Source organism: Piliocolobus tephrosceles, chromosome 7, assembly GCF_002776525.5.
Source record: "Piliocolobus tephrosceles isolate RC106 chromosome 7, ASM277652v3, whole genome shotgun sequence".
Taxonomy (NCBI): Eukaryota; Metazoa; Chordata; class Mammalia; order Primates; family Cercopithecidae; genus Piliocolobus; species Piliocolobus tephrosceles.
Window position 1 is genome coordinate 138,991,697 of NC_045440.1, and position 288,358 is coordinate 139,280,054.

General features: G+C 41.4%; 1 protein-coding gene and 1 pseudogene across 2 annotated transcripts; one reads left to right on the forward strand and one right to left on the reverse strand.

Annotated features, from left to right (window-relative positions):
* The first annotated feature begins 10,686 nt into the window (after nt 1–10,686).
* On the forward strand, nt 10,687–202,658 carry KHDRBS3 (KH RNA binding domain containing, signal transduction associated 3). Of its 2 annotated transcripts, XM_023223514.2 has the most exons (9): nt 10,687–11,185; nt 78,416–78,534; nt 99,210–99,326; nt 105,309–105,455; nt 112,621–112,760; nt 137,084–137,279; nt 162,106–162,188; nt 200,110–200,168; nt 202,042–202,658. In XM_023223514.2, the coding sequence occupies exons 1-9, from the start codon at nt 11,098–11,100 to the stop codon at nt 202,131–202,133; spliced, it is 1,041 nt and encodes a 346-aa protein (XP_023079282.1). In that variant the 5' UTR covers nt 10,687–11,097; the 3' UTR covers nt 202,134–202,658. The 2 variants fall into 2 exon arrangements, with proteins under 2 accessions (XP_023079282.1, XP_023079292.1); XM_023223524.2 differs by lacking the exon at nt 200,110–200,168 and having other exon boundaries at nt 202,042–202,308.
* On the reverse strand, nt 181,205–181,994 carry LOC111550225 (annotated as a pseudogene).
* Nucleotides 202,659–288,358: the final 85,700 nt, after the last annotated feature.

The window sequence follows — 288,358 nt, forward strand, 5'->3', positions numbered from 1 at the left end:
TGTATGGCCTCTTGATTTTGCTGACTTAAGCATTTTCTATCTTTATCCTGGACAGACAAGTACAGTTTTTGTTTGATCTCAGCACCCAAGAAAGGACAGTACTCAGACCAGTACTGAACACTAGGGAAATCAATTGGACAAAATTTGTTTACTGAACTGAGATTTCTCTATTCATTTAATAAATCTTTGTACAGCATTTACTATATGGCTTGCCCTGTTTTGAGCACTTTCAAACATACTAAATTCATCTTCACTGAGGATAAGGTAGGTGCCATTGTAATCCTCTTCGTACAGGTGAGGAAACTGAGGCACAGAGATGTTAGGCAACTAGCTCAAAATCACACCGCTAGAGTGAAGCTGGCTCCTTAGTTAGGATCTTAACTGCTATGCTAGGCAGCCCTATACTTGGACGAAACCCAGTTATCTCTTGGGCAGAGGCGTCGGGGCTGAAGCTCTTGTGCTTTCCTTCGTCTGAGGACTGTGCGCCACCATCCATGGGCCCTACTGTATCCTTTGTTCCTGCTCCCATGTCCCGAACACTTGCTTGTCTTGGATCTAACAGGGCAAACGAAGAAGTTCTCTCAGGGTTCAACAGGGCGCTGTCCATGTGCTCAGTGCTGATCAGGCTTCACATTTCCCTTGAAGGAAAGAGGAAGGGAGTTCAACAGGTATTGAGCACACACTGCATGCAGCTCGGTGCTTTACATATAATCGGGGACATTGAGTGTTGGCCAGTGCCACACACAGTCCCAATTACTTGTCATGTCATTGAACATTTAATTCTCACAATCATGTTTCATGGTGAGGACAATTTCTCTTTGTTTTGTGGATAAGGAAACTGAAATATAAAAGATTAAGTAATTAACCCAAGGACACAGAGCCTAAAAATGGCAGAGCTGGGATTTGAACCCACAAACGCTACCTTGAGAACATGAGCTCCTAGCCATTGTGCCTACAGCTTCCACAGGGTTTCAGAGGCATAGAAAACACATCACTTTAATGTTCACTACTACCTAGCGAGGTGACCACTTTTCCTCCTGTAATACCGATTAGAGAGCTTGGTTCAGAGTGGCCTGTTAATTTGTCTTAGCTCACACGATGAGTTAATGAGAGGGGCATAGAGTGAAATTCCGGGACAGCCCAGAACCTGTGCTCTGTCTGTGGCACCAGGATGCCTCGGTCTCTGGCTTCTCAACCAGAAGCCACGTGTATGCATAACCTGAAAGAGGATATCAAACACTGCAGGGAGAAAACATAATTAACCAGAGTAGAAATCCAGTAAGCCAGTGCCAGATATTTAAGGTAAAATTATTTACTACAGCACATTGCAAAGGGGTTTGGTCTTCTTTGCCTCCTCTAGATCTACTCTCCACCTTTTTCAACTTCAGTCTCAACTCTGAGAGGTTTACCTTTATGGAATACATCAGTTGGGCTCCCCGATCCCTGACTTCGGTTCCAACTCAGCCAGTGGGAGGCATTTGCAGGAGATCAGAGAGTGGAAGAGTAAGGTCGGGGTGTTTAGTGCCTTGGCTCCTTCATGGATTTGCCCCTGTTCAACAGGGCTATTGTCTTCCATATTCAGCTACAGTTCCTGCTGGAGGCCTGCTCCCACCTCCACAGCTCTCTCAGGTTCTGATATCTGTTCTTTCCCAGCCTCTTCAGGCACAGGATGAGAAGGTCTCCCATTGGCGGCCTAGACGGCCAAACTCTTTCCTTTGTATCTCTTTGCCCTACCCTCACCTTATAAATAGCTGTTTATGAAACTCTCTTTAATGACTCCTTTTGAGTGCACCATTTCTTTCCTGCCAAGATTCTGACCAATATATGAAATAATAGGATACAGGAAAGAAAACACAAAACTCACTGTAGCATGATAAAAAACTCAGAGGCCAGGCGCAGTGGCTCACATCTGTAATCCCAGCACTTTGGGAGGCCGAGGCAGGCGGATCACGAGGTCAAGAGATTGAGACCATCCTGGCCAACATGGTGAAATCCCATCTCTACTAAAAATACAAAAATTAGCTTGGTGTGGTGGCGGGTGCCTGTAGTCCCAGCAACTGGGGAGGCTGGGACAGGAGAATCGCTTGAACCCAGGTTGCAGTGAGCCGAGATCACGCCACTGCACTCCAGCCTGGTGACTGAGTGAGATGCTGTCTCAAAAAAAAAAAAAAAAAAAAAACCCTCAGAAAAGTTTTTTTGGAAACTATGCACTGGGGGAAACTAAGCATTTTGCGTGCATTCGTTCATCTCACCCTCACAACTGGCCTATGAAATGGTCATAATATTGATCCCGCTGTGAGGCTTAGGGTTTTCAGTAACGCTCCAAGAGGAAACAAGACCATATCTAGATGATACTGAGGTTCACAGTGCATCTGTTCCTGCTCAACAATGAGCAGAGGCATAGCGGGGAGACGAGAGCACAGGAAGTCAGCATCTCAAGAAAGACCTCCAAGCTACAGCTGAGCGCATGGAAACATCTTTGGTGTCTGTGAGAAAGAAAGGGCCACAGCAGGGGGCACACACCTGCCTTCCATCTAGTCTCCCTCCTGGTTGCTTACAGCTAGTCCCCATCCAGCACTAACTTGAGCCACAGCTTCTCCCTCAGTGCCACAAAGGAGGGACTTCCTGCTCACGCCACACCTTGTTCTGCCTAGAAGACTCTACTTCTTCCTAGTATCTAGAGTCCACTCAGAAAGGCAGTCCAGTCCTCCTGCCCTCCCTTTCCTGTCTGTTCTGATTCCCTGGATCATACCTGGATGAATTGTAAGATGCGATGCAGGAAAGGGAGTTTTGTTTCCTTCAACCGGCAAAAAATGCACAACCCTACTGTTTTATTTCTTTAAAGATTGTTTGTGAGTGCTTCCTCCAGATCATCTGAGTTTGATGGTAGTTGTGTAGTAATAGAGCCAGGAGTTGAAGTGGTCATGATAATTGCAGATGCCACCTCCGATAGAGGCTGTCAGTTGCTTCCTAAACATCAATTATCCTCTATTCCTTACTGAGGAACGCTGCTTTTGTTGGAGGATGTGATGTGCCCAGGGAAAACACTATGGTTACCAGTTCTGCCCCTTGCAAATAAGGGTGTTCATGTGTGATACAGTTTGGTTAATGATACTTAAGCAAAAGCCATTTGGTGAGGCTTCCAACAAAGCGTCCTATCAGCTGCACAGACTCAACAGGTGCTAAGAATTTTCCCTTTAGCTCTCTCCCTTTTCCTTACTCCTGCCTGGAATCAGGTCATGATGCCCAGGGTGGAATGAACACAGCCCATTTTGGTCCCCTAAGGTTGATGAAGCAGAAAGATCGCAGGGGCGTGGCACACTTGGGACATCTTGTAGCTGCTGCCCCAGGCCTGGGCGGCCTACTCTGGGACTTCATGGGGAGGAGGGTAAGACAAGGCTGAGCCTACTTGGTTAAGTACTTACAGCTGGGGTTTCTAAGCCACATCCCAGAATATCTTCTTCTGACTCTGTACTGCCCAATCCTACAGCCACCAGCCACATGTGGCTAACGAGCATTTGGATTGGGGCTGTCACTAGTGAATAACTGGTTTTCATGTTATTTTAATTAATTAAAGTTAAATTTTAAAATGGAAGCAGTGGAAGAATTTTTTTTTCATTAAATTAAATACAATTTCATAGTTTGGATAGAACCTTAGGTGTTGAAAATTGCACACTGGATTGACATGTACTGTAGGTGCAAACTACACATCAGATTTCAAAGACTTAGTCAAAATAAGAATGTAAAATATCATTAATATTTAAAATTATTGATCACATATTAAAACAGCATTCTGGAGATACTGGATTAAATAACCTTATTGAAACTAACTTCATCTGTTTCTTTTCACATTGCCAACTGGCTACTAGAAAATTTACATTTACACGTGTGGCTCACATTATTTTTGGACAGTGCTGCTCTACTGATGCTGCACCCATTCTGTGCCCCTGGAGTGTCAGGCTCTGTGATGAACACTTTAAACACATTCAGCTCATGGAGGTCCTAAAGTAACTGTTTGCACGGGAGGGGGTAATACTGCCGTCATTTCGCAAGTGCAGAAAGAGAGGCCCAAAGAGGCTGCCTTGCCCCAGAGCTCCCAGATCATTAGGGGCAGGCCCACGGCAGTGTCAGACTCCTTAACTTGTGGGCTCAACCGCCATATGCTCAAGGGTAACTTACTCTTGAACTGTGCCCAGATCATGATAGTTTCTACATCTAAGTTGCTGCTGCTTGCAGACCAACAGGTATGGCTACAAAGACTGAGAGAGACTTTGCTCTCAGGATAAGATTTGCCAGAGGAAGCTGGAGCGTTCCACATGCCAGCTGTCATCAGAGGCCTGATAAAGTTGATCGAGGTTGCCCAGGTATAACCAGTAACCCCCATCACTCCAGTAACAACAAGCAATAGATTCTGAGGCATTCTGTGTCACCTTGGTATAAATCAGACATGGTGGTGATGAGGGCTGGTATTAGTGGGAAGGCTAGTGCTACGCTAGAGAGATGCCAAAGAATGACACTCACGACCTGTTCAGCGAGTCTGCAGTTGAGTCACCAACAAAAGTCAACTTTCATTTTGAGAAAAAATGGTTCTCTTGTAATTCAATGATCTAACTTAAGTCCACAATCTCAGCTTTATGTCCATTCTTCTTCCACAGCCCATTTGTAAGTTTGTTTCTTCCTTTCTTAAGAAAAACACAAGCCCAGGCTGGCATTTTTATATGAGACCTGGATGTCTTCACATTTGCAGTGGACACTAACCACTTTATCACCTCCTCGGTAGCTGTTCGGACACTAAGGCTAACTTGCCACTGACAGAAATATTTTGTTTCTGATTATTTTGCCAAACTGAGGTATGTGCGGTTTTGCTGTATAACATTCTACTAATGTGGACAGAATTGTTTTGTGTGTATCTCTATGCATCCTGACAAGAAATAGTGGGCTAGGAGATGGACGCAGATATTTTTACTACTGTGGCAATAATGTTTTACATTTCGACAGCGCTTTCCAAATCACAGCATCTTCCAAAGCACTAGAGGTGGTGATAACTTGATGCATTGTTGAAATACAGCAAGTACTTTGGCACTCCAGCATCACATATAACCTTTTAGACCAGGAAGCAAAGGATGGAGGGTTTCTGCTGCATTGAGAAAAATAATAAAACACATTTCTGTGATGGTTATGTCCAAGAGCTTAGAGCACTTTCCAGGGTTTTCTCTGCAAATCTTTACTGTTCTCATCAGACCTCAATAAAATAGGAAAGAACAACTGCTATTAGCTACCCTTTACAAGCTCAGAAATAGGGACAGAGAAAGCTTTGGATTCTGAAAAGATTACCCAGTCAGGCAGTCATGGGGTCAGATATGGACCCTGTCACCACCTGTCTGTGTACAGGATGGCCAGCTGACCCTGGACACACCAATTCGTGTTATTTTCCATGATTACTTTCTGTAGTTATATTTGAAAGAGAGAAAGACTTCACATTGAGAAACATCCCTCTTTTAAGCTTGTCTTACTGTCTTCTCTCTGTCCTCCTATACATCTTTCTTTAATCTTCCTTTTGTTCTCCTGCCTTCTTTTTCTCCATCACTTTTCTTTCTCCCCCACCTTTTCTTTGTCTTTTTCCTTTTTCACTGTCTTCCACATAAGATCATCTTTCACCATCCTCCTTCCTAGGCTGGAGTTGCAGTCCTATCTGGGGTTTCCTTCTCAAACCCAAGAGGTTATTAACCCCAACGCAAACTTTGTGGGGCATGTGTTTCCACATGTGGCCACTAGGGGGAGTGTGCACAATAGCTGTGTGTGTGGTTTATTTTCATTTTTTAAAAATTGTTTTAAGCTGCAGAAAGACAGCCAGGATGGCTTGATTCTCTTGTCAAAGAAGAGAGGTGGTGAGAGAAACTGAAGTTTCCATCCACCAAATACTGAGAGGAGGGTATAGATTTGCGGGGCAGATGGATATAGACAGAAAAACAGGTGTCTTCAGGTATGTGAGTGACTGGGACTGAAGGTCTGATTCTACCCATCCTCACATTGGGTGGAGTGTGTGTGTGTGTGTGTGTGAGTGTGTGGGTGGGTGGGTGGAGTGTGTGTGTGTGTATGTGTGTGTATACGCATGCAAGCATGTGTCCAATTCTCCACTTACTACCTCTGGGTCACTGAAACCTTCTGAGTAACAGTTTCCTCATCTCTAAAAAGTGGTGGCTTGTGACTACCTGAATGCAGGAGGATTTTGGAGCTTGTTTGAGTAAAATACAAGAGAGCCACTCACAGACCAACTAGTCCTTGGTGAAGGCACTCCAGATCCACACTGGGCTTTGAACTGTGTGAAGCCTCCGAACTTTGAAGAGTTGCTTTGTGTCCCCCCCAACTTGTGTCAAGGCTTTTCAGCCACAGTCACAAAGTTTGAAAAAGTATTTCCTGCTGTAACTGACTGGAGTCAGGGTTCAGAGTGAACACTTTTGGTGTCTTTCTCCCTGATACATAAATGACTGATTTCTAGGTAAGGATGTGCCATCTTTTGGTGCCTGTCTTACACGACAAATGCATTGGCCTCAGATGGCTGGGTAGCAGTGCTGTTCCGGGACTGCATTTTAGGAGACACGGATCCAGAATGAATGCTGAGTGCTTGCTGTGAACTGACCTCTGGACCAGGCACTGGGGCTGGGCAGCTGAGCAGGCTCTGAGGACAGTGTGAAGGCAAAGGGGTCCACAGATGACCAGGACCAGATGTGTCAAGTGTGAACAGGAGCACAAACAATGCTACTGGAGCAGAGAGGATGGAGAGTGGAAAAGCTTTAAAATGCATGTGGTGCCTATGTGAGCTTAATCCTTCAGTTTCAACCTCAAAATGATCTTGTGAGGAGGACAGTAAGCAGGGCAGCTGGGGCCAAGCTGAGGTCTCTCCGGCCTTTGGTGCAGTTAGATTAGGACTTCACAGTATGGCACTGCAGAGGCTTGGAGTAACTGGGATAGGATTCACCTTTTCCTAAACAAAAGGAAGAGGAAGCTTGTAGCGTGAGCAGCTGTCCTGTGCAAATGTGAAAACTTCCTCATAGACACGCTGCCTACATTTTGTGTCTCCTCTGGTGACACTGAGTTGCTGCAGCTGTCTGACTTATTGCAGTGAGTGTCATAAAGGCCAGGGACTTGTCTGTCTCTCCGCAGGAGTCAGTGAGTGGGGGAAGGGAAGGCAGGTGTGGATTCTGGCAGACAGTGCCATGGTGCTGGGCTGGGGCCACAGGGACTTGCTGTGTTTTCTGAGATGGCCCAGTGTCACTGGGTGGGGTGGGTTTGGGAAGTACCCTTTTGTCTCTGGGGCTGAGAGGCTAGTCCCAGACCCGGACGTGAGAAGAAAGAGCAGCCACGGTTCCTCACTGCAGTGCGGGGCTTCCAGTCCAGACCTGAGCGTCTGGTCAGTCTAACCACAGACTCGGCAGATGGAGTACGCAGCCCCAGTGCCCTGGCCTTAAGGGCCTTTGGAGAAGTCTGTTCTGTCCATAGCTATGTCCCCGGTACCCAGAGCAGTCTCTGCCCATAGTATGTGTTCAGTGAGTACCGGTGTATTCTAGAGACCTCTTACGGCCTGGAAGCCGAAAGACCTGAGTGTGAGTACCACCTGCAGCTGCTTGTGGGAAAATCACAGCTTTCCCAAGACCTGATTTCTCCTTTTCAAAAGGGTCAGAGGATTAGTGCCTGCAGGGCGGTGATCTCAGGAAGATCAGTAGAGTGTGCAGCACGGCACGGAGGTGCCCCACAGCCAACGGCTCGGCCAGGTTGGTGGGTGGGGACAATTTCCTGAGCATCTCACAGAGACATTCATCTCCCTCCTCCCTGGAGGACCCCGCATGGGCACTCACAGCGCTTGGCACCTGCCCTCTTGGAAGCTTCTCGGAGAAGGAGGGTCTGGAGCAGAAGATTCAGTGCCCTTGCTGTCAGTTTCCCAGAGCACAGCCCTCCTCCACAGCTGCTGGCGGACTGACTCTGCCAGCTCAGATCAGGGAGGGATGAAGAGCCAGTTGGGAGTGTCCCAGATTGCTACCTGGGAAGGCAGAACCAGGAAGGGAGACAAAGAAGGGTCAGAGAGTCAGGTGGGCCTGGGATCCCCGCTGACAGCTGTGGAGCCTTAAGCAAGGTGGTATTAAACTGCCCCGGGCCTCACTTTCCTTCTTTGTAAGTGGTGATAAATAGAACTTTCCTTACAGGGTGTTGAGAGAACCATAGTGAATCCGAAGTCGTAAACACAGGGCTGGCACTTAATAAAAACAGTGTCTCCTCAAGGTCTGGACTGTCACCGGGGCAGATGGTCTGAATGGAAGACGCAGAGGGAGAACAGCTGTTGAGAAGAGAGAGTCTAAGTGTTCCGATGAAGCCGCTGGACATCCAGGCCCCATTCTCCTCTTCTAGCCTCATCCCAGACATTCTCTGTCCCCTTTTGCCCCTTTACAAGCAGCTGTCAGGGAACCCCACCATAGAACGTAAGTCCTGTGACACAGGAATATAAGCCAGAGGTGTATGCTTCCCTTCAGTTGTACAAGCAAAAGACATTGTCCTATGAGTCCCTCCTGTTGTCCCGCAGGACGACTGGCATAACCCTGGTTTTGGGGGTGTGGACTGGGAAGCTCAGGTTCCAAGTTAATTAACCCGAGCGGCATAGTGAGGCAGGTAGCAGGCAGGATGCAGCCATCCACACTCCTGCCCTTCTGGGTGAGGGTGGTTTGGGAAGTGCCCTTTTTGTCTCCGGGGCTGAGAGGCCAGTCACAGACCTGGAATTGAGAAGAGCAGCCACAAGCAGCCTACAAGTCTGACGCTGGGACCAGGTCAGAAACAGAGGTGCGACGGTCACAGGTCCTTCACTCAGTTGGCCAGGCTGGGGCGAAGCACCATGTCCAGCAGCAAGGAGTCCACAGATGGGTGTTTGCCCAGCGTCCCTGGAGCTACAGTTGAAGCGAAGGCGAGGGAGGCTCAGAAGGCCCAGAGGATAGCCCTGCAGCAGGGAAAAACCCAAAGCAAAGATCAGCTCAGCATTTCCGATATGCGGGATGCTGTTTTGGGTATTTCATTATGAGTTAACATATTTATTCTCATGAACTTCTCATGAAATCGGTTCTGTTGTCATCTCCACTTGACGGATGAGGACCCTGAGGTGAAGAAACTTGCCCAAGGTCACAGCTAGTGAGCAGCACAGCCGTGATTCCAAATCCAGGCTGTTTAACCCCAGAGGCCTTGCTTTTAACTGTGTCATTTTTCTGCTTCTTGCAAGTTGAGACTAAAGAGAGACATAAGGAAGACTCTTACTGGGGACTCTGAAAAGGCACCTTACCCCGGGAGGGGAGGAGTGGGGCCTTGAGAGTGAGGGCGATTGAGTACTGGGGGCTGGGACTTAGAGCTTCCAAGATTTCTACCACCTCGCACTCCCTTTCAGGTTTGTAAAGCTGCCTCCATTTGCATTGGGAGGGCAGGGGCTGCCTGGGGGACTGTGGGGATTGTCCTCAGGCCATTGGCTGAGAGTGGCATGCCACTGACTGACTCCTCCAGAGACATTTCCAGTACCCTCCATCCCTGCACCCTGTATGACACGCTGGGGACGTTCTCCCTCAAAAACAAAACTCAAGCTCTGTCCGTGATGTTCATGGTCTACTGAAAACAGAATTACAGCTGACTGTGAATGACCTCTGACCGAACTGGGGGGACACAGAGAAGTGACTTGCTTTGCCAGGGAGGTCCTGATAGGCTGTCCAGGGAAGGTGACATTGAGGCCGGGACTTGAGCTGGGTGTTTGAAGGCAGGAAAAACGTCAGGGCAAGGACTGAAGTCCTTGGCCTTGCTGGGGGACGTTTATTCCACATGCCTCGGGAAATATGAAATGGCCTGGGAACGCATTTGCTGGGGGTTGGGGGTGAGCGGAAGGGGACAGAGGGCATTGCCACCGACAGGCGGGGCGTCCCAGGGCCTCTCCCCGGGAGCGGATGAGCTCAGACGCGGCTCACTCAGCTGTGTCCAGGCACAGCCGGTTTATGACCTAAGAGAATGACAACCCAGGAGCAAGTCCGGATGACAAAGACGCCCAGAAGGACACGCGCTTTTATGTAACAGACCTCTGAGCTGGAGGATCGCAGGAGGTTGGCGCTCTGAGCCCAGGCGAGGAGAAAGTACGGCGCCCCTGCCTTACTCTCTCGTAAATACGAGGGGACAGCAACGCGACATAACTTAAAGAAGTCCACGGAGCTTTAGAGAGCAGGATGGTCCCGCTGCTTTTCCCCAGAGCGCGGCTGGGGCGAACTGGGGCGCCCTTCCCAGCTCCAGCTCGACCCTTGTCCCCTCTTCCCAGGATCACTCGCTGGGTGACCTTGGGCGAGCCACTTGACCTCTCTGAGCCCCAGTTTCCCAGTCCGTGCATCTGGAAGGCTGTAAGAGGGTTGTGGGGCTCCCCACTCGACCCTCAGGGCCAAAGGTGGGCGCCAGGCATGCGGGAGGGGACCTTGGACGCACCCCTTCTCGCAAACTCCCGGTTAGTCCCGACGGGCGCGCAGCCGAGAGCGGCCCCAGGAGGCGGTGCGCGGTGGGGCGGTGGGCGCCAGTGCGCAGGCGCGGGGCGGCGGGGCGGGACGGGGCGGTGAGAGTGGGGCGGGGCCGGGCGAGGCGGGGCCGGCGGCAGGCGCTGGGCGCTTGGCGCGGCGGCTCAGAGTGCGCGGGGAGGCGCGCGGCGTGCGGGTCGCAGCTGTGGCTCGGGCGCCGGCAGGTGCTGGCGGGACTGGCGGGTATCGCCGTGGACTGCCTCAGGGGCGCCTAGCGCGCCGCCCGCCCGACCCTAGTGTCCGCCTAACCGCGCCGCCCGCGCCCGCTCCTCCTCGCCCCGCGCCCGGAGCGCGGGGGCCGCCGGCGCTGGGCACTCGGCGGCCACCGGGGATCGGGGCTCAGCGGCCGGTTCCCGCCCCCGTGCCGCCGCCGCCTCCTCCCAGCCGACTGCCCGGCTTGGCCGCGGCCGCCGCGTCTGGCCCCCGGGTCCGCGCCGCTGGGGGCGCGGGCGGAGTCGGGGGTTGCCTGGCGCCGCCGCCCTTGCGCCTGGAGTCCACGTCCCGGGCCCGGCGGCCGGCGAGCATGGAGGAGAAGTACCTACCCGAGCTGATGGCGGAGAAGGACTCCCTGGACCCCTCCTTCACGCATGCCCTGCGCCTGGTGAACCAAGGTGAGGCGCCGGCCGTTAACTGCCTGCCGGGCGGTTGGGGGCCGGGTGGAAACGCGGGGCCCCGGGGGGCGCCTCCGTGCGCTCTGCTGTCAGCGGACGCGGCGGAGATGGAGGCCCGGATGGCCCCCGGGGGCGTTTGCATGGGGACCTGAGAGGCTGTGGGACACCTAGGGGAAGACCCCGATGTGAATTTTGGGGACTCGGAAAAGAAGGAGAAGGCTGGGGCGCATGGGTGAGACTTGAAGGAAATCTTGGGGACTCGGAGACACCCAGGGGAAACTTCTGGGTGGGGGACAGCGACCATCTGGGGGCTTTGTTGGGGACGAGGTTGAATTATCTCATGGGAGGGGAGCGTGTTAAACTCGGGGAAGTAGGGTGTTTGGATTGTCTAAGGTACTGGAGAAAAAGCCGGAGGAAAATGGAAGGACTTGAGGGACTCAAATGCAGAAGAGGCGAAGGGAACAGGTGCTTGGATTGTTAGCGAAGTTTGAGGACCCTGGAAGAGGGCTGGGGTCAGACCCCAGCACCTGAGAGGAGAGGAGCTCCGTGGTCCCAGGGGAGGAGCCCAGTTCACCCTCCCAGCCCTTTGTCTCTCCTGTGTCCAGGCTCCAGCAGCCCTGGCGGGGCAGTCAGCCCTCCCCGGGGGTGGGCAGCCCATGCCAAGCCTTAGCAGGCTGGCCCTTGGACAAGTCCGTAGGGGAGACAAGGCCGGCAAAAGAGCGCCCTTCTGGGGGGCGTTGGGTTGGGTGGCCCTCATTGGTGGCTGGCTTGAGGTTTGAAACAGCGGTGAAGGGAGTCCTTGCCGTTTTCACACCACTCCAGCCAGCTCAGGGTGTGAAAGGTCCTAGGAAGTACTGCTGGACAGGGATACGGGGGTATCTGTAGGCACGCCTACCCGGGACCTTGTTCCCCTGGCTTTCTCCTCCTGTGGCTTCCTGAATCATCTGCTGGGATGCACGGTAAATTAAGCCTGCCTTCCCGGGAGCAGTCTCCTGCTTTTCCTGGAATATGTGTTTCAGATGAAGATGGGTGTGGGGGCCATTGGTCTGTCTTTTCTCTGGGAAATGGCAGCAACATGATCTGGTCAGATCTGTTACCTTTTGCAGGAATTACTGTGCACTGACAGTCTGTGGTTCCCTAGATGAATCGGATCTGCTGCTCTCAGTGCTCGCCCTGGCTCTTTTATTGTTGGAAGTGAATGATGAGGCAGACAGATCTATTTGTATATAGATACCTATATTTTAAAACAGTGACCTCCACTATTTGCCTGTTTCAGCCAGTTCTTCAGAGTAGGGTGTGTGTGTGGTCGACCGATGGTGGTGGAGAGACTCTTACTGTCTCCAAGAATTTAAGAATATTTGAATTGTTGAACAGAAATAGGCTTATGGAGTTCCCCCATTTTATGTTAATTGCAGGCTTATTTTTATTTCTTTAATAAAATGGGCTTGTGAAAAAGTAATGGGCATGCATTACTAAATAAAAGAAAAGAACTTCCTAAGTTTGATTTCTGTGCCCTCTGAACAGTTCTGCAGTTGAGTTTGTACTCCTTGCGCCTGATGATTTACATGTATCTTTTATTGGCTGCGGGGCTGTCGTCTCTGTGAAAGAAATTTCTTTGTACATTGCATGAGATCTGTGGAATTGGAAATATTCTGGACTGTGGACTCAAGTGCATTTTTCCTAATAGAGAGGCCGAATCAAAGTTAGGTTGTACTTAATTAAGGAACAGTTAAACTAAAAGTATAGTGTGTTATCTTATTTTTAAAAGTCAGAATGATTTTCTCTGCCATGTTACCATAGTATTGTGTTGCTAAAACGTCCAAAATTCTTTTGGATTCTGTGTTTTTACTAGTGTTAATGGCTTCCAGTTACTTGGAGCAGATATTTACTGGGGAAATGTTGCCATTTAGTGTTTTTTAGATGTTAAACTTGATAAACTTACTTTTCATAGAAGTAATTCTTGTAAGAAGTATATTTCTCACATGTGAAGGAAGGAGGAGGTGCTGCTCAGAAGCTTGTCTTACTGTTAGATTACTTCAGATTGAAACATTTTTCTCTTAAATCACAGGCTGATACTCAGAATGCAAAGCTTTATCACTTAAAACATTAATTACACTCTTATGTAGCTCCAAAATTACAAGTGTTTTAAATCTGAAGCTACATGATTGTGAGGAAGCTTTGATTTTAAATCCAACCATCTTGTTATGGGCTATAAGAAAGCGTTTTTTTCTTAATTTTGTTGTATTTGTGTTTGCCTCTAATGCAACTGTGTTTTCAGCAGTTATTCACATTGAAGTTGGTATTTCGGCACTAAATTGTAGAGTGGGCCAGCATGGCGAACCTTAGCGTGCCATGTAATAAGATATATTTTATGGTATCTCTAAACTGTTACAAGGCCTTATGTTTGCATAGTATTTTAAAGTTTCCAAGGCGCTAGTTTCATCCTCACACTCGCATTCTGGTTAGGTGGATGTTCATGTTTTCTCTTTTCAGAGAGGGAACTGAGGATCCCAGCCATCTAAGCTTGTGGGCAACTGAGATTTAATTTGAACTCTCAGGTCTTCTGTCTCTGAAGACATTGTTCTTTCTTATTTTGCCTTCCTAAAATGTTGGAATGAAATACTTCTCACTTGCTAACTTCAAACCCTGCAGAAATCAGTATAATTAGTATGATCGTTTCTAACTGACTTAAATGTATAGGAAATAATATATATCCTTTAGGAAGTTTATCCTGATTTTTACAAAAAGTTTCTGTCTGCACTTGCCTTCTTTGCAGAAGCAAACATTTATGGTGGATTTATCTTTCAGGATTTTGATGCTGAGGCTGAGAGGCACTTTTGAATTAAATCCCTCCTGTGGCCAGTATATTAGTTTAATAATCAATGCATTATGATAATGAAACAGTTTATAGATGAGGTGTAGTCATTCTTTAAAAATCAGTATTCGTAAAGATTGATCAATTTCCTAACTGAATTACTCTTTTTCTTTCTTGAGCTAGGATGACAGCAAGAGATATACTCCCGTCTGGTGTACATTGGCTTTTATATTTTTTCCAGACTTGTGTTTCCTGGTGGGCATTGATTGCTGAGTTTATTTTCATTTTACAAGGATAACTGGTTCTCCTCCTCCACCTCATAAATGAATTCGTTTCCCGAATATTTATGTATTTTTTTGAGACGAAGTCTCACTCTGTTGCCCAGGCTGGAGTGCAGTGATACGACCTAGGCTCACCGCAACCTCTGCCTCCTGGGTTCACGTGATTCTCCTGCCTCAGCCTCCCGAGTAGCTGGGACTACAGGTGCTTGCCACCTTGCCTAGTTAATTTTTGTATTTTTAGTAGAGATGGGGTTTCACTGTGTTGGCCAGGCTGGTCTTGAACTCCTGACCTCATGATCTGCCTGCCTCAGCCTCCCAAAGTGCTGGGATTGCAGGTGTGAGCCACCGCTCCTGGCCTCTGAATTTGTTTCTCTAATAAAATTAGTGGTTAATGTTTATTTGATGTTAAAACTCAGTCAAAGAAAACAGGCTTTGGGATCCCACCCCGGACCCCCACTTAGTGCCTGTAGGGTGATTGACATTGCGGTTCTTGCCAAGGAGAGGTTAACTGGAGATGAGAGTAGTGTTGCATGTTTTATATTTGCTAGTAGGGGATGTGCTGACTCTTACTAAAGAAACATCTTTAGAAATGTCTTATGCATTATAATGTAATCCAGGTCTCTGATATTGGTTTGGATGGTTCTCAATACAAGCCAAGTAACCATTAAATAAGATTACATAATGCTGTATTTTTAATTATCTGATATAATGTATGGATTGGTGGCTGGCTCACTGCCAAGTTACATTTAGTTGTCGTTGATTACAAGAGAAAGTGGAGCAGAGGATTCAAGATTAAGGTGGTCCAGATTTGTGTCTAGGTTGATAAAAGTTTTTTGTTGGTATGTCAAAATATTTTTTTATCAATTTCTCAAATATTGCAACTCTTAGCATTACTTAGAATAAATGTGGGGGATAAAAATACATTAAGGAAGGATTATTACTTTACTTTATATATACCGCTTTGTAATCCACAAAACCCAGTGGCTTAAAACTTGATTTTTGGGGACCCCTTTTGGAAAACATTTCAGATTTGCTTGAATGTCACAGACTTGCAAAGTGAGAGAGTAAGAATGAGAATTGCAGAAATGTATTTAGGTATGGTGCCTTCATGCTGTAGTTTGTGATTTTCTGTTTCATCCAAAGGAGGATGTGACTATTTAGTGTTTAGTTTTGTATTGTTTTTCTTTGTGTTATCAGGTTTTGTTTTGTTTTGTAAGAAAATGCAATCCCTCAGTATTAGATATGCCATGTCTTGAGTTTTATGCAGTGTATTATGATTAAAAGTGACCCAGTGATTGGGTGGTACAGGGTTTTGGTACTGGACATTTGTAACAGGCTTATAGAGAACCTGCCATGCCGGTTTTCTGTGTTGGGTCCTAGGGGTAGGGAGGAAAAACAGTCTGCACTGGTGAGAAGCTCCTGCTCTCTGTGCGTTTGAGAATGAGTTTTCAGTTTGTAGATGCCCTCTTTGCTAAGGAACATCCTAGTCCTTCAACTATGCTGAACTATTTAGTGATTGGATGGCTTAGATTTACTATTAATAAATCAGCCTGTGGACATTTTTGAGGCACTCATTGGTACTGGGTCATGTTTGTAATCTCGATACTAGTAACAGCTCAGAGATGGAGAGGTTATTAGCCCAGGTTTTCAGCTGTAGAAACCGAGATTCTGACAACTAAAGTGACTTGCCCATGGTGACATGCTTCCAGTAATAAAATGTCAGAGTGAAGGGTCAAGCTTTGTTCTTTTACAAGTTCGTTGTTCTTTTTACCATGTCCTACTGACTCTCAGAGATCTAAAGGGCTAAGTTACTGGTCAACCTGTGATGGTATAATTAGTGAATGACAGAAGGAGAATGAAAACCCTGGCTTTTTTATGTGCAGTTTGTTTTTCCTCTAGCCTGTGCTGAATTGAAAGATAAATTATATAGCATCCATTTTCATACTTCGTTCTTCGTGTTCCTGCTCTAAGATAAATCCTCTGACCTTTTTCCAAATGGGTTGGATTGCCTATTTTTGGTGTCACTTAACACCTGGTGCTCTTAGGGTGTGATCCTCGTCACACTGCTTTGTTTGGATCTTTGTTTTTCCTGGTGAAGAGTGAGTTCCTCGGAAGGCAGGGCCTGGTCTTTCCTCTGTATCTTCAGCACCTAGCATAAGTCTCAGCACAGGGCCCCTGGGAACTCCTGTTCTTAGTTTCAGTGTCATGTGTTAATTATTATTAAGGGTAGCAGAATCAGAAAGTGTATTTGGAATTTAGCAGTCAGTAAAGAGCTTTGCTGCTATGGCTTTAGAGGACCTGAATTGGAGGTGGGGATGAAGTCATCAGTTCTGCCCGTATCAATGAAAGAAGGTTCTAAGTGAAATGCAGGGTTGAACAAGCAGAAAAACATCCCAGTGCTCTTTAAACGTGGTTGCACAGTAGGGATCCTTCTCTAGGAGATAATGAAAAGATGTTGTCAGATCTGCTTTGAATCAGATGTTTATTTACTTTTATTCTTCAGGAAGTTATGAAATCACTGCACTCTCATCAATTCGCTCTCCTTCTCTAAACTCCTAATGATATTTCTGATGACAGATTAAAAATAGAATTTTGGAAGCCCTAGTCATATGCCAAATAAGGTTTCTTACCTGAGAGGGTCATTCTGCAGTTTCAGATGCCGAAGGGAAACTCAGAAAGCCAGAGGAGCCATTGAAATCGCAAATTGAACGCCAACAGCAACTTTGATATCAAAAGCCCCATTTGCCTGTTGTCACCCCACTGAGTGAAGACAGAATGACTTGTATCTTCTACCAAAACAATAGAAGGAGAGTGTTCCTTGGCATTGGGGATGATGATTATTATAAAAGCCACCAAATGGAGAGCTCTTCTGTGCCAGCTGCTTTCTGTGCATTCTCTCTCATCCCCACAAGATCTTGCAAGGTAGGAGGTTTTATTCCCTGCAGGCCTCCTTTATTTTTTTTCAAATGAGGCCTCTAAGGCTCAAAAACACTAAGTAACTTGCCCAGTCAAGGTGCACAGCTTGTAAGTAGTCAGGCTGAAATTTTAAATCAAGTCTGCAGTGTTTTGATAAGATACTTTAAGAAAAGAGATAAAAGGACAGAATTCAACATTGTTGTTTTTAAATAAAAGTTTCATTATAGCAGAAGCCTCTTAGGAATTTCCATTGGTGATGAATTTTTAAAAGAGGTTACTGAAAATGTGTTTTACCAAAAAGGCAAGCTCACTTGTTTTCTCCTATGCTCTCCGGCAGTTTTTCAGTCTTCAGTAGACATTCAAAGTGAGGATTTTTAAATATGTATATATTTCAGTGACCAAAAAGAAAATAGAAAAGCATTCCGTATAGAAAACAAGTGAAATTCTTGCTAAAGTTCTGTCTCTTGAAGGCGCCTCCTAGAGGTGCAGTGCTCTTTGTATTTTAATACTTTGTTTATCACAAAAACAGTTGAGAGTATGATATCAGGGATTTATAGTCAGTTATGGTATATTTGTGAATTCTTCATTCTCTAAAAATAGGTTCATAAAAGAAAAAAAGGTATTCCCACAGATAATGCTTTTTGACTTTCTGGAAAGTGGGCATATGTTTAAATATACTTGCCCTGCAATTGCTAATAATAGTAGCTACCATTTATCAAGAGCCTTTTCTGGTTTACATGCTTTATGTATGTTATTGCATTGAATTAGTTTAACAGTCTTAAACGAGTAAGTCATTTTACCTTATTTTATAGATGAGAAAACTGAGATCAGGAAGGTCACTTAATTTGCCTAAATAGCTAGTAACCGGTGAATCAGGATTCAGATCCTTGTCTGCCCAACACTATGACCCTATGTAGGGCACCTGTTAGCACCAGATAGAGGTGGAAGCTTTGAGTATGTCTTGTTTTTCATGTTTTACTTTTGTGGGGAATTTGGATTATGCAGCTCTTCAAATTAAATGCCTAGTATTGGACCTGGGTGAGCAGGGCAGGTTGCATACCGTACAGAGGGCACACAGGGGCATGGAAAAATGGCATAGGAACTTTCTGACCAGTGGTAACATCTGGTGGGTGGTGTTTACTTGGGAAACAGTGTTACTCAACAAGGAATGAGCTGGTGTGGAAAGAGCCATGTGATTAGGAGAGGTGACAGCTTTCTAGTCTATAACCCCCTGCAAGTTACTTTATTTCTCAGAGCCTCAGTTTCCCCATCTGTGAAATTGGGGACCTTATGCCTTCTTTGTAGGGTTGCTATTTTAGACATGAGGACAGTGTCTAACACACAGTAGGTGCTTAATAAACGTTACTTGCTATTGTTATAAAATGTTCTGAGACAGATGTGTGAGTATTGGCGTCACTTTTCAGATATATTGTATATAATAAAAATTCAATACATAAATCATCTACTTTCATTTCTTAGGGTAGTTTTATGTTGTTAGAATTATTTTAGTTTTCCAATCCAGGAAATACTGAAGGAGAAATTCAGTCTTTAGGAAGCTTCTTTCATTCATATCATGCACAAAATTAGCAGCAGCTCTGATTGATTTTTATTATGCTATTCAAGACACAGCACCTGAAGCTTAAATTAACAAATGAAGCTTCCATAAACAGTTTTATGACTGCATATCTTAAAACATGTCTGGACACCCAGCAGCCTCTCTCCACAAGCACAAGATACCTTACTCTGAATTGGTAAGCTGTAAATTTCCATAATTTTTTACATTTCCATAATTTTTCACCAATCAGCCCCTGCTGCTATTTTAAGGATTTTAAAAGGTGTTCCTAGCATATTATTGATGTTGTTCTTTGGTATGATAAAGGGCAAGAGTATGTGAGGGCACACTTTTAAATGTCTCTTTTCGATATATATCTTACACTTGGGGTCACTGTTGATTTGAGCTCCCATGGGAGAAAATATAGAAATTATGATGAAGATAAGGGGCAGTTTTCATTTTCATCATGTTTCCTTGTTCTTTCTCTATTTCGTTTGTGCGGTTTGTGCTCTGCTTTTCTTCCACTAGATGGCGCTCCACATAGCTAGGTTACCCACTTTCTTTCACACTAGCTATTTCTGAACTCAAATGAGTCTTGATCGATAAACGTGCATTGCTTTTGATTTTCATGCATTGGCATTTTTCATATTCCTAACATCTTAAGAGGCATACTTGCTAATCAGTATTTGCAGAAAGCCATGCCTTTTTTTGTAGCCACCGTTGCTCAAATGCGTAAAGGTATGCCAGGCACTGTAGCTAGGTTCTTCACACATTTCTTCATTTAATCTGTGATTACCACATGAATATAGTTTTGTTGTTCTCATTTCACAGGTAAGAAATGGAGGTTAGAGGGATTTATAACTTGTTCAAGGTCATAAAGCTAACTTATATTATAGGGATCAGTGGGCCCTAAAGAAAAATATACTCCAAAAGCATGAAATGGAAAGCTTTTGTCAAATAACTTGTTAGGGTAGTCTGACTTATGGTTACTGGCCATTGTAATATGTTTATTTTGCGGAAAAATTAGACTCACGGTTAATTTGCTTTGGAGTATATAAATCAAATTACCAAATCTGATTTGTATAGGAAAGCACACAACAGTAACAAGAGATTTGTCAGTCGGTGTGGAAATTTCTGCTTCCTCCTGCCTTCTGTTTACTGACTTGAGTGGGCTGAGACTTGATGAGTACTAGGTATAAAATGTGGGAAGAATTTTGGACAAAGCCAGGCTTCCTGTTTTAGTAACTTTTAGGAGGGCTAAATACTGTTAACGAGTCCCCAGGACTTAAAAAATTTATACTTTCATTTTATGCATTTATTCAACATGTATTTGTTGAATTGCTAAGTTGACCTGTGTGTTCTGGACCATGACCGTACCTCACTGAGCCTCTATTCCCTCATCTGCACATGGCAGGCAGGATGCCACCTCAGTGGTTGTCATACAGTTTAAAATAACTAAAAGAGTATACTTAGATTGTTTGTAACAGAAAGGATAAATGCTTGAGGTGAGGGATACTCCATTTCCCTGATGTGATTATTATGCATTGCATGCCTGTATCAGACTGTCTCATGTACCCCATAAATATGTACACCTACTGTGTGCCCCCACAATTAAAAATAAAAATTAAAAAAGATTGAATGACAATGGTTTCGTGTTTGTTTAATTTCACTATAATTTTTTAACATAGAATATATTCGTTGTATCTAAGATGAGATTATTACACATATATTTCTGTTACTCATGTGTCGTCTTTTACAAATGAATACTTAAATACCTTGGCATGTATTTACTAAAAATAAGGGCTTTCCCTTTCATAACTGTCGTACAGTGATCCAAATTAGGAAGTTTAACAACCACACAGTGCTGTTATCTCTTCTACAGTTCACATGCTAATGGCACCAGTTGTTCTGGTTTTGTCTTTTACAGGACCCAAGTCAAGACACACATTTTGTGTAGTGTCAGGCCTCTTCAGTGTTTCAATTAGCAGTAGCTGCTTTTTCTGTCTTTGCCTTTCGTGATACGCATTTTGGAAAACTATACAAGAAACTCTACAAGGCCAGTTTTTTGTAGAATGCCTCTCCATTTAGGTTGTCTGATGTTTCCTTAAAATTAGATTTGTGTCACACACTGTCTTGGCAGGAATGCCACCGAGGGGATGGCAGGTCTTCTCAGTCCCTCGTACCTGGGCACACAATGTCTGTGTCATTATTGGTGAAAAGTTCGATCACTTGGTTAAGGTGGTGCCAGTTTTCTCCTCTGTAAAGTTACTACTTTCCTTTGGTAATTAATTAATACTTCTGTGCGGAGATACTTTGAGACCATGTAAATAAATATCCTACTCCTCATTAAACTCTCCCTCGCAAATTTTAGATCCATTAACATTTTTTACCTGAATTATTACTATGATGGTTGTAAAATGATAATTTTCTCACAGTCATTCCATCTACATTTTTTGGTTGATATTCTACTGAAAAGGAATCTTTTCTGCTCCTTCTTTCTCCCTCTTTCTCTTTTTCAGTTGCTCTCTTCCTCTTATTCAGTCATATCTGTCTTCTAAATTCATGCATTTTTCTTTAATTCGGTGGGTTGTAATCCTTTACTATCACTGTATAAATTGAAGCTCAAATTGTTTAAGATTTGGCCTTTGGGAGCCTTTGCTCTGGCTCCTTGGTCCATTTGAGAGGATCATCCCCTAGGTTGGCTTAGTATTTTTTTAATCTCTGTAACAGGAACTTGTTCCATGCTCATCTTGTTCTTGCTCTGCCCTAGCCCTCAAATGAGCCATTTTCCCCAAAGGTGCCCTGGTTTCTTTTAGTGTGGAATATTATTTAGAAGCCAAGATCTGGAGTGCTGGTGGTCATTGCTTTCAGGCTCTTTCACCGGACAGCTGGGAAGTAGATACTCACCTGTGGCTGTACCTTCATTGTCTTTATGCTAAACTCTACGCCTAGGGCCAGCAAACTTTTTCTGTAAAGGCTAAAGAGTCAGTAGTTTGTGGGCTGTGCATTCTGCTCAACCTCTGCTGTTGTAGCAGAAAAGCAGCCATAGACAGTATGTACGTGAGTGAGAATAGTTGTGTTCTGATAAAACTTTATTTATAAAAACAGGCAGTGTGCTGGATTTGGCCATGGGCTGTGGTCTGCTTACCCTTTCCTGCTCTCAGCAGAGAAACTAGGGGACCAGGCTTTATTACCAAATTTGGTAAAATTCATTTGTACCCATGCTTTCCAAAATAGGGGCACAATAAAAGTTATTTGCATGAATTAATGACAATTGTGGACTCTTTCTATTGCAGACCTCATCATGGCTCTTTTGGACATCAGTGTCTTATGACTTGTCAATTTGTTCAGGCCCTTATTTAAAGATGAGAGGCTTTTAAAAACATAATGTGCACAATATGCAAAGTAATACTGAGAAAAATGGTATCATAAACTCGTGAAGGTATTTTTCTTGTCATGATGAAATAGTTACCTTTCCTTAATGAAAGCATGTCTCAAGGCATAGCCATACTGCACACAGAGCACATGGCCCCTGCTTTGGTCTGGCATCGCTGCATTCTGCGTAGGCTAAGCTGAGAGGCAAGACTCCAGCACCAATCAATTGGGTGAAAGATTTCAAAATTATACCCCTTTTATTGTCTCAGAATAGATTTGTTTCTTCACAGTTTTCTTTATGTAATTTATTGCTCTGATTCATTCAGAAAAGGATTTTATTACAGCAGTGACAAATCAGGGAGTGATCTCTGATCATTTTCAAGAGAAGAGTATGCCATTAGGAAGGACCACCTATTGTTTTTTGCTATTTTTTGAAGTGAGTCTTGCTTCTTCGCCCAGGCTGGAACACAATGGTGTGATCTTGGCTCACTGCAACGTCTGCTTCCCGGGTTCAAGCAGTTCTCCTTCCTCAGCCTCCCCAGTAGCTGGGATTACAGGCATGTGCCACCATTCCCAGATAATTTTTGTATTTTTAGTAGAGACAGGGTTTCACCCTGTTGGCCAGGCTGGTCTCAAACTCCTGACCTCAAGTGATCCACCTGCCTTTGGCTTCCCAAAATACTGGGATTACAGGCGTGAGCCCCCGCGCCCAGCCAGGACCACCTATTGTTAATGCACAGAGACTGCCATCAAGGTGATGTTTGACGCTGGAAAGAAACCAAGCACTAGAGTACATCACAGCCGATACCAGCAGCTTGAGCGTAAAGATGGAGGTTCATTCAATTTAAAGTGTCTCTGATGACTCTGAAATAAATTAAGCTTTAATTACTGCTTAAATTTTTATTTAATTTCAAAAATTCAAAAGTCGATTTTAAACCTGTTGGTGCCGTGGCTTCTTTGGTGTTCAGCAGGCAATTTGTCTTACTCTCTGTGAGAAGCAGCATGAGGTTCTGCTCGCTCCTTTCTCTGCAATCCAAAGGAGTGGTTTAACGTTCTGGGTCACAAAACAATCCTTGGATCTGTGGAGTGTCCTAGTGTGCTGATAAAGGAAACCGAGCAGGCTTCTTTCCTCCCATGGCTTTTATCTTCTGCGTCTTGAAGTGCCTTATAAGGTTTTGATTTAACAAGTTTTACTGTTTTTTTGTTTTGTTGTTTCAACGTGAAAAGTGCTAAAGTGTCTCTTTCTCTCTCAGACTCATGAGGCATGTCTCCTTTTTGCCATGCTGCCCATCGTTCGGCGTACCACCAATTCAGAACCAACAGCGATAATTCCCTGCCCTGTGTTACACGGTTTCTAATAGCTTCAGAGAATAAGGAGACAAAAAAAGAAAGTCATGCCATTAACAGTTGATTGATTGTATTCTGGATTGTATTTTTCTCATCCCTTTTTCCCCCTTGGTCAGGGTTTTGCTTCTTGTTTTGCTGCTGCTTCTTTTTCTTCTTTCCCACCGAGACAGATTCTTGCTCTGTCACCCAGGCTGGAGTGCAATGATGCGATCTCGGCTCACTGCAACCTCCACCTCCCAAGTTCAAGCGATTCTCCTGTCTCAGCCTCCCAAGTAGCTGGGATTACAGGTGCCCGCCAGCATGCCCGGCTAATTTTTGTAGTTTTGGTAGAGACGAAGTTTCACCATGTTGGCCAGACTGGTCTTGAACTCCTGAGCTCAAGTGATCTGCTTGCCTCGGCCTCTGAAAGTGCTGGGATTACAGGCATGAGCCACCCCGCCCAGCTGGGTTTTGCTTCTTAAATGGGTAAAGGATGTGTTGCTACCCGTGGAAATAGTTGACTTGAATAGCTTCAATTTCTTCATCTGTAAAATGGTCGTGAGAGAATCTGTGTAGCATGTCTGGTGTATCTGTAGGTACTCAAAAGTTAATTAGGCGAGCAGGACAAGTTTCTTGTTTTCTTCCTTCATGGAGCCCAGCATGGAATACTAGGCGCAGAGTTGACACTCATTGTGTACTCCTTGAAATGTTAACTGAGAAGATGCGTGTGAATTCTTGGCTCACCTGTCTTAGGTCGGCACCATGTTACTTCTAATAAAAGGTCCATGGCAGAAAGTAGTCTTTTAGGTTTGGAGAGTGAACATTAAGGCAAAAGAGTAGCATAATCTATTCAGGCTTCAGACTTTTAGACCCTTTCAGGAAATCACTATTTAGACTTTTGGGGGAAACACCCCTAAGGGAAGACTGGTTGGGTGTCTGTTTCTCCACAGTCTTTCCCACTGGATTGGAGGAGTTGCTGTTATTTCTCCCCTTATTCAGTAAGGATCACATACTTAGACTGGGCTAAGTGCTGGGATGCAGAGCAAGGTAATACTTTATTCCTGCTTAAAGAGTGTTCAGCTCAGTGGGGAAGTGGCCAAATTAAAAGACATTTATGTTGTGGGGTGGAAGGGCTGGAATAAAGACAAGTGGACACGCACTATGGTGCTGCATAGCAGCTGTTATTCCAATTTAGTGAAGGAGTGGGGACTTGTGTATGACTCCTCACGTAGTGGTAGGAACATCCTGGGCTCCAGACTGTGATGGAACTAATGCAAGTTTGCTTCTCAGAGTCTCTCAGTTTAGTGTTAAACCATGGCATCTCTGAGCTCTCAGGGCTCCGTCTGGCTTACAGTGTACAGTGAATGCGTTCCTGTTCCCTTCGCTCGCTCTCTGTGTGCCAGCTCCTAGTGTCGTACCGTCCTCTGTGCATGCAACATTGCATTTATCACACTGCGATCGTGATGATTGGGTGGGAGTTCTTTCTCCCATGAGAATCCGACTGCCTTACAAGCAGGGAATCTGACTCATTACCTTTGATTCCTTCTCCAGTGCTCACCGCGCGGTGCCTGGGAGAGAGTGGGCCCTCAGTAAGTGTGTGCAGAATGAATGGCCAGTTGGTCTCAGCTTCCTCATTATGGATGACAGCAATGAATTCATTCTTTCAGAATGCAAGTGAAAGAAGATTGAAAAAGTGTTTTCTCTTTATTAGAGCTTCTGGATACTGATTTTGAGAAGAGATCTGCCATTTTTCAGATAGGTGTACCAGGAGTGTTTACTCGGTGACAGTGTAGGCACTAGGCTTGACTCTGGGACTCAGAGTTAATTGGAGGTACCCCTCTGTCATGGGAGTTATTAGGCCCGGGTACATACCTTCACTGCTCCAGGTGTTTACTTTGTAAAACAGGCACTATTCTACCTCCCAGACACATGGTGAGGATTAGTGACTTGCATCAAGATGGTGCCTCCTAGACTCCAGACTCTAGAGAGCTGGGGCATTTATCCTTGCTGGGCCTCCAGTGCCCAGAGCTGTGCCTGAAATGCAATAGACACACTGTGTTTGTTGAATGGATGAGGTAAGTGAAAGCTCTTCCTAGCAGTCTTATTTGGAGAATAAGGCAAGTGCAGGAATTTGTGGAGAAATGGCACTAGAGGATTAGACAGGGACTAGAATGAAGGGCCTCACACATAGCTAAGGAGTACGGATGTTTAAGGTTCTGGATCACAGTTGAAGGATGTCATGCAGGAGAATGACGTGCTTAACTCTGTTTTAGATGCATCGTTTGTGGGTACTGAACAGGGAGGTTGAAACGTTTTGTATTATGTGAGTTCAGAATTGCATGTGGTCTTTCTGGACACCAGCCTTACTAAAATGCATTGCCCTGTATTTGAAGTTGTGGCTGAGGATGAGATCACTCGGAGTGTGTGTAATCAACAGGGAAAGGACAGGGGAGGGATCCTTGCGGCTCTATCACTATTGAAAGGTTGGGCAAAGGAAAAGAATCCCTCAGTTCTTCCTTTCCTTGCTTACTTAGGGTGACTAACTTAATAAAAAGTTTACTGAATTGTGTAAATTACACTTAAAACTGTTTATTCGAAAAGCTTTTTTTTTTTTTTTTTGTGATGCATTTTTTAAGTCGGAATCTTAAAACTCATTACTATCAGTGATGCTTACCTATATGCTTCCTGAGCCCTAAGCTGATGACAATTTGGAGGAGAGACCTTTGGTACAGAGAGCTCAGCAAGTATGGTGGAGTAACTGGTGTGCCACAGGCTCCTCCATCCAGCAAGCTTCCTGGCTCCTCAGAGCTTCTCTTCATTGGTGGCCATGTGGCTTCCAAATTGGCTTTGACTTGGTTTACACTTTCCCAGCACACTTTCCATTTAGATGATGTGCTTTGTGTCTTCCCATCCGTACCAGCATATGCATGCTGAAATTGCTGCTTTTGTTCTGAATGTTTTTGGTTAGTCTTGCTACTTCTTCTCGTAGTGGTCAGACTTAGATCTTCATGTTCTGAATATGAATCCTGTCACTTGATAGGGTCTAGGTCATGCCTTGGGGATACTCTGAAGATATATGTGGAGTGCAGAGACAACATTCTAGGCAGGTACACACTTTTTATTATTAATGAACTTTGGCCACAATCTTTGATGTATAAATTGCCAGATGTCCCTAGCTCCTTTCATTACGGCTTTGGACAGGAGTAGGTTCACTTCTCTGCTTCAGGCTGCCTTTCTCTTGCGTTGCACTTCAGTTCTTACTTATTTATTTATTTTTTGAGTGGAGCATAGGGGCCTCTTCCAAAATGGGTAGGACTCAGGGACTTTCTTATTGCAATGGCCACGTGTTAAAAATGGGCTGAAAAAGGAGAGTTCCAGAAGAAAAGCCCAGAAAAGGTCCCCTCCGCAGAAGACAGCCTTTAAGCCTCTTGCTTACTGCATGGAAGCTCCACCTTCTTTTTTTGTTTGTTTTTCTTTTTTTTTTTTTATCATTATACTTTAAGTTCTAGGGTACATGTGCATAATGTGCAGGTTTGTTACATATGTATACTTGTGCCATGTTGGTGTGCTGCACCCATCAACTCGTCAGCACCCATCAACTCATCATTTACATCAGGTATAACTCCCAGTGCAATCCCTACCCTCTCCCCCTCCCCATAATATGCCCCGGTGTGTGATGTTCCACTTCCCGAGTCCAGGTGATCTCATTGTTCAGTTCCCACCTATGAGTGAGAACATGCGGTGTTCGGTTTTCTGCTCTTGCGATAGTTTGCTAGGAATGAGGGTTTCCAGCTGCATCCATGTCCCTACAAAGGACAGAAACTCATCCTTTTTATGGCAGCATAGTATTCCATGGTGTATATGTGCCACATTTTCTTAATCCAGTCTGTCACTGATGGACATTTGGGTTGATTCCATGTCTTTGCTATTGTAAATAGTACCGCAATGAACATACGTGTGCATGTGTCTTTATAGCAACATGATTTATAATCCTTTGGGTATATACCCAGCAATGGAATGGCTGGGTCATGTGGTACTTCTAGTTCTAAATCCTTGAGGAATCACCATACTGTTTTCCATAATAGTTGAACTAGTTTACAATCCCACCAACAGTGTAAAAGTGTTGCTGTTTCTCCACATCCTCTCCAGCACTTGTTGTTTCCTGACTTTTTAATGATTGCCATTCTAACTGGTGTGAGATGGTATCTCATTGTGGTTTTGATTTGCATTTCTCTGATGGCCAGTGATGATGAGCATTTTTTTCATGTGTCTGTTGGCTGTATGCATGTCTTCTTTTGAGAAATGTCTGTTCATATCCTTTGCCCACTTTTGGATGGGGTTGTTTGTTTTTTCCTTGTACATTTGCTTGAGTACTTTGTAGGTTCTGGATGTTAGCCCTTTGTCAGATGAGTAGATTGCAAAAATTTTCTGCCATTCTGTAGGTTGCCTGTTCACTCTGATGGTAGTTTCTTTTGCTGTGCAGAAGCTCTTTAGTTTAATTAGATCCCATTTGTCTATTTTGGCTTTTGTTGCCGTTGCTTTTGGTGTTTTAGACATGAAGTCCTTGCCCATGCCTATGTCCTGAATGGTATTACCTAGGTTTTCTTCTAGGGTTTTTATGGTTAAATTAGGTCTAACATTTAAGTCTCTAATCCAACTTGAATTAATTTTCATATAAGGAGTAAGGAAAGGATCCAGTTTCAGCTTTCTACTTATGGCTAGCCAATTTTCCCAGCACCATTTATTAAATAGGGAATCATTTCCCCATTTCTTGTTTCTCTCAGGTTTGTCAAAGATCAGATGGCTGTAGATGTGTGGTATTATCTCTGAGGGCTCTGTTCTGTTCCATTGGTCTATATCTCTGTTTTGGTGCCAGTACCATGCTGTTTTGGTTACTGTAACCTTGTAGTATAGTTTGAAGTCAGGTATCGTGATGCCTCCAGCTTTGTTCTTTTGACTTAGGATTGTCTTGGCAATGCAGGCTCTTTTTTGGTTCCATATGAACTTTAAAGCAGTTTTTTCCAGTTCTGTGAAGAAACTCATTGGTAGCTTGATGGGGATGGCATGGAATCTATAAATTACCTTGGGCAGTATGGCCATTTTCACGATATTGATTCTTCCTATCCATGAGTATGGTATGTTCTTCCATTTGTTTGTGTCCTCTTTTATTTCACTGAGCAGTGGTTTGTAGTTCTCCTTGAAGAGGTCCTTTACATCCCTTGTAAGTTGGATTCCTAGGTATTTGATTCTCTTTGAAGCAATTGTGAATGGAAGTTCATTCCTGATTTGGCTCTCTGTTTGTCTGTTACTGGTGTATAAGAATGCTTGTGATTTTTGCACATTAATTTTGTATCCTGAGACTTTGCTGAAGTTGCTTATCAGCTTAAGGAGATTTTAGGCTGAGATGATGGGGTTTTCCAAATATACAATCATGTCATCTGCAAACAGGGACAATTTGACTTCTTCTTTTCCTAACTGAATACCCTTGATTTCTTTCTCTTGCCAGATTGCCCTAGCCAGAACTTCCAACACTGTGTTGAATAGGAGTGGTGAGAGAGGGCATCCCTGTCTTGTGCCAGTTTTCAAAGGGAATGCTTCCAGTTTTTGCCCATTCAGTATGATATTGGCTGTGGGTTTGTCATAAATAGCTCTTATTATTTTGAGATACGTCCCATCAATACCGAATTTATTGAGAGTTTTTAGCGTGAAGACTGTTGAATTTTGTCAAAGACGTTTTCTGCATCTATTGAGATAATCATGTGGTTTTTGTCTTTGGTTCTGTTTATATGCTGGATTATGTTTATTGATTTGTATATGTTGAACCAGCCTTGCATCCCAGGGATGAAGCCCACTTGATCATGGTGAATAAGCTTTTTAATGTGCTGCTGGATTCAGTTTGCCAGTATTTTATTGAGGATTTTTGCATCGATGTTCATGAGGGATATTGATCTAAAATTCTCTTTTTTTGTTGTGTCTCTGCCAGGCTTTGATATCAGGATGATGTAGGCCTCATAAAATGAGTTAGGGAGGATTCCCTCTTTTTCTATTGATTGGAATAGTTTCAGAAGGAATGGTACCAGCTCCTCCTTGTACCTCTGGTAGAATTCAGCTGTGAATCCATCTGGTCCTGGACTTTTTTTGGTTGGTAGGTTATTAATTATTGCCTCAATTTCAGAGCCTGCTATTGGTCTATTCAGGGATTCAACTTCTTCCTGGTTTAGTCTTGGGAGAGTGTAAGTGTGCAGGAAATTATCCATTTCTTCTAGATTTTCTAGTTTATTTGCATAGAGGTGTTTATAGTATTCTCTGATGGTATTTTATATTTCTGTGGGGTCGGTGGTGGTATCCCCTTTATCATTTTTTATTGCGTCTATTTGATTCTTCTCTGTTTTCTTCTTTATTAGTCTTGCTAGCAGTCCATCAATTTTGTTGATCTTTTAAAAAACCAACTCCTGGATTCATTGATTTTTTGGGGGGATTTTTTGTGTCTCTGTCTCCTTCAGTTCTACTCTGATCTTAGTTATTTCTTGCCTTCTGCTGGGAAGCTCCACCTTCTAGGACTCAGGCCCAGTCTGATCTTCCAGAGGAGTCAGAGGAGTCCATGAGAATGGGCACGATTCTTGCTCGCTGCTGTTGATGTTGCAGTTTTGAGAGAAGAGCAGGATCCTTGTTGTCTTCTAGAGACTTGAGTCTATCACTGACATTTTTTCCGTTCCTTTGCTCATAGACCATACCAGAAATTAATGATGTGTCAGTTCATAGTTCACAATCTCATAGTTCATCTAATTCACTTTAAAGTCAATTTCTGTGTTAGTAACCTGTAAAAGACCCCTTTCCAGAAAAGTTTTGCCATCTGTTTGAAAAAAAAAAAAACTTTATAAACTTTCCCAAGTATCTGGGTTTGGATTCCTTATTTGGAGAGAAAATGTTGGCCCCAACTCATATCACATTTACCTAAAGAAAGCAGTATATCTTCTGATTAAACCAAATCCTAATATTCACAAGAGATTTCATATCACAAACTTTGCCTTGAAGCCTGACACATGCAGTATGCCTGAATCGAACCAGATGCCCAGTGGAATATGCAGCATGTCTTGTTTAGTTTCTAAGGATTCAGACTTCATTTGAGTTGACTGATTCTCCTAAACTCAGGTACTTCTATGGTATTTACTATCTCTTATTTAACACCATTGCCCAAAATATTAATGAGCCAGTTTATATTGTTTAATATTCTCTAAATTCTTTATGGCCAGGCCTTGAAATCAAGTACTCTTAAGCAGATCACTCATTCAATTTAGTCTAATAAGAAGTGATATTCTTAAGAGATTTTATTTTAGGATGAGGTGTATCTGTGTAGGAAAAAAATGCTTTTTCTTTTTTCCAGTTTCAGATTCAAATGTTCTTTGAGACCTATTTGAAATAAGATGGAAAAACGAAGTGAGAGTATATTGGTTTTCTATGACTGCCATAACAAATTGTTACAAATTTGGTGGCTTTATGACCGCAGGGTCCTGGAGCTCAGAAGTCCACATGGCTCCCACTGGACTCACGTGAAGGTATGGGCGCTGCTGTGCTCCTTTCTGGAGGCCTCAGGGGAGAGTGTGCCCGAGCTTTCCAGCTCTGGAGGCTGCTCATATTCCTCAGCTTGTGGCCCCTTCCTGTGACTTCATAGGCAGCAACTCCAGGCTGAATGTTTTCACTCTGCCATCTCTCCGCTCCTCTCTGTTCCACCTTTCTTTTCCATTTGTAAGGTCCTTTGTGCCGACATCCCGCTCACCTGGATAATCCTGGATAGTCTCCCTGTCTTAAGACTGGGTGGTCACCTGCCTTAGCTCCATCTGCAGCCCTAATTCCCCTTTGCTGTGCGACTTAACTTTTACAGCTTCTGGAGGTTAGTATATGGATGTCTGTGGGCAGCCATTATTCTGCCTACCACAGAGGTATGACTGTGTGTGGCAAAAAACTGATGTTTATCAAGTACCTAGTGTATCTTCAGCCTGTTTCGTTTTGTTGTTGTTGTTGTTGTTGTTGTTGTTGTTGTTTTTTGCCCAGGCTGGAATGAAGTGGTGTGATCTCTGCTCACTGCAACTTCCATTCCCTGGGGTCAAGCGATTCTCCTGCCCCAGCCTCCTGAGTAGCTCGGATGACAGGAGCCCGCCTCCACGCCTGGCTCATTTTTGTATTTTTAGTAGAGGCAGGGTTTCACTCTGTTGGCCAGGCTGATCAGGAACTCCTGACTGCAAATGGTCCACCCTCCTCAGTCTCCCAAAGTGCTAGGATTACAGGCATGAGCCACCATGCCCGGCCTTCAGCCTGGTTTTAAATCTCAAATTATACATCACGGGTCCTAGAGACATTAAGTGACTTGTCATTGTCACATAATTATTAATAATAATCATCTGTGATTTGTTGAGTTCTTGCTAAGTGTCAGATTCTATGCCAGGAGATTTACAGGCCATATTTTTCCCAACCTCAGTATACCCCTCTTAGATGCATGACATAAATTCCATTTCACAAGTGGGAACACAGGCTCTTCTGGAAGTTGTGACTGATGCAGTGTCACCTGGCTAGCTGATAACTGAAAGCTTTGGACTTCATCAGTCTGATTCCCAAACCCATGCCGTTTCTACTAAATTACAGTAGATTAAAATGCAAGGGGCTTATGGAGTTACTTTGTCTTGCCTCCCACATCACAGTACAGTCTTATATGGACAATTTGTGTAGTATTCAGAGTGCCTGTCAGGGTATTTGTCAGGTTATTTGGTATCATATGTCAAAATGACCAGGTAATTAATTGACTTGACAAATTTTCTTTGTTTTCCTTCCATCTTCCCACATTTTTTTTTTTTTTTTTTTTTTTTTTGAGACAGAGTCTCGCTCTGTCACCCAGGCTATAGTGCGATCTCGGCTCACTGCAACCTCTGCCTCCAGGGTTCAAGAGATTCTTCTGCTTCAGCCCCCTGAGTAGCTGGGATTACAGGTGCACACCACCATGCCCAGCTAATTTTTGTATTTTCAGTAGAGATGGGATTTCACCATGTTGGTTAAGCTGGTCTTGAACTCCTGACCTTGTGATCCACCTGCCTTGGCCTCCCTAACTGCTGGGATTACAGGCATGAGCCACTGCGCTCGGCCCCCATTTTTATTAATGAGAATGTATTGTGTTCCTCTTTAACTGCCGCATTCGTTTTTCCCCCAAACAGTGTCTTCTCATCTTAATACACTGCAGTTTGGGAAATGGAAATCAGTGTCCTTGCACTTGCTTTTCCTTCTGCCTTTTCTGTGCTAGGTGCCTTATATTATCTAATGCTCCTTTTAGGTAATAACACTATTACCATTGAGTAGATGGGGAAACTGAGCATCAGAAAGGCTAACTAGCTCTCAAAGTTATGTAGTATGTGGTGAAGCAAGAACTTCAGTTTGTGTCCCTTTGGTTTCAAGGCTCCATAGCTCATGGCCTCAAAAACTTTTCACATTAAGTGGATAAAAAATATATAAAAATAGACAGGATAAAAAAGGTAAATGACATTGAAGGATGGGAATAGAGGAAATGTTGAAAGCATAGTAACTATTTGCCAAGTGAATTATACCAGCGATTGATAGAGTAGAAGTTTAGAAGAGAAAGATTATTTTAGGCTGTGGCCATTGTTGATGGCTTATGAAAGAGATTATTAATTTCCATAAAATTTATTCTGGGATATTCATAATCAGAAATAAAATATGTAATAATGACAGTGATAACTACTATTTATTGCACATGCAATTCCAGAATCTGTTTTCCAGATCTTTTCATACATTATTGAATCTTTGCAATAATGTATATAGGTTACATATACAGATAAATAGATATAGCCATATATATAGATAATAGTCTTGTAGATAGATTTTGTTTCATAGATAATGAAACTAAGCCTGAGGAGTTAAACCTTAGTGTTTACTAATATGTAGCAGGGCAAGATTAAAACTGAGCTCTGTTTTTTATTTTTATTTTTATTTTTTATTATACTTTAAGTTCTAGGGTATGTGTGGACAACGTGCAGGTTTGTTACATATATATACATGTGCCATGTTGGTGTGCTGCACCCATTAACCCGCCATTTACATTAGGTATATCTCCTAACGCTATCCCTCCCGCCCACCCCACGACAGGCCCCAGTGTCTGATGTTCCCCACCATGTGTCCAAGTGATCTCATTGTTCATTTCCCACCTATGAGTGAGAACATGTGGTGTTTGGTTTTCTGTCCTTGCGATAGTGTGCTGGGAATGATGGTTTCCAGCTGCATCCATGTCACTACAAAGGACATGAGCTCACCCTTTTTTATGGCTGCATAGTATTCCACGGTGTATATGTGCCACATTTTCTTAATCCAGTCTGTCATTGATGGACATTTGGGTTGGACATTCAAGTCTTTGCTATTGTGCATAGTGCTGCAATAAACATATGTGTGCATGTGTCTTTATAGCAGCATGTTTTATAATCCTTTGGGTATATACCCAGTAATGGGATGGCTGAGTCAAATGGTATTTCTGGTTCTAGATCCTTGAGGAATCACCACACTGTCTTCCGCAATGGTTGAACTAGTTTACAGTCCTACCAACAGTGTAAAAGTGTTCCTATTTCTCCACATCCTCTCCAGCACCTGTTGTTTCCTGACTTTTTAATGATCACTATTCTAACTGGTGTGAGATGATACCTCATTGTGGTTTTTTGATGTGCATTTATTTGATGGCCAGTGATGATGAGCATTTTTTTCATGTATCTGTTGGCTGCATAAATGTCTTCTTTTGAGAAGTGTCTGTTCATATCCTTAGCCCACTTTTTGATGAGGTTGTTTGATTTTTTCTTGTAAATTTAAGTTCTTTGTAGATTCTGGATATTAGCCCTTTGTCAGATGGGTAGATTGTAAAAATTTTCTCCCATTCTGTAGGTTGCCTGTTCACTCTGATGGTAGTTTCTTTCACTGTGCAGAAGCTCTTCAGTTTAATTAGATCCCATTTGTCAATTTTGGCTTTTGTTGCCATTGCTTTTGGCGTTTCAGTGGTGAAGTCTTTGCCCATGCCTATGTCCTGAGTGGCATTTCCTAGGTTTTCTTCTAGGGTTTTTATGGTTTTAGGTCTAACATTTAAGTCTTTAATCCATCCAGGCCTTCGACAAAATTCAACAGCCCTTCATGCTAAAAACTTTCAATGAACTAGGTATTGATGGGCTGTATCTCAAAATAATAAGAGCTATTTATGACAGACCCACAGCCAATATCATAATGAATGGGCAGAAACTGGAAGCATTCCCTTTGAAAACTGGCACAAGACAGGGATGCCCTCTCTCACCACTCCTATTCAACATAGTGTTGGAAGTTCTGACCAGAGCAGTCAGGCAGGAGAAAGAAATAAAGGGTATTCAGTTAGGAAAAGAAGAAGTCAAATTGTCCTTGTTTGCAGATGACATGATCGTATGTTTAGAAAACCCCATCGTCTCAACCCAAAATCTTAAGCTGATAAGCAACTTCAGCAAAGTCTCAGGATATAAAATCAATGTGCAAAAATCACGAGCATTCCTATAGACCAACAACAGACAAACAGAGAGCCAAATCATGAGTGAACTGCCATTCACAATTGCTTCAAAGAGAATAAAATACCTAGGAATCCAACTTACAAGGGATGCAAAGGACCTCTTCAAGGGGAACTACAAACCACTGCTCAACGAAATAAAAGAGGGCACAAACAAATGGAAGAGCATTCCATGCTCATGGATAGGAAGAATCAATATCGTGAAAATGGCCTTACTGCCCAAGGTAATTTATAGATTCAATGCCATCCCCATCAAGCTACCAATGACTTTCTTCACAAAATTGGAAAAAACTACTTTAAAGTTCATATGGAACTGAAAAAGAACCTGCATTGCCAAGACAGACCTAAGCCAAAAGAACAAAGCCGGGGACATCGTGCTACCTGACTTCGAACTATGCTACAAGGCTACAGTAACCTAAACAGCGTGTTACTGGTACCAAAACAGAGGTATAGACCAATGGAACAGAACAGAACTCTCAGAAATAACACCACACATCTACGACCATCTGATCTTTGACAAACCTGACAAAAACCAGAAATGGGGAAAGGATTCCCTATTTAATGAATGGTACAGGGAAAACTGGCTAGCCATAAGTGGAAAGCTGAAACTAGATCCCTTCCTTACACCTGAGCTCTGTTTTGACTTCAAACCCTGTGCTCTTTTTGCTGTGCTGTAAAAGGTGTATTTTATTTACAGATTTTTGCTTCAGTTCTGCATATTCAACGTGGTCACTTGAAATAATTTCATAAAATAATGGAAAAATATAGAGAAACTAAAAGTTTCTGACATAAATAAACAGATGTAAAGAATGCTCAGAGAACACAAATATACATATTTAAAAGTAAGGATAAAATGTTCTTCCCTTATAATGACCCTGATCAGCTTAGTGACATGAAACGAACTAGGATTTGATTCAGTGATTATTTCCATTGATGTCTGCAGTAGGAGGAATTATGGTCCCTAAACATGTCCTTATCCATTCCCCACAGTTTGTGAATGTTACTTTACATGGTAAAAGGTGCTTTGCAGAAATGATGAAAAATCTTGAGATCAAGAGATTATCCTGGATCATTTGGATGGCCCTGTTATCACAGTGGTCTTTATAAGAAAGATGTGTGGGAGTCAGAGTCAGATAGAAGGCAGTATCACAACAAAAACAGATTGTTGTGATATGGCCGCAAGCCATGGATGCTGCCATTTTCAGAACAGGGATACCCTGTTCAGATGTGTCCTCAGTATCTGTCCATGGCTTGTAAGGAACCTGGTGCACAGCAGGAGGTGAGCAGCTGGTGAGTGAGCATTACCACCTGAGCACTGCCTCCTGTCAGATCAGCACCAGCATTAGAGTCTCTTAGGAGTGCAAGCCCTATTGTGAACTGCACGTGAGGGATCTAGGTTGCATACTCCTTATGAGAATCTAATCCCCCTGCACTCCTGTCTGTGGAACAATTGTCTTCCATAAAACTGATCCCAGACACCAAAAACGTTGGGAACTGCTGTTCTAGGAGATGGGAAGGGCAAGGAAAAGGATTGGAGCCTCTAGAAGGAATGCTGCCTTACATAGTATCCATTTTAGATTTCTGGCCTCCAGAACTGTAAGATAATAAATACATTTTTCTTATTGTGTTAAACCACTAAATTTGTAATAATTTGTTACAGTGACAACAGGAAACTAACACAATGACCTTAAATAATTATGAACTTTTTAATAATATAGTTGGAGACTTCGATGCCCCACTTTGAATAATGTATACAACAACTAGATAGAAAATTAGTAAGGAAATAGTAGACTTGAACAATATTGTAAGCCAACTAGACTCAACAGACATCTGTAGAATCTGCCCCCCGAGTAACCACAGGAAGTGCATTTTTCTCAAGTGCACATGAGGTGCTCTCCAGGATGGACCACGTGCCAGTTCATAGAACAAGCCTCGGTGAGTTTTAAAGGATTGAAATTATGCAAAAGATATTTTCCAACTACAATAGAATGGGATTAAGATTCAATAACAGAAAGAAATTTGGGAAATTCAAAAATATGTGGAAATTAACAAACTCCAAAATAACTAGTGAGCCAAAAAAGAACTCTTAAGTGAAATTAGAAAATATTTTGACATAAATGAAAATGAAGACACTACATGTCAAGACTTAAGAGATGCAGCAAAGCAGTACTTAGAGGAAAAGCCCTCTATTAAAAATAAGGGTAAATCTCAAATCAGTTACCTAACCTTCCATCTTAAGACACTGAAGAGTAAATCTGAAATAAGCAGAATGAAGGAAATAACACAGGTTAGAATGGAAATTAATCAAATAAAAGAATAGAAAATTAATTGAGAAAAGTCAACAAACCAAAAGTTGGTTCTTTGAAAAGATCAACAAGATTAACAAAACTTTAGCTACATTGACTAAAAAGAAAAGAGAGAAGACTTATGTTCTGTAGATGTCTGTTAAGTGTAAAATTAGGGATGAAAACAGAGGACATTCCTACTGACCTGATGGATACAGAAAAGATTATAAGGAATACTATGAACAATTGTATGCTTATAAATTAGATACCTTAGATGAAATGGACAGATTTCTTGAAAGACACAAATAACTGAAACTTGAAAATCTAACTATACTGGTTTATAAATTGAATTGATAAACAACAACAAAAAACCTACTCACTGGAGCCCAGATCCAAGTGGCTTCACTGGTAAATCCTAGCAAACATTTAAGGAATAATTCTTAATTCTTCACAAACTCTTTCAAAAATCAGAAGAGGAGGGATTGCTTCTGTCTTAGTCCTTTGGCATGCTATAACAAAATTTATTAGACTGAGTAACTCATAAGCAACAAAAATGTATCGCTCAGAGTTCTGGAGGGTGGAAAGTCCAAGATTAAGGTGCTGAGAAATTCTGTGTCTGGGGAGTTCCTCTTCCTCATGAATGGCACCTTCTGTATGTCCTCACGTGGTAGAAGAGTGAAAGGGTAAACAGATTCTCACAAGCCTCTGTTGGCACTAATCCCATTCATAAGGGCAGAGCCCTTCTGACTTAATCACCTCTGAAAGGCCCTACCTCTTCATACCATCACCTTGTGAGTCAAGTTTCAACATACGAATTTTGGGGGGACACAAACTTTTAGATCATAGAAGCTTCCCAACTCATTCTTTGAGGCCATTATAACCCTGGGTCCCAAGTCAGAAAAAGACATCACAAGAAAACTACACATCTCTTATGAATTTAGACGAAATCATCTGCAAAAAAATATGAGCAAACCAAATCTCAGGACATATAAAAAGGGAGGATTATGTACCATGACCATGTGGGATTTATCCTTGGAATGCAAGGTTGGGTTAGTATTCAAAAACCAATTAATAGAATACCTCATATCAAAAGAATGAAGGACACAAACCTCATAATCATTTCAGTGGATAAAGAAAAAATTCTGACCCCTTTCATGATAAAAAAAAAAAAAAAAACACCAACAAATTAGGAATAGAAAGGAACTCTTAAAAGCTGATAAAGTACAATATATGAAAACCCACAGGTAACATTATATTTGTGAAAGGATCAGGAAGAAAGCAAAGATGTTGGCTTTAGCACTTCTATTCCACATTGCTTTGGAGAGTCTAGTCAGGGCAGTTGGGCAAGAAAATAAAAGGCATACAGATTGGAAAGGAAGAGGTAAAACTAAGTATTTGTAGATGGTAATCTTGTGTGTAGAAAACAAGGAATCCACTAAAAAAAACTAGTAAAACTCATTAATTTTAGGACATTTCTTCTTCCCCCTCCCCTTTGTATTTAAATTTAAAAGGGAGTATTTCTTCTTATCAATAATAAATGTAGTATATACTTTACTGGATTATAAATTTCCAAGATTCTTGTCTGTTTTGTAGGACCCTGTATAAATACCACCTATACAAATGCCTAGTATATAGAAGACACTCTTTTCATACTTGAATCAATGCTTATTATAGAAAAAAAGTAAAAGATGTAAAAAAAGTAGAAAGGAAAAGGGAAATGTTCTCCCCATAAAGCAATCAATTGAGATAACTATTGGTTATATTTTAGACAGTTTTCTTCAGTTTCATTCTCCATATGAAATTTTGTATTTTTTAAGTTTAATATTCTGTCATAGTCATTTTCTTAAGTCATCAGAAAGTTGTGAATACTGTTTTTCATAACTGTGTAGTAATCCGTGTTACATATGTCATCATATTGTTAACTGATTCTTCACTAATGAGCATTTCCTGTTTGAGAATCATTAATAATCCTGATTTGTCTGTCATCTTTACACTCTGTCCATCTCTGTTCTTCACTGGCTTCCTAACCACCAGCATTATTCTTCTTCCTTTTTAGATTTGCAGTTTAAAAGGTAGCAGTGCAACCAGCAAATCCAAAGAAGTCATTGTTTTGTTTAAAAATTTTTCGTTGGGTTGTCGGATTAGATCTTCAAGATAATTGTTTTAGGATAGTATTCACTGCCCTGCTTACTTGTCCAGTCTTATTTCTGCCACTCCTGTCTTTGACCCTGAGGTTACAGTCATGCTGGATTTCTTGTCTGATTCATGAAAGCCAGGATATGTATATATTTTTTTTAATGTAAGGCTTCTGTGTACTGTTTTTTTGTTTGTTTATTTGTTTTTTTAAAATCACAGGTGCTTTTTTATCTTAGGTACATAATATCAACTCATATTCTTATGGACTCAGTTCAGGTGTCATCACCTACAGGAAACTACTTTGTCAACCACTTTAAATTATGGCTTGGGTATGCACTTCTGATCTCTTAGAGCATGCTGCATACCTCTGTCATAGCCTCTGTCACACTGGATTGGAATCTTCTTTGTGTCTCCCCTGTAGAGGGTATGCTTTGTGAAGGCAGGGACTGTGTATCCACAGTGCTTGAAACAAAATAGGTCTTCCATAAATATTTGTTCAGTAAATGCTGCAGTGAAGCTCTTTGTACACAAGTCTACCGGGCAAATAATTTCTTTAGGAGAGCTTTTTAGAAGTTGAATAACTAGGTCAAAGTTAATCAGCATTTTAAAGGTTCTCGACTTACATCGTCGACTAATGTTGTCAAATTGATTTATAGATGAGTTGTACTAGTTACACTCTGCCATCATTGCATGTGAGCACTTAAGTGGCGCCTTCTAAATCATATTTTGTGGTAAGATCTGTTAAGGTAATTGGTGCTGTCACTGCTTGGGCCATGGCTGTTTAGAAAGATACCAAGTAGAAAGCATTCATTTGGCAGGCTTGCAGCCTGTCACCATTTATGAGTGCTTGATAATGGGAACAAAATGTGCCAAACTAGAAAACTGAAGGCTTGGTTTTCCATTTCCCATCCTGGTGTTTGGTTGCCTTTCAAATATAATTTGTTGTTCCTTGATACCATTAAATGGGCAGAGAGCTTTCTTTGGCACTCAGCATAATGATCTAAACAGTAATAGGCACACTGCCAGAATAAATGCTTTTCAGAATTTGGAAAAGCTGTTGGAGAAGCACTTCTTTCTGGTTTTCTTCTGGGGTTTGTGAAGTTAATAAAAGATGTCATTAATGTCACTGGAAATTATATTAATGTATAACCTCAGAGTTGCTGATTGGGCTAATGAGCTTACAGTGGCTAAAGTTGTCCATAGGCAGAAAGAAAAAGAATTCACAATGATGTATGCAGTCTTTGGATTTGCATTTGATAAACCCTGGAGTAGGATTACGGAGCATTTCCCAGTGTTGCCCTGGGAAATGGTAAATGGTTGTTTTTTTTCTCTTTTAAGCCTTAGTACTAGAAAAGAGTGGGTTGGGTAGAGTGAGCTCTTGGTTACCAGACTGGTTTCTGGAAGAAACCTCATGTCCTCTGAAATAGTTCTTTATCAGTTACATGCTCAGATTGTCCTTATGCTTCTGCAGACCCAAATGTACCTATATGTCACCTTTTTTCCCAATCTCCATTTACTTTTTTGAGTTTTTGGACATGCGTGTATGCTGGGGTGGGTGAGAGATGGCATTAGAGACAGGAAGCTTGCTGTTTGAGATTATGATTTCATTGTTTGGACAAGGGGTCTCATAGAGCGGATATAAAATGGGCTCTGCAGCTATTAACTGTGAGGATTTGGGCAAGTTAGTCTACCTCTGCAGCACTTTGCACCTCTGAAAAGTTGACTGATATCACCTAGTAGGTAGTAGGGATATTGGGAGGTGCGTGTGAACGTCAGTGGCAGTAAATGAAGTATTTGTGAAGCACCTTATTAAAGTAGTGCCTGGCCAGTAGTAGGTTCCCAACAAATGTTAATTCTTTTATTTTTCATAAGGCTATTTCCATCAGAACATCTAGGAAGTAAGTATGTGCATTAAATAACAGGTAGTGCTTTGTTGTTCTCATGCTTATTCCTAGAGACAATATCATTATTTGTTTTTTTTCATTCTCCCTTAGCATTTCTAGATATCGAGTATCTTTGTTCCCTGCCCCACTCCTCTCTCTGTATCTCTTTTGCAGTGAAAAGAAAGGTCAGAACTGAAGGGTTTTCTCTATCGAATTGTATTTATTAATTAAATACTCTTTGCAACTGGCTGATATTTGAAAGTTGCTGATTATATTTATGGACTCTTTTCTTTTACATTAAACATGTGGCACAATGGTCTGACCTGTCTGAAAATTTCTTCTTCTCAAACCAGTAATTATTACAGTTGCGTTGTTGTGCGCACTGAACTCAAAGCATGATGGATTGTGGCAAGTAAACACATTCTGCTGCCGTTAGTGGTTTGTTGTTGTTTGTAACTGCCCATGCTGGCTGTCATCGCCATCAGATTGGAGTGTAGTAAGATGTTGTCATGGTGGCTGTGGAGAAAATGGAGGGAATTTCCTGCACTTTGGAATCTGAAGCTAATTAGTCTTTGGAACTAAATAGTATAAAGCATAGACTTCAGATTCGTACTCTGAGTTTGCATTATTCTTTACTTTTCCTTTATGAACAGAGGAGGACATCCAGGTCATGAGGGTATCATATCCTTATGATAGAGGATATTTGTGTGATGAGGGCATCAGCCTTAGGTGCCTGGTTCTGTCTCCTGCCTGGCTTTCTGCTCCCCATCTGCTGTCTCTTGCAGGGCTGAGCTTACTCTTCCAAATTTGGAGATACTTGGAGTGTTTGATGCTTAAACCTGCCATGACCTGCTCATTCTCTCTCCCTATCTAGGGCTGTTGGGACTGTCGGTTTCTGGGCCTGGACAGGACATTTTTAGATATGTTTAGAGCATAAATGAAGAATTCCCATTGGTTTTGATGTAAGATGACTTTGAATGTTCACTATTTTTGGAAGACAGGATTGCATGGTGATGAAGGTGAGGCCTCTGGAATTGGACCGCTTAGGTTTGTGTTTGTCTTATCCCTGTGGCTTACTAGCTGTATGTCCTAGGGGAAGTAATTTAACCCCTCACTACCTAAATTTCCTCAGTAAATTAGAGGTAAAATGTGGAATAGGTAAAAAATAACCACTGCAAAGAGTTAATGTGAAGTAATATGCTAACATATGTAAAGCACTGAGAAATAAAAATAAAACCCTAAGCCACCTACCTGACTGAGCAGACCTCTCTTGGCCAAGGGGACCCTAGAAAAACTTCAAAAACTAAGTTTCCCAGCCAAGATAAGATGGAAGGCCGATCATGCCTTAGTACACTCCCTTCCTCACCATGGCTGGACCTTCTTCCCTAAGAGTTACACAGGAACCAGCCCTGGAAAATGAAGAGTAGAAGACTTTGGCCGACCCACTGCCTGACACCTGGGCTAGGCTGCTCCTCTCCACCGGCTGGGCCTGGCAGCCACCTGGTTGTGGTTACAGAGCTTCCCTCCTGAGACCTGACCGTTGCCATGAACTGGCTCTGGCCAGTTTCCAGAGGTTGCACACCACCCGCCTCTGTGTCTAAAATTTCACCTTTGGACATTTAGAGCCTAATTTTACTGCATTTTAATGTTAAGTCTCTACCGCAAAGTGAACATGGCATTTATGTAACGTGTATGTTTGTTCATTACACACATGTGACTCCCCTTTCATGAATATTCACAGCTCCTCCTATCAGCTGTTAAATGTGTATGTTTGGCCAACTTGCTTAGCATAAAACTTCTGTCCTCGCCTCTCTTCCTCAAAGTCCTGCTTTAGATTTTAGCCAGAGGCTCAGCCTGCAGCTTGCAACCCTTAGAAAGTTCTCCTTTCCAAATTTATATATTTTAAGTTGACAATATTTATTGCCTGAGAGGTAGTAACATTTATTAAATGCTAGCTATTATTATTACGATTATTTTATAGATGTTATTTTTCAAGCGCTGTGCCAACTGGGGAGCACACGAAGGTAAGAAGTAGCTCCTGACTTCAGAAACTGCAGTTGACCAGGATGTGTACAGTGGCACTGTGTACAGTGTAATAAATGCTGTGTACAGAAAAACCCTCTCTCTCTATCTCAGTTATCCTCCTTACTCCATTCAGTTTTCTTCAGTGCGCTCCTTTATCATCTGACACATGATCCATTTATCATGTCTGTCCCCACTACAATATCAACTCTGTGTAAACAGCACTTCGTTTGTTGCTAAATCCTAGCACCTACAGCAGTGACTGACATGAAAGAGACATTCAATACAAGATATTGAATGAATGCGTATTGAAAGTGCTCTGAGAAGAGAAAACAATACATTAATGAGGATGAGACAAGAAACAGGACAGAGAATGGTAGTTTTTAAGTTAGGCCTTACAGGCTGAGTAAGAGTTTGCCCGGTATCTACGTGGGGGAGAAGGACGTTCAGCCAGAAGAGCCAAGGTTTAGAGATCAAGTGTGACAGTCTTTGGCATGAGTGAGGGGAACGGGGCATACATGTTGTCACATCAGATCATTTGAGGGCTGGTTTTCCTGGATATTCATTTTTCTATTTGATTCCTTTTTGTCAATCCCATGTTCTCATCTAAGTTCTTGCTTATTGCAGGGATTTTTTTTTTTTTTATATGATAGCTTTATTTTTCTATGTGAAGTTAATTTGCAAAATACCAGCTATTCCTCAGTAATATAATCAAGCACAAATAGGACTAAATAATGATGATAAAGATAATGGTGATGACGATGATGATGGCATTTGCAAAGTCCTTCACAATGCCTTCACCCAAGCATTTTCACCTGTTCCTTCATTTTAGCCTCCTACTATACTAGCACTGAGGTATGCAGGATTGATTGGCATCCCAAGTTTATATATATATATATATAAAAATATATATATTTTTTATTTTTCTAGGGCCTCAAAATATAATGTTTACAAAGATACACCAGGCAAGAATCCTTTTAATACTACCGAGGGCCTTAGCACCCGTCTAGTATCTTTGTTGTTGGTGCTAGGCAGTAAAGCAGTCTGGACCAGAAGGCACAGAGCAGCATGCCAGAGACTCCATTTGGGTTCCCACCCAGCTTTCTGAGAGTGGCTGTCTGCCCAGCCATGAGGCGCTCCTGGACTCATCCTCATCGTGTGGATCGAATGGTTTGAGAAGCGAAGTAGGAGAGGTCAGTGAGGCGGGGTGGTGAGGTGAGTGTCTATGCAGTACATTTCGAATCACTTAGTTCTCTCTTTCAGGGTACCATTGTTTTCCTCTAGAATGGAAGCTCTATGAAGGAAAGTTTTTGTACTACTCACTTTTGATTCCAGATAGTCAGAACAGTGCTTGACATGTAGAAAATAGCAAACATTTTGGATGAATGGATGCTAAATAGGTGGTAGCTCAGTTTGTCTACAGGTAGTAGTACATTTTGCTGTAGGCCTCATCTGAGCTCCAGTTCTTGGATAAAGCGGGGATGAGGGAAATTTACACACAGCCCAGAGATTAGAGGTTTGCTAGTAAGAGCAAAGGCAGATGCTATCTTCATTTTCTGAGTGAAAAGATTGAGACTTAGAGAGGTTAAATAACTTGCCCAGGGTTATATGGCAGGTTAAATGGAAGAACTATTTTCAATCCCAGGTGTCTGATATCCAGTTGAATGGCTTCCTCAGCTTCATTAGAAAGGATTACTAATATCTGTTTATATGGAATCTATGCATATTAGATATGTATGTCTTATGTTTTGTCTCCCAGATGTTTTCAGCATATTAACACAGTTGAAATAATATTCTTTGATGTTGTGTACATTCATTATAAATTAACATGCTTAATTGTGACATAAATTGATGTTATCAGATAAGATCAAACATGAATCATATTGCACACAAATACTTATTTTAAAAAATATATCTGATGAAAGATATATGTTTAAAAAACTCTTGTCTTTTTTTTCTTAAAGAGGATGGTTTGAGCTAATGTTTGGACAAAATGATTTTTCTCTTCTATCAGGTATTTTGACCATAAACCTTTAGACCTATTTAAAACAGTTTTTCTTCCTTTATTCTTTCCTTTATATTTCTTTAATTTTTCTCAGCATTTTGTATCTTTTAAATGTCATTTGACATCATTTGTATTTAACATTACATGTAACACAGGCTTATGTTTGCTAGGCTGTAGTATTTGTTCAGGAAAAGAAAGGTATTTTAACAGCTCAGTAAATGAAAGAAACGTGGTTCCTCCTGCAGCCTATCATGTATCCCTGATAAAGCTACTAATTTAGTAAGTAGCTTAGAGGTGCTACTGGTTCCCAGGAGGGCCATTCTTGTGTCTCTTTCTGCTCATGGTTGATTTCCTAGCACATGGTGGGCTTTAATTGTCTGTGGAATAAGTGAATTTATTACATACCTACTGTAGTAGATACTGTTCTGGGCTAGATAGAGGAGAGAAGGGGAATAAAGATGATATTCTGCTTTCAAGATGTACATAGACATTAAAAATACATTAAGAGAATAAAGTGTTACCATGGTGATCCTATCATGGTGGAAGCGTGGCCCGATCATGGGGAGAGCCCTTGGAGAGCATAGCTTGTGGGTATGTTTGGAGGGAGTTTTCACAGGAATGGGGCATTTGAGATTGTGTTTAAAGTGTAAATGGGATGGAAGGAGAAAAGGGACACAGGATAATAGCACATACAAAGTCATGGAGCCCTGATAGTCCATGGTGGATTTCGAAATGGTGAAGAGTTATGGGTGGATGGATGCTGTAAGGAAGGGAGAGAGGATGAACAAGAACATTCAGTTTGACTAATTCCACCTGGGTATCTGTACTGATTAATGGAATGTGGACATTGTTCTAAAAGCAAGTGGAGTAATCTTTGTAACTCTGTTGGATTTAAGGGATTGTTTATAAGATGATTAGATCTTGTTACACAGAAGTGCTTCAAAAATTATATCAAATCATTGTTAAAGATGTTGGTTTCAATGTGTTTTACTGTTTTCACAAATTGATATTATGTGTGCATGTGCATAAGTGCATATGTATGTATATACATGTGTATGTGTAAGTGTGTATGTGGGACATCAGTATTCAGAAAACATCTCTATATAGTATATAAATATGTTGATATGCAAAATTGCATATATAGTTCTATGTAAAATTATCTGTTTTATATAGTTAGATATATTTGATTTTTATTGGTACATGTGCTGATACTGATCATGCTTTGCTTAAAGGAAGATTACTACCATATTGATTTCAGAAACAGAACTAAGCGGGGAATGAATTTTTTAGATCTTTGGGTTGTTATTGCCAAATTATTGAATAAGTAGCATTGTCAGGTATACGTGATAAGTTGCAGGAGGAACCGTATTTATTTCATTTACTGGGTTGTTAAAATAACTGTCTTATTGTGAATGGATACTATAGCCTGGAGAAACAAAAAGTTTGCAGACCGATTTCAGATTCAGCTTATTAGGAGAAACACTTTAAAAAAAAAAGAATTTATGCTCTTATGTGTACTGGTGTTTGGGTGTTTGGATTGAGCATTTAGAGATTAGAGAAAGTTAAGGATAACAATTCTCAGTGGAGTTCCAGGCATCCTTTTAAAAAATTATGTCATCCTTAACAACAGAGTGGGTTGAGAAATAGACCAAGGTGAGGAAGCAAGCCTACTGATATTCATAGTATAGATTTCACATTTGATCAGGAGTCTGGCTGTCACCAGAAGCATGGAATGAGTAGATGTTCAATTTGCAGCTACTAAACAGCATCCATGATTTGAATATTGTATGGCATCGTAACTTAAGGAAAAGGGGCTTGATTCTTACTGTAGTCAGCATCAAGGTAGTTCCTGCCTTGCTTAAAAAGTGATGCTTATGCTTAATAAACATTTTCTGAATGGCTGTTAAGTGTTTGCTCCCAGCTAAGCCTGGGTTCTTAACCCAGCACTGCTAATTATTAGCTGTACAATATTGGTTACTTTTTTGAGCCTTCTGTATTTTTCTGAAAAGTAAAGGGAATATTGTGTGTTAAAAGCCCAGTAATGTACCTGCTGGTAGTGAATGACCATCCAGTAAATGGTAGCAGCTATTAGTATGATTAATATTTTAAAATTATTATCAAATTTTAGCTAGTAATATATTTAGAGAATTTCTTTTTTGGTACTTCTGTCCAACCCCTTCCCCAACTCCTTTCAAATTTTGCTTTACTAGCTCGACTCTAAACCCCAAGAGGACAGGGCCTTTTTTTCTTTTTTTTTTTGTTTTGTTTTGTTTTGTTTTAAATTTACCACCATATCTGTCATGGTGCTGGACAGATAATGTGTGTGTGGTGAGATAATGTGTATCAGGCCTTGATTTATTATGTGTGTATTTGTACTAGTTTTTAACAAAAATAGTTGAAAAAGTAAAGCTATTGGCCAGGCACGGTGGCTCACACCTGTAATCCCAGCACTTTGGGAGGCTTAGGCGGGTGGATCACGAGGTCAAGAGATTGAGACCATCCTGGCCAATATGGTGAAACCCTGTCTCTACTAAAAATACAGAAGTTGGCTGGGTGTGGTGGCGCGTGCCTGTAGTCCCAGCTGCTCAAGAGGCTGAGGCAGAAGAATCGCTTGAACCCGAAAGGTGGAGGTTGCAGTGAGCTGAGATTGCGCCACTGCGCTCTAGCCTGGCGACAGAGTAAGACTCCTATCTCCAAAAAAAAGTAAAACTAGAGTCAAAAAGTTAAAAAGCAAAAGTTTATAAAGTAAAAAAGTTATAGTAAGCTAATATGAGTTATTTATTGAAGAAAGAAAGATATTTTTTAATAATTCAGTGTAGCCTAGGTATACAGAGTTTGACAAAGTCTGCAGTAGTGTACAGTGATGACCTCAGCCTTCACACTCACTCTCAGAGCAATTTCCATTCCTACAAGCTCCATTCATGGTAAGTGCCTTATACAGGTGTTCCATTTTTTATCTTTTATACCATATTTTTACTGTTCCTTTTCGGTGTTTGGCTAGCTTTAGATACACAAATAACCATTGTGTTACTCTTGTCTGCAGCATTCAGTACAGTAACATGCCATACAGGTTTGCAGTTTCGGAATGATAGCCTACACCATATAACCTAGGTGTGTAGTGGACTGTGCCCCTAGGTGTGTGTAAGTGCACTCCATGATGTTCCCACAGGAACAAAGTTGCCTGATGATGCATTTCTCAGGACAGATCCCCATCATGAAGTGACACATGACTGTTTATGTTACCGATATGGATCTTTCCTTGCCTCCCCTTCCTCTCTATTGGCTTTTAGAAGAGAATTTCTTGCTTTTCACAATACTCTAGTGAGGAGAAGTGATTTCTCCCTAGTTCCTGGACATCAGCCTAAGAGCACATCCCCTTTTTTCTCCTGTCTACCTACCTCTTACCTATCAGGGAGAAGCTCCTGCCATTCCCGTCTTAATAGTGTCAAAGTCACTTTTTTAGGTTTCTAGGCTGCCTATACATATTGAAGGTTAGAGCCAGTTTTTGTCCTCAAGTTTAACATGCAGTAGGGACTAAAGTATGGACAGTTGGTTATCAGTATTAATACCTGTGTCTTGTGAGTTAATATACCTTTTCAGATAATAGTAATAAATGAAAATAATATGACTTATTAAAAGTCAAAGGGGAAGTTTCTCTTTTTGTTTTAACCAAAGTTGTGTTTGTTTCTGAAGCTCCCATCTGTAGGTAGTGCAGAATATGAATCACAAGACCAATTTCTGATTTTTTTATGATTAAAAGGATAAGACAAACTTAGATAATACAGAAGAGAGGATAATAGCTTCAATATGGAGTCAGTGGGCGACATGCTGGTAAAGTGTTCCTGGCCAGATGAACCTGCTCTGTGGCTCTGAAGAATTTGTACTCTGTATAGTGTGCTCCATGTAAACATTGGTAATACGTGTAATTCACTAACCAGGAATTTTTATGTTGTTTTGAATTTTTATGTTGATACAGGTGTTTCTTTGCGTTTCTTTGGTAGTCACAGACTTAGTTATCTGTTTCATTGTGTTGCTGAAAATATGACTTCAGCCTTAATTTATGTATATTTTTCTCCTTTAATTTTAAGAATGCTTTTTATGCATTGATGCTTTATTATTTCGTACTGATGATATTGCTTTCCTCTGCCTCATTTCTCCAAATAATCGTGAGCTTTGGAGTTGGGGGTGTTTGTATGTGTTTCTATGCCTGTCTGTGTCTCTTTCGCCTTTCTTGAGCGGAAGATGGATAGAAACATAAAATATCTTCAGTTACTTTTCATCTCCCTAGATAATTGTGAGGTATCTATTTTTGTGTATGTGGCTCTTTACTTCTCCAACCACTATTAGGCACCTAAGGAGGAAAATTCTTTAGGTTTTAGGAAAAACCAAAGCAGTCCCCTCACCAAAAAAAAAAAAAAAAAAAAAAAAAAAAGACAAGAAAATGAATTGGAACTCATGAATTCAGTTAGCTTTATTCCATTTAGGTAAATACTTAGGGCTGGATAAAGGTAAACAATTCTACCGTGTATATGTATGTGTATATACATTTAATTTTAAACTTGATGCAAGAAAATTGCCCTGGTTTACAAAGCTAAGGACCAGAGAGCCCCAGGAGAGAAGGAGGGGCAGTGGTTTTCCTGGTTGGAGAACCAGAAGAGAGTTGACATACTCACATTCATAGATTAGTGCAGTGGTTCTCAGTGTGTCATTCATGAGCCCTGGAGGTTCCTGAGAATCTCACAGTGGGTCTTCAAGGTTCAAATGATGTTTTATAATAAAAACAACCTTGTTTTAGCCTTCTCTTTACTATGTTAACATTTTTACTTATAATTCAGAAGCAATGGTAGGTAAAACCTAAGCCTCTTAGCAGAATTAAGGCATTGGCACCAAACAGTGCTGGTAGTAATTTTCTTTTTCACTGCCTGGTGCCAACTTCTTCTTTTTTTTTTTTTTTTTTAATCCAATTTTACTTAAGAATATTCCTCGATGGAGCAATAGAAAAATTAATGTTATTTAATGTTGTTCTTTGAGTACCCTTTTAAAGAAAAATATTTGTTAGTGACAAAAAGGGAAGTCCATATGCATTGCTTCTTGTGGATACCATAGTACTAGATAGTTGTCTCAAGGAAAGTATCAAATAGAATACTGATAATTATTTGGCAAAATTCAGGGATCCCTATGATACAGTAATATGAGATAATGGATATGAAAATAGGTAGTAGATTATGCTGATTAGATACACAGAATTATTAGCACTAGAGATGTGGATTGTAGTACTTAGCTCTGCTTTTTATTTTTTTAGCTGAACTTTATGTTTCTTAAAATGCATTTCGCATTTACTTTATGACAGTAATTCAAATACTTATATATCTGTGGAACTAATCAAGATAGTGACAGGTTTATGTCTGGAGAAAGAGGTAAGATATGTTAAAGAAATTGGGAAGCAAAAAAGGAATATTGAGATATGTGTTCTACTTCCAAGTTAATGTTTGTATATGATGAGGACCAAAATTCATATATATCTATATAAAATATATATACACACACACACACACACAGTTTTTTTTTTTCTTTAAGCCAGTACCAAGTTATATTGATTATTAGAGCATCTTAGTAAGTTCTTGAAATCAAGTAGTGCAAGTTCTTCAAGTTCGTTTTTGTTTTTCATAATTTTCCTCCCTGTTTACATAAGGACCTTGTATGCAGGATCCTTTTGCACATGTATATGTGTTTTAGTATCAGCTTACTGATTTCTGCAAAAACAGTCTACCATGCTTTTCATAGGGATTACATTCAATTGGAAGAAATGATATCTTAACAATATTGAGTCTTCTGATGCATGGACATGGTATGTGTCTTTATTATTTACATCTTTTTGAATTTCTACCAGCGATGTTTTGTGGTTTTCAGTGCGTAGGTCTTACACACATTTTATTAAATTTATCCCTATTTCATATTTTTTGATGCTATTGGAATTTTTTTTTTTTTTTCTTTGTTATTTTTTTTTTGAGATGGAGTCTCGCTCTGTCGCCCAGGATGGAGTGCGGTGGCGTGATCTCGGCTCACTGCAAGCTCCTCCTCCTGGGTTCATGCCGTTCTTCTGCCTCAGCCTCCCGAGTAGCTGAGACTATGGGTTTATTGTAGACTTCTTGGGATTTTCTAGATAATTTTGTCTGCGAATAAAGACAGGGTTTCTTTTTCTCCCAAATCTGAATTACTTTTATATTTCTCTTTCTTCTCTTATCATACTGGCTAGGACCCCACTACAGTGTAGAGTAGATATGGTAAAAGAGGACATTCTTTCTTTTTTTCTGATCATAGGGAAAAATCATCCAATCTTTCATCATTAATTGTGATATGTGTAGGTTTTTCATAGATGTTCTTTATTAGGTTGAAGAAGTGTCTTTTTATTTTTTTGCTGCACGTTTTTATGATAATAGTTATGCTGCACGTTTTTATGATAATAGTTATTTAATATTTTAAAATACTTTGCTGCATCTCTTCAGTTGATGATATCGTTTTATTGGTCTGTTAATGTAGTGAATTACATTGAATATTGTCCAGTGTTAAGCCAGTCACCTACTTGGGGTGAGCCACAGTAGGTGATCATGTATTATCCTGTTTAAATATTACTAGATTTCAATTTGTTAAAAACTTAGTAATAACTTTTTCATCTTTCTTTATGAGGAATGTTGGTATGTAGTTTTCTTTTTCTTGTAAAACTTTTGTGATTTTGGTATTAGGCTAATAAATTGAGTTGGGAAGTATTCACTCTTTATTCTGGAAAAGTTTGTGTACAATTGTTATCATTCTACCTTACATGTGTGATAGAGTTCACCAGTGAAGCTGTTGGGCCCAGAGTTTTCTTTGAGAAAAGCTTTTAAGCTATGAATTTAGTTTCTCATATATAGAAGGCCTATTCATGCTATCTTTTCCTTTTTGAGTGAGCTTTGGTAGTTTAAGGAAATAATCTCATGTGAATTATCAAATTTATTGGTGCGTAACTATTAATAATATTCTCTTATTCTTATAGTGAATGTAGGATCTGTGGTGGTGTCACTGTTTTTCCTGACAGTTATTTACTCTTTTTTTTTTTCTTAATCAGTCTGGCCAGAGGCTTATCAATTTTATTGAGCTTTCCAAAGCATCAACTTTTGGTTTTATTATTTTTTCCAGTATTTTGTATTTGTAATTTCATTGGTATCTGCTTGTTATTTTTTCCTCCTTCTGTTTCTTGAGCTTGATTTACTGGTTTCTTCAGTTGACAGCTTAGATCATTGAACTGAACCATTTGTATCAATGCAGGATCCTCAGCAAGCTGATTTTCTGCCCTTCTTCCAGAGGCAGATAACCTTTAATGTTGGTGCCGTATGTGTGTGTAGGCTAAGTTTTAAAATCTTCCACAGTGGGTTCAAGAGAATGTCTTCTCATCCCTTCCACCATCACCATTCTCTCACCCAGGTGACCTATGGCTTTGGTTCCAACCCTTTGGCTGGAACCTGTGGAGGTGGAGGAAGGCATTGATTGTGAGGGTTACTTACCTTGCCCTGGGGGTAGATGGTTTTTGCTTTGTTTGAGAGAGGGTCTGTGATAATGCAAGCAGAGTTTTTTGTTGGGTTGTTTTTTATCTAACCTCCACTTGTACCACCTAGAGGAACTCTCTTAAGTCCCCTTCTCCCCTAGTCTTGCTTGTGAGCATCTAAGTGGAATTCTGTGGAAAATGCTGAAGAATGAGTGTTTTCTCCCTGGTGTTTTAAACTATTACAGGAGCCCACATTTAGCCTCTGAGGATTTGATAAAATTTTGATTGTTCTTCTTGCTTTCTTTTGTAGCTGCCACTTCTGTGCTCTGCTAAAGATGAAGCATTTCTTGGGTCTCATCTCTCTTTGGAGAGGCTTTAGAATTCAACTCACCTGTTTTTGTGGCTGTAGCTCTCTGATGAGCTCAAGAATTATTTTGTCAATTATCCAACTTTTTGTCATTATTATGGGGCAAGCTATGTTCTCTTGCTGTTTTCTAAATCCTAAGGAGAAGTGGAATCAGCCTGCTAGGCTTTTAAATGCAAGCAGTTAATTACCTTTAGGACTCAGGAATAGCTGAATTAGAGGTAGAGGAAATATATCCTGATAAGAATTAATTATATTAGGCAGAACATGATATCAGTGAGAAGATGCTATTTTCTCCTTCCTGAATTTGTGCCAGGAAACTGCACCTTTACTCCCACTTCACCCTAGTTTCTGTTGGTCCTTCGCAACTTCTTGTTTCACTTACCGTATTCCACCATGATTTTTTTCTTTATAAGTTTGTTGCTACCCCAAATCTGAATTCCTGAAGTTTAGGAGCTTATTTTAATCATTGTTTCCCTAGCTGCAGTTTAGTGCCAGGTCTATGGGCCGTCACTGGATGGATAGGTAGATAACCGGAGTGAGAAGAGCAGTGAAGAGTAGAGGAGAGTTGTGTAGGAAGAGCTGATCTTGGCCTCTCCGGAGGTGGTTAGAGAATTGGGGGAATGAATCTCTGAGATGGAAGTAGTTACTTGGGTTTTAAGTGTAGATATGTGGCATTTTTAGTATTTTAGAAAGTGCAGTTTAAGCAAGTAAATATTCCTTTTGAAATGTAAATGTGTGCTACAGAGATATGTGTTCCCTTCTAGGGAAGTAAAAGTAGACTCTGCAGATGAGCCAAGGGCTGTGTTGGAGATAGAGCACACTGAATCCTTGAGCTGAGGGGCACATTTAACTACAGCTGGAGAGATATATGGGCATGGATCTAGTATGAGAAAGCAGAAGTAGGAAGGAAAACTGTAGAGAGAGGGAAAGATCATGCAAAAAAAAAAAAAATAGCAAAAGATAATCAGTGACTTGAAGAAAACTCTTCAGAAGCATTTTTTTTTTTTTTTTTTTTTTTTTTTTTTGAGACGGAGTCTTGCTCTGATGTCCAGGCTGGACTGCAGTGGTATGATCTCGGCTCACTGCAGCCTCTGCCTCCTGGGTTCCAGCAATTCTCCTGCCTCAACCTCCTAAGTAGCTGGGATTACAGGCACATGCCTTCTCACCCAGCTAATTTTTGTGTTTTCAGTAGAGATGGATTTTCGCCATGTTGGCCAGGCTGGTCTTGAACTCCTGACCTCAGGCGACCCTCCCGCCTTGGCCTCCCAAAGTGCTGGGGTTACAGGTGTGAACCATCACACCTGGCACAAGCATTTTTTAAAACAAGTAATAGGGGTTTGAAAAAAAGAATCTGTAAATACCCACTAGGCTGAACATGAAGGAGACTACTTAATAGGCAGGTGGCTGCCTTGGCAATTTCTTAACTTAAACTTCCATATCCTGATATATATATATTTTTGCTATGTGATCAACTACCTCAAACAAAGTGGTTTAAAACAGTGTGGTGTTAACCCAGCTGGGCCGAACACTCAGCATGGCTCATCCCATGGCTGCTCGTCAGCTGGTGGTCAGTGGCTGGGAACCCACCTGGGAGCTTAGCTGGAATTCTTGGCCGGCCAGCTTGCCTATTGCTTGCCCGTAGCTTGCCCATAGCCTTATCATGGCTTGGGCTTCTTAGAGCACAGGGGCACAGTTCACAGAGGGACTGTTCCAAGGTGAGCAATCAAGACGCTAAGACAGAATCGAAATGCATCTTATGACCTAGACAAGGAAGCCCCAGAATGCTACTTCTTTTGGTTTGGTCAGTCAGTAAAGTCAGCCCAGACTGAAGAGGAAGTGAATTAGATACCTCTGTCCTTGGGAGGAGTAACGGTGGGAAGTTGGGACCATCGTTGTCATTTGAATGGTGATGAGTGCAAACAAGATTTCACTCTTTCACAAGGCATACTGGCCTTTAGAGCCCGGTGGTATTGTCCAGTTTGAATATTGCCACTTCATTCCTGGATAGCTCTGAGTGCCAGTTGAGTCAGAAAATCAGCTATGCTGTTAACAGTGGATATGTTGGAAATGCTCCAGCCGTCCTAAAGGCAGGTTTAGAAGAGTATTTCTGACGAGGAGATTGTGTCTTATGACCTCAGCAGCCCCTGCTTGCATGTCTTTTTTGCCTCTTCATCGCTACATTTTAATGGCTGTTTTCAAGGCCTTTAGGGTTTGTAAATGTTTCTTTTCTGCATGAATTCAGCCTTATTACCTTTTATCACAAGCATCCCAAGCATCTCGCTGTGGTCTCTTACTAATAGGAAGTGGCATACCAGAAAACTCTTTTCTTGGGTATGAAGGGGAGTCACAGGCACAATTTATAAGGTTATTAGGACAAAAAAAGTAATATATCAAAATAAGTTGATAATGTTTTACTCTAAATGCCTAAAACAGCAGACATTTATTCATGTCTTCCATATATCAAGCACTGTGCTTAGGAGGTGCTCTTTATGCACTTAAGTTATTTAATTGTTTTCAGTAACCATGGTATGTAAATAATATTTTCCCTTTTACAAATGAATAAAGTGTTAACCAAGTGAGTAAGTTACCTATCTAAGGTCATAAAAAGCTAGAAATTGGACATTCTGTTTGTATTATTCCATTTGACTTCCCAAAAATACATTCTTATTCTGTTAATAATTGGGCCACTGTTAGAGGATTGACATGTGATAATGGGAAGCAGTGCTGTCCTTTTACACTTAGTTACCATGGCATGATTGTGCTTTCCTTCCTTGATGCTGCCCTGTGAACCTAGGTTGGTGGCTTGATTCTTAAGCTAATGTGTTCATTAAAGGATGATGCGTGACTCTGTATGAAGGGGATGTATGGGTTAGAAGATGTTCTCAACCTCAGAGATGAAAAAATATACAGTTGTATCTATATTGCACTGCTCCAAGGAATTGAAGCTTTAATACATAAAACACACTTTCCTTGGGGATTCTTTTGGGGAAGACAAATAAGAGAACTTTTTAGCTTTAATTAAGGAATGCCTCAGCAGCAGTCTTCTAAGTGGTTCAACCACCGAACTGCATTACTTCTCACGAGGCAAGCCATCCTCCCTAGGGTGGCCAGAATGATCTTTTATCAACCAGACCTGATCACATAATTCTTGTGTTGAAAACTTTTCAAGAGATCTTAGTTTACATATCCTTTCTTTGATGTGAAGTGGACTGAGTTGAGCCCGTCTACTGATAGATTTCATAGCCCTGCCTACGCACCTGTCAGAACATTCATTAACCTTTGCTGTAATTGTCTCCCTAATGGCTTCCTTCCCTGCCTGCTTTGTTTCTTGAGCATCAAAACTTTGTTTTTCTTGTTTCTGGAAGAATTCTGCAGCCAGTATATAGTCTCTAAAATGTTAGAGGCATTCAGTAAATCAGTGAATGAAAACGATTTCAAGTAATGGTGAAAAGTTGTTTTTTTTTTTTCTTTTTTTTTAAAAAAAAATTACGTATGCATAGATTAATCATTCATTTGTCATCTAAAATATGTTAAATATATGCTCTGAAATACGGAGGATGCAGAATTAAGAAAGCCATTGTTCTGGCCCCCACGTACACAATCAAGTGTAGAGACAGCACTAATACCTGTGGTAAGCGTTGTGGAAGCATTGCACAAAGGAACCTGTCATGGACAGAACTGGGTATTGTTTTAAACAAATCTGCATTACTGTACATTTGAGTTAGATCCATTTCAGAGTGGTTTTGCTCATTTTATATACCCTTAGAATTGACTGACTTAGTATTTCTCATACCCTGCAACCACAGGTCAGTTTTGGTGCCTGTTCTAGTGGGCAGGCAACTGATTATGCAGGTAAAGGAGGTGGAACAAGGCAAAGAACACGAGAGAGTGCAGTTGTGGTTGGGAAGGGTAGATATTTTCAGTGTCTTTTTTTGGTGTCATTGTCATGTGCATACGGGAAATATAATGACAATAAATATAGGTAATACCAGTATCTACTGACTATCAGGCATTGTTTATATTTGTTTTCTGTTTTAGCTCCTTTCAGCAGTCCTGCATATTAAGCATATTATTATGTATATTTTGCCAATAAAGAAACAGAATGTCAGAAATTAATTTTGCTAAAGTTACGTGGCTGCTAAGTGGTGAAGCTGTAATTTAAATCCTCTTCTGCCTATTCTTGAGTCAGTCTTTCTCCTCATCCATCTTAATGCTAATAAAACTCCTGATAGACTTGGCTACATGTGTGTATGTTCTTTTATCTATACAAAATGCAAATTGCAACCCTTTTCTTATCTGGAACTTGGTCTCTCATTTTAATTTCCTCTTTTTGGAGATATAAAATCTTAGATATGGGATATAGCCAGCAGGCAGCATTTTTGTATGACACATTATCTACACATCTCAGTTTGTTCTTTCATTGCATTTTTTAAGTTATTCATTTTCACTCTAGAAACATCAGAATGTTTGAAAGGCATTTATCGTATTTACTTTCTCTTCCTGAGTTTTTAACCCTGCCAGGAGGGAGGAGGTTGCTCTAAATTTTTATTTGATCAACGAGACTTTTTATATCATGTGACAATGAAAACTATTTTTAAGCAATTCCATTTTTCCTTTATCTGGTCATTCCTGTGCTAGAGTTCTTACCCCCTTCTAACCCCACAAAATTAGAAATAAAATATAAAATTGTTTTGTGATATTTAAAATAAAGTTTCCAGTTGTTAGCCTATAACAGTTACAGTTACAGTTTACAGTTGCACGTTTACAGGAGTTAAAACTATATAATGGCTACAGTCGCCTTCAGGACTTTAAAATGGAAAATCGTATTTTCCTGTTTAGTGATTTTTCATCTCATTAATTATTTGAAGAAAGTATATCACTCATCCCAGAAAATCACTGCAACTGCTGATAGACTTAGCCTCCAAAACATGGATTTCAAGAGGAGAAGAAAGTTCAGCACAGAGGTCAGACGTCAGTGAGAGAAAATTCAGTTCCTTATGAGGTGCCATAAACCAGGATGTGGTAGTTTGGTTCTTTATTCTTTTAACTAAAGGGGTTAGAAGTAATAGAGTGGAGCACATACTGTGCTTCATATTGTGTCTTTTAAAGTTTTTTGTTTCCAAAGAATAGAAACTGACTTTGGCCAAACAACAAAACAACTTTATCAGAAGGATTTGAGGAACTGCTAGGGCTGATGGAAGATGGTGGAAGTAGGTTTTTAAATGGGTGAGAACAGCGGCCACTCTGAAGAGGAATTATCTGGAAAGGAAGCAGAAGTCACCTTACTCTCTTCACAGAAGGCAGTTAGGCAGTTAGCTCTTAACTATAGGCCTTGGCTGGGCTGGGTAGGAAGAGGCAGGGAGCTCTGAAGATACTTCCTAGAAGAAATGAAAAATAAAACTCAGAAAACTTGTGGTTTAGTTAAGGTCACTCAACTAGTTTATGCCAAAACCAAAAGAGATCTCACATCTGCTGATGGTTTAAGATTCTTTTATGTTTTCATTTCTTCATCTGGTACTTGCCACGCTCCAGGAGCTCTGCTGAGGGCTGGCATTTAGCCATGAGTAAGACGGACCTAAATAATTTATGGTAAATGCTACAAAGTTGTGTAGGGTGAATGCTTTTGAAAGATGAGTAAAATGGTGAACTAGGAATTAATGGAACCTTAGATTAAGTATATCATGCTTGAATTAAATATTCTCACTAATGAATGTGGTGACTATTGCTTTAGCCAAAAACATGAACCTTTAATCAGGTACAGACTCAGTACCTACTTGTTCCACTTAACTTGATAGGAAGAAAAGACCCTCTTGCATTTGTCTCCCTCCTTTGAAGACTAATTAAGATGGTATATTGAAAATTGCCTCAACTGTTTGTCTGCTGCTTGGTAGGCTCTCAATAAATGCTGGTTCCCATGTCCTCCTGTCTTTAAACCATAGCTAGAACAGTTTATGGTTGAAAGAGATTTAACTTATAAAAACAAACAGAAGCAAACTAGCTGAATTCTGAGCTCTTTGTCTTTATTCTGTTATGTTTTCTTGGAATTTAAGGTCTTCGAACATACCCAGTTGGCGGCTCTTCAGCATGCATAAAGGCAGGATGCTTTGGCGTTCAGACTTTTAAAAGGCTGTGTAAAATACCAGTCATGATATGGTTCATGTTTTAGACATTTTTTTTTCTTTTAGCATGTTGTTTCTATGAGCTGCAAAAATTATTTCCTAAAGAATCAAATGTAGCTATTTGTCTGACAAACAAGAAACTTAAAAGGTATCAAAGAATGCTTAAGATATCTGAATACATTTGAAAAAACATGAATTAATTCAACAGATTTGAGCTGGAAGTAAGATTAGAGAAAAAGAAACATAAAGTCATACTATATTTTTTACCTATTCTTTAGTAAGATTTATAACTTTCACCAGTTATCCGAAAATGTAGCTTACCAATTTTTTTTCTCTGTCTTGCAGAAAAGTTTGAGCGCAGGGATTTTTTTGTTGTTCTTCTTCTTTCATAGATATCATATAGTAGAATTTTCTTTAATGTCTTATATTTAGTCTCAGAGAAGTCTTGTCCTTGCAGAATGACCTTGTAATCACAAGAAGACGTTTTCAGATATTGTTGCATAGTAATTCTCACTTTTTGCACTCTTCAGTCCTTGGCCTTATAATGTATGAATTCTTTCACTGAATTCACACTGTCACATCTTACACTTTTTGCACGCATTATTGAAGGCTTTTAATTTGCCTCACTCTGCTAGCATCGGTAGTTGCAAGACCTATAGAAGATTTTAAAACCACTTTAAAAAATACATACATTTTTATGCCTGAACAGTCTTGTTGTGATATTGTTGTTTGTTAAAGTTGTTTAACCTTAATAATATTAATAGCATTTGACACTAAGTCATCAGAACAGAACAGTCACAGGGCATTGCCATTAGGTGCAGTTTTGTCTCTTTTGGAGCTATGAATCTTCCTGCTACTGCCCTATATAAATGTCTCCCTAGACTTCCCAGTCCTATCATAAAGGAACTTAGCATAGCATTAAAAGTCCTTCCCAATCTGTCTACCTTTTCAGCTTTATCACCAGATACTCTCCCCTGGTACCTTTATGCTTTTGTCACACTGCTGTTCTGTATTCTTTGAGAACAGGGATATATCTATGAAGTTTTGCCAATGCTGTTCCCTATGCATAGGATACCCCTCCACATATCCAAGCCCATTTGTTTGGGATCTGCTAAAATACTACTCATTCTGAAGTTTCCCTTGATTTTGTGACCTGGAAGTGTTTGTCTTCTATATATAGTAATATTTTATTTGTACTTTTTATAAAGTGCTTACGATTTATACTTTACGTTGTGAGTATCCACCTGTAGTCTTTACTAAATCTATGTTTCTTGAGAATGGGGTCGGCATCATATTACACAGTAACATAACTGCCATTTATTGAGCTCAGGGATGCCTGTCTCCAAAGTCCATGTGTGTTTTTTCCATCCCATCGAGCTGCTGCTTAGAATTATTGTGTATCAGGGAACATTGACAGCGTGTTGTAGGCACTCAGTAAATTCTGTTCAATGACAGAATAAATGTCTCAATTTCAGTGGCATCTCTTCCTGCTGGTCACATGTTTTTCACTTCCTTTTTGGTTTTTAGGTATATTCTAGCTGTATTCTGTAGTAACCTCTAGCCACATGAGGCAATTTAGGTTTACATTAATCAGAATGAAATAAAACTAAGAATTCAGGTCTTCGGTCACATTAGCCACCTTTCAAGAGCTCACTGGCCGTGCATGTGGCCAGTGGCTGCTATATTTGGCTGCACAGAAATAGAGCATTTCTGTGATCATAGAAAGTTATTTCGGACAGTGCTGGTCTTCGTGTGTTGATCGCCATCGTGGTCATCACTGCACGTCTGTGGTATGACTGTGTGATGTCCTTTTAGGACAGGAATAACATAGTAGACAAAAGCGTCGTACAGAAATATACCTGTATATAATATCATAAAACACTTTTCCATGTTAGGTTGTTCCGGAATTACATTTTTCTGTAAACCTTGGGCACATGCACAGTTCTCTTAACTGCTTTAGGGAAACTGCTTTATCCAGTTGCTACTGTCACGGTACTGTGGAAGGAAGCCAATATATTTTTTCCCTGAAGCTTTGAGCTCTCTTAAGCTAGCCAGACTACAGAAGGCCTAACTCTGTAGCCCTGGTTTAGTTGGAAAGCTTCCCTGTAATGACCCTTGTTCTGTAAGTGACATCTGAGGATTAGACGTGGCCTCCTGGGTTGGAATTGCCTTGGGACCTTTGAAATGGCCACACTGATGTAGGAGTAGCTCTTTCAGGTTCTGAAAGGTTGTTTTTTTTTCCCCATGATCCCATTTAGTGCCACCTCAGCTAGTGAGGTAGTAGGTGATCTTCATGCTACCGATGCGAAACTGAGTCTTGGAGAGGTTAAGTAACTCGCCCAAATAAACCCAAAGTGTAAGTTATGATAGAAGAGTTCTGGAACCTCCAGCTTCAAGTTCAAAATTCTTGTAATGTTACCATGTCCATACCCTTCTCAATGGTAGGACTGCCACAATTGATCGGTTTTCTGAGTCGAGAGAATTTGGAGTTACTATAGTGATACTTTAATCTTTTTTGTGATCAGCATATTTAATTCTAGTTACATTCATATTTAAATTTTTATGATCTCTTATTAGCTCTTATAAATATGCAGAAGTGGAGGGGGCAGTAAATTAGAGTTTGTTATGTGTGGTTTCCAGACATGACACTTGAGGGGTGCTGTCAATCACAACTCTAGAGGGAGACCTCAGTCTGCCTGAGCCATAGTCAAGAGGACCGAGAGCCTTCTGACTTGCTTTTTGCTTTTTTTCTCAGTGTCATACTGTATGTAAGTGCTGGCCTGTGATTTGAACTTATGTTTTTATTAGTTTTTATTACTTCAAATCTCACTAAATTAAGCTCCTCTTTCCATATCATTATTAATTTCGACTCTCGGACTGCAGGTGTCAAAAAGCTAGACAGTTGTGCTTGTCTGGAGGCTGTAGGTCAATACGCTTTTCTGGAAGTGCCATAAGCAAAAACAGGTAACAAAATAGCTCGATTAAACAGTCACTTAGGGCTATTTTTGCGTTTTCCTCTAAGGAACTTAATTTTACATTCATTTTATGCCTCCTGTTTTGGCTTCATTTGTTCCCAAGCTTGAAATCATGGATTTAAAGAACTTGGCTGCTTGTAGCATTTGTATGTAATACCTGTAATACAGTTTCTTTGTCAGAGGCATAATTAACAATATGATTTGTACATCTACTGCCTTCTGGTATTCACAACACAGTTTGTAAACTTAATTAGTTCTTGGAATAGCAAATGTTTTGAAGATGATAAACACTTTCCCTCTGAATAATGTGTTGAATGGTTATGTATTCATAGAAATTTACTCTGTGCTACTCAGATTAGAATGCGGATAGGTATACTTCTCCAGGTAAACATCACCTGCAGTTGCATATTCCCAGATTAGATTGTCTTCCTGTACTTTTCACAGGGGAAATGAGACATTTAGCTCGGATAATTTAGCCTCCAGGAATATTCATTATGGCTTCATTGTATAGAGAACATCTATGCTAATGTCATTACATAGATGCCATTTTCTCAAACTTTGATGGTGATCATGGTGATATATAGTAGGGGAGGAGTGGGTAACAACCAGGCACACCACTATAGCAGTACGTCACTTATTCTCTGCTCTCAGCTCTTCAAGATGTAGTTGAGACCAAAGAAGTAAGCAAGAAAGCACTCTCAGCAGCTCAAAGAGATGCTGCAAAACAAATATGCTGATGCCCAGGAAAGCTTGTCTCGCGTTTTCTTTAGGACTTTATTACCATCAGTACATCACAGTTCTGAAAAAGTTTAGCTGTTTGGTTTTCCAAAAAGTAATATTGAAGTAGAGGGAACAAATTAGAAAGACCTCAATGCCATTATATTAGTGATTTTCAACCCTAGGAGTTGGGGATGGGTCATACATGCCTGCGTTTTACCCCATTTTTATGCATGGAGAAACTAGAGCTCAGTGAGGTCAAGTGATTTGCCAGAGGTTCTCTAGTGCTGAGGCTTGGTCTGTCCTCCAAAACCTTGGCGTGTCTACCACTTCCCTGCCCTGTTTGTGGTCCCTTGGGACCCTTGAGGAATCTCCTTCAGGCCTAGCATACTAACTGGCACCTTGTACTTAAGACCTCCCACCTGCTGTGATTCCCAGGTAATTTCCACTAGACTTCAGGAATTCACCCAGAGGGTATATCTATCAGGTAAACAGAAATCATGCCAGGTATTTTAGCAGAGAAGATTGAATAGCAGGAATTGGTTAGACATGTTCTGGTTGACCCAAAAAGCAAATGGGGAGTACTGAAGCAACACAGAAATAGTAAAGAAAGGTTAGCAGCAAGCCATCACCCTCGAGGCTGGAAGAGCAAAAGAAGTAATTCGGAGGAAGTGGGACCGAGACCCTTTTAGTATTGTTACCTCAGGAGCTTGAAGGGGGTCCTCACAGGGCTGGGACTCAGACCTCCGAGAAATGGGTCCTGGCTTGCTGAGGGAGGTATGATAAGCATGGTTCTGGGAATGTAGGGTAAAAAAATCGCTGTAACTGCTAGACTTTAGAACCATCACTCTGGTCTGCTGCCAGGAACTGGAAACACAGTGGGAAGGAATAGCCCCCTACCTCACATTCCCTCTGAGGTTCTGCCCCTGGCAGAGGAGAAATGAGGTCTTCAGAATCTCTACCCAGCATTCCAGGACAGCGTATAGGCGGGTAGGTGTAGAGCTAAGAGACCATAGCTTAATAACTGGCATAGATGGCTTGTTTGTGGAAATGAAAGATGACTTCCACTTTTGTTAATTTAAACCTTGGATATTCTTAAACATTCATCAAGTCTCACCATGCTTTTTCATGAAGAATATCATTTATTCACTTGTATTCACTCAACAAAAAATTTCAGAATGTGTATTCTGTTCAAGGTACAAAACTAGCGACTGGGGATAAGATGATGAATAACTGTGTTATTCATCATCTAGTCTAAGACACTAGTCTAAGATAGTCAGCAGGACAGATGATAAAAATGTGTGTAACTCTCAGGGTTGAAAGGAACCTCCAAGTCCAACCTTCCATCAGATGATTGGATCCTACCTTCTGTAATGTTCCTTTTTTTTTTTTTTTTTTTTTTGAGATGGAGTCTCACTCTGTCACCCAGGCTGGAGTGCAATGGCACTATCTCGGCTCACTGCAACCTCCGCCTCCCAGGTTCAAGCAATTCTCCTGCCTCAGCCTCCCAAGTAGCTGGGACTTCAGGCACCCGCCACCACACCCGGCTAATTTTTGTATTTTTTGTAGCAACGAGGTTTCACCATATTGGCCAGACTGGTCTCGAACTCCTGGCCTTGTGATCCACCCACCTCGGCCTCCCAAAGTGCTCTGATTACAGGTGCGAGCCACCGTGCCTGGCTGAACTTAAAAATATTTTAAAGACAGTTAGTTCCGTCTTTGGTCAAATTTATTGTTAGAATCTTCAACTCAGTAATTTGTACTGGACCTCTTTTCTCTATAATTTCTATCTTTGGTCCTAATTGTACCATTGGTTTTTTTTTTTTACTGACAGATCTAACCCTTTCTTTTATGTAATATACAAATCTATTTGTATTATAAGTTTTTTTCTCTCCTGAATCATTTATCCTGTAGCATAAACATTTTCATTTATTTCGGCTGGCTTTCCTAGGCAGTGCTCTTCAACTTTTTTCTATTATTGCCTCTTTTGTGGAGTCTTTGTAGACATCTTTTTTTCCTAATTATCTGCCCACCCCAAATAAATAGTGAGACTGCAGATATATTCTGTATTTGTTTAGGTATCATGGACCTTTGGTGAGCTGGCAACCATGGTTCTTGTAATTACTGGCAAATTCTTCAAACGGATCTAATGGAATACTTTTCTAGATTCCTGGCCATGCTATCAGCCTTAGTGTTACTATCTGAGCTACTCATGTGTCATATAGATCATCAAATTATTCCACCTCCTATTTTTAAGATGAGAATAGGAGACAGTCAGATATCCATCTAAGATACTTTCTGTTAGTTTTAGTCAAAGTAAAGGTCTGTATTTATTCTTTGATTCTGTCTCATTTGCCCAGACAGGCTGTGTGAAATGACTAGTAATCTGTAAATTCAGCCTTAAAGTAGATCAGTCAGTTTTCAGTACATTTAGCAAGTAGAACCCTCTAGAATGCGTAATTTTTTAACTAAACACTTTATGGTCAAAGGACAAAATGAAAACGAATGCCATTGACTGGCTGTGGTGTACTAACTTATTTTTTTTTAACGAAATCCTTACGTTTTTAATGTGTAACTTGCTTCAGAATGTGAATGTCTATATTTAACTTGACAACAACATCCCTTAAAGGAAACCCCCAGTGGGAATGTCCACTGTGAAGAGATAGCATCTGACTCCAGGCGGAGCAATATGTAAAATGTGACTGAAGAGTGACCTAGTATGCATAACACTCCCTGTCTTTAAATTGGCATGAGAAGACTGGTCTCATTTTCAGTAATTCTATGGCTATATGCTGAGTTACTTCATTTCCACAGAGGCTGTGACTATTAAAGTCAGTGCAAATTGATTTTTCATCAGTGTCTTAATTTTCTATCGTGATTAAATCTGAGTGACAGGATGTATATTTCTGCTGTAACTGTATTTTGCTTTTAAAAAGTGTTTTATGCCTGTTTGGCCGTTTTCAGGTGGCTTAGAAAAACATTGAATATGAGTAGAATTCTTTATATAAAATTGACCCCCTTTAATATCATCATATGAAAAATAGGATTTAATGTCTTAAGGTTCTTTTCCCACCCTCAATTTACTCTGAGCCTTTACTGTGTAAATAGGGACTGGTTTAGAAACTGATGTTAAAAATGTATGGATATAGAATGATAAATCCTACTTTGAATTTATTTTAAATAGTGTCAGTGTATTATTGTAAATCTAACCAATGGAAAATATTCATTTGTAGTTCTATTAGATTTATAGAGAATAAGATGCTTGCATTATATGGTTGTTATAGAATATCATTAGTACAGTCATATTTCTATCTCAAAGTGTGATAATGCCAGCGGGATAAATGAGAAAGACATTGAATCTTCACACAAAGGAAACGGGTTTTATAATGAGTGCAGTCTGAACAGAACTAATCTCTTTCTTGGATCATTACTTCACCTAATCATAAAACCTTTTTTAATTCAAATCCTTGCAGGATTCTAATTGGTGACCTCTGGAGCCTGATAATTGTTTAAGGTAGCTGGTCTTTTGAAGTATACTTAATGATGTTTGCAATTAAAAGTGAGAAATGTGATTTAACCCATAGGTGTAACTAAAAATGTAGATTTTCCTTTTTCAATCTTTAATAGTTATTCCCCTCCCCTCCTTCCCAAAGTTAGTGACTTAAGTCATTACTAACTTGAATTAGTCCAGTGCACTGGTTACCTCATTTATTCTGTGGATTTATTATTTATTTGATGAATGCATTGGGTTATATTAAGAGTAATCCTCAATTATTCAGAATAGCTAAGGGACTGGTGTGTTTGGGAAGACAGGACCTCCTAGCCTCTTTTTTTCTATGTTGTTTAGGTATACCTTCCTGCTTGTCATTTTTGATTTAAGTAAAAACTTAGCCAGGCTTTCTAGTCAGTTTCAGTAAATATTTATTTCAGAACTTTCCTGACTACCAGATAAAAATGAGTCATTAGAAGAGAAATTCACCAGTATTCACCACTGGGACCAATAAATGTGTAGGTGAACCTCAATCTCAGTCATTTGTCATCCTTACCACTGTACATGATAGCATGATATAATTTAGTTTGTACTATTGTACATTTATGATGTTTTTGAGTTCCTCTTTTACATATCTTAATAAATGGGGTCATTAAATGAATACAGTTGACTATCCTGATAGAATTCCATATATTTATTGGAGGTCAAACTTAATCTGTTTCATTGACTTGTTTCTTGGAGGATTTCATTTTGTTTTGAAGCCAGCATTTTGTAATTTGGTATCTGGGGAAACAAGCAAAACCTTTGAGAGTTGGACAGTGCTGGAACTGAACTTTAGTTCTGCCATTTATTAGGTGTGGGAAAAAGGAAGTGGTAATTTCTGTCCCAGCACTCTGAGAAGTTATGAGGACTGAATGTTTATAAAGCCTCCAGTATAGTGTCTAAATATGGTAATGATTCAACTTGTTAGATTCCTTCCACCAGTTTTAGGGAACATCCCATCTTCAATTTCTACTGTTTGGTCCTTATTGTTTTACAATTTTAACAAACCTATGAAATTTATGAATTTATTTAAAATTGTTAGAATACAGTACCAAAATCCAATAACCTACTCACTTGTGAAGACCTTTGAGTACTTCCCCTTGTTTAAGGGATACATTTTTATCTCCTTGAGGCATTGAATGACTGTGTCTTGTCTTTGTCATTCTTGTCTTTGTCTTGTCCTATCATCATGCCTTTCACTTTGTGAATGACTACATATAATTAAGGAGAAATTAATGTGACAAATGCTACACTGGTAGCATTTGTTTTCTTAAGAATTTTGTAAAATGTTAATAATTCTCAGTAGTGTTTGGAATTTTTAAATGTATCTAGATTTGGTTCTCTGGAATCATTTTGGTGTCACAAATTTTTCTTGAAATCCATTCTATAAGATAAGAGCTGTTGAGAGATAAACTTAGGTACGCTGAAATTTTCTTTTTCCTGTGTTTTGTTTGTTTGTTTGTTTGTTTTTTGTTTTCCTTAAGACCTGAGTCTCTCTCTTTGTCCAGGCTGGAGCACAGTGGTGCAGGCATAGGTCACTACAGCCTTGACCTCCTGGGCTCAAATGATTCTCCTGCCTCAGCTTCCAGAGTAGCTGGGACTACAGGCATGCCTAATTATTTGTATTTTTTGTAGAGACATTGTCCAGGCTATCTTGAACTCCTGGGATCAAGTGATTCTCTTTCCTTAGTCTCTCCAAGTACCATCATTACAGGTGTTAGCCACAGTGCCTGGCTAGGCACAGTGAAACTGTAATGCCTTTATTTGAGCAGACATGAATTCGGCAGCATCGGAGCTCAAGTGGTTCAGGGTTTCACCAAAGGAGAGTGAGGGCAGAACTTTCATAACATGTTTGTAGAAGCAAGACAAAGAAAATATTTGGTTGGTTAAAGTGGAAAGTCCTTAGTTAGAGGATAGTTGATGGTGCTTTTTTTGAGATGGAGTCTCGCTCTGTTGCCCAGGCTGGAGTGTAGTGGCGTAATCTTGGGTCACTGCAACCTCCACCTCCTGGGTTCAAGTGATTCTCCTGCCTCAGCCTCCTGAGTAGCTGGGACTACAGGTGCCCGCCACCACGCCCAGCTAATTTTTGTATTTTTAGTAAAGATGGGGTTTCACTATGTTGGCCAAGATGGTCTCGATCTCCTGACCTAATGACCCACCCGCCTTGTCCTCCCAAAGTTCTGGGATTACAAGCTTGAGCCGTCACACCTGGCCAGTTGATGGTTTTTGATTGGTAGTCTCTAGTTCCAGGTTAGTTGGTGGTTTCTCATTGGTTAAGGTTAAGTATTCTCTTCCTCGTCTGTGGTCATTCACTCTGAGTTGGGTTTCAGTTTGCTTCCATATGAACCCAAGGCTCTGGAGCCATCTCAGTGTACAGCCTTCTCCTCTTCCCCCGCCCCCTGTTTTTTTTTTTAACAGTGTAAATAAACCATCAGAAATTAGGAATTGTTTTTTAAATAAACCTATATTTGCTTTGTGTGTTATAGTTTCAGAGTACTTTCATAGACATTTATTTTGATACTTGTAATAACTTGGTGAGTTTCCCCAAAATGTAATCATCCAAAATATTTTTTCTCACCCCAAATCAAGATCTCTCTGCTACAGTAATACTAAGAAAGTAGAGGAAGCATGGACATAGGAATCAGATAACCTGGGGCTAGAATCCTGAATCTCTGTTGGATGTGGGACTCTAGCTCAGTCACTGGATGTCTATAAATAGTCATCTCCTTTCTGTAAAAGAACATTGTATCTACTTTGCAGCAGTGTTACAGATTGACTGCTTGGAAGATAGTCATTAAATAAATTCCAGCTGCTGCTATCATTGTAGTATTTTCGTTAATTAGCCGTGGTGGGTAGAATTAATTAATTTATCCCCCTCTCCATCCTCCCCATTATTATTCTTACTTTCTTTTCCTCCTGTCTTCCTTTTTGGAAGTTTGACTGTCATTTTCTCGTGTATATGTTTTAATCTTATGTGTTGTATGTATATTTAAGGACATTTTACATACAAATATTTGCTCTGTGTTTATAAAAAATCAGTTTTCCAAGCATGTGTGATATTTAGAGTATCGAGTGGTTTCTTTCTAGATGGTATGTTTTTGTGTATTTATGATGAGCTTATTTGTCCTTATTAGACAGTGATATGTATCTCTGCTGTGTCATTTGTTCATGGACTATTATTTGCAAGATTAGGCGCTGTATGAATCAATCTCGTTTGGGTAGTTACAGTGTTTTCAACTCTGGTTTGAATGTAATGGGTATTCAGTTAGGTTTGGTTTGCTTAAATAAAATAATTCTTTAGTGAAAACATTCATCATGTTGAAGGTTAAAAACTTCCTTTTCAGATTAGCAGCTACAGTAACACTTTAGTAATTTGTCCAGTAGAATTTACAATGGCTGTAACTACTCTTTATATTTCTTTTAAAAACAATTCAAATACTCCAGCTGGACTGTTGTACTATTTTGAAATAGATTTCTGAATGTTGAGCATCTTATATGAGCTTCCCATTTTATTATAGATTCAGGCCAATGCCTGTCCTTTAATTAAACTTTACACAAGAGTTAAGGTGTTTGGAAAAGTGGGTGGGGGTTAACTCTATTAGCTTTATTAATTTCCACACCAGTACGTCATTGTGCAGGCTGATTTGAATTATTCAGTTATTTTCTGACCCTTCTATGAACTTCTATTAATAGCTCTTAAAAACAAGTTACAGTTTTTAGAAGAGCACTTTTCAGCAGTGACTGCTAGCTAGCTCTTTACATACTCGTTATACTCCTTTAAATTATTTTAAACATTCATTCATTCTTTCATTTATTCAACCATTTAGTAACCTTTTGTGCAGTCCTTATCCTAAATTACTATACTAGAGTGTTAGGATATAACAAAAATGAATAAATCGATGTTCTTAACCTTCCATGGGCCTACCATCTTGTTGTTGGGTACAGAAAGTGTGAAAAATGAGTATATGAAAATATACTCTGTTGTGGTACAAGTTTTATACAGCAAAACAGGTCATTGTGAAGGATATTATCAATTCATCTGTGGGGTGAAGGGGATGTTGATGTTTTAATTAAGAGCTGGACACAGACTTGCATTTCTAGGTTGCTTCATAAAGTTAAATTAGATAAAATCTCACCCCTCAAGAACCTACTGTCTAGTATAGGCATGTACAGTATTTGGCAAATGCCTATATAGAACTTAACTAGGTATTGTTGTTCTTTGCAAATATTAAATTATTTAATCCTCATAAAAACCCTATGGGGCAGGTGCTGTTATTTCTACATTTCTTTGATGAGGAAATTGTGACTTAGATTAAGTTACCTTCTGACAGCCAATATAATTAAGTACCATAGCAGGGATTCAAACTCAAGCAGTTGGAATCTGGCTGCATTATTTCCAAGACTCTTACTCTCTGAGGTGTTATGCTTTAGTTTTTTACTGACAAAGTTCTTCTTATTACTTAGCAGTTAAGAACTCAACAGTCAGCAGTGTTCAAAAGGTGCCTTGCATGCAGAAAGGGGACCCTTTTGCCATTATTTTTATCTCTTTCAATTTTTGGGGCTAGAGCATCAATTTTTACCTTAACTTAAAACCATGGAAATTGACCAGTTACATTAGGGGGATAACCATGCAAGACCTTAGAGTATTTTTTTATTTAATCATCTTAGGCTTCAGCAACTAAAGAGCTACAGTCATGTCTCCTCTGCCCCTCTTTCTTTTTTTCTTCTTCTACTTTATGCAAAGATTGCTTCTGTTTGACTCCTTTGTACTCACTTAACTCTGTAATTTGCTTATTTTGACATTAGTGGAATTTATATTTTCATTTGGATTTGGACCTAGAACTGTCCCTGATGTCACACAAAATTCCTTCAGCTATTCCTTTAAGTCTACTTTGAGAGTTCACTAAAGATCACCAGTACTGAGGTTCTGAAAGTTCAAGCTGTTCTCTATACATTGAAGCAGTGCTTCCCACAGAATCACTTGGCTGTGGGAGAATCAAGTGAAGGGGTAAGCAGATGTGGCTACATTAAGAACATCCAATGCTTGTGATTTACAGCTTTAGAACATTTTCACATCTCACTTCAGGAAAGAAGGAAAAAAGAGATTAAAGGGTGTAGTCTTTACTTAGTCACAATAGCTAAGAGGTGGAAACACTCCAAATGTCTGTCAACCAATGAATGGATAAACAAAATGCATTATATAGCTACAGTGGAATATTATTCCGCCTTAAAAAGTAAGAAAATACTGCCACGTGCTGCCCCATGGATGAACCTTGAGGGCATTATGCTAAGTGAAATAAGCCAAGCATGGAAAGACAAATACTGTATGATTCCTCTTACATGACACAGCTAAGCAGTCACATTTATATAAACAAAATAGAATGGTGGTTACCAAGGGCTGGAGGGGAGGGAAAATGGGGAGTAGTTTAATGTGCATAGGGTTTCACTTGTGTGAGACAGAAAAGTTCTGGACATCTATTGCACAACAGTGTGGATGGACTGAACAGCACACTTAAAAACGGTTAAGACTATAAAGTTTGTGTTTTTTATAACAATTAAAAAAAAAGTCAGATATATCTAGATTTGAATTCTGACTATGCTAATTAGCTCTCTAACCTTTGCAAACTTCTTAACCATTTCAGTCCTCAGGATCTCACTCTGTAAAATGCAGGCGACAGATCATATATTTGTTAGGATAAAGAGATAATTTAAGTCAAACACACAACCCTGTACTTCACGAGTCATCAACAAAATACTAATTATAATTTAATTGCTACTGGTATAAGTGACCTCTAAAATAATTTGCATTCTTTTTCAATATTTTGCTGTGTAAATTTATGTGTGGTGAGCTCAGATGGGTACTTTTGTATATAATGGAGGTATTAGAAACTCCTTTTAAAGATTCCTTGTGTTTGCTAAAGATGAAGGGTTGGAGTTTTGTTGTTGTTTTTGTTGTTGTTGTTGTTGTTTTTGCCTTATCAGGTCCTCCTTCCACCCTTCGCTACTCTGCTCTGTGCCCAGAGGCTGATAAGCGTGGTACAAGGCCAGTATCATAGATATATTTATCCTCTGGCTTTGAGCTGGGTTAAGAGCTATCCACTAGTGGTCAGTAGCAGAAGCTTGGCAGGAGAGAGAAGTGAGCTGAGAGTATATATTTGCTTTGGCCCTTCCTGCTGTGTCATTACAAATTAACCGCTTTCCTGTGTGCAGTCTGTAGCCCCATCAGGCTACCCTATTAGTCTCTTTTCCTTTTCCTTTCCTGTCCCCTGCATGCCATTTTAGATGGGTAAAATGTTCACATGTTTCAGAGATTTAAAGCAATGAAAGAAGAGATGCAATGAAAAATATTTCTGTATCCCGTCTACTTTATTCTCTCCATGCCAAATAGATAACTAGTTTCTTTTTTTTTTTTTTTTTTTTTTTGAGACGGAGTCTCGTTCTGTCGCCCAGGCTGGAGTGCAGTGGCCAGATCTCAGCTTACTGCAAAGCTCCGCCTCCCGGGTTCACGCCATTCTCCTGCCTCAGCCTCCCGAGTAGCTGGGACTACAGGCGCCCGCCACGTCGCCCGGCTAGTTTTTTGTATTTTTTAGTAGAGACGGGGTTTCATCGTGTTAGCCAGGATGGTCTCGATCTCCTGACCTCGTGATCCGCCCGTCTCGGCCTCCCAAAGTGCTGGGATTACAGGCTTGAGCCACCGTGCCCGGCCGATAACTAGTTTCTTATACCATCTTTTGTTGCTTAACCACAAGGATTTGTGTTCTGAGAAATGCATCCTTAGATGATTTTGTTGTTGTGGACCATCATAGATTGCTCTTAAACACACCTAGATGGTGCAGCCTGCTGTACACATAGGCTAGGTGATACAGCCTGTTGCTACTAGACTACAAAACTTAGCATGTTGCAAAGCTAGAGTACATGTTACCATACTGAGTACTGTAAGCAGTTGTAACACAATGGTAAGTATTTTGTGTATCTAAACATAGAAAAAGCACAATAAAAATACAGTACAAAAGATAAAACATGGAATACTTGCATAGGACACTTACCATGAGTGGAGCTCGTGGATCTGGAAGTTGCTCTGGGTGAGTCAGTGGTTGAGTGGTGAGTGAATATGAAGGACCGGGTCATTACTGCACACTTTTATACATCTGGCAGCGTGGAAGGTTTGTTTACACTATCATTGCCACAGACATGTAATGCTTTGTGCTGAGAGGTTACCACAGCTGAACCATTACTAGGCAGTAGGAATTTTTCAGCTTCATTGTAATCTTACAAGACCACTGCCATATATGTTGACTATAACGTCGTCACATGGTGTGCAACTCTATATCAATAGGGAGATGTTTTTTTGTGTGTATATAAGTAAATTAAACATTTTTTTCTTGCATTGTGTGTGTTTGTGTGTAAGTAAACAGTGCAGTTGGTACCGATCTTTGACTATCAGAACATGAAGTTTCCTCATTTTGTGCAGTAACTACATGCTATTTTATTCTAGGATGTGCTCTAGCCTACTTACCCAGCTCCTGCTGATAGACATTTAGGTGGTTCCCAGTGTTTTGATATTAAAGACAATGCTGTAGTGGATAATTTTGTGTGTAATATTCCACATCTATCTAAGTATATATGTAGGTTAAATTTCTAGAAATGAAGTTGCTAGAACAAAGGAAAAATAATAATCCGTGTGTTTGATTATATGAGAGAAATGAAGCTACTGTAAAAATTTTACATTACTAAAATTTTTATATTGGAAACTTTGCTCATTTAAATCCAAAGATTTTTAAGCTATTTTTAGAAGATTAGTGGCCTTTAGTATATCTGGTACATTAAAAAGGAAAAGAGGCCATCGCTTAGGACGTTCTGTACTAGACCAAAGCAAAACAAGTGAACAAACCAAAAACAATACAGATATTATTACTGAAAACAAGAATTCTGCAGTGAGAGAAGTTTGGTGTATATGGTTTGAAAACATAGCATTTTAATCCCCTACATTATCTAAAACCTTAATCACACATTTGCTTATTATTTCTGAGCTAGGAGATGGTATTGGTACATTAAGCTGTTTGGTACCAAATGTAATCTGGGGATTAGGGAAAGTCAAATCCCCTATGCATTCGTCCTTGAAAATCTGATTGGGTTTTCTCTATTGGTGGCCTTTCTTTGCTACAGTTAACTAGAGGGTCACATCCATCTTGGTGGTGGATTTCAAGCATCTTTCCTCCCTCAGGGAGGATGAGAGGGGTGGTAGCAGGGGTTTTTGAATATAACTCTCAGTTAGGGACAAGCATAAATCCTTGAGACAGCTGTCTCAAGATTTCATAGATAATTTTGTACAATTCTCCATTTTTGTGCATTATGTACAATTCTCCATTTTGTGTATTTCTGGATTTCAAAGAAAACATTAAGCTACTTAAAATCCTCAAGTAGAAAATAAAAATTCTTGATTGAACAGCATCTACTGAAAACAGTAAAAGTTTCAACCAGTTTTGAATTGTATATTGGAAGGCACCAGGGCTTGAAGAAAGTACAGCAGTCATGATTTAAACCAGGTCTGTTTGACTCCTGCGATGGGGCTCAGGTCTCTCTTTGTGTTGTTGTGTGGTGCTTTAGGCCCATTAAATGCAAACCTGCATGCTTCTGGTATGGCATCAGGCTTAAAAAATTTTAAAAAAAAACTTAAATAGTAAAATATTCCAACATCATTCAAAATTTGAGATAGAAACAGTGCGTTCTAGCAACTTAAGATTTGTAGGACACTGTATATATGTAGAGAGAAAATTAGGTATTTTATGTAGATTTTCTTTCATTTTCCTTTTTAAAATCATTGATGATCTTAAACTGTAATATGTGATAAAATACATAATTTCTAATTTTTAAAAGCTTACCTATATGATTTTCTTACGTCAAAATGTTAAATAACACTGATACAAGGAAGAACGTGGAATTCTGAATTTGTGGATTTGAATATTGTGCATCTGGTGTGAGTTTTCAACAATTACTAAACTACTTTGTTATTCGAAAAGAAAAGAGACAGTTGAATCTGTTTTGACACACATACACATACCTTACAAAAAAATATTTTAGGACGTTTCAGTGTACCTGATTTTGTTGAATCTTCTAACTATGCCAAAGGTATTTCTAATTTTTGCATAAATAGATAATGAAAGGTGGGATTTATTTTCTTCTACTTAAAGCTGAAGTCATGAATTGTTATACTTGGAGCAGCTGATGTGAGACTTACTGCTCTTTACTGAAGAAAACAAAACCAGTGTAGCTCGTTTATACCATTGGTGCTACAATTTTCAAACTGTGTGTGTGTGTCTATTCTATTCTTGGAAAATTTCTGAAAGAGTATATTAAAATAGTTGATTATAATTATTTCTGGAGTTGAAGTGATAGGAGAAACCTTAAAAAAATTTTATATCTTGTCATATTGTTTTAAATTTTTACCATGTGCATGTATTATTTTTATAGAAAAAAATCAGTAAAAATTAAAGATACTCTTGTATTTCTGTGTTTATTTTCCATTACAGATTCCACTTAGAATTAATTTTTCAGGATCAAAACATAGTGTAGTACAAGAAAGCAAACAAAATGACTAATTCATTTATTTGGTGACTTAGTCTTTCTCTCTTCTTGGAAGCTTTGATTAGAAGCTGCAGATATAATTTGCTGTTTTCTCTTAGCCATCCTTTTTTCATCTTCAGTTTCTACCCTGCTTCCTTCTGTCTCTCCCACCACATCACTGGTAATCCCTATTGTATAGTGTCTTCATACACTAACCAATTCTCTGATGCCAGCTGTGTATCCAGTAATTCAATTCTGAAGCTAACTGCAGGGATTAGCATCAGGCCTCCTCCCCTCCCCACAGATCAAGGACTTAATCCCGTAAGACTGCCCCCACTTCAGATGCCAGCCACAGTGTAATGCCCAGGCTACCCAGATTTCTGCCTAACTATAAATGTGGAGGTTCCAGGAGCCTCCCTCAGGTTTGATAATTTGCTATAATGACTCACAGAACTCAGGAAAGCACCTTGCTTACTATTAGTGACCAAAGTTTCATCAAGGAGTGAGAGGCTTTGTCAGCATTTGTAAGTCACACAAGGTCCTAAGGTTTTAGAACCAAATCGTTGGATATTCTAATTCCCTTTTCTCATTTTAAACTTGAAGAACCCGCATCCTAACTGATGTACCTTTTTCTAATTGCAAAGACAGTTACTAGCAGATCTGAATGAGAATCTTAGAATTTTTATGTCCCATTTAGTGTCCTTTAAATTGTAATAATTCTTTGTTGCTCATGCAAAACCTTTGTTTAATAGACAATAATTTAGTTAGAAATGGGAGGCTGCATCACATGATGGAGTAAAAGCTCCTCAGTGGAATTATGAAACGCATTGGCTGCTTCAGGCCCGAGGCTTCCAGCTTTAAATAAATCTTTCATTTATCCCAAGATACTGTAAACATCTTTCTTACTTTCTTTTCTGATATGACATACAAAGTGGTGGGAGAGACTGTACAGGCACCTTGTCTTTTGAGTCGAACAAACCTGAGGGTGAATCTTACCTTTGCCATTTATTGTGAAGTCACCTACCTCTTTGAAACTCCTCTTTGTCATCTGTGTTGAGGATTGAATGATGTAATGAATGTGAGTTATCTTGTCCAGGGATGGCATATTAATATGTGCCATCTTAAATGTGAAGATGAAATCATCATGACAAGTAGAGCAAAGACTTTAGCATATAGTCGATATGTGTCATATGAACATTCTTAAGTGTTCCTAGCTTAAGCAAAATGGATAAATATGTGTATTCCTTTGTACAACTGGTGCTGTCTTTGATACCTTCTCCAGACTGCTATTTATCCTTCTCTGAACCTGGGTGTCTATTGGTTGGTCCCTGGAGGTAACAGTTGACGTACTCATTCATTCAGCAGTCATGCAAACGCCTAATTTTGTATCTCTTGTACAGCCAAATACTATGCGCCGTAGGGTGAATTAAACTCTATGCTAAAATTTTCTAGGATCTGGAACTTGCTTAGTTGAAGATGTTTATGAGTGAATAAATAGATTTTACCTGAGAGAAATGTATGTTCTAGTGGGAGAGGTAGCACATTTTTTTTTTCCGTCTAAGGGTAGTAGTAGAGTTGCACGTAAAGGGCTTTGTGAGTATCAAGGTGAGAGTGATTGATTCTTCTGTTCTTGCCGCCCCATTGAGGAAAGAAACACTTGCACAGAAAATGAGATTTAATGTGGTTGAGTCTCAAAAGGAGATGAAGATGAAATCATCATAACAAGTAGAGCAAAGAGCATTAGTAAAGACTTTAGCATATAGTTGATATGTGTCATATGCAAGGAGGGAAGATTTGACTGGGGAGATGGGCTACTGGAAGGTTGTATAGGGTGTTTAATGCCATCATAGAATCAGTTCTTAGTTGTAGAAGCCTTGAAAAGCCAGGCAAGATTGATAAATAGGGATGTTTCAGCGCTTTGCATCACTGAACTGTGAATACTTATGGCTTTTCTTCTTTATTTGATCAGCCTTATCTAGGAATCCAGAAGACCCGAAGTAACTTATTTTTGTGTTTGTTATCTGGTCTATTGTTCTCCTCTGTTGGTATGAGCAGTTGAGATTTGACTTTGTAGAGCCATGATACATGCATCTATTCCATTTATGAAGAATCATTGATAAAACAGGAAATGTACTTGGAAACAGTTGCCTCAATTTAATAGTCCATACGTCAGTAGTAGTTGATTTCATGCCACAAGAGAGCTAACCAGAACACCCAACCCCTGCATTTCTGAGTCATACACTTCATGGTTATCTTTTTGCCTCCACAGAAATAGAAAAGTTTCAAAAAGGAGAAGGCAAGGATGAAGAAAAGTACATCGATGTGGTGATTAATAAGAACATGAAGCTGGGACAGAAGGTGTTAATTCCTGTAAAACAGTTCCCTAAGGTAAGACAGTGAGGTCTACACTGCTGATATTTTAACCTGAATCAAAGGGGAGCACGTGTTTAATTTGTATCCCATTTGGTGTTTTTAGAGATGTTTCCTCTTAGCATCCCCCTACACACACTTTTAAAGTTAATTAAACACTTAGTAAATCTAGTCATTCTATCTTTTCTGTTTAACTTTAGTATGAGTTACAGATTCCTGAAAATCTATCCTTTTGAGTCAAACTAGCGGTGTGACTTTGGCAAACCTGGTCAGCTTTTTTCCACTTCAGTTTCCGCATTTGTAATATGAGGTTGGATGATTTAAAATTAAATGAGATAATCTGTGTTAAATGCTTGGTACATAAAGGTCCCACAATATCATTGTTTATATTTTATTTAAATCCTATTTTTCCTTTGTCTTTCTTCTGAATGTTCATGTACATGATTCTTGCATACTGTTGTGTATATTAGGAGTTCATTTCTTTTTATTGATGAATAATAATCTGTTACCTGAATGTATCATTGTTGTTTATCCGTATGTCTAGGCACTTTTAATTTTTCGGTTATTATAAACTAAATTGCTGTGAACACTTTTATACACGTGGTTTCTTTTTTTTTTTTTTTTTTCTTTTCTTTTAATGTTGTATTTTTTTTAAGTTCCGGGATACACGGGCAGGACATGCAGGTTTGTTACATAGGGAAATGTGTGCCATGGTGGTTTGCCCCATCCCCTGGGTGTTAAGCCCCACATGCATTAGCTGTTATTCCTGATGCTCTCCCTCCCCCTACCCCCACGACAGGCCCCAGTGTATGTTGTTCTCCTCCCTGTGTCCATGTGTTCTCATTGTTCAGCTCCCACTTATAAGTGAGAATATGTGGTGTTTGCTTTTCTGTTCCTGTGTTAGTTTGCTGAGGATAATGGCTTCCAGCTCTATCCATGTCCCTGCAAAGGACATGATCTCGTTCCTCTTTAGGGCTGCATAGTATTCCATAGTGTATATGTACCACATTTTCTTTATCCAGCCTGTCATTGATAGGGATTTGGGTTGATTCCATGTCTTTGCTATTTGTACAAGTTGTTTCATAACCAGATATGTTTGTAACTCTTTATTAAATACCCAGTATTGAAAATTGTTGTGTATTTAGTATTACAAGAAATTGTCATACTTTTTTCCAAAACACTTATACTTTGTAACATTTCTACAAACAATGTATGCAGGTTGTGGTTGTGGCCGCCTCATACCCCCATCAGTATTTGGTGCTGTCAGCCTTTTTTATTTTAGCTATTTTGATGGTATATCGGTATCTTCCTGTGGTATGAATTTGCATTTCCCTTATGATTGATGATTTTGTGCAATTTTTCATATCCTTACTGGCTATTCATGTATTTGAATCTTGAAATCTTTGCCAACTTCAAGGAAATGTTCGAGTTCTTTATAAGTTATAAAGATACTCTTCTGTATTTTCTCTAAAAGTGTTATTGTAGCTTTTACTTTTAGGTCTATGATGTATCTCAAATGCATTTTTGTATATAGTGTGAGAGAGAGGCTCAAGTTCATCTTTTTTCCCGTATGGTTATCTAGTTTTTCTTGCACTATTTGTTGAAAGATGTTTCTCTCCACTGATTCTTGTGGTGCCTTTGATGAGAAAATCAGGTGAGCATATAAATGGGGGTATATTTCTAAGCTTTCAGTTCACTTCTTTTAATCTGTTTATGGATTCTTATGCCAGTACCACACTGTCTTGATTACTGTAGATTTTTACATAGTGAGACATGAGTTTAGGTAATATAGTTCCTCCGCCTTTGTCCTTCTTTTTCAGGATTACTTAGATATTTTAGATCCTTTAAAATTACATATAAATATAAGAATTTCTTTATTAATCACTACAAAGCCATCTGCTGGGATTAGAATTGCAGTTGCATTGCATCTGTTGAGCAATTTGTGGGAGATTTGACGTCTTAACGATATTGAGTCTTCCATTTAATTTCTATCAACAGCGTTTCGTACTTTTTAAGGTAGGAGTTTTGTATGTGTTTTGTTAAACTTATTCCTAAATATTTTGTGTTTTTTTGACATTGCCGTAAATTGAATATTTTTAAATTTCTGTTTTCCAGTTTTTTTCTAATATAAAATGTTGTATACTAACCATGACTTCTGCTACCTTGCTAAATTTAAATTCACTTATTCTAGTAAGTTGTTTTGTAGATTTCTTAGGATTTGTCATGCACATCATTATATCATTTACTTAAACAGTTTACTTCTCTCTTTCCAGTTTCTATGCATCTTATTATTTTACTTGCATTATTTTGGCTAATATCTCCAGTATAATGCTGAAGGCAAATGAGAAGAGTAGAAATTATTCCTGTTTCTAATCAAGGAGGAAAACACGCAGTTTTTTTAGCATTAAGAGCAATATTAGTTACAGGGTTCTTTTGGTAGATTTCATTTGTTGGGTAGAGGAAGTTCCCTTCTACTTCAGTTTTACTCAGAGTTCTGATCCTCAGTGGGTGGTAAATTTTTTTCAATGCTTTTTCTACGTCTATTGAAATAAACACAAGGTGTTTCTCTATACTGTTTATATGGTAGATTTTAATGATTGATTTTTAAAACTAAAACCTTCTTTGTATTCTTGGGTTAAACCCTACTTAATAGTGACATATTATCTGTTTTATATAGTGCTGGATTCAGTTGCATCTTATGTTAATGAGTGATACTGACCTATACCCTTTTGTTTTTTTTTTGTTTTTTTTTTTTTTGAGACAGTCTCTCGCTCTGTTGCCCAGAGTAGTGCGGTCACGCAATCTTGACTTACTGCAACCTCTACCTCCTCGGTTCAAGTGATTCTTATGCCCCAGTCTCCCTAGTAGCTGGGGTTACAGGCATGCACCACCACGCCTGGCTAACATTTGTATTTTTGGTAGAGATGAGGTTTCTCCATGTTGAAGAGGCTGGCCTCATGTGATTTGCCTGTCTCTACCTCCCAAAGTCCTGGGATTACAGGCAGGAGCCAGCACTCCCAGCCTGACTTGTACATTTTTTAGAGTAATATTTTTGTCAGATTTTAGTGTTAGTGTTATGCTGGTTTCATAAATGACTGGATAAGTGTTTCCTTCCATTTTCTCAGAGAACATATATCGGATTGGTGTAACTTATTCGTAAATATTTGGTAGAATTCACCAGTGAAGCTATCTGGGCCTGGAGTTTGATGATGAATTCAATATCTTTGATATGACACTAGGCAGATTTCCTATGATATCTTTTGTGAAAAATTTGTTTTTAAAAGGACTTGTACATTTTATCATAATATTTCAGTTACTACTTCAATCATTTTTCTGATCCTTTCTCCTCTCATTCTTTTGAGATTTCCGTTACACATACGTTCAGCCTTTTGTCACTCTCACAAAGGTTTCAGTGGCTCTGTTTTTTTTTTCCCTGTCCTTCAGATTTTATAACTTGTACTGCTGTATCTTAAACTTATGATTCATTTCTGTCTTTTTTTTGCTGTTAACCCACCAAGTAATTTTTTTATATCAGGAATCGTAATCATCTGTTTCAGAATTCATGTTGGAATCATATACACATGTATGTGTGTAAAAATATTTTTTTCTCTGTTGGGATTTTCTATTTTTTAATTCATTGCAAGTATTATTTTCCTCTGTCACTGAGTATGGTTAAATAGGTCCTTGAACATCTCTGTCTACTAATTTCTGAGTCTTCTAAATCTTGGCCATCTTAGATTTATTTTGCACTGAGAGTCTTTTATCTTGATGAAGAGTCATATTGCTTCAGTCCTTTGCATCTTGAGTAATTTTGGATTGTATGCTGGCTATTGTGAATGTACATTGTAGAAACCTTGAATTCTGTTTCTTTCTTTGGAAGAATGTTGATATTTTTGTTTTAATAGCTAATTAACTTGGTTGGATTTAGAGTATAAACTGTGTGTCTATTGGGTAGGAGTTCAAGTCTCAGTTCATTTCTTTCCTTAGTTTGGCTTTATGTGTTTAATTTCTGTTATATGATTCAGGGGCCAGCCAGAGATTTTGGAAGATTTTATACATAATATTTGGTGATCTGCAACTCTGACTGTCTTTTCTAGTATTCTTCCCTCACTTTTCAGCACTATAGTTTTCTCAATCTCTGCCACTAAGGCCAAAAGCTCTAAAATGAGCAAATTCACCCCAGGGTATTTCCTTTGCTGAAGTCATAACTAACTTTCAGAATCTGCCTGTTTTCAATCAGTCTTCAGCGCTTCAGATAGTTAACTTTTATATTTTGCTGTGAGTTTAGGAGTTTACAGTTGGTATTTATAGGTGGGCAGCCTGTTAGGAATGTACTCAGCCATACCTGCAGATCTCGGGGGAATATATGTGTCTTGTAAACAGAAAATTACATTATGAACATTTCATAGACAGGCTCATTACTCAAACATGACTGGTGGAAATCTTTGTATATTGATTCTTTATGCTCTATATGGCCTGTATACTTAATATGCAATAGATACAAAGATGACCAGACTATAGACCCTGTCTTTAAGTCGTTCATAGTCTAGTTGATGATGATTAACCTGAAACTAATACTTTGTTGTCGCCAAGTTTGTAAATGAAATAAAATAAAGTGCAGTCATGTGCTGCATAGTGATTTCAGTCAATGATGGACTGCATATATGATGGTGGTCCCATCAAATTATAGTACTGTATTTTTGCTGTATCTTTTCGATGATTAGAAATACAAATATTTACCATTGTGTGACAATTGCTTATAGTACTTAGTACAGTAGCATGAGGAACAGGTTTGTAGCCTAGGAACAATATGCTATACCGTATGGCCTAGGTATACAGTAAGATATGCCATCTAGGTTTGTGTAGGTGTACTCTTTGATGTTTGTACAGTGAGGAAATCATCTGACAATGCGTTTCTCAGAACATGTTCACACCATTATTGACTCATAACATCAATAAAGTATATGAAATAAAATCTCAAATATTGTTTTTCATTGTCGGCTTTGAGGTGATGAAAGAAAAATTATAATTTCTGTGTTTGAGATTAGAGTCTATTTCAAGTACTTAACAATGTCTGAAGTAGACCATTTAGAAGTCTACTGCTTTCAGGATACTGAAAAACAACATTTCTACTTAGCATAATGGAGCATATAAGTTTAAAGCCAGCCCTGTTTCAAGCTAATATAGCACTACAATCAATCCTAAGAAGTTTTCATGCTTGTGTCAGTTAATAGAGTGAACTGGAGGAAACGAACAGGACATAGCCCTCTGTAATAGCTGTGAGTAGAGAACAGTGTAGTGTGGAATTAATGCTGATGGTACACTTCCAGCTTCTGGGGCAACAGAGACCTACTGTTTGTGAAACTCCATCTGATAAAGTGATTTCTATTAATTGAATAATATCTATTCCCTTAATGAACCATTTTCAACACTCTTTCAATGGCACAGCATTGGACAAATGAATCATTTAGTGTTCAGACCTTAATGTATATGCACTCTCTTGAGTTATGTATCTGAGCATGTAAAGGGTGAAATTCGAAATGCTGTTTTATGAATTTTTTGGAAGTTTAAGAAGCTATGGAAATTGTTCTCCATGGGTTTTTTGCAGATAAACCTTAACCTCTGGTGCTGATCAGTGCCAGCTTGGAACATGGTCAATATAAATGCCAAATCAACATTGGAACAAGGTACCCTGTCTTTGAGGACCTACAGATACATTACGGTTGAGGGTTTACATTTATTTTCTTTCCTCTGGTTCATCTGACAGTGGATCCGGCTCTGTCTATACCCAGCATTTATTGAGGGTCTTCTCTGAGCCAGACATTGTTCTGGGAAAATCGAAGTGATTAAGTCATGGTCTTTGGGCTCAAAAAACTGCCAGTTTTTTGGTTAATGCAGATGAATAAGTTAATATTAATAAAACAGGGGGCCCTGAAAGGACAGAGAGGAGGATCCTGGTGATAGGCTCAGAGAAGGCTGCTCTAAGGAGGTTCTCTCTAAAGAGGCTGGCTGGCTGGGGTCAGAAGTGAGATAGTGAAATTGAAGGGTGGCGACCGAGGAGCACTATATTGAAGCACAGAAGGCATTTGGGAAATTACAAGCCATTTTATTTGACTAGACAGATTTTTATAGAAGACATAAATGAAGTGGTAAGGGAGCAGAATGTGGGCGGCATTGGCGAAAGGTCCTGCAAAGTTAAAGTAGAGAATGACATTTGAACTGTTGTAGACGATGAGGTTTCTCCAGGTGCTTAATGATATCAGGCAGACTATTTCAGGAGAGCGAATGCCACATGCATAGTCATGCTGGGGTGAAAGAATGCTTATGGACCATTTTTAAAAGGGAGTTGGAATATGACATTAAATACATTATATCTCTGCATAATGCTGTGTTCTAAGTGTCTATGCTGTATTATTAAGTGAAAAAAGAAAAGTCAAGATACAGAAAATACAGTATCCAAGTTGGAGAATTATTTGAAAAAGCAAACCAGAATCTTAATAGCAGTTATTTTCTGGAGGATAGGTTTTTGTGATATTTTTCTACTCTACATGTTTCTGTACGTGAATGTTTTAATAACTTAGTGTAACCTTTGTTAATATAAAAAAGATTTCAATTTTTTGGGGAAAAATGTGCCTGAGGTGTTTACTCAGGAGGCATTTTTGTACTGGGATTGTGATTTTCAAGGTTTAGGGTGCTATGTCATGCCTGTCAGTTTAAATTAGGTTTATTAAATTTATTAACTTGATCATTGTTTTTTTAGCCTCTAAGCATTCAAATCTGTGTACATACTATGTGCAGTAACTTTGTCTTAACTGGCAAAAGTTTCTAACGTTAAAAGTTTTTCTATAATCTGAATGTTGGGAATGTGATGTATTTGTTCTCCTCGTATAAATGGTTAAGTTAAGGATCTTTGAGAGATAAAACATGTCTGTTCCTGAAGTTCAGGGAAACTGCCTTGTTTGAAGCGGGCTTGCATTTTTTCCTTGTAGTATAGTATGTCATAGACAATTTAAAACCCCTTAAATTACTACTTGGTAGAAGCCTATTCCATGGAAATCATCATGGATTTACAGATTTCCTAGGATAGTAAATATTTTACAGTCATAGACATATGTTAAATATTGCCATTTTTGTTGCTCCTGATTGATTTTCAGAGACATAATATTTTTTCAGATAATTTATGTGAAAATGATTTTTGATGTTCACTTGGTAATTTACCTCTAGAAATAAAGTGATAATGTACATGTATGCTAGTTTTTTGTATCCACAGTGCCAAAACTAATCTGGTTGTCTTAGACCGTTGCGCTGCTATAGCAAAATACTGAGACTGGGTCATTTATAAAGAACAGAAATTTATTTCTTACATTTCTGGAGGCTGGGAAATCTAAGATCAAGCCACTTGCATTTGGTGTGTGGTGGGGGCCCTCTTGCTGCCTCCTAGCATAGTAGAAGGCGGAAGAGCAAAAAGAGCCTCAGCTAATTACCTTAGCGCTTTTAAAAGACTTGAATCCATTCATGGGGGCAGAGTCCTCATGACTTAAGTGCTTCCCAAAAGGCCCCACCTCTTAATTACCCCCACAGTGGCCATTTTCAACATGAATTGGAGGGGAAACATTCAAACCATAGCAGCTGACTAGTTGGGATTTTGAATCTTGTTGACGTCAAGGCAGCCTGATATTAAAAATAATCACTTAAGGATACATTTATTTACTGTGAGTCGCCTGTGGTATTCATTAAATCTTGGGCCTATGATAAAGTAGAAAGGCCACTATGGATTATATAAATTTAGAGAAACTGATTGGCCCATAATGGCCATTGTTTTATGATGGACGGTTCCCTTCTACTTACTCATTTTGTCAACCCACATCTTGTAGTGGGAACTGGAAGGAAAAGAACCGGTAAGCGGCAGCAGGAAGAGTAAATCTTCAGAAGCTACGTTTGTCCTGTTCTCAGAGGCTCTGGACTTGGGTCTTGCTACACAGCCCCTGTCTGTGAGAATTGGGAAGTTATTTAGGTTGGTATTTACATATATGACAGCATTTCAAATGTATTGTGGAGGGAATTTAAATCTTAACGTTTGCTCTCCTTACAGTGCTTGATTATTGAGGCAGAAAGCAACACTTGAACTTAAATTTGATAAGTGAAATCCAAAAACAGCCAGGCATATACTGAGGGGTTCCTGAAATAATGTAGTGATATTGTTTGGGGGCGTATTATTATCATTGGTGTTATTTTCCTGAGCCAATGAATAATTAAAAATTTGATTATAATCCTTACATACAGGCCCCTAAAATTTTTATTACATTTAAAAGACTAGAAACAGTCTATTACATGTACGTTGGTCACAAAGCAGTAAATTTAGAAATTAAAGTGTGTGATGAATGTTGTTATATTTAACTCTGTAATTACGTCTCTGCTTACTTTGAGGTAAGTCATAGAAGATACATCTCTATGTCTATTGCTGAGCCAAAAAGTAACAATATTGTTAGTGCTTCAGCAATGTACTGCTGGGCTTATGTATCTTGGATATTACTATACTGATTATTTTGGCTCTGGGCTCCATAAGGATCACCAAATTGGACCAACTGAAAATTGCATGACTGTACTGGTATTGGAGATAGGAAACGTGAACAGAACATAATCCCTCTTATCTAGGATGCAGTCTTTTGGAGGAAAATGGCAAAAATTCATGCCGAAGACTGAACTATAAATTTCCATTAAAAGAAATAATCAATATGTAATTACATGAAAAATGGACACATAATACAAAGGCAGACTGAGAATCATGATTATAGAGAAAGAAGTCAGGCTTATAAGCTAGCCCAACCTGTGCTTTCTGGCACTGGGTGTGTCACCTGTCTCTATTCCGACCGTTAGACCAAATGGCCACTGAACACACTTCCACTTGGATATCCCACAGACATCTTAGAGATTTGCCATGTCCATATCTCAACTTCATACCTCCTTTTCTTGGCCAACCTTGACTTTTTCCTGTGTTCTTTACTTGAGTAGATTACAGACAGCACATGTATTTGAGTGCCCGTTACAGATACCAGAACGGAATTTTTGCCTACACACTTCTCCCTCATTGACCTGCTTGCCTCCATCCTTCAGATACCATTCATTTACTTTCTAAATTAATTACCATCTATCTATCTTTATATTTCATTTCACTCCTTAATTTAGAACACTGTCACCCCTTACCCTGTCTATTGCAGGAGATTATTTGCTGTATCAGTTTCTTGCCTTTGATTTTAAATCTTCCATTTCATTCTCCCCACTTGTAGCCTGACTTTTGCAGTCTGGGATTTTCTGGATTAACGATTTCAGGTTTATGGGCTTCATAGCTTGTCCTCCACACACCTCCTCCTGGAATATCCAACCTTGAGCAAATGCAGATAGCAAGTATGTAAGATAGCTTATTTCAGATTGTATATTACTTGTGTGTGCCTGTGGGTGTATGTCTATGCTTATTTTGCTCATATTATATTGTGGAAAGTCGCTTGTACACTTCATTGATCTTTAGCATTACTAACATCTAAATAAGTTGGGCTGTTTATCATTTAGAAATAGATATTAGGTTAAAATTACAGTCAATGGAGCAACACCAAATAATCCCAACCACTACTAATAATACCTAGTGATCTATAGTTGGAAAATTAATATATTTAAATAATAGTATTTATAACTGTAATATATTGTAATCTCTGCAACAACAACAAAAAAACAATAAAAACCTTATTGAATAGTGCCATTCAATTTGGAGGAAAAAAAGCTTTAACTCCACAAGTATTTGTTGAGAAACCATTATATAGGAAAAATGGTTAATTAAATGTGGATCCTACTTACTCTCCAGTAATTCATAACCTAATAAGGGAAACGATAAATTTTACTAAATAATATAGGATAAAAATTGAATTAATATTACAAAAGTAGAGGCACAGCATGGAATTTAAAGGAATGATGGAGAGTTATTTCTAGAGAAATAATTACGGATGAAATTAAATTTAGTCTTTAAGAATAAATTCAGGACATTAACAGACATGAAGGAGAAGGGTAGAATAACTATCGGGCTAGAGTGACTTCATTATGGGAAATAATGGATCATAACATTTGTTTAAATCATAAGGAATATATTCTGGAATGCCTTCAGTGCTTTACTTGGGTGTGGAATTGTATATATCTAGATGAGAACCCTGAAATACTTGCAATATTGAAATAAACAAACACTTAAACACAAGTTTGGAATGACTTACTCTTAGGACGTTAAAATGCCCATGTAAAAAGTGATTGTTATTTTCAGGGATGGTTATCAGAATCTTGAAAATAATTTTGCAATGCTAAGCTCGACTCAGTTAGCAACTATGCTAAGAAACAAGTGTTTTGTTTCTGAGGAAGCTACTCCATTTCATGTGAATGCCATGGTCCGAAGTACATTGTTAGGTTTACTATTGTTTAGAGTTTGGCATTTACTACACTGATATAATTCAAATGAGATCAGAATCCTGAATACCAAGAGTGGGAATTTATTTAAGTAATCATTGTGTTAGTGGTCAAGTTATTAAACTTAAAATGTCCCATTGAGCTAATAAAGGTATTGATCTGTTCTTTCATTTCAAGAGAATAAAGAGAAAATAAACCTTGTTTGTTCTCCCTTTGTATTTTTGTCCTTGGGCAGGAAATAGGTAAGTGTAGATTATAAACTAAAGATGTTCTCTGACAGTTTTTGTTCTCCCCAGTAAAGTATAGAAAGCAAGTCCTTGGGTGGTGTTCTCCAAAGAGGGGTGCATGCTTTCTAATACAATTAGGTGCTGGGAAAATACAGTAGAACTTCTGTTTACGTGTAGACTTCTGTTTGTGTGTGTGTACACACACAGAATGGTTTTCTGTGTGCAAGACATTATTCTAAGCACTTTACTATTAACTTATTTAATCTTTATAATGTGAGATGGACATTATTATTTCCTGTTAACATATGAAAAACATGGAAGAACACAGAAGAGAAGTTGAGTAACTTGCTAAATGTTACTAAGTAGCAGGTACTTGAACCCTAGAAGTCTGACTCCAGAGCCTATGCTCTTAAGAAATTAAACTTTACTAATATTTAGTGCATGGATTAATACAGTACCCTTACATGACTCATCTAAGTCCAGTTATATGCACTTTGAGACAGTATCCTGAAGTGAAAGGGGGTATTCCACAATGGATCTCACAAGGATATTAGTATTAGATAAACAATATAAATGTGTTTTGCTAGATGAGGGTCTGAAGTAGAATGTAAAAAGGAGGATATAAAGAATTTTCTAAAAAAATGTTTAGATACAGTACAAGATACAGACAGTTCTCGACTTACATTGGTTCAACTTAGGATTTTTTCACGTTATGATGATGTGAAAACAAAACACCATTTAGTAATTCATTTACTTCGAGTGTACTGGGGCATACGGCTATTCATATGTGCCTGGTTGCAGATTTATGGGTTATATTAGCTAGTTTTAATTAAACATGTCCTCCAGTGGGCAAATATTACTGCAAAAGACACTGTTAATTAGAGATTGTTGATAAATACAATCTAAATTAGTGAGAAAACCACAGAGCTGATACTTCTTTTGTGCCTAGTACAACTCAGCCTTATAAAAAAATTAAAAACAACTATGATCCAGTTGGATATGACAAGAACAGTCTTCTCAATCGGAACTATTTCTCTGTGTATAGTAGTGTTAATGATGAATCTCTTGGCCTAGGTAAGCATTGCAGTATTAACCAGTGATAGGACAAGCATATGATTTTTAGATAAATACGTGTGTGTATACACACACAGTACCCACTGAAGGAGCAAAAGTGTAAATGTGGGTGGGGATAATTCTTACGTTGCCTAACTTAACTTTACTGTGGAATATTTGAGGTAATAACCTATAGGTAGTGTTTACATTTGCTGTCACCATGGAATGTACTGATGGACCTGCTTTCTGGCCTTCTTCCTTTCTCACAGTTTCTTAGCTGTTAAACTGATTTGAGATATATACTGATCCTCAGCTCACAGTGGGGTTTTTGCCCATCAAGCCCCTTGTAGGTTAAAAATAATTGTAAGTCAAAAATATATTTGACACACTTAAGCTACTGAACATCAAAGCTTAGCCTAGCCTGCCTTAAATATGCTGGGAACACTCAGCGTTAGCCTATAGTTGGGCAAAATCATTTAACACAAAGCCTATTTTATAATAAAGTCTTGGATATCTCATGTAATTTATCAAATACTGAACTGAAATTGAGAAACCAGAATGGTTGTATGGATACTGGAAATAAAGTTTCCTACTGCACATGTTTTGTTTTCACACCATCATAAAGTCAAAAAAATCCTAAGTTGAACCATTGTAAGTCGAGAACTGTCTGTATCTTGTACTGTATACAAACTTTTTTTAAAAAAATTCTTTATATCCTCGTTTTTACTTTCTACTTTAGACCCACCTCTAGAGAAATAAATTTACATTGTTTATCTAATACTAATATCCTTTATTTTACCATTCTTCTCGGGTGTCTTTTTTAACATTTTTAAATTAAACACTTAGAACTTTAAGCTCAATTACAAGTCCTTGTTGGCCAGTTAGACCCCATATACCAAAAATGTGCTTCCTTTCATTTCTGCCTGTGTAGTTAGTATATTCTAGGTTTTGTTTTAATTAACGTCTTGGGTAGTGATTAATACTTTTTGGGCATTAATTTCAGTTGGCATTTGTCATTCACTTCTGTATGCATGAAATATCGCTTGCCTGTCATAAGTTAGTGCTATTCTAGACAGTCATTGGGGTACAAAGATGAGTAGGATAGGGTTTCTGCGCTCAGAGAAAGCACCACCTGGCTTCCCAACTTAGGAAAAAGGCGGCGGCAGGCAGGTAGCTCGCCAGGCCTTAGAAAAGACCGTAATGTTTGAGGGTATTAAAATTTGACTTTTTGATCAGTGATGCTTTGTCATTTTTATCAGTGGTGTAGTGTACATATTGTGCTCTGCCCCCACGACCACACATGCAAGCTTTCAGGCCCTGCGTGGTGCCCTTCCCAGAGTTTGTCTGACTCTGCATCTCGCTTACCTGATTGCATGCAGCAGAACTGACACAATGCCAGTTCCAAGTCTGAGCTTTAAGAAAGACTTCTAGCTTCTGCTTTTCTCATCTTGGAAATCAGACACCATACACAAATCTATCATGCTGAGGCTACCATGGTAAGTGGAAGCTTAAGATACTCAGGTGAAGAGTCAGGCAAACCAGCAGAAATCGAGGTCCCCCCGAGAGCCACCACTAACTCATGAGCCCGTCTGCCCCCAACAGTGCCAAAGTTGATGAACTGTGAGCAAATAAATAAGACAGTTATTTTTCAAGATCATTCAATTTGGAAGTAGTTTCTTATGTAGTAGTGGATAACCAAGATAGCCTTAAAGTGGAACTCTTCTGTCCCTAATTTTCTCATTGCCAAGTCAGTTAACGTTGTGTGAAAATCATGTAGTTTATACCTGTTACTTGCAAATAGGGACTCATAATTTCTGTAGAATATAGTTTGTTCTGAAAAAAGTTTTGATGTCTTTAATTGAATATAACATTATGGTCTTTATGGGATAGAATAGTTATTATATATTTGTATGTGTGTTAGGTCAAGAAATTTAACTCAATTGCAAAATGCTGTATTAGAAATTTTCTTTTTTTATCCTATGGGTCACTTAACTTTGCAGAATGTGACTTTTCTTTTTAAATACCAGAAGGTATCCCAGTCCATTTGTGCTGCTGCCGTAAAATACTTGAGACTGGGGAATGTATACAGCACAGAAATTTATGTTCTCACAGTTCTGGAGGCTGGGAAGTTCAAGGTCAAGGCACTGGCAGGTTTTCTGTGTGGTGAGGGCATGGTCTCTGCTTCTAAGATGGTGCCTTAAACACCGATTCCTCCTGAAGATTAGGCTTTTGTTCAGGAGAAGGATATAGGATAGGTGGGTCTGGGCAGATTTCGCCAATCCCTTATCCCCCATTAGCTCCCCAGAGGAAGTGGTTTCTTTATTCTCTTTAACTTTCTCTGTGAGTGCCTGGGGGCTAGAAGGGATTTTTTTTCAGAAAAAGCTTTTAAGAAGGTTTCAACTTTTCTAATTGGGTGGTTTCCAGGGCTTCATACTCTCATGCTGGCCCACCCCAGATGAGCAAATGCTTGAGTTTTATTCCTCCCTGTAGATGCCTGGACAGAGATACCTACAGGGAGAAATAATTTTTGCCCAGGGACTTCAGTGTTAATTTGCTTTCTGTACAGTTTTTTTTTTTTTTTTTTTAATTGTTTAAAGGGTGGATATGACGTTCCTTCCAACTCTGTACGTCTGAAATGAATGTGCAGTTCTTGGAGCACAGCAGTTTTGAGAAGCTGAAAAAAATCCCGAATGGCTAAAATTAAAAGCAGAAATGTGTTGAGGCTAGAGAGGTGAGCCAGAGCTTGCTCGGGGAGGGCTTTCCACAGCAGTAGCAAAACATTGGCACTCAGGTTCGCAGGACAGTCACATCGTTGTATTTTAAGCAGAGATGTAATATGGGCAACTTGTGTTTTAAAAAGACCTTTCTGAAGCCGGGCGCGGTGGCTCAAGCCTGTAATCCCAGCACTTTGGGAGGCCGAGACGGGCGAATCACGAGGTCAGGAGATTGAGACCATCCTGGCTAACATGGTGAAACCCCGTCTGTACTAAAAAATACAAAAAACTAGCCGGGCGAAGTGGCGGGCGCCTGTAGTCCCAGCTACTCGGGAGGCTGAGGCAGGAGAATGGCGTAAACTCGGGAGGCGGAGCTTGCAGTGAGCTGAGATCCGGCCACTGCACTCCAGCCCCGGTGACAGAGCGAGACTCTGTCTCAAAAAAAAAAAAAAAAAAAAAAAAAGACCTTTCTGTTGATTGAAGGAAATGGAAGTGGATACAGAGAAAAGACTCTACAGTGGTCCAGGGAGAGGAGATGAGAGCCTAGACTAGGGTGGTTGTGGTAGGACTGAAGAAAATGGACAAGTTTAAGAGATGTTTCGGAGGTAAAATCGTTAACATATGACTAATTAGATCATTAAGATGTATTAAACGCCCTCTCTATTCATGTTGGAGAGATAAAACGGTGAACACACAGGCCTAGTCAGTGCCTTCATGCAGTAGGTGGCAGGCTTCAGGCCTGAGTTGCTGTGAAGACAGTGGCTCCATTTGCTGGGCTAAGGGACCCTGGAAGAAGAGCATGTTTGAAGCTCTGGTGGCGGAGTTTCCACGTTCAGTGTTGAGTGTTGTGTTAGAGGTCAGTAAAATAGCCCTTTATTATACTAATCAACTTTTTGGTGAGCACTCAGTTATGGGAAACCTTTTAATGGGGACCATGACATGTTCTTGAGATTTAATTGTTTATGAAATGACAGCTTGCTTAACTGTAATTGCTCCCCAAGGAACAGTGTCATGTCACAAATATAGTTTAGATCAATTAAAGCCAGTTCAGAAAGGCATTTGATCTTTGCCAGTGAATAATATAATTAATGTAGCTTATACATCATGCAGTGAAACTCAAATATACTTACTATATGTTGTTATACCATCTTCATAATCACTCGAAAACCAACTCAGGGTATGTGACTTTTCCTGATTAGTGGAAACAAGCAGTTCAGCTAATCTTTAATGGAGAAAATAATGGGTTAGGGTTAGGGTTAGGGTTAGGATGGTTTGTGTTTAAAAATGTAACATTTGTGGGTCTGTGAGAGATACAATAATTGACATCTGGAGAAAAATTATTAGTCTTAGGAATGATAGTTTGCAAATTAGTAAAATGATAATTTCCATGTAAGTGAACAAATAACATTAATAAATGAATATTAATATTAATAATGAATATGTATTAATGGACAAATTAGATTATTTATACAAATGAATGTTAAAATGTATTTTCTTATTTCTTACTGTCTTGCAGATATAGTCTTAAAATAAAAAACGAATCAGGACATGGATAAGGAGAGACTATTTGAAAAGGTGATTGCAAGAGCACAGAAAGGGACTATTGGCAATAGGGAGAGGGGTTATTAAAAAGGGAGAAGGACCTGACCATGAAAACTGTGGGTTACATCTCAGGAATCAGGCAGAAAAGGGCTTTCCTTTCATGGGTGAAGTGATTGAGGCCAGAACGGTGTGGGGCAGTGGGATGAATGGGTGGCAGTGGCAGGATGGGACGGTGATCAGACAACACTACCCCGAGCTTGGCTTGTTTTCCAGAGGGTCCTTCTGGTAGAGCTTGTCTGCTGGTTCAGACTGAAGATGGGTCAGAGTTCAGGGGTCTGAAGAGAGAAGTGGAAGCAAAGTTTAACTCAGGATATGTGTCTTTTTCTGATTGATCAGTGGAAACAAACAGTTCAGCTAATTTTTGAGGGGCAAAATAATGGAAATTTTAAGGGTTTGTGTCTGTTCTTGCTGTAGGTAAATAAAGGATCATCTGTGAGTCTTATCTAAGTCATGTGGGTAAGAGTGGTCCTTTGCAACAAGCACTTTCCAGAAACACAAAAGGGTGGGGAGATTTCTTAATCATCACTGTTTTTAGGTGCACAGGGCTGCTCAGGTAAAATTCAACATTGTCACAGTGCTTAGCACTTTATCTGATATTTTAATCTTCATAATAACCCTGAAATGTAATGACTTTGATAAGCCACACCTGGAAATTATGCAACTGAAGACTAGAAATGCTAAGAAGCCACTGTGTTCACATTGCTGATAAGATGGGGGCACTGTGTGATGACACCCCTTCAGAACCCATAGCAAGTGGACATCAGGAGGTGTTATGGGACTAATGGCAAATACGAGAACTGTGCTGCTTTCATTGTTTATTGTTTGTGTCATCCAGAAAGTCCAAAATACATACTCAGTCCATCTGTTGGTGAGGCCTTTTCTTGTTGCGAGTACTGTGACTAGCTTGAAGGATTTTTCTTAAAAAAACAAGAAGAAGAAGCAACAACAAATAAAACCTACCTTAGGGTATCCTATAGAATGCATGGAGGAATTGAACTTGCAAACGGAGAAGACAGTAATAAGGACATTAAGCCTAGGAAATTGTCTATGGCTTTTCCCTCTAGCAGTATTTCTTACCCGGGCCACAATTGACATTTTAAACAGGACACTTCTGTGAAGGGCGGGACCATCTCTTTCTGATGTCCGACATTATAGGCCTTTGCCCATAAGTCCCAATAGTGACCCTAGTCATTGTGACAATGGAATAAACATGCTAAATATTTCTACATGTCCCACAGGGAGGTGATGCAATATCGGCAGTTTGAGAACCTGACAGAGCAACCAAGCACATTTACCATTATTGTAACTCAGCCCTCAGGACATTCAGTAGCCACATAATTAGTTCTAAATTTCAGAATCTCTTGACTTCCAGTCAAAGACCGATTCCTTGGCCGATCTGGGTGGCCTGGGCCAGGTCATGCCATTTTCAGTGTGGTGGCTCCCTTGGTAGCCTTGTCCCACTTGCCATAGGTTCTGAAGGGGAGGCAGTTCCAGAGAAGGTGGGTCTTGTTCAGATAAAATTGTATATATCCACAACAGTTAAATTCATCTATTTATTACTTACTAATTTGGCATCGAGTATACACAATCTGCTGGCTGCTCTTGTGGGTGATTTTCATATACTTTCTTACTTAATTCATGCAACCTGCACCCGCAGTAGGTAGTATGATCTGTGTTTTGTGGATGAAAAGTCTGAGACTCGGGAGGGTTAATTTGACTTGGGAGATTGAACTAACTTGACTACGGAGATAATGGTTGAACAGAGTTAAGAGGAAAAAGAAGGGAAAATAAAAGTGTTTCTGGTTGTCACTGTATTCATTTATGTACTTTTTGTGAATAAAACACTAACAGAAGTGGAAAAAATAACCCCCTAAAGGTATATAAAAGTCATATAAAATGCTTTTTCTTTTTGCCTAGAATGTCAAGTGACCTTTAATCAATCATATCTCTCTGTGGACTTCAGATTCTTCCATACAAAATTAGATGTTTGGATTGGATGGTTTCTAAAGCCTCTTAATTTTTATCACTTGGGAACTATTTAACCACTTAAGATGCAAGATAATTATGACTATTTGACTATCAAAATTTATTTTTGCTCCCTTTTTGAAACCTATTAAAATAAACATAAATGAAATAAAAAGGCATAAATTTATGAAGATCACAAGAATGGGCGAGTGAGACAATTGGCAAATGATGTCTATAAAATTTTGGTGCTTGCAAAATAAATAGATAAATGGTAATGGAGACCAGAGAAAGCAGAACCCTGAGCTGGCAGGCAGAGAAGAATTCAGCCAGAAACATGTTCATTACTGTGGGAAAACTCAAGCGCCCTCAGGTATTGTAGATAGCAATTACGGTAAAGGTGGATTTATGGAGTAGAACTGACAAGAGTAGACTTGGTTGAAAGGTATAAGAAGTAGTTAGATCACAAGATGTTCTCATCTTATAAAACCAGGCATCTGCCCCTCCACACTCTAGCAAAAGACCAGAGGTTTCTTGAAGAGGTTGAATTGGAGAACTGTGAGGCTCTGAGACACAGACAGGTACAACTGAGGATGAGGGTGAGATGTCACACTGAAAATGAGGGAATTGTTTCCTTTAAAAGTGTGTCTGCTTAGTGATGGGATTAGCAGTATTCTGGCAGCTGGGCTTAACACCACCTCTTAAAAAGTTGAGGAGTTTCTCTTCAGGGAAGTGCCTCACCCAAGTGAAAAGAAATATAGATACTGATATTTCAGTAGCTCTTGATAAAATAACTCAGCTGCCATATTTACAGTGAAAACTACACTTGCCAAGTCCCATGTATGAAGACAGAACTTCCAGTCAGCAATCCTGAATTTTTAAGAACAGATAGTAGAGGATTACCATCCTCTACTGAGAAAATCCCATAAAAGAGAAAGAGACCAGCTCACAAAATGAGGAAGGGGAGACTCTTGGAAGAAGCAGATACTTTAAACTCCAAGGTGGGGACTGGCTGCTGTCGTTGACATCTTCAGAAAGGATGAGAAATGTCATTGTTTCCACAAAATATAAACAAAACACCATAAAGAAGAAACAGCTATAAGACAGTCCTATTCATAGTTAAACATTTGATAGCAAAAATGAAGGAATCAGTAGGTAGATAGGAAATGTAGTTAAATTCTCCAGAAAGTAAAACAGACACAAATAATAAAAGAGAAATTTAGAGAGAGCAATCCATCTCAGGATGTCCAAGGTCCAAATAATAGAATTGTCAGAAAGATAATAAAAGTGAATGGGGAGCTAGAATCAGGTGGGATTGTATGGTCAGTACCCAGTCCCACCTGATTCTTGCTCCTATTTACTCCACTTTTTCCACCCTGTAGTAGTGTTGGACTTTGTAAACTCTACAAGTATAACTTTTATATTTAAAAATATTTTACTGAAAATGACATTTTAACAAGCAAAAATAATTACATGCAAAGATTAAAAATATATATTTGAGTTTTAGTTGAAGACCAATACAATTAAAAGTGGGAAGGAAAAAATACCATTTAGATTTTTTAAAGTGCTAAGTACTTATTTCAGGAAAATTACTTCAATTGCCATAGTTAGGTAAATTGAGGAACAATTTTCTCTTAGAAACAGCAGCGCAGCAGTGGCATGGATCACAGAAGAAGTGGCTGCTATGTGAGTTTGTAATCAAGCATCTTGCCAAGGCGAACAGCTTCCTCCCTGCTGATTTTCTATTTGGAAGCAAGAAGTAGTCATGATTTACCTTAATTATAGCAAGGCTTTTAAAAATTGTGTGAAATTCCTGATTTTTTTTTTTTTTTTTTTATTCAAGATGTATGTATTGAGTGTCTGTTATCTGGCAAGCATTGTTTTAAACAGTATTTATATTGACTTACTTAATCATCAGAACAGCCCTATGAAGTTAGGTCTTGTTGTCATTCCTATTTTATAGATGAAGAAACTGAGGTATAGACAGGTTAGGTAACTTGCCCCGGGTTACTCAGCTGGCAAACAGAAAAGGCTAGGTTTTAAATCATGGTAGTCGGGTTACAGAAGGCATACCCTTAATTAATTCACTACTATTCTGCTTGTTGAATAAGGAACCCCAGACACCCAAGGTTAAATAAATGGCCCACATTCCCATAGCTAGTTATTTTAGAAGCAATAAATTTTGTTGTAAAGCTTCCATTAGCCACCGAATGCTTAAGAACTCATCTAGGCCAGTCCTGTCACTGATTGAGTAACCAGATCTAAGGGCTGACCAGGTAGAAGAACCAGGTATTCCACAGTGAGCGGTGTAGTGCATGTTAGAGACACCTGCTGTCATTTTTTCTCACCTACGTTCTCATCCTGTAAGTGTTCACTCATGGTGATATTCAACGTGTGCTGAAACAGTTAGGATAGCAACCAAGGAATTCTGGGAAATTGGCTTCATTCACAGTTGTGGAATATAGCCTTCACTGAAATAAATATAAAGAAATATATCAGGGTTTTTTATTTTACATTTAGCCCCATTTTATGTGGTTTGTGGGAAACATCATATTTTGATGCATATAGCAGGAACTTAAATATTTGCCATTAATCAGTGATGTGTAGAACACTACAGTGTTTCTTAATGTTCAAGATTAAGAAATTTCCTTCAGATATAAATGCTACAAATTTGGTTGTTTATTTTTCCTAGTTCAACTTTGTGGGGAAACTTCTGGGTCCACGTGGCAATTCTCTGAAGCGTTTACAAGAAGAAACCTTGACAAAAATGTCCATCCTTGGGAAAGGTTCCATGAGAGACAAGGCCAAGGTAATATTAATGATAGAAAATGGCTAAGTTGTGAGTTATGTGATATTATGTACTCTTATATTATCCACTGTATTCATATATAGTTACATAAGGGGATTCATTTGTGATACTGTTTAGAAAATTGAGTCACTCTGGTCAGCTTCAGAATATGTAGTAACTTAAACTTGCATCTGTAACATTTATAGTCACACATTAAATAAAAGCATAATACTTAAAGTTTTGATTGCAGTTGTAATATGTCACCTTGTAGGAAGTAAGATAACATTAAAATTGTTGTGAAAAGAAATAAAAGCTATCTATAGTCTCATCATTACTGTTTGCATTTTAGATTAGTGTTTTTGGAGTCTTTTTTTCTGTGCAGACATTACATATAGTTGAGTTTATAATGTATATACTTTTATTATTTTTGCTTTTTATTTGATATTGTATGCCTTTTAGAATGTTATTAAAAGTGATTTTAAGTGTTTTAGTAATTGCTTATTGTTCTAACACATAATTGTTCTACTTAGATGTATTCACATTAATAGTCATGTTTTTTAACCAGCTAAAAATACTATTATTTTTATTGATCATTTTCTTAAATATGCCAATTCTGAAAGGAATTTTCTCATATCATAATGTGTGTCACTTACATTGTTTTCTAAAGACACATGCTGTTTTCTCATTATTAAAAGATTTACTGAGAACCAGATCCACATTGAACGATCACATACCTTGAAATGTTGAACAGTGATATTTTAAACACAGATGATTTCAACGCAATCCAACATCCTCACAAAAAGGCTAAAAATAGCTTTTATAATAAAAATGGCCAGTATTTGTTTATTGAACTGCCACTGTGAGTTAGGCACTGTGTGAAACATTTTACATGCATTTCTTCATGTTATCCTTGGAAAAATGGTGGGAGATAATATTTTCCTCATTTTACATGTAAAGAAACTGAGATTCAGAGAACTTGAGTGTATTATCTGGGTTAACTTGAGAAATTTTTTGTTTTCGACTAACATGGTTAATAAACCCATGGTTTTCTGACACCAGCACCCATATATTTTCAACAGCAGTGGAAAACATGACATGTATCAGATTTTTATGGGATACTGTTTAAAAATACAGATTCCCATACCTCTACTTGTTTAGGGTAGAGCCTCAGAATGAATTTCAGTGGGTGTTTGAAATGATTCCAGTGCATGGCCTGGTTTTTTTAATTACTCACTAAACATTGCTGTCTTAAATTATGACTTCAATTCCCGGACTCATCTATTCTGGCAGTAGGAGAAAATGAAAACATATTATTTGGCCAGTTTGATCAGAAATTATGTGTATTTTGCAGGAAAGTTCTCTACCCTTGCTGATATCTTAGTTCATGCTCTAATAAGGCCATCTGGTAATGCACGATATGAGCAGTGAAACCCACAAGCAGGATTCCAGTGTCCCACTTACTTAGTTTGTTGCTAAGGGGGTTGGTCGGAACCACTGCTTGGTCAGAAGCAGTGTTTTGTAACATACAGTGGTGGTAATCAGGGCATCCACCAAGAATTTTACAGGTAGAAAGGAAACAAGAAAGGCAAAGCTTTATCTGGATTGTATGCCCAAGTTAGCAGCAAGTGCCTGACTACCCATATAATAAAAGGGATCCTAAATATTATCAGCTTGGTGTCAGGGCTTGGTGGGCCTTCCAGATTATATTGTCATATCAAGGTTCTCTGTTGTTGGCATATTGGACACACAGCATGTCAATAGCCAGTCATCCTTTTTGACGGGATCTGTATTATGAAGTAATGCAACTTCCCTCCTAGCCACCGTGGCCATTTTGCTGATGAGCACCTTGAGTTGCATGGAGACTGCTGGGGAATAAGGTGCTCTAGCATCTGCTGCAATGAGTCCTCTTGACTATCTGGCTGAATGCCTGCTCTGCATTTGCATGGGACACCCTGTTTTTACATGCTTGGCCCTCTTTTCCAGATCATTTATCACCCATTCACTGATTTCTTTCATTTTTATGTCTTTGGGAATCAATATGGTGATTCTGCAAGTGGCTGATTGTATATATTTCATCAAGACCCTCGGGAACCAGGGAGGGGAGTAGCATACATTGTGGATTTAGAATCCACTGAACCCACTGTCAGTGTACTGGGACCAGAAGTCTCCTTACCATCTAATCCCGTAAGCCCCAGTCTGCTTGGTGGCCCTCAGGGGAGTGGCGTTAGGTCAGAATCAGTTCTGTTAATTCTTCAACTGGCTAAGTGTTTCCTCTCCTCGGTGTAAAGTCACTCTAGTAAAATGTCCCAGATGCTTGCTGGGATCTGAGAGTCAGAGAATTTGAATATATTATCTGGGTTTATTAGAGAAATTCATTGTTTTGGGAGGACTAGGAGGAAGCTCACACACTAGGAAATACAGTTACTGTATGCGAGCAGCCTTTTCCCTGGGTTTAACATAGCTCTCTTGTTCTCTGCATGTTTGGTTAAGCAGAGATTGATCGTAGGCCAGGAGATGATAAGGAGGAGGAGTAGTGAAGCGTGAGAATTGTCATCTCCCTTCCAGGAACTACCTCAGCTGTGTAAACAACATGGGAAAAGGATCACCAGACAGGCTTTTGCCTTGTGGAAGGCTCTGTGGCATTTCACTATTGGAGTACTCAAAGTTGTATGAATCCTCCCAAATGTCAGTTTGTTCCTAGGTTTAATTTATTCTTAGGTTTTTGCTGTTATCCAGACAGTGTCCTGAGTCTCACATAAGAGACGGCTGGGCATCTGCATTTTTATTCAGCTGCACACAGACTTGAACTCTGCATCTGTTTGTTGACCCCGTCAACCTGTGGCTGCAAACAGTGCACCCTAGCTTGCTTCTGGCTGCTCTTTGGGCCTGAACTGTTAACAACATAAAGCCCCCAGTCTGTCATTTTCTCTTTCAACTCTTTTCCATCAGCTTTGTCTACCTCTTGCCCACTTGTACTCCCCTCCTCATTTTGTCCCATACTGTGCTGTAGCCTCTGTCACATGATCCATCAGTCATTCATTCAAAAGCATTCATCTGAGGGTGACCACAGATGATCATTTAAGTGACAGGTTTGCAACTTAAATGGATACTGGCCGGTCACATTGGCTCACGCCTGCAATCCCAGCACTTTGGGAGGCCAAGGCAGGGGGATCACCTGAGGTCAGGAGTTCGAGACCAGCCTGGCCAACATGGTGAAACCCTGTCTTTACTAAAAATATAAAAATTAGCCGGGCATGGTGGTACACGCCTGTAATCCCAGCCACTCCAGAGGCTGAGACAGGAGAATTGCTTGAACCCAGGAAGCGGAGGTTGCAGTGAGCCGAGATTGAGCCACTGCACTCTAACCTGGGTGAAAGAGCAAGACTCTGTCTCCAAAAACAAAAACAAACAAACCAAAAAAAAAAACAAGATTATACTAGTATCCCATCTGCTGTATTATCGTCACTGCCTGAATTCTTGAATATTGATTTCAGTTGATCCTTTTTACTAGTTTTAGTTTTCAGAAGTTATCAGTTAATATGTTTATTTCTAAAGAGATTCCCTTATTTTAATCTCATCCTTTTAGATTTTAAAAGTGTTCACTATTTAAAATCTAATGTGAATATAATTTATTTTCTGCATTTATTTGCTACGTTTATGAAATTATGGGGGTCATTACTGATGTATATCAGTTGGTTGCATAGCATAATAATCATGACAATGCTCTGGTCTGTTGAGCCTTCAGTTTGTGCCAAACTTCATGCTGGATGTTTTGCATACATCATCTATACTATACAATAATAGAGTAAATAAAATGATAGTTATATAATAATTATCATTACTACATTTATCATTTACTGAGTGCTTATTAGGTGCAAGGCTTCATCCTAAAGATGTTTTTTTTCTTGCTAACTCCTTTATTACCATAACAGCCTTCTGAGATAAGTACTATACTATTATTTTCCCCACTTAAAAATCACCCCTTTAAGATGAGGGTAATGTAACCTGCCCAAGCCATACAATTAATGTTGGATTAGGGGTTTAATGCAGAATTTCAACATCTATGTTTTTCTCCAAATAACACATTGCCTCTCATCATTAATCTATAGAGTAGTTTGGTGATAACTCCTCTCTCTATGGAATTGTACCATGGCTACAGCTATGGTAAGAAAGCCTCTCTGTCCAGCTGAAGTTTGTGATAGAAATAAAAATGCTTGAATAAGAATGAACAATTACAATCTTTCATTAAAATCATTATTTTGGTACTCTATTAGAAAAGGATAAATGTTTGTTTCAATAATTTGTGTTTCAGAGATGAATTGCTGTACATAGAATCCAATTTTTAAAACTTGAGCAATGAGAGATTCAGATCAGATGGTTGAAATGTTCTAATTAGAACAATGAAGAGTTGGCGTAAGATAATGGTTTTTACAGTCAAAACAAATTTCAAAGGAAATTTATAGAATATTGTGGCAGCTTATATTTACATGCATTCCCTTATGTTTTTTCCTTTCATTCAGTTTTTGGCCTACTTCTATTAATATGGTGGAAGCTAGCATGTATTGGTGCCTACTATATGTTAGGCAGTGTGCTAGGTAGTATATACACTGTCTCCTTTCGCCAGCATTTGTATAAAGCTGTCCCTTGTGTTCTCAGTAGTTCTGCATTAATATACATGTGCTACCAATAAACAGGTTTTGCAAATTAAGTATTGGATTACATGCAGTCTGTCTAAACTCACATGGCTAGGATCGGCATAGCTGAGATGAAAGTGTAGCTGACTAAATCCCATGCTCATTTCCTGCTCTGTGTATTAGTCTTTCTTTTCTTCGTAAGAGTTCAAATAGTCAAGTAACAGAAGTTGAATCCTTCAAGGGTGAAGTCAAGGCTTATGTGCCTCTAGCATTTCATCATTGGCCTCTTGCTTAGTTGTGAAATTAAAAGGTGGTATTGCCAGGAATTCCTGGGTTTCTCTTAGTTATGGGATAGCCTTTTTGGGAGACTAGAAAGATTTCTTATCTTTTGTAAATTAGTCTCAGATTTCTGTTAATCTTAATCTGTCTGATATTAACATGGGAAACAAAGACAAATGGAAGACTCAGATTCTGAAATGAGGACCTAACATTGAAGGTTAGTTAGGAAAAGGCAGGGGAGCAAAATCAGTAGTTCCTTAAGAATCTGTTTTTTCTCCTCCTAGTTTTCCTCCTGCATTTCATTATGGAAACAAAGATTAAAAACTTTTGTCATAATTGTGTAAAATAATGTAATAAAGTCTTTCATTTTGTTTTATTCACTGTTTTATTCTCAGAATATAGTGCTTGGTATGTAGAAATGTTTTTTGAATGAATATGTGAAGGAGCAAATTGACATAGCAATGAATGAATGTTTAATCATTCATTCAACAAATCTTTGTTGAACATCTGTATACCAAGCACTTTTCTAGACATGGAAAATGCATCACTAAGCAAAGCAGTCACAGTGTCTGCTCCATGGTAATCACTTTTTACTAAGAGAAAATAGACATGTTTTTTAAAATAAGGTATTTCAGATAGTGGTAAGTGCCTTGTACCAGCATCACAGACACACATAGCCAGTGTAGAAGTGAGCACGTGAGCTCGGCCAGGTTGAGAAGCACAAAGGAAACATGGGCAGCTGCTGCTGAGAGTTGAGCAAAGGAGACTGGAGAAGGTGAAGACAGCCTAGCAGTGGAAGTGAGCAGATGATGGAACTCCTACAAGTCAGCATCTGGAGTGGGATGTTATTCCAGCAGCAGTAGGAAGCCTTTGGAGTGTGTGTAAAAGCCTGGGAATATCAGGATCACATTTATAGCTGAAACCTTCTTTTCTAGAGTGGTGTCTACTGTTGTGTGAATTTTCTGTGACAACCGCGTGCCAAATGGATTGTTTTTATTTTGGGGGATTAGTTTTTATTTACTTATTTTTTATTTTTTCATTTCTTACAATGACACGTTTTTAAATGTGATTTCCTTTTTCTTTTTTCCAGGAAGAAGAGTTGAGGAAAAGTGGAGAAGCAAAGTACTTCCATCTCAATGATGATCTCCATGTTCTCATTGAAGTGTTTGCCCCACCTGCAGAAGCTTATGCCAGGATGGGACATGCTTTGGAAGAAATCAAAAAGTTCCTCATCCCTGTTAGTACAACTTTTCTTGATTGTTAACTTGTACTTTAAAGACTTTGCTTTAATCCTTGATAATTCTTGTCTGTAACTGTTGTTTGCATAGCTCCTTTTCTGCTGAAAAGCTGTATGGACATAACCTCATGTAGACCTTACAGTGTCCCTGTGAATTACTGGGCATTATTCCTTCTTTATGTATGAGGTGTTGGAATTTCAGGAAGATTCAATAATATGGCCAAGGTTACGCAGCTAAAAAACTTGCATAGCACAATCACTAGTTCAGGTTTTGAAACACTTTTCCTACGATTTTATGTGACACTTTACAAATTTTTTGTTCTCCAACGCAAAACCGTTAGTGCCTTCTGCGTGCCATGCACTGTGCTTGGCGTTGGAATGCAGACTTGAATAAAAGCAGTCCCTGCCCTCGTTTAGTATAATATATTATGTAATTTAGAGGGAAAGAGAAACATCAATAGATGATTTCAGTACAACATGATAAATATAGTAACAGACATAACCAAATGAGCACAGAGGGGATGGGCTATTTAGCTGGCTTCTGCCAAGTACTTGGGATGTTTTGTTAAAAATTGACTATCTGTTTTAACCCTTGCAGACGCCTTGACATTGCTAAGGATGTGACAATTTAAAGGGAATACATCTGTACCTCTGTTACAAAAATTGATTTAAGTCTTTTGTGTGATTTGTATACTCTTGATAAAAGGACTTTTTATGTCATTTGCATGCTCTTGGTAAAAAGAATCATAAAGTATTCAACACTTTGGCTCTGCAGACTATTTTAGAGAAACTGACACATCTGTCAAATAGTTCTCTGGATGAGACTGTCTTCGGTCATCCTAGGCTAGTTTGGTGGATTGACTTACATACTACAGCACTTGTACTGTGATTATATTATCTGTGAGGAAAACAATTGTTATATTTATAGGCAAAGGATATTTAAATCACTTTTGCCTTTAAAAAGCCAGGACATGGAATTGCATTAAGTATGTAATAACCTGGGAACTGAAATGGCTAGTATTTTCTTTAGTTCCCATGAGCAAATATGACAATCTATTTCTTCATTTAGTTTAAAAACAAAATTTCTAAGGGCTTCGCTGTGTGATAGGCAGATGTGAACTAATAAAATACACGATCTCTCATGGAGTTTCATGGCAAAGTCAGATATGAATCAGTTTTTCATACAAATGACTACGAAACTGAAACTCTGACAAGACCACAGCTAAGGAGAGGTATATGTTTTGGTGATGATGCAGTGTGGCCCAGGCAGTGTGCATCTCTAGCCAGGTGAGACAGATTCTGTTTTCCAAAGATGGCTGCAGTAGCACCTTTTATCCCATGACCTTCACAGTCCTTCCCCAGGGGTAGACTCTGATTTCCCTCACACCGAATCTGGGCTGCCCAAAAGAATCTTCTCCTACTGAAGGTCACCAAGATTTTCTGTTTTCTTTAAATGTGTTTCAGTATTCTCTCACTTAAAATCCATTTTGAGTTAATTTGTATATTTCAGGTCTCTAAATTTATGTTTATCTAGATGGATATCCAGTTTTCATAGCACCATATGTTTAAAAGACAATCATTTCCTCATTCAGTACCTTAGTACCATTGTTGAAAATTTACTAAACATAAATGTAAAGGTTTATTTCTGCACTCTCAAATTCTTTTTCATTGATTTGTATGCCTACTCTTAATACCAATAGCATGCTCTTAATTACTTTAGCTTTAAGTAAATCTGGTAATCTAGGTTGTGTAAATTGTCCAACTTTGTTCTTTTTCAAACATTTTTTGGCTTTTCTGGCTTCTTAGCATTTTTATATATGTTTTAGGATCAGCTTCTTAATTTCTGTTTAAAAAAAAGGCTGGCTAGGATTTGATAGATATTATATTGAATCTATAGATCAGTTTGGGGATAATTTTCATCTTAACAATTTTGAGTTTTCCAATCCAGGAACATGAAATGTTTCTTCACTTTTAAAAAAGATATTACAAAATTTTTCTCAATAGTGTTTTATAGTTTGCAGGGTGTCAGCCTTTTCCTTTCCTTTTGCAAAATTGATTTGTAAATATTATATACTTTGATACTATTGTGAGTGCAATTTTTAAAATTTCATTTTCAGATGGTTACTAGTGTATAGAAATACACTTGAGTTCTGTATATTGATTTTGTATCTTGTGATCTTGCCATGTTTATTAGTTACAGTGTGGTGTTTTTAAATAGAATCATTACAATGATTAAGAGGAATCCTAATTAGTGGAATACAGGAGCATGTCATCTGTGAATAAAGACAACTTAACTAGCTCCTTTCCAGTATGGATGCCTTTAATTTTTTTTAATGTAATGTTGTTATTCTCTTCTGTTCCATTCCACTCCATTCTGTTCCTTATTATACTGACTAGAACCATCAGTGCAGTGTTGTTTCTAAAATTAGGGGGGAAAGCATTCAGTCTTTCACCATTGGCTGTAGGTATTTTTATTGCTGCTCTTTGTCATGTTGAAGAAGTTCTCTTATATTTCTCATTGTTGAGAGTTTTTATCCTGAATAAATGTATAAATATGGGTATTGAATTTTGCAAATCTTTTTCCTCCTGAGATGATTGTGTGGTTTTATTCTCCTTTATTTTGTGAATAATAGTGTATTACGTTAGTTGATTTCAGTTGTGAAGCCACATTTGCATTCTGAGGATAATTCCCACTTGGTCATAGCATGTAGTATTCTTTATGTGTTGCTAGATACGATTTACTAATAGTTTGTTAAGAATTTTTGCATCTGTAATTATGAGGGACATTGGTTTGCAGCACAGTATTTTTCTGGAGTCTTTTATATTAACTTACACTATTTTGGGTGCCCTTCATTTCTTCCTGTGGATAGAGTTGCCATATGGTGTTATTTCTTTTCAGCCTGAAAGTTTTTCTTTAGACTTTCCTGTAACCTAGGTCTGCTGGCAAAAAGTCTTTTGTTTTTCTGGGAATGTCTTTATTTCACCTACATCCAAAAAAAAATAGATAATATAATTATTGATTGATAGGTTTTTTTTGTTTCTCCAGCACTTTGAATTTGCTGCTTTGCTGCCTTCTGACCTCTGTTATTTTTGATGAGAAGAGTCATTAATCATTGTGCTGTTCTCCTGTGTGTAATCTGTTGTTTTTCTCTTGCTGCTGTCAAGACTTTTTTCTGCCTCTGGTTGTCAGCAATTTGGGTGTGATGTACACGTTTATCCTATTTGTTGGCTAAGCTTTGTGCATCTATAGGTTTATGTTTTTCATTAAATATGGAAAGTTTTCAGCTATTTAAACTTTTTCTGCCTTTCTACCCTCCACCACTCCCTAATTATAGTTACATGTATGTTGATACACATGCTGGTGTCTCGTGGATTTCTGAGATTCAAGATTTTTCATCCTTTTTTCTTCATGTACCTCACTCTGGATAATTTTAATGGACCAGTCTTCAAGTTAACTAATTCTTCTGCAAACTCATAGCTGCTATTGAACTACTCTAGTGAATTTTTCAATGCGGGTAATATGCTTTTTAAATTTTCTTGTGTTGCAAGTCCAATATCTGGCTCCTCTCCAATACAGTTTCTTTGTACTGCTTTTCTCCCCGTGAGTATGGGTCACGTTTTCCTGTTTCTTTGCATGTTTCTTAGTTTTTTGTTGAAAAGTCTGTTTTCAATAACATATTATAGCAAACCTGTAATCTGATTTGTTTTCTTCCCAGAGGGGTTTTTGTTGCTGACAGTTGTTTTTTTTTTTTTTTTTTTTTTTTTGTCTTCTATTTCCTTAATAATTTAGTTGGAATAAATTTGCAGCCTGTCTTCCTCATAGTTACAGCTAATAATATCTCTGTTAATGTGTTTTGTTGTTGTTGTTTTGTTTTGTTGCTTTTATTTTTAAACCTGGTCTGCTAGGGATGTTGTCTGTGTCAGCACTGCTTAGTGGACCGCCAACGGGAGCTCGTGTTCACACAACTGTGTTAGTGAGGTTTCCATCCTCTGATGATGGAGCTGTGTGTGTACATAGGGGAGTGGAGCTAAGAAGACTCTCGTCGTGTCCACCCTGGCTTATCTGTTGCTCTGGGATTCCTCCTGTCTCCCCTGCATATATGTGTACTCACCTTCAGGAAAGGTTGTATGGAGAGCTTTGCCTCATTCTCTTCTTGCTGTCCACGCACATAGCCTTCCATCCAGCCAGCGGAGTGTGGCGAGCTTTTCCAGACTGTCTCATTTCCTGAATCTCTGTCCAATTTCTGGCTAGCCTGATGGTCCATTTCTTGACGCCACCCAAGAGGGCAATACTAGGTTCATCCTTTTGGCAAGCAGGCCAGACTCTCATTTTTCTTACTTGAAATGTAGTACTTTTTAATGAATAAATACATTGTATTTTCAGTTTACTGTGTACCTTTAGTCAGTTTTCAGACTCCTAAAATGGTTACTTTGAACCATTTCGTCAGTTTTTGTTTTGCTTTGTGTGGGAGAGGCTTTGCTGAGCTCCTCCCTTAGCTGTACCAGAAGTTGCATGTCCTGTTAGTAACTTTTGTGTTTAACTTACGTGATTTTGGACCTTGTTCCTATGAGCAGATGCAGTTTTATTTCATTCTTTTTAATGTCTGCGTAATATTTTGTTATATGCATGTTTCAGAGTTTATTTAATTGGCCCTCACATAATGAACATTGAAGTTACTTCTTAGAGATCACAATACAAACAGTGGTCCTAGGATTAACCTTGGACATAACCGTTGGCATATTTTGGCAAATATATCTGAAGAGTAAATTCCTAACAGAGAACCCACTGAATTTCTATGAGTTACTTTTAATCCTTTCATTTAAAAACTTTTTCTCCATTCTTCAGGCTAACATATATTTGAATAGATTCTAAGCTCACTGAATAGTCAAGTCCTGCTCACACTTAATCACAATTTTAATGGCTTTTCCACTTTTTACAATTCATGATGCTGTTAATGTTGTAACAGTTTCACTTTTCAGAAGGGGAGTTAAAAATGATATTTTGAAATGCAAAATTACAAAAATAAGTTAGTCTGTAAGCTACTAGGAATGATTTGCATTCTCTACTAATTTAAAAGCATTTTTTCAAAGACCAAGAAAATTCTAACTATAATGGTAATGTCAGCAGGGTCCATTCGACACCAGGAGAAACAGTCACCTAGAATTTTAAAAGATTGCCTCAAATCACATAGCTGTGAAGTTCAGTTGGTTAAAAAAAAAAAAAAATTTAGGCTTAACCTCAGATGCGATTGATTCAAATTCCATATTTCTTAAATGTAGTTTTTCAAAGACGGTATTTTAAATGGACGTTATAGTTTTTGTGATACTGTTAAAATCACCTAACCTTACTTAGAACAGTATTTTTTAATGTTGTTTTTGAATAGGGCTTCGACTGTGTTCTTTTTACATGAATCTATTTTAACTTCATACAATTTAGTATTATGCCTCCTAACTTTTCACCAGGTCAAATGTTTACCATTTATATAGCACATTATATTTAGAGCTTTACAAATCACTTATTTAGAATATGCTTTACAAAGTATATGTTAATCTTCACACATTTTCAGTAAAATGGCTGGTAACATACTAATAGGCTTATTTTAGAGAGGTTGGAATAATGATGGAAAGAACCAGATGCTTTCCCTGAGGTCACAATACCGGAAATAAGTCAGGGAAGTAATTTATATTTACAATAAAATATTGACTCCATTCTGAATTTTCCTTGTCAATCACACTGTATTGGTCCTCATTTGCCTTCTCTTCTTCCTGCTTTGCAAGTGTTAGCTGATTATGATTTTAACTTTCTTTTTGACTGGTGTTCATATCTTTTTTAAATCCAGAATGCCTTCTGCTACAAGTTTCAAGTCATTTTTTTGCATTCTGCTTTTGAAAAGAGGTAGTATTTTTAAAATAAATTTCCTGAATTTCTTTCAGGTTTTTAATTCTAAATAATAAATAATGCAGGAATCTGTCTCCTCTAAATCTTCTGTTTACACTCTTATTTGCTCATGTTTCTTCTGTCTTAAAATCCTCTGCTCCTCCCTGAAAACTATGATCTTCTCTCTCATTTTCATTGTGCCCATACAGCTGGAAGAAGCTGCCTGCCTTTGCTCTCTCTGGCTTACTGCTATTTATTATTTATTCCACTGAAACGGATTCCGTCTCTACCTTTCACCCAAACCACTATTTCTGACAGTAGTGGCTTTACTGTTAATGAATCCCATGAAATTAGGACTTCTGAGAAATGTTTGTTCATATCCTTTGCCCATTTTTTTGATGGGGTTGTTCGCTTTTTTCTTGTAAATTTTTTTCAGTTCTTTGTGGATTTTGGATATTAGCCCTTTTTTTCTCATCCTGAGGCAGCACTTCTTGTAATGAATTTACTATTTCCTTTTTGATCCTTTAGACCTGAACTTTCCCTTTTTTTGTAAAATAGATTACGCTTACATTTACCCATGTCTTAGTTGATAATTGTTGCATGGAGTTCAGGGTGCTAAGGAAGCAGGAGAAATCCAGGATGACCCCTGGAGTTTCTTAGTTGAATCTTTGGATGATAATGTAAGATGAAAGGAGAAGAGCACATTTTCAGGAATAAGATTATGTGTTCAATTCTGAAAATGTTGAATTTCACAACTTGTATAATTTTCTATTGGAAATGTGCAAAAAGCTTATGTCCTTGTGGTTCTTAACTACATGAAGGCTATCCTGTTGTACATATATATATTCTTCCTCTTTGCTACATTGAAGTCCTTGGGTGCTGGGCTATTGCTTAATTCCTCTTTGTTTCTCTGTTACTTGGTTCATTATAGGTAATCAATACCTACTAATTGAATTGAGTTGCAAATAACAACACCCATATATCAGTTTTATGATATTTTAATTTTATTATTAATGTCTCAGTTGCAAAGTATGCCCAGAGAAGGGTTAGTGGCTGATTATAGAAAATTTTAACTTGAGGAAAAAATGCTATAGTTTTTTTTCTTCCTTTTGTACAAAAATTTATTATCACATTTTTATTTTAGCAAATTTTTACTTTATTGTTTTGTAAATTGATTCAACTATTTTCCTAACCCTTTTTTCTATTAAGAATTACTTGTTTTTTGTTCTAAATATTTTTGTATTTCTAATATGAAGTGAATTTTGCTATCTTCTGTCTTTTGTGTAGGATTATAATGATGAGATCAGGCAAGCACAGCTCCAGGAATTAACGTATTTGAATGGTGGTTCAGAAAATGCAGATGTTCCAGTGGTTCGAGGGAAACCCACCTTGCGTACAAGAGGTGTACCAGCCCCAGCAATAACCAGGTAGGTGTAATTTTTTTTAGGTTAACATACCGTGGCAGCAGTTTTAATATTTCCTTTATTAGTAGCCAAAAACAGTTCTATCTGAACAAAACTTGTATTCATGTGGGCATGGTGGCACATGCCTGTAGTCCCAGCTACTCGGGAATCTGAGGCCGGGAGTTCAAGGCCATGGTATGCTACGATAGTGCCTGTGAATAGCTGCTGCACTCCAATGTGGGCAATGTGGTGAGACCCCCATCACTTTAAAAATCATAATCATAACTTTTTTAGGTCTATAGTCAAACAATGTGAGGTCATATTAAGGGGATTTACTTTGGAGTGAGATGTTCCTGGGCTTAAATATAACCTGTGACACTTATTAGCTGATGATTCCAGGTGAATATTATTATTCACTATAATATTAATTTTTTTAATCGAGACTTGTTTTTTATGTAAGTAATCACATTGGTATGAAGATTGGGCCAGTAGTCACTTGTGTTTTGCCATTGAGTAAACCATCAGGCTACTTCATTGCCACATCACCAATCCTAAGCACAATGTCAGACACCAAGTCAGTGTCCACATGCTTGTTGCCATTTTATTCACTGTAAATGCTCTGTGGTATCTGTAATTCCTGAGGTGGTCTAGGCACACACATTTTTTATTTCTGTCCTTGGACTGGTGATTAATGTTAATGGGAAAAATGTTTTAAAGAAATCATAAATCTGACATGACTATCTCAAATTTATTTTAGAATTATTTTTAATTTTTCAATCTTTGAAGTCAGTGGAAAGAAGTAATGCAAATTTTTCAATTAAACTAATGACTATGGATAAATTTTTATTTTAGATAGAATTCTGCATGAAATAATGTAAAATAACATTCTTGTACATCTCTAAGTTTATTTGGGAGAGTAAAAGTCACTTCCTCAATTTGCATTGCTGATCAGAGCAATGTCAGAGCAGTTATGCAAGAAACATAGGTATGGGTATGATCTCTACTAATAAAAAGAGCTAATAGTAATAGGGTTGCTACTGATGATTTTATGAGATAATTTATGTAGGTACTCAGTAAATGGTAAATCTCTTTCATTTCTATTTTTTATACCATTAAATTTACTTGAAATCTTAAGAACTTACTTACCTGCTTCATTATTTTCATGTGGCTGCTGTGACAGATTACCACAGATTTTTCTTGGCTGAAAATGATAGAAATGTAGTCTCTGATCGTTATGGAGGCCAGATGCCAAAATCACTATCACGAGGCCAAAGTCAAGGTGTTGGCAAAGTCGTTCTCCCTCCGGAGGCTCTAGGGGAGATTCCTTTCCTTGTCTCTTCCCTTTTCTGATGACTGCAACATTCCTTGATTTGTAGGCACATCGCTTTAGCCTCTCCATCCTCACACGGCCTTCTCCTCTTACATCTATAATCTCCTTCTGCCTGCCTTTTACAAGGAGACATGTGATTATATTTAGGGCACACCAGGGTAATCCCATCTCGAGATCTAAATCACATCTGTAAAATTTATTTTTCTAGATAAGGTAACCTTATTTAGACATTTTTTTTTCTAGATAAGGTTCCTGGGATTAGGACAGGATAATTTTGAGTGGCCTACTAGTCTAGTTAGTTTTATCTTTGTTGTGATGGGAGCTTGTACATTTACAAGCCAAATACAACAAAATATATTTTATTTTATTTTGTTTATTTATTTATTTTTTGAGATGGAGTGTTGCTCTGTCACCCAGGCTGGAGTGCAGTGGCACTATCTCGGCTCACTGCAACCTCCGCCTCCTGGGTTCAAGTAATTCTCCTGCCTCAGCCTCCCGAGCAGCTGGGATTACAGGCGTCTGCCACCACTCCTGGCTATTTTGTTTGTTTGTTTGTTTTTTGTATTTTTAATAGAGACGGGGTTTCACTGTGTTGGCCAGGCTGGTCTCTAACTCCTGACCTCGTGATCTGCCCGCCTCGGCCTCCCAAAGTGCTGGGATTACAGGCGTGAGCCACCGCGCCCGGCCAACAAAATATATTTTAAAAACTCTTCTGAAAGTCTCCAAACTTATTACATTACCAGTTTCTGTTTGTTTGTTTATTTGTAGATGCAGGTAAATAGGATGGTTCCTAGTGGCCAGGTGCATTATTGGTGCCATAGCAGATAGCAAACCTCCCAATCAAGGCGTTGTGTCTTAGCTCTTTGAAATGATAGAGACTGAAGCATCTGTCCTCAAGTCTCACCCAAAAAGTGAACAGAAAATACATATAGATAAGTAAAAAGAGAAACAGACCAGGCACAGTGGCTCATGCCTGTCATCCCAGTGCTTTGGGAGGCCAAGGCCAGAGGATTGATTGATGACAGGAGTTTAAGAGCAGCCTGGGCAACATAGCCAGACCCCATCTCTACAAAAATAAAAATAAGCTAAAAAGAGAAACAGAAGTCTCCCAGAAATGACATTTATATGTCAGCATTCCAGTCTTCTTAGTGAAATGTAGATAAAAAGATATCTCTGTATGTATATATATATATACTTTATTTTTAGGGAGATATATATATATATATATATATATGAACACTATATGTAGTATTCATCATAGGAAATTATTTACCTGGTATATTAGTTTCCTGTGGCTGCTGTATATAACTTTATACAAGTAAGATTAGTACTCAGAAAAGTGCATGTTACCACATTTATTTTATATATATACATATCTTTATATATGTGTGTATGTAGTAAAATGAACCCAGTGATATTTCACTCAGCATTAAATTACTCTTACATATACCTTTTTGCAGAATATCAGCACAGAATGAATCTCCCCTCCAGAACAGAGTGTGGAGAATCGAGCGTACCCACTGCTGTTGTTTAGGGGGTATTGCGTTCCTTACACTAGATCTGCCATTTTTACTGAATATGATTTATAATTCAGTTGTCAGTTTCTAAATTAAGTTGTTGAAAATGTTACGAACAGATGAGGAACAGTTTTTTTGTTTATTTTGAATGCAATACCTGGACCGATACCTCCATCTGCACAGATGAAAACCCATCCCTCGTGATTACAGTATATGCATTGCTTGTCATTTAATGCTGTTTTAATGTCTTGATGGTTAATATTCTGTGATAGCATTATTTTTAAGTTCAAATTTTAGACCCTGGTTTCAGTTCGTGGTGGAGTAATGGCTGGTTCAGTGTCAGAGTTAAATGCCTTTATTTGTGTACTTATGGTCACCACCTGTGTACTTGAAATCATAAGCAGCTCATATGCTAGGCACCAGCCGGGCACTGAACACGCAGCCCACTTTCTTTCCTCCATGTGATTATGGTCTTCCTCGGTCCCAAATCCTTTAAACACCTTGTTTCTACAGTACCATGTTGATATTCGTACAGCAGGAATTCAAAGCCTTCTCGGTACATTTTTTCCTCAAATCTTTTCTACAGTTTAGTCTTTACTGATTATTTTGCCATATTTCCTGTGCATTTAACCAACCCTGTGCATTTAACAACCTACCCTTTATGAAACAAAGGGTAGAAGCTTTGTTTCATAAAGTTGGTGCTTGTATTTTTCTATATTTTTGCTCACTTGTTTCTCTGCCTTGCCTTTGTAAAATCATGATTACCTTCAAGTCCAAATTGAAAATCATTTTAACAAACACTTATATGGCTGCTATTGTTGATTGAGTACTTTTCTAAGCACTTTACAGATACTAACTAAGTTATGCCTCATCACAGTCCGACGAGGTGGGCACTGTTTTCTTAACATCACCATTTTAAAAATGAGGACAGTGAGACCAGGGAGGTAAATTCTTTGCTCAAAGTCATGCAGCTAGTGATTGGTAGAGCCAGGTGGAATCCAGGCCGTCTGCTCTCATAATCCAAACCTCTTCTCTGTGATTGGTGCTTCCCTTGTGTTTTGATCCAGAATAAATAATAAGTTTTTTTTTCCCATTCCCTTACTGTCATTCTCCCAGATAATTTTCATTCTAGCACTTTTGTTGTGTTTTCATTATGGCACACGATCACACTTTTAATACAAGATGAAAAGACTTAAATAGTCATGCATCGCGAAATGATGTTTTTGGTCAAGGATGGACTGGCTATGTAACGGTGGTCCCATAAGATTATAATAGAACTGAAAAGTCCCCATTGCCTAGTGACGGTGATGATCTTGATACTGTGTAGTCCTAGGCTGTGGGCTAATGTGTGTTTGTATCTTAATTGTATACAAAAACAGCTTAAAAATAATAATAAAAAAAAGTTAACAGATGAATACTTATAGAATAAAGATATAAAGGAAATATTTTTGTACTGATTCACAGTGTTTGTGTTTTAAGCCAGGTGTTGCTAGAAAAGAGTCAAAAAGTTAAAAAAAAATTAAAGTTGACAAATTTTTAAAAATTACGGTAAGCTAAGCGTAATTTATTATTGAAGAAAGCAAAACATTTTGAAAATAAATTTCGTATAGTCTAAGTTTATAATGTTTATAAAGTCTACAGTAGTGTCCTAGGCCTTCACATTCACTTGTCACTCACTCACTGACTTACGCAGAACAACTTCCAGTCCTGCAAGTTCCACTCATGGTAAGTGCCCTATCTAGGTGTACCGTTCTCCATCTTTTATATTGTCATGTCTCCATCTTTTATTGTGTCTCCACTGTACCTTTTCCGTGTTTAGATATGTGCAGATACACAAATACCTATCACTGTGTTATAGTCACAGACAGTATTCAGTATAATAACAATGCTGAACAAGTCTGTAGCCAAGCAGCAGTAGGCTGTATCATATAGCCGAGGCATGAAGTAGGCTATGCCACCTAGGTTTGTGTAAGTGCACTCTGTGATGTTTGTACAATGATGAGATCACCTAAGGAGCTGTTCCTTAGAAGGTGTCCTCGTAGCTAAGCGACTGTATTTATTTACTCCTTTTTTTCATGAAATAACATGCGGTAACTAACGGTAGGTGGTAACTAATGCCAAACTAATATAGTCCACAGAATAAAACTAAGGTAAAAATAAACTGATGAGCAAATTAGGGTAGAAAATTACAAAAACCCAAGGGTAAGTTCAGTATACAAAAACGTACGTATTACAACATTCCATACTGTTGGCAGAATTGGTCTTGAAATTATTTGTTGAGTTGCCTTGTGGCTAAAGATGAGGGAAATATGGCTACAGAATCCAGTGTCTAAATGTCCAAAACCAGTCACAATACATACAACAGAAAAACATACTTGTTGGAGCCTACGAATTTCTACTTAAGACTTGTGAGAAAAATCTCCAATGAATAGCCATAAATTGGCCTTCATATGATGTGATAATATCTTTAATGGCATTCCTTTTTGCCATGTTCAGTTCCTTAGTAAGTCATTTTTATTTTGCCTTTAAACCTCAAGTCATTTTTTTCTTTAATCATCTCTGCCATCCTTCCTAGTCTAAACCACACTACTCTTCCATTTTCAGTCACAATGACTTTTTCAAATTAGATGTGATCTTACGTTTTCCATCCTTAAAATCCTTCAGTGGCTCCTTTCCAGTTAGAAGAGAATCACACTTCCTCACATGCACTTACCTGATCTAGCACTTGGCACTCTCCTCCCCTTTCTGACTCTTCTCTTATTCCACTTTTCCTTTGTCTTAACTCCAGCCTTACTGGTCTCCTTTCTTTTGCTCCTTAAATAGCCGAACCTCATTTCTTTCCCAGATCCTTCACATTTCCTCTCCCTCTCCTTGGAGACTTTGTCTCCAGCTGTCTGGCCACCTCCCTCTCAGCATTGCGTCCTCAGCCTGCACGGGCACCTGGTCAGAGAAGCCGTTGCCGAGCACTCAGTGTGAAGGGGCCATCCTCTCCGCCAGAAGCTGGCTCAGAACCCTGTCCTGGTGGCGTCGTATCATTGGTCAAGCCGATTTACCTTATTTATTCACTTTGTCCTTGTTATTCCTTATGGGTAATGCAAATCCATAAAGGCCCATGTGTCCCCAGTACCTTGCATATGGTAATTGCTCAGTAAACAATAATGTGAATAAAGTGCTGTAGCACATTCTTTAGCCTCTTTCTGATCAAGTGTTGACCACGGGAAATATTCTTTTGCTAATGCTGATCTTCTTTGCCGCAGGACTGGGTATGTCAAGGTCCTGGTTTTGTCTGACTCAACCGTTGTGAGCCCTCCAGGATGCTGCTTTCTGTTCCTCTCTTAACGCTCGGTGGCTTCTGTGCTGCTTTTCCATTGGCCTTTGCTCTGGCTGTTCTGGCCCTTTCTTCCACATAGGAGCAGTCCAGTGTCCCCACGTTTGATACCAGAAGCAGCAAGAAGAAACTTGAACAAAGGAGATTATGCCCTCTTTCTAAGTAATAAGTGCGTGTTCACAGATACTGGTGCTTAATGTAGTGGTTTTGTTTTTTTTTTTTTGTTTTGTTTTGTTTTTTGTTTTTTGTTTTTGAGACGGAGTCTCGCTCTGTCGCCCAGGCTGGAGTGCAGTGGCCGGATCTCAGCTCACTGCAAGCTCCGCCTCCCGGGTGTACGCCATTCTCCTGCCTCAGCCTCCCGAGTAGCTGGGACTGCAGGCGCCCGCCACCTTGCCCGGCTAGTTTTTTTTGTATTTTTTAGTAGAGACGGGGTTTCACTGTGTTAGCCAGGATGGTCTCGATCTCCTGACCTCGTGATCCGCCCATCTCGGCCTCCCAAAGTGCTGGGATTACAGGCTTGAGCCACCGCGCCCGGCCCCGGTTTTGTTTTAAGTGAGAACATTAGACTAACCCAGTCACCCAGGGTCGTTTATCAGTTTTCATCGAATTGGGGAAATTTTCAGCTACTGTTTCTTCAGATATTTTACTTGCCCCTTTCCCTGTTTCCACACTATGGGAACTGTCAGCTTAAGATAATCCTTTATAGTTTCTTTTCATCATTAGATCACATGTCACTGATTTTCATGATGTCACATCTTTGTGACGCTGGTACTTTACTGGCTGCTGTGATAAACAGTAAACATTATCTGAAAGTAAGTGTGGGTCAAGAAATGAGGGTGACAGTGTCCCATCTGATCCCATGGTTTGAGAAGTTACGAAGTTACGTAGCACCCAATATGCATAATAATTGCTGTTATTTAATAGTGAAATATTTCCTTTCAATTATAATACATATTGTAAAATAGTATGTGTTATTTTTCAAACAGCTGCAGTGTTGAGAAATAAATGTGTAAGTTGTTTGGTACTCACAATTTAATTATCAAATTTGTTCCTTATTGGTTTGGCCTGGGGTAAATATCATGAAAAAATTACTGAAACACTAAGGACATTGTGAACTGAGAAACTTCGGGAAAGTGTCTTTATGATATTGTCCTACAGGCTGAGTCTCTGCTCATTTTTTTTTTTTTTTTTTTGTCTGTTTTCCAGACTGGTCTATGTCTTGACCTAGCCTCAAAGTTCACTGCCTCCTTCCTTTGTATTTTGAAGCCAAACCAATGATATTTTCATTTCAGATCCTTTATATTTTAAGATATAAAATTTTCATTTGATTTTTAATAGTTTTTATTTGTCTGCTGAGATTTTTGTATCTTTTCGTTCATTACCAGGATATTTTCTTTTGCAGTCAGACCCAGGTCTGGCTGCTCCAAAGTCAAACACAAGAGGCAAACACAGGAGGTGAGGTTGATGGGAAGAAAAGCGGGTGTCATTAGAGAGCCAACACATTGAGAAGATGGCGCACGAGCGTTCTAAATTTTAAAATTTACCCGAGGGTTTTTAAAGGGAAGCCTGGTGTGGGACACCCGTGGGAGTGCTGCAGAGCTCAGGGGCTGCGAGTCTGGTTCCAGCGGCTGTCGTGGATAATCCCCCACCTGGAGGCCTAGCTGGTGTCACCTTGACTTCAGACCAGTGGCGGTGACTCCTGCTGAGTGGGAGGAGTCCACAGGGGCTTCCTGCCTGCTTTAAGATTAGCCTCTGGAATTTCTTAAGCAAGGACATAATTTGATAAGCATGCATTGCCAGAGGGGAGTTTATATAGAGGGAAAGAATGAAGAGGTGAGAGGGGAGGGAAGGAAGAAAAGTGGGTGATTTTTAAAACTGAGATCCCTGGTTATACTTTTATACATTATAAATTTTGAGAGTTTTGTTTAATTCCTTGTCTGCTAATTAATCTGGTTATGTTGGAGTAAATATCGTGCTTTGAAAACTCTGGAATTTGCTATATTCCTCCACACAGTGTTGTTTTTATTTTATTTTTTAAGACTGTTTAAGCAGATAGCTTGATTGAACTCCAACTGCAGACTATATTTCCTGGTAAGCAGCTAAAATCTCAGACGAGCTCCTTCGTCCTTTTCAGGAATACTTGCAGTCTGCCCTGTGCGTTTGTGGTTCAGTTGTCACTGGAGAGTTGGTGGCTCCCTATCACTGGCTCTTTTCCTTCTACACTTCCTTCCTCACTTTCCAGCAGCTATGGTTGCTGGAAACTTTGGCCTGTGATTCATCCAGTGCAAAGACTCAGAGTTGTCCACTGGAGTCTTAGCTGCTCAGCATGACCCCTGCAGCCTGTCCTCATTGGAAACATCATAAGAAGTCACTTCATTCAGTTACCTTTCCTCAAGTGTCATAACCCTTTGGAATCTACCTAGTCATTAGCCAGTAACTTCAGTTAATTGTTTTTTGTATTTTATCCAAAGTTTAGTTTTTTGCCCAAGGTTTGATTTGGTTGGAGCTTATGTTGTTATACCAGAAGTAGAACCTTGTGTGTTTTGAGAAAACACATGTGCCAGAAATTTCATATGTGTGGCTGATGCCTCACAACAGCCATGTATAAGCTAAATATTATTGTCTCTATTTTATAGATGATGAAAGTAGACTATAAAAGTAGAGTTACACATCTTCGTCAAGTGTTAGGCAGTTAGTTGTTAGTGGAATCCGGATTAATACCTAACTCCCTCAATTGAGTTGTTGCTCTCCTACATTTCCTCTGTGGTTTTATATTTGAAAAATAATATTCCTAATGTTTGCTGAATATGCTAAATTTCTTATTAGCAGGCATTCTCTCTGAATATAAATGTAACATTAAAGTTGAAGTTCTTCACATTAGAGCAGGAACTTACTTGATTTTTTAATGTTGAAATGTTATAATAAGCCAAAGCCAAAGTATTATAGTATCTTCATAATTCAGTCGAACACGGTAAATTCAAGACTCGCAAGAATATAAAACTAGAAACAGTAGAGGATGAAATAAATCAGTTGATGAAAGAAATGCTGAGATAGACAGGAATTAACAACAAAGCCTTCATTATTAAAGTTGTATTTTGGCTGGGCATCATGACTCAGACCTGTAGTCCCAGCACTTGGGGAGGCCAGGGTGGGAAGATCACTTGAGCCCATGAGTTTGTGACCAGCATGGGCTATATAGTGAAACCTTATCATTACCCCCCCCAAAAAAAAATTTAAAAATCAGCCGAATGTGGTGTCACAGCTTTTCAGGAGGCTGAGGTCACAGCTACTCAGGAGGGAGGATCGCTTGAGCCCGGGAAGCAGAGGTTGTGGTGAGCCGAGATGGTTTTAAAGACAAAAAGGTCTGTTTGAATACTCAAACCTAGTAGTACATCATCAATTGTACTTAATCCAGACATGCATATTACAAAGCCAGTGCTTTGGCTGGTAGAGCAATAAACAGTTAATAGAAGAAACAGTCACATTTACTTTTGCTAAATAAAACAACACAGATCCTTTAACGGACCCCAAGTGGTGGCAGTCTTCATTGACTGCGTAATTACTCCTGAACACCTCTGAATTAACTGCCTGCATATTAACGCCCTTGGACACACCTATTGCAGCTGACTGTAGTTGGAGTTGACCACTTGTCAGGATGATGAGGAGCTGTGTTAATGGCTGTGCCAAGAGCTTTTAAGCTATTCCCTTGGGATTATTAATAGCACTGTTAACAATGGTTTGGGTCAGAAAACTCTGGGTGCAACTGAGTAAAACTCCATCCTAGATACAGAGAATAAAGAGGTTCTCAGATGTGGAAAACATGTCAGTTCACACTTGCGTAAGCACTTCCTGAAGCCCTCAGAGGAGAGATTGCATCAGACATTTTCATTAGTATATTTCCCTTCTGTTTAATTATTGAAATGTACTATTTCCAGAAGTATGGAGTAACTCCAGTTTGGGTACTATACATCTTTTCTGAGCATCTACCACCCCGTGTTGTACTCTGCTGTTACTAGGACCATATGACAGTGCAATTACTAAGTCTGTTAATCTCCAGACTAGCTTGGGCTCATAGTAGAGGGCTCATAGTAGAGGCACACAAAAATGTGCCTTTTGCCCTTTGTATTGTTGGATCCAAGCACAGTGTTGAAATTCAGCATGTGCTCAATAAATATTCACTGAAATAATAAGTGGAGATCAGGTTTTTAAAAATCTAAGAAATCTGTAATTGCTTCTATGTCAGGATTACATTGACCACCACCACCCCAGTACCACAGGTTATATATTCCATGTGGTCTTCCCATTACCCATAACACTAAGAGCAAAGTACTATGAATTTAGCCTTGGACTGAATACATGTTTAACAGTTTAATTTGCATGCTTATTACCTGCTGGAATTTAAAAAATTTCTTTTTTTGCCCCTGAAGGGTAGTAGCACTTAGAAAAGAGAGCTTTAGAATCAGATCTAATTCAAATGTCACTACCACTACTACTTAAGTGGCACAGGAAAGCGCCTTCTCTACACTTTAGTCAGAGGGGGGCGGCATGCCAATATTACCGATTGCCCCTGAGTAGTCAAAGCATGCCCTGTGTAACGTGGTTACAGCCTTACTTGCCACACACATCCAAAGCCCCAAACAAAAGCTGCTTCCCGTCTTCCATTTCCCTCACCCAACTTTAATTTGAAGAATATTAAAATATTTTAATACCTTATGCTGTCTCCATTCTGGATATTACATATTTTCTTTAAAAATTTCAAAGCCTAAAACCATAACACTGCTATACAATAAAAACTATAAGCATGATTGGCTGCTAAAATTGAATTTATTCTAAAAAATAGGGTAACTCACTGGTTTTCAATATAGAACTTTTTCAAAAAATAGCTAATCAAGAACCTCACTTTCAGAGATGCTTATTCATGTACCCTCCTTTTTCCTAAATTCCACTAAATGAGTGAAAAAAAAGTTTTAAAAACTGTAAATGTACTGGAAATTATTAAAATAGTAAATGTAAGACATTTCTGGAAGAGAAAAAGTGATGGGACTAAAATGGACAAGCAACATCAGAGAAGAATGCATTATAAAAGGCTGCCAGGGAGTTAAGAGTGTTTTCAAAGAAACTCTGAACTAACAGAATAAGCATGGCAAAAAGAATTAAAATGACAAGTAAACAAATATACATAGCTGTCAAGTCCAGATATAAAAATTCTGAAGAACTGGTGAAAGTAATAAACGTGCTCTCTGAAACAATCAATGGAAACCTCTAGATTGACCGGTCATCTGAATTTTTAGGAATTCTCCTTTCTAGTATACATTTGCTGACCAGGTTTTGAGTGATCATTTTCCTGTGCTCTGCTCTTGCCTCCCCCTGTAACTGGTGCCTAAATTTTATAGCCAGTTTTGTCTACAAAGCAGCTTTTCATCATTATCAGTTTATATTGAAGGACCATGTTAAAATCTGGGCTTAGATTTTTTTAATGTCACATTTAAAAAATTTTGTATTTATATTAGTTTGTTTAAACAATGGTGTCTTCCAAATTTTATGAGACAATTGAGGTTTACTCTTTGGAAAACTAAACCAATCACCATTAGGAGCCCTGCAGTTAAAAAAAAAAAAAGGCAATAATGCCTCGACCGTTTTTATTCATAGTTGGTTTCATTTAACAAATAGCAGAATATTTTAGGAAGAAGTTTTCTGAAATTCATAAATTATTTCAGCTTTTGAAATATAATGCAGTACTTAAGAAATACCAAACCTGTATGTAATTCTGATGTACACTGAAATGAAGATTTAGAATCATTAACTCTAGGCCGTGAGATAAAGAAATGCACATTTCAGGATTCAAAATACATAGAAAAATTAGTGTTAAATTGGCTACTATAAAATTACTGGGCAGATTGGCAAGATAATTATATAATTAACATTAAGGAAAAAAACTTTAGGTAAGCACCAAAATTAAGCAGCAACATCAAATTCACCACAAGTTTTTCTAAGTTTGGATAGTCTTAAGATACAGACTAACTTGAGAGTTAGTAATTTGAAATTATAACAAAAATTGAACAGTTACAGGAAAGTTACACTTTCCTTCCTTGTAATTTCCTGGAAAGAAAAAAAAAATGTTTAACCTACTGTGGAACATGTGACTCTACTTAGAAGGTGAGCCTCGTGGTCTCTGGGTGACACGCCTATCTTGGTTACCGTTACATTCCCACTGCCCACAACAGGGCCTGCAGCACAGCAGCCTCCCAGGGCAGGTTCTGTGGTGGAGAGTGGGATGAAGGAGTGAATGCTCTGTAGGAGGCCTTGCTCAGTGCAGAGTGCCAGGCTGCAAAGACCTCGTTTCCTGTTCCCCCTCACCCAGCCCGGCCCCTACTGTCTTCCTACTCCTAACACCAAATCCAAGTCCATATAATTTTTTAAAAAGAAAGAAAGAAAAAAAAAAAAACACCTCTCTGCCTCTTATTTTATTTAAAAAGATAGTTTTTGTCTATAATCTTTAATGATCTGTGATTCTTATAAGGCAGCCAGCCTTACAGGGCAATTCTGTATCTGTTGCTTATGAATTTATATCTATATATATGTAGACTAGAAGGCAGAATGCACTTATTCTGGCAAAACTTTCTTTTATGCATACACATTTTAGGAATTTAATATTGTGTTATTTTGATAGTATAAAAATAAATGTCCTTAACTCCACTGCCATTTGGAATGTTTAAAGCCTTCCATTAAAAAAAAAAAAAAAAAGTCTTTATTTTTAGAGGCATAAACACCAAAGTGTTATATGATATTATCTTTAAAATTGATTAAGAATATTATAGATGCTACAGATTATCTTCATAACTGAAAATGATGTACTTTCCTTCTATAGTATATGAAGTTACGAGAAGTTTTATTAGGAAAACTGAATAGTTAATATTAGGGCCATAAATGTTTTACCAGAGTATGGTATGATTTATATTAATGTACCAATCAATATTAAAAAGTCCTTTTTTTTTTTAAGGAAAGAGTAGATATAGGAAAATGGTAATATATTTCCTAACTGGATAAAATTGTGGAAATTTTAAATAAAAAATACTCCATTGGAATGTTATTTAAATTGCTTGTTTCTCTACTGCGTTTACCTGCTCAGGCCATTCTCCCGCCCAGTCACCCTTCCTCTCCTTCCTTCCAACTCTGTGCCTACTGGGTAGTCTGTGCACTTAATCCCAACTGGGCTTAAGTACCCCATTACCCCACATCTGGCATGAGTACCCCACACCTCAGACAGAAAACTGGAGGACTTACCATAGAAATGAGTTTCTCTGCTTTTCCTTGCTGTGAGGTCCACCAAATTCCTTCTACTGAAATCAGCCTTCAGTATTCAATTACTTTTGATTAAAGCACTTTCTGATGGTGTGTTAAGGAGCAGCCACACTGGAGCTGACACAGGGGAGACAAAAAGGGGAAAATCTTTGGTTTCCTTTGAAAACACTTTCATAGGCTTTGAGAAGATAATAACAGAGGCAAATAGTGTTACAAACTGGGTAACTTCTGACAAGAACTTGTAGTTTAAATGCTAGCCAGGGATGAACAGGCAAGAAATGCAACTAGGCACAGATTCTCTGTTACAGCTCGGCCAGCACTTTCACATGTCCTGTGCAACATAAAGCTGGAGAAATGTTCTGAGCCTGCTGTAGATATCAGTGACAATGGGAGGCAGGCTGACACCTAGCTGGCCAGCTTATTTTTTCCTAAAGTTGAAGCAAGATCCACTAATGAGCTAAGACATAAGACAGTTTAGGGCAGAAGGAATCCAGTGAGTACGTGCATGTACTGTGGCTCTCTCTTCCCCACCACACTTTGGTTTTTCAGAAGTTTTAATAGTTTTATTCAAAACTTCTTTGAAAATCATCTGTTTCTGATGCTAGGTCATTAATAAAACAGATTTTCCTTAAATCCCTTTTGTGAGAAGAATTGAAGTTATAGCGATGTGGAAGGCATTGTATTTTACCTGAGTAAGTCTAGAATTTAATAGGGGAAAATCAGAGATAAACAACTACAACAGAGTGGTATAAATAGAGGAAAAGAGACATGAAGAAAAGAGTGCCATGAAAATACAAATGAGGATGCAAGTAATTCTGCAGGGGGAGAGCGGATATGTACAAACAGAAGAAATCAGATGGGATAGTGCTGGCGGGAAGTCATCCCAGTTAAGGGTGCAAAGGCTTGGAGGCAGAAAAGAAGTGGGGCATTCGAGGCTAGGGATTAGAGTGGGGGGACTCTGGCATTGGGGAAGCCAGAGTTTCCAGAGTCACCCCTGACTCTTACTCACTATGTGACCTTGGGGAGCTTGGGGGTTACTTCTCTGTAAGCCATAGTTGCCTCTTCAATAAAATGGAGATAGAAAAATAAGCACACACTTCCAAATCCTACTTAATTTTTAAAATTTCGTTTTCAAGGAATCAAACTCTACCATGATTCCTTTTTTGATTACTCAAAATAATTTGACACTAAAAACTGAATTCCTGTAGCACAGATATTTGATCAGTCCCTCAACAGAACCGTAGGCAAATTACTTCTCTCTCTCAAACTTCTCTGTTATCAAATGGATCATTGTTTCCGGAGAGGAAGGAAATTTTTGCTGCATAATTCCAAAAGGCAATAGAGCTGATAGTTAGAAATGACAGAGAAAGATTTTTGTTTTTAAATGAAGGAAAAAAGTAAAAGCGTGATAAAAATCAGAATTGGAAGACAGTGGGTGATACAGCCTCAAAATAGGTAAGGAGCTCTGATCAGAGACTTCACTGGACACAAAGAGACCAAAACTAGCTCTCTTGGACTTAAGAATGTACTTCCTTATACACTGTCATATTTGTCAACAATTTTACCAATAACCAGTTTGTAACTTTTTAAATTGTAACTTGTAAAGTGCCTTGGATTTCTTTTATACTCTATACAATGTGGGATAAGGAAGCAGTTGCTCAATTAGTTTTTTTTTTTTTTAATTGCGTTGAAGATTGGATGAAACACAGAAGAAAGAAAAGAAATGACCAATAACTTGCTTCATAAAAGGGCTACAACCTGCATCTAAGACTCAGCCCATCAAAAGATGGTTTGCAGACAACCAGCAGCAGCGCTTGAGAGCCTGTTAGAAAAGCAGAGTGTAAACCCTACCCTGGCCTAAAACAGGGTCCTCAGGCGCTGTGGATGCACAGGAACGTGTGAGATGCGCTGCCCTAGAACCACATTTCGGGTAGTCTCTAGAGTTGCTCAGAGTAAGAGCTGCCAACAGCATCTCTTCAAAAGTTTTAGTCTTCATCAGCTCTGACAGTTTCTTCCCTGTGTTCTGAGAGACTCTTAACTGTAGGCTGTTGCGCTTTTCCCTTTTGTCAGCCTTCTCATAGGCAGAGGAACCTTAGGCAAGGAAAACACTCTTAGAATGCTTGAACTTTACTCTCAGAAAAGCAGTCTCACGGAAATGAAGCAAGATTGTCAAATGTGTTAGGAATGTTATAGGAAAGACACAGTTGCCCCTCAGGTGCTTATTGCTTCAGGACACAGATCTCAAATGGATCTCTAGGAAGGTTTTCCTCACTGTGACCCCTGATAGAAGACTAAGGCCCTGTCACTGGATCTTGCAGGCCCCACTCTGTAGTCAAAATGAGTCCTACTCCATCTGAGTGAACCCCAGAAGTCAGCTGTATTTTCCCAGGTCACCAAGTTAGCAATGCTGGAGCTCGCTTAAGCAGTCAAGGCATCTGCCACTGAATTCATTATTTTACCTGCTGTACTTGACTGCTTCTCATAAAATTTGTAGACAAAAGCCAAACAATTTAGTATGTGTTTACAAACTCTTATCAGACGACATTACTATTGCTAAATGTGTAAAATGAGAACTGACATGAGTTGTACTTTCTGTCTCCTTCGCTCATCTTTCACTAAAGCCAAAAGGAAAGTATCAGGACAGAGTAGAAGCAGAAGTCTGTGTACTAATTACCACTTACTACATGCCTGTTTTAGACTAGGCACTTTATATACCCAGGGTGTAAACATCACAGCTATTCTGCCGGTGGATTTATTAATGCCAATTTACAGATAGGAAAACTGAGGCTTAAAGATCAAATGACAGAATTACATTTGAGTATTAATGTGTAGGAACCCAAAATGTATGCTTTTTCATTACATCTTAAAACTTTGTATTAATCTGTGAACTAAATAATTCGTTTCTGAGTAACTTTTTTATTTTACTTTATTTTAATATTTATTTATTTTTATGTTTTTTTTTTTTTTTTTTTTTTTTTTTTTGGTATTTGTTCATTCAACGCATTCTTACCGTGGCAGCTCACTGCAAAAGCCTTCCTGGATTTTTTTCCATATCTGAGTTTCAAAACCAGAAACCAGGTCACCCTGCGGAAAACCCCAAACAGAAAGAGTTACTGCATTGTAGTCTATCCATTAATCTGCTTTCAAAACTTTGTGCGGATGTTCTATTTTTTTGCTCTCCTCTTACACGCAGTTTGTGGTACCTTATTCCTATCAATTTGGCTCTACTTTTCTGTTTTTAAAAAAGAGTCATTGATTATCAAGTTCTCGCTAATAGATGCTTTTTCTCTTCTCATCCCCATGTTATCAATCCAGCTGTTCAGCCTTGCCCTGAATGTTATTTGTAGCACTCAGTGAAAAGTTTGTGATAAGACAGGATTCTTGTGTTAGCACGCCACCTCCACCATGCCTTTCTTCCACCAGTGTCATCTAAAGCATTGTTCATGCTATTGCTGCTTAGTACCACTCCTGTGGAATTTCAGCACTTAAAAAACTAATTTTCAAAATGTCTTTTATAGATAAATGTCCAGAACAATTAGATGTATATCAAATGACTTGTCTAAAATTCTATAGCAGATAAAAATATCTTAGTGTGATTTCATACACCAGTGGGACATAACCAACAATGTCAATGATTGTGGAAGAGAAGTATGGGTTTCTTGAATATATAAATGTATGTCTTCCAATTTGATAAAAGATATACATTTATATATTCAAGAAGCATATTGAATATTTTGTAATTCATATAGTACCTTGGATGGCAATCATGCATATTGGATAAGGAAACAGGGAGCCTTAATTAGTTTAAATATACACTAATTAATGAAAATGTCACAAAGGAGTTAGACATACTATAGCTACAAACTACTCTCTCCTCTAATCGTGTTGAAGATTTTTCTAGATACATATACTGGAGATACACAAAGATGAGTAAGACACTACAGAAGTTACATCATCATTACAGTTCAGAGTGATTGTAGTTTAAATAAACTTGATTTTTATTGAGTCGTTAAAAATTCAAAACACTTTATATGCATTGTCTCATATTTCTTTCCTAATGACGCAAAAGTGGGCTCTATATTTAGCCTAATTTCACAGTTGAGGAAACTGATGTGGAAAGTTCAGACTCTTGATTAGTTTGAGTGCTAACTGGCAGGTCGATGTTAAGCTAGTAAGTACATGAGGAATTGAATCCAAATCTGATTCCAGTGTTTTTGCTCATGGCAACTATTTTTACTGTACCAATTTTTATGGTCTAGGATTTTAAACAAAAAACCTAATTTACAATAGTCATTAAAGGGTTACCTGAGGGTGAGATGAAGAAAAAGTGTTGTTTTTTCTTTCCTTTTTACTGCATTAGACATGTTAAGATTAGGTTCAACTGCCGATATCAAATCCACCTGTAGTGGCTTAACCCAGTAGAAATACCACGTCCTTCTCCTGCCCCACTTAAAATCTGTGCAGCAATGCCACACTGCCCTTCCCCAGCTCCATAGAGCTTGTGACTGCTTTTCTTAGCCTTTCACTTTTTCCTTCAAGCCTGCTGCCCTTACAAACATGTCTGCAGGAAGAAAAGAGTGAAAGAGAAGAGAGAATGCCAACTATGTAGTTTTAAAGAGCTTCCCATAAATCTCAGTGCTGATTAATATCTTATTGGCCAGAACTGGATCACAGGCCACCATAGCTGCAAGGAAGCTGCAAAATTGAGATTTTTTTTTAATGTACTTAGTATTTTAGAAAAGTTTTAGCTTTACAGAAAGTTTGAAAAAGTAGTACAGAGAGTTTTCTTATATCCTTCTTGTGGTTTTTCTCTGTTATTAACATCTTACATTATTAGCGTGGCTCACTTATTTCAGTTTATGAACCAATATTGATACATTGTTAACTATATTATCGACAGTATTGGTACAGTATTAACTATAGTCCATTTCAGGTTTCCTTAATTTTTACCTACCGTCCTTTTTCTAGGTATACAACATTTTTCCGGAATACAACATCACGTTGAGTTCTCCTGTCTCCTTAGGCTCCTCTTGGCCATGACAGTTTCTTAGACTTGTTTGTTTTGATGATATTATCAGTTTTGAGGAGTACTAATCAAGTTTTTTCTAAGATGTTTCTTAATGGGGATTTTTCAGATTTTTTTTCATCATTAACCTGGGTTTATGAGTTTGGGGAACTAAAACCACAGAGGTAAAATGCCATGTTTGCCGCATCATATCAAGTATACATACTGTCCACGTGACTTACGCTCATGTTACCTTGATCACGTAGCCAAGGTCATGCTTGTCAAGTTTCTCCACTGTCAAATTCCTCATTTTTCTTTCTTTCCTTACTATATCCTTTAAAAGGAAGTCACTATGGGGAACCCCTAATTAAGAAGTGGGGAATTACAATTCACTTCCCCTAGGTGGAATATCTACAAAAATTATCTGGAAGATTTGTCTCTTCTCCCCTGTGTATCTATTGATTGATTGATTCAGTCATTTCTATCAGTGTGGACTCATGGATATTAATTTTATACATTGTGATACAATTCGGTACCACTGTCTTTTCTTGCTCAGATTGTCTCAGCTTTGGCCATTGGGAGTTCTTGCAGTTGGTTTTGACACACACCTGTAATTTGTGGGTTTTATTCTTTTCTCTTTTTTTTTTTTTTTTTTTTTAAGCACTTTCTTTCTGGCACTACACGTTGCTCCAGACTAGTTTTATATATTTCTACCTCCAGTCCTAAAATCAATCATTTCTCCAAGAAGCTCAGGTTCCATTTATTGGAGTATGGTATTAGAAAGCAAGATCAGGGTGCTGGTTCTGCTTGTTGTTTCTGGGATGTGCTGAGGTCTGTGCTTTCTCAGCTGACATAGAATGGACATATATGTGCATGTACTAACCTATGTATATACACATATTTATGTATATTTCTTTATTTAACCATCTGTAAATATAGTAAACTAAACATGAGTTCATACTGATGTCTCTGATTTTAATCCGTTCGCACATTGACCTTTATAGCCTCTTCCCTTTTCTTACCACTCCACTCCAACTTGAGAAACTGGCTCCCACCATTGTTTTATTTAGTTACTGTGTTCCAGGATACATGTACAGTGGTATCAGAATGGTTAACCTGTACTCACACTTCTTCCTGTAGAAAATAACTTCATCAACTAGAACAGTGCTTATTTACTTTTTTTTTTTTTTTGCCTTAAGTCTGACAGACTTATCTCATTTCGAAGCTTACTTTTCTTCAGCCCCTTCAATAAGGTTGTTTTCATATGCTTTAATCTAGTTAAAATGTTTGTTCATATTCAGCATTGCATCCTGAGAGTCTCCTACTTCCTCAGTAATATTGTGATTTTTAGTGTGCGAACGTGAAAATTCACTCTCTGTGCTGTGAAGTTCTTTGGGTTTTGACAAATGCTTTGTGTCACGTATTCACTGTCATTTTGGTTTCATACAGAATAGTTTTATCACCCTGAGCTCTAGTCATTCAACCTTCCCTCCACCTCTTAACCTGTGTTAACTACTGATTTTTTTTTTAACCATCTCTCTAGTTTTAGTATTTTCAGTGTGTCATATAGTTGAAAAGCATACATTGTATAGCCTTTCCAGAGTGACTTCTTTCACTTAGAAATGTGCATTTAATATTTATTCCTAGTTTTTGTGGATTTTTATCTCATTTCTTTCTACTGCTGAATCATTTTCTATTGTATGCATGTAACCCAGTTTGCTTATCTTTTCATCTATTGAAGGGCATCTTGGTTGCTATGAATAAAGCTGCTATAAACATTTATGTGCAAGTTTTTATGTAGGCATAAGTTTTCAGATCCGTTGGGTAAAAACCTAGGAATACAACTGCTAGATTGCACAATAAGGCTATGTTTAGCTTTGCGAGAAATTGCCAAACTGTCTTTCTAAGTGGCTGTATACTATGTTGCATTCCAGACAGGAATGAAAGTTTATGTTTTTCATATCCTCACCAACACTTGGTGTATTCAGTTATTTATTTTAGTCATTTTAATAGGTGCAAAGTGGTATCTCACTTTTGTTTTAGTTTGAATTCCCTAGTGACAAATGATGTTGAACATCTTTATTTGGTTATCTGTCGTCTGTAAATCTTCTTTGGTTAGCTGTCTGTTCAAGTATTTTGCCTGCTTTTTAAGTGGGCCATTTGCTTTCTCATTGTTGAGTTATAAAAGTTTTTTCTGTGTTTTGGATACAAATCCTTTATCAGCTAACATGTTTCCCACATATTTTCTTCCTTTCTATGGCTTGTCTCTTTATCTTTTAATAGTGTCCTACACAAAGCAGAAGTCTGTAATTTTAATAAAGTTGAACTTACCAATTTTTCTTTCAAGGACTTTTTTTGATATTGTATCTCAAAACTCTTCACAACACTAATATAATACAGATTTTCTTCTATGCTTTCTTCTGTAAGTTTTATATTTCATATTTGGTTTTAAGATACATTTTGAGTTGATTTTTGTGAAAGATGTGAGGTCTGTGTCTAGGTGTCTACTTTTTTTTTTTTTTCGTTTGTTGATATTCACTTGTTCCTATACCATTTTTTGAAAAAAACATTTTCCATTGAATTGTCTTTGCTCCTTTGTCAGTAATCAGTTGACTATATTTCTGAGGGTCAGTTTCTGGGCTTTGTATTTTGTTCCATTGATCTGTGTCTTTTCTTTCGCCAATACAATGCTGTATTGATTGTAGCTTTATAATAAGTCTTGAAATTATATATTATGAGTCTTCTAACATTGTTTTTCTTCTCAGTATTGTGTTGTCTGTTCTGGGTCTTTTGCGTTTCCATGTGTACTTTAGAAAATGTTTGTCAATATCTAAAAATATATCACTTGCTGAGATTTTGATTGGGATTGCATTGAATCTGTAGATTAGTTGGGAAGAACTGGCATCTTAACAATATTATGACCATGAACATGGATGTTACTCCTTTGAGTTCTTCTATCACAGTTTTGTAGTTTTCTACAAAGGAATGCTGTACATATTTTATTAAATTTGTACCAAAACATGCAATTTTTTTGTGGCTTCAGTAAATGTTTTTGTGTTCTTAATCTAAATTCCAACTGTTTATTGCTGGTATGTAGGAAAGCATTTGACTAGTAACCTTTTATTCCTTGTTTTACTAGCTTATTGAGTATAGGAGTAGGTGTGGGGTTTGGGGGGTTTTTTGGACTGTTTGGGGGGATTTTTTTACGTAGCCAATGATGTCACCTGTGAACAAAGGAAGTTTTACTTTTTTCTTCAAAATCTGTGTAAGTTTTATTTACTTTTCTTGTCCTATTGATGTAGGTGGGACTTATACTATAGTGTTGAATAGTGGTTGTGAGAGTAGACATCCTTGCCTTGTTCCCAATCTTAAGGGGAACGCATTCAGTTTCTCACAATTCAGTATGTTGTAGGTTTGCTGTACATGTTCCATTTTCTCTTGAGACAGCCTCGCTCTATCGCCCAGGCTGGAGTGCATCTAGGTGTCACCATCTAGGCTCACTGCAACCTCTGCCTCCCAGGTTCAAGTAATTCTCATGCCTCAGCCTTAGTCGCTGGGATTACAGGCATATACCACCATGCCTGGCTAATTTTTGTCTTTTTTCAGTAGAGATGGGGTTTCCCCATGTTGATCATGCTGGTCTGGAACTCCTGATCTCAAGTGATCCACCCACCTTGGCCTCACAAAGTGCTGGGATTACAGGTGTGAGCCACCACTCCTGCCCGATGTTCTTTTTCATCTTGAGGAAATTTTCTGAAAGTTGTTATAAATGAGTGTCGCCGTTGGCCGCATCCTTTTTCTGCTGTATTTATATGATCACATTATTTTTCTACTTTAGCCTTGTTGATGTGGTAGACTGCATTGATTTTCTAATATTAAATCAACCTTATATGTACCTGGAATAAATCTTACTTGGTTATGGTGTATAATTCTTTTAATAACATTATAGAATGGAGTTTACTAATATTTTTAAGAATTTTTGTACCTGTGTTCACGAGAGCTGCTGATTTCTAGTTCTTCACTTTAGACTGTCTTTATCCATATTGGTTATGGGGAGGTCTTGTTCTTGTTCCCCCTTAGACCATATGTCTCATCCTAAGCAGGTCACCAAGCAGTTGGGCTGGCCCCATCTCTGGCCAGTTGTAGCCTCTGAGGGTATTTTTGAGGGATACTTCCTTTGTCAGGTCCCAACCAATGCTCAAGAACAGGCTGGAGATAGTCACCTCTGGCCTCCCTGGCTGGCCCAGACTGGTCCCAGCCTCTGATGAGTAATGTAGAAATACTTTTCAGGAGGCACTTCCAATGACCAGCCCCACAGATTGAGTTAGGAAGTGTTCCCTCTGCTTTTATTTTTTGGACAAGATTATAGAGAGCTGGTATCATTTCATTCTTTAATATTTGATAGAATTGATTGAAACCATATGGAGTTGATGTTTTCTCTTTTGGAAGGTTATTAACTATTGATTAAATTTATTTAATAGACATAAGCCCATTCAGATTATTTAATTTTTTTTGTGTTGGTCATTATGAATCAGAATCACTCACATTCATGTACGTTAAAAAATGTGTAGGCTTGAAGTTGTTCATAGTATTTCTTCATTATTCTTTTTTTTTTTTTTTTTTTTTTTTTGAGACAGAGTCTGTCGCCCAGGCTGGAGTGCAGTGGTGTGATCCTGGTTCACTGCAACCTCAGCCTCTTGAGTTCAAATGATTCTCGTTCCTCAGCCTCCCAAGTAGCTGGGACTATAGGCACACGCCACTGTGCCCAGCTAATTTTTGTATTTTTAGTAGAGATGGGGTTTTGCCATGTTGACCAGGCTGGTCTTGAAATCTTGACCTCAGGTGATCTACCTGCCTTTGCCTCCCAAAGTGCTGAGATTACAGGCCTGAGCCATCACACCTGGCAGAAACCCTCTTCATTTCTGATACTGGTGTTTGGGCTTTTTTTTTTCTCTCTCTCTCTTTTTTAGCCTGTCTAGAGGTTTATCAATTTTATCAGTCTTTTCAGAGTCCAGCTTTGGGTTTTGATAATTTGCTATTTTTGGAAAATGAGTCTTTAACTGCGTGTTCGCTATCCCAGACACACTGAAGGAGGAGGAAGCTGGTCTGTAGGCAGCCAGCCCTGCCAGCTGCAGTCCTCCCTGGAAGGTGTTGTCCAGATGAGGTGTCTGTATTATCTGGGGTAGCCACACTTTTCTGTCCTTATATTTTCTCGGGTTTTTGCTTCTGTGGAGCCATTCTTGATAGATTCACCTCCTTCCTTGCTGACTTGAAGTCTCATGATTTACATTAGAAATACATGAATATGTTGAATTCTACCTCAGAAAATGCCTGTGTTTACTTAACTTAATGTTGTTTTATTACCATGTAGTTGATACATTATTCAGGAAAGTACATTTTATTCTTCTCTCTCTGATGGAATTGTAGCATATATTTTGGCCTCTGACTTTGCTCACAGCTGTTCTGGGACAGTTTTAAAATCTCTAAGCCTCAGTTTCCTTGTCCTAATATAAGCAAGAAAAGGCATACTTCATAGTGTGGGAGTGGAGTTTGGGTGTAATCCTGGCATGGCATCATATAGGAGTCTTGGGTGCATGTGGCTTCTCCAAATATCACAGTTTCCTACTCTGGATACTGACCAGAGATTGACTCCAGACTTCTTCTATATTGTTGCTAGGCGAACTGCCTAAATGACTTAATTTCCTTTTGTAGATACCTGTTTCATGTTTGCTTTAGTTCTTTGCTCCTTATTCCTTTTTACAAAAATATAGAACTTTGATTTTGTTTCTGAGGTGTAAATATATGTGAATAACAGAATGCTAGAGACTATGATAGATACTGCTAATTTGACCCTCTTGGTTACAGGGGAAGGGGAGGAGTTACAGCACGGCCAGTTGGAGTTGTAGTACCACGAGGGACGCCAGCTCCCAGAGGAGTCCTGTCCACCCGAGGGCCAGTGAGTCGGGGAAGAGGACTTCTCACTCCCAGAGCAAGAGGAGTCCCCCCAACTGGGTACAGACCTCCACCGCCACCCCCAACACAAGAGACTTATGGAGAATATGTAAGTGAAGGTGTCAGACAGCAGCCTTGTTGATGAGATTGACTTAATCCAGACTTAGCACTGGATATTGTACCCACATACCCTCCCTCACCTTGTTTTGGTTCTTGAGTGTTATACTTTGGTTCAGCAAATATTTATTGAGCGCTAAAGAAGTATTTAATACTAGAGGTATAAAAATGCCCTGATCTTTTTCTTCAAGTAGTTTAAGGTATGGAAGAGGAATTTGGGTGGTGGGGAAGTATAAGACTAAGGTTCAGGGGACATATTTTCAAGCCCTTGTAAGAGTTTAATGTAACATTCTTCCATATTTCACTCCTGAATCCTTCAGTCATTTAAAACATAATTGCCTGCGTGTACCAAGATGGTTTCACCCTCAACTGTTTCCTTCTAAGCTGCGCTACTGAGTATGGATTCTTAGTGGAAATTCTTTTCAGTGAAGAAAACAAAAGTTCTCTATTTTCAATTAGTGCAAATCAGTTTTTCATTTTTCATTCGGTGATTCTTTGATATAATTCATAGACTGACTTAACATAAGAGAGAATTATAACGGCAAAAGTTGAGGGGGAACAGAAGTCTTTGGTGTCCTCATTTACCATAAATGAAGAAAATAAGAAGCAATGGATAGGTGATTCATATTAATAATTGAAATTGTTAAAGTAAGAATGTATGAACTGTTGTCAATGAAAGGGAAGCAGTAACAATGATAAAATGCAAGAACTAGTAGGTTTTCATGTTTGACTTTAGGAGAGATCTCTTGCTAGGTGCTCTGTGCCTCTTTGCATAGTTTCTAGAAGGTTGCAGTAACCCCCTGGGCCTCAGACAACCTCTTCAACCTCATCTGTGTGGCCACTGGTGAGATCAAAGTCTTTGTCTTGGACGTGTTTAAGGTTTCGTAATTCCCTGAACATTCTGTGTCATCTTAGTCTTCCAGACCTTTGCTCATACTGCCTCCTCAGCCTAGAGTGGTCTTCTCATGTTTCATTTGACTCTCTCCTTGTGTCCTTCTAGACTTAGGTCAGCCATTGCTAGGGAAATTTAGAGGTGGTAATAGCCAACCTATTGAGCATTACTACAGTTCTTACACTTCTCTCTCCCACCTAGCTTGGGAACCTCTGGACGGGCAGGAATGAATAGCTTTTCTCTCTTTATACTTGGGGGAGAGTGCATACTGGGAACTCACTGAATTATATTTTAACAAATCCCATAAAAGTTTTACAAGTTTGTTAATCAGTCGAGGAAGGATGTGGTTTCTCTCTTTTCTTTGATTTCCTTACAGTTAGAAGTGTTCCTACTTCCTAATATTCTCACCAGATGACAATAATAATTATGCCTCAGCTCTTCCGTAATTGCTGAGTCTCCTGAAAGTAGCAGAGACTATAAAGGAGAGGAAATCTTAAACTCCTTGTAGGTAGGCCCAGTGTCTGTTCGTTTCCACTTTGGCTTACATTGATTTCTCTTAGGTTTAGATTTAATACAGATGTGGTTGGATGATGTAGAAGAAATTGCCAGGCAGGTTGTGGAAACCTGGATCCTATACCCCATTTTACCATAAATTTCAACATCAGTTAGGCAAGATATTTAACTTTTTGGGCTTCATAATCCACTTATTTCAGAAAGAACTATATTGCCTCCATTACATGTATTCATCTTTCTATTCAATAAAGATTGGATTTCTACCATGTGAGCCAGACACACATGTTGTCTGTCTCAACATGTATACTCTAATTATTAGAGTCTGGAAATAAGTTATATAGATTAATAAAACTAAAAAATTCTTGAAAGGTAAAAGTCCAAAGGAGGAAAAGCAAAAGCAAGAGACATTCAAGACATTTGGGTTTGCTGCTTGTACTTTTGATTTTTTAATTTTTATTTATTTTTTACTTTTTTTTGTAAATGATAGGAAAGGCATTAAAACAATCGAATTGAGAAGTATTCTGTAGGATTAATTTACTCCCTTTTCCATCTGCTACCAAGGATAATGGGATAGTGGCCCTGTAGAAGATGATCTGTGTCTTTCCAGACCGGACAAAGGTTTAAGAGCTCTAAAGGAAAAAGTCAACCTTCATTGTTTGATTCCCACACTCACTCATGCCTGGGACTCTTCCAGGCACTGACTGTTACTGCAGCTGTGATTTCAACACAGAGCTGGTGCTCTTTCTGTCACACGGTAGTATAGACTTCAAATAACCGATGGCCACTTCCACAAGTGTTCTAATTTGGCCGGAATGCAGCATTTGCAGTTTTATCAACTTCATACAATAACAAGTCTTGCATACATAAAACAGCTGTATGCTTTCCAGGTGTGCTTTGGGCGGTGTAGTGGGACACCAAAGAAAAAGAAATACCATCATGAGTGCACCTCCTTCCCCGAGTTGAATTACCGTCATGAAGGGTTCAGATTACGAATGGTATAGCCTTCCCACTTCATTTAGCATCTATTATTCCTGGCATTGCCTTTTAAGACCACTAGTCAAGAGGAAAGATTTTCCTCATTTAGCCTAGCATTTTGTAAGCTGCCTTGGCACAGTTATAGTGAAGCTTCAGTGGCTTTTTCAGTATAGTAAAAGCTTCACTGTATATAACAAACTTTGCTGGTACTTGGTATAAGGAGTAGATAGAGCCCTTCAACTCGCTTACAGTGGCTTGCCGTCAGTAGCACTGCCTCCCAGGTATACCCTTTTGACCTCATCTTCCTCCACTGACCCAGTTTTAAATGAGTTTTGTAGTTCCAACTTTTCTAATACAGCTTGCAGCCTCTAGCATAACTTCAGACATTGGCCATTGGTCTCAACTGTTTGAAATCCTAAAGATTACTCACCCATCCCGCTTAGTTTTACAACATGGTAGAGGGAGTGAGAAGTAAACTCTTCTTAAAATGTTTATTTTATGTTGGGCTCGGTGCGATGGCTCACGCTTGTAATCCTAGCACTTTCGGAGGCCAGGGTGGGCACATCACTTGAGGTCAGGAGTTCAGGACCAGTGTGGCCAACATTTTGTAGTGAAACCTCATCTCTACAAAAAAAAGAAAAGAAAAATGAGCCGGGTGTAGTGGTGCGCACCTGTAATCCCACCTACTTGGGAGGTTGAGGTGGGAGAATCGCTTGAACCCAGGAGGTGGAGGTTGCAGTGAGTTGTGATCACCCCACTGCACCCCAGCCTGGGTAACAGCTAGACTCCGTCTCAAAAAAAAATTTTTTGTTTCTTTGTTTCTAGGATTTTAGATAGGGTGGGTCTATTATAAGATACCCAACTTAGAAAACCAAGGAGCTGTAACACAAGTAAATGGTTATTCATTCTTGTATCAAATGAGAAAGTTGACCATCTTTGATATACTAAAATTATTACATGGAACTAGAACATCATAAATTAGATTCTAAATTCCATGAGGGTAGACACTCTCCACCTTCCTCCCCTACCTTCCAACCACCTCACTTCACCTTTTTATTCCCAATAACTAGTATATGATGTCTGGCACATAGTAGGTCTTTAGTATTTACTGAATGAATGAATGGTCACAAGACGGTTTTTAAAAATTGTCTCCTGTGGAGAACCCACCACGGATGCGTTCTGTGTGACTTTTCAGTTTTATTCACATAGCAATTTATATGTAACATAGTATTTAGCATATCGCTATGTAGCACAGTCGTTCAGAATATGTCTAGTTTTCAAAAGATTATTAACTTCTAAGGAAAAATTCTGTATCTCTACGTTAATCTCTGGCTCAGTTTTTGGCACATTGTAAGCACTTAGTAAATGTTTGTTGGACTGAACAACCCTATACAGAGACTTGATACATTGTTCAGATGAAGATTACCATTGATTTTTTTCCAAGTTACTAGTAAAAGCATGTGATGGGAAGAAATATGATAGTATTTGAAAAAATAAGTTTCCTAAGTTACTGTTGTCTTCTAGCACTGGACAGGTAGTCACAGGTTACAAATGAGTAAGATTAATTTTGTGAGCTGCTAAAGGAAACAGAAAAACCTACTGTAAGTCTCATCTCAGTATAAAAAGGGGCTTTCAAGAAGGATGTAATATTTGATGAGAAACTGCTCTCCACAAAGCACTTTGATATTCCTCACATTTTCCTTAGAACCACCTACTGTGATCTCGATTGTACAAATGAGACTTTAAGGTCAGGGAAGTTAAGTGCCTTGCCCAAAGTCACAAGACTGGTAAAGAAGGAGCAGATTCAGGATTCAAAGTTCAACGCCTATGTTCTGTCTTGAAAAACCAGTACTTTAAAAAACAAAACCAAAAAATCAGTGTTCCCACTAGCCAAGATTATAAATAAAATCTCTTCATCCTTGGAGAAAGTGTAACGGATGCTATGTGTTCCTTCATCAATGCCAGCAAATGCCATGAAAGGGATTATAGGACACTGAACGAAATAACTTCTGTGTTCCTTGTGATTCAGTAACTCCCTGGTTTTAAGCTATCCAAAGTAGGTAAATGGAAATGAACTGTTAGGAAGAAAGAGATGATGTTCGGATTAAAAAAAAATGAACACGTGCACAAAGCACTGCTAATACATTTATTGGCAAAAATAAGAATAACACTTTCATTTAAGAATTTCACAACATCTGTATCTCTGAAAAGGGCTTGTCATTTCTTTGGAACTCAGAAACGTAATTTTGAAAAATCTCCTTGGAATGTATCCAGTGATAAAGGTTTGATTTCTATACAATGTGTTTGGCTATATCAAACCAACTCAGTTTACTTTTCATCAACTTTCATTTAAAATTTACTGTCCGAGGCCATTATTTCCAGAATAAAAGATGAAAAAAGATCACATCAGTGGTTTACTTAAACAAAATGAAGAATATTCTATTTTTTAAAATCCTGCCACAATAGCTGCATTTTTCAGAAAGTATGCATTTCAGTCTTTAAGATACTCAGTGATTTTCAGATTATGTGTACTGCAAGTATTCTGATACAGTTGTAGGCCCAAGAAAAACTTAGCTATATCTGTTCTAATTATTTTTAGTTATATTATGCCTATTTTAGAAAGTGTACTGCTTTATTAGCCAAAGTGAGAAAACTTGATAATTTACAGGTATTTCCTTGTAAAATGTGCCAATTGAAATTCATCTGATATTTCTCAAGGTGAGTTGGTGAAGATATTTGATCATTTATATTGTCATCTGAGCCAACTGTTCTTCATTGGAGTCACTGTAACAAAATATTCCCTGAATGTGCTTCATTGAGATGAACACCTGTTAGCAAATAAATCTATTTGACTCTGATTATTGTTACACGAATACGTATGACACAGTAGCCATTTGAATAGGATAGACTAGCCATTGGTAACACCAAATCCATCTCTCAGTAATTCTCCTTTTCAGAATAACGCTCAAACAAGATAATTTAACATGGTTAACTTTTTCCCAAAATGAAGAAAATAGATAATGGATGGTTTTTCAGTCATTTAAGTATAAATTTGGGACCTTCTGCTCTACTTTTAACTTAGTAAAATTAGATATAATTACAGTAACTCCTCATCTCTTTTTGGAGAACAAGAAGTACCTTTTTTCCAAAATAACATTGATTTATTATTTATGTCCAAATAATGAAATAACTGACAAATTAAGATAACCCAGTACACATTCAGTGAGAGCGCTTTGATAATTTAAAATGCTGGTGTCATTACACAGAAAAGCATGCCTGGTGTGTCCTGGCAGAGCCCAATTTACATATGAATTTCTAAAGTGAAACCATTTTTTGTAAATTGTTTTAGGGTCAACATGCAAAGAAAACACACAATCTGAATAAATCAGCATCCCCCTAACACTCAGTATGGTAGTTTTATTTATTATCTATGTAAGACCTTTTTCATTTCCATTACTTTACCTAAACACTTGCATGTTATTAGCTACTGAAAGGAAAACTATTTCCTCTTTACTGCTGCTCTCAATACTTCACTTTTGCACTGTATGTATGGGTTGTGTTCAGTTCTCTGCAGACATCGACTGTGTGTCCTACAGTTTAATTCTGAAACCAATTACCAGGAGTTAGCACAGACCCTTGAGTTAAAGGCTTAGTCCCACTTGAGATGCCAGTTGCAACTGGTGGGCCCCCAGGTTACTCACAACTTGTGTCTGACTTAGATGGAAGTTGGAGATTCCCACAACCCCTTTCTCATGTCTGATAATTTGTTGGAACGGCTCAGAACTCAGGAAAGTAGAGTACTTACTGTTGCTAATTTGTTATGAAAGAATACAGGTCAGGAATAGTCTTATGGAAGAGACGCATAGGGCAAGGTGTTGGGGAGGGCATTCCATGCCCTCTCCAGGCAGCCACCCTCCGGAAGCCACTTCTGTGTCTTCACCCAGCCTGGAGGCACTCCAAACCCCTTCAGTTGGAGTTTTTAATGGAGGCATCACTACATAAATGTAATTGATTAAATCATTGGCCATTAGCGATTGACTCAATCTCCAGCCCCCTCCCCTCCCTGGACATGAGAGATGGGGCAGCAAGTTTCAACCCTTTAATCACACAGATGGTTCCCTTGACAGCCAGCCACCTCTCCTCTATCCTTAGGACTTTCTGGAAGTCATCTTATTGATGTAAACTCTTCTGTGATTGAAAGGGACTTCCTATGAGTAACAAAAGGCCCTGCTTTCGCCTTTATTGCTCTTATCACTTAGAGACTTCCAGGGGTTTTAGTAACTGTGAGCCAGGAGCTGTGGAAGACAGCAAGCTATACATGTCTTGCTATATCATAGTATCAAAACTACCAAATCTAAATTTCTAACTCTGGTAGCATCTGTTCACGGTCCCTTCTCCCTGAATGCCCTGTAAGCACTTTGAAAGCTGTGATATAGACCAACACAAAGGGCCTCGTTCTTCCCCAGAGTTTCTTGTTAAGATGAATGGCACTACCATATAACCAGACTCCCAAGGTCTAATTCTTTCATCTTCCTTCTCTGTATTCAAATAGCTCCCAAGTCTTTTCACTTGTTCCTCATGAATAGCTGTTTCATTTCAAGCTCCTCTGCATTGCGTTGGTTTTGTTACGATGCTCTTTTTGTTCACTATTTTATTCCTAGCACCTAACATATAGTAGTCACTTAATAAATACTGGTAGTTTGGATGGATGGATGCACAACAGACAGAGGTTGTCATAGCCTCCTCGGTTGCACCCTTGTAGTCTTGCTCCAGCTCATTCCTTTCCTTAAATAATATATTCTTCGTACTACTTCCAGTGTACTTTCTAATATCTAACATTGGGTATGCTACTGCCCTCCATCTCCCCCCACAAGGAAGAGAACTAGTTGAAAATTTTAGAAGGATCTTAATCTCTTCAGGATAAACTTGAGACTCCTCTGCATTGTGTCCTCCTGTTGACTGACTGTCATTTGGCATTCAGTCTATCCCAATTGCAGTCCCTTAAACATAGCAGGAACTGTAAACTGTCTGTTTTCCTGAGCTCTTGGCTCTCTTTGAATGCGCTTTCTTGTTTTGTCCATGCCAACTCTGTTTACTATTTGTAGTCCTTGATCGTGGAGCCTTCTGGACCTAATCAAGCATAGTTAGCAGCATCTTTCATGTCCCTTTAACAAATTGTACCCACCTCTATGTTTACTTACTTGTCCTTGTCCTCAGTAGACTGCGGGATCCTTTAGGGAAGGAACTATGTCTTTGTTTTATCTTAGTATACCCAGTCTGTCACAGGACCTGACATTTTGGAGATACTAAGTAAATGTGTGGAGGATGGATAACATGGCCTTTGTCAATGCTAACTAATTCTGTGTCATGCCATGTGTTATGTATACTTTTCAGCACACTTAGTGCAATAACATTGAATATCTTAAACAAGTTTTAGCAGACATAACATGGTCCACTTTGTGAACTGATAAGTATGAAAGACAATGCAATTTAATATAAAGATTATTATTCTGAGAGGCAAAATACAGTCATGTATCCCTTAACAACGGAGTTATATTCTGAGAAATGCATCATTAGGCAGTTTCATCATTGTATGAACACCATAGAGTGTTCTTAGACAAACTTAGATGGTAGAGCCCACTACCCGCCTAGGCTATATGCTTTTAGGGAACAAACCTGTACAGCGTGTTACTGTACTGAATGCTGTAGACAGTTGTGACACAATGGGGCATTTGTGTCTGTAAACCTGTCTAAACATGGAAAAGGTACAGTGAAGATGTGGTATTATAATCTGTGGCTCCCCTGTCCTGTATGTGGTCCGTAGTGACCAAAGCGTCGTCATGTGGTATGTGGCTGTGCTTGGTTTCTGACCTCCCTGTCTTCAGAGTGGCCATCTGTTGTGTTTTCATGCACACTATTTAAGCTTTCTGGGCCTGAATTTTCTTTTAATCTGCCAAACAGTGGTGACGATACATAGATAGCAGATTAGTCTAAATGACATTCTTAACCTCTTTCCAACTTAAGAAGTTTGCAGTGGATTGAGGATTTTTGTCAAAACTTTGTTTCCACTCTCACCCTAAAGATAGTTTTTGAAGTAAAAATTGTGTTTTCATCAAATAGAAACCTTTAATTAAAAAGTAAGTTACGGAATAAACAAATACATGTTTTAATGATGGTAGAAACAAACTAAAAATGAGTAGCTGTGAGCCTTTTGAATTCTAAAACATCTTGAGAAGTGTTTTACAAAATGAGATTTAAAAAATACAGACTTGCCATCCCTTAAGATGTATAAACTAAAATTGCCTTAGGAATTCTAATCGTACTATTTTCTAACTCATTTAATTATGATTGCATCAGCTCTCTATTCATAAGAAGTACTTATTATTCACTAATATCTCTTGATATCTCAGTGTTGTGTAATCAATTCTAAGCATTTGAGGCTGAGCTGATGGGTTAATCACCTTTAAAGGTAAGTATGCTAGAGCATTTTAAATGTAGTCATACAAGCTTGTAAGAATACAAAAACTGTTTTCTTCAGCAGATATTTTTTGTTCTTTGATTATCTAACTATAAGATGTTTGTTGAACAGAGCGTGGAATCGTCCTTAAATCATCTCCTGAGTCATGGTAGTGCCTGCTTAAGAGAGGCACTAGGTACCTTTTCAAAGTCACACAGCCTATTAGGGCAGAGCTAGAATTCAAAGCCCAGCGTTCTGGCTCTAGAGGCCATGCGCCAGCACCCTGTCAATGTATTCTAACGGAGAAGCTAACAAATACCTGGGAAAAATTACTTAATCTCTTTGGACATAAAAGTTATTATACAGAATTTTGAGCAAGCGATACATGATTAAGGAATCAATCATGTATTTACCAATCCTTCTGCAACTACTGCAGGATATGTTATTTCCTCATAGGACAGCTGCCATTGGTTAACTTAATCCAGGTTTAAAGAGTCAAAGAGATAGTTTTGAATAGGAGCAGAAATCTAAACCTCCTGTTGTACAAGCAGACCTGCCTTGTCTGTGTGTTCCCCAGCGTCATGACTCACTAAGGCTGTGTAAGATGAAAGTTGTCTTGAAGAAACCACTGTTGCTACCATAAATGGTGCCCTCATCTGTACATGGGAATAGAGGGACCACTGTTTTCTCTTTGTGATAAGAATAAACTCTTCTGAAATTTTGATGACTAGGAACATCAGTGAAGGTCTTTAGGGGAAACGAAATGTATTTTTTAGTAGACATGTTGTTATTTAATGTGGATTTTATTTAAGGACTCGAGGAAGTCATCCTTCTCACTTTTTTTAGAAAGCTAGAGCTCACCTGAAGCTTTAATTGTTTGACTAGTTTGGGGATTTTTGTAGAGACGAGAGTTGTACTGACGGCAAATTTCCCCAATGCAGTGACTACTCACATAATATTTGACAGTTAACTAATCTCAAAACTGCTTCAATTATCTTGTTTTCCACAGTGAGAAATTTAATTAAAACAGAGTACAGATTGTGAAAAGGTTATTTATGAAAATGCATTTTAAATGGAATTGAAAAGCCTGGGGACACCTTTTTATTTTAGATAAAAAGATGAAGGTTCTATAATTTTTCATATTCATTTTACCAGAAGCCAGGGTAAGAGCAGTATGCAATTTACTTGAAATGTCTATCAGAAGCCTCACAAATCAATCTTTTGCCTAAATTGCTTGAAAGGTTGACTTATTTTAGAAATGTAAAACTTTAGGAAATAAATTCAGATTTCAAAGTTATGAGTGTGGAAGTTTTTTTTGTTTTTGGTTTTTTTTCTTCCTACTTTAAAACAACAACCAAACACCTTATCAAGGTAGCGGAAAGCTCTAAAATGCAAATGTCATTAAGGCATGGAAAGCAAATTTTGCTGTCATAATTAGGCTTGCCCGTCCAAGTTTGTTGAGCTATGATGGTTTTATTTGAGCTAATGTGACAGATGTAACATATTCCTCAGGTGAATTAGGGCAGAGGCAGGGAAAGGAACTTGTGAACCACTAGATTATTCCTTTGTTTTAATGGATTTTCTGCAAGAACTTGCCATGTTAGTTTTACACCAGCATTCATAGAACACGGTCTCTACCTTTAAGTAGATTAGAGTCTAAGAAGGAACATAGTGTTGGGGAGGAAAAATAATTTTCTCTCTACCTTCTGAGTTCTTAGCTGGAACGTATCCAAAAGAAAAATAAGTTTTTTGACATGCATATTTTATATATATGTGAGAGATACCCAGGGAATTAGTAAATCTCAAAGAGGTGGCTTAGAACTCTGGTTTATATAGCATCTTCCATAAGGAACAGTAAATTTTTGCAGAAATGACTAGATAGACAAAGACAAAGGACTGTAAGTCTCTAGGGAGAGCAAATTCTGGAAAGGTAAATAAATGGAAGTTTGTTATGTAGATTCCTCTGTTGGCATCTCAGGCTAGTAAGGGTCCAAAGTTATCTTTGTGAGCCTCAGTGTCTTACTCCTGTAATCCCAGCACTTTGGGAGGCCGGAGTTGGAAGATTGCTTGAGGCCAGGAGTTCAAGACCAGGCTGGGCAGCATATTGAGACCCTGTCTCTGCAAAATTAAAATAAATTTAACAAAATAAACTTGTTTTTGGTGATCAACCTTGGTCCCTCCTGGTAGAAAGGGGAGGAGGGAAACCTTTACCTTTATAAATTTATGTCTTGCTTTGATGCAGATATAAGAGGGCAGAGAGCTTTTTTAATCTGCTGATTCTCAATTAGCTTCAGCTCAAAATAATCTTTATGCTAAAGTGGCATATTTTGGGTTGGAATGCCTGATCTCCTGTAGTAGTTATCACCCTCACTTTGAATTCTTTCATAATTACTTGTGTATTTTAGGTGGTCAGTCTATTATTTGGATCCACAAGTATACATCTTATTTAAGGTACTTAGAGTAATGTAAGTACCCTTTTATTTTTCTTACTACTTTCCATTATAGTCTAAGTTATTAATGGTAGGTAGGAGCCATGCCTTTTGATCTACAGGACCCAGTATATAGTAAATACTCAATGTTAGATTTCTTTCTTTTTCGGTTGAGACAGGTCTTGTTCTGTCACCCAGGCTGGAGTGCAGTGGCGCAGTTACAACTCACTGCAGTCTCAGTGTCCGGGACTCAAGCGACCCTCGGCCTCAGCATTCTGAGTAGCTGGCACCCCATGTGTGCCACTGTGCCCAGTTAATTTTCTTATTTTTTATAGAGACAAGGTCTCACTTTGTTACCCAGAATGGTCTCAGACTCCTGGCCTCAAGCAACCCTCCTGCCTCGGCTTCCACAAGTGCTGGGATTACAGGTGTGAGCCACTGTGCCCAGCCTGGATTTCCTGATGCAGAGACAAAACAGTTAACCTTGAGAATTAGAACACCTATAATTGACTTATGTACAAAGAATAGGGAGGAACAAACAGGAAAGAGAACTGCTTGATGGAATGTGGTAAGAATTTAGAGGAGATAACATTTAAACCAAACGGAAAGGGGATGAGTAGCACTCAGGTAGGAGGAACCAAGAGGACTCCCTGCGCAGACTCTATGTGATATTTAAAGGCGTAGACACAGGGAGAATCTTAGTGTGCTGCAGTCAGCCAGAAGAATTTTGGTGATGTCCATTATTGATGAGGTTTATTATCATCTTTACCTTTATACATTTTTATTCTATTCATTTTGTTTATAGGTGGAATAGAGTGTGAGGTACATAACAGGATGTGGAATCAAGACTGCAGTGGTTAAAAGTAAATGAAATAAAAAAGCAGATATAAAATAGAACCACGTTGTCTGGCTGGGTGACAGAAGTGGAAGGCCAGCTGGCCATCGCGATATGTTCTTATAGCGTGGCATTATCCTGGAGAGTTCACTACAGTACAGGGTCTGACCCTCAATTTTATAGGGCCAGGCAGTATATCATAGGGGTTAAAAGCAAAGTTGGGAGCCAGACTGCCTTTACAGTCCTTGCCCTATCTTTAATTGCTGTGTGACCTTACTCAAATTGCTTAACTATTCTGTGCCTCAGTTGCTAATTCAAAGATGGAAATACTCGGACTTATCACATGAGATTGTTAGGTTATAAAGATGAGGTAAGTTATCTTGTGGAAAGTACTTGATACCTGACACATAAAAGGTGATATACAAGTATTTTATTGTTATTGGTGCAGAAATCTAATTCTTCAGTTTACCAGTGTAGCTCAGTCTTTCAGGGCATACTCTTGCTGTATGTTGGACAGTAATATATAAAAATTATAATATCCAATACTATTCACATGTGCTAGAATGACTAAAATTAAAAAGGTACTTTCAGTTGTGCACTGGGATGTGGCATAGTAGGAACTCCGATGCACTGCTGTGGGAGTGTACAGTGCTGCAGCCACTTTGGGAAACTGTCTGGTACATTTGGCTGTCTGTTATGATCACAGCCCTCCCCAGGACCTAGCAGTCCTGCTTCTGGGTAGTTCCTCACCAGAGATGCATATGTAGGTGCACTGGAAGAGTGTGTAAGAATCCTGTAGGCAAAACCTAGAAAGAAGCAAAATGTCTATCAATAGTAAAATGGATGAACAGATTATAGTGTAATAATTTAGTATTTTAAAGCAGTAAGAATAAACCAATTGTTGCTACCCACAACATCGATGAATCTCACATAATACTTAATGAAGGAAAAATGGCACAAAATAGTAGATATTCTGATTTCATTTATATAAAGTTCAAAGCAGGCAAAACTCATTGATGGTGCTGAGAGTCAGGATGGTGGTTACTTTCGTGGGAAGATGGTGATTCGGAGGGAACAAGGGCAGCTTCTGGCAACTGTTGATGTTCCATTTCTGGATCTGAGCATTGGTTACTTTTTTACTCCTGCTGTGTAGCTTGGTTGTACTCAGTTGGTGAGAATTCACAAAGCTGTGTACTTAGAATTTGTACCTTTTTATGACTTATTTTATGCTTGAATAAAAAGTTTAAAAATATGACCAATTTGTGAGTTAAGAGAATTGATAAGACTAAATAGACCGGATGCTCTCATTTAGAACAGAATCACACATCTTCCTTCAAGCAGATCTGTTATTAGACCACGTGATAATTTGACAGTTTCTCAGTAAGTCTAAAAGCAGAGCAGAGAATAATCTTAATGCAAATATTATAAAACTCTGATAGCCTGTTCTTAACATTTTCCCTATATAGAAGCCTCTGCACTTTGAATTACATGTGCCTTTTGGTGGGCCAGGAACCATTTCCCCTTTACAGTGGGACTAAAGACACTTGGCCTCTCTCATCTGGCCCATCATTCAAAGAGGGGCTGTTTGTTGTTCTTCTCAAGGAAGAGCCCTTGGAAGAGTGAACGTATCAGTATAAATCCATGACTAATGAAACACTCACCCCGTGCCAGGCACTGGGAACACAGTGGTAGACAGGCAGATGAAGCCCTTGTTCTCGTGGAGACTCCGTTCTGCTGGGAGACATATTGGGTTAATACATTAATACTTAATGTATTACATTAAGTAATACATATTGGGTATTGATGGAAGTCAGCTTCCAGACTCTTGCTGAGCATGACTACAAAAGGTGAAAGAAACAATCAACAAATAAACAAAAAAATCTTAGAAGGCGTGGAAGCTAAAATGGTTAAAAAATAATAACTGGGCCAACAGCTTGTAGGAAAATGAAAATGAAAGGCAATTTTCCTCTGAATCACATAGTATGAAAAATGACTCGTGTGACTATTTCCTCAACTGTCTTAAGAATGGCACATAACTAGTATCATTCTAGATACAGAGGAAAGACATTAATTCATTTTATACACAGTGGATGTCTTAGGACATCAGGTTTCATTCTCTGGTGGAACCCTGGTGAGAAAGACTGCTATGAGCTTCTGCCAGTTTCTAAAGAAGGTAGGTGAGAATGTGAACTGAGTCTTAAAAGAAACCTAGAGCCCAGAGAAGTTTTAAAAAATGGGCCTTAAGGGTCCACCCCATTTAGGTGAAGGGACTGATAAATCCCCTTTGCTGTGGAATGGATCCCAGAGAAGCTGGACTTCCAGAGAACACACTGATACTCAGCTTCCGATCATAGCAGTCCTTTGTGGGACTAAGGTTAACCTAGACTTGCCAATTCTATCCTGGAGGAATATAGCAACATAGTCCTGAAATTATTTTTTTCATGTGTAATTGCTGATATTCAATAAAAAATTATAGGCATACAAGAAGGTACTATAATAAAAAACTAAGGAAAAGTACAGAAGTAGACACAGTGGACTCAGATAGCAAATATTAACTGTACTCAACTATAAAAAAGGAATTAAAAAATAAATTTGATGATTTAAACTGAACTGGAATGTATAGAAAAATAGACATTTTGTAACTGAAAAGAACCACATGGATAGGTTCAGTAGCAGATTAGACAGAGCTGGAGAAAGAACTGGTGTGCTGGAAGTTAGATCAGCGAAGCAGGAAGAGACTGGACCACGTGGAAAGGACCCTGAGCACAAAGGCTCTCATGGCCACCTTGCTCATTTAAAGCCCAGAGGTTCCACGTGGTCTCGTCCCTGCACCTCTCTCCCAACTCACTCCACTTTTACTTCTTGTCTTACTCTATTCCTGCTGCTATAGCAAAATGATAATATTAATAAACTATAATAATGAGATGTAATTAGATACCTTAGATGGTTAATTTATAGAAGAAATGTATTGTCACATTTTTGGAGGCTGTGTAGTCCAAGATCAAGACACCTACAGATTAAATGGTGGAGGCTTGCTCTCTGATTCATAGATGGTGCCTCTTGCAGTGTCCTCACAGGGCAGAAGGACGAAATGGATGGCAGGGACTGGAGAGTCAGGCAGCTCTCTGAAGCCTGTCACGAAGGCATTGAACCAGTTCATGAGAGTAGAGCGTGCATGTCTTAAGCACTTTCCAAGAGGCCCAACTTCTTAATTCCACCACAATGGACATTAAGTTTCAACATATATGTTGGAAGTACACAAACATGCAAACCACAGCACTCCTCTGCCTCATGGCCTTTATGCTTGCTGTTCATTCTATCTGAAATACTCTCCCGCTAGTCCCCTAAAATCTGTGTGACCAGCTCCCTCACGGTTTCACGTTTGTGTTCAAAGTCTGTTGTCTGAAAGGACTTCTCTGGCCATAGTGTCTAAAATCTCAAACCTCCCCAACACTCTCATTGTCTTATATACCATATATTTTGATGGGTTTTGTTTCTCTGCTTCCCCATGAGGACAAAGATTTTCATTTTGTTTTGTTGGTGATGGATGCTATGTCCCCAGTGCTCAGCACAGTGCCTGACACATAGTCGGCATTCAGCAACATCTGCTTCCCAGGATAGATGGAAAGATGCCCAGAAAAATCTGTAGCATGATGCAAGGTTAATATGGACCCAGTGAAATTGAGTTATTCCCCCTTTTTCCTATCTTTGTGGAATTTCTGGTTTAATTTCATTTTCTTTAATTTTTTTATTTACAGTTAGTTTTCCCTTCACTTGTTTGTAGGATTTCTGACAACTTCATTGTTACTTTGTTTTTCTGTCAGTGTATTTTTCAGCACCTTGACAAATTAAGCAAATGAAATTCTATCTCAGTTGGATATGAACTAAGAGAAGAGATCCTATGAATGATTGACACAGACATATTTTAAAAGGCTGTATTCAGATGTGGATAGAATGGCAGCTAATCTTGGTCAGTCATTACCTAAAATCCAAAGTAGTTAATACAAGTATTTGCAGGATGGAAATGTAGACATTACATTTTAGAGAAAGTTTTAAGAATTCATCTTATTGTATAAAAGTCAAATACCTGGATAGCTTTGATTTTTCTCTTGTCTGAAAGCTTGAGAGCGTTAAAAGGAATAGGTCTTTAGCTAAAACAAAACTACGTTTATTAGGTATGAACTGTGCCAAACAATTTTCGTAAGTATTTTTTGGCTAATCTTCCCACAACCATTGGTTACAACCAGGAGGTATATTATGATTACCATTTTGCAAATTTTTAAATTGGGATTCAGAGAGATTAGTGACTTCCCCAAAGCCACACAGCTAGTAAGTAGCAGATCTGGAATTTGAACATAGTCATCAGACTCCAAAGACTGATGCAAAGAAGTTGTATTAGTCTAGAAGTCACATAATATTTTCCTCACAGCCCTAAACAACTGGGCATGTGATTTAATTATTAAATGATGACTTATTTAAATGATAGAAGAAAGATTCTTACTTAGAATCGTTAATATGGTAATTTTTATCTTTAGTTGACTTTGTGATGTGCTCATAGTCTAATTAATGAGTCTCAGAGGTGACACTACATCAACCTGGATACTGTTACGCAGAACCCCAGTGAAAACTGAATTTCTGAAAAGACTGTTTTCAGTTAATGTTTGTTTTTTAAACTCAAATTATAAGACTAAGCTTTTAGCACTGTTTTATATGAAAACTTTTTCCATGTTGAAGTGACCAGTTGTCCCAATTAAAGTGAGATGTCAGATAGCGTAATTACATTATTTTAAAACGACTCAAAACTGAAACAGTATTTTAAAAATCACTTTTGTAAATTCATCTGTTCATTTAAAATGATTTTTCCCAGGTTTACATGTGATTTTACTTGTAATAGAAATAAAATTCAATAGTTCATACTGTTTCCTTTACCCTGGAAAATCTCTTCTTTTCAAAGCAAGATTTCTCTGGTGTTTGGCCATGTGTCGGTTTGCGTTTTGTAGGTCAGGAGTGACAAATGAAGAATCTCCACCTGTGTAAGAACACATCTTCCCTTCCTGTAGCCTGGCATCCACCAAGCAGACAGCTCACCACTGCCAGCTCAGTGCTGTTTCTAAGCTAAAAAGTCAGACTTGATGAATAAGCAAGTCTTTTTAATGAGGCAGACATTATTTATGTTTACAATACTAAGTTCTCATCCATGTTTGTTCAGTTTTTAATAATGTTCTGATTTCAAAAGTAGAATACAGAGTTCCATAGGCAATTTTCTGCTGAGGACAGGGAACCTAAGACTGATACTTAATGTTTGGCAGAAAATGATACAGGTGAGTTCTTGTCATCAAATTTTACAGTATTGTAATACTGCATTTTATTATACAGTATCTCCTCAAGTTGCATTTTTCTTAAAGAAGCACTTAACTACATTTCCTGCCACTTGTCATTAATTAGTTCTTTTTGTCATTTGTTCAACAAACATGACCACATGCCTCCTATGTGCTAGACACTGGGAATACAAGAGAAAAGGCCTGCTTTTTACCGTTAAGGACCTTACAGACTTACTAGTCTGTAACTGTGTGCAAAGAAATAATTACAGGGGCTGTGAATATACAAGTTATTAGTTATCATGGATGCAGGAAGGAGAGAAGGATAATTCAGCTTGGAGTCTTCTTGTTGGCTTACCAAAAAGGTGATGTCAGAGGAAACAGCCTGTGCAGAGGAATTGCGGGTGAAACCACACAGCTGCTGCAGGGTCATCGCGCAGGTGCTGAAGCAGACAGCACCAAGCAGCAGGGGCAGGCACCTCCCTGGGTGAGTTGCTGAGGGCAGAACTATGAGGCTTAGGAATTTGTTCTTTATCTTGTATCTTTATTGATTAGTTAATCTCCCCCTGTTGTTCTCAGGACAGAGGAGTATGGAATGGAGATTTTAAGCAGGCAGGGAAGCAGTACAAGCGAGGATTTGCATTCTAGGTGTATAATTTTGGAGGAATGTTTAGATAAGGAAGCATTAGAAATCCAGGATTGGTTAGGGTCTCTGACTAGTCCAGTTGAGGAATTCTGAATGATTCTGATGAATCTAATAATTCTGAATGAAATGATTCACATTAGGAATGTAGAGGAAGGGGGGATGGGTGTGAGAGAGATTTAGGGAGATTAAAAATAGACTCATTGGCTAGTTGGATGACAATGGGATGGTAAAGCAGAAAGCATTGATTTTTCTCCAGATGTTAATGCCTTCCTAGTTGTGTGTGAACTGATGGATTCTCACCACAGTATTAGAGATCTTTTGTATCTCCTGCACTGCCTTGCTCACAAGTGCATGGCCTGATTTTTAAAGTGCAAGGAAAGGGATAAGACATCTTTGCAGTATATTTTGACAACATAGGGGTGCGGTATGTATGTATGTATGTATGTATGTATTTGAGATAAGGTCTTGCTTGGTCATCCAGACTGGAATGCAGTGGCATGGTCTTGGCCCTGCACGGCCTTAGTCTGCAGCCTCCGCCTCCCGGGCTCAAGCAGTCCCTCCACCACAGCCTCTCGAGGAGCTGGGAATACAGGTTCCCACCACCATGCCTGGCTAAGTTTTGTATTTTTTTAGTGGAGACAAGATTTCTCCGTGTTGCCTAGGCTGGTCTCAAACTCCTGGACTCAAACAAGCCACCCACCTCAGCCTTCCAAAGTGCGAGGATTAGTAAAGGAGCTTTATTAAGCTTCTTCAGGGGAAATTCCTTAGGTTGCTTATAACTTTATACTGCCAGGTTTCCTCACTTTTGGTCATCTGATGAATGGCTAGACACTCTGGAGATATATGGACCAGCTGAGGAAAATTCAGGAAAGAGGTGAGAGGACTAAACAGAGAAGAATTTGGCCTGCTTTGCCTCTAGAGGCATTCAATCCAGCAATGTAATGAACATCTTTTAAGTCGTCATTATGTTCCAGGCACTGTTGCTACTCTGTGCCTAGTGTGATAGCGTGAAAGAATTAATAAGACACAATCCATATTCAGAAAGGTAGGTGAGGCAAAAAGCAAGGCATATCCTATGCAGCCCAGTAATGGAAGTATATATATTAGGTCCATTGTTGGCGTAACAAAGGTGTCGTAGACGATTTTCATGGGATTGAGAAGTTATAACAGAATTGGAAGCTCTCATTTGAACTTCACCTTGAAAAAGTCACTAGACAGAGAGGGCAAGCCAGAGACTCATAGGAAACAGCACATGAACTAGAAATAGTCACTGCATGGGAGGCACAGGACACACTGCAGAAAAAGGAGTCTGACATGTAGACTGGGGCTTGTCACAATGGGGTTCTCTAGGAGCAAATACGGAAATGGGAAAAATGACACAAAAATTTCAAATATAAAGAAAACCTTTCAGCATATCTGAGCAGTGCCAGCAGTGAAGTGTAGTGAGTTCCTCATCCCAGGTCTTGGCAAGCTTTTCAAGAGTAGATTCTAAGCTTAGATGTGTGCTTGATCTAAATCTTGGACATCCCCTTCTATACTTTGATTCCACTCAGTTGTCTGTTGAGTCATAGCAAATAATACATTCACTATTTTTTAAATTTCTATCTTAGCCTCAGAAACATCTACTGAAGAATTTTATAATACAAAACTATGTAAATAAGAAAAAATGAGCAACCAGTGGTTCAGAACACTGGAAGAAGATGGGAGCGTTAGGGAAAAAAGGGAGGCCTGCTAAACCCTCAGATCACCCAGTCCTCAGACAAAGAAAAAAATCTTAAGGTTTAGAGGCTCTTACCCAGCTCCACTACTCTCTACTCTTCCTCATTTTAATCATTTGCTGAATCATTTGTTTATTGGTTAATCCCCCTTCACTGTTGTTCTCAGCCAGTGACCTCATCTCCTTCCTGGTGGTAAAAACAGTAGATGTTCAACAAGAATTTCTTGTGCTCTCTGCCTGGAAACTTAGACACTGATTTGCAGTCACACTCAGCTTTTCCTCCTTTTCTCCTGTTGCACTCTGCTTCATGCTTCCCTATGTGTTTCAAGCGTTGTCCACTGAACAAATAATACTCATCATAATGGAAGTACAAAATATTCACCACCATGGCCAAATCAAACTGCGAAATACTCCTGAATAAATCTTGTGAAAAGTGCAAATTTAATCTCTTAATATCTTCAGTATAAAAATATCAAAGTCAGTAATTCAAAGACCTAAACAATTTGAAAATTCAAATAAATTGCCAGTATTGTAATATCTGACAGAATAATTGAGTAAGGAATGAGTGTCGTAACTGTAGGATTAAAACAGTATACCGCTTAATATGTTATTTTTTATAATTCTAATCATTTACAATCTTGAGTCTTCAAGTAAGCACAGAAATAGACTTATTTATTTGAAGAAGCATATTCTTTTCAAACTAACATTACTAAAGAAACCATGATCTTTCATTTTGCCAAACTGTATGCACAATGCAGTGACCTAGTTTGCAAGTTTTCAACCTTCATCTTCACCCTTTCTGTTTCATGCCCACACACCAAGAGATACTTCATAAACACAACATGAATGATGTCATCCAAATTCAAATCCTTATTCCTTAACTTGGTCCTTCGTGAGCTAATGTTTGATTTTCTGGGTCTCCTCTTCCATTTGCAGCATGCAGAGGAACCATAACAAGCTATTTGATTCCTTGAATGAGTTTAGTTCTTGTCTTCCTGTACCTCCATTGTTTTGCACCTGCTGTTCATTCTGCCTCATATTAATTTTTAATCACTATTTTAATGGCAACTTCTACTTTCTGTGCTTTGAAACTAATTTCTAGCATTGATACACCTGGGAAATTTTCTTCCACTTTCTCTTTCCTAACTGGGCTGGTCTATCCCACCTCAGTTGGTCTATCCTACCACAAGTTGACTTGTAGAATTGTAGTTGTCTCTTTAGTTGTCTGTCATCTGTCTCCCACTACACCTCATGTCATCCTACTTACTAGACTCCTTTCCAACCATGGTGTCTAGCAGAGTGCCAGAAATGGCATGGATACTAAGTGATGAAGGTTTAATTTAATACAAATTTTCCTTCCATTAGGAGCTTCCAGCTTCTTTTAATTCATAAGAATTATTTGTAATGTCTGCATTTTGCTACTTATCTAATAACCAAAATCATCTCAAAGTATTTGTTTGTTGTCTGATAGCTTTCTCTTCCTTAATTAATTATTGGAAGATCATAGTGGAATTAGTAATCTACCTTTAGCTACTATGAAGAACACTGGCTTGCAAATTGTGTTATAATCATATTCATGACTTCTATTATTCCTCTGCCTCCATTTAATGACTATCATTTTATAGTATACATTGTCATCAAAGTAAAAAACATATAGCTCTTTGACAAATATTCAGTTGCTCTTTTCTAAAAAAATTTTTTTTAATATTAGTGATCATATGTAAATAAATTATATCTTACTCCTACAAAGAGAGCACCATTCCTTCATATTAATATTTGTTTTACAAAGTTGAAAACTTTGTAGTACCACACTATTTTGATTACTGTAGCTTTATAGTAAATTTTGACCAGGGAAGACTTATAGTCTATCCTGAAGAATGTTTCATGTGCAGTGGAGAAGAATGTGTATTCTGCTTTTTTTGAGTAGAGTGCTCTATAATTGTCTGTTAGGTATAATTGATTTGTATTGTTGTTCAAATGTTTTTTTTTTTCTTTTTTGGCCTTCTTTCTAGGTATTATACTTATTACTGAAAGTGTGTTGATGAAGTATCCAACTATTATTATTGAATTTTCTATTTCTCCGTTTCATTCTGGTAGTTTCGCTTCATGTATTTTGAAGCTCTATTACGTGTATGTTTATATATATGCATACATGTTTATAATTATTTTACCTTGTTGATGGATTGATCTTTTTATCATTTTTCAAAATGTTGTTTTTCTCTAATAACAATTTTTGTCTTAAAGTCTCTTTTGTCTAATGTTAGTATTATAGCTACTCTAGCACTCTTTTAGTTACTATTTTCGTGGAATATCTTCTTCCATACTTTTCCTTTCAACCTGTTTTTACGTTTGAACCTAAAGTGTGTCTCTTGTAGACAGCATGTGGTTGGATCATTTTTTCCATGATGCTAATTTCTGCCTTTTAATAGGTGTGTTTAATCCTTTTACACTTAATGTAATTCCTGATAATGTAGGATTTATACCTGCCATCTTGCCATTTGTTTTCTACATGTTTTAGGTCTTTTTCTTGTACCTTACTTCATTCTTTTGTGTTAAATGTTTTCTTTTTATTCACTACACTACTTTATTTGTTGTTTCTTTTTCTACATTTTTATTTTTGAATTATTTATATTGCTTTCTCAGAATTAAACCAACACAAAAATGCTCTTTAATAGCTCCATTCTCTCCACTCATTTTTGTCTTATTTCTGTCATACAAATTACATCTTTATATATTGCGTACCCATTAACATGGATTTATAATTATGTCTTCATGTATTTGTCTTTTAAATCAGATAGAAGGAAAAGAGTTACAAATTTTTTAAAAAGTTTATACTATCTTTTATATTTACTTAAGGATTTACCAATGTTTTTTTGTTGTTGTTGTTGTGGTGGTGGTTTGTTGTTTTTTAATGTGGAGTCAAATGACCTTTGTCTTAATTTCTCCTTCATTTTTGAAGGATAGCTTTGCTGGATGGAGAAATTTTAGTTGACAATGTTTTTTTTTTTTTTTCTTGTTAATATGACTTCCCGTTGTCTTCTGGCCTTTATGGTTTTTGTTAGAAATCAGCTACTACTATTATAAAAATCTCTTGAATGTGATAAGTTGCTTCTCTCTTTCTACTTTCAAGATTCTTTGTCTTTCTCTTTCAGCAGTTTGACAATAACCATGTCTACATTTGGGTCTTTGAGTTTATCCTTTTTGGAGATTATTGAGCTTCTTGGATGTGTAGATTACAGTTTTTCATTAAATTTTGGAAGTTTTCAGCCACTGTTTCTCAAAATAATCTACTCTTATTTTTTCTTTTGGGTCTCTCGGTATGTATATACTCATATATGTTCATACTTTTGATGCTGTCCCATAGATCTCTGATACTGTGTTCATTCATTTTTTTTTCTCTTCCTCAGACTGGATTTTCTCAACTCATCCATCTTCAAGATGACTAACTTTTTTCTTCATCCTAGTTCTATCTGCTGATGAGCTTCTAAAATGAGTATTTTACTTTAGTTATTGTACTTTGCAACTTAAGAATTTATTTTGGTTATTTTTTATGTTTTCTATATCTATATTAATATTATGTTTGATGAGACACTGTTCTTATACTTTAGTTGGTTAGAAAGGCTATTATTTAATTCCTTGACTACACAACTATCCCCTGTGTTTACCAAAATCCACACATAATCAAGTTTCATAATCAGCCCTGCAGAACATATATATTTGAAAAGTTGGTTTTCCATATATATGAATTTCACATTCTATGAATACTGTATTTTTTAGTTGGAAAAAAATCTGCACTAAATGAACCCACACAATTCAAATATGTGTTGTTCAAGTGTCAACTGTATTGAAAATAACCAAATTAAAGTCTTTGTCTAGTAAGTATAATACCTCAGCTTCCTCAGGGACTGTTTCTATTGACTGCTTTTTTTCTTGTATAGGGACATACTTTCGTGGATTTTTTTTGCATGTCTCAATTTTTTGCTGTTGTTTAAAACTGAACATTTAATGTGTAAACTCTGGAGATCAATTTTTTCCAGGGTTTCTTGTTTGTTTTTGTTATTTGTTTAGTGACTTTTCTAAACTAATCTTATAAAGTCTCTATTTCTTGTGTGTTGCTATTGAAGTCTCCTCTGAGTTAGTTTACTAGTCAGCTAATGATTGGGCAGAGATTTTAGTAAATGCCTGGAAACTTTCTAATCTTTGCCAAGGGCCTCTGGGTGCATATTGAGACTCATGCTTAACCTCAAGGTCAGCCAGAAGAGAGAGCTCAGAGCCCTATCGGGTCTCTTCTGGGCATGGATGTGGCACTGTGAATGGTCCCGGCCTTCTAGATTGCCAGGAATAATTCAGAGCTTTACAAGGCCTGTTTTGAACACCTCATTCCCTACTTTTCTTTTGAAGGTTTTTGATTCGCCCATTGTTTGCTCAGTTTTTCTTCACTACTTCAGGCAACAGAAATGTCAAACAATTGCCTCTAAGTATTTTCTTCAGATACTCTGAGGAAAAAGGCATTTTGCAAGGGGTGAAGTCTGAGTCAGGTCAAATGAAGACAGTGCTGTAGGAATGGGGTTTTGTCGGAACTCCAGCCTTGTTCTGCCCCCTCTAGCGGCATCCAGACTCCTGGTGATTGTGGCTGTTGGTTTTCAAGGTTCCTGCAGAGTTGGGGAGTGGAGTTTGGGAATAAAACAAGTTAGAAGAGCGCAAAGCTCACTGTTCTTACCAGGATTCAGCCATTTGAAAAAAAAGGAAAAAGACAACATTTTCTAGATCTCTGCAATCTTTTGGTTAATTTCCAGGGTTCTGAAAATGGCGATTCTAACCATTTTTACCAATTGCTCTTTCTTGGCTTTTGTAGAGAGAATGTGTGGAGGTTCTTCACCGTTTTCACTAAAGTCCCTCCTATATTTTTCTTTACACTATAAGTAGACATATAATTAAATGCTAGCTGAATTAATGGAAATTCACTAAAAGCAGAATGCTTCTTTCTTTTTAGAAACTTCTCTGAATGTTCTTGTACTTCTCCTATTATGTTTTAGGACTATGATGATGGATATGGCACTGCTTATGATGAACAGAGTTATGATTCCTATGATAACAGCTATAGCACCCCAGCCCAAAGGTAAGAGTCAGTCTTTATTACCAGACCCCACAGCAGAAATCATTCCCTTCCACATTCATATATTCTGGGAAAAGTGTGGCAGTCAGCTAGAGAGGTTAATTTGGCTTGCCCTGTTTTTGTATGTGTTTAAATGGAGAAGCCATATCTGTTCTAGCAACCAGCTTGTATTACCCTACCCAAGTTTACCGTAATGTTAGAGAAATCAGGCTTGGGAAATAAAAACTGAAATTTTAGTCTAAAAATTTGACTTAAATGTTCAGGATATTTTGAGGAGGAACAGTGGCCTCAAAGTCTGTGACTATTTAGTGTTAAGGCACAAAATTACACTGGATCTGTGTAAGTATCCTACACTGTCAGTGCCTGGAGAAGAAACTATCAAAAGTTTTGTTTCCTATTCGTAGAACGTGTCAATTTCTAAGTAGCAACTCTCCTGTTTTCTAACAACTTCATACTCCTACCTGTGAATAATGACTTAGCTGTAATTTATTTTCCAAAGAAATATTTACCCACAAATAAGTAAATGTTACCAGAGGCAAAACAGAGCTTCATATTACCTCTTCTGTTAATATTACCTTGATGTTCATTGATACATAAAATTAGTGTTTCTTATGTTGAGAATGTTGTCCTAAATATGTGGAAAACTTTTGTTTTATGTTTTAAACTCTAAGTGGAAGATAAAGGTAGACATATACACAAAACAAAATATTGGCTTTAGAGTGATTCTGAAGCATAAGAAAATATGGACTATGAGGTGATTTTGATGAAACACAAATTCACTTTTGAACTTGTCCAGTGCCAGTCAAGCTTTGAACACATAGGTTCTCTTATTTGTTAACTCTGATCCTGAAGTAGATAGGGACATAAAAAACCTTTTTGTTTTTGCTCATACCAAATTTTATTCTTCTATAACTTGTAAGTATTGAGTAGCCTTCGAACTTTGACTCTCAACTGGTCTTTGTTGGTGGAAGCCTGTATATCGTATTTGTACCCGTTAGTGTGTTGAGAGTAGACCTAACACTTACGGAGCCCAGTGACTGGCATGTGGTAAATGCTTGATAAGACTTTGTATACACCATCTCATTTAAGTATCCCAGCAACTTTATGAAGTATATGGCATTGTTTTCATTGTATACATGAAGAAAAGGGGCACAGAATTAAGTAATTTGCCAGAAATCACACAGTAATTGGAAAGATGAAATTCTAAGTCAGATATTCTAAGTCAAAGATTTGTACCCTTTATAAATAAGTCCTTCTCAGATTTTGTTTAAAAACATAAATATCCACAGATATTTCAATATGTAGTCTAAATATCCTAGCAAAGCAAGTCTCCCATCCCCACATTTGCTGAGTGAATACTGTATTCCCGGCACTGTTTCCGTAAATTTTATAAGGCCTTACAGTCCAGGTTGTTTGAACACATCAGTCCTGACAACAGTACTCTAAAGCTGATGGTATTGCTGTAGATGAGGAGATCAGATAACCAAGAGTTTCTGGCGCTTGCTTGTGACCAAACAGCTGATAAAATGGTAACAGGTGTGTGACTGCCAAGTGCATATTCTTAACCCTGGTACATTTGTGTGAGAGGCTCACTGCTCATTTCTGTTAGTTCTGTTCCCATATCTGTTATGGGATTTATATACAGTTATGCGTCATTTAACGACTGGGATATGATCTGAGAAATGTGTCTTTAGGCAATTTTGTCATTGTGTGAACATCATAGAGTGTACTTACACACCTACATGATATAGCCTGCTACACATCTGGGCTGTATGGTCTACCTGCACAGCATGTTACTATAGTGAATACTGCAGGCAGTGGACATACAGTGGTATTTCTGTATCTAAACATGTGTACACATAGAAAAACTTCAGTAAAAATATGGTATAAAAGATAAAAAGTGGTATACCCATACAGGGCACTTACCATGAATGCAGCTTGAAGGACTGGAAGTTGCTCTTGGGTGAGTCAGTGAGTGAGTGAGTGGTGAGTGAATGTGAAGGCCTAGGACATTACCGTGCACCACTGCAGGCTTTATAAACACGAAACACTTAGGCTACACTCAATTTATTAAAAAGTTTTTTTCTTTCTTCAATAATAAATTAACCTTAGCTCCTGCAACTTCTTTACATTATAAACTTGCAGTTTTTATTAATTTTTGACTCTTGTAATAATACTTAGCTTAAAACACAAATACATTGTACAGCTGTACAAATGTACTTCCTTTTTTCGTATCCTTTTTCTATATACTTTTATCGATTTTAATTTTTTTTTTTTTTTTTTACTTTGTAAACATTTTTTCCCCCCTCTGTCACTCAGGCTGGAATGCAGTGGCGTGATCTCAGTTCAGTGCAACCTCCTTCTTCCATGTTTAAGGAGTTCTTGTACCTCAGCCTCCGGAGTAGCTGGGATTACAGGCATGTGCCACCATGCTTGGCTGATTTTTGTATTTGTAGTAGAGATGGGGTTTCACCCCGTTGCTCAGGCTGATGTTGAACCCCGGGCTCAAGCAGTCCGCCCACGTTGGCCTCCAAAAGAACTGGGATTACAGGTGTGAGCCACCACACCAAGCCTACCTTTTTTTAAAATTAAAAACAAAGACATAAATACGCACATTTGCATAGACCTACCCAGGGTCAGGATCATTGAATAGGTGACAGGAATTTCTCAGCACCATTATGATATCATAGCTCCACCGCTGTACCTGCAGTCTGTTGTTGACTGAGACGTTGTTAGCACATGACTCTATTCAGTGTGGTGGACTTTCAAATGCAAGCATGTTTTTTTGCTTGAACTGTGTCACAATATAGTGATGTTTATGGTTCGATTCATTCTGTGGAGAAAAGAGAAGCGACTTTATATTTATTGAGTAATGTGTTTCAGATACTATGCTAATGTTTTTGTATTTGATTTCAGTAGATCTTCACAGGCATCAACCCAGTCCTATACAATAAATATAGTTTCCTCCAGTTAATAGATGTAGAAACCAAGATGTAACTTTTTTTATGAAGTATATTTACAATACAAGATTATAGTCCCTGTGATCTTTTGGTTTTTGATATTTGATGTAAAGAACCAAACTTAAAGCATTTGCCCTATTAAATGCTGTGATCTGTCAAGGAGAGTGATATCAAAATGTGACTGCGGGTAAACTGATAGATCACTAAGGGGAGCTAGCGTTTATTTAGAGCCTGCTCTAAATCAGGCATGGAATTTAATCTGTTACTTATATGTCTTGTTTTAATACAAATAACAACAGTAAGAGTTAATATACATGATGAAACTGAGGCTCAGAGAAGTGGATGACTAATCCCAAATGTAGACCCAGGCTTTTAAAGCTCATGGTCGGCCGGGTGCGGTGGCTCAAGCCTGTAATCCCAGCACTTTGGGAGGCCGAGACGGGCGGGTCACGAGGTCAGGAGATCGAGACCATCCTGGCTAACATGCTGAAACCCCGTCTCTACTAAAAAAATACAAAAAACTAGCCGGGCGAGGTGGCGGGCGCCTGTAGTCCCAGCTACTCGGGAGGCTGAGGCAGGAGAATGGCGTAACCCCGGGAGGCGGAGCTTGCAGCGAGCTGAGATCTGGCCACTGCATTCCAGCCTGGGCGACAGAGCGAGACTCTGTCTCAAAAAAAATAAATAAAAATTTAAAAAATAAATAAATAAATAAATAAATAAAGCTCATGGTCGTTCTACTTTAAGCTCTGATTATATATTTATATGATAGATGACAAGCATTTATTCTTTGGTTATTTATTCAGTCGGTGTTTATTGAATGTCCATTTTGTGCTAGGCGTTGTACTTGATGCTTGGAATAGAAAGATTATTAAGATGGAGACTCTATCCTTGAAAAGCTTATTGGCTAGAAAGAAACAAATATAAATACTTTAAAAGACTGTAATATTCTAATTATTGTGAGAGGAGAAATTCATTGTTTTCATAAAAAGACTAAGCTAAATTCTGGTTGGGAATACTGCAGACATTTACCTGAGAAAGTGAAGGATAAGTAGTAGTCACCAGGTGACAAACAGGGAAGGGCAGTTCACAGATAAGGCTAGCAAGTCACAGAGGTATGGAACAGTAAGTTTTGTGTGGCAACTACACATAATTGTGTAGGGCTGGAATATGTGGTGCACAGGAGGGAGCTGTGGGGAGAGGGGTGCAGGAGGAATGAGGGCATGTTTCCTCCACAAGGAGCTGAGACAGTGCCATCGAAGAGTTACATGTAAAGGTATGATGTGTTTATACTTGAATTTAGAGAAATTAATTAGATGACAGTTGTGAAGGCTGGATTGGCAGATGGTGAGCCCAGAGGCAGAGACTAATTAAGATACTGGTATGTTACATATTATAAGCCCTTTAAATATCAGGAAAGATTCACTAAAAGAAGCATCTTTTGTGACAGCCAGTCTACCTTCTTTGAAGTGATCTTTTCTTTGCTACAGCTTGTCTTACCTGAAGGAGTACAGAGAACTGTATGAGAAGTGCTCACATGGACAAATGCAGAAGCCACTGCTAGATACTCTTGAATGTTCATTTAATCCTCAACATGTCAAATAAACATCTGTCCCTTTTAAAGAAGAAAACAGTGGCTCACACAATTAGATAACTTGCTTCAGATTGTACAGTTTACACAAAGGAGACAAACTTTGAACTGAGGTCTGACTGTAAGTATATATCAGTATCTTTTCCACTACAGCACTCTTAGCTTACACTAAATAGCTGCTCTGCTATAAATTGAAAGGAAGCAGCTGTATATAGCATGGGGTGAAGAAATGGTTCTATGCACCATATTGGTGTACTGGGGCTGCCATAATAAAATACTGCAGTCTTGTTGAGTCCCCTGTCCCAGGCTTGCAGATGGCTGCCTTCTCTCCATGTCTTCACATGCACTTTTATCTGTGCACTCACATTTCTGGTGTCTCTTTTTGTATCCAAATTTTCTTTTCTTTGAAGGACACCAGTCAGATTGGATTAGAACCCACTGTAAAGGCCTCATTTCAATTTAAATCAGCTCCCTAAGGCATTGTCTCCAAATATGGTCACAGTCTGAGGTACTGGATTTAGGGTTTCAATATATGAGTTTGAGAAGGCAGGGTACACAATTCAGCATGTAAAATGTGCATACTCTAACACCAGTTTAAGCACAACACTGCATGTTTCAGAATTAGGAACCTGGTATGAACCAGTTAGGATAGCAGATTTTCCGATCATCCCCGGTATCAAATAGTAGATATTAACGAGGAAATCATCACAGCCGTCATCTTAGTATTTCCTGAGTGCTTGGCATTGTTTCATCTACTTTACATAAATTGTCTCCCCTCTCTGCATCCCCTTCGATATTGCTAAATTCAAGTTTAAAAATGTCATTCCCAAATTCAGAGAAGTGAAGTTCCTTATTCAAACTCACAAGGGCAAGCAGCAGCACAAAGAAATCACCTTGGTACCAGAACATTCTGTTTTGTACTCTCTCCATTGCCTTTCAGCTCTCCTTTTGTCATGGTTTTGATTACAGTTGCTGGGACTAATTCCTGTTTATATTTCCCATATACAGTATTCAAAAATCTCATACTTTCTGATGCTTTAAAATCTCTTAGGAATTATGCTTCAATATGAACTAGAAGTTTTGCCTTATCAAATTTGGACAACCTTAAGCAAATAGGGAATTTAATTTATATTAAATATACATATTAAAGATGTAGGCTTAGACTAGTGAAATTAAGAAATTTGTTTTTCCAGTTTTACATTAGATCCTTTCAGTGAATAGCATTTACTGCCACTGCTGTCCAGGAGCACCCAGTTTTCATATGCACTGGTAGGCAGTGCCATGTAGCACTTGATGTCTAATCAAACATGCCTTGATTTTGACAATTCAAGTTCCGTAAGATTCATTTCATACATAAATAATTCTCTCAGAATTTGAAACTATGTGCTATGCTACAGTTATAGTTCAGTATTAGTGAGAAATTCTTCCCTTGGCCTCCTTTTAGAGTACAAAGCTGTTCTGCAAATGTTCTTTGACATTTTGTGTGGTAGGAGAGAGCACAGAGCAGAGGTACAAGCTGCTCAGTCCCGTGTGGCAGCCACTAGACATGGAGCTGTGGACCTTTGACCCGTGGCCGGTCCAGATTGAGATGTGCTAGAAGTAAAACTCACACCACATTCCAGAGATTTCCTATGAAAAAAAGAATGTTAAAAAAATTATTAAAATTAATTTCACCTATTTCTTTTTACTTTTTTTACATGTGGCTACTGGGAAGCTCTCTATTACAATGTCTTCTCATAGGCAGCACTGAGTTAAATGAGTCTGGTTGTGTCTGTCTCTGGCATATACTCACTCAGGGGCAAGCAAGACAGTCCACAAGCCGCAGAGAGAGAACTGGAAAGCAGCACCTCCTATTCCTACTTTTTAAATGCCGATTTTAATGTTTTATATGTTATTTAAAATATAACTTAGTAATATGATAGTATGCATAAGCACATTACAGTTACAAGTTCAAAAACATTTTTATTTATGCCAATGTATTATCAGAAATGGAGACCAGTGCCACAGTGGTTAAGAGTCTGACAGCCCTATGGTCAGACGCCAACTTTAACATTTACTGGCTCTGTGATTTGGGGTGAGTTATTTAACCTTTCGAAGCCTCCGTAGCCTCTATTTATAAAATGTGTAACTGTTTCTACTTGTGAGAAAAGTGTAAAAAGCTTCTTGTTTAGAGGGCCGGCCTGAAGGCTGAAAGAGACAGAAAAGCATGCAGTCTTTGTAAACTGTGTGGAGGGAAGTCTGTTGTCCACTCCGTTGTCTCTGCTTGAGGACTGAATGAGAGGGTTTGCATAGGGAGGTGAGTCCAGTGTGAGCCCGAGTTCCTGCCATCCTTCTACAGCTCTAAATTCCTTCTGCTTGTTGTTCCACACAAGAGTTGACTAGGAAGAGCAGATTCTGGGAAACCTGCAAGGACTGTGCGAGCAAATGTTTTATAGCGAGAGAGGAAACCTTGCAAAGGGATTCTTCCCCTGTGGATGGTCAATGTCAGTATTTCCTGTACACTGGGAGTTGGGAAGGTCAACAGCCATATCCCACCTGAAAACAAAATTGAATAGGACAGCAAGGTGGCTTGGCTGCCGTTGAGGATGATCTGTTGTGTAGAAGGGATTCTTTCCATAGTGACTTTTAAACTCCTGAGGTCCTCATTATTATGACACTGTTATATTACAGAAACAAGTTTCTCTTTGGAAGTTTTACAAGTTAGGAATTTTTTCTCCCAATTTTCAAATACCTTGTATTCAAATCAGAGTACAAATGAGAATTCCTGTAAAAAATGCAGTGTAGTTCCGCTACATTTCCCCATTGGTTTTTGTAATGACCTTGGTAATGCTAACATTACAGTATAAAACAAAAGCATTGTTTGTATAACTTCACACATTTAATGAATAACAAGATTTTGACACAATTACTATGAAGAGAAATATAGACTATTCTTTACAATATGGGAATTATTCTAATACACATTGGCTCAAAAATAGTTGTTGATTACTTCCTGTGGATACACAGCTTCTGAATAGCTAGTGTAGTGAATCAAAATGGATGGGTGATAATGGCCTCAGCCCTGAGAGCCCTTCCTCTGCCCCGACATGGTTTGAATCCTCACAGATACCATTTCTGACTCCCGGAAACCCCTTGTAAATGTCTTTATTTTATTCTATACTAAGTGGAATTAGTTTACATTTGATGTCTTGTTTACAATCCTAATAATTATCATAATATTTTTAGTCTGTGTTTCTGAGTAAGTATAAATTCTCCAAAGAACTATTTGGCTCCTATAGTGATGATCATTAACTAAATAAAACATAAAGGGTCTTGAAAAGTGCTAATAGAAATTGAGCATTATAAACTGTCAACAAAAATACTTCTAACACAGTACTATTAGACATCAACCAAAACCAAGAGATATCAACCCAAATTACCCCATAAACCTGTAAATACTTAATTCTCAGGTAAGAAAAAAACAAAGAGTAGAGACAGTGGTGAAAAAGTGAAACTACAACCCTGTAAAGAAAAAAAATTCGTTGGTGATGCTTGTTAAAGCACGGTAAGGCAGACTTTATTCAGGACTACTGCGATAGATACATGGACCACTGCAGTGGGACTGTGCAGTGGGGAAGAGAGACCAGGCTCCACTCTGCATCTAGCATGGACAAGTGGGAATTCATAGCCAAGAATACAGGCTGGGGTCAGGAGACAGAAAATTCCTGAGAGGAAATATTAGTGGTAGGGGGGATTTTGGCTGAACCGACCTAACAGGATTCTTGCCGGAGGCAGTCCAGATTGGTCCGACATCCCCTCCCCTGGGGAGGATGAGGAACCCGATCAGATATTGGGGTGATCAGATATCATGGGTGGTGTGTTCTTGCTAAACTGACTCAGCAAGCTTCTTTTTTAAAACTGGATTTTACAAGGAGCTGCACAGATGGGCCTAGGAGAAGGATCAGGAGGCTGACGAAAGTTTAGCCAAGCAGAGAATCTTTGTCAGCTCTGACAGGGAAAAGGGAAGGAACATCCCAAGACTGAGTGTTAGCATGTGTAAGTATTGCTACTTATTATGGTTATTATATATTGACCATCTGCTGTAGTGTATCAGACACACACACACACACACACACACACCCCCTCTGATCTTAATTTTAACCTTAAAAGGTGGATATTATCCTCAATTTATTATTGAGAAAACTGAGACTCAAGAGTTTAAGTAGCCTGAGTGTCACACTTAATGACATTATTGATTTCAGAGTCCATTTTCATTCCATTATGCTAGTGAGTAGTACGCATATCATTGACGTCTCACAATATGATTTCAGATGTTACATGGGCAGACTTCTTAAAAATTTTTAATGATTAGATTATAAAGTTATTGAAAGAGTGTGGTTAGCATATCAAACCCATGATTTTATGATTATTGCTATAATTCAGTGATGGCAAGTTTATTTAAAGTAAAAGAAAATTAACATGGAGAGTTAATATGAAGTCACAAACAGGATAGGTGTGTATGTAGATGGCAAGTATACTGCATATCCTGAGAGTTGTCCCTGAATGGCTGGGGTTTGGTGAATGTTACACTGAGCATTTGTGTCACCAGTCAGTGGACAACCTGAAACACTGCTCATACTGACAGTTTGATTAGATGAGTCCCAGAAGCAAGACTGAGCTTCTCACTAAGTTACAGTGTCCAACCAAATTTAATGCCTTGATCATATTGAAAATAACTTTTGTATCTTCATCAGGAATATTTCTTTAGAATTAAACTAATAAAAAAGGAAAATGTTTCTCAAGATTCATTTACTTAACAAAGTTTGGAGGAATGCAATATCTATTGCGTACTTACCAAATGTAAGTTACTATGTATCCAGGTGCTGTCATACATATTGTGTCATTTTATTCCTAAGAACTTCTGTAGGATTGTCATTCCTTAATTTTACAAAAGGAGTTGACATTCACAGAATTTGAGCTTGACCAAAGTCACAAAGCTAATTAATATCAATTAGTCCTCATACTCTGTTCTCTTTGAGACCAAGCTTACATTCTTTTGCCTAACTCAAAAGCAACTAGTAAGGGGGAAAAAAAATAGGTTCCTATAAATGTAGAGAAGATCACGTGGAATCTTCATGCATGATCTCCACAAGTGTGTGACAACACGGTAGCAGGGCAAAGGCATGCTAGCGGCGATAAATCAATTGCCACTGTCACTTTACTCTTTAATGTTCTTGAGAACACATGAGATTTATCACTGAGGAATTGTAGAATAATGGTAGTAAATGAAAACAAAGTCCACCGGGGAGATGTACTACATCATTTGGATTTAGCGCTGCCATCTGCTTAATAGCATTGAGAAGACTACAGCAGTACTTATGATCAACCATTCATAGCAATGACAGATGCTGCGAAGAGTGAACATACCAGGGAAACAGGTTCATTACTAAAATGTAGATTATGTGACAGGGTTTCTAAAAAGCACTAGTGTTGATGATCAAACCTCCAATTTTAAATCTACACTATAGAATTTTAAGTCTGTAAGATAAAGACCTACTCAAAAGTCTTCCCATGTTTTATTCCTCATGTTTCATACATTCTTAAAATGTATTTATTGATTTTTTAGAAGAGTTTTTTTCTACAAATCTTGCATATATAGTCTCTTTTTAGTGGAGGAGAATAATAACTTTTGTATAATTTCTGACTTTTAAAATGAGGTAGCATGATGGTTAGAAAAAAAAAAAGGCAGTGGCTATAAATCCACAAAAGCTTGGATTTGAATGTGAGCTCTACTACTTTCTTAGCTCTATGACGTTGACTAGGTTGCTTCTTTGAGTCTTTTCTCATCTGTAAAATGATAACTATTTGACTTACAACATTGTAATTAAGTGAGATAGCAGATGTAATATACATAATAGTTCAATAAATTTGCTATAGTAGCATGTAGTAGCTGCTTACCGTTGTAAGCATTTTGTAGCCTTTTTAACTACTTTTATTTTATTTTATTTTATTTTACTTTATTTTATTTTTTGGAGACAGAGTCTTACTCTGTCACCCAGACTAGAATACAGTGGCACCATCTTTGCTTACTGCAACCTCCACCTCCTAGGTTCAAGCGATTCTCCTGCCTCAGCCTCCCAAGTAGCTGGGACTACAGGAGTGCTCCACCACGCCCAGCTAATTTTTGTGTTTATAGTAGAGACAGGGTTTCATCATGTTGGCAAGGCTGGTCTCAAACTCTTGACCTCAAGTGATCTGCCTGCCTCAGCCTCCCAAAGTTCTGGGATTACAGGCGTGAGCCACCACACCCAGCCAGTAGCTACTATTATTATTATTATACCATTTTATGGATGAGGAAATTGTGGCACAGAGACAGTGGAACTTCCCTGAACTCATGGAGAGTGAGTGCTGGAGCTGGCATGTGAACCCAGGCAATCTAAGCACTCTGCTATACTACGTCTCTATGTAACTGTTGTTATTATGAGTTTAAGTATTATATCCAGAAAATATTATAGTCTTTTCTGAGAATGTCTTCAGTCAATAAAATCCCAACAAATGATCTAAATAAAATTATGCATGCCATTTTTATACCTTATTTGTGCAATAAAAAGTTGTTAAAGGCTCATTTAATTTAGATTGTTTAGAGTCCTAAACTGTGTCAGAAGCAGACTTGAGGACAGAGCTCAAAGTTACTTGTTGCAGGTTGACTTGTAATGGAGAATGTTGGTGCCTGAATTCTCCAGAATCCATTCATACGTCATTGTTAGACTCACAACTTTAGAAACTGAAATAATACTCAGACATGGTGTGGATCGTATTTTTTGCTTGTATTTGTCATCATGAAGGGATATGTTCCTTTTGAAAGGTAACTTATGAGTGTGCATCGAGAACCTTAAAAATATTTGTGACTTATGACCCAATATTTTTACAATAAGTGCCTGAACTTACAGTTCAGCAGTGAGTGTCTGACAGTATGAATACATTTAAGAACTCTTTAATTGAAAAGAGTAAGCAATTTCTGGAAGAGTTCTGAGAAAGAGGGGGGTAGGGGATAAATTCAGTTTCTCGCTTAACTTGTTGAGTAGACAGTGATGTAGCTAATTTAAGTGGCAATGAGATTTAGGAAAAAGTTAGTAAGTTCATTTGGGATGTGTTAAATTTAGGTTGTCCACAGAATTGTAACAAGTACATCAAATAATTGATATAAAAATAGTTTACATACTAGTAAGTCATTATATCAATGGTAACTATATTTCTCTCCCAGTTTTTCTTTGTAATTACAAAATAGATTATTATGGTTAGATTTTTACCACAATTTTAGTATGTAACTGAGTTGTAGTTTTATTTTTTGTATTCTCTTTCATTGGTGTCTTAAAGTGTGTGTACCCAGCGTTTTGACATGGTTAATCTCCCAGAAATTAGAGTAAGATAGTCAATTCCAAAGTGTATTAAACAAGATAGGGTGGAAATATTATATGATTAGGAGTCAGGCAGACCTGACCTTTCCACTTAGCAGCTGTGTATGTGATCTTTCTTCACTAACCCTCAATTCCCCCATCTACAAAACAGAGTGAGCGAATATACTTAAACAGTTTAGTATAGAACCTGGCACATGGCACTCGGAATTTGTGATTGTGTTTTATTTTATGTGTCTGTCACTGCTGGGCATTTTGCTGCTGCTCAGTAAGTAGTACTGACTATGGGGAGATGATCATTGGCACCTTCGTTATCACCAGGTGATAGATTGCTTCCAGCTCACCTCATATCTGCTCATTTTCTGTGCAGAGTATCACAGACCTAACTTGGAGCACACTGCAAGTGTAAAGGCATAAATGCTTTGCTTTTTTGTTGGTTGTTTCTTACTCTGGTGCTTTTTTGTTCAGTGTTCTATAAAGGACCAAAAAGTAGACATAAACATTAGAAAGTAGGAAAATAATCATTAAAACATCCATGTATTTCCTTTTTCTGCCATTTATAAGGATTGCTGTACCACGTGAAAATGAATTTATGTTGTTTGTAAGTTTATAAAATAGAAGTATTTAATCCAATTGCAACCTTTTTGAAATGATTTATAGAAGGTATTGGATATAGTCTTAGACATTGTCCCCGGCCGGGCGCGGTGGCTCAAGCCTGTAATCCCAGCACTTTGGGAGGCCGAGATGGGCGGATCACGAGGTCAGGAGATCGAGACCATCCTGGCTAACACAGTGAAACCCCGTCTCTACTAAAAAATACAAAAAACCAGCCGGGCGAGGTGGCGGGCGCCTGTAGTCCCAAGCTACTTGGGAGGCTGAGGCAGGAGAATGGCGTGAACCTGGGAGGCGGAGCTTGCAGTGAGCTGAGGCGCGGCCACTGCACTCCAGCCTGGGCGACAGAGCGAGACTCTGTCTCAAAAAAAAAAACAAAAGACATTGCTAAATTTTAGAGACTTTGGAAATAAAAACTACATATAGGTATATAGCTCAGTAAGACGTCTTACATAGAGGAAAAAACCCTATGCATATTGTCTTAGCCAAAGTAATATAATTAAAACAGTGTCTCAATTAAGACTGCATAAAGATGTAGTAAATTAAAGTGTGACCACGGGCAAGTTATTTAACCTGTGCTCTAGAGTAAAATGGGGATGACAATAATAGTACTGACCTCCTAGGGTTGTAAATGTAAAGTTAAGCAAAATGGAAAGCATGTCATATATGGGAAGCATGTCACACATTGTAAAGGCTATCAATAGCTATCATTAAAGTTCCACAATTCTTTATCTAAAGCTATCGAAGCTAAATATGTCTTACATTCCACTTTTTGGAATTTTGGGGAATCAATACGGGATACATACACATACCATATGTTAGTACAGCTCCAGTGGAGCCCTGTGTGTGCTGCTCCAGGATAATGATTGCCCCTTGGATTCTTTGAAGTTTATGATCAGGGAACCTGATTACAAAGGAGTGTAAAGCGTATGTGGCAAGTTGAAAAAGAAGGGGGTTGCTTAAGGGAGGTGTGTGGCATTCAGCCTTGGCAGTTTCTAACCCCACCAAATATAGCAATATTGCTAGTGCTAGCAAGTTATTTTTAAATAGGATGGATTAAATAATTGATACAAGACTGTTTCTTCTATTAGAAGTCATCACTTCTATTAGAAGTCATCACTTTAGCAAGGCCTTTTTTTTTTTTTTTTTAATTGAGACAGGCTGGTATACAGTGGCATGATCTCCACCCACTGCAACCTCCACCTCTTAGGCTGAAGCTATTCTCCATCCTCAGCCTCCTGAGTAGCTGGACCACAGGCAAGAGACGGTGCCACTTTACTCTTTGATGTTCATACTCAGCTCATTTTCGTACTTTTTTAGAAACGGGGTTTTGCCATGTTCCCCAAGCTGGTCTTGAACTTTTGAGTGCAAAGCGATCTGTCCACCTCAGCCTCCCAAACTGCTGGGATTACAGGTGTGAGCCACCACACCCGCTAGCAAGGCCCTTCCTGACCTGGCCCCAGTTCCTTCATCTCAGGTCACTCACTCATGTAATGTAACCTGATACTGAGTTTCTTGGTTATGGCTCATTTATACTTGTCCCAATTACCTATTAAAATATAAAGTCTAACTTGTGAAAGTACATTGTCATCAAAATCTTCATGGCTCCTTATTTAATCTGACATATACCTTTTGAAGATATGGTGACTTTTAGAATTTTCTAAAACGGTGCAAATAGGACAATTTGCCTCTTTGTATTTTAGTTCTTTGCCAGATTACTTGCAACAGAGCTACCAGTTTCTTGGATCAGTAGTTATATCATCCAACAATCGTTGGTGATTCTCCTCACCTCACATCCCGTTCTTTAAGGCTTCTGTGTTTCCACAGTGTGCTATGCTTGCTCTGTCCTCCAGCAGAACCTGCCGGACTGTTGAGAATCCATCTCCTTTTCATAAAGAGTCCCGCAGCAGCAGGGACCCTTTTGTACTCATGTTTATATCACCAGCACCTAATGCAGTACTGATCAGAAAGGTGATCTATGTGTGTTTTTCAGCTGAGTTGGTAACATGTAAGTCTGCATCTGTTGTAAACATTTCTTTATTAGAAACACAGTAAGAAATCTGGTACCATTGTAAGTCTAATGTGAAGATTGATGTAGTCTTCAACTCAGGCTACAGAGAAGAGTCACCTATGCAGCCTTAAAAAAAAAAAAAAGGGTGCCAAGAAAATCACCTGTTAGTTTTTAATCTGAGTCTTGGTGTAGCACAACAGCTATCTATAAATTCTTTAAACTCTACAGATAATTCTGATAAGCAGCCAAAGGTTGAGAACTACTCTTCTTGAGTAATAAGTACTATATAAATTAGATAATATGTGTAAAGCACTTTGCACAGTGCCTACCAGAGAGCTGCTAAGGAAATACTTGTTTCCTCCAAAAATAAATTATTGGCCTTTTTATAATGTCTTCCATTCATTCATTCCGCAGACAGCTATTGAGACCTGCGATGGGCCAAATTGTTCAAAAATACCTTATTCCAAAGGGAAATTTGAAGTTTTCTGTTCAGAATTTGAAATTATGAATTCAAATAAAAGAAAATTGTAACTTTAAGAATGATAGAATACATAAGACACACTTCTAACAGAAGGCTTTTGCAGATCTTAAATCATCTTCTCAATGAAGCCTAACGTGCCCAATATGCTTAAAACTGTCACTCTTCAAATTTAAGCTCTGCGAGGGCAGGAATCTTCATCCTTTTTTGTTCATCAACACTTCTTAAGCACCTCAGATAGTGAGTTGTTGTTTAGTGGGTATATTCTAAACTGTTGTCAGTAATAGATGACCATTCTGCCAGGCAAACCAGAAGGAGGTTTTTGTGCAGAAGAGCACAAAAAAACGTGCAGTGGTCCTGTTGACTTGGTGTGCGCTGGTAGTGACCAGTTTTTCAGTGAGGCTGCAGCCTGCTATGCCTAGGAAGGTAGGTGCACTAAGTGTCTATAGAAAGATCCTTAGAGAACATTTTGTGATGGACCTTAATACCAGGCTCAGGAGTTCCACAGATTTTTGTTTGTTTGTTTTGGTTTTTATCAGTGAAGGTGCTCCCCATGCCCGTAACCCGCACACCGGTCCGAGTGAAGGTCACCTTGCTTGTGGAGCACCCGGAGCCTGGCCGCTGCTTGCCCACTCCACTCCAGTCCTGAGCTATCATGTCTCCCTACTGCAGCCCATGTGATTGTTTCCGTATAATTACATGCATGTACCCAATTATGGGTACATTCTCATAATACCCAGCAGTTTTCCATCATAACTGCAATTTTATATTGAAGTGATTATTTGATCAATGTCTGTCTTCTTTTTTAAATCTGTTTACTGTCACCTCCCCCAGTGCCTGCCACAGTGCTGGAACATATGTAGTGCTCAATAAATATTTATGGAATAAAATGTGGAGAGGTAGAATTTTACTTTACATCAGTAATTTTAAAATAAAGTAGGTATAAAGTAGGTATTCTTGAATAATCACAATGTCTTATCTGATTAAAGTACTGTAAGTATCATAGTTTAAATGCTTTTAATGCCGCATATTTGAAGAGTGAGCCTGTATAATTTGATATGCAGATTGATGTAAGTTAGTGTGCCACCACATTCCCCAGGAACACTAAAAACCATTTGCTGCCCTAACATGGTGTCAAAGGAAGATGCTAAAAATCCCATAAATGAAAAGGGATAATTATTTCACATGTGTAAATATTGCAGATCACAATCAGTATTTTCCTAAAGAGTAATGGATATGGCTTTGAAATCTAAATATCAAATATGTTTATCAGAAATCTCCTCAAAAAGATACCTTAGTATACCAGATGGAAGGATTGGCTGCAAAACCAAATGCAAGATTAACAAATAATCCAGAGAAATACTGTAACCTGGCTCATAACATGTTGATGGACCATTTCTAATGGTATGGGAAGAGCCAAGGAATCCAATACCGAAAGATTCCATGCCTTGACTCCCAGTGTAGTTGGACTTGGGGAATCAAAAACAGAAATACAAAAAAAAAAAATAGGCTTAAGGAACCCAACCTTGATCTTGGTCTTTCCCCAAAGTTGTTGTATATTTTTTGAACTTCTAAGCACATATTTCATTTGCGGCAGCCTTCCCAGCCTCCCTGTCACTTGGTAGCCAATCTCTGACTCCTTTTCTACTCTCCAGACATTCCCCGGAACCTCAGTCTGTGGTAACAGTTCTTCTTCTTACACGTCCCCAGTATTTCAACCTGGTTTCTCGATGTTAGGTTCCATGGAAATTCTAATAAGTAGTTTCAATACTTCATGCAAAGAATTGTCATTAAAATTACTCGTGATGTCTAGTGACAGTATCTATAATTGATAGTATTTTGTAAGTCATCCTTTGCCAGAAAAAAATAAGTGATAAGGATATGTTCCCTGTGTCTCTTCGTAAGAAATCTTAGTTTTCTTGTAGTGTTTCTGAGAAATTAATTGAAGTTTGAAATTAACTAACAAGCTACAGTAAAAATACTGAAGCTTGAGTCAGAAGACATGTCCGAATTTGAATCCTGACTGTCATTTATTGTATGACCTCGAGTGAGCCGCACAGTAAACCTTATGCTTAACTAATAAAGTGAGTAGGCAAATAAATGTTCACCTTCCTGAAAGTCAAATAAAATTATGAAGTGCAGAGTACTGAGCAAACAAAAGGAAACTGTTAGTTGTTGGTATTTTTTTAGGGTTGTGTCACCTAAGTTCCTTACTTTTTTTATTTTTATTTTTTACTCTTGAAATATAGAATTTGATTTAGAAACTGTTTAAAGTGAAAAAAACCTTGTCAAGAAAGACTAAGTGGAAAATGGGTTCCCAATAAAATGGAATTTTAGGGCAACAAAAGTCTAAAAGGCCACAAAAGAGAAATAACACCACCGTTGTTTGAACCATGGCTAGTTACTCGCATTTTTTGGCATTGTTGATCACTGAATCTGGGTTTCCTCTGAACTCCACACAGCACGCGCTACACAACAATTTTATCATACAACACTTGCTTTCTACACACATTTTCTGGCATTGTTGATCACTGAATCTGGATTTCCTCTGAACTCCACACAGCACGAACTACACAACAATTTTATCATACAACACTTGCTTTCTACACACATTTTAGGACGAGCTGCCACCAGAAACTAATCAATACAAATACATCAGGGGCTGAACAATCTCAGTAGTGGGTAAGACACATTTTCCAGAATCCTGCAAATGAGGGAGAGTTAAGGAATGAAATATTTTAAATATTAATAATTAATTTAGACACGATACTATATTTTCTGCAAAAGAAAATTCACATTTAGCCACACACCAATACATTTTATCTCCAAAGAAACTAGTGCACTGGCAGAGTATTCAGATTACTGTGGAGAGCCCTTGGACAGCAGATACCAAAAATACCCCAGCCTTGCAGATCCCAAAGTAACGATGGCTTTCACTGATCACTCCCTTTGCCAGAGGTCCAGAAAGAATTGCAGCATGGTCACCTGCCTGCCTGCTTCACTTCCAGCTCTAAGCAGCAAACTTCAAGGAGCCAAAGAGGAGTCCCCAGTGAGCAAGGGGAGCAGAGAAGAGAAACGTGGTCAATGTAAACCTAAAAGACAGTAAAATGGGATACAATCCCCATTCAAACCCCAGAGATGTGGGCAAGCCCCCAAGAGTAGTTGTTAGATTGAAAATCTGGGCGCACCTCACTTCCCCAAAACCATAATACATAGAAATTTTGGGGATAACTGGAAAAACAGAGAAATGCTTAATGAAAACCAAGCTCTTCAACTCGAACATCTCAGAGCTGAAACACATCCTCTATTATCCAGGAAACAATGCCTCTTGCTTTTTAGCAAGGACACAATTGACCAATGACACCAAATGACTTTACAGGACAACTTTTTAAATATTCATTTGAGACCAAAGCCTAGGCCTATGAGGCTTCAAGCAGCCCTATAAGACCTGTTATAGCAGGTTCCAAAGGTTCCAAGGTCTGGCCCTTCCTTCCCAAACACAGTGTCAAACACAGTATCTCCTGTCATGTTATATTTTATATTTTGAAACACGGAAGCATATTTTAAGTACTCTTAAGGCATTTATTTATTACAGCATTCTCTGATTTCACATTAGCTTAAAATTCAATTGAGCCTTTCCATTTCTCTACTGAGGTCGCCGCCTCAGCATATTACACAACACCTTCTCCAGTACTCAGTGTGACCCGCATCCGCACAGTGAGCCCCACGGTCAGTCTCTTTGTGTTCCAGGTGAACCAACTAGACGTTAGTACTGCTCTGCTACAAAGTGAAAGCTCCTAATTCAAACTTATTGGAAAAGGAGTGAAATATCTGCAAAGTTCATTCTAAGAAGAGGCACTTTTTGCTTATGAAAAGAAACCAGCGAGTCCTCTAAGGATAATAAAAGAGAGTATTTTACAGTTAAGCACATGGTTTGAAGTGAAGAATTCAGATGTTGTTCTGCTGGTCCAGGCTGTTAATACTCTTCTTGCTCCTCCTGTGGGCCTCCTTCATCAGATACCACAAAGCCTTCATCTGTGGCATACGGAATGTCTGCAATCCTCTGCAATACAGGGTCGTTTTCCCCCTCGTTCTCCTGACAAATCAATTCAATGTTCCATAGCTTTCCAAAGTAGAAATCCCTCCCTTTCTCCAAGTCTTCAACAGTAATTTTCAACACGTTGACTGCTGCATCAACTCAGCTGCCTGTCGTCCCTGTTGCGCACACCGGGGTTCTTTCACACCACGCCAGGGCCAGCCTTAGGAGCCACAGCAGTTCACTGTGTTGAGATGGGCCTCTGGGGAGCTGCACTGCTAGAACTGAGAGGTTTCTTGGGTTTATTCAGAGCTGGAGCAATGAGAGAGGGAGCCACTGCAATTTCTTGACCTTGTCTGGCAGCCACAGGGCCATAGTCTTTTTCCACCATGGTTTGCATCCAAAAACTTCTTGAACCGCTAAACAAATTCAAAATTTTCTTGAAACTTTCCTTTTACTAATTTGTCCGCAGGAATTATTTTGTCAACACCCATCCTCTTAAAACCTACTTGTAGTGTTTTGAAGTTCTGGATGTGCCCATGTTCTAGCTTGGCTTAGCATTTCACTGTCTTCAAGGCAATGGAGCCAGGGAACAGCATGTCCGTAAACTAACACCAGGCAGCCCCTGAGCACAACTCTTCAACTGCAGAGACTGATTGATGCAGACCAGCATGTCATGTCGCCCTAGGTTATCACTGGTCACTGACGTTGAGTACCCGTTCACTGCCATCTTTGACTCTCGACAGAACCCTGTCCACTGCCCGCACCCAGCTCCGGTTCCAGGTCCTTACTTTTTAGGCAACAATGAATGTTTGCTGAATAGATTGTATGACCACAAAAGTAAGAACTCTGGGGAAAATTAATCATTTAAAAAGGACTTCTGCTTTAATATCATTAACAACAACTGTCCTTCATATGAGCATATAACACATTATTTCATTTAAACTTTACAACAGTCTTACGAAAGATTTTTTTTAACTTTTACAGTCGAGAAATTGAATGAATTTTAAGCTGACAGAGAGTAAATGCTGAAGCCTAATTTCTGATACATGTTCGTTTGGCTTCAAAGCCTGGTTAACTATTCTATGGCATCATCTAAAATGATTACAGTAAGATGGAGAAACCTGCTTGAAAATGAAAACCTGAGTCTATAAAAGTAAATATGGCATTGCACAGACCTCGCACACGGACGTCAGCACATGCTCTGTGAGCTGCACGCCCAGGCACTGCTGAGGCTTCCCGGAACGGTGGACTTGGGTGTGTTGGAGGAGGAAAGAGGCACAGTGGGAACTGAGGCAGTTCTCATAAGGCAAACATTATTCTCCTCGTCTCCTTTTTCTTGGAATCTAAAAAAAATTCATAATTTTTTTTCAATTCTGTAGAACCATCTGCAACCTTTTAAGCAACTTTGTCGTAGGAAGAGTAGCAGGACATTGCTGTTTCTGTTAAAATAAGAAAATAAGGTTAGCTGTCTCTATATCAGAAAAATACAGGGATACTCACACACCTTATTTCCAAATGCATTGCTCTATCTTTTAGGGCTGGGTTAAACCATGAATTAATCATAAATTCAATCAAATTAGATGTTTTATTTTTCTCTGATGCAAGGATGTAATCAGCTGCAAGCTCATGTGACAGCTTTCTGTAGTTACTAAGAATCCAGGCTGCTTCTGCCCTTCTCTTCCACACTCCTTCACCCTGGCTTCTATCCCAAGGCTCTTCTCATTCACAGTGGCTGTTATACTTCCAGCTGCCAAGTTGAGGTTCAGTCAGGAAGCAGGGGGAAGAGTGGAAAGCCATGCCTCCTAGGTGCGTTGGTCCTTCTGTTAGGAAATTTCCTAGAAGCTTCACTCCATACATTTTGCTTCTATCTCATTGACTGCTTCATCTGCAAAAGGATTGGTATGTTATCACTGGTGCCCAATCCCTAGCATTATAAGGGATCTGTTGGTAAGAAAGAAGGTGAAGATGCATGTTAAACAGGCAACAATAAATGCCTCTTGGTTCTTCTAACATATAAATTAGGGATTTTTCTTTTAGATTTTTTCCTTTTACTGAGATATAATGTACATACAGCAAAGAGCATAAATTTTTATTTATCTGGAAAAAAAAATAGTTCAGTGCAAGTTAACATATGTATACACCCACGTAACCATGAGGAGAACTTTTCCAGCACCCCAGAAGTTTCTCTGGCTTTTTCTCTTAGATGTTGATTATCAGTTATCTTACCTCTCGTCATCTCCTTTTGATTCTGAATTACATGACTTTTTTTGAAAGTACCCAAACATATCTCATATTATTCTGAGAATGTACTGATTGACAGTTAAATTAGATGATAGTGAAAAGCAGGTGGTGTTGAAAAAAATCTACACTTGGCTTTCAGAGTAACTAGACTTCTATCCTGATTCCATGCATTTCTAGCCATGTGACTTAGACAGTGTCTAAACTTTATGGCTCTGATTAGCTGCTTTCTTATTACTAACCCAGAATGAATGCTGTTGTTCTGCTTAGAATGATTTTTTTCTTCATCTTTGTCTGGCTTTTCTCTTAGTTGTCAGTTGAGGCATTTCTTCTTTCAGGAATCCTTCCATGTCCCCCAAAACTGGTTCAGGTGTCCCACCTCCGTGTTCCGGCAGAACTCTGGGTTTCTCGGTGTCATCGTGTCCCATTTCCCTGTTGACACTTGTCTCACTTGTGCACTAGACTCAACATGGTTTATCACAAAGGCCGAATCTTGTTTGCTGCTGCATGCCAAGGCCCAGCACATAGTGGGTGCTCTGTGAATATCTGCTGAACAGATGTTGAATGAAAAAGATGGTCTCTGCACCTCCTAAATTCATACTAAGACTATTTCACAAAACACAGTAGACGTGGTGAGAGCTTGTTTTCTTAAATGGCAGAAAAGTGTTGTTTTTAAACCTCAATTTATGAAATAGACATAACAGCTTTATTGCAACTTTATTTTAAAGATGAAAGATAAATTTTGTAAAATACATGGCTTATGATAGGTATTTCGTAAGTGATATCTATTGTTAGTGTGATGTTAAATTTTATTTGCATGTCTTTGTGTCTCGTGTGACTGTGAACTCATTGTCTCCACATGCCCATCACCTAGCATCAGATAGTAGTAGTTGCAATAGGTCCATCTCTAAGTCAGTCTTGCCAGAAACTTCCAGGGCACACCCTTCCTTATTGCTTGCTCTGAGTAATCTATCTTCCTGAGTCTTCTTACACAGAAGGTGGTACTCAAGCTTTGTGGAGAATAAAATAAGAGAAAAAGGATTCTGAGTGTCTCATGAGAGATTAAGGTTAAACACAAAGCAAGAACTTTCTGGCAGACCTGTTCGAGGGTATTACTGTGACAGGTTATTCAGGTTTCATCCCTAGAAGTCTTTGAAAGTGGAGAGATAATCATTTCTCTCAGATGATTAAGACAGTTGAGCCTGAAGGCCAGTAGCTGGGCCACATGACCTCTGAAGGTTGATTTCTTCCCTTTGATTCAGCCAAGTACCAGTAAGTCCCTGCACTTTGTAGTGGAGATAAAGTTTAGAAGTATTTCACAGTAGAAAAGGGAAAGGACCAGCTGTAAAAGACAAAGTTCGTGTCTCCAATTCTCTGGCAAACCTGTGTTAGCATTTGAAATCCTTTTATTTGACAAAGTCATTGTTATATCTGAGTTTTTGCAAACTTAATTACAATAGGGTAAGGATAATAGTCACCATTTATTTTGTACTGACTAAATGGCATGCCAGTGACTAGTGTTTTGTGTAGGTGAACTCATTTAATTATTACTCATTCATTATCAGCCTGGCTATAAGACAGCTACAGCAGACACTTGTTGAGCAGAAAGTATAAGCCAGATTCCTTCATTCATTCATTCCTTCTATCAGTGTCTTTATTGAGCACCTTTTATGTCTGAAACACTTTAGAAGCTGGAACTCAAAAGATTTAGCTGCCTGCCCAATCTTACCCTGCTTCTAAGTGGAAGAAGAGGATTCAAAACTCAGCCTTTAATCCATTCTCTGGGCTCTTAATCATTACTGCATGCGAGGTCTCCCTAATAATAATGGACTTTGTTCATAAAATGCTTTCACATACAATCGTAGTTGATCCTATAGCAGCCAGTGAAATAGCTAGAATGTGAGATGGAGAGGCATTGGACTGAGGTGCAAAGAAATACTGAAGTTATCGATTGGGACATCTAGAATACTGTAGGACTGTTAGAACCCACGTTCTATGTCTGAGCTTGAATACTTCACCTGATAGGAAAGCAAATGCTCTAACACCAGTATACTCAGTAACTCCTGTCAGGCTTCTGACTATTTCATGGCAGCAGACTCCACCCAGATAGTAACTTCTGGAAGATTACGGAAAAGGCCAAGACAATGGGCAGAAACACCTCCGGAGGGGAAATATTCTGCTGCTGGACCCTGTTAGGAGATGGTTTATGATGGGAGCGAAGAGATGAGAGACAAGCCACCAGCATTTACAGCGACATGCCTGGGGACAGGGAGGGAGTAAGGAATGTCTGGTAGGAAGGCTAGAAAACCTCCTGGAAGAGAACCTGGAACAAGTAATTGCCTGTGGAGTCCCACCTGAGCTTTATGGAGCATCAGTGCCTGTGCTTTCCTGAGGAAGGAGCCCTTGGGTCTGGAATTCCTGTGGTGGTCTGGGTTTCCGCAGACTGACTCCCTGGGGATTATCTGGGTAGTGTAATATTGCTAATTCTGATAACATAAAACCTTGGTGTCAGAGAAATTAAGAAGAGCATTGTTGTAGTTACACAGACCTTTGTTCTAATCCTGGCTTCACCACTTACCAGCTGTGTGATTTTAAGTAAGTTTCTTAATTTACCAAACCTGCTTTTTTTTTCTGTTTTGTGAAATGGGGTAATATCTACCCGCAATGAGTTATAAAGTTTAATATATGTATGTATGTATGTATACAGATGTGTTGCTTAACAGTAGGGATACATTCTGAGAAATGCATCCTTAGGTAATTTCATCACTGGGGGAACATCATAGAGTGACTTACTACCCAGATGGGATAGCCTAATGCACACCTAGGCTGAATGATACAGCCTCTTGCTTCTAGGCTACAGACCTGGACACCATGTCATTGCACTGAATACTGTGGGCAGTGGCAACGGTGCTCAGTATCTGTGTATCTAAACCTATCTAAACTTAGAAAAGATACAGTAAAAATATGGTATACAAAAAGATGGAACACCTGTATAAGGCACTTACCATGAATGGAGCTTGAAGGACTGGAAGTTGTCGTGGGTGAGTCAGCGAGTGGGTGGTGAGTGACTGTGAAGGCCTGGGACATTGCTGTGCGCTATTGTAGACTTCATAGACATTGTATGCATAGGCTACACTGCATGTATTAAAAAGCGTTTTTCGGCTGGGTGCGGTGGCTCACGCCTGTAATCCCAGCACTTTGGGAGGCCAAGGCGGGCGGGCAGATTGCCTGAGGTCAGGAGTTCAAGACCAGTCTGGCCAACATGGTGAAACCCCATCTCTACTAAAAATACAAAAAAATTTGCCAAGCATGGTGGCGTGTACCTGTAATCTCAGCTATTCAGGAGGCTGAGGTAGGGGAATTGCTTGAACTGGGGAGGTGGAGGTTGCGGTGAGCCAAGATCGTGACACTGCACTCCAGCCTGGGCAACAGAGTGAGACTCCATCTCAAAAAAAAAAAAAAAAAAAGTATTTTTCTTCAATAATAAATGAACAGCTTACTATAATTTTTTTACTTTATAAACTTTAGTTTTTTAACTTTTTAACTCTTTTGTAACACTTAGCTTAAAACACAAATATATTGTACAACTGTGCAAAAATATATCCTTATTTCATAAGCTTTTCTGTTTTTAAACTAATTTTTTTTTAACTTTTTAAACGTTTTTGTTAAAAACTAAGACAGACACACACTACACAGTGTCAGGATCATCTACCTCCTTGTCTTCCACCTCCACATCTTGTGCCTCTGGAAGATCTTTAGGGACAGTAACATGCATGAAGCTGTCATCTCCTAGGATAAGAGTACCTTCTTCTGGTTACCTCCCGAAGGACCTGCCCGAGGCTGTTTTACAGATCAAGTAGAGATAGCTAGAACAGCCTCAGGCAGGTCCTTCAGGAGGTAACCAGAAGTGATATTTTTTTCTTTTTAATAAGTAGAAGGAATATACTCTAAAGTAACGATAAAAAGTGTAATATGGTAAATAGAAAACCGCTGGCATAGTCCTTTAACTTTATTTTCAAGTATGATGCAGTGTACATAATTGTATGTGCTAGACTTTTATATGACTGGCAGCACAATAGATTTGTTTACACCACTGTCACCAACACAAGTAATGCATTGCATTATGATGCTACCACGGCTACAGCGATAGAAATATTTCAGCTCCATTATAATCTGAAGGGACTGCCCTGATATATATGGTCTGGCATTGACTGAAACATCATTACGCGGTGCTTGTTTATGGATACACATGCGCACACACTTCTCTACAAAACCCAGTGCCAAAGTGTGAAAGAGTTGTCTCAACTCGCTGTCTTCACTTGATCTTCTTTCACTATCTCTGAACTTGACTTTTGATCCCCACCCTGCTACTGAAACAACTCTGTTCAGATCCTCAGTGACCTCCTCTGAGCACCTTTGCCACACTTGATGAGGGATCCGTCCTTCCTTTTGAAGAGTCTTAGGCCCTCCCCATCTCGGAGCCTCTGGGCTCCTCTCTCTCTGGCTGGGTGTTCTCCATCTCTTGCTAGACCCTCCTCTTCTTGCCCTCTGCATTCTGGAGTCAAGGGGACTCACTCCTTTGACCTCTTCTCCATTCGCTCTCTTCTCAGTGGTCTCACTGTCTCATGGTGTTAACAACCAGGAGCAATGATGATGAGTCCCAGATTTGTGTCTGCAGGTCAGACGTATCTTCTGATCCCTGGATTCTCTTTCCAGCAGCCTCCTCTCCAGAGGGGGGTCTCTCAAACCTAATGTGTCCCAAATCGAATTCCTGATCTCTCCATGCCCTGAAAGCTGTTGCTGCTATCCTCTTCCCTTTCTCTGTAAATGACAATTCTGGTTTTTTCTTGGGACCAAGAAAAATTTCCCATTTCACTCAACCAGGATTTTAAAAACACACATATAAGAAATGAAAGCCTCTCAGTGGCCTGCGTGACCCTACATGGTCCACCTGCCTTCTTACTGATTCTGTGGCCCTCTCCCTTGTCCTCTCTGCTCCATGTGCACTGCCTTCCTTTCTAGCCCTCAGCTGTACTAAGAATGTGTCCCCGAAGGACTTTGACATTTGATAGTCCCTCTGCCCACAGTACTGTGCCCCCAGATAATATCTGCATATCTCCTCCAATTCCTTCAAATCTCAGCTCAGAGGATAGATACCTTATTAGAGAGAGTTCTCTGACTACACCATAAAATAACAATCTTAGTTCAGTTCTTCCAATCTCTTAGCTGCTCTTCTTACTCTGAGTAGCACATCTGATCATGCGACATGTTGTTTATACATATATATAAATTGTTTGTTGTCTGTCTTTCCCACTAAAGACAGCTCCATGAAAGCAATGCATTTGTGTTGTTTCTTAAATGTTTTAAATAACTTGAATCCATGCATGAATGAATCAATGCATGCATGATATGATTGTCTCGTATTATTTGATTTCACGCATGGCTACTGCTGAAGTTGGTAAGTGGCAGAACCAGGACTCGGCCTGGTCTCACTGGAGCAGTTGCTGTCTCTCTGCACAGTGGGGTGTTCGTGCCCTCACCTCCCACTGCGTGGTATAGAGATACTTCACAACAAGGCTTTAGTGCTGTGCACCCAGTTTGCATACAAATGCAAGGGTAAAATGGATAACTTTCTTTTAGAGCAATGGCAAGACTTAGTAAGTCAGGTGAGTCTACTATCCTTGTAGAATGTATAGAAATATAAGCTCATTTTAATGCCACAATAAGGTTCAGATTTTAATAGTCTCTGTTTTACGAAATAGCGTCTCTGTTTTACGAAGTACTGTTAAATATTTAAATAAAACCAGTTTCATTGTTTTTTAAATTGCTAATTTATATGAGGAAAGGATCTGTTTTCTCAGCTATCATTTTAAAATTCTGTTTTGTCCTTGGGGGATACATTTTCAGTTATGATTTTTTTAAAGATTTTATTTTTACCACAGTCCTAGATTCACAGCAAAATTGAGAGGAAGGCAAGATTTCCCATGGACACCCTGCTTCTACCCTTGCACAACCTCCCCATTATCCACATCTGCCACCAAAGTGGTATGTTTGTTACAATCAGTGAACCTACACTGACACATGATCATCACCCAAAGTCCTTAGTTGACATTAGGGTTCACTGTTGGTGTTGTAGATTCTCTGGGTTAACACAAATGTATAATGTCGTGTGTCCACCATTAGAATATCACACAGAGTACTTTCACTGCCCTGGACATCCTCTGTGCTCTGCCCTGTCATTCCTCCCTCCCCTCAACCCCTGTCAGTTGCTGACTCAGTTACATGTGTATACACTTGATATCAACCCATTTCTTAAAATAGGATTCTATTGTAAACTGGGGTTTTTTGTTAACTCTTAATTAAATGGGGAGCAGGAATGATTCCTCAAATTATTTTAAGTCCTACTTCCCACTGTTTTTCCCAAATCACATTTTATAGCTTGAGAAACGTGGTGAAATTATTTTTTAAGTTTGCCCTTGTTTTCCCTCCCCTGTCAGCACTGTGATGGATGTTCTCCTGAGCAGTGAAATGTCCAACAGTCAGGTTCACAATATCAACTCTGAAAGCTCTATAATTTAGAAAGCCAGACCTTCAATTTTTGTAAGCTGATAGGATTGCTGAACCTTTCTCTTAGAGAGGGATTCTCTGATTAAACTATAAATTTGGTTTGGCATTTTCAATGGAAATTTATTTAAATATTCCAATTATTGGCAAGTGAATGTGATTTTTAATTCCTAAAGAAAATTATTTATTTGAAACTTAAGTTTGTTTCTCTTTTCTTACATGCTTGGCATTAGTAGATAAAACATGCTAGTTAGGAAACTGAAGCTATTCCCATGTTAAAACTGTAAGGATTTGAGAGTGATCTCTATGTTTGCATTGCTGATGTGACATCCTAGTTTCTCTTTTTGCTGTCTGCCCCGGAAGATGGAGCTTTGTAGTCATGGTATTATGTGAGATCTGAGACTAAGCATTTGTGACATCGGGCTCTGTCCTCTGGCTAACTAGTTAGTGAATACTTCCTCCCTCATTACTGCTGGACAAGGAGACAGTTTTCCAAATAAAAGAATCATTCTTCAGGCAAGCGTAATGCTCACTCTGCCGGCCTCCTAAAATTTACTGAAGCCATGTGTCTTAGGCCAGTGGTTCTGAAAGTTTTTGATCTCACAATCCCCGTATACTTCATACTCTTAAAAACTAGTGAAGTACATTGGCGTGGTGTGGGGAAAAAAATTACTGAGAGCCACAACATGCTTTAGTGTATGTGGTTTATATATATTAATATTTATTACATTAGAAATTAAAACAAACATTTAAAAATATTTATCAATCATTAAATGTGACAACCCATTGCTTGTAAATATAATCTATTTTTATGAAAAATCTCTATTTCCTTAAAAAAATGGTACAAATTGTGGCTTCTCATTTATGCTTCTGCGTTCCTTCTGATGTGATATGTTGTTGTGATTGAAGTAGTTGGAACAACAGATATGTAACTAAAAAGGGGAAAGTAGCCTTTTCAAATAATAGTCGATATTCTTCTTTGATAGTACATCAAAACTTGGCAGGTAGTAGGGTTTGTTTGTTTGTTTGTTTGTTTGCTTGTTTGTTTTTGAGACAGAGTCTCGCTCATTGTCCAGGCTGGAGTGCAATGGCGCGACCTCGGCTCACCACAACCTCTGCCACCCGGGTTCAAGTGATTCTCTTGCCTCAGCCTCCTGAGTAGCTGGGATTACAGGCGTGCACCACCATGCCTGGCTAATTTTGTATTTTTAGTAGAGATGGGGCTTCACCATGTTAGCCACACTGGTCTCCAACTCCCAACCTCAGGTGATCCACCTGCCTCGGTCTCCCAAAGTGCTGGGATTACAGGCGTGAGCCACCACGCCCAGCCCAGCAGGTAGTAGTTTCTTAAAGAATAGTTGTAATGTAGACTTTAAAACCATACCAGTAATCTTTTCATACTCTGTTACATTAAAATATCTTGGTCTGCCATACACTTGATGGGTTTTTTGGCATCATGCATGGATCATTTGAAAAATGTCACTTCGCTAAGTTATGCGTATCTTCACAGTGCTGTGATACATTTCATTAGGTGATATCAAAACAGTCATCACCACTGATCTCAACAGAGATAAGTATTGACTTTGCCATCAGTTTACAGTAGCAAATACTGGTTTTCCAAAATTGCAGTTTTTCCTGGAAAGCTTAAATTCTGTCATTGGTAACCAATACTGTTGGTTGTTTACTTAAGGTGACAGTTGAAAATGTGAACCAAATACCCAAGTCTGAGTAAGCCTAGTTCATTGCTGGGAGTTATTTCAGGTAACAATGATGTTTATGGAAAAGGCAGCTAGTTGACCTCACCGTGTAAGGAATGGCCTCAGGTGCTTTTCCTTGAGATCACCCTTGTACTTCAGTGTGCCCCAGAATTGCTTTCAAGAGCACTTTTCCCATCATCATACAGAAGTTAAGATGTGTCTTTAATAGTTGAGATTTAATAAAATTAGTAAACGCTTACTTCATCAAGGACATTCTTAAGTGAAAATGCCTTAAAGAAAAAGAATTCTCATGCAGCTTGGTGCCACCGCCTTGACTTTTGGTCAGCCAGCAACAATTTTACCCACCACATAAAAGTTCGGTACAGTGAAAAAGACAAGAACATCTTAGTGTTATTCTGAAAACATTCTGACTTGATGAAACCCTGAAAGAGTTCATGGGTCACACTTTAGAAACCTCTACCCTAGACTATTTTGAAAAGTAAGATGCAGTAATGCTGTGGGAGAGGTGGACTCATAATGGATCCAGCAGCAAGAGAAGAATAAAGCAAACTGTCTGAAACATTTGACACCTCATGCAGCCTTCCCATCAAGGGAATCATCCTCACATTGTAAGCCCCTTGAGGGCAGAAATAGCATCATTGCCTCTGGTCCCATGGACAGCCGTCTGTGCATGCCAGGGACGCCCACACAGACGGGCTGAGCTTCTGCCTCACTCGTCAGAACTGGCCCCGTCTGGCCTCGGAATTCTCAGGGTAAGAGGAACAGGCTAACAGTAATGTATTTACTCTGAACACATTTAACAAAACAAGACGAGAATGAAGTTACTGCCGTCTCTTTTCCCAGATTAAATGACAGTAACCATAGCAGTGGCATTGCCCCAGTGGGAGCACTAGTGAACAAAGACCAAGGAAAAGCCAAAATTCAGCAAAGTTGTGGTCAGGTGACTGGACTTTGTCTGTAACTCCTTTTTCCACCCAACTTACACAGCCTAATTCTGGAGCATATTATTCAATACCTTCCTGGGGAAATATTGTTAAATGTTGTAAAAGAACTATTGGATAAGTAAGGCTCTTATTGAAAGCAGACTGGAAATTTTTTAGTCATTTATCTTAAAGGAATTTCAAATCTTCAGTTATGTATGTAAATATTACTTTTCATTTATTTTGCTTTACTTATAAAAATTCCTAATGGTTAGTAGAAGAATTAAAGTCTCCTAAATAGAAAGGAAATACTAAACTAGGTCAGTCTAGAGCAATTACCTGGATTATGCATGAGTCTTTCCATTTTTCCTATCTCATAATAAGCATTTAGTAGGTGTTAGCTAAAGTCTTAAATTTTATCATAACAATTACAGATAAGATTTTCCTTAAAGGAATGGGGCAGAATAATCAAGAAAAATTTTTGCATTAAATTTAAATAGTGCAGAACTTAGTAACGTACCCTTCGCCCACCCCCCAGATTGTCACAGACATGACAACAAAACATTATTGTTACAGATGAGTCATTGAGACATGGACAAAGTTTGCAGTCCCAGTGTTTGTATGAGTCAGTCATGGATCTCTTTTGGAATGCTGCTACGTGCTAGGTGTCAGCACTGTCCAGAACAAATATGAATGAGGTGTCATTCCTGTCTTCTGTCTCAGTTTTCTTACCTGTAAAATTAAATAATATGTCTACCTCAAATAATATGTTTTGAGAATTAAAAGATTATCTAAGTGCATTGTAAACTAAAAAGAACTTTTAAAAAACAGTTGAATCAAGAAGATGGACTAAGTGCCTATACCTGGTCCACCCACCCTTCCTTTTTAAAATCCCATGAAGTGACAGAAACAAGTTTTGAAAGATTCCTGAGAAAGAGGAAGTAGATGAAACCAAACCTCTGAAAAAAACACAATCGGACAAAACCCCATTCGAGGGAAGGCTGCTGGAATGGTAGAGTGGCTTAGGGAAGATTTAACCAAACCACACCAATGGCTATAAAGGATAGAAAGAGGCTCAGGGTTTTCTCGTAACTGATTGAAGAGCTGCCTCTGAAACAGCAAGGCTGGTCTGCTCTGCCTCCCACTCCATGGTTCTGAGTGCAGGGTAATGGTCTTGGATCCCCCAGTAAAGCTGTGACAATGTGAGGGCAAACCTCAGGTAGTCCCACCCTCTGGAGGACCCAGGAGCCCCCAGAGACAAAGCATACCTTACTGGCACATCCCACTCAGTAGTATATTGTGTCCTTTTCCATAGCCACTGGAAGAAGCCTATTTTAAATAAGGGGGAGCTTTTACAGACAAGCGAACTGAGAACCTCAAAAGCAAAAACTAACACATATCTAAAATTTACAAAGCATTTAAGAAACGTCATGCTCAACAAACTAACAAACTGGAAAACTAACACCTTGAGTAAACAGCTCACAGAATAGAAGATGATTATAAAATAAGTGACTAAATCTTAGATGGATAGGAAGACATAGCGTTCAGTTATAGAGTTGGGAATTTAGAAGTTAGTAGATGGCTAGCCAGGTGCCGTGGCTCATGCCTGTAATCCCAGCACTTTGGGAGGCCCAGGCAGGCACATCACGAGGTCAGGAGATCAAGATCATCCTGGCCAACATGGTGAAACCCCTGTCTCTACTAAAAATACAAAAATTAGCTGGGCGTGGTGGCACGCGCCTGTAGTCCCAGCTACTCGGACGACTGAGGCAGGAGAATCGCTTGCACCCGGGAGGCGGAGGTTGCAGTGAGCCAAGAGCACGCCACTGCACTCCAGCCTGGAACAGAGTAAGACAGCGAGACTCCGTCTCGAAAAAAAAAAGAAGTAGCTAGTGAGGTAGGAAGCAAACCAGGAAGTATAACATCCTGGGAGCAAACTGAAGAAAGTTTATCAAGGAAGAGGTGTAGTGATCAGCTATATCAGGTAGTTACCGATCGGTCACATAACATGTAGATGAGCACTGACCATTGAATTTAGCAACTTGAAGTTCAATGGTTAACTTGATAAGGGATAAAAAGTTTAAGAGGAATAATGGTGATGATTGCAATGAAGTTGAAAGGCTAACTGGTATAATCCTAGAAACTAAAAGAGAGGAAATCACAGAGAGTGGGATATATGAAGTTGAAGACGGAAGTGATTGCTAATGGCAAGATCCTAGAGTGCGACGCGGAGGGGATGGCTAAAGGAGGCTGGGTCAGTGGACAAGAGGAGCCAGAAAGTTGAGAGGCCTTCGTGTTTGAAGGATCGTCTTCCCATGTGCTGACATCACCAGGACTCAGGACAGCGATGCTGTTTAGAGATTGAAAGCTGGGTGTTTGTTCAGAAGAGTGAAGCGTGATAGTCTGGAAATGGCAGAGGCATCTGTACCTTAGGGGAGGGAGGGGTTAGCCAAAAAAAGAAACATACTCTCCTTTCCTCTAGGCCCATTGTATTCAGCCATTTTTGCAGTTGCTGTGAAGACGTACCTGAGGCTGGGTAATTTGTAATGAAAAGAGTTTTAATTGGCTTACAGTTCTGCAGGCTGTACAGGGCCTCAGGGAGCTGTTACTCACGGCAGAAGGCCAAGTGAGAGTGGGAGCAGAGAAAGAACGGGTGGTGCCACAGGCTTTTCAACAACCACATCTTGTGAACTGAGCAAGAACTCAGTTACCACCAAGGGGATGGTGCTAAACCATTCATGAGGGGTCTGCCCCCATGATCCAGTCACCTCCCACCAAGCCCCACCTCCAACACCCTCCAACGCGGGGGATTCCATTTCCTCATGAGATTTGCAGGGGGACAAACATCAAACCACATCACCCAGGGACATCTCCGCTGTGGGAGTTAAAGAAAAAAGTGGAGAGGGTTGCTGGGGAAGAATTGTCATTAGAGGTAAATCAAGTTTTCATTGAGCAAGACACTTTCAAAGAAGAGATCGAGACTATATAAGGGATTCTTGCTAGTGATGGCCTAATGTGTTTCTTGCCCATTCTCATATTTGGCCTAATGTGTTTTCTTGCCTGTTATCAATATTAAAAGTTGTATCCATAAATGAAGATATTTTTAGTGTTTTTCTCCTTTGCCATATGTTGGGTTTTTAGTTTATCCTTGGGAAATAGGACACGTCTTTGGTTAATAGACATTTGAGGTAGACGAAATGAAATGCTGCGAAAGCAATTCAGACGGAACTGACAGGTACGAGAATGGGACCCAGCTGCTCCCAGCTCCTCGGCTTGATGACAGTCTTGCAATAAATAATCAGAAACTGGGTGAAATGATAGCAAGTGTCAGTTTTAAAGTTTTCGCTTGTCAAAACTAAGATTGTCTTATCACCAAACCGTTGCTGGACCTAATCATGCTACCTTTTACCTTCCGTGCACTGAAAAACATTCTCTACCCTCATTTTTATTATGCTGAACTATGTTATAGCACCTCACAGTAAATTTCCAGTCTATGCTTATGTTCATTACTGCTCACTTCATTTAATAAAGGAGGTTTAGTTTAGTCAGAAAGGAGTTGTTAACCCTTCTCTTTATTAGTCTCAGGAACTGTCATTTACAATTCCAAGTTAAACAATCGGGAACTGTCTCAGTCAAGGAAATCCCTTTCCGTGTTATGGTGAGGTTACTCATTTATCTGTGCAACAGAGATAAAATTCTCAAGAACATCAAGGTTGTATTTGTCTAAGGAACCATTATGATCTAACTTTTGACCCTTGGAAAAAAGACTGAGGTTCATTTAATTTAGTGCTGAGTTTCCAAGAAGCATTTGCCAATTTATTTTCAACAAAATGAGAAATTATGTTGACTACGGTGGGGCGAGATGCTGTGAAAGAGCCATGGAGGATGTCAGAGCTGCCAGGAGACCTGAGCAGCGTCTAGACCAGCCCCTGATTTGGCAGATGCACAGGAAGACCCCCACATAGAAGCCGCCCTCCCAGGGTGGCACCGCGGGTGGAGGCCCAGGCCTGGACTGACAGCTGACAGACATTTTTGTCAACAGCTTTAATTGAGTCTCAATTTCAATTCTCAAGAGAAATATTCTGTTAATACTTTAATAGCATTCTCATATTTAAAGCTATCATAAGTTAAGCAGGAAAGCAGTGTTTTTTTCTTTTGTTGTTAGTTTCTGCTGGTTTATTATCTTTTTGAATATAAAAATTGATCTGTTCTCTTCAGTTAGTCCTCCTCTTCTCACCATAACTGTATATTATTCTGTGAGGGAAAATTAGGACTACAGAAAGGAAACCAGAGAGAGACTAAGGCAGTCCCAGATCACTGTGATCATGTGGCAGCATGTTTCATGTGGGCCTGGCTTCTGTTTCTGAGCATGAGAAAGGATCATTAAAGCCCGGGGGAGGGCAAACAAGAGAAATTCTGGAAGAGCAAAAGGCCAAGTCAAAGTGAGAACCAATCCGATAAGGTGGCCACCTGTGGTGAGCAAAAGCCACCTGTAGCATTTGTGTTCAGCACATGGCAGTGGTAGTGTTCGGAGCTTTGAGTGTGGGTGCTGCCACTTACAAGTTATGTGACCCTGGGCAAATGGCTCAGCTTGGGCCTCAGCTGCCTCGTCTATAAAAGCATAGAGTTTTTTTAGATTAGGTGAGCTTGTGCGCATGAGAAGTTGTCAGTAGGGCAGTGGTGTGGCTCGCAATAGCTGCATTCCTCTCACACTCCTTTTCCTTCTAAATTGTTTTAGGAATGCCAGCCCTCAATTTGAAGACCATTTTTTTTAAACTCTATAGCTACACATACCTCTGTGGAAAAATTGCACATTGCTAGTTGGTATATTAGGTCAGCTGTAGTAGGGACTATCTGTAATGTGTTAAGCCAGCGGAGCTTAACACAGCACATTTCAGAGAGCTGATTTTATACAGAGAACTCAAATCAACCACCATGTTACACTGCATTTAATTAACTTGTAAGGGTATGATTAAGCCAGGATAACAAGGTGGGGCCTATGTTCTATGTGTAGAAGAAGTATTTTATCCTAAGGAATATTCCGGTCCAGGCATTTATCTTTTATTTATTTATTTATTTATTTTCTGTGATGCAGTTTCGTTCTGTCACCAGGCTGGAGTGCAGTGGCATGATCTCAGCTCACTGCAACCTCCGCCTCCTGGGTTCAAGCACTTCCCCTGCCTCAGCATCCTGAGTAGCTGGGACTACAGGCGCCACCACGCCCAGCTAATTTTTATACATATATATATATGTGTGTGTGTGTGTGTGTGTGTGTGTGTGTGTGTGTGTGTGTGTGTATATATATATATATAATTAGTAGAGACGGGGTTTCACCATGTTGGCCAGGATGGTCTCGATCTTCTGACTTCAGCCTGCCAAAGTGCTGGGATTACAGGCGTGAGCCACCGCACCTGGCCCGGTGCAGGCATTTTTCATCAATACTTACTATATTTGTTTGAACTGCTTGTAGACACCTACATTTTTCAACCTGTTTCCTGCCTCTGCTTTGCATATACTGTTTCTTCTGCCTGGAAGACCTTTGCTGCCATTGCCTCTGTCCATTCCTTCTCCACCTGTCTTCGCCTTCACTCTCCTGTTCCTTCAGAACACTGTGCAAGCACTCCATCCTCCAAGAAGCCATTCGTGACACACTGGAGTGATGGAGGTGCCCCTTCTCCGTATACCCACTTAACATATGTAACGTGAGGGTCTCCTCCAGGCCAGAAGGATGAGAACCAGGACATGCTGTCATGGGAAACCAACCTCACTCAGGGAGACTAGCAGGGTTCTCTTTGGAAGTGGCATTTAGGTTAAGGACTTGAGTTGGAAGTAGCCTGGAGAAGAGGAGAGAAGGGCCTTCTAAGAGCAGAAGGAGTAGCAAATGTAAAAACTCATGCCCACATTTTGAGATAAAAAGGAACATAGCTCCATTGCTTACACTTTTCTCATAGGAATGGCCATGCTGTGCTGTAGTCATTGAATGTGATGATTAGTCTCTGGTGTCATTTTCCTGAGAAAGAAGACGTTGGGAAAAACTCTGGGTGGATGTGACCAGAAGTCTGGCCTGTGTAGTCGAAGAGATTCAGCTATGCCATTCTCCATGCAATTTAGGCTGACTTCCTAGCTCTTCCGGTCTGCAGTGTCCTTATCTGTCAAATGGGTATGGCAGTTTTACTCTCTGAGGCTGGGGTGATATGGAATCTCAGCGACTGGTGTTCAGTTGGCATTCGCAGCATGCGTCTGTGCTCCTCACACTGTGACTTCCTGAGCTGTTAAACATCTGAGCTGGAGCATTTTCCGTTTTGATTAGAAACCTCTTTGTTGTATGAAATGGGGAGAATGGGGATGTTTCTTTCCATGACAGTCTAAGATAACAAATTCAGGATGGTTGTTTCCCTACAAAATGAAGTCAAGTGGGAAAGAGGAAAGCCTGAGAAGGTCCGTAGAAACTCTTTCTCAGATACACAGAATGGTTATGGCTTAGTAATCTAGACTTTTCACAAGTCTGCTCCTGTAAAAAATGATTCCTAGTTCAAATATATTGTATATCTGTAGGCTGTTTTGCATCATCTGCAAAATGGCAGTGATAACTCTTCCCTTTTGCTGTCAGTGATGGCCCTTTTCTCGTGCTCTCTCAAGGATGTTGTACATTGGAACATGGATTTGCCTATACTTTGGAAAGATCCTTGGCCTCGTGTAACCAGACTTGTGACAAGATTGCAGAGATCCATTTCTCTGCTCTCCTGTCCCGTGTGGCCATGGCTGCTGAGTCACCTTTCCTTTTCCTGGCAGTTTCTGGATGGTGATGCAGCAGTGCCGATGAAAGAAAACATTTCATCTGGGCATTTGTTTTTAATGTATTATAAGGTACAGCACCCACAATTCATACAGCACCAAGTTCTCTGGTAGACGAGGGTGTAAGAAGAAATAAAAGTCTTTGCCTTCTGTAAACATCCCATCTGTTGGAAAGGAAGTGTTTACCTCCTCCCCCACTCTCACAGTGCCTTGTACAGGCCCAGCCCTAGCTCTTGGCATACTGGGCTAGAATTGTGCAAACACATCCTCCCTCTCTGCAGACTCCCAGTCTTCCCAGGTCAGGTCCTGTCTTTGTATTCCTTCCTGCACTTTTAGGCACTTACCGTGTGTTGGGTGGCCAATTGTTGTGGTTAAAATATCAAAACATATTTTATTATGTATTAAAATTAGGGAACTAGACAAGGGGCCTTTGATAATCCTAAAATTAACACTTCCGCTTTAGAACTCTGTGATCTCGGTGGGACTTTCTCTGAATTTTCAGTCCTGCCCTTCTTTAGTTGTCTTTAAGTCTTACAGTACTTTATTGAATACTCTTGAAACTCGCAGCCAGATGATTTTGTCCTTTGTTTTGTTTTGTTCACTGCAGTGGTGCTGATTACTATGATTACGGACACGGACTCAGTGAGGAGACTTACGATTCCTACGGTGAGTGACTGGCCAGAGCATGCAAAGAGAGGGAGGAGAGATGGCCATAGAAAGACCTTAAAGATCTTAATGGGAAGAGAAATTTATAAGGACATTTGGACTCTGAAACAGCAGCTTCCTGTCAATTCGTTTGTGCATATCTAGCTATTTTTAGAGGCTCCTTTATTATTTAAATATTTAAAAGAGGACTAAAGACTTGCCGAAGATTGCACGAATCCAGATTCTGAACTTCAGTTTTATGTTTGGGTTGATTGTTGTGTGCTGGTTTTCTCACAGAGTAGCTTTTCAAACTGCAGACACTTGATAGCTGGGTCTTTTTGAAGTGTCTTTGTTTCTTGACAGTGAAGAGAAATGAAGCAATTGAGACTACAGCTCTAAAGTGATTCTCCCACCTTCATCTTTATATTTTAATTCATTTCCAATCTCAAACCCTCTGAAAAAAATTACACTGGGAGTCATTTCATAAAGGTTACAAAAGCACTGAACCAAGGAGGAGATACAGGGTCTGTAAGCTTTACAGGACGGCAGCTAAACCCTCTTAATTCAGTGGAGCTGGTAGAGATGCTGGGGACTTGATGTCCAAAGTCTCACTATGCAGAAGGATGACAGGTTTAATTAAAAGAATTGGCGGCAGCGACATAACAGTAGTAAGAAGAGCCTTTGCCGCAGGGCAAGGAGATCAGAGAACGTGAAGCTTCAATCAGTTGCAAAGCTCCGATGAATCCCTGGTACCTGGTGCAAGTGTATCAGGATTGTGGTTAAGGGATGTTAGGACATTTCTCTTAACAGAACTGAAAAACCATTTTCCGGTGTTAAACCTTTTGAAGTGCATTTTGTTGTATCACCTGCCCGAAGCTGTGATGATTGCACCTTGGATAATTTTTTTTTTTTTTTTTTTTGGTTATCCGTAACAAACACTTAAGAGAAATATGTTGGTTTGCTGAATGCAGGCTACTTAAATTGATGCAAGTTAGCTTGAGGGAGTGACGTTGATTGCATGTTTTGTATCAAAAGAAGAGGTCATTTTAAGCATTTTTCCTTCACAGCTTTTTAAATTGGTCTCTGTGGACACATGGCTTTTAAATTGCTGTATGTTGCAGCGGGGATGTTAACTGTTTGATGTCAAAGACTTAGAGATAACTCATTAAAAGTTATCTTCAGGCTGAACAGGTGTTTAATTTCAGGAGATAAAGGTGATAGAATGTCCTTGGTTGTTAATACCATTGTCCAGTACGGATTTAGCATTGTGATGAATGAAATATGACATTATGTCGTTAAATGTATTTCATATTCATGAAGTGTTATTGAGAAGTGAAGTTCAACCCAATGCAACCTTCCTTCAGTCTTTCCGTGAAAGCGCCTGTGAAAAGTGAGATCATGTTTCCCTTTCTCAGTCTGCTCCTTCCCATTTTGCTCTGCAGTTTTCTTCTCCTTTGTCTTCACAGATGTTCATCTATGCTGTTTCTTTGTTTTTACTGTTGGAAGACATCTGAGTGATCCTTTTCCCGTTCTCTTTTTCACTCATAAATGTCCTGATGTTTAGCAAAAGGCAATTCTCTTTGCTACTTGAACTTGTAAACTGTCGTTACATGAGTAACCAAAAGGAAAGTCCTTGCAAAGTTGGTTGCCATTTCAGATACAAGAACCGTTTTTCTTCTCATGCTGACAAATTTTGCGAGTGAGATGATTACTTTTCCTTGTGCTTGTAATTTATTTAAGTAAATTCCTTGTTTGTTTTTCTTTTCAGTACACCAGGGGTATATATTTTCAATATGACATGTACCTTTGGTTCAGGGCTAAGTTAGAGTCTGAAAAATGAAGCCTGTGGGATTCGTGGCAGCGATCTAATTGTGATTCATCTTACTGATTGTAGGACAAGAAGAGTGGACTAACTCAAGACACAAGGCACCTTCAGCGAGGACAGCAAAGGGCGTCTACAGAGACCAGCCATATGGCAGATACTGATTGTACTGTCTGATGTTGTGAAATAGCCAATCTCCACCAGTCCTGTATACTGTTCAAAGTAATTTTTTTCTATGAACAATCCCTTTTTAAATAAATCAAAATGCTTAAAATCTGGATGGAACTTAAAACTACTTTGTTGAAACATCAACCTGGGCAGAAAAAAAAAAAAAAAAAAGACATGTAAAATTTTGTTATTTCCAGTCTGTATATGAAAAAATAGGTCATCAAAAGGAAAAAAAATAACTTTGATTAACTAGTGTTAAACAAAAAATAGGTTTACTAAATATGTTAATCTATTCTTTTAACATAAGCCTCACCTTTCATTTTAAAGGTTTCCATAGAATTTAGTTATTTGATCTTTCAGCCATATGCTAGTTTTTTTCTCTCTTGCCAACATGCGTAAAAAGGGAAGCCAATTACAAGTGCAAATAATGTGGTATTCTTTTGTAACTCAAGTCTTGAAATGTTCTGTAGTGTTAAGCAAAGTCTCCTCTTGCTTGATACTAAATAAACTTTTGAAAGAAATTTTGTGTGTGTGAGCTAACAATTTCATGGTTTTTTTTTATTTAAAAAGGCCTTCATAAATAGTTGTAAACAGGGAAAGAATTCATTTAACAATGCTTGTCATAAAAGGGTCACACTAAACATTGTACAACTTATTTTAAAAATGGTATAAAATTAAATGTACCATTATATACTCACCATAGACTTAAATGCTGTTTAAAGAGTCCAAATGGTATCGAGCTGCTTGAGTGGCACGTTAAACTACGCAAAACCAAATCTTGTTTAAAAACTGGTTTTAAAATAACTACTGGATTTTCTGAAAAAGATGTGATCAGTTTTCATCTTGTTGAGCGTTTTTTCACTAGTGCAACTTTGGATTTTTTATGAGAATTTTGGTACCTTAATGAACACCTCGCTCCATGCTGGAAGCACTAAGCACAAAGCTTTTAAAGACTTTCTGGCTTGACTAATTGAGGTCGCACTCGCCAAGGCTGAGGATGTGTAACCCTTAAACGGTCTTCATTTTCAAAGGTAAATAAATCAAATAAGATTTTTAATCTCACTTAATTTATCTTAATATAACTAATAAAACCAGGGAGATTACAACCTAGCAAGTTTCATTATCCATTTTAGAAAAGTTTTAAGATCACCTAAATTCTCATTTTAAAAAGTTTAATTTGTTTTAGTAATCTAAAAAGCCTTAGTTTAGTCAGTTTAATTGGGGCCAATTACTCCCTATTAAACAACTGTAAAACCTCATAACTAGTTATTTGTAATACATTATTTGGTTAGTAATTGAGGGCACTTCTTAAAACTGACAAATATTTAATAAAGTTATTCTTTAATCATTAAGCTTTTTTAATTGTAGATTACGTAAAATGTTTAATTTTTATTTCTTGGGGGATTTTTTTCTCTTTATTTTGAGTAAAAAGGTCTTTTCTTTTGTTAGGCAATGTCAGCCATCTTGGAATGTCACAGGAACTGGTTGAACACCTGAAGCAAACAAAGGTAAGTTTGCCTTTTTGTTCCCATGATCCTGAACTGTGTGGAAGCTGAAGACAATTTCACGCTTATCTGAAGTCACATGGAAAATTTCCCCTGCTGATTTCCTAGTACCACACCAGTGATTATGTCAGATTAACTCCAAAAGTCAGAAAAGAAGCTTCCTGAATGTAAACAAGTCAGGCCCAGGAAGCTTCATTATAAGCGGCAGAGATTGGAGGCTCAGGTTCATCCTGATATTTAAATATTCAGATTACTCTCTTCAGAAAATATCTAGCAGTCTAGTCAATAGCATGAAAAAAATTTCCAGATTATTCAGTAAAAAGAGCAGTTTGCCAACCTTAATATATAATAACTCAATTTTCGTTTTCTATGTGCATGCATAGGCAAAAAAAATTACACAGGTATGCTGGAAATTTTTGACAGTATTTCTGTTAGTCTTGTGGAAGCATGATTTTCTGTGCTTCTGAATTTTGTCTCTGTTTTTACATCTTCTTGGTTTTTTTCCTAAAGCATCAAAAAATACTACTTAGGCCCTGATCTTCCAGAGTCTTACTTTTTCAGTGTTTGTATTTGAGCTCTGCCAATAAATGTGACTTTGGGCAAGTCTCACTTTCTCTATCAGTTCGGTGAAAATGATGCTTATCCCATGCCCTTGTTAGAATTAAGAGAATATCGTCAGAGTGTTTTGTAAGCCGAAAGTGATACAATCGTGTAAAGTTTAATTGTCAAAGTTGTATTTGCATATTTAATATATATGAAAAATATATGACCTTGGTTTTCCCTAATAGCCAAAATTAGCCTGAAATGATTAAATTACTTTTAGAAAGAAAATAATTCTCATCATTTTTGTAGACCAAACTAAGTTTATTGTATTTTCTTTATGTTTGTCTGTTTGGATTTTTGTTGTTTGTTTTTCTCTTGTACGGAATGAGAATGTGATGTCCACCATATCTCTGTAGTGTGTGATGTTACTGAAGTTTTTCACAACTTTTTTCTTTATTAAATAATGTTTTAAGGAGTTGCAGAATAATAAATCCAGAATTATGGAGAGGTAGAGGGTCAATCCTCAGGTGCTCTTCAGAGTTAATTAATAGGAAATACTGTACAATTTTATATTTCTTGTCATTTTTTCAAAGCATCCATAACTTTATCCGACTGTAAAAAGGGACTGTGACCCAGAAAGGTCCAGATCACCATCAGACAGGAACTTTCCTACTCGGCCTTCGAGGTCTTCTCTTACTGGCTGATGCTCCACCAGGCCTGATTTTTTTCTATTTCCATAGGAAGACCCTGCTATAGATAAGCCTGTCTTCTCATGTCTCTAAGAGCACATTCCATTGTTCCCAAATTGCTTCCTTCTAACCTTTGTTTTCGCCCCCGTGGAATTCATTTATTTTCTCATATGACAGCATCAATGGAACACGAGCTCCATACTGGACACAACAGGTGCACTGGTCATACAAAGACTGATAAGACATGGAACCCTGTATTCAAATACTGCAAAACCAAATGGAGGTGACAGCCCATAACACACAACTTGCTGTCGCCTGTATCTTTGCATGAAGAAACCATACCCGTCCTTCAGAACTTAGCCCCATGCCCTCTCTTCCATGGTGTCCTCACCAGTTAAATCAGGCGGTGATCCCTCCGCCCTCTCTAAAGAGCATACTTGGTTTATATTTGCTTATTTTAGTATTGGTATCATATGACTTACATTGGTTGTAAGTTGCCATAACAGCCAAGCATGTGCTTATCACTTTCTGTAAATTATTTTATTGAATCCTCACAGCCATAAGAAGGTATCATCTACATTTTAAGAAAGGAAGAAAGTTAAGCTTCAGGAGATGAATTTCACGCTTATGTCGCTCATGTACCTTATGACTGGTAGAGCCTCAATTTGAACCGATTGACTTTAATCCAGAGTCTTTGATCTTAACCATGTTGTTACAGTGTCATTCTTTATATTACAGTGGCTCCTCCATTAGATTCAAGGCTCTTTAAGAGAAGGAGCCTTTAATTTTTGTTACCTTGTTTCCCAGAGAGTATCTCACACAACGCTGAGCATCATGAATGGTAACTGCCCCCTTCTCTCTCTCTTCCCAATCCGTGCCCCAGATTCCTTCGTGGAGTCTTTCACTTGTTTAGGTTCTGAATCTTCTTGTCTCAGGTATTCCAAGTCAAATCAGTATCAGTATTTACTGGGATATATTTCCTGAACACCTGCTGTGTTGCAGATGGCAGGAAGACAGTGATTAAGGACATCATTGTTGTCCTTGCAGGTGCCACACTCTACTGGGGAAATGGACAGAGACGACGTCTGTAGAGCTCTGACAGAGACACACGTGCTTTCTAGGCGCATGGAAGGGAGGTGTGTAACCCAGGCAGGTTGGTCAGAGGTCGCAGAAGGGGCCCGTGGAGATATTAAGACCAGTAGAAGATGACCACACAGGGCAGGTCCTCTCAGAGCATCCATACTTCTGCTCTGCCCTTCACCCGCTTTGTGACCTTGAGTCAGTGACTTAACCTTTCTAAACAGGAGTCTAAACTGCAGGTTCCCCAGACAGGCGTGATACCTACCTTAGTGTAGCTGTGAAGATTAGAAGCATGCCTGGCACAAATAAAGGTGTTCACTCATTGGTTGCTATATGTAAATATTTGCCATTATAAGAAAACATGATCATTGAGGAAACTTCAGGTATATTAGATAATTAGAGAAAGTAAGAGATGATGCTGGCTGGGTAGGAAAGGGACATGTAATGAAGGGTCTTGTAGGTTCTGCTAAGAAGCGCAAATTCAGTGCAACCATTTTCAAGTGTAGTATCCTCTCTGCCTTTAAGCTTGACCTACTCCATTCCCTTGGGCAGACAGTGCCTCATTTAGTCTGTGTTCCAAAAAGAACTCTACAAACTTCTGTTTCCACTGGTTAGTGATTTTATAGCCAATCAGTGCCTTAAAAAATAGGTGCTCTCACTTTTTCATCCTCTTGTAACCATCTCTTCACATAGTCATTTGACAGTGTAAGGGTTTAGTAAGTGAGTGGCATTGTCAATGTGATCAAGATGATTCCTAACAGGCAGTGTTAGGAATGGTCAGCCCAGACCCAAAAAACCCACACAATCGTGTGAACAGCACTATAATTTAGATAGTCTAGCTCCCTTGTTTAACTCAAAATTAAAGACTCGGGTCACTGTATACAGAGACAGGTTCCAGAATTTAAAACTAATGATTGGAAGAAAAAATAAAACTGTAGAGTCAAAAGTTAAATGAAAATATGAGACATTTTATAGAATATGTGATAAATTTAAGGAATAAAGTTTATTGTTTTCTGCCAAACATTATCTACTATTTATATTGATATTCAGTGTCTTATAGGGATAGAAAGGAAAAAATCCATACTTATTTTAAAAAAACAATCTATTTTATGCCTGATTCTATTTCTGATTGGGAAAGACTGCAGATCATTTTTCAGTCTGAATTTCACCCTCCCTTATGGATGGCAAATCCTGTCCAGTTGAAGTTGATTCTGACTGACATTCCTGTTTCAAGAATCTCTGTTGTATATTTCAGTGATTAGCACCCATTGCTGAAATCATTTTTCAGATCTTAATGTGATGAGTCCTTCAGTGACTTTCAGGATAAAACAGCCTCCTTGGCTCTGAACATCAAGCCCTGCGTGATTCTGCTGCTGGCCTCCCCAGCCGCCTGGAGCACAGCATGCTCTGACCCCACCCCACTGTGGTCCAGCCCTGATAGATTGAAAACCATCTAGAGCTTTTCTGTCAGTGCCATTCTCTGCCTGAAGTCACAGTTCCTTACCCCACTCAAATAAATGAACACAAATGAATGAACACAACTCTCACCCAGCTCTTGGTCTAGCTAGTTGTTGCTGGCCTATCCAGACTTTCCAGTGGAACTTGAAGCATCCCCTCACCCTGGAGGCCCTCCCTGGCCGCCATGTTCACAGCTCTTCTGTGGACCCTTGTCTTACTCTGTGAATTCCGTAGTACAGTATCCTGAGATTGGCTGTTGACCCTCCTTTCCTCCCACCAGATTGTCAACATCTTTAGTGCAGTTACCCTGTCTCACGCCTAGTAAGTGATAAATGAACAAGCCATCGGATGGCTGAGTGAGTAAAGTGGATGTGGTAGCTCGGTGGCTGATAGTACAGGACGATGTACTAGGTCTTGTTTGGCCTTATTAGATTAAGTTAGTCATCCTTACATTTGAGGAGAACTTACCAGGTTATTAAGTTCTGTCCTGTGTGTTTATCTCATCTGAACACCACTGGCAGGATTTATGTGTCTGCTACCTAACACAGTTCCTAGTACCTAACAGACAGTCAAAACAAGGAGATAGAATAAACAAACAGGTACCATTGTGAAGTGTGCAGGGATGGTGGTGTTATCCTGAGGCTAGATTTCTGTTCTGCTTGTTGGTGGGTTTTTCTCCCTGACTGCAAGATTTGAAAGTTCCTTAAAGATAGAAGACCATGTCTTATTGGACTTGTACTTCCAAATACTAGCACACTGCCTGGCACACAAACATAGTGGGAACTGACAGGGTGTTCAGTGGGGAATGAATGAGTGAACAAATGAACCTATAATTCTTGAAACACTAACACTGAGCACTTTTTGGTACAGACAGTCCCTAATCCATGTTCAGTAAAAACTGTACTTCAGATTTTGAATATGTATCTTTTCTGCAGCTAGCCATAGTAGTATGATACTCTTGCAATGCCAGGCACTGGCAGTGAGCCATTTTGTTTTTCACTTTGAGTACAGCATTCAGAAATTACTTGAGATATCAAACTTTATTATAAAACAGGCCTTGTGTTCGATGATTCAGCCCAACCGTATGCTAATGTAAGTGTTTTGAGTATGTTTAAGGTAGGCTAAGCTAAGCTATGATGTTTGGTAGGTTAGGTGTATTGTATACATTTCCAACTTAATGTTTTTGACTTACAACGGGTTTACAGGACATAACCCCATCCTAAGATGAGGAGCATTTGTATTCATTTGTTTTCTTAGTGGAAACACACACAGTGGTCTTAATTCCCACCTTTACCCCCACACACCCACAGGCAACTGTTCGTAGTGATTTTCCTGTATCTTTCCCGAGATAGTCTGTGCATAAGTAAAGCATTTTTTTAAAATTATCACTATTTTTTACATAGAAAACATTATACCATTTTCTCCCCTCGTTTTACTTTGAAGTATGTCTTAGAGCTCATTTTCTGTTATTTTATACTAGAAAGTTACCTTTTTCTTTTTATTGGCTGAATAATATTTATATGAAAAAGCCATAATCCAAACAACTACTGACAGAGATGTGGTTAGTTTCTAATATTTTGTTCCCATTAAAGGCAATGCAAGAAGCCATGTCTATAAACATCTGTGGAATGAATTTTTAAAGTAGACTGACTGGGATTTTATAGATGTTTCCCGTAGAGGTCATGGTGCATCTTAATATGCTTTTGTAAAAGAAACCTATCTAAATGCTGTATGTTTTCATTATGATCTACAAGATTAGCTCCTGTGGCCACTCCAGAAACTCATCTGCCCAAAAGTTGGTTTAAAATGGTCTTCTCTACCCAGCATGGCGTCTGGCATGTGGCCGGCTGGCTACCTGTGCGATTTAGCAAGGAGATGCAGGGCGTGCTGGGTCTAGTAAGGACACCTCCTGGACACTGGTCTGCGTCTTACAGGGAGACCTGAAAGTCCTGTGACCCTTCCTCAGACTCCTGCTGGTCTCCTCACATTCCTGGGGCTTATTTACATCAGCAAGTGTATGTTAAGGGCTGGCCCGTGGTGGGGCAGGCTTTGTGGGACTGTGGTAGCCACACCAGGGTAGCAGGAGAGGCCTACAGGCTCTCTGAGGAAACGGACAGGATCTCCTCTAGCACTGCCCTCCACGGGCTCATTGCCCACCCTCTCCTCTTCTCTGGTTATCCAGATCCTGCCATTTCTTCAAGATCTTTTCTCTCTCTCTCTCAGCCAGAAGAGCCTTCTCTTCTGTCCCCATGAGAACCCTGGCTGAGAGGACTCGATTGGCAGAGGTCTCATTCTGACCTGCCAGTTGACAGTTTGGAGCTGTGTAAATGTCCTTCATCCCTAGTATGCTCCTTGAGGGTCACAGGTGTGTCTGTCAAATTTCATAAACCTTAAAGCCTTCAGCACAAGCCATGCAAGAGATATTTATTGGTTGATTAAAGCAGTGCCCTCATCAGTAGATTTACTGTATTCACTGTGTAACTTTAAAAGATTTGCCTTTCAATCACAGTTTGCATCTGATACTACCAGTGCTGATGCTTTATGCAGGTGACACTGAGATGCCCACTGTGTCCCTGGTGCTCTGCAGTAATAAAAGTCTAGAGAAGGGCAGAGATGGTGCAGAGGAGAAAGAGATGAACTTGCTCCGAGGACAAAGGAGGAAATAAAATCTGGAGTTTTGAAAGTCGAAATCTTGCAAGCCAGGAAGGGAGGAGAAAATGTTAAGACATAATAAGCTACTACAGGTGGGAGAGGAGGGTGTCAACCAAGACATGAAATGGCATCATTTGTTTTGGAAGCATATAAGCAGCTGCTGGAATATAACGTGCTGGGAGAGAAATGAAAGAGATGCCTCTGGAGACGTAGGAATGGGCTGGGTCCTGTGGAGCCATCAGCGGTGTCCTGAGTTGTTCTCAGCACACTTTGTGGTATTGAACAGTTACCTGGGGCCTGGGACGTGTGACCAGAGCCATGAGAAGTCAACATCACCACAGTGGCCATTTCTCCACTGCGATTGGGTTTTTTGTTTGTTTGTTTTTCTGATCGCCAGCCAGTTTTTTAAATAACAGTTTTGTTTCGTATAGCACATCAAAATAGGTTCTTTGGGGTTAGGTAATAAAATTTAAAATATATCTGAAAGTTCAGTCTCTTATCAGGTGACAAGAATGCAAGGACTCTGCCAGGGTGGACCCCTAGGAACTTATAGGTTAATATTTGAGGTTTTATGTAAAACAAGGCGTTGCCATTCTGAAATCGCTCCATAAATACCATAATGGATAGTAGTGTAATCATCATTAAACCAGTTAATCATTCATCTGTCTTTACTTAACACAAATATTTTATGTCCTTAATTTGAATGATTCTGTTTTGCATTGTTTTCCATAAACATCCTTATTTCTATTAAGTGTCTACTTGCCTGTGTCCTCTAAACGCTGCAATTCCCAAAAGAGCATATGGTTATTATTAATTTCTTGATATATACAAATATATTTCATTTTCCTCTCTTTCAGGAACTTTCCTTCTATTTATGGACTGCTTAAGAATAGTCAACTCACCAACGTGCCTAGTCAGTAAATGAATCCACTTGGGAACTTGAAAAACATCTTAATTTTTTGTTTGCATAATTTTGTGTTCTGTGACTTATTTTTATTATATGGTATGCTTTTAATTTGGAGAACCTACTTTTTTGAAAAAAGGAAAGAAAATCTATCTTATTTTGTTGTCTCCCAATAACAAAAAGAGAGTGATTTGTATAGTAGTTAATAAAGGCTGCCTATTGAAATCTCTTCTACTTTAAACCTAGAAAAACAAAGTCTTGTTATTTCAGCACAGCTCTAAATTGTGTACACTTGAAAACCGTGTACAGCTGCAACTCACTGCAAGAAGTCAAGATTCTACACATATTCCACATTTGAAAATGATTTATCCATCTCAGTTATGGACCAATAAATATGAAAGCATTATGCAAAAAGTATTCTGTCACATAAAAGGTTAATTATAAAGGCTTCTGCAGGAAGCAGAGTGGCACGGTCAGAATAGAAACGTGATTTTCATGCCTCAGTGTAATTTGTAATTTGTTATGGAATACAAAGGTCATAATCCCTGTGGACACTATTATTCTGTTCATTCTCTTTTCATCATTTACTAGTGCATTGTGATTTTAATTCAGTGCGCCCTGGGAGGATGTGTTTTATTTCTAGAAGCTCGCACAACATGTTCCCTGGACTTGGAATTTCAAGAACTGTCTTGCACATTGTTAAATTGTCGCTTTCTTGCCTCAAAGACACATTTTTTTGAGGCATTCGCTTTTTACAGCATGCCATGTTTCGAGCATTGTGTTAACCATAGAATGACTTCAAATAGCTTTAGCTTTTTCTTATCCTCATATGCATCCTGAAACATAATTCTTTGTACCTTTTAGATGTGTCCAGTACACATTTCCCCATCTCAGAAACACATGGAATACAAGCCCGTGTGTTAGCACAGTGGCTCTCTGCAGCGAGCGGGGGATGCGAGAGGGAAGGGTATGTGTCTGTCATGAGGGCGAGCTCAGGAGGGCTGCAGACAGCTGGGGAGCAGCTTCACGCACCCTTTGGTTCGGAGTTAATTTTAAACAAATAAGAACTTTAGAACATAAGCCAGACTACGGTAAACGGAAAAGAATTTGAACTTTCTTTTTGCTTGCATCCTTTTTACCTGCTGAATCACTAATACAAATCACAAATCTACCAGTAAAATCCCATGGATTCAAACCTTCTGACTTACCTTCTATCTGTCCCCTTCTCCTTGATCCCATTCCTACAACCTTAATTTTGGCTTCTTTTACTGCCTACATTATTTAATTCATTAAGCACATTATTGAGAACTGAACTGCTGGGTACTGTCTTACATACTAGAGAGAGAGTGGAGAAAACAAAACAGAGGGGGGCTTACCCTGGAGCAGCTTAGATCCCCATGGGAGAGGCAGGCCACACACCATGAGAATGTCAGGTGCTGATGGAGCCATGGAGAAAATTAGACCATGGTAACAGGAGGAGGGGCTAGACTTTAGTTTGAGTAGGCAAGGTAAACATTTTAGCAGGGATCATAAAAAGTAAAGAACTAAGCTCCATCAAGAGACTAGCAAGTGCAGAGGTCCTGAGGTGGGAGCGTGCTTGGGCACTTGAGGACCAGCAGCAAGAATGCCAGAGCAGAAGTAATGGAGTGAGCAAGGGACAAAGAATTAAATTAAATCAGTGGGCTGGTTGGAGGCCAGAGAATAAAGGGGCAATGTTGAGCTTTCATGGGAGCTGTTGGGCAGATGGGAGGAGGAATTGACAAGCACAGGACTAGTGTGATCCAATGTGTGTATTTTAATAGAACCACTCTGGCAATGTCTGAGAATAGGCTATGGGGCAAGGTGGAGAGACCCATTGAAGGCCACTGCTATGAACATAAGAAGGAATGCTAGCACAGTCTGGGGTGGTAGGGTGTAAGCACTGAGAACTGGCCAGACTTCAAGTGTGTTTTGAAAAAGTAAAGCCAGTAAGATTTAGTGCGCAGATTGGTTGTGAGATATGGAAAATAAGTTGGGTGATCCAAAGATTTGGGTCCAGAGGCGCTGGAAAACTAGAATTGCCTCTTTCTGAGATGGGGAGATTTTAGGAGGACAAGGTGATTATGTTGAGTTTTGAGATACAGATCTGGAGGTGGGAGAGATCTCAGCTGGAGTTAGCAATTTAAGAGCCATCAAAATATAGATGTCATTTAAAGCTGTAGTTTGAGTGGAGATCAGAGAATAGACCCATGGAATGTCACATCACTTATAAGTCAGTGAGATGAAGAGGAACCTGAAAAGGAGACCGAGAAGGAGCTTCTGTGAAGGAAGAAGAGAACTTAATGCCCTGGAAGACAGCGGAAGAAAGGGTTTCAGGGAAAGGGATGCGATCCTTTGCTGCAGATAGATAGGTCAAGAGAAATGAAGAGTGAAGATTGGACACACAGTAATAACAGAAAAGTCGTCGGTAGTCTTGATTTACTTCATAGAGCAAAGGCTTGGAACAGATTCAAGAAGAATGGGAGGAGAGGAATTAGTCTAGTCAACTCTTTCAAGGATCTTGCTTTAAGGAATTGTTGGAGAGGGGTATAGAGTTGAGAGAAAAAGCTTTGAGCATGTAGGAGAGAGAAGTGAGGGTTGCTGGAAAGATGTCCATGAGCAAATCTGTGCACATAGATTATTCTGTGCACACACAGCCTAGGTGGGTGCAAAAGCAGGAAGGTAGATAAGACAGAGGGCATAGCACGTGCACTCACCATGCCAATAGGTTCCACAGTTCTGCTGCTGCCAAAGCTATATGACATAGACATTAAATGGTGCATGCTCCACCATGACCAAAATCCTTCAGAGCCGCCTACAGCTTCCAGGCTAACTTGCAGATTCCTTGGGTTATCACGCACGTTCCTTCATGATTTTCCTCCTATGTACCTCTTTAGCCTAAAATTTCCACTGTGGTAACTATCTACCTAGAATATTACCTAGAATAACTAACTAGGTAAATTCTAACTTCTGTGCCATCTTGGCATTGCTATCTGTCATTTTATTCAAGATTTTCCTGGTCTCAATAGGATGAGTGATTTTCAACCAGAACATGGACATGTTATGTATTATGTTGGGAGATTCTGGATCATATTTAGATGGCCTCCTTAGGGCTTTGGTGAGGGAGGGGAGGTGCTGCCTTGTTCCTGCCAGGTGAAAGGAGAAACAGTCCAGGTTCCCCATTTGGCCTCTGTTGACAAGGGGAGGGGGAAGGAAGGTCTTCTTGTTACTGCTGGGTAGGTTCCAGGTCTTAAAAAGCCGCCACTGATACCAGCATGACTCCACTGGCATGATGTGTGGGGGTGTGACAGCCTCATTACCACTGAGCAGTGGATGATAAAACTAACTCTCCACTATGCCTCTCTGACACCACCCCAGCTGGGAGGGAGTAGGGTGTCCCCTTACTGCCAGTTAGAGGTCCAGGTTTTTCCCATAGTGTCCACTGACACTATTGGGTGTCATTGCCACCAAGCCGACATGGAAGTCCTGGCTTTCTACTTGGCCTCTCTGGCACCAGGCAGGCACTGTTCCACACCCACGTGTATTCTTCACTAGAGCCCGTGGGGAGCTGCCTGTAGCTCTTCAGATTGGCTGATCTTTTTCACTTCTTCACATACATCCTTTTAGCTGGTCCACCTCACTCTGCTTCCTCTAACCCAGTGACTCCCAACTTTTTCAGGGCATGGCACATAAAGAAAATTATAATATATACAGAACTCTTAGGGGTGAGTGGAGGAGATCCAGAGCTCATTAACCGTAACCCAGCCCCAAGCTGCACCAGAAGCTGAGGAAAATCCGTGTTTTGTGCACCTTGCACCCATTCGCAGCACAGTGATTTGGAAGCTCCAAGATTTTCGCCAACTCATTCTTCAAGACTTAGCCCCAGAAACTCTAACCCACAACACCCCATACCTATGTCATCGGACTGTGTTAGAGTCATCCTCACAGTGTCTGTCCTCCCACTAGGCTTTACAAACCCTTGTCTTAGTCCCTTAGGGCTGCTATAACAAAATACCATAGAGTGGGTAATTCAGTAACAATAGAAATGTACCGCTCACAGTTCTGGAGGCTGGGAGTCCAAGGTGCCAGCAGATTCAGTGTCTGGTGGGGACTTGATCTCTGCTTCAAAGATGGCACCTTCTGTGTGTCCTCACATGGCAGAAGAGGACAAAAAGACGGGAGCCTCCGTGAGCCTTTTTCATAAGGGTGCTAATCCCATTCCTAAGGGCAGCCTTCATGACCTAATCACTCTTTTAATTTTTTTTTTTTTTTAGACCAGGTCTTGCTTTTGTTCTGTCACCCAGGCTGACATGCAGTGGTGCAGTCATAGCTTGCTGCGGCCCTGAACTCCTCAGGTCCCACCTTTTAATACTATCACATTGGATACTAGGTTTCATCATAGGAATCTGGGGGGCCATCAACATTCAGACCACAGTATTCTACCACTGGGCCCCCAAAATTCATGTCCTCACATGTAAAATATATTCATTTCACTAGTGACCCCAAAAGTCTTAACTTTTTCCAGCACTAACTCCAGAGTCTGAAGTCCACAATGTCATCTAAATCAGATATGGTTGAGACTCAAGGTACAATTTATTCTGATCCAAATTGCTCTCCAGCTGTGAAATCAAACATGGTTCCAAAATACAATGGTGGGACAGGCGTAGGGTAGGCTTTTCCATTCCAAAAGGGAGAAATAGGAAAGAAGAAAGGGGATCCTGACCAAATCCAAAACCCAGCAGGGCAAACATTTGATCTTAAGGCTCCGCAATAATATTTCACTCAAAGTCCTACATTCTGGACACACTGGGGTAGGAGTTGGGCCTCCAAGGATCCGTGGGGCTCTACCTCCGTGGCTTTGCTGGGTGTAACCCACGTGGCAGCGCTCACAGGTTAGAGTCTCATGCCTCTGGCTTTCTCACTGGAGTTTCATGCCGGTAACTCCACCAGTCTAGGGTCTCCAGAGTGGCCCTGCTCCCACAGTTACACTAGGTATTGTATTAATGGGGGCTCTTTGCTGTGGTCCTGCCCCCACCCACGGTTCCACTAGGCACTACCACCTCCCAAGATCTTCAAATGCCTTCAGGGTGATTCTTCCATTGTCTTGATAAAATGCACCAGGCTTTGCCCATTCGTGCTAATCTCCTTACCAAGTTGTCTCTTTGCTACACCTTTGGTGTGAGTCTCTCAGGAACACATTTTCTTATTCTCTGCAGGCTGAGATTTTTCCAAATTTTTGTTCTGCTTTCCTTTGGATTATAAATTTCATCTTTAATTTGTTTCTTCTTGCATTTTACTATAAGATGTCAAGAGAAGTCATGCCACACCCTCAATACTTTGCTTAGAAAGATTTCTTCTGCTAAATATACAATTTCATCACTTGCAACTTCTACCTTCCACAAAACACTGAGACATGAACACAATTCAGCCAAGTTCTTTTCCACTTTGTAACAAGGGTGGCCTTTCCTTTAGTTTCTAGTAACACATTCCTCATTTCTGTTTGAGACCTTTACCATCCATATTTCTATCAATGGCCTTTTGATAGGCCATTTTAGGCCAATGATAGGCCTTTTCCATCCATATTTCTATCAACATTCTATTCACAGTCATTTAGATAATCTCTAAGAGGATTGAGGCCTCTACAGCACTCCTCTTCTGAGCCCTGACCAGAATCACCCCCAAGGCTCCTGTCATGGCAGTGTACCTCAAAACTCTTCCAGCCTCTGCTCATTACCCAGTTCCAAAGCCCCTTCACAAATTTAGGTAGTTGTTACAGCATTACTCCACTTTTTGGTACCAATTTTTGTCTTAGTTTGTTGGGGCTGCCGTAACAAAATACCTTAGGCTGGGTAGTTCATAAACAATAGAAATGTATTGCAGTTCTGGAGGCTGCGGAATCCAAGATCAAGGCACCAGCAGATTCTGTGTCTTGGTGAGGGCTGCTCTCTACTTAAAGGTGGCACCTTCTTCGTGACCTAACATGGTAGGAGGGGACAAGGGAGCTCTCTCAAGTGCCTTTCAGAAGGACACGAATCCTGTATGAGGATGGAGCCCTCATGACCTAATCACTTTACAAAGACCCCACCTCTGAATGCTATCACGTTGGGTACTCCTGGCCCACAGCCTCTGGTGAGGTAGTAAACTGTCAGCTGGGGCTGCAGTCATCCGAAGGCTTGGTGGGGGCTGGAGAATCCACTTGCAAATTCGGCTTCCACTCACACGGCTATTGGCTGGATGTCCCCACTCCTTGCCACACGGGCCTCTCTGGAGGCTGCCTGAGTGTCCTCACAGCACGACATCTGGTTTCCCCAGAGCAGGTGTTGCAAGGGAGGGAGAGTCTGCGAGTGAGGGGCACACAAGACAGAAGCCACAAACTTTTATACTCTCATTTCAGAAGTGACTTCACATTGCTCCCACCACATGCGATTTGTTAAACACCACTCCTATGCCATGTAGGAGATCATTCCACGAGGGTGTGGATGCCAGGAGGCAGGACCACAGGGGACTGTCTTGGAGGCTGGCTCCCACCTGGGCAAGGTACATTACATCTCTGTGCCTTAGTGTCCTCACCTACAAAGTGAGGATAGTACTGCCTACCTCAAGGGGTTGCCAGAATTTAGTAATACGTGTGCCAAACCCTTAAAATGAGGCCTGACACAGGAAGCACTTAATATATATTGGCCATTTATATCAGGGTAATACTCCCCCACCACACACACACACACACACACACACACACACACAGCGCCAGTGTAGAATGCGGAAGCCATCCTTTCCCCTCCCGCAGTTCTGCTGCTCCACAGACCTCCATGCCGGATCCGTGTCTTCCCCTCTCTCCTGCCTTAGCTGGGGGCCACATCATTTCTGCAAGATGACTGCTGCATCAGCGACACTCCTCAGGTGTCCACTCCAGTTGTCGCCCACCTGTAATTTGCCCTTTATCCTGCCTTCTATTAATCTCCCTAAAGCGCAAATCATCTCCCTAACCGCTTACACCCTTTTAATTGCCTCCAGGGTAAAGCTCAAGCTCCCTGGCTTGGCGTTCATGCCCTTCACCCTCTGGCCCAGCCTCCCTCTCCGCGCTGCTCCCTCCCCATATTCCATGCCCGCTGGACTCACTGTGTTCAAACGCTGCAGCGGGCCCCACACACCTCCATGGTCTGTTCTTTCCCATGGCATCTCTTCTTTCCCACGGCGTCCAGGTCCTCCTCACCTGCAGTGTCACTCGATCCCGAAGGCTTCCCTGACCTTGTCAGAGATATTCCTTCCTCCTTCCAACATGTGCCCCGAGAGCCTGGCCCTTCCCTCTAGTGGGTGGTTGCACGCTGCACGGAGGTGCCTGCCTTGCGTGTCTGCCCCTCCCCCTCCCCCACCCCAGCGCCTGGAACCTGGTTCTGGATGCCACAGCGTCCCCATCCCTTGCCTCTGCCTCCCTAGGTACTTCCTCTTGTCCAGGCATAAAGAAAGGTGGGAATCTTGCAGGTGGTAAGGTGTAGTGAGGAGCAGGGAACTTACACTTCTCAAGCACCTCCTAAGACCCACTGAAGTCAGAACATCCTCCCAGAACCACGTAAGGTGGCTGTGTGGAGCCTGAACTGGAAGATGGCGAAACAGACTGGTGATGAACAGCCCCCCAAAAACCTCACAGCCACTGCCTGTGGAGCTGAGGTCTAAGCCCCATGCTTGCCGGCCACTGCACAGTCTTCTAGGAGTATTAGGCCATCAACAGCAGTGTAATCTAGACACATTTTTATAGCACAAAGGAGTACAGTTTTATTAATTAACATCAGAAGACCATTGAGGAGAGAAATGCTTCCCGTGTTCCCTGAAGGCATTTAGGTAATTTTACAAATGGAAGAAATGTTGCAGTTTCAGATAGTGGCAATGCTCACTCTCTGCTCTAAGTCCCTTTCAAAATCCCAAACTCTCGTGGCCAGTGAGGGGCCCGTTAGGAACGGTCCATCCACACAGTCAACTCACCAGGAAAACAGAGACATCTGCTAACGAGTGCAGAAAACTCAGAAGTCTCTTCTACGAGGTTGCATTTTTGCTATTTAGGTATCTTTCTTTTTAGGTAACAGACAAATAGAGATACAGAGATAAAATAGGTACATACATAAAATTGAAACGGATTGGCATCCCTCCGTGTGCCACACAGCAGAGGCTTTCTCCGGTTACCACACTGCAGGAGCTACTTTGGAGTGGTGGGATTCGTGAACCCAGCGTTTGCACTGGGGCTAGAATTGCAGTGTCTGCTTGCCGGCACCTTGCTGGCTGCTGCAGGAGCAGCTGCTGCTCGGGGTCTGGGGGGCCTGGCCTAACGTTCCCTATGGGCTGCAGGCTGCAGCTTCCTCCTGGCTGGCTGGCGTGCATGGATCCCCTTGGCGTGCCAGGAAGCCTTTTCCTTTTGGAAACTGCCCCTCCTTCTCTCACAGCTACCCTTTTGTGTCCCCTCTTCCTGTCTGAGGCCGCAGCCGTGTAGTGCCTTCACTCACGCACTGGTACTGCAAGACCTCCTCTGTGCTGACACACCTCCCCTACGTCAGACAGCTAGTGGGTGGCCCATGTTTGCAATGAAAACCTGGCATAGCACTGGCCTTTTGTCTCTTCTAAGGCAGTGACCTCCAAGGGCAGGATGAGGACACTTACACACCAGCAGGAGCCGAGCGAAATGCTTGCTGAGGGAGAGAAAGTGCCCATGGCTTGTCCCCTTCCACCAGCACGTGTGGCCAAGAATCCGCCAGTGGCCGCGCCTCATGCCTGGCGCACCTGTTGAGCATTTGCCACCACACGTCATGCGAGTGAGTCATAGCCTGCCCGAAACTGCGCTGTCTCTGCTGAGGCATTAGCCTCAATTTCCTTGGCTGGTTCCCATCTCCCTACCTGCTGCTTCCTGAGCCCTCGCCTGCCTGACAATCTTCCTAGCCTTCTTCCCTCCAGAGGATTCCGGCCCCCTCTGGAGCTGCTTACCGGCCCTGGCTCAGCTGCCTAACAACAGGAACCGAGAGGCTGACCCCAGACACTCTTCCGCCAGTTTCTTCCAGTCTTTGGCCACGTCAGTGTCAGATACAGAATGTGTCCAGGCCGGCCTCAGATGTCCTGTTACCGGATTGGTTCTCCAGAGCCAGGCTATGCTTTCAACTACTTTTCCCATCAGTCAGCTAAGCAGTGTGGAAGATCTCTCTCTGAGCCTCAGTCCTTTCATCTGTAAAATGGAGATACTTCATTACCTACCTTAGAACGTTATTGAGAGACTCTCAGAAGCCTGAGATTGGTAAAGGGGGCCTTGGACAGTAGAAAAGTTACACGGGAAACAGGCAACTGTGGCTCACCTATTCATTCACCAAACACTGATGTGCACCTGCTATGTGTCGGCCTGTGCTGGGTGCAGGAGATGTAGGGAGGAAAGACATACCCCATCTGAGCAGCTCACAAACTCAGAGGGAGGGAGAGAAGAGGGGAAGGTAGACAGGAGAGTCAAAGACACACATTTTCTAAAAACCGAAAATCAGACAAAGAGCATTTAGCTCTCTCATCTAATGTGGTATGTCAGCTGAACAAAATTCAGGATGATTTCCTCAAACAAAATGCTGTGATGTGCTAATTTGTTCTCTACCCCTGACTTCCACAAACCATGCCCCTGGGGAAGCAGCCTGAAGCTGTCAAGGGGAGATCAGCATCCCTACCCAAAGAGAATTCATCCCTGTCAGGAAAACACTGCAGACAAAGGGAATCGTCTCCTTCCCTTTATGGGCAGGAACCAGCTCTGTAAATTCATGGTTTCCAAAAATGTCAAAAGATGATCACAGAGGTAAGATCAGGAATCTTCAAAAGCAGGAAGCAAAAGGCAGCACAGCCCAGGTAGCTGAGGCTCCTGCTACCTGGGCCTCTGGACGCACAGCACCATCTCTGAAGCATCCCTAGAGGAAGCTTAAAATCCAAGGCAGCTCCTGGAGCACTGGGCAGCACAGGCCTCCGCCTGGGTACGCTAGGTTGGGAGGGATACAGTGTTCATAATGGAAACCATGAGCTGTTTCACATGAAGAACACAGGCTGCATTAATCATTCCAAAGACCACACTGGCTTGATTGAGGTGAGCTGTTCCTTCCACCCCTTAATTCCTCCAGCTCAAACTAAACCGCTGCAACTGTATTACAGGATATTTATTTTCCCCAGATCTTTTTTTTTCCTACACATCTATTATACTGAATAATTGAGGTCAAATTGTAGATACTTAAAAGAATTCTTTCCTATTCAACAGTATTAAACGATATGCCTATTTCTCTGCTTCCACATGGCCAACATGTTGCTTTGGGGCCACACCGTGTTTTAGATTTCATGTATTGCCAAATAAACACACAAACGTCCAGCTTTCTGGCTTCTCTTGGGAGAGCGGACGATCTGCAACTGCAGCCTGCCTTCCACGTGCTCATGGGCAGCTGGGTGGTGGGCCGTGTGGCCAAGGCACAGTCCGGGGTCACCCCCGTTCTCTGTTACTCCCAGCCAGCCTGCTTCAGATATTTGCTGGTAACTACTCAGCCTCATTTGCCATTTGCAGTTGACGTCCACGGCCCAAGCAGTGAGGCCTTGTCGTATACATTGTTTCGTAGCACAAGGGAGTCAAATTAGCTAGAAAACCTAGCAACCCAGTCCTGTAACTGTACCACAGTAAGATGGCTGCACGAACCACTCAGCAAAACGTCTGCTTATGCCGTCTCCTAGTCCACCATGAGTGAATGGGAAGGAGGGGGGCAGGACTCCAGACGGCTGCAACGCCTCCACTGTGTTCCCTGGGCGGGCATCTGCCAGCAACCTGCAGCAAGCCCAGAAGACAGAGTCATCCCCCACCTCCCAGTCCTTCTGGTGAGAAAGGAGGGGCCCCGCCACAGCAGCTACAGGTGACAGGAGAAATCCCACACCTGAGCAAGGGTCAGGTGCAAATAGCTGACCCCTCCTCCTAAAGCCCCCCAGCACCCAGTCTCCCACCAGTGCAGCTCTCCCTGCCCGCTGGGCCCCAGGCTGTTTTGCTCCTTTCTCGTCTTCGTGCCTCGCGTTAAGGCTGCAATGGCTACGCTTCTGCGGATGCGGGACACTTTGGGTCTTGGGACCGTCTTCCTGCTGGTGCTCAGTCTCTCTCCATCCCTGCATCCTCAGAAGGCACAAGAGATGACTCCCCCTGCCAGAGAGCTGGCCTCTTCATCCAGGCTAAAGATTCCACCAGACACACAGTAGGTGCTCCAGGCATTCTCGGTGATCAAGAGAGTGAAATCCCGAGCAAACAGGCGTATCCTGGTGAGATAGGACCAGGATCCCGAATAAGCCTGGACACCCCAAGGGCACAGTGAGTGAGTAGCCCCACAAAGCCCTGAGTTACAAACTCAGGCCAGTTACTGCCTGAACCCTTCCTAGCGAGTCATTTCTACCACTCTGAGTACATCCTTGTTGGTAATGCCTGGACAGGCAGGGAGATGCTCCTGGAACACAGTGGGGCCTCCACAGCTGCTCAGTGTTCCCGGGAAGAGGAGGCCGGGGACAGGGAGAGCTGTGAAGGGTAGAGTCAAGATGAGGGCCAGCCAGAAGGCTGGACCCATGGCCTAATTCAGATTCGGGCACTGCCCATGCTGGGCCCAGGTCACAGACATGCATTCAGGGTGGTCTCAAAGCACTCAGCACTCTGCCCTGTCTCTACCAAGAGACTCCCGAGCCACCCTTCCAAGCGCCGGGGCACATGCCCTTGTGGCTGTGATGGGGTCAATGCGGTGCAGTGGGCCTGGCTTTGTGATTTGAGGGCAGTCCCATAATCCTCTGAGCCTCTATTTTCTCAGCTGACTAGTTGGGATGATAGCAGCAGCCTCACGGGGTTTGTGGAAAGAAAGAAAGGAAAACCTGGATAAAGCTGGCCCCGGTCCTCACACAGAGCAGGCACTACCCCATGGCCTGTCTCCTTGTCTCTGAGAAGTGCCCCACAGTCCCCTCAGCCTATAGGCAGGGGTGGCAGGAGGGAATGGAGTGCAGAGACGCAGAAAGGGGAATAAAAGAAAGCAGAAGTCGTCCTGACTCTCGCAGACAAGCTCCTCGTCTACTCCGTGATGACTTTCTATTTTTAGGTGACAGCGCTCTCTGCGTCCTGCTTTGTAAATCGATGCTCTGCAGAAATAGATTGGGGCCATCCTGTTGGGGGTGGGAGGAGAAGTGGGCAGGGGACCAGGGGGCACTGAGGGGCTTAGCCTCCCTTCTTCCTCCAACGTGAGAACTGGGGAGATGAGAGCCAGGAGGACCTCAGTTGTTGGACAAGGGTTACAGAGTCGCAGCCCAGACTGTGCCCACTTCTCTGGGGTCATTTTGAGGGCATTCACTGCACAAAAGTTGTTTCCTCCGTTTTATCAGAACTGCAGTAAATTCTGCCAGAAAGAAAAGGAAGAGGAGTCAGCTGGTCACAGCAAGCCCAGCATGATAAAAAGAGGATCAGCCCAAGATCCACGAGGAAGAGAAGGGACCTAAGCCCAGGCGCATTTCCTGCAGGAGGTGCCACACTGGGTGCCCATACCCGGGCAGTGTGGTCTGTAGCCCTGACAGCTGGGACCCATGGCCCCGCTTGACTCCTGAGGGATCTGACCCTCCAAGACTCTAGGGCTTGCCCGCGATCCACAGTGGGAGGCAGCAGCGTTGGGATGGAGAGTCCCTCCGCCTGGCCTCGCAGCAGGGGCTGCTGTAGCTGCACCTCCCAGGTGCCCTCTCACTCCCGATGGGCGTCGCATCCCAGCCCTGACCCCGGCCCTCACCGATGGCCAGCGAGGGCTGTGACAGACACCACCTCTGGGCCAGGTCACTTACAGATGATGTGCCTTCTCTGCTCAGCTCCTCTCTGGGGGGACAAAGCCACCTCCTGCACCCCAGGAAGGGGCTGAACAGCTGCCGGGACTCCCCGCAAACCCTCTGGGACCACAACACAAGCAGAAATAGCTCTTCATGAGGTGATCCCGGAGACAGAGGGCTTTTGACGTTTGATTTTGCTTTCTGGATAGCCTGTTCTCATGAGTGCGGACTCCTGGGTCTGTGTTGCTCCCCACTACATTTTGCAGTTATGGGTCCTAACAAAGTTCTAGATGAGCCACGTCCACCCTCTAAACCTCAGTTGTCTCATGTGGAGAATGGAGGGATTGCTATAAACCTGTCCCAATCCCTTGCATCTTGTGGTTCTGGGGTTCTCAGGACCACTCTGCTTCTGGCCCAAAGCTCCTGGACAGGCACAGAGAGGACAGAGAAGGTGGGGCTGCCAGGTCAGTCGGGGTTGGCCCACCTCTCTCTGCATAGACACTGGTGGCTCTAGTGGCCCCTCCTCTCTGTCTTTCATTTCCTCCCTCCCTCTCCTGCCTCACTTTTTAGCAACAAAGCCAGGTAACCTCTCCAAGCTCAGTTCTCTGATTGAAAATCTAACACTGTCAATGTCCTACCGGATACTCTCTCGGCCACCTTTGAGGACACCAGAAGCTTCCGTGGACAACCCCTGCACATGTTGGTGGCTTCCTGCCTTGAGTACCATGGTTTTGTCTGCTTCAGGAGTGTGCCCGTGGAGTGACACCCCAGAAGAAATGCTCAGCCAGTGAGGGAGGGCATCTGGTAGGTGGCACTTGAATGCCCTGGGCTCCTTGATCTTGCTGTGAGAATTCAGAAGCACGTTCCGCCCCCACTTCTCAGAGGGACCCCAGTGGAACTGAGCCCCAGGCTCCTGAGCAGCAGCGAGTGCTCAGAAGCACACCGTCTCTTGGCCTCTCTCCTGTCCCCCAGCTTCCCCTCTGTCCCACTGTGCTTCCCTGGATCACCTCCCAAGGAAACGGTTTGTGTCCTGTCTTAGGGGCTGCTTTGGGAGAAACCCAAACTAGCAGACAGAATGATGTCCATGTTCTAATTCCTAGAAGCTGCAAACATGTTATGTCACCCGGCAAAGGGGACAGTGTAGTTATGAGTGGCAAAGGATCGTGAGATGGGGAAATGGGAAATTATTCTGCATGATCCAGGAGGGACCCAATGTAATCACAAGGGTCCTTCTAATGAAGACAGAAGGGTCAAAGTCAGAGAGAGCAGATGTAAGGATGGATCCTAGGAGTGGAGTGATGTGCTTTGATGATGGAAGATGGGCCCATGAGCCAAGGAATGTGGGCAGCCGCTAGAAGCTGAAAGAGACAAGGAATAGAATCTTCACTAAGGCCTCCGGAAAGGAACACAACCCACCCACAGCTTTGTTTTAGCTCAGTGAGAAGTTACTGAACTTCGAACCTACAGAACTTAGAGAAAATAAGCTTGTGTTGCATTCAGGCGCCAAGTATGTGGCAATTTGTTACAGGAGAAATAGGAAACAAATACACAGAACTAAGACAACTTGGGCAGTCCTTGAGTGTAATGGGAAGAGCTCAAGTTTTGGAGCAAGGTGGCCCACTTTGAATTACCTGGCTTTGCTAACCAGCTGGAAGGTTTTAGGTGAATTCTGCAACCCCTTTAACTATTGATTCTCTGACTTGGGTTTTCTGACAGATTTCTGAGGTTGCTTGAGAGAAGACTCAGCAGGAGGTGGGTAAGAGGAAGAAACCAGGGCAATTTATTTTTCATTTCTCTTAAATGCCAGCAACATTTTGCATTCTGTGTAGAGAAAACATACCATCTCATTGCCTCTGAGGAAAAATGTACTGCTCCTGTTAGTTACATAATTGAATTCCTAGAAGTTGGCGGATTTTTATCATTTTTATTTACTTTCGTGCTTTGTCTCACCCCTCATAAAAGGATTTGGGGAGGGTTTCCAGCAATGCATGCATGCTATAGATAAGGATGAAAGGAAGAGATGAGGATGTGTGGGAAAAAGCAATTGGGGTTGAGGAAATTAGATACAGGCAGAGGAAGGTGTGATTGGAGGGCACCATGCATACCATAAGGCCTAAAATTGTCCCCTGAGCATCCCAGCAGCCAAGGCAAAAAGGATGGAGGATAGCTGCAAGGTTCAAGTGCCCAGAAGATACATCCTTTGGGGTGTGTGGAAGAACACACAGGAACACCCCAGCAGCCTGAGGAGACAGGGGCTGGAGGGAGGGTCAAAGGCAAAGGGCAAAAAGGCAGCACCCAGGAACCTTCCTGGAAGAGGCAATGCATGCTTCCTCTTGCAGAGGAGAGTCAGAGGTTAGAGGAAGAATGAAAGACAGTCCAGACAACGACAGCAGCATGCCCCATGCCTGGGGAAGAAATGGAGCATGTGTGCAGGGCATGCAAGCAGGCCATGCTTCAGGGGAAGGATGGGGCTGAGGCTGGGAGGTAGCGAGGGCTCCATGTCCTGCAGCACTTTGAGGAGCTACGACTTGGCTTTGTGGACAGTGAAGGGCCCTTGGGAGTTTGGGTTGGAGATGCAACATCATGAGATCCACATTTTAGAAGGAGCCGGTTGCTATGTGGAGCGGATCACCGCAGCTGGAGGCAGCTCAGGGCTTTCGCAGCAGTCCTTGGAGAGAGAATACATTTGTTGAATCCTCAGCTCGCTCCTTTCCCACTGCCCCAGGCGCTGTGGGGAATTGTCTAAGGGAGGTGTAGGAAGAATAGAGGTGCAAGGACTGGCACAAGCCCGGGAAGCCAAAGTTCTCCCCTGACCCCATTCATCAGCCCTCCTGGGTCATCTGGTTTCTGTGGTCCCAACCCGAGGGAGCAGATGAAGCCCAAAGCGTATTTCCAGCAATATGGAGGCCACCTTGTCGAGCTGTAGTTGGTCCAAAAATCCTGGGCTACTCTCAGACTCTAAACCACCTCACACCTGGGAAGCTCCATCCATAGGAGCCCTGGCTGCCTGTGGCCAGAGAAGTATCTCCCCTCTCTCCCTTCAGTCTCCCCAGGATGACCAGAGGTGCTTTTCCGAGATAGACCCACCTGCACCAGCTGGCCCACTCACTCTTAGGCACGCCTTCCCCTCCTTCTGAGCACCCTCAGCCCTGGCCCCTCAGCCTCCACACCACGCTTTGAATGCTGCCAACAAAGGAAGGTGGGTGGTCAGGCCCTAAACGGGAGATGAGCATGCTGGGGCCAGGAGAGGGGCCTGCTGGCCGTTCCTAAGCAAGTGTGGGCTGGGGCCAGGATCTAACTTATCTCTAGGACTCTGCGAGCAGCTCTTTCCGCTCTCCCAGCTGACGACCGCTGCCACGCCCTTGGCAGCCCTGGCACCCTAAAGAAAGGCAGCTTGTGATGAAGAGCGCAGACTCCGGAATGGGACTCCAATCCCGGCTTCACCTCAGGGCTGCCCACATTGCCTTGGGCAGGTTATTACATCTCTGTGTCCCCTCGGCAGGGCACGCTGCAAAACAGCAGCTCAGTCAGAGCTGGTGTGAGGATCAAATGAGAGAACAGGGGAGAGATCTCTGCCCTGAACCTGATTCTCCAGCCGTCCATGATAGCTGCTGTTACCACGATCATTTCCTTAGCTGTTTAGCTGCAATGAGGGCTGTGGTGAGGGCTAAGTGGAAGCGCCCTGGGGACCCCAGAAGGGGAAGGAGAGCCGAAGTCTCAGGGGATCAGCCGTGTGCACAGCACTTAGTGTTTGTTGAGACGGGCCAGGCTTGCTGGACTCTCACTTTTCAACGCCGATTTTGGAGATTGTATCCATTAGAAGCCTTTTGTTTCCAAGCCTCAGAATAACCCAGAACACGCTGGCTCTCAGCCAAAGGGAATTATTGATTCAAGTAAGGCAAAAAGTCCAGAGGATAAAGCTAGCTTGTCTCTTAAATCTGGTCCCTTGGGGCTAGTGCGCTTCCTGGACTACTGCTCTCTCCTGGTCTCAAGACAGCCAAGCCTCCTTCCAGGTGAGATCTGGTCACCCTTACCCTGCCAAGACTCTGTCGTCCATTCTGATTGGACAGACTTGAGTCACATGCCCCAGCCAAGATTCTGTGATGCACTCTGATTGAGCAGCCTTCAGTCACATGCCCCAGCCAGGACTCTGGGATGCATTCTGATTGGACAGACATGAGTCACAGGCCCCAGCCAGGACTCTGGGATGCATTCTGATTGGACAGACTTGAGTCACATGCCCCAGCAAGATTCTGTGATGCACTCTGATTGGACAGACTGGGGTCACTGTGCTAGTCCACCAACAAATTACTGTAGTCAGAGAATGAAGACTCTGAGGGGCTGCAGAGGTCTTGTTCTCCAGCCCTGGGTCTGAGGCTGAGGTGAGGATCACTTGTACACCAGAGACAGAAATGGGGCACAGAGGTCCTCTGGGTTGTTGTGGGCTGGAGTTAACAGGAAAGACTCGGTGGAGGCCATGGATTTCTGAAAAAGGCGAGGTTAGAAATGGCCCAAAGGATGGCAGGAAGAGAAGAGAACATTGCAAACGGATGTTCAAATCACACCCCTTTCTCAAAAATCAGTGCAGCCCATCTGAGAGTCTGGAAATTTGGTGCCTCTAGGCTAAAGTTGCCAGATTAAGCAAATAAAAATATAAGATGCCCAGTTCAATTTGAATTTCAGTTAAGCAACTAACAAATCGTTATGTATAAGTATGTCCTTTGCCATATTTGGGACATGTTTTACAAGAAGAAATAATTCATTGTTTAAAACTCAGATTTAACTGGCTATATTTCACTGGGCAACCCTGCAATCTGGGCTCTCCGTTTGTTTTGAAGCATCTTCAGACCCTTCAAAGAGAGAGTAGACTCGTTCTGTGTGAATGCAGGTAGAACTCACACTCCCTGACATCGTCCCCCAGAACGGAGATTTTCCAGCTCCATGTAACACCAGTCTCATGAGCAGCTTCCAGCAGTCAGAGCTGTCCCAGGAGGCAGAGAGGCCTCTCACCGTGGAACAGTTCTCTCCCCACTGAAAATTCCCAGGAGCAGGGAGCTCCCCTGGCCTTTGTCAGCTGGGCAGAGCTCATCTGTTAGAAGACTCCGTGTGCTGGAATCCTCGCTTTTTTCTCATCTCCGGTTGGGACCAGAGGAAAGCAGTTATTTTGGAGAGTGTGTCATCCTTGTAAAACTAAACTTGCCCATGCAAGGGGTGGTGGGGAGGGCGCTCTCTCAAGTTCTAAACTCAGGTCATGGGGAGGCAAAAGTGTTGGCAAATCCTAGTCACGTAGCTAAGTCACATGATCCTTTAACCAAGCTTAATAATGAGAAGCAGACTTAGTTGCATGTGACAGAAAACTTCAAATAATTGTGATTAAAACAATATTTTGTTTCTTTCACATACAAGGGATGTCCATAAATAAGTCAGATAATGTAGGGCTGATATGGGGACTCCACGGGGCCATCAGATCCAGGCCTTTCTCTCCACTACCTGAAATGCAGGCTTTCATCTTGACAGTCACCTCATAGGCCAAGATGACTGCTGGAGTTCCAGCCATTGCCTCCACATTCCATACTGCAGCAGGAAAGACAGAAGTAATACCCACCCCAGCTAAGTCAGCTCCTCTTGTACAATTGTCTTGGAAGTCTGACACAACATTTCAGTTTACATCTTCTTGGCTAATACTTGGCAACCACTTCTAACTGCAAGGGAGGCTGGACAATGTAGTCTTTTGATAGAGTACATAATCTGAAATAATACTTCGTTAAGGAGAAAGAGAGACGGAATGTCACATGACCACAAGCAGTCTCTGCTATAAGTAACAGAAGGTGCCATTTTGATCACTCAGCTGACTTCGGAGTTCTCAATTGCTTCTGTTATCTTGGATGGAGCAAGGTGGTTTGTTTGTTTGTTTGTTTGTTTTTGTTTTTTAATTGAGACAGAGTCTTACTCTGTTGCCCAGGCTGGAGTGCAGTGGTGTGATCTCAGCTCACTGCCAACCTCTGCTGCCCGGGTTCAAGCGATTCCCATGCCTCAGCCTCCTGAGTAGTTGGGATTACAGGCACCCACCACCATAACTGGTTAATTTTTTGTATTTTTAGTAGACACAGGGTTTGGCTATGTTGGCCAGGCTGTTCTCGAACTCCTGACCTCAGGTGTTCCGCCTGCCTCAACTTCCCAAACTGCTGGGATTATAGGTGTGAGCCACCGTGCCCGGCCAAGGTAGGGTTTTATATCAGTTCCCTGAACACCCAGGAGTTCAAGCAGATAAGCTCCTCCCTCTGGCCTGGGAAGGGAGTCCTGCTGTTGCACATGGCCAGCAGTTTTCTAACCCTTTCTCCTAACAAAATCTTACCAGTATGAAGAACTGATGAAATTGGAACTGCTCCAGCTGAGACCATCCTCTGGATCTTCCCCAGGACACCTCCTGTGCTGAACCCTGGCAAACCCCCAGTTTGTAAGGAACAGAGTTGGGAAACCACCAAACCAGCCAACCTTGGAAACCGCTTCCTCTTCTGGGGTCCTACTACTCTCAGGGTTGGTGACCACCACAAGGTCCCCTTTCTCCAACGTGACCTCACCAGCTTTCTTGAAGATTCTATCATGGAGTGCTCTGCTTAGAGTTAGGGGGTCCCTTAAGGATCAGCTTTGGATTTGGGAATTCACTGTTGCCAAACTGACTGTCATTAAAGGATAAGACTCCAGGAGAGCTCAGGGCTCCCTCCCCTCACCCAGAGTCTGGGTCAAGGCCAGGCCAAGCCGAGCACAGCACTGGAGGTGGGGTGGTATCTGGTATCTCTTCCTACTGTGAGAAGGGAAAGGACTTGGAGACACAGTGTCAGCCAAGGCCCCTACTCATTCCCATCTCCTGCCTGCCCTCTGGGCAGCCCCTATCTCCATGGCTTCCTCCAGCCTGAGAGAAGGTGGCCTCCCCCCAACCCCACCCTCTTGGAAGCCAGCTAGGAAGAGGATGAAGACTGGTATGTCCCTTTGTGTCTGCTCCTGAATGGTGTATTTTGGGTCCTACCTAATCCAGCCCTTGGGTGGTGGTCTAAGCCCTCATGGGTGGTTATAGCTGTCTTCGTCACTTTCCCTTGACCCTGGGCATCTCAATAGGCTGGTGAAAGAGGTTTATGGAGAAAGGACCTGGGAATCCTGGCCTTGGCCATCTCTAATCTTTTCACCAGAAAAGACTCAGCAGGAGGACCAGAGAAGAATGACTTCCTCCCACACATGCACAATTCAGGAGAGCTCAGCATTGAGGGGTGTGGCCGCCTCCCCAGGGAGAGCCCCTCCTTCCCGTCTCACTTGGCTGCTGCCTTGTCTCTGGGCACCTGTGTGTCCTCAGGTCTGGGCGCACCACACACAGCAGGTGCTTCATGCATACTGGGTGAGCCGAGGCCTGGAAGGGGTGATGGTTGGGGCCACACAGTGAGTGGTGCATTTGCCATCAATGACAGACGCCCACAAAGGAATAAAAAATTGCTTTCAAAAAGATGCTTGCGTCTGCCTTACTTATTTGTGTTTATTCATTTATCATTTATATTCTGTCTACCTCTTGGAAAGGATTTGGGAAGTGTTACAATATTGAAACACATATAAAAGAAGCCAAAAAAAGAAAAAAAAAGAAAAAAACCCTACACAAAATAAAGATCATATAAAAGAAACTAGAAAGAATATGTATGTATAGACTACTTGTGCTGAAGTCGTTTCTGCCTCTGAGCTATTAATTTAGCTCCGAGGTGCCTGGAGGTAAAGCAGGAAGGGAAACATAGTCACCTGGGCTGCTCAGCTCACCAGGTCGAGGGGAAATGACACTCAGTCTCCCTCACCCCTTCTCTCCCTCACCTCTTCTGTCCGTCACTCTGTCTCGTGGTGTCCACACGTGCAGCCTTCTCCTTCGCTTCATGAATAATGGTGAGGACCATCGCTTGATCCACTCTTCAGCAGACATTAAATGCTCAGTTCTCAGCTGTTGTCACCATCAGCTAGGGGCACGTGTGACTGGTAATAGTTTGCATATCAAAGTATATGAATTTATTTGCTTTGCTAAAATAATTAGGAAGGGCTTCAAGAGCATCCCCAAGGCAGGTCTCAGAAGCAGCAGGGAAGGGAGGGGATGCTCCAGCCTCTGCCAGGTCAAAAGCCTTAGCATCTGCCTGGCCCTTCCTCCCAGCGTCCCTGGGTGTGCTGGTACTGGAGAGCTGCCAGAATGGCCTCTTCCCAAAGGCACAGCTCTGTGTGACAAGGAGGGCGAGAACGGATGCCCCCCATGCATCTGGGTGGGAAGAAGAGGAGGAAGGGACGGGGAGTTGGTGAGGATCATCGCCACCCTGAGCAATGACCTCCAAGTGCTATAGGAATGACCTTCTCCCCTTAAAGAGATGCCAGTCACACAGCTGATGGAAAAATATGGGAGCCATTAGGACGTCATGAAGGTGGGGCAAAGGGTCTTGCAGTGAAGGGTAGGTGAAAGGAGCTCGTTGGGTCTGCGGAGGCCAGGTCTGCTTGCCAGTCAGGGGATCTGATTACCAGGAAGATGTGTGGGAGCAGGGATATTGCCCATTTTTGACCACAGCCCTTCCCCTTACAGGCTCATGCCTATAATCCCAGCACTTTGGGAGGTCAAGGTGGGTGGATCACTTGAGGTCAGGAGTTCAAGACCACCCTGGCCAATGTGGTGAAACCCCATCTCTACTAAAAATACAAAAATTAGCCCGGGGCAGTGGCAGGTGCCTGTAATCCCAGCTACTTGGGAGGCTGAGGCAGGAGAATTGCTTGAACTCAGAAGGTGGAGGTTGCAGTGAGCCGAGACAGCACCATGGCACTCTAGCCTGGGCGGCAGAGTAAGACTCTGTCGCAAAAAATAAAAAAAAATAAGAAATAAAAAGAAGTGACCATCCTGTCCCATCTTCGCTGTAAGAATGCCACCTCTCTCCCATCTCTCTTCCTGACAAATGGTTCTGCTTTTGCTTGCATACTTATGATGATGAGGAGCTCCCTATATCTCCGAGGCAGCTTATTCCTTCTTAGACAGCTCTGACAAGACAGTGTGAAAAGTGTGAAAACAGAGGTTGACATGGGAGATCGGGAACCAGAGGAGGGGGCTCACTTAGTTCTGTCTTCCTCCACTGGACTGTGGGCAACTTGACCACAGTATCATTAATATTTACATCTTCAGCCATGGGCACAGTGTTTGGCACACAGTACACACTTACTATACATGTGCAGATGGGAGTAGGCAGAGCGGAGAGAGAGGACAGAAAAAAAATCAAGGAAGGGAGGCCAGAAGAAAATTCATACTTGGCCGATTGCAGTGGCTTACGCCTGTAATCCCAGCACTTTGGGAGGCTGAGAAGGAGAATCGCTTGAGACCGGGAGTTTGAGACCAACCTGGGCAACATAACAAGTCCCCCGTCTCATAAATAAATGAATAAGTAAAATTACTACTTCCTCATATTGGTCTTAAACTTGCTTTCCTGTTGCTTGTACCCACTGGCCTTTGCTCTGTGCTTTACCTCATAGAGAGCGGATACAACCTCTCCTCCTGACAGCCCTTCCAGATATTGAAGGTGACAATTGCACTATGGCCCCCCAAAACATGTTCCAGGCTAAGGATCCTCAGGCCCTTGATTCTTTCCCTATACCTGAATTCTGCCAGTTCCCAGGCTGGTCAGGGGAGCACAGGAACAACAGCAGTGAGAAGAGCCCACAACCCCAACCCAGACAGCGCGAGCTCGTGGAATCCTCACTGTTGTCAGTTAGATTCCATCATTGCCGGCGTATTACAGATGAGAGAACGAGGCACAGAGAGGGTGAACGGGTGTCCTGGGTCACAAAGTGAGGAAGTGTCGGAGCAGGATTTGAGTCCAGGCAGCTGGGCTTGGGGACGGGTGGGCAGGAGCTGCTTCCAGCCACAGGCACTGGGCTTGGGGAAGGGCGGGCAGGAGCTGCTTCCAGCAAAAGGCACTGGGGCTTGTTCCTTCCACCATGTCTTAAGGCTTCTGATACCCTGACACCCTGGGGTGAGCAGGAAACCCTCATTTAGAAGGTAAGGAACTGGAGCTTCTGAGGCTAAAGAACTTCCCAAAACTCAAAGATAGTGCTTCCTGGCAGACCTGGGACCTCTGCCCTCCTTGCCCAGGTCAGGACCTGGATCCCACCCAAGCCTCTGACCCATGGTTCCTGCAGGGCCGACGACGCAGGCTGTTCACATGCACACGCTTTGGCTCACCCTGCAAGGTTTGATTCAGTGTGTCCGGGGTAGAGTGCAGGGCCCAGGCATCCATGTTTTTCAACAGTTCCCTGAATAGTTCTGTGTGCTGTCAGGTTGAGCATCCATCTAATCAGAGTAGGGAAGCCTATGATTCTTGGGTGTTTGTCCCGTCTTTGCTGAGAAACCTCCGATGACAGGGAACTTGCTGCCTCTCAGATTGTCCAGCTCATCCTTGATGGTCTCCTTCCACTGAACTCACACAGTAGCTGTTCTCCTTCTACCCAGGATCCTTCTCCCTCTGCTCTCCCCTGCTCCCTCCCTCAGGAAGCTGACCTCTACGGCTTCTGGTTGAGTTCCATCAATGGGGGACCTGGGTCAGATTCTGGAATGTCTGCTCAGTGGGTCTGTCCCCACATTCTTTTGGGACAGTGGTTCTGAGCATGACAGTGCTCTTCTCCCTGTGGCCACTGCTCCTCTCTGGCACCCTCATTCATGACTGTGCTTCTCACCACGTTCTGGAACCCCCCTCTCCACTGATCTCCTCAGGTCTGGCTGGCAGTGACTTCCACCACTGCTGCTCCCTGGGGACATCAGCAGCTTCTGCTGGTGCCCTTACTGTGCCCACATCTTTGCCCACAGTCGCTCTTGTGAAAGTGTGGATCGTCCATTCCCGGCAGTAAACTAGAGGAAGTCGGCTGCGTCGTCCCCAGACAGCTCCCCAGGGATTTCAGGACAGTCACTGTGCACCTGGAGAATGCTTCTTCCCACTGGAGCCGCCTCCAGCGTCTCCATCATCTCCCTGCTTTTTCTCTTATTGCTGGGAGACCGTAGGAGAGGCCCAAGGCATTCTCCGCTTCCAGAAAACTCAAGACCCACCGTGCTGACTGGAGCCCCAGTCTAGAAGATGAACGTGACATCAGTACATTTAAAACCCTAGTACTCAGAAAGCACTCATCAATTTCACGTTTTGAATGAGTTCCCCAAAGAACTAAAGCTTTGTATTGCATGTTAGCCTTGCAGAAACCTGAAAAACGGGTTTAAACAAATTCGTCTTTCATAGTGCCTTTCCTAGCGCTGATCCTGGAGGCCCTAGTCCCGAGGTTATAACAACCAGCTCCAGAGAGCACCAACTGAGCCTGGCACTGGGCCGAGTGGCTGATACATCATCATTTCGTTTCATCCTTGGGATGACTCTGAGGAAGGTAGACTCATAGCCCCACCCTGCAGAAGAGGAAACGCAAGCCCAGAGAGTCTCAGGAACTCGCCCAACACTGCACAGCCTCGAGGTGCAGAGCTGGGGTTTTTGTCCCAGGCAGGCGGTCAGGAGCTAGGTTCCAGAATCCTCCCTGCAGTGCAGCAGCTGCACGTGCGCAGGTGAACCCAGTTCCTTCCATTTCTCAGCTCTGCCGTTCTCAGTGGGGGCTTCCATTCTCACAGTGGCCACAGCAGTTCTAGCCACTGTGTCTGGTCCAAGCAGGGAAAAGGAGAATGGCCAGGGCAAAGCTCGTCTGTCAGTTGAGACAGTCCCATTTAAAGAGCTTTACCAGAGACTCCACCTTGTAACTTCTCACTGAAGGCCATTAGACGAGACAGGAACAGAGCCCAACACAAACTATTTCTGAGAGTGTTAGTCTGGGTCTTCCCCAGAACAGGGCTTCAGACGCAGGTGTGGCTGCAGGTAGAATATACATGAGGGAGCAGAGAGACTGAGACTGAGAAAGGAGAAAAAGCAACAGCGTGTGTGTTATTGCCTGGGAGCACCTAGGGCTCAGTCTCTCCTGCATTCCCCAAAAAGGATGCCTCCCAAAATTGCCTCCCCGGAGGTGGTGGCTGGACCTTGTGCACTGACACCATCCCCACTAGTTGGAGGTTGCTCTGCACTTCATGTCACTCTGATCCAGCCGAGCAAGCTGGTAGAGGCCCTTCTTCCCTCGCTGAGGGACTATGTTCTGGCGGCCTTGACCTCAGGTGGCAGTCACACTTCACTCAGGGGCAGTCACACTTCACTCAGGGGCAGTCACACTTCACTCAGGGGCAGTCACACTTTCACTGCTATCTCTGGGTGTGACGCATCAAGGGCCATCCCAGTGAGTCCCCTGAATTCCAGACATGCTTATCCCTTCCGCGTCACGTGGGGCCAACCCTACCTTCTTGTGGTCATGAGGGTTGAGTGTCCCCTCTACTGTAGGAACTCTTCTCTCTGCCTGCGGACCCGCCAGCATGAGGCCCCGAGGTGCTCAGGCAGCAGGCACAGTGTTAGATTCAGGGTAAACTTTACCTGTGTCCTGGTGGGACCATTTTGTTCTGGGAACCAGGACATTGAACCCAGCACATACTAGAGCTGCAGGGACGGGAAGCCAATTTCTTTGAGGAAGTCACCAGCAGTGATGGTGAGGGGACCAATCCTCCTTCCACCTCCTGTTCCTAGAAGTGTGTACTCCAACTACTGGCTCCGAGTCCTGCACACTGACATGGGCTCACTGCAGCCTCTAATACAGAGCCCTGGTCTGCTTGTTGGCTGAGCTTCCATCTCAGCTGAGCCTGCTGCCTCTGGGTGATGTGGCGTCGGGAGGAGCAGTAGATCTCATGGTCCTGCATCCATGATTGTACTGCCTCGGCCTGTGCACCTATCTGGTTCTGTGTGGTGCACAAACAACCTGCCCCCATAGAGCCATCCCCAAACTGCACATAAAAGAGCAAAATAAATGTTGTTTTAAGTCAGAGGTCAGCAAATGTATTCTGTGAAGGACAGGGTAGTAAATATGTTAGACTTTACAGGATATACAGTTTCTGTCACAGCTACTCAACCTGCCACTGTAGCATGAAAGCAGCCTTAACACGTGGGCATGGTTGTGTTCCAATAAAACTTTATTGACAAAAACAGTTGGAAGGCCACATCTGGCTCAAGGGCTATAATTTACTGACCACTGTGTTGAGCCACTAAGTTTTGGTATGGCTTTTTTTACGCCACAGTCAGTGGCTGGAGCATCTGTGCCTTTCCTCCCTCTACCTCGTCTCCAATCCCCTTGTCATGGCAGTACCTATCATGTGCTTGTTACTGCTGACCAATGAGGGACCCAATGGTAGAATCCTATCCAGAGTGCTGCTTCCTGGGGCCACTTTTGGTACCATCTGTCTTAGTCTGGGTTCCCCAAAGCAAATCCCAAGATAGATTTAGCCACTGGCAGACTCAAGGGTGATCCTGGGAAAAGAAGCAAGGCCAGAGGGTGTGTGCACCATGGATGGAGAAGGTACTGCACAGACCATCACTGAGCTGATGATGCTTGGAGTTGTGGGCATGTTTCGCAACTGTCAGGGCAGGGGCCTGGGCTGAGGCTGGGGCTGGTACGTGGATGTATACCCTCCAGTGGGTGAAAGTGGCTCCAGGGATGCGAACTCTCCCATACTCTGCACATCCCTGGCTGAGCAACTGTGGCTCTGGACACACCCTGGGGTCAGACAAGCTGAAAGATGTGGCTGGCATAGGAAGTGGGATGCTGCCAGGAGACACTCAGCCCAGCCACAGCTGAAACCCTAGGTGGGCTGCGGGGAGAGGTGGAGAACACAAAAAGCATTCCCATCAGCAGTGGTTCTCTTCTCAAACTTCAGCTGCATCAGAATCACCCTGAGGCTTATTATCATGCAGATTCCGGGGCCCCACCCCCAGGGTTTCAGATTGATTTGGTCTGAGCAGGGGCCTGAGAATTTGCATTTCTGATAAGCTTCCATGCCTTGCTGCTGCTGCTGGTCCGGGGTCAATATTTGGAGAACCACTGGATAGAGACAGTCAATGCTGGGTAGGCAGCTGCTGGGCTCTCTCATACTTATCAAATGGGCTATCCTTTGTGCCTGCTAAGGGTGTGAGTCTGTGTGTGCGTGTGCGTGCGCATGTGAGAGAAACAGAGAGAGGGAGAAAGGGAAGGGTACTGATACAGCCCAGTGTGTCTGTTACCAACTGTAAGTGTGATATTGCTAAAGTCTCCTTACCTCCAAGCTTCCAAGTTTCCCTGCCTGTAAACTAAGGCTGGGCTGCAGATGGCCCAGGGCTCTTTCAGCTCTGCTTTGATGATTATTTACAAAAGGAAAGGGTTCAAAACCAGGCTTCACAGTACACTGAGATTCAAATGCACCTCCCTTTCCAACTTTTGCAATGGAATGATCTCCCAGAAATGTTTAAAAGTGCTTAGGGGATAAAAAGAGAAAAGAAATGGAATGAACTGACCAGTGAAGGGAAGTTCCCAGCAGGCTTTTCTATAGACAAGTGCTACACATTCCCACAGGGAGCTGCCACTCTCGAAATGCTAGCAGGGGAGGGCAAGGCTGGGGATCTGCTCGAAAGTAAATGAGGTCAGAGGCTCTCAGGGCTGAAAGGCACTCCCGGGGCTCAGCCCCACAGGTTGGCTTCCAGTCCTCTCAAAACAGAAATCCAGCAAGGCCAAACACCCTGTGCCCCTGTACAGTGGCTCAGCTGGGTGTTTTGCAGAAACGTGGGCATAGAACCCACATAGACTTCCCTTTGAGTCCTGCCTCCCACACTCAGCGCTGGGTGGCCCTGGACAAGCCACTTGGATCTGCCGGACTTGGGACCCTGTGCATGCATAACAGGAATGGTAATGGAACCTCATGTGGAATTTAGCCAAGAAGCGTTTGTGGCACACCTGAGTTCCTAGGATTTTAGGGAGGATTCCATAAAATAACATGGTGGGATTATTGTAACAATAATTATTTTGTCAGCAGTAACATAGTCTACAATATCTACCATTACCAATTTTTATTACTGTTGATTTTCTACTCTAAATCTGCTACGGATTTCCCTGGAGCTGTTCCATTAGGTTTATCTCTACCGTGGTGTGGGAGGGACCTTGCTGTGTAACCTCGAGCAGGTCACCTCACATTTTTGAGCTTGTCTTTTCATGAGTCACAGAGTGGCTAATTACATTTATTTGCAAGATTGATGTGAGAACAAAATGCGAAGGCTGCTCACGTGAGGACATTAATGCATCCTCCGGTCCCCAGCAGAGAGGAAGTGCAGACGGCAGGATGGCTGTGTGTGTCGCGGGCCTCCCCGCCTGTGTAGGCACTAAATTTGTTTTTTCTTTCTTAGGTAAAACTTGTTCAGCCCTGACTATAAGCCAGGCACTAGGCTAAGAGCTTTCCTTGAATTATTTCACTTGACCCTGATTAGTTTATGGGTTAAGTATAATCATTATCATCCTCTTTACGCTTATGAGGAAGCCAAGAACCCAGAACTGGCAAGTGGGGGTCGAGGCAGATTCACACTCAAGTCCTGCAACCCCCCAGGCTTGTTGTGCACTGGGGACCTGCTCCAGGGACCCCAGACCAAAGGCCCAGCTGCGTGCTCAGGGCAGAACAGAATGGATGGACTTGCCTCTTCTCGAACGTGGCTCTTTCTCCTGCCTCGTTTCTCTCCGCAGCTGCTGCTCCATCTCCAGGTTGTGAAGATGCATGGACTTGATTAGGCTGGGCTCAAGCCCTGTGTATCATCATCTGCACACCTTTCAGAAGGCCCCTTGCGTTTTAAGAAGAGCGAACTTGGTGTCATGCAGCATTGTTCTGATTAGAAAGAACAAGCTGTGGAATCGATCCAGGAGTCGGGAGTCCGGCTGCTTTCAGAAGCTTCCAGGGCAGGGCCTCGGAGGGCAGGACAGCCAGTCTGTAATGATGAAGGATGACCCAGCCTGTGGCTCTGAGCTGAGGGGAGTCTTCAGGGTCTGAAGATTCTTGTCAGTCCAATGAGATACTGACTGCAGAGCTCCCTCCCCATGTGGCATCTGGAACTATGGTGGCATCTCAGAGTGTCAGGAGCAAGGATTCTGAATACAAGTGACTGTGGAAGAATCCTGGATTTCTCCTAGACTAGCAGCCATCCATCCACCTGTGCCAGTGAGATTACGGTCAGGCATAGACACTGCACTTGGCATGGCCTGTGGCCAATGGTTCTTTTTCAAGAGAAGGCTCGGGTTTCATGGCGCAGCAGCAGATGTGCCCCACACGTGGGTGTGGACTTCCTCCTTTAGTCCTGCACCCAGGTATGCCACCTGCTTGTGGGCTGTTGGTCCTGCCCTTATGTCACTCAGCCAACTCCACCCCTTTCCCAGGAACAGTGAGCATGCATGGACACTTTAAACTCTTAGCTCATTTAATCCTTGCAACAGTTCTATGAGGCAGATGATATTATCAGCCCATTGAACAGCTGAGGGAATTGAAGCAAAGGGAGATGTCGCATCAAAGGTTACTCAGCTGGTAAGTGGTTCAGAGAGGATTCAAGCCCAGGCCTCATTCTAGCAGACACACTCTCCAGCCCCCTCTGGACTCCCAGAACTTATTAGCTCAGGTGCCAGCAGCTCCAGGAAGACCTCTTGCCCCTGCCAATGGAGTGGCCCTGCCTTGATTCCTGTTTTCCCCATTACAAGGACATGAGACCTTTCTGTATCTGCCTCTCACATTAGACTTTCAGCTCCTCTCAGGGAAAAACTGTGTCTGGTGCCTCCCAGTTTTTAAAGCCCCTGAGCTGAGTCCTTGCCTGAGGCTGCAGCCTCCAGTGTTTATTGTAGCCTTGGGCTAGTTGGCTCACACTCTTTCATCTGGCTGCATTTGTCAAGATTCTCCGGAGAGACAGGACCAGCATGATATAAATAGATATAAAGGAAGGTATTTATCAGCGGAATTGGGCACACCATAATGAGGGCTGAGAAGTCCCATGACTTCCTGCAAGCTGGAGAGCCAGGAATGCCAGTAGTGTGGCTCAATGCAAGTCTGAAAGCCTCAGAACCAGAGAAGACTATATCATATCTCTCAGTCTGAGGCCAAAGGCCCGAGAATGGGGCTGATGGAGTGAATCCTGGAGGCTAACAGCCAGAGAACCTGGAATCCTGACATCCAAGGACAGGAGAAGAAAGGCATCCCAGTTCTAGAAAACAGAGATAAAGAATCCACCCTTCCTCTGCCTTTTTGTTCCGTTAGGGCTCCCAGTGAATTTGATGGTGCCTGCCCCCACCGAGGGCAGATCTTCCTTGCTCCGTCAACCAGTTCACTAGTCACAGCTTAATCCAGTGAATTGGACACCTGAGGTTGACCATCACACTGATCCTCAGGAGATGATGAGGGCTCCAGAAGATGTTTGCAGAATCCTTAACACATTGCAGGCAGCTCAGAGCCTGCCTAAAAGATGGACGATGTCCTTCCTAGCCCAGAGTTCCAGTTCCAGTTGATACCCCCAGGCTGGTATTGATGCCCACATCACACACGCATCCTCTGTGGCTGGGATATCGCCAGAGCACTATTAAGTTGTGGGAAATTCACAGTCCTCATCCTGACCGTGGGCCTGGCTGGCATTTAATGAGTGTGCTATGAAGAGTTCCATGGGTGAAGGAGGGCATTCCTAAGTCAGTTGGCTGAGATGACTTTTGAGCTCTTGAAGACCCAATTCACACTGCACCATTTCAGTAAACTTCAGCTGTTCACCGACCCAGTGTGGATGCTGCTGCTGAGCATCTTGCATGCTGGAGGGCCCAGAAAGGCTGTGCCCCTGCCCCTGTCCCTGGGTGAGTGGTTCTAGGGTCTCAGACATAGCAAGAGAGGCCTGTATGCATGATCTTCCTTGACTATCACCGCAACCATGCATGATAGATACACTATTCTCGACTAGCATTTTAGGACAAGTAGGTGCCAAGAGGTTAAGTGCTCTTTTGGAGGTCAGAATTGGGTGTTGACTACTCCAATTGGGCTTCATACCAGCTACTCCTCTCCAGTGGCCACTCTGCTATATGCTCTTCACACAACCCTCACTTGGACTTCCTATTTCCACTGACCAATGGACTCTTGGAATGCAGGACTCCTTTGAAGCCAAAGGTTCCTTTGAGGTCCACTCTCTGAGAACAATCTGCAGGACAGGCAGCACGGGGGTGAGGGTTGGAAACAGTGTGTCTAAAGCACAGGGTGGGTATTCCACAGATGCAGGCCTTTTAGCGCAATTGTGTGCACCACAGCCTAATTCTGTGACCTTGGGGCTGTCTCTTCACCTCTCTGGATCGCCATTTCCTCGTCTGTAAAATGCATGGGATTATATGATTCACGACGATTCCCTTCTGGCTTCAAAATTCCATGGGTCTGTCTGTGCAGTGGCACTTGGTCAACCTTGTAACAACAAAAGGCAAGCAGGGCAGAGTAGAACTGCAACTGAGTAATTAGAGTCATCAAAATTGGAAAATCATCATCAAAGCATGGAAGCTGCTTACAAAATGTTCAGTAAATGATCTTCATTTATTGCTACAAATTGTGTCTGCATATAAAATTGGCAAAGCCCCCTAAAAGCTTAACACTTCTAGAACAGAGGTTGACAAACAATGGCCTGCCCCCTAAATCCAGCCCTCAGACTGATTTTGTAAATGACATTGCATTGGCCGCACAGCCATGCCCATTTTCCTTCATACTCCCCCTGGCTGCTTTTGTGCTACAAATTGAGAGGTTGGGACAGAGACCATGTTCCAAAGCTTAAAATACTATCTGACAGATAAAGTTTATTGATATTTGTCCTAGAAGATGAACAGTTAACTTAGCTAAATAAATATCTCATATGTGAGATTGTGTCTTCTTGGCCTAGCCTCAATGGTGTCTTCTGAGATTCCTCTACACATAGCTTAAAAGTTTCAGGTGTAGACTGGGCACAGTGGCTCATGCCTATAATCCCAGCACTTTGGGAGGTCGAGGAGGGTGGATCATGAGGTCAAGAGATTAAGACCTGGCCAATGTGGTGAAACCCCGTCTCTACTAAAAATACAAAAATTAGCTGAGTGTGGTGGCACATCGAGGTTGCAGTGAGCCGAGATCGTGCCATTGCACTTCAGCCTGGGCAACAGAGCAAGACTCCATCTCAAAAAAAAAAAAAAAAAAAATTTCAGGTGTAACAACGTACATACTTGTGGTTCCTTGAACACTGAGATCTTTGCACCTCCTTGCCTTTGCCTGTGCTGTTTCCCCTGTTGTAAAGGCCATTCCTCTCATCCTTCTCCAGCTCTCCTCCCACTTGGTCTTCTCTGTGAACCTTCACTCACATTGCCTTGGCTATTTTGAACCCTGGAGCCGACTGCTTGCACTTCTCTGGCATTTAAAGTCCTGCGTTCTTTGTGGAATCACTTGTCTCTCTCTTTCATTGGACTGTGTGCTCCTGAAAGGCCAGGACTTTGCCTTTGTGGGTGACTGAAAATTTCCCATGGTCCAAGCAGGGTCTAGTATGTGGTAAGTGCTCGGTAAAGATGATTGAGTGTATGACTAATGATACCCCGCTCAAACAGGAGCACTTGATTAATTCTAACATCTGTCAGTGCTTAAGTAGGAGCCTCACAAAGACCTTGTTATCCTTTTAAAAAGTTAAAAATATGATTGCCAGCAGGTTGATACACACCTGCAAATAGCATTTCTCAGCAAACAATGCGAGTCTACGAGAATTGCATTCTACAGCTGCACAACGTGGAGAATTGGAAATGGCCTGGCCTTTGTTCAGCATCAGGAGGACCTGGAAGTGTACCAGGAAGCGAGAATCTTAGGGGCCATCTTAGAAGTGTGGAAGGAAAGAGGAAGGGTCCCAGTTAATTCTAAGAAAGACTATAGTGTTTCTTAGTGCCCCAATAACTCCTAACATCTAAGTTCTTAAATCTTTGAGAATTTTAGAATCTTAGAACAGAAAATAACTTAGAGGGTTTTTAGTATTTTTCTTTTCTTTTTTTTTTTTTTTTTTTTTTGAGATGGAGTCTCACTGTCTCCCAGGCTGATGTGCAGTGGCGCCATCTCGGCTCACTACAAGCTCCGTCTCCTGGGTTCACACCATTCTCCTGCCTCAGCCTCTAGAGTAGCTGGGACTATAGGTGCCTACCACCTCGCCCGGCTAATTTTTTGTATTTTTAGTAGAGACGGGATTTCACTGTGTTAGTCAGAATGGTCTCGATCACCTGACCTCGTGATCCGCCAGCCTCAGCCTCCCAAAGTGCTGGGATTACAGGTGTGAGCCACCGTGCCTGGCCAGTTTTTAGTATTTTTAAGTGGTGTCATTTATTTGCTCCTTTCCAGCTTCATGAAAGATTAATCCTGGCTAACAACCCCCTCCCTGCTCGATTCAGGTGAATACGCTCATCTCTGCTGCCCAAGAGTAACTATTATCATGTGTGTGTATTTGTGTGTGTGTGTGTGTGAATCATCTTTTTGCATTACTTTATACTTCCAGTAACTTATTTATATGTCTCCGAACAATATATTGCTTAATTTTGCCTTTATAGAAGCTTTATGTAAGTGCGATAATATGAGATATATTCTTCTGTAACTTGCTGCTTTCACTCAACAATGCGCATTTGAGATTCATTTGAATGGACGTGTTTAGCTACTACATCATTATTTTCTCTCCTGGATATTCAATTATTTTAATAAATCAAAATGTGTTTATGTTTAAAAAATAAAGGTAGCCTTGCTGTCTCTAATTTCCATGCAGAACTTTCTTGGGGATCTGGTGAAAGTGACTCTGGACATGGTCAGGGGCTGGTCAAGAATTCAGGATTCGGTTCCCTTGTCATGTCTTGCTCGATGACGTCAATCTCATCAGGGGCATGCTGAACAATTTATTTGCCCAAGTATAAAGGAAGTGATTTAAAAAAAAGAAGAAAGAAAAACCCATTTGAATATCTGAAAAGACCGGCAGTGGAGGCATGGCCTGTGTCTTCTTATCTTCTATTTACACTGCAAAGTCTTCCCTAAGACCCAGTCCTGCCCTGTAGGAGCTTAATGTCTACGATAGATCATCGGCCCATGCGGTGCCCAAAATGCACTCAACTGCTTCTATTCGGAGCTCTCTATGTCTTGGAGAGTCTTAGAATTCTGTGCAAACACTTGGAAACAGCTCAGAGAAGGGTGCGCAACACCTAACTAGAAGATGAAAACTGTCCTTGGAAGAATTCCATAGAGGATTTTTTTCTTTTTTTGCACAAATCTTGACTTTTCCTCTAAGAATGCCCATGGCTCACCACCCAGGCAGGCTGAGGGCTGTCCTCTGAGACCCTCACTGTTGCTCATCCCTGCTGGAAATTTACTTTAGAACTGGAGTGACTGCCATGGAGTCTCACTTTCTTATGTCAGCAGTGGTTTCAATACATCATCATTAAATTGACTGACTGTGAGGTGTGGGGTGGGGGCAGGTAGAAAGAAACTCATCAAATGCTGGTTGTCAGGAAATGTAGGAAAAAAGCACATCAGCAGAAATGGCCAAGGCACATTTGGGAATTGTCTTTTTTATTCTTTCTTTTGTTTAGCTCTGGCTTGAATTTCCAAACTCACTTTTCAATTTCAATCTCAATGTTAGTTGCAACATACAGGTTGTAAGGAGCTAAGGGGAGAGAAAGTCAATGTTCAATCAGGTTTCTCTGTGTATGTGTGCTTTTATTTTAAAAAAAAAGATAAGTGCACAAATAGAGGGAAAAATAACAAAAATAAGGTTCAAATTTTGTTTTGGCCTTGGACAAATATGTTGGTAATGAATCAAGATAATTCTCAGTATTGTTTTATTACTCATGCTGGGAGCGTCAGACTTGGGGTTTTACTACTATTCAAAACTTTTAAGTTGAACCGTATGAAAATGTTGGCTTTGGGCCCATCGCGGTGGCTCACGTCTGTAATCCCAGCACTTTGGGAGACCAAGGTGGGCAGATCACGAGGTCAGCAGATCCAGACCATTCTGGCTACGGTAAAACCCCCTCTCTACTAAAAATACAAAAAAATTAGCCCAGCATGATGGCGGGCGCCTGTAGTCCCAGCTACTGAGGAGGCTGAGGCAGGAGAATGGCGCGAATCCGGGACTCGGGAGCTTGCAGTGAGCCGAGATCGCGCCACTTTACTCCAGCCTGGGTGACAGAGCAAGACTCCGTCTCAAAAAAAAAAAAAGAAAGAAAAAGAAAAAGAAAAAAGAAAATGTTGGGCTTGTAAGTTAAGATGACCTAGCACTGGCATTTTCATATGATTCAAATTAATACACACGAATTTGCATCACTACCTGATTAATGTCTGTTTCTCTGCACTGATCTGAGAGCTCCACAAGGATAGGGGCCATGTTCGTTTTTTATACTGGAATAACCAGGATGTCTAGTAAATAGTAAGTGCTTGTTAATTATGTCATTGAAAAAATGCAAAATGACACAAGAAAGGGGAATCACAGACCTGTGTGGGCTATGAGTAGGGGCCTCGCCCATCTAGCTGGGGCTGGAGTTTGTGTGATGCCAAGTGTCAGAATGCCAGGACGAGTGTGTCAGCTGCCAGCAGGAGGCTGGCATCTCAGACAGAAAGAGGTCTTGGCATCAGCATTTCAGAGGGACAAATGTAGGAGATTTCTGCAGGTGTTTCAGGACGGCTTCTTTGGGAAGCAGACTCTGAGATGGGCATGCACATGCAGGAATTTATTAGGGAGTGCTCTGGAGGCCACTTCTATGGGAGTAAGGATAGGGAGAAGTAAGGATAGGAAGAAGATAAGAAAGATAAGGACAGTAATTTATTAGGGAGTGCTCTGGACGTCACTTCTATGGGAGTAAGGATAGGAAGAAGGGTTGGACAGCAGGAGAGGTTGAGTGGTGCAGCCCCAGTAAGCCTTCAGCCAACCCCACCAGGAGCTCTGAGGCTGGGATGGCCCTTCAGAGTAGTCCTGAGGTGGAGGAAGGGGACTGTGCCTATTCTTGACCCGTTATTGGATGTGGGCTGACTAAGAGGGGCCATGACCTTGGATGAGGTAAGTCAGCACTTGCAGCAGCTGGGGAAATAAGTCCTTCCATTCTGAAGAGGGATCTTGGTGCATCATAGCATCCACTACAGGCATAATGAGACAGTGAGAGTCATGTGGAATGGATGGAGGAGAAGTACCTGCAGCCCACAATTAAGTGCTGGGGGAAGTGGAGAGTCTGGACCGCAAGCAGTGCCAGGGATGCCTGAAGTTCCATAGAGACCTGAAAATCCAGAGGCTTTTGGTAGCATGGTGGAAAAGCTCAGTGGATGAAAATCCCCGAACCTAACTCTGCTCTGAGCATGTAAAAATTGGTCAGAGATGCAGTTCTAGCACTTCTGGAGGTAGGGAAAGAGCCTGAGAAGTTCTCTTTTGGTGTTTTTTGGTAAAACCTCGTTTCATAACAGGTAAGTGTACTATGAAACAGGACAAAGTTGCAAATCTGTATTTATTTTTCATTATGAAAATAATATGCCTCTGTTTAAAGAGATCAGAAAAATACAGAGAAAAAGAAAAATGGAAATCAGTTATAGACTCCCTAATCAGAGATCACTATGAACACTTGGAAATATTTTCTCCTGTTTGCTATTATTCTCCTCATAGTTACCTTTGTTGGGTTATAATCAAACTGTTCATGTAATTTTTTATCTTGATTATTTACTCTAACATAATAAAGCATTTGTATTGGCCACATGTTATTTCCTTGAGTACCATAATTTGCATATCCAATTTGTTTTCATATTCCTCCTATTATAAACATCGACATGATAAAATTTTGTATGTCAATGTCCACATATTCATCATTAATTATATTACTAGAAAAGCTTTCTAATATGGAATAACTTGATTAAAATATATGAATATGTATTAGTCTGTTCCTGTGCTGCTGATGAAGATAACAGAGACTGGGTCATTTAAAGAAAAAGAGGTTTAATGGACTGACAGTTCCACATGGCTGGGGAGGCCTCACAATCATGGCGGAAGGCAAAAGGCACATCTTACATGGCAGCAGACGAGAGAATGAGAGCCAAGCAAAAGGGTTTCCCCTTATAAAACTATCAGATCTCGTGACACCTTTTCACTACCATGATAACAGTATGGGCAAAACCACCCCCATGATTCAGCTATCTCTCACTGGGTCCTTCCCACAATATGTGAGAATTATGGGAGCTACAATTCAAGATGAGATTTGAGTATGAATACAGCCAAACCCTACTGGAATATTTCTACTTTCTTTGATTGGAAGAGGCTTTGCAACATACTGATTTATCTCCAGCCCCCAGCAGCACACTAAAGGAGGGCTCTGGTTGGCATCACACAGGTTCTGCTTCATTGTGTTCATTGCCTTTCTCCCAGCCACGCCCCCAAATTCTCATCATCTCACAAGGCTCAGCTCTTGACTTCCCGGTCTCCTGCAAACAAAATTGGTCTAGCCCTTCCCCAGAACACCTATCAACTTTGCCTGACCTCTTCACTGCCCATTCCCTGGTCCCTGTCCTATGGTAACAAGGAGTAAGCTTGTGTGGGTTTTGGTCTTTACATTGCTCACTACCCATCAGGGAGACCCATACACAGAATATATAACAATGTTCTTAGTTTCCTTTCTATATTAGTGAAGTTACTTTCCATGTTGTAACTATCAAAAAATAATGGAATGGACATTTTCCTTGGTTTCCTAAATCACCAATATAAAATTCTTCATGGAAGTTCATTTGTGGGCGCATGTGTGTATGTGTGTGTATATGTGTGTGTGTGATATGTTCCATGCAAGCCTGAAGACCAGATGGTGTTCAGAAAAGCTGTGTGGAATAAATGAATGAATGAGTGAATGCTGTTGGATGATTATTATTTTGTACAGTTTTTTTGGATTTGCCTATATATTTATCAATGTAGTTGCTCACTCTCTCTTCTGAAATTTTTTTTTTTTTTTTGCAATGGAGTGTCACTCTGTTGCCTAGGCTGGAGTGCGGTGGCATGAACTCTGCTCACTGCAACCTCCATCTCCTGGGTTCAACCAATTCTCCTGCTTCAGCCTTCTGAGTAGCTGGGAGTATAGGCACGTGCCATCATGCCCGGCTAATTTTTTTTATTTTTAGTAGAGACGGGGTTTCACCTTGTTGGTCAGGCTGGTCTCGAACTCCTGACCTCATGATCTACCCACCTCAACCTCCCAAAGTACTGGGACTACAGGTGTGAGCCACTGCACCTGGCCTCTTCTGAAATCTTTTAAGCCTTCAGAGGATGGTTTTTCTTCTGCCTGGAATGTTCCCTTCAGATTTTTTTTTTTGCAGTGAGAGTCTGTGGGTCACAAATATTCTTGGTTGGTAATTGTCCTTTATTGTGCCCTACATCTTTATAGATTGTTTTGCAGAATGTACAATTCTAGGTTGACGTTTATTTTTTTCTTCACACATTGGAGATATTTTACTGTTTTCTGGCTTTGACTGTTGCTATTGGAAGTCAGTTTTACATTTATGGTTATGCCTTTAGAGGTAATCTGTCTTCTGTCTCTGGATGCTTTTAGAATGTTCCGTTGGTTTTGGATATTGTTCAGTTTCTTAATGATTGGGATGGTCTATTTGTGATGTGTTGGGCTTCCTGAATCCTGACCTGTCTTTCATCCTGTCAAGGAAATTCTTTGAAATGTCCTCTTCACATGTTCCCTCTTTGCCATTTTCGTCATTTGGAAATTTGATCATATAATGACAAGCCTTTTCACACTAGTCCCATTGTTGTTTTATTGATACATAATAATTGTACATATTTATGGGTTATATGTGATATTTTGATAGAGGCACACAATGTGTAGTAATCAAATCAAGAGAATGTGAATATCCATCACTTCAAACTTTTGTCATTTCTTTGTGATTAGGACATTTTAAATTTTCTCCTCTAGCTATTTTGAAATACACAATATATTATTGTTAACTATAGTTACCCTACTGTGCTGTTGAACACTAGAACTCATTTCTTCTATCTACCTGTATTTTTGTACGCATTAACCAGCCTGTCTTCACTGTTCCCTCATTCTTCCCAGTCTCTGGTAACTATCATTCTAGTCTCTACATCCATGAGATCAACTTTTTAGCTTCCACATACAAGTGAAAATATGTGATTTTTTTTGTACCTGGCTTATTTGATTTCTAGTTTCATCCATCTTGCTGTAAATGACAAGACTTTATTCATTGTGTGAATGAATAGTATTCTATTGTATATATATGCCACATTTTCTTTATCCATTTATTCATCGATGCACACTTAGGTTTAGTTTTTTGAGGAACCCCCACACTGTTTTCCACAGTGACTGTACTAATTACATTCCCATTAGCAGGGTACTAGTTTTCCCCTTTCTTTGCATCTTTGCCAGCATCTCTTTTTTTTTTGTCTTTTTGGTAATATCCAGTGTCTATAAAGTATGTTTTGTTGGGGAACTGTGGTGAGATGATATTGCAATGTGATTTTGGTTTGCATTTCCCTCATACGTAGTGATATTAAGTGTTTTTTCATATGCCTATTGACCATTTGTGTGTCCTCATTTGAGAAATGTCTACTCAGATCATTTGCCTATTTCCTAAAGGATCATTCGTGTTTTTTTTTCTATTGAGTTGTTTGACTTCTTTATATATTCTTGTTATTAATCCCTTGATTAGTAGTTTGCAAATATTTTCTCCCACTCAGTGGGTTATCTCTTTACTCTGTGGGCAATTTCAAAAAACATATCTTCACGTTCATTGATTCTTTCTTGTGCTCAATAAAGTCTTCTATTGAAGCTCTCTGTTACAATTTTATTTTAATAAATTCTCCAGCTGTGGAATTTCTGTTTCATTCTTTTTTATGATATCGCTTTGTTGAATTTCTTATTCATATTATGACCTCCTAATTTTGATGAAATGTCTTATTTGCATTTGTTTATATCTTATTGAGTTTCCTTATGATCATTATTTTGAATTCCTTTTCTGGCAATTCATTGATTTGCTTTTTTACTGGGGTCTATGACTAGAGAGTTATATTCTTTGATAGTGTGATGTTTCCTTACTTTTTCTTGCTTATTGTGTCCCTGCAGTGATGTCTGTGCATCTGGTGGAACAATCACTTCTAAACTTTCCAGAGTGGCTTTTGTAGAGAAAAACTCTCACCCACAGTTGGGTCTTAGTACATCACTTGGGAAGGGCATGGTGACTCTGTTTCTGGGTAGGTGCAATGGTACAGTCTTCATGGCATTTCTTAATCTATGTTCAACATCAGCCATAACTGAGGGCACCTCACTGTTTAGGCTATAAATGTCTGTGGTAGCAGTAGTGTTAGCACAGGTGTTTAATGTCCTCAGTGGCAAGGGCTTTTAGACTTCTCCTATTCTTATTTTTCCCACAATGGGGAGACATAACTGAGGTGATCCTTCTTGGTGTCTGGCCTCATATGGCCTAGAAGCAGCTGCTATGATTCTGTGTTTCAAGTGCAAGTGCTTGGAGTGGCTGTGGGGCCAGGGTCCCAGTCTCAGGTTCTCAGGAACCTATGTGGCACCTGAATTTTGGGGTGCAGTTTTGCTCTGTGGCATGGTTGAATGTAGCTTGCCTATAGCACTATGATCTATGATTCTGAGATACCACCTAGCAGTTTGGGTTCAGGTGGTTGGGTTGTAGCTATGATTCCCTGGCCCAACTCCAGGGAAGAAGGGTTGCTCTGGAAGTTTGAGCCCAGGGTGCAGGGTATGGCTGTAATTCTGTAGCCTGAGCCAATAGGACTGAGTAGCATCTTAGGTCCTTTGGGATGAGGCACTGTGTAATGGTGACTCTAGACCCTGAGGCGGTGGGGCTCAGCAATATCCCAGACCTTATGAAACCAGGTAAAGCAGCAGAAAGTTCCCCAGAGTGGCTAAGCACAGCTGTCACTTGGATCCGGGAGGACAGGGGACAGTATAGTGATGACTCCACTGCAGAAAGAGGGGTGTCTCAGTAGCTTAGACTCTAGAGTGCTAGTCCAGTTCCGGGGAAGCAGGGTGCTAGAGTCGTTTGGACTGTAGTGTGGAGTGTCTCAGCTCAGCCACTGCTCCGTTTTCCTGAGATCCAGGGTACTGGGTCAGCTTAGCCCTAGGATGTGTAGACACTCAGATCAGTGAAAGCGCCAATTTCCCAGAAGGTGATGTACCACTTCAGATTAGGCCTGGGAGTGCGACTATTCTGGATGGCCCAGATACTGTTTCCCTGCAATGCAGGGTTTTTCCAAGGCACTATTTCCCAGGAGGCAGTGTGTAGTTTCATCTCAGGGCACTTAGGGACAGGGCACAGCTACAGTTGAGAGAGGTAGATGGAGCTGTTTTGCCACAACACCATTTACCCAAGAAGATCTAGCTTAAGCGGGTGATGGTGGCGTAAGTGAAGCAATTCCACCTCTACTTGGCCCCATGAGGAAGGGTGTAGCAATTGCTTACAGCTTGGCTTGGGGATGGGTGGCCACTGGGTGGGGGTAGTTTGATGGCAGTTGAGCCTCAGAGATGAAGGGGTACCATAGCTACTCACCCCTAGAGTAAGACACCCTCCAGCAGTTCTTCTAGTTCCTAGATGGTGTAGCACAGTAGCAGATTAAACCACATGAGAGGATCACAGTGTCAGCTCCTTCCCTGAGGGACCACAGCTATGTGCCCTCCAGGCAGCTTCCTCATCTGGGCTTAGTGCCTGTGAGGACTGCAGGGGACCCCAGGGGTGCGGTCTGAGATACTCAAGGTGTTGGTGGGCGTTGCTGGGATCCTCTTGCTTACCTTTCACTGTAGCGAGCAGTTCCTCCTGGTTTCCAGCTGATCCTGGTTGAGGGGGTGTTGTCCTGGTGTTTCCTCCCATTCTCTGTGTGGCCGTCTTGACTTTCTGTGCTCTCTGAAGTTTCTCTTACTCCTTTGACATACTCCAGTGCTCTCCTTTAGTTATTTTTGTTAAAATGTCATTGTTTATTCATTGTTCTGGTCGTCTTTGTGCAGGGATGAGCACTAGGGGCTTCTAGTCGGCACTCTTGCTGATGTCACTCTCCTCATTCATTCTACTCTCCTTGATTTTTAACCTTGTGTTTATATTTTTCCAGCTTGATGCCTGTATGCTACACTCAGGGTAATTTCTCTAGAATCTCTTTCATGAATTCTTCCTTTATCTGTAGCCAGTCAGCTCTTTAGCCTACACATTAAGTTTTAAATTTCAATTTTTTATTTTTAGTTAGAGAAGTACTACTTTTTAGGTCTACTTGTTTATTTTTGTCTTCTCCTATTCCTTATTCATGTAGTTTTCTCTTTTTTATGTCTTTAAACAGTAAATCTACCAATTTTATATTCCATGTCATTATTTTCACTTCTGATTCCACATTCAGTGTCTTGTTTCCTCAAGTGTTTTGAGATTTAAAAATATTGTAAACTCATTTTCCTTTGATATTTATCTGCAGGAATTCTTTGATTACTGGAATAAGGTTGTATTCTTTTAGAAACAATTTGTATTTGCTTCATTTTAAAATAAATGTCAAACTTTGAGTCTATTATGGATTGAATATTTTTATGCCCTCCAGATTCATATGTTGAAGTCCTAACCCTCAATGTGACTGTATTTGGAGATAGGTTCTGTGGGGAGATGGGTAAGGTTAAATGAGGTCATAAGGGTGGGGCTCTAATCTAATAGAATTTATTAAAAGAGGAAAAGACACAAGAGCACTCTTTCTGCATACACAGAAGAAAGGCCACGTGAGGACACAGAGAGAAGGGGCAGTCTTCAAGCAAGGAAGAGAGACCCCACTAGAAAACAACCTCGCTGGAACCTTGCTTTTGAATTTCCAGCCTCTGGTACTGTGAGAAAATGAATTTTTATTGTTTAAACTGCTCAGTCTATGGTATTTTGCTGTGGCAGCCTGAGCAGACTAATACAGGGTCTTTTAAACAATACAAAGAGTAATAATTTGTTCTGTAAATATGCATGGCAGCTTGCTAGTAGCTATGAATTCTCAGGGAGAAATTGTTTCCGTCTATACAGTTTTGAGGTAGCGATGGGCAAATTTTCCTATTGCTTCTATGCAGGATATGTTTTCCGTTTCTTCCCCCCTCTCTCCAGTTCACACTTACGGAGGAGATTCTAGTCCTTTGGGATTCCAGCTTCTGCTGGAATCTCCTGTTGGACTTCCTACCACTGCCCAACTCCATTTTTATTCTCACACATGGAATGTGGTCGTTAACACGGAAGCTCATGCACCAGGGCCCAGCAGACAGTCCCGGTGAAAGCAGACTTCCTCCTGCTTATCTCTCTGGCTTCCTTTTCCACTTTGATTTTTGGCCTCTGAGAATTGTTCTAATTTTTTTCCAAGTTTGGTAATGCATTGAAAACATTACAAAGCTGTTTCCCGCATCTGTAGTTGTTGTCCAGTGAGAGGATAGTTTGGGGTATTCAGTCTCCAACACTGCCAAAGGTAGAAGCTCACTTAGCTCAGGACCATGTCTAGTCAGTCTCTTCCTGGTGAGGCACTGGGGAGGGGAAGAACCTGTCTGTTCTGTGGGGATAGTGAATGTGGCACACAGGTACATGGATGTCCCCTATGAACTACACTTCCTGGTATTCATTTCCTGTCTGACAGTGACTCTGAGTTTGGCCATGTGGCTTGTTTTGGCTAATGGGACATTAGTAGCCATGATGCAAGCAAAGTCTTTAAAAGGTGTCCAGGTATTGGGGCTTTTCTTCTGGGAATCCAGTTGCCATGTTCTAAGGAAATCCAGGCTTGGGCTATCAAGGGAAGCCACGTGGAAGAGTTTTAGAAGATGAGACACCACAGGCAGTCGGGTTAACTGAAGCTCCTAGACAAGCTCGCAGCTGAATGCAGTGGCCTGGGTGAGCCACAGAGACTGATAGTGCTACCCAGTAAACCCAGAAATAGAACCCCCCCCCAGAGCCAGATGTCATGAAACTCTGTGCCCCAAGCACGACAAAGCCCTGGGCCAGGCACAGAGGGAGATTCATGCAATGCATGTCTGTTTGGTTGTGGAGGAAGAATTATGAGAAATAGTGAATTGATGCTATTTTAAGGCACTAAGTTTTGGGGGAAGCATATGCAGCATAAATAAACCAATGAGGACTGACCTGTGTCTCCAGTTTCCCCCAGGCTAGGGTCACACATGTAGGAGAGTTAGATCAGAGAGTCTGGTTGAAGAATTTCTGTCTTGGCTTCTTATTTCACATCCTCGTGTTTTATGTAAGCGTGAAGGCTCTGTCACACATTCTCTGGGGGATTTGGTGCAGCATCATCCTCCTTTGAGGCCTCATTTTGTTTCTCTCTGACATGAAGGGCTTGGGCCACTGATTCCTTGAGTTCCTCAGGTCCTTTGCAAATCTGGCCCTCAGTGTTCTATGTATACTGAACACTGGTTTGGCTCTGTCTTCCTACTAGAACCTCAGGGAGAGAAGAACAGAAATACGAAGCACCGCCTCTAGCCCTGTGAGTTTGGAATCCCAGTGGGGAACACGCCTTATAGGAACATCCGCTAGACTCACATGATGGCGTGGAATCCAGGAATGTCTTTCAGATTCTATTGCCTTTTCCTTTGGACTGGGCCAGTGGTTTGAGGTATGAGTCAGGCAATAGGTATCCACTGCTCTCCTCTATCTGCCTGGATATACGCTAGATTCTTGTCTTTTAAGAGACAAGGTCTCACTTTGTTGCTCAAGCTGGCCTTGAACTCCTGGGCTCACGTGATCCTTCTGCTCAGCCTCCTGAGTAGCTGAGACTACAGATATGCATCACTGTGCCCAGGCATACGTTAAATTCTGTAATAAGAAGCAAAGCAATGGGCAGGTCTCTCTGGGATGGTGCTGAGACGTGGTGTGAGATGAAGTTAACCCTTAAACAGCCAGGAAGTTTGCTCCAGACCACAGGGCCCTGCACATAGAAAAGATCTGGTAGTTTCAGGAACAGAAGGGAAGTCACTGTGGCTCTAGACTCAGTGAAATGGGGCTGGGGTAGGGTGAGGTCAGAGTGGCAGGTGGGACTCCACGTCATGAAGGGTCTGATAAACCGTAGGGAAGAGTCAGGACTTTTCTTTTGATGGTGATGAAAAAGCAATAAGGAGTGACGTGGTTGGTTTTATGTCTTTGAAGATCACTAGTTGTTGCTGTTTAGAGACAAGCTTTTGGGAGGGAGGAGTTGGGGCTGGGATCAAGGGATTCAAAGGAAGCCAGGACAACTGCAGATGAGGGGCCTCATCCAGGCCTCAAAATCAGGTCAAGTGTCCACCCCCACACCAGTCAACTTCAGGCAGGCAAATGGAACCTTAGCAAGGGTTTCACCCAGGAGTTTAAAATGGGAATTAGGGTGTCTGTGGGTATGGGGGTGCTGGGGAAGCCAGGTCTGGAAGGGGATGTCAGAGAGGCAGCCTCGGGGACTGGACAAATTGGAGCTTGTGGGAAATGCAACAGGCTGAACCTATGCAGCCCCTAGACTGGGGTCATGGAGGGAGAGTAGGAAGGAGGCCCGTGGACACGCTGCTGTTAGGCAGTGCTCCCCCTCTGGTCACCGCTGCCTCTGTGGCCTCACTGCCAAGTGCCTGATGGGGTCTCAGGCCATGAGGGTCAGCAGGGCCAGTGGTCAGTGGTGCCCACCAGATAGCTCTGCACCTGCTCATACCAGAGAATGGCCTCTGCCTGCCTCCTACCTTCCACACTACACACAAGTTCTCCCTTCTTCAGCTCTATCTGAGAGCCACTCAGGAGGGACTTGGGGGGTGTAGACCTCTGCAGGCAGGAGCACAGTGCCAAGGTGACGGCACCCAGCCCAACCCCTGCTCCTCCAGCATGCTAGATTTATTTTCATTTGCTGAAACTGGCTTTCTTCCCACAGTGTGAATTTTGTCTGCTTTCAGCGTCTGCATTTAATATTCTGTGGACCCTTTACCTGAGACAGATGAAGTCTTGTTTCAGTTGAAAGTTCCTGGGGAAGAGCTCTGATGAGGCTGACTCTGGTCAGCTTCTCAGGCACAGAAGAGGGGTGGGGAGGGTCTGAGGAAATATGGTCCCCATGCTGACCCTGGAGAGGGACTGGGGGGGGATGGGCAGTTTCCAGGGGAATTGGGTAGGGGTGTCCTGGGTAGATAATATCACAAATCTGTTGCTATGTTTTGCATGTCTGTGTGTCTCCAATATTCATGTTGAAACTAAATGCCCAACGCAATAGTATTACGATGTGGAGCCTTTAGGCCCTGAGAGCTCAGCTCTTGTGGATGGGATTAGTGATCTTATAAAAGGGCTTGAGGGGTGAGTTCACCTCTTTCATCCCTTCTGCTCTGTGAGGACACAGAGTTCATCTCCTCCCAGGATGCGACAACAAGGTGCCAGCGTGGAAACAGAGTCCAGGCTGTCACCACCGAACCTGCTGCTTCCTTGATCTTGAACTTCCCGGCCTTCAGAACTGTGAAAAATAATTTTTATTGTTTGTAAAGTACCCAATCTGTGGTATTTTGTTTTAGCAGCACAAACAGACTAAGACATCGATGTACCACCATTGAGCACAGGTTACTCAGGCTTGGGGGGTGGGTGGGAGGTGGTTTCCCTGAGAATGTGGGGGCAGAGAGACTCAATAGCGACTTGAGAGAGAGAGAGAGAGAGAGAACTGGAGGTCTGATTTGCAGAGGCCACACATGTTATCAGCCTAAGGAACAAAACCGAGAGCAGGCTTGGGAGAATGGATATAAGTTGGGAGCTGAGTAAATGCTGGAGGGAGCTGGAGGTGAGTGTGGACACCAAGCGAGGGGACCTCAATACATGCCTCTTCATAGCAGTCTGGGTGTTCTGACTCAGGCGGTCACTGCTGCAGCAAGCCTGGAAGGAAGAGGTCAGTCAGTTGTCCCAGAGAAGCTGGGGAGTGCTTCCTGGAGGAGGTGAGATTCTTCTGTGTTCCTCATGATTGTACTGAGTTGAGTCTGCTCTCCTTTCTCTCTTGACTCACTTCCCCCAGTTTTGTTCTTTATCACCTCTGCTTATAAGAGAAGAAGTTAGGACTGGGCGTGGTGGCTCACACCTGTAATCCCAGCACTTTGGGAGGCCAAGGCGGGAGGGTCACTTGAGGTCAGGAGTACAAGACCAGCTTGGCCAACATGGTGAAACTCCATCTGTACTAAAAATATAAAAATTAGGTGGGCATGGTGGCACATGCCTGTAATCCCAGCTACTTGGGAGGCTGAGGCAGGAGAATCGCTTGAACCAGGGAGGCGGAGGTTGCAGTGAACTGAGATCACGCCACTTCACTCTAGCCTGGGTGACAAAGTGAGACTCCATCTCCAAAAAAGAGAAGACATTAGAGGTGCAAAAATGGTACTCCTGGCCTGATGATAAGCTGCTTTCACTGAGCTCTCCTTTCCTGCAGCACTGTGATCAATTTATGTATGATTTAATGCTTCTACTATACTATATATTTTTAAATTATTACTGAACTATAACTGGAAAATAAAATTTGTATACATTCAAGGCATATAAAATATTTTTTGATATATGTATGCACTGTGAAGTGGTTATCATTGTCTAGCTAATTAACTTATCAATCACCTTATATAGTTACCCATTTCTTGGTGAGAACACTCAAAATCTACTCTCTTAGCAAATTTCAAGTATCCCACACATGATTAACTCGTCAGCATGTTGTACATCCGATCTCTATAACCTATTCATCTTCTAGCTGAAAGTTTTTACCTTTTAACCAAAATCCTTTATATTCTCCACCATTCATCCTTTGGCAACCTTTCTTTCTACTCTCTTCGTCTATGAGTTTGACTTCTTTAAATTCTCCATGAAAGTGAGATCGTGCAGTATTTGTCTTTCTGAGTCTGGCTTATTTCACTTAGCAATAGTGTCCTCTAGATTCATCCATGATTTATCCAATGACAGATGACATGATCTCCTTCTTTTTTAGGCTGAACAATATTCCATTATATATTTGCATCTATTAATATCTATCTATCTATCTATCTATCTATCTATCTATCTATCTATCTATTCACCTACCTGTCTATCTATCTCCCAATTTCTTTATCCATTGATGGACCCTTAGGCTGCTTCTATATCTTGGCTATTGAGAATCATGCTGCAATGGCCAAAATATATAAGGAGTTCATATAACCCAATAACTAAAAAGTAATCCAATTAAAAATGGACAAAAGACCTGATATTTGTATCATTAAATTTATTTTATAGGAGAGAAAACTACGTCTCAGAATCAATCAGAACTTTCCCAGGCTACCTGACTAGTTAAGTGTGGTGACAATTCACAAGCAGATCAGCCTGTACTTGTATCTCCTCTCTGTGTTGCCACTGACCGGGGGTGGAGACCATTCCTATCCTCTCTCTCTTTGTAGGGAGCAGAATTTTGCCTTTCCCTCTTGGGAGCAGAAAAGCCTGCCGTCCTTGCTACAGGTGTGATGTTGTTTCTTAGCCCATGTCAAGATCAATTAGCCCAGCTCCATAGCTCCAGCTCTCTGAACACTTTAGCCATCTGGCAATTATGAAGTCTTTCAGCCCAGCAATTATTTCTTTGCTGGCATCTTGAATTTCTCCAGTGCCCCTGGTGACTTTGCTGGAGGTGACCCACAGTAATGTTAAATTGCATGTCTCAGGAGGCCTGGGGAGGTGGACTGGGACATGGATGCTCAGTGAAGCTCTTTGAAGTGTCCTTCTGCCTGACACCCAGAGGGAAGGTCAGGCCAAGGTATTTCAGGGACCCTGGGTGGAAGGCAGCAGATCCAGATCTGAGTCCCTCTTACTCTCTGCGTCTTAATCTCAGTGGACATTTCCTCACTCGTGAAATGGTGATGACAAGAGCTCCGGAAGTTGGGTGGAGCTGAGGAGGTGACAGCCGCGGAGTGGCAGTCCTAAGTTTGGAGCATTTCTCAAACTTCAGTGTGCACAGGGTCTCTGGAGACCTTATAAAAATGAGGATTCATTTGAAGCTATGAGATCTGGGATAGGGCCTAAGACTCTGCATTTCTAATATTCTCCAGTGACGCTGACGCCTGACAGGCGACCACACTCTGTGTAGTGAGGGTGGAAAGCACTGGGCGTATGGCAGGGATGAGGGTGATTGTTTGTCTGGACAACGAGATCCCAAACACAGAAGAAGTTTCCTAACAGAAAACCAAAAGTACCAAGGAGTCCCACAGCGGTAGAGAGAGTGGAGGGAGAAGCATGGCATCTCAGGCTCAATGCAGTGAGCGCACAGGAACACGGGCTGGGGTGGGTGCCCACACTTCCTAAGCTTGTACCCTGGTATGCATCCTAAGCACGTTCCAGGGGCTGTGGCAGGTGGTGCACAGTAGATGGAGAGGGAGATGCTTTAGTTTTGTTTCACCAAGACCAAACTGATCCTGTAGAGATTAGGTGCCCTGCCCAGAGTTACACTGTAACAAGGGATAGAGGTGGGACAGGAGCCCAGGCTGTCTGGCTCCAAGCCCGTGGCATCTCCTTATTGAAGGGCAGGGGGAATGGAAGGGGATGTATGTGACAGGAGGCTCTGGCACCCCTTGGGACACTGGGGGATGGGAGCCAGCAGTCTCCAAGTGCTGTCCCCATGAGGCACTCTCTTCTCCACTTCTGTCCCGGAGACTCACTCGGTTTTCCTGCCTACTCAGAGCAGCCATTAATCTCATCTGTCCATGGCACCCTCTGCCCCAATAGGCCCCCAGCTGCCAGGCACTGTGGCCTCCCAGCAGCCACAGGCTTGTCTCAGTGTAACCCTCCATATCGAATGCTTATAGTTTTATGTCGCCTCAGTGTCCGTTTTTAAATTGAAGCTTAACTTCCTATACCAGAAACAGGGCTCAGCCCCCTTGGCACATTTTCTAATGCTATCCCCTAACCAACTGGCTCCAGGTGATGGCCAGAAATAAAACTGAGAGGTCTGTCTTACCTAGCAGGCTGGGCTCCTGGCTCTTCTGCCACTTCCTTTAAAGGAACCTTTCTGACATTTGCCACCTCTCAGTCACAGTGTGACCTCCTGGAAATAGTGCCCGCTTGCTTTAAAGGCAACGTTAAAGCTCCCCACGAGAAACCTGTTGGGATAACACCCTGGACCCAGTGAGGACGTTGACCTGTGGGTCACCCCCCTGCACCTGCCTCTGCCGTGCTGCCTGACCTCCGTGTGCGCGTGTGTGCATGAGTATGTGTGAGTGCGTGAATGTGTGTGTGGCCTCTATGCACGCTGTGTACTTCCCAGGGTCTGTGAGTACTAAAAATGCTTACAATTTCACATTGTGGTTGTGTCATTGAAGCTGTGCCCGCCACCTGACCCCTGATGGGGACTCATGCAGGTAGATTCCTGCTGGCACTCTTTTGTCAGGGCCTCTCAGCTGCTGGCGACAGCAGTTACCGGTTGAGTTGATAATGAAACTCAAAGAGTTTCATTGAAAATACCCTCTTAGTGCCTCGCCCTGGAAGCAGATCAGAAATTAAACTCACAGGATCAGCTGTGGGACACAGTGAATGCCCTGATCACCCTCTGAGAGTCTCATTTCCCGTGGACCACATGACGATGTTCCAGCCAATGGGTGTGAACGGAAATATGCAGCCGACCTCTAGGCCACATCTTTTATTCTTTTATATTTATTCATGGATTTATTATGTTAGAGACAGGTTCTCACTCCGTTGCCCTGGCTGGAGTGCAGTAGTGTGATCATAGATCACTGCAGCCTGGAACTCCCAGGCTCAAGTGACCCTCCCACCTCAGCCTCCCAAGTTGCTGGGACTGTGGGCGCGTGCCACTGTGTTGGCTAATTTTTTAAATTTTTAGTAGAGAGACGGTCTTACTATGTTGTTTATGCTGGTCTCAAACTCCTGGCCTCAAGCAATTCTCCTGCCTCGGCTTCCCAAAGTGCTGGGATCCTTACAGCTATGAACCACTGTGCTCAGCCTCTGTGTCTTTTGAGAAGAAAATGGCTTGCCTCCCAAGACCTGATTTCCTCATTCCTCCAGCTGGAACTCAGATGTGGACCAGAGGAAGTGGTTTCAACTGTGCAGATGAGGTGAGTGCCTGAAAGAAGCAAAGCCAAAAGAGGGAAGGTCCTCGGCGCTGGACTTCCCTGTGGGGCCGAGCAAAGACCCGGCCTGGACCCACCCACCTCTAGGCTGTTACCAGCAAGAGAGAGAACTGGGTCTTGTTGGACTTCGATATTTTGGGGCCTCTCTTATAGCAGCTTAGCCTGTCCCTTCAGGGACTCATAATCAGTGGTTTCGAATCTTAACTCAGAACACCTTCTGAGTTATTTTAGTCATTGAAGTTTTCCTTTCCTCAGAGATTGCTTTTAACCTTCCTGCCCAAGTTAGTTTCCATAATGTGCTTTCTTATTTCCACATACCTCCCTCTCAAAGCACTTATGGTTGTAATTTTGCATTTATGGTTGTGCATCTATGGTCAACATCTAGCTTCCCTACTGGGCCTTGCAGACAGAATTTGTCTTTCTTGTTTTTGCTTACTCATATAAGCACCTAATCATGTATCTCAGTACCTAATACAATGATGCCATGACTTTTTAAAAGCATGGATGAATGAATGAATTAATAAATGAGTGAGAGAGGAAGGAAAGAAGAAAGAAAGGACAGAAGGAAGGAAGGAAAGAAGAAAGGAAGGAAAGAAGGAAGGAGGGAAGGAAGGAAGGAAAGAAGGAAGGAAGGGAGAGAGGGAGGGAGCGAGCGAGGGAGGGAGGATCCCAGTGATCAAAGCTTTTGGAGATGTGAAACCTCAGTTTGGATTCAGTGTGAGATAAAGCTGGCACATAAGAAGATGGAAATCTTCTGTTGGTGTGCTCATCCCCCTGCCTCTGTTTCTCCCAGATCACCCCTACAGATAAAGGGAGCTGCCTTTCTAGAGGTCTTGGGTCCCTGAGATCCAGAGAAAGAAAAAGGACTGGGCACAAAGGGGAGTTGCTGGTGCACTGTCTTGGAATCCTAACAATCAAAAGACACCTTATCGAGCATCTCAGAAACTCAGAATCAATCTTCAAGCTACATTTCATGTGCCACCTTCTCCTGGCTCTCAGAGAGCCTTTCTGTCATCCCTCTGCACAGTGTACCTCTTCTTGTATCTTTTTATATTAATAACTGCAAACTTACAGAAGGCTGGAAGTGTGGGACAAAGTGTGGAACTCTTTGAGAGTCTGCCCCTGACCTGCTGCCATCACCTGTGTGTCCTGTAGTGTGTATTTCCTACAAACAAGGACATTCTCCTGCATAACCACACTCCATCCATCAAAATCAGCAGGCTGGCACTGATGCATGGCTACTCCCCATCCTCAGACTCACCCTAGTCTCCTCCATCATCCTGGGAATATCCTTTATATACCAAAAGTATAACCTGTTGTTTCAGTTATCATGCCCCTTTAGAATCCTTCTTTCCCTGACTTAGAGGGCCTCAACTCTTTTGAAAATTTCAGGCCAGTCTTTTTGTAGAATACTTCTTACCCCAAACTCAGATTTTCTTGGTGTTTCTTCAAGGTCAGATCCAGGCCACCAGATCCTTGCCAATATCCTTTGGCAAGGATATTGCAAAAGCAACACGATGCTCGTGTTGTCCCATCCCTTGAATAAGATAAAATGCCCCACCCCACTCCACTGTGAAATGTCTTTTCCTTTGCAAGTACTAAGTATTATCTGGGGAAGTTACATTCAAAATATGTTAATATTCCATTCTTCAAGATATGTTCAATATTATTTATTTATTGGTGTAAACTAGCGGTTTCCTGTTTTCTTCTATGAATTATAATCTATTACACTCATTCTGATGCTCTGGTTTCTCTGATTTGGCCAGTGGGGACCCCGTTAAGTTGGCTTCTATATCCTATGGATATGTTCCTATTATTCTTTTAACGCTACTTTGATCTCTGGCACAAGATGTGCCACAGTCATTTTGTACATTCGCTTTCTTAGCCTTGGAAATAGGCACGGCTCAAGAAGCCCTGGTTCCTTTTAGAAGAGAATGGTGTCTAGAGGCCACATCAGGGTGTGAGGTGTGCTCCTCACTAATGGAGTGTGGCTGCTTCCAGGCGCTGTCATTGGACATTTGTGTCTATGTCTATTTCTGTATCTATCTGTATAGACTGAAACCATGAGTTGACTGAGATGAGTGATTTCAATCCACCACCAGAGAGTGTGTTCTAGCTTTCACCCCTTCTGTATTGTAAGTCCTTTTCTGACAGTGAGAAATCTAGCTTCTCTCCGCCTTCATATGGTCACCCATTCAATCAATCCTCCTGTTTATGTCAAATCTTCCATGTCTATTGCCACCACCTACCCCACACAGACACTCCCCTGCTCCAGCTTAGGCTCTGAATTCCCCTTCCAGCTACCCCATGCATGGCTGCCCAACTTCCCCTGCCTGGGCTCCAACACTTCACACAGAAGGCACTCAATAAATGCCTGTTGTGTGAGTGAAGGAAGAACATCACAGGTAAAGCACACAGGGAGGGAGGAAGCAAGTGGGTCAGTACTGCTGGAGCAGGAGCCTAGGACTAGCTGTGAAGCAGGGAAGATGGAGAGAGCTCAGAATTCCTTGGAAAAGAGGCTCTCTGAGTCCTTGGAATAGTAGGAAGATAAGAGCCATCTTTTCACTGGAGAATAGGTGAGACCTGTGTTTTGGAAGCAGCTCTCTTGCCAACCTATGAAGGAAGAGCTACTGGGAAGGGAAGAGAAAACCGGAGGGCCACAGAGTGACTTGGAAAAGAGGCAGTGGTGTGTCTGTGTGTGTGAGTGTGTGTGTGTGTGTGTGTGTGTGTGTGTAGAGGGGCCTAGGGGTCCAATCAGATGCCACATCATCTGGTGACATTGTGACCTTCTGTTCCTGACTTTTAGTTCTATAGTTACTTCTGCAAATGGAAATGCAGTCTTTCTCAGATGTGATATTTTCGATGCTCTCATGTATAAATGCATAAAAAAGAGAGATGCTTTTCATACTTCATCTACTTTCTTGTCAGTCTCAGCTTCATTTTCAATTCCCTACTTCAGTGTCCTAATTTCCTTCTTGATGGATTGCTTGATTCCATCCTTGTCGGCTCACTGCTGAAGAAAAGCAGCGTGGGGTTGGGTTATCTCTCTCTCTCCCTTTTTTTTCTTCCTTTTCTTTAAATTCTAGGAGCAGCTGGGGAATGTAGTTAGTTGTACTGAAGGCGGGATCTAGTGACTGGATCCATTTTTAGACCCCACATGCTGTTCTGGCTGGTCTTGGGTGGGGCTGACCACTGGACCCCTAAAAACAGCTCCAGGATGGAAACTAATGGTTGCTGAACATGCATAGAGACCAATATAGGACTATGTACTGTGAACATTTTCTCACCTATGATAACCTGATGTGTGTTCTTTTCTGGTCCTTATTTACTTGGTTTTCCATTTTTGCCTTGTCATCTAGGTTGCTTAGGGCTACAATATCATTCACTTAGAGCATGCACTCTTCACTTTGTAGAAGAGGAAACTGTCTTAGTCCATCTGTGTTGCTATAAAGGAATACCTGGGGCTAATACCTCAGGTTCTGCAGACTGTACAAGGAGTGTGGCTCTGGCATCTGTTCAGTATCTGGTGAAGGCCTCAGGCTCTTCCACTCATGGTGGAAGGTGAAGGGGAGCCAGTGTGTGCAAAGACCACCCAGCAAAAGAGGAAGCAAGAGGTGAACAGACGTGATGGGTTCTTTAACATCTAGCTCTGATGGGGACTAATAGAGTGAGAACTCACTCCCCTCCCCTCCAGAAAGGGCATTAATCTATTTATGAAGGATCCACCTCCATGACTCAAACATTAGGTCCCCCACCTCCAACAGGCTCAAATTTTAACATGAAGTTTTGGGGGACAAATGTCCAAATTACAGAGGAAATTACGCTGTTAAGTGACTTCCCCAGAAACAGCTACTAAATCACAAGGTCTAGAAAGAGAGTCTCTCTATGGAATAATGGATCCCACATTTTAGAGTTAGAAGAACAATTCCAGGTCCCAGAAATTTTGATGCAGTGTTTTGGGAGAGGGCCAGCGAATACCACTTTTTAACAAGCAACTCTGCCATGTATAAGCTTGTGTAATCGGGAAAATGACTCAGTTTCTTTGAGTCTCAGCTTTCTCATTTGTAAATTGGGAACACTATTCCTTACTCACTAGCTGTTCTCTCTGCTCAGAGTGCTCTCTTTCACCTTGCATGAGACCACCCAATTAATATGGCCTCCTGTGGCCCAGCACCTCCAATCCCCGTGCACTGCCTGACACTTTTCCCCATAGCATCTGTGACCTAATGTGCTCCAGATGCACAAATGTATCCTGCTGGTCACTCATTGTCTGCCTCCTTCCTCTAGGATGTTGGCTCTGTTGGGTAGTTATTTTCAGTGATGTGATCCAAACGCCTGGGGGATGTCCAGACACACTAGATTGTTTTGAAGATTAAACTTAACATCATCTTTATGCAGTTAGCGCCGTTCTTGCTGTGCAGCAAAAGCCTCTTGATAGACGCTGGTTATTATTAATTCCCCTCTCTGCTGGCTTTGTCCTGGAGCCTGCTTCCAATACCCCTCACCCCACATCTATACATCTTCCCTCAAACCAAAGCTCTCCCGAGGCACATTTCCAAGCCTGGCATCCACCTGTGCCGGGAACTGTCACTATTTTGGTTTTATACCCAAGGGTTGGCAGAGCAAGGCGTGCATTCTTCTTGGTGAGTGAGCAGAAGGGCTCTGCTGGATACGTTTCAGAGAGAGAGAAGCAGCCGTGGCTGGTGGGGCTGCACCATGTGTGCACCCCATTTCCTGGGCTGATGGAAGCCCACACCAGAGGCCCTATCCCTGCTCAACCACTCTCCTATTTCTGCAGGGCCAAGGGTGAGGCAGGGAACAGGAGAACAGGGAACAGGGTCGTATCTCTAAGAACTGCCCTGGGGCTGGGAAACTGTCGGGTGGGTGAGTTGCTGAGACTGAAGACCAAGCAGGACGGTCTCAGGGTACCCAGATTTGAGGTTGTTATGGACTGAATGTATCCTCCAAATTTATATGCTGAAACCCTAATCCCCCTGTGATAGTATTTGGAGATGGGTCTTTGGAAGGTAATTAGGTCATGAGGGCAGAGCCCCCATGATGGGATTAGTGACCTTAGAAGAAGAGACAGGACAGAGTTTGCTTTTTCTCCCTACTCTCCATCATGTGAGGACACAGCAAGAAGACAGCCTTCTGCAAACCAGGAGGAGAGCCCTCACCAGAACCTGACCATGCTGGCACCCTGCTCTGAAACTTCACAGCTTCCAGAAATATGAGAAATAAACTTCTGTTGTTCAATTCACCCAGTCTATGGCGATTGGTTATGACAGCCTGAGCTAACAAAGACAGGAGCCCTGGGGCTGAGGGCCACATTCAACTTCTCCTCTCAGCCAGCTTCTAGCTGGGTTCCTGAGTGGGCTGGATGCTTCTCCCACCCATACAAGGGCAACCATTAGCTTCTGGACACCCTGGCTGTGGGACAGAAGAAGGAGGAAATGGCGTTGCATTCTTCAAACTGTACCGCAACCCTAGACGAGGTGATATACCCAGCATCTTCACAGGATTCCTTTGAAGCACCCACTTCACTGGTAATTACGGCTTAGTATCTGTCTTCCTTGCTAAATCATGAACTTCCCAAGGGCAGGACTGAGTTCCTTGTTCACTGTGCATCCTCAGCATTCAACTCAATGTCTTGACAATAAATATGTGTTAAATTAATCAATAGTTAACAAAATGTTAAAATGGAACTCTTTCTGTCCCCAAATTCTAGAATCAAAAAGATGATTAGCATCTCTAAGTTCCAGAGAGAGAGAGATGATAGATCAAATGTGTGAGGCTTACCTAAATGTATGAGGTCACCTAAACTGCTTTTGCCACCTGTGCTATAATAGTTCTATTTAGTCCCTCAGTGGATTGGATGATGCTCCCCTACATCAGTGAGGGCAGATTGTCTTTACTCAGTCTACTGATTCAAATGCTAATCTCTTCCAGAAACATCCTCACAGACATACCCAGAAATAATGTTTTACCAGCTATCCAAGGATGTATCAAAGCATCCTTCAGCCCAGTTGAGTTGACACGTATACTTAACCATCCCAAGGGGATTTGAGGCAGAAGCGTTTTCATACCTTTCCTGGAAATTGCAGAAGCAGAGAACTGCTGGGGTGCAACATAAGACCTGGGTTCAAATCTGCTCACTCTCCATCTAGCTGTGCAAGCAAGGACAAGTCACTTCTCTAAGCACACTGCTCACCATCAGGAAGATGGGAATAACAAGAGCTTGTCTTTCAGCGCTGTTTCAAAATTTAGAGTAGAGAGTTGTAAAAAGTGCTCCATACAGAGTAGGCATTCAATAAAGGATAGTGGCAATAATAACAATAATAAGACTGTTATTGTTATTCCCTGTTCTGAGAAAACCACCTTGAATTTAATAGATGTTCAATGAATTATTCTGGCTGAGTTCATTTTCTTTTGATACTCAAAAATAGGAATGCCCTGACTGCAGACAAAAAGGCTCACTCAATTAACTCCATGTTTTGAAGTGTCAGTAAGGGCAGAAAAAAGACATTTTTTTTTTTTTTTTTTGCTTCTTGTTTTTATGATCTCATCATCTGCTATGGTTTTTAGATGGGAAAATGTGATTGTCAATTAAGAATCTGAAAAAGTGTTCCCTTTATTAACAGACACACACACAAAACATAACCACCATATTTCACACTGAATCAGAGCTGCTGCTGGCTAGCTGAAATTTACTGCCTCATGTCCCAGCAAAGAGAATTTGCAGCTGGATTAATGCCCCTTTCTCTGGTGGTGAATCAATTTTGTACATATGGCCATATTTTCACCCCAGTGATAGGCAGCAATAGCTGCTATTTTGTAGTCACCGTAGGAAAACTCAGGGATACCTCCCAAGAAAGGCACTTTGAGCATCCTCCATGAATAATGTAGCATCATGACATCTTCTGGGGAGAGGCATTTTAGAAAGCCCAGCCTGGTCATTTCAAAGATGGGAAAACTGAGGTGAGGCCTCAGCAAAGCACACATACTCCTCTCCATTGGACAGGGTTCCTCACCGTGGCCTCTGAGAGTGGCCTCAGAAGGCTCTTCAAATAGTCCATCCAGAGAGTCTTCTGGGGCCGCTTTCTTCTCTGCCTCCCACATTCTGGGAATGCCGAGTTTCTTCCTTTCTGGCCTCATGCACCCCTTCCTCTGCCTGGCTGTGTCGTGACTCTTCCTGAGGTTCTTCTCATGCCCCTCAGCAGAGGAGTTATATTAGTCTGTTCTCACACTGCTAATAAAGACATGCCCAAGACTGGGTAATTTAAAAGAAAAAGTTTAATGGCCTCACAGTTCCACATGGCTGGGGAAGCCTCACAATTATGGCAGAAGGCGAATGAGGAGCAAAGTCATGTCTTACATGGCGGCAGACAAGAGAGTGTGTGCAGGAGAACTGCCCTTTATAAAACCATCAGATCTCATGAGACTTATTCACTATCATGAGAATGGCATGGGAAAAACCTGTTCCCATGACTCAATTACCTCCCCCTCCCACAACATGTGAAGATTTGGGGAGCTACAATCCAAGATGAGATTTGGATGGGGCATAGCCAAATCTTATCAGGAGAGTTCCAGGTTAGGCCCCTGTTGTGTGCTCCTCTCAGCCAGAAAGTCTTCGTGGCATTTACATATGTGTCTTTAATCAATGAATGTTTACCACTGGGCTTCCCTCCTAAGCATCTTCCCTGTGTATATTCCAGGTTCCATGAGGGCCAGTCCCCTGGGTCCCCTGCACTGAGCCCTGAGCATCTTTGTGGAAGGAATGAATTCGCAATAGCAGGATGCCTGCAAGGTCCAGATGTGGAGACATGTGGCAGCATCTGGGGGGTGGTAAGAAACTCCCTATGTTTGGAATGAAGGTTCTGGGCAAGTGGAGGGAGATGAAATTGGTGAGGTGGGTGGGTGGGCTGGGAGGACACACCATGTCTTACCAGATCACGCACAGGTGTCTGGGCCCTCTGCCTCGATGCTGGAAGACATGGCCTGGTTGGGGTATGGGTTAGAACCGTGCTCTCCAAACTCTATTGTGCAGAGGAATCACCTGGGGATAGTGTGAAAATGCACATGGAGACTCCCTAGGTCTGAGTGGCACCTGAGGGTCTATATTTCCCACAAGCTCCCAGGTGAGGCCAGTGCTGCTGGCTTTAGAACCATCATTTCCATCAGTTAGTGGAGGATGACCTGGAGGCCGAGGAGGAGGGAGGCTGAGACTCCAGTCTGGAGGCAATCAGAGTGGTCCAGGGTCACGCAGAGGCAGAGCAGCAGGGATGGAAGGAGGGACAGCCCAAGCAACTCAACCAGCATCGGTCATCATGAGGGTTCAGGTATCTGATGCTTGGATTTTCTTAAAAATGTAGTGTCTAGTGGCATGTACCTCGCCTGTCAGTGCTTATGGTTCCTTATTTCAAAACTGAAAGAACTCTATTAAAAAAGCAATGGAGTGTAAGGCCATGCTGCTCTCTGTGCCCTGGTGGCTTGTGCTGGGCAGAAGACTAGAGTCCTCTCTGGTTCTTGATGAAATTCAGGTCCTCCAGTTGTGTGGGGCTGGAGCCTTGGCCTTGAACCCAGCTCCTCTGTTTGGAACCTAAGCCTGCTAGACCCCTCTCTACTAGGCCTGAACACTGTCTTCCTGCCCAGATAAGCTGGGCCAGCCAGCTTCATGCAGCTGCCGCATGGTCCTGTTGTTCCTCAGCCCGCAGCTCAGATCTTCCTGTGTCAGAGGAGTCAGGGGAGGCCACAGGGGATTGGTTAAGAATTTGGATTTATTCTAAGAGCAAGAGAAAGCTTTTGGTTTTTTAAAATTTATTTGACTGTGATCAGTCCAGATGCACAGACCCTCTTAGGCACCGGAATAGTGTACTGGTCATCTTTCACCTCCAAGGACAGCCCTCTTGCAGAGACCACCCCTGTCCTGCCCCTGCCTGGTGTACTTCTTCTTTCCTTCTGGGATACTAGTCATCTTGGGCCAAGCCTACCAGAGTCATGACAATCCCTGACAAGAGCCACTTGGGCAGAAACCACCTGGGTCAGAGTCCACTGGTCACTCGCCCATGTCTGTTTTCCTCTTCTTCCCTAACAACAAAACAATGTAACTCCCATTTTGTTAGCAGGAGCAATGACCTGCTAAGAGAGTCCACCTCCCAGCCGCCCTGCTCTTGGGCTTGGCTATGTGGCTGGGTTCAGTGGATGTGATATGAGGGGAAGTTGTGGGATGCACTTCCCGAAGTGCTTCTGCGAAGGGGTCTTATTCACCTGGGAATCTCCTTTTGCCCTTCCTCAATTCTCCCTCCTGCTACCTGGAATGAAAGCGTGGAGGCTGCAACCCCAGCACCTATGTTGTGGGGAGCATATATGTTATTCATGACCCGCTGCCAAGAGCAGTGTGTCCTTGCTTGTTGGCAGTTCCAACTTCTCATGTAGGTCTCTTACATTCTATCCGGCACCTAGGACTTTTCAATGAGTGCACCTCAGTTCTCTCTCCACAGTATCCTTGGCTGGTTCCAAGTATACAGGAGAAGCTCTGGCACTCTCTAGTCTCTGCTCCTGCTCTGCTGTGAGACCACAGAGCCCAGCTCTGCCACCTGCTGGGATGGGCAGAAAGAGCAGACCCCAGGTGTGCTGGGCACTGTGCTCTATTAATAATATATTAGTAATATTCCTGGTTATATTACACGGTATATTTTGGACTAGTCCATCATAAAACAAGTCCTGGAGAAAAGCATATTTGTTGCATTTACTGTTGAAAAAGTTGTCTCAGAGAGATTCTCCAACTGACCATTCGTTTGTTCCCTCACTGGATAATCATTTGTGGCTGTCGTGCTATGAGCAGGAACTTTATCTATGAACTAGATAGATAATATCTTTAATATTATGAGTTGGCTTTCTAGGAAAAGAGATACACAGTTGGTAAGTTGACAAACATGGACAAAATCAGAAATTAGGGTGACTTGGACAATTAAAATAGGCTGATGGGGCAGAGAATGACCTAGTGATGGAGGAAGGAAGGTAAGAGACATTTAGATTGAGTGGCAGAAAGGGACTGGGCACCGGTCTTTTAAAACTCAGTGAGAAGAACTTTCTGGTGAGGAGAAACAGCCAGGACAAGGGTCCTCATGCAGGAACTGGCCTGGATGTTTGGGGAATTGAGGGTGGGTGAGTGGAGCCACATAGGACAAAAAAGGAGGCAGGAGAGGCCACGGGGCCTTGGCAGGCTTTGGTTAAGAATTTGAATTTTACACCAAGTGCAAAAGGAAGGTTTGGATTTTGTTTTTAATTATTTGAAAATAATTTTAGATTTACCGAAAAGTTGCAAAGACAGCACAGAGAGTTCCTATCTACCCTTCACCAGCTTCCTCTCATGTTAACATCTTACATAACCATGGCCCATTTATCAATGCTAAAAATTAACACTGATGCAACACTCTTAACTAAGCTACAGACTTTATTCAGATTTCAGTGGCTTGTTCGCTGATGTCCCTTTTCTGTCCCAGAATCCTATCCAGGATCCTGTGCTGCATTTAGTCATCCTGGCTCCTGAGGCTCCTCCGATCTGTGACATCTCCTGGGTCTGTCCTTGTTTTTCATGACCTGATGCTTTTGAAGAGTAGCAGTCAGTATCTTGCAGCATGTTCCTCAGTTCAGATTTGTCCACAGTTTTCCCGTGATTAGACTGAGGCTGTGGGTTTTGGGGAAGAAGATGGAGTGCCCTTCTTATCACACTGTGTCGTATCGGAGAGTAAGTGGTTGAAAGAAGACCTATCCCTGGTGGCGTGAACCTTGTTGCCTTCAATAGGGTGGGGACTGCCAGGATTCCTCACTGGAAAGCCGCTGTTTTTCCCATCTGTATCAGTTTCTAGGGCTGCTGTAACAAATCACCACAAACTAGATAGCTTAAAACAACAGAAATTCATTCCCACAGAGGATGGAAGCCAGAAGTCTGAAATCAAGGTGTCTGCGGAACCATACTACTTCTGGAGGCTCCAGGGAGGATCCATCCTCACCTCTTCCAGCTTCTACTGGTTGCCACAGCCCCTGGGGACCCCTTACTTCAGTCTCTGCCTCTGTCTTCACATAACCTGCTCCTTGCATGACTCTGCAAGTCTGTGTCTCTGAGTCTTATAAGAACACCAGTCATCTTGGGTCTGCAGCCCACACTCACCTTAACCAATCACATCTGCATAACCCCAGTTTCCAAATAAGACCACATTCACAGGTACGGGGATTAGGACTTTAGCATACTGCTATAGGGCACGGGATTCCACCCATAACACCTCCTTCGATTTACATTTGGCAATGATCACTTCCGCTGCTTTATGCAGAATGCTCTGTTGTGGGTAAGGGCAGAGCAGGGAGGCCAATTAAAAGGTCTTCACTGCCACTGAGACAAGAAAAGGGAGCCTGGGGGTCTAGAACAGGGTGGGGTCAAAGGGCCTGGAGGGAAGGATCTGTATTCAGAATACATTTTGGAGGTGGAGCCCATAGGACCTGCTGGTGAGTGGCTGTGTGTGTGGGATATTGAGGGAAAGAGAAGAATCAATGACTCTCCAATGTTTGGCTGGAGCCAACAGTAAGGTGCCTCTTAGTGTGACAAAGGAGACACATGGAGGGACAGGCTGGCAGTGCTATGTCTCATCATGTTAGGACATCCAAGGAGGGAGGTTAAGGTGCCACATCTCCCAGCCCCAGAGGAGTTGAGGGGTCTCCCAGCAAAGCAATGACAGCAGCAAGAGAAGAGTTAATCTCTCCTTTTCCCTGTCAAGGTTCTCTGGAATGAGATGGGTCTGTAGTGGAGACATGAGAGGGCCCCTGAAGTCTGATTCACTTTAAAGATTCACAACCCATTTCCGGAGGGATGATAAAAGGTAAAACCTTTCCGACCACCTAAAATGAAAGATCTTAATCTAGTTCTGCACACTCCTGGCAGCTGTGGTTACATAGGCCCGCCTCGTCAGCGATCACATGGTCCAACCTAAAGAGTTTTCTGTTCTCTTTTCAGAAAGCGAAGGTTCCTCGGGCATCAGGAGTTCTGCGTGTGGGGCTGCGGCTGTTTCTGTTGAGTGCTCGGGGTGCCTTAATGGCCCGGCATTGATTAGAGCTATCGACCTCTTGGTTTCAAGTAACTGACAAGGTTTCCAATGGATCCAGATAATTAAGACTTCTCAAATGGCAAGTAATAATTTGCATTTGCAGTGCGGCCAGCCTTAGGAGCTCGGGGAACCCACACACGTGAGAAATGAAAGAAAAAGCTCATCCTGGTGGTCATCTGATCCTTCCTAATGGAGTCTTAGAAAAATCATTTCGCCCTCCTGACCTATCTTGCCGAAGTTATTAAGTGACCTAGGGGAGCTCTTTTCATTTATGGAAAGCACTTGGGACCAGCTCACAGCATTAAGGAATGTGGGGTGGTTGGTTCTCAAGTCTATCCCCTGCTTCTCATCCCTCCGTCACTCACTAGGACACCCCCATAGGGTCTATTCTAAGAGGTCTTTGTGCTTCCAGCCCCTCCCTCCTCGAATCCCTCTTTCACATTGTCACCAGTAAGATCTTCCTAAGCCCAAGTTTGAACCAGTATCCTTCTGCTTTCACACCTCCATTGTATCCAGAACTAAAGTCCACATTCCTATGTAAAATGGGTCCCAATTCTTTGCACCCCCCACTTCCTCCCTCCACACCTCTGCCTAGATCTAAATGGATACAGTGGGTATAGATCCTTAAACATGGAATTCAGGCTTACCCATGTGAATTTCTTAGCCCTCTGGAATATCAGTGGGTGAGCCCTGAATGGAGTCCTGAGATGTGCTTAAGTGGCTGGGGTCAAACTCTTGAGGTCTGGTGATCTGCTGATAAGAAGAGCATGCCAGCAGCAGCTGCTGGGCCGAGGGCAGTAAGAAACATGTGGAACTGACTGGGACCCACGCTGCAGCCTGGAGCCCAGCCACACCACACTTGGTATAGATCAGCGAAGCCAGGACCAGCCCACACAACTGCGGAATGTGAGAACTGGTGCTTATTTTCACAAGCAACTGAGTTTGGGGGTGGCTTGTTATGCAGCACTGTTAAGGCCATAGCTGACAGACACTTCCCACATCGTACGATGGTTAATTACGTATGAATATCCCCCCTCAGGACTGAGATGTTAAAGGCAAAGACCCTGCTCCTCCTCATCCCAGATACAGCTCAGAGCTGTAATACAACAGGAGCTCAGAAATTGTTTGGAGAAACTAAAATAACTGCACAAGAAGCAAACCCAAAAAAAGGAGAAAAAGCCTTTTCGGGGGAATGGATTGTTTATAACACATGTGTAATAATAACAACAGTATTTATGGAGCATTAGCTGTGTGCCAGGCTGTGTTCTAACACTGTTAAATCCATTTCCTCATTGACTGTTATTATCTTTGTTTTTCAGGTGAGGGAGCTGAGGCTTCGGTGAGGTTGAGGAGTTTGCCCCAAGCACATGGACACTGAGGGGAGGAGCCATGCTTTTCAGTTCCTCTGTGTATCATTTCCTTTTATCACATGGAGTGAGAGTCGGTCTGCCCAACTCTATAAGGATGGCAAGTGAGGCCTGAGGCTAAGGAACCTCACCGGTCGGAACAAGACACCAGGATTTGAACCAGTTTCTGTTTGCCCCCAAAGCCAAACGCTGAGATGGGGCAATGCAAGAGTTCTCCTGGGGAAAAATGAGGCTGGGATGAGGCCAAGGAGAGAAGGTGCCGAGTGTAGGGACAGTCAGCGTGGGGACTGTGTTGGGAACAGAGATGCAGGGAGGCGGAGCTCAGACAGGGCTGGGCAGGGGAGATTCTGGTAGGCAGTTGGATTTCGTTCTGTCCTCTCTGGGTAGAAAAGGCTCTGGCTCCAAATCTGTGGAGCACAGGAGTTCAGCGTAACTGTCAACTCATTTCTCCTGGAGTCTGTCTGAACGGACTCCAACCTGGAGCCCTGGCTCCTGGGTGGACTTGATTTCCTGGCCTTTCATCACTGCTCCTGTGGCCAGCTGAGGTTTACTGTCGCTGGTGAGCCAGGCTTCTGGGCTCTGTCTTGTTCCTCGTGTGGGCCCTGGGCCAGGCACACTTCTGTCTGTAATAGCAGACAGTTACTGAGCACATGGTAAGCACGTTCCCCTCGTGCACTCATGTTAGCCTCACAATGGCCTAGAAACTAGAAACTGTTACCATTCCCACTTTACAGAGAAGGAAACTGAGTCGCAGATGTTAGTAGTAGCCAAGTTTACACAGTTAGCAGGTGGCAGAGCGAGGATTTGGCCCCAGGCAGTCTGACCACTGAGACTGGGCTCTTAGCCACCAAGCCAAGCTGGCCGCATGAATACAGGGGTTCTCTCTGGCTCTCCTGATCTCTTCTTCCTTGCTCGCCCCTCACTTCCCCTGGGCTACCCAGCTACCTATATATTTCATTTTTGTGGATCAGAAAAAAGGTGCCCTTCATGTTGGACAGATGTAGCCCCCCATCAGGGTGCAAACCTTGGTGAATGGCAAGTGGGCTGACCTCAGCACTCTCTGCACCCTTATTCAGGGCACCCCTCAAGCTCCCTCCACTATGAGCAGCTGGCGACACCCTGGTGTGGTGTTGCAAGCCTGGCTGTCCTCCAGGTTCCACCCAGATGGCTGTTCTGGCATCTGTTGTTCCCCACCAGGTGGGGACGGTTGGCAGGGAGGATGCAGACCCTTGTCCCCAACCCCAGCCAGCCAGGCTGCTGCACAAGGGGTAGAGAGATTGGCAACAGCTGCAGGGAGGTGAGTGAGGTGATGTTTTCATTTTTCTTATGTTGGAGTCAGAAAAAATTAAATTTAACTCCTGACCAGCCCCTCTATTGGCCTGCGCAGCACCTTTTTGAGAATAAGAAAATGCTGCCCATTCCTCAAAACTTTCACTGCCCACTGCAGAGAAAGTGTCCCAAACCGTAATAATGACAAATATAAATGGCACCCCTAGAGCTGTGCAGTGCACAACGTGAACAACTGTGTATGGTGGCCCTGATCCTGACAAGTCACAGTGTTCTGGAACTTCATTATCTCCACCCATAAAGAGTGGTCTTATAGTCCTTATACAAAATCGGTTAATACGTGTTAACTGATACTATATTATTATTGTTGCTGTTGTCAGATTTCAGTACTGATAGAAATGATTGTGATATTGACGAAGACACGAGGCATGTATAGAGGATTTATGCTCTTCCAATGAGATTTCAAATCTATTTTCTAATTGTCTGGTATAGTCACATGGTGGTCTATATAGCCATTTTACGGGTCAGGAAACAAACTGATGTATTATTCAGTGGCTTGGACAGAACAAGACAATCAGGAAAATCAAAAGCAGCATTCCAACTCCCCAGTTCTCACTCAGCTTCTCACCATGGTCCTCTGCCGTTCTGGAGCAGTGGGGTGTGTGTGTGTGTGTGTGTGTGTGTGTGTGTGTGTGTGTGTGTGTGTGTGGTGTCTTTCTTCAGTGTGTCTTTGTTCAAAGTGTACCGTTGTTGGAAAGTTTTATTAAGTTGCCTTCTGTCATTGTTCCAGATTTATTGCTTTAATTTGTTTTGGCTTTTTATACACAGGAGCTGCATTTTCCTTTGTTCTACCCCGGTTTGAACCTGCCTGTAGGGTATAAAAATATATTTTTATATTTCAGCCTCTACAGTTTTCTTCTCTAGTGACCAGTGTTAAGCAAGAAAATGATTTACTTTGGACTTGAGGGTCAGCAAACTGTTAAGTCATTTGTACCAGTAGCACTCATATATTGATGGAGAAAAACAGGTACACATGTGCCAGGACAATCAAAGGCCACTGGAGTCCTGTGGGATGAGCCAAGATTTCCCGGGGAATTGTGGTCTCTCTTTCTCTCTCTCTCTCTGTCATTTCACAATATATCATCTCCCCTGAGGATACCCTCCTACAGCAATGCCCACTCCACAAGGGGGTCTCTGGGCGCTCCACAGAGCCCCCGGGCTTGTCCACCCATCCCAGCCATATGGGCTCTTGATGGGTCTCCTGTGGACTGGCCATGCAGAGGTGATGTCTGAACCTGTGTCCTTTCTCCCACAGCTTCATGGAGGCTGCCCACTGGCGGACTCCATTGTCTCTGGAAAAGTTAAAATGATGCCTTGCGATGGTGTGTCACTCAAAGCTTTTATGACATACATACATAATAAGATTATGTGGAGGGCCACTGGGGGAAGGAAGAAAGGAAGAAAAGAAGTTGGAAGGAAGAAAAGAAGGAGAGAAGGAGGGAGGAAGAAAAAAAGAAAGGAAAGGAAGAAAGGAAAGAAGAATAGAAGGAAAGAAGAAAAGAAGGAAGGAAAGAAGGAAAAAAAGAAACGAGGGAGGGAGGGATGAAAACCAAGACTAGGGTTTGAGACTTTGAGAGACAAAACCCATGAATTCCTGTTCTTTCCTTCATTTAACTTGTCTTTTTCTTTGAGATGGAGTTTCACTCATTGCCCAGACTGGAGTGCAGTGGCATGAACTCAGCTCACCACAACCTCCGCCTTCCAGATTCAAGTGATTCTACTACCTCAGCCTCCCAAGTAGCTGGGATTACAGGCAAGCGCCACCATGCCTGGATAATTTTGTATTTTTAGTGGAAACCGGGTTTCTGCATGTTGGTCAGGCTGGTCTCAAACTCCCAACTTCAGGTGATCCACCCACCTCGGCCTCCCAAAGTGCTGGCATGAGCCACCGCGCCCGGCCTCATTTAACTCTTCTATGCAGGTATGCAAACTTGTATTTTCCTCCCTCTCTCTTCCAGATGATAGTCACCGGCATCCCCTGTAATTTACATTCCATGATGCCTCTCTCCTTGTCAGGCACCCTCTCCCCGGCCACCCACCACTGGCAGGGCATGTCTGGCTCCAGAGTGTCATTTTTGACCCCTCACTTGCTTACTCCCATTTTCAATCCATCAACAAATCTTGTTATTTTCATGCCTTTCATCCACTTTCCTGTCTCCACCATGACTGCCACCAAGGCAAAGCTCCCACAGCCCATCTCCACCTGCACATCCACCAAGCAGACCTTCCAAAGCCCGACTTCTTGCCCCATCTATGAAATCCTGAACTGTCAGTCAAGGTTCTTAGTTGCAAACCACAGAGCACACTGTGCATAGAAAAGAAATCCATTGAAGAAGAGCATATGGTTTTCAGCATCTCCAAGCAGTCAGAGAATTAGGCATGGGGGCTTCACCACCAGGTATAATGCCCCCATCACGGGGCATGGCTGCTCTCACGAGTGAGACCACTCTCCCAGGATGAAAAGGAGTTTCTCGTTTCTGACCCAGAGACATGGGCTGAAAATGGGAAGGACTCAGACACTGGGGAGGTGTTTGAGAGATTCTTGCACAGACACTTGGCAGGGTGTGCACAGTTGTCCCCACAGCAACTGTGCACACCCTGCCCAGCCCATCTCAGATGCCCTCCCCAGCCATCCTTGCCCCCTGTGACTCTTCTTCCCTTTCCTCTCTGCCTACAGCCCACTCCTCCTCCAGCTGTCTCCAGTGGCCCATATTGCAGGTCTGTCTCCTCCCCCCAACACCCTGCTGAACCAGGTCTCTCTGTCCCCCTCTCTCATTGTCTTTTGCCTTTGCCTTCACAGCATTGCTAGGGTCCACATCCCATGGTCTGGTCCACTTCTGACTTCAACTGCAGCCTGCTGGACAGTTCACAGCACTCAGATGCCCTTCATACTGCAGAGGTCAATGGGTATGGCTGGATCTATCTCTCCTACAAAGCCAAGAGCTTGCTCACCGGAGAAGCAGCTCACAGAGAAGTGCAGGAGAGGTCATCACCTGGGGGTGCCCCAAAGCTGTGGGGTGGAGCCAGGGTGGTGCCCGAATCTCCAACCTATTGGGAGTTTTCTGTCCACTTCTCAGGTTCCAGATGCACTGAGTCCTTCAGCAACCCCATGGAGGCCTCCCTAGACTGACCTTTCTTGCATTCCAGCCTCACTCTGCCTCTCCTGCTTCCTGCAATCAACTTCCAAACAAATATATACATCCAAGTCCTTGTCTCAAGCCTGTTTGGGGAAATCAAAACTAAGTCAGCACCTCTTGGGTTGTGATTTTGTGTATGGAGCTGACTCGTGAGTCCAGGAGCCCATGGACTCAATGGGCTCCACTCTATGGCAGCTCCGTGTGTCCAATTTGCCTGTCACCGTATCCTGAATGCAGTTCCTGACACATAGTAAGTGTTCAATAAATACATGTGAAATAAATGAATAAATGATCGTAGTATTATGGGGTGTGATGCCAATTATCCTGCTTTGAGGAGGCAGTTGCAGGTGTGTCAGGCATAAGACACCGTTCTTTGTGTCAATGTGGCCTGACTCTTCTGGTTGTTGTGGATTGAACCTGACCCTAATTCCGTCATCTGTGGTCTTACAAAAGGGAAAGCAGCGTCCTAGAGCTCTGGCCAACAGACCCATCCTGTCCTAGAGGACATCAGGTCCCAGAGGGAGTGTCCATGTCAGTGGAATGGGAGGCAGAGGCAGAGACGGAGCTGAGCTGGGAGCCGATGGGGTTACTGGACACTGCACTTCCTGCCTCACCTTGGAGAGAACAAAACACATATACCTGGGCTGCCCTCATCTCCATTCTAGGCTGGACCCCCCGAAGAGGAATCTCAAGTAAGTTCCCCTCGGCCTCAGGTTGTGTGAGCCAGGCTGAAAGCAGCACACCCGGAGGTGCACTGGCTGGAAGTGCTCCCTCCCAAAGGTGTACTGACTTTGGATGGTCCCACCTAAAGGTGCATGACCGGAGGTGCTCCCGCCTCTAGGTGCACTGGCTGGAGGTGCTCCCTCCCAAAGGTGTACTGGCTTTGGATGGTCCCACCTGAAGGTGCATGACCGGAGGTGGGAGGTGCTCCCACCTCTAGGTGCACTGGCGGGAGGTGCTCCCTCCCAAAGGTGTACTGGCTTTGGATGGTCCCACCTGAAGGTGCATGACCGGAGGTGCTCCCTCCCAAAGGTGTACTGGCTTTGGATGGTCCCACCTGAAGGTGCATGACCGGAGGTGCTCCCGCCTCTAGGTGCACTGGCTGGAGGTGCTCCCTCCCAAAGGTGTACTGGCTTTAGATGGTCTCACCTAAAGGTGCATGACTGGAGGTGCTCCCACCTCTAGGTGCACTGGCGGAAGGTGTTCCCTCTTGAAGGTGCATGGATTTTAGATGCTCTCACCAGAAAGTGCATAGGCTCAAGGTGCTCCCACCTGAAAGATGAATGGGAGGGGCATTTGTTCTCACTCTCAGACAGAGGTTACAAAAGTTTTTCTGTAAAAGACCAGATAGTAAATACCTCAGGCTCTGTGGGCCAGGTCAAAAAGTCAGTTTCAACTTCTCAACTCAACCGTTGAATCACTAAAGCAGCCAAAGGCAATACATCAATAAATGGACATGGCTGTGCCCCAATAAAACTTTATTTACAAGTGAGCAGATTTGGCTCACTGCCCCTAACTTGCCAACCCCTGCTCTAAGGTCACCTCAGGGATCCTATACTGACCCCTGATTGGTGGGCAGGTGTTTCCACTGCCCTGCTCCCTGGCACCTCACCTGCAGTCACTGGGAGGTCTGGCCTTTTGGCTGAACTCTCAGGTTTCTGGCAACTCACCTGAACTTATTCTATGTGCACTTCCCTGCCTCCTTTTCCTTCCCTACCACAGCATGAGAATTGTGAGGGCCCAGATCATGTCCCATGAGCTGTGGAGTCTGGCCTTGGCTCCTCCAATGTTGGCTGTGTGCCTTTGGCTAACAGACTCAGCCTTTCTAAGCAGAATTCATCTGCCAGCAGGGAGCACTGAGAAGAGACACTGAAGTCAGCCAGGGGTGCATAGCTAATGAATAGAATAGCCAAGGGGCACACTGAAGGGCTGGTAGGACTTAAGTGACATAAGGAGGAAGGGTTCCTCCTGCAGAGGGAGCGCCAGCTGCAAAGCTCAGGCAGCATGAACTAATGAGCCTCTCTCTACAGAATATTCAAAACAAGTGAACAAACAAACCCTGTCATTGACATTGGTATGCAATTTCCTGCCCACCTCTTAAAGAACTTGTGAGGCTCCAAGGAGGTATGGCAGGTGTGGCTGGGGCCTGGATGGGCAGAGGCTGGGCTTTGGTGTCTGGCTTCATCTGTTGCATCCAGGAGCTCTTGGCCCTTTGGGCATTTGATTGGCCTGAGCTAACGTGCCTGGGAAAAGGAAGGCGATAGAGGGTTTTGCACTGGGGCTGGGCTGGAGGCCTTGGCTGTGCAGACTGTTTCCTCCCAGCTGTGGACCAGGGCTTGGTCCAGAATACTTTTCTTTGCAAACCCTGGAGGTTCCGGTGGAGGGCAGCTGCATGGCTGGGTCTTACTCTCAGAACAGCGCGAAGCCTGGCCCAGTCCTGGATGTCTTCACCAGCAGAGAATGTGACCAAAAGAGTGAGAGGAGGAGGAAGGATTGGCTTTTGCATCCCCAGGTGGCACCTCTGCAGCCCACTGAGCATACCACGGGGTGCTGCGCTCTTAGTCATACAGGTGGGGCCAAGGAGCTGGTGAAATGCATCACTAAAGGGTCAAACCACCTCATTCATCTCCTAGGACTGTGAGGCTCCCGGGAACCCAGTGAGAAACCTGATACAGAAACGCGCGACAGGCGGCTCAGGCCCTCGTGTGGGTGAACTCATTTCCTAACGCTGATGTGACAAATTATACAAACCGGTGGCTTGAAACAACAGCAGTTCATTCTTTCACAGTCCAAAATCAAGGAATCGGCAGGGTTGGCTCCCCAGGAGGCCCTGAGGGAGAAGCCGCCCCAGGCCTCGCTCCTGGTGGCTGCAGTCAGTCCTGGCCATTCCTAGGCTTGGAGCTGCATCCGTCCAGCTTCCACCTCCACGGGGCCTTCCTCCCTTTGTCCCTCTGTGTCTCAAATCTCCCTCTCCTGGCCAGGCGCAGTGGCTCACGTCCGTAATCCCAGCTCTTTGGGAGGCTGAGGTGGGCGGATCACGAGGTCAGGAGATCAAGGCCACCCTGGCTAACATGGTGAAATCCTGTCTCTACTAAAAATACAGAAAATTAACCGGGCACGTTGGCAGGTGCCTGTCGTCCCAGCTACTTGGGAGGCTGATCAGGAGAATGGCGTGAACTCAGGAGATGGAGCTTGCAGTGAGCCGAGATGGCGCCACTGCACTCCAGCCTGGGCAACAGTGCGAGACTCCGTCTCAAAACAAAACAAAACAAAAACTCCCTTTCCTTTCTCTCATCAGGACACTTGTCATTGGATTTAAGGCTCACCTCAAATCTACATGATCTCATCTCAAGATCCTTCAATTAATTTCATCTGTAAGGACCCTAGTTCCAAATGAGGTTACATGCTCAGATACCTTAAAACTCGGACACATTTTTTTTTTTCAGGGACACAGTTCTACCTATTCCAGTGGCTGTGTACCTCATGGAGGCAGCCCTTCCCCCTAAATCCAGTCCCACCTCCTTCTCACACCTCCAGGTCTCCTTTGGAGACACCCTTGAATCTTGCCTCGCCTTCGCTGCTTTCTGTCTGGCTTCAAATCACCCTCATTCCATCTCCTCCACAGCTGACTTCAATGAGCTGAAGGGCAGCCTTCCCTCTCTCTAGGCAGCCACCCAGGCCTGAACCTGATCCTCTCTTCAGCTCTCCCTTCGGGGTGCTGCTGCGTGGCTTTCCACTGGAAAGGTGAGAGGCAGAGATACCGTCCCCTTTGTCCGGTAGCCATAGCCCAGTGTCTCAGGGCTGGGCTGGGTTCTTAATAAGGTTTGGGGGATGAGAGGCCGATGGTGAGCCTGGGCCCAGAAGGCTGATGAGGTCAGAATCCATTACCGCTCTGCAATTCTTCTTCTCCGAAGAAAGATTTTTACTCTGGGAGTGAGTTTGCCCAGAAAAGATTTTTAAGACAACTGTCTAAAAGCTCTTCTCAAAAACCACACCTAAAAACAGAAGCCTTCCCTCTAGCCATCTGGACTCTGAGCAAAGAAAAAAAAAAAATGACAAGGCAAAGGAAAATAGTGTAAGTGGAAAATGCAGCATAAGAGAGTGAGTTACACTATAAGAAAATAGTGTAAGCGGAAAAGGCAGCATAAGAGGTCAGGCTTGTCCTGGGGATGGGGGGAGACTTTGACCCTTCTTTATGTCTTGTCTGGACTTTGATTCTTTTGTCTGCTTCTTTAAATGCAGGGGCATGTTAACGTCACTCAGAGTTCTCATAAACCCGGTGGTGCGGACTAGCTTCAGGCAGGTTGCAGTACTCACTGTGGGCCTTAGTCTCCTCACCTGAAAAATGGGGTAATAAAACTTGCCTTGCAGGATGGCCTAGAAAGTCAATAAAATAAGATGGGGAAAGGGTGAGCATGGCGCCTGGCACCGAAGCAGTGCTGGGCAGTGTTGGTTGTAGCTCACTTCACCTCGTGAACACGTGATGGAATTGGTACGTCTCTTTCCCGCAGATTGGACAGGTTCTGTCACTTGTCCACACTCACCAGCTGGGCAGGACCGAGTTCATAGAGGTCCTGAGTCCACGTGATTCCAGAGCTCTGCTCTCACTTCCAACTGCCAAGTTCTGGCCTCTCTTCATCCTCTTTCTTTCTTAACCTGGTTTTTCTTCAGTCTTCATCCCTCTCAGCTCTGTCCTTCCTCTGTTAAGCCAGGGTTTACGATCAGGACTGGGGCTGAGGTGGGGCAGAGGATGTGTTGGGGTGAAAAATACTGGATTTGGACTCTGGAGACTGGAGACAGAGTCCAAGCGCAGGCTCCACGTGTAGTGAAGCCTGGGCCAGCACCTGCGTGCCTGGACCACTATCCTCACCTGTAGCTGGCTGTGCCGGTCACCCCAGCTCTTACCTTCTCTCAGGCTGCAGTGAGGTCCTGGAGGAAGGTGACAGAACATTGCAGCGTGCAGTCCCTCATTTCAAACCCAGACAGGACTTGCCAATGCACCCTGCAGGGCACTAGAAAGCCAGGACACAGCCCCCACCCCATGTCACAGAGATGCCTTTGCAGACAGTTATCCAAATCTACTTCACGCCTGGCTCAACGTCTTCCAGACTCTCTAGAAGGGACTCACGAGTTCAACAATTTTTCTTGTCAGTTTCCTTTTCTTTCCAATATCAATGGAAGAAAATGTTTTTGTATGTATATTTAATGTTCCTGAAATGTCATATTTAATGTTCTTGGAAAAAGTCAATTCCCCCAGAAAAGATGCCTTCATTCATGCCACCTGACCTTTGCACATGCTACTCTGTCTCCCTGAAACACCCCTCCTTCCTGTTTTCCTGAAGGCCTACCAGCCTTCCATGTGTAGCTTGGCCAGTGTGTTCTTTTCCTCTGAGCCCCTGGGCTGGCTCGGGCTTCCGTGGCTCTTCCTAAGGCCCCTATGGAGGCTATCATTTTTTGCACCTGGGCGTCAACTCTCTGTGTCTGTGTTGTGGACAAGCTCCTGGATATGGAGCTCTGTCAGTGGGACCAGTGTCTTCTCCATCTCCATGTTCTCCGTCCCCACCATGATGTGAGTGATGGAGTGAGGAGTGGAGGCTTTGCCCACCTGTCTCTGTGCCAGTCAGGTCCAAGAACCAGCCACAGAGGCTCAGAAATGCAAATCAAATGTGTCTGCTTCAAATTAAACATTTTCTGGTCTAGTGGGGGTAGTTGTTTCTTAGCCAATACATATTAATAAGAAAAATAAACCAATCTTTTAGGCTTCTTTCCCCCAGCCACCACCCCAGGGTTATAAATTATGTACTGCCTGAGTCTGTTTTGACAGTTGTGATAAAGTGCTTTTCAGATTCGAGATTCGAAGAGCATTTCTCCTGAAAGAATGCAGCATTGTGCATTTTCGATACAATCACTACCACCTTGCCCCTGTCCCCCCACCTTTTTCCTGTCTAGGAGGAAGATTTGACTAGAGTAGCTATTTTTCTACTCTGGGGCCTTTTCTGTCACCACTTGGCAAACAGACACTGTGAATTTTTTTTTTTTTTTTTAGACACAGTCTTGCTCTGTTGCACCCAGGCTGGACTACAGTGGTGTAATCTCGGCTCACTGGCTCACTGTAACCTCTGCCTCCCAGGTTCAAGGAGTTCTCCTGCCTCAGCCTCCCGAGTAGCTGGGATTACAGGTGCCCGCCACCATGCCTGGCTAATTTTTTGTATTTTTAGTAGAGACAGGGTTTTACCATGTTGGTCAGGCTGGTCTTGAACCCCTGACCTCACGTAATCCATCCACCTTGGCCTCCCAAAGTGCTGGCCAATTTTTTTTAAACTTCTGACTGTTATCACAAAAACTCAGAAAGATTTTAACAACCTGGAGTAACCTTCCTTCAATGGTGGGTGTGTTGGGCCATGGTTGCCCCAGCTTTTGATCCCTGTTTGCATCCATCTTCATTTTGCAGGACCTGGTGCCTTGTCTGACCTCCAATCTCCCAAGCAAAATCCAACCCGTCATTGAGACCCCGGTGAAGCTCCTTTCTGACTCTTTCAGCTTTTCACGGGCTCTCTTTGCTCCTGTATTATTACTGTCAGGACTAAGAGTCACCCTTGAATCTTCCCTCGACTTTCCCACTTTGTGTCTGTGTGACTTTCAATCCCCCTCATTCCGTCTCCTCCACAGCTGCCTAGTGCCCCCGCCCCTTGTCCCACTGCTGCTAACGCCCCCGGACTCTTCTCCTGGTTCATCTGGGCTTTCTTTTTCCTTTGTTGAGATACCATCTGTGCACAGTTAAGTGCACAAACCCCGAGTGTTCCCTCAACACATTTTCACATTTGTCTACACTTGTGCAACCTCCAGATCAGGATAGAGGAGGCCAGCACTCCAGCAGCCTTCCCTGTGCATTCTCAGTTGATGACTGAAGATGTGATGATTCTGACCTCCCACCGAGATGGCTTCCACACGTTGCTGAGCTTCTTATTAATGGAATCGTACAACACACACATCTGTGTGTTCAGCTTTTTTCTTTTCTTCTCTGTTATGTCTGTGAAATAAATTTAATTTGTTGTGTTTAACAATAGATTACTTTAGTTACTAAGAATCATTCAACTGAGAAGTGTATATATAAACATAACATAGATGATTTATCATTTGTACTCTTTTTTTTCCCCCTTCTGAAATAGGGTCTGGCTCTTCTGCCCAGGCTGGAGTGCAATGGTGTGATCATGGCTCATTGCAGCCTCGACCTCCCAGGCTCAAGAGATCCTCTCATGTCAGCCTCCCAAGTAGCTGGGACTACAGACATGTGCCACACCACACTTGGCTAATTTTTGTATTTTTTTGTAGAGATGAGGTTTCACCATGTTGTGCAGGCTGATCTTGAACTCCTGGACTGAAGCGATTCTCCCGTCTTGGCCTCCCAAAGTGCTGGGAATAGAGGTATGAGCCAATTCACCCTGCCTGTTATACTCTTAATGGACACTCAGTAATCCCCAGGTTTGGTTGCTATAAATAATTCTATGAACACTCTTGTAGCTGTCTTTTGGTCAATGTAAGTCTTCATCTATCTTAGGAAAAAAATCAAAGAATAGAATTTCTAGGGTTAGCTTTTGATATTGTTAAATAGTTGTTGAACTGATTTACACTACCACTAGCAATGTAGGTGAAGTATAGTTATATCTTCACCGACACTTGTTATTGCCATTAGGCTTGTGAAGTTAGTGTGTGTGTGCATGCTCATTTTACATTAATCCATAGGTCTTTGATTTGCAAGAGTTATTTATATATTCTGAATCTGAGTCCTTTTTCAGATACATATGCCACAAATATCTTCCCCAAGCCATGACTTGTTTTTATCACTCTCTTAATGGTGTCTTTTGATGAACGGAAGTTCTTAAAGTTCTTAATTTAATGAAGTCCAATTCATCAGTCCTTTCTTTTATGGCTAGTGCTTTCCAGGGCATGTTTAAGAAATCTTTGGCTACCCAAAGGTCATGAAGATGCTCTTCTATGTTTTCTTCTAGAAGCTTCATTGCTTTACTTTTTGTTTTTAGGTTTATGAACCATGTCAAATTAATTTTTATGTATGTGTAAGGTTCACCTTGACTTTGAAAATAGCCTCCTCCCTGGTGACATAGTTTGCCCGTGTCCCCACCCAAATCTCATTCTGAATTGTAGTTCTCATAATCCCCACGTGTTGTGGGAGGGACCCAGTGGGAGGTAATTGAATCGTGAGGGCAGTTACCCTTATGTTGTTCTCGTGATAGTGAATTAGTTTTCACAAGATCTGATGATTTTATAAGGTGCTTTCCCCCTGTTTGCTCAGCACTTCTTCTTGCTGCCACCATTTGAAGAAGAACGTGGTTTTTTTAAAAATTTTACTTTAAGTTCCAGGATACAAGTGAAGAACGTGCAGGTTTGTTACATAGGTATACGTGTGCCACGGTGGTTTGCTGCACCTATCAACCCGTCATCTAGGTTTTAAGCCTCCCACGCATTAGCTATTTGTCTTGATGCTCTCCCTTTCCTCACCCCCACTCCTCCTGACTGGCTCTGGTGTGTGTTGTTTCTCTCTTTGTATCCATGTGTTCTCATTTTTCAACTCCCGC

What these genes read in the sequence shown, in the direction of transcription:
- KHDRBS3 (XM_023223514.2), top strand. Translation starts at nt 11,098, where the DNA reads ATGGAGGAGAAGTACCTACCCGAGCTGATGGCGGAGAAGGACTCCCTG. An exon ending in CTGTAAAACAGTTCCCTAAG is followed by an intron (nt 78,535 to 99,209) that starts GTAAGACAGTGA and finishes TATTTTTCCTAG; the next exon opens with TTCAACTTTGTGGGGAAACT. An exon ending in AAGAGACTTATGGAGAATAT is followed by an intron (nt 137,280 to 162,105) that starts GTAAGTGAAGGT and finishes ATTATGTTTTAG; the next exon opens with GACTATGATGATGGATATGG.